The sequence below is a fragment of the Lycorma delicatula genome, chromosome 3 (assembly GCF_047948215.1).
Source record: "Lycorma delicatula isolate Av1 chromosome 3, ASM4794821v1, whole genome shotgun sequence".
NCBI classification, from domain to species: domain Eukaryota; kingdom Metazoa; phylum Arthropoda; class Insecta; order Hemiptera; family Fulgoridae; genus Lycorma; species Lycorma delicatula.
In genome coordinates this window covers 120,210,487-120,498,844 of record NC_134457.1, presented here as the reverse complement: position 1 = coordinate 120,498,844, position 288,358 = coordinate 120,210,487, and the positions used below count along the sequence as shown (strand labels likewise).

Below are 288,358 nucleotides of genomic sequence, written 5' to 3'. Positions count from 1 at the left end.
TTGGAATAAAATAACTTCGTTAATTTACCAATAAACAACAAAAATTTCTAGCTAACTTTGTAGAGAATTTAATTCTTTGAAAAGTAATGTACGTCTATTAAAATTTAACGCAAATTTTAGAGGTTCAACTTTAATAAGAAACAACACATAAATGGATCGGAAAAGTAATACGATTTTAAACAGAAAAATTTACATACTTATGCTAAAAATTATAAAAATAAATTTGAAAGATTCCTTCTAAAACATATTAAAAATACGTTTATGATGATCGATAGGTTTTACGCCTTTACATTTCTTACGAGCAATTCTGTTCCTATAGGTATCGTTTTTTGTTTATTCTGAATTAAGCTAAAAAATAAAAAATATCAAATAAATAAACTTTCTTTTGTCTTCAAATAAAATCTGCAATCGGTTACAACATTAAAGAAATCACAAGTACGAAAATATGATCAAATAAAATCATTTGAGGCTTCCATCGAAACTCCTCAAAGATTACATGCTAATATTACTATACAGAATATTCAATGTATATACACATATAAAATTAAGTCAGAGAAGATTACCATGGGTAGCTCAACACAAAACAAAAACAATCAAAGGATTAATATACAAGAGAAACGATGAAACACTGAGAAAAAATGAAAATAAAACTTAAATTAATAACAAAAGAATAATAACTAAAATCGAACGAAGTGAAATAATAACTGGTGGGTAACATTCCGTTGATGCAGCTCAAACTCAAATCACATAAAGTTACCAAAGTCTAACTTGTGGAGTCTTCATACTCGTGGGCATTCTCCTCTCCTCACTGCGAATGTCACGACTCGACTTCGCTTGATTAACCCTTAATCTTCAATTAGATAGCCATCCGTTGATTTGGTCAAATTCAGATTGTAGTTTACTTCAAGATAGAGTTGCTTCAACATCGACAGCCAGGATTGCCGTGTCTCGGCAAATAAAGTGACAGTGATATAGTCCGGTGTCGGAAGGTCCGCTATGAGGTGAAACAAAATCCAGGTCCTGAAACTGAGCCTTCAGGAACTGCCGACTTAGTGTCGAAGAACACAGACAACTCCTTATTATACTTCATCGGTGAAAAATGTCCGTCCAGCTAACTTCGCAACAGGCAAATTTGTCTTTTTTAACTTGTGTAACAGGCCAGGCAGCCAGACCTTGTCAAAGGCCTGCTGAACATCCAAGAAGAAAGTCAAACAAGTCTGGAATCTTTGCTGGATCCGACGTCAAATAACTCGGTTGCAAACCAGAGATTACATTGAGGTGTATGTTATCGATGCAACCCCTTAAACTACTGCTTCCATTAATTACTAGTCAAGAGCCGTAGAGAAGATGTTTGGCGTTCCAGAGACATCCTACGATAAAACGGCGTTGAAAAGAACTCAGAGAATGAGATATCCGTTATCATGTGGCGAGGAGGAAAATAGATCGCTGACAGTCTGAGAGGTCTAAGCCAGTCTAGGATCTAAACCGTGAACGCCCATATGTGATCTGATCCGTATTCTGGTGGTTGGTAATGCCTTATCACATTTCTGATGAGCAATGCAGTACCTCCACACGCTCTGTCATCAGGATAATGAATGGTGTAGACTGAATACCCAAGAAAATGAAAATAATTAAGATTAGTGAAATGTGTCTCAGAAAGCAGAACAACATCTAATGACTCGGCCATTATTAAAGCTTCTAGTTCCTGTCCTCGACCAACGAGACCATTGATATTCCAGTTAGAAACCTTATAAATCTAAACATGAATAGATTTTGCTGCTGATCACCTCAGTAAGCAAGAAAATTAGGATATTTACTACATTAGAAATTCTGTGTTATTAGATAGTTTTTATAGCTTATCATAAGATTGAGGATAAGCGCTGGCGTTTGCAGTTGGATCCTTACTCGTTCCATTACCTAAAAATGTAAATTTTCATTGCTGAAGTCAAACGAAGCGCTCCGTTTGTTCCGATTCTAGAATGATGTAGCATTCTTCATAATAGCTGGGCTTCAGGGAGCACAAGTAACTGTGTAGTATTTCTGTTTTTAGGACAATCTGCAATTCTATGGCCTTCTGCACATTTAAAACAACGATATGGCCTCATGCAGTTGATCTTTCTATAGCCATACTGTAGCATCGCATGAATTACACCAATCCAGAAGGTTTTCTGGGTGTCTCAAACGTAAACGCACAGTTTGCGATGTACTTCAAGTTAAACACCTCTTTTTTGTTACCTTTGGACTCAAAATTGATGAAAAAAGTCGACAACGGTTCCTTTGTGACCCGATGACGGGCATTTATTATGCTTCGGACTACGTATCTGTGTTCCTCAATATCTCCCTTGATGATAGCTACTAGAACCGAGAAATGCAAGTTCCTCTGAAAAATCCGAAAAAAGCCCTCTCGTCTTTCCTCGTAAACGTTTGACCAATCAAATTATTTTCACGGATCAGATCAATTTCCTTCTTGTACACGTTAACATTCTTTGAGATCACATACAGTTGCTTAGGACTAATTATCTTTATACTGTAGTCACAATAATAACCTCCGTTTCTAATAACTCGTACAACCGCATAACATCAGTAATGCCGCATAGAAGTATCGGCAGGAACCTATTGGTATCTTTTTGAGTTGCCTCAACATTATCATCCTCCATCGAAAGATCCTGGTAACGATTTGAAATAATTAATTCAGTAATGATATTAACGATAGATTGCAACTCTTTAGGCGTACGCAAGACTGGCACAATCTGCCAGTCTTCTAATCTGCGAAGTCAGTATCCGTCTCGCTTTCAGAGGCGTCATTCAGATTGAAAAACTTGTTCGACGGCTCGAAGGGTCCACGTTTTCTGGAAGACAGCTAACAAGAGCCATTCGTTTCGTTCTCAATATCTGGAACATCCGGTAGCTGATTCATAATAAAACTCGCCATTGCAGGCTGAAGGTTAACCCGAAAGTTTGATTAAAAAGTGGTAAAAATAGAAAGTAAGTAAATGACCAAAAAGCAGTTTTGTAATACAATAGTCTTCTGAATAGTCACATAATAATCCACATTCTCGATATTATATTTAAATATCATTAAAAAAAAAACACAAAATCAAGAGCAAAAGATAAACCACAACCTCTCACTACTAAAAACAGATAAACTTACAAAATAAGACAGATTAGAAATCCGCTCTAAAAGTTAAATTTTTTCCCATTTCTTCTTTAAATGTCTACTTACTGAAGTCAATGCCAAATTAAAGGTTAGTAAGTTGTATTTGTTTTAAATTGCCCACCAAATTCAAAATTCGAAATTTAAAAGAATATTGACAAACTATGTGGTTTTTGAAATCGGTTTTGATTTTGATTTTATTTCAAACTCGTATGTTTTCGAATGTAAAGTCTTTAATATAATAGGAACATTAATTATTTCTTATAAATTAAATTAAATTAAAACACCCCGGTATCCATTTATTCTTATTTTTTTCTCAAAAATAATTTCTAATGATTATTATAAGGTTATATCCAAACATAGAATGTTGTTAATCCAATTATGTCGTTCAACAGTTGGTCTTGTACAGACTCGTGCCCAACGAATCTTTACAAAGATTTATTACATTAGCTCTAACTATAAACGTACGATGAAATCATAAAACTTTAATAAAAATAAATAATAAATAATATTCTTTATTTACCAATGGAGAAAATTTAGAGCCAAGGATTAACAACTAAAATTAACTTTTTAATCTACCGGACCTTGACACTTAATAAAAAAATACTCCAAACATACATTAATACTCGAAACATGATAGAAATATTCACAAATTTTTATTAAAATTTCAGAATGCTAAAAATGTATATAAATGAAAGTTCAAAATCGAATATATTCGGTATAAAAACAGCAGTATTTTTTTGCTTTTAGGAACACGAGACTTTTTTTATAATGCACACATAAAATGTACCTCTTTAATTTTTTTTTCAATCCAGTTTATGGCTTTATTATCAGACTTCAAAATATTTTTCCATACAAAAAGTATCTCTTTTTATTAAAAATACTCTTTAAAATCACACAAGTAAAATAACTTCAATAAATATTTTTTAATAGAGTTACAATAGACATTAAAATAAAAAAATTATTGATTTTGGAATATATATTTAATTTTTATCTTTTAAAATTAAATAAAGATAAGCATTTCAACGGATGAATAAACGTGTCTGTTAAATAATTCGCTGGAAGCAGTTCCTGAGTGCAGAATCATGTTCACTGTTCATTCATGCCAATCGTTCCTAGAATTTCATGCCACAAATTACATTCTCTTAATACAAATACAGAACTTAAACTGATTAGATATACTAGACAGAATATACTAGATCTGATTTAAATTTATTCTGTAACGCTATAATTTCGAATCAACAGAAATATTTCTATAAAAAAATAAATATTAATTCAAAAAATATTAACTTATATTTAAAATATCCTTATCGGTAATAATCTTAAATTTTAAAAACAGACGCAAAAAATCTTCATTAAAAATAATTTCTTCTTAGACTCATAGGATAAAAATGGGATCTGGTGTGTGTGTGTGTGTGTGTGGCCACTTTGAACAACCCGCGTTCGAATTTAACCAACACGGAATTACTGATTGCACGACCACCTTGAAACAGTTAAAACTCATTTCTACAGCTTTACTGGTCTGCCTACTTTATCAAAGAATTCTAGAAATCTATCAGAATATGTGTATAGACTAAGAAGTTGAGATGAAAACATCATTCATCTAATAACTACTAATATTTTAAAACTTAACTATTTAAAACGGTTTACTAAGGGCTTACCACGAAATGAATCTATTTTACGAAAAAAAAACTGCAACTTATAATCAGAAAACACTGCAGTAACATTAAAAATAGTTAAATTATTAATTATGAGAATTTATTTATCAAATATTGACTATTAAATAAAATATTTCATTATTAAACTACACAAGATTTTAGGAATATAGTGATTCATTTTTTATTTACATCGTAATTCGATATCTTCATAGATCTATAAAATAAATTAATAATTTACCAAATAAATATCAACCTATTTTCTGGAATTCAATTTTTATTTCCATGTATAAAAAAGTTTTAAAAGATAATTTGTAAAGTGTAGTAATTCTTTTGCCACCTTCATACTGTTACCTACAATTATGTTATTTATATGATAATCATTTTTAAATCCTTTTTGTTTTGATAACAGTAAAGTAAAAATTTGCTTTTCAGGCTTATTTGATCGATTGCACGTTAAATATTTAACTATTTTTTTAAATAAAATAAAATAATATTAATGTGTAATTACAATGTGATTGTATACTTTTATTATATACGTATATATATATTTGCCGGTCAGAGCTCGCTTCGCTCGCTCGATCGTCTGACCTTCTGGACCTCCCTCGCGGTCGTTACCCTCACAGTTGAGAGAAACTTTTGCATTTATATGCTCGTTCAACCTCCAGACGCTCTCTGATCACTTTTCTCTTTGGTTTTTTGTTCTCGTGAAACCAGGCTACGCTTAACGACACTTTATCATCATCCTAGATACGATATCTTTTTAGAGGGCATAATGATAAATACTTAAAAGCTACACGGAAGAAAGAAGAAGAAAAATGAATACTAAATAAGTAATAAAGAAAAATGAAAGGGAACATCATGTAAAAAAAAAGAAAATAGAAGAGGAAACGACAAACAAGAAAGTATACAAATTTTACAAATATTTGAAAAAAAACTAAATTACAAAGCCAGAATAATAGTAACTATGAGTATTAAATATTTTACAGATACTCATTAAAAAAAAAATGAAGTCATTTTACTTGATCGTATTTGTGTTACCATGGTGGTAGAAATATAATGGAGTAAAAGGATCCATTTTTGTTTTTTTAATAAATATCTTTAATTCACTATTTCACCCCTGAGGGTGCTATAGCCTCGACGTATGGCATAAAACCATCACTGCAATAACACGAACGCATCCTGAAAATTTGAAAGCAATCGGTCAGTTGGTTCTCGCGTGTTGCAATTGCAAACAAATAAACAGACAGATTTATACATAATACAAAATATTTAATGTAAACTAAAACAGTTTTTATCAATAAAAGTACGTAATTATATGAGTAGGCTGAGTGTAAAAAAAAAACATATCTGTAAATCAGGTATACAAAGAAATTAACTAAAAATCAATACAAAATAAAGTTAAAAATATTACGAAAAAGATAGTAAAGGTAATTATTAAACAAAAACCGAGTATATAATTATACGATATATGATTATATAATTTTTTCGAATTGATTTTTTCAATTTATAATTTTTTGTTCGTGGCTGTTTTTATAATTTTTTTTTTTAGTAATTTGTTTTTATGTACTGATAATAAATTATTTAACAATGGAAAAAACGCAGGTCTAGTTACGCATTTTTTTTTTTTTTTTAGGTTTTATTTGTTTTAATTTCATTAACTTTTATTTGTTACTTTAACACAATATTCTTGTACTCCAACCATTTATGAATTCAGAACACTTAATAATCAATTCGTTTGTAGTTAAAAATTACAAGAAAATTTAATTAAAATAATTCTATTATCGCATTCACTTATTTTAATATTAATTTCATTTTATTAATATAAAGTTTTTAATTGATTAACAGATTTTTTGTCTGTGCGAGCAAAACGGAAAAATTTGTGAGGATTTGCTTTAACAGTATAATGATAAACAGAAATAGTACGGAATATTTAATAAATAATAATCAAACGTTAAATTACCGGTTTACATCAGAAATGTGGGAAAACGATGCAAAAGTTAACGAATAAGATTTTAAAATACATAAAGATTCAGTAAAATAATTAAGAATGTAAAATATGGCTACGTACTGTATGTTAGTAGTTACTGAACGGTCAGTCGAAGTTTAAGGAAAGAAAATAAGCAATTTTATGGCAAAAGAAGAAGTAATAAGCAAAAGAAACAGTAAAGATCATCATGAAGCGTTGATCAGAAGAAGGTAAGCCAGAAGAAGACACTAATAAATCTGGAGAAACGAAGTAATATGAAAAAAAAAATACTAAATACGTTCGCAGTAAAACAAAATAAAAATTCAAGGAAAAGTACTTGTAAATATCATATATTTTTCAAAAAAAACTTCGTACGTCAATAAGCCCATACAAGTTTTATTTTAATGATGACGATAATGTATTTTAATGTGAAATACCAGTAAAATGGAAAAGTGAAATCCAAACGGTAAATAAAAATATAATTGTTGTAAAACAATAGGTTCAATTATTGTAAACGATTTTAAATAAGATAAACTGAAAGTAGACGACTGTTAAGAAATTAGTTACCGTAGTATATTTTTGTAATAACTAGTTAATTATTTATATTTTGTATAGCCTACGGAAGGAAATAAACGGGAAATATTATTATTATTTTTAATTTGAGAATGGCTTTAAGTTAAAAGGGAGAAAGGAGGATCATTAATTTAAGCTCAGACTATAAAGCGGCAACGTGTACAAGGCTGTTAATGTAATTAGCGTAACACTAGTAAGGAAGTGCTTAATATAAGACACCCCGAAACCTTCCGCGCTCTAACGATATGAGACCAACAGGATGAAAAGAGAAGAGCAAACGCAGTGTTAGAGAGGAAAGGGATGAATCGTGGTGCTCTGTTTCGGTACAGGGCCGGTATAGGAAATGGTCCGTATCTCTGATGGGAAGGAGGTGTAGTAGAGGACGCTGTTGGCTATCTAGACCAATAAAGCCCCGACTTCAACCTTCTCCTCCTATTCACCCTGCCGAAACCCTACGGATAACCAGTAAAGGAAACGTGCAGATACCCATTGTAACCCTCGTTTAATCACATCTCTACCTAACTTAACTTAGATCACAACCGCGCAACGGACAAGACCTTCCTCAACATAAGATAGAATTAATTACTCATGAATCTAACGCCTGTCGTTCTCCATGGTCGTTCGATTCACAACAAATGAAAATCACACCGCCGTCGAGAAGGCTACTTACATTTAATTGCTTCGTTTAATCTATTGAATCTGCTGATTCTCTCTCCTTTATTAATCAAAAATAAAAGAAGTAGGAAAATTTTATAGATTTAACTTTAAAAGAAACTTTTATCCGTTGAAAGGGCGTCGGATTTTTTTTTTATTTTATGACCGATTTTTTTCCTTTCTCCTTATTAATAAATTATTAACAATAATTTACATTTTTACAAAACAAATTTATCCGTAAACCGATACTTAATTACACATTTCTTTTACATTTTATAATAATTCACTAAACAAGTATTTAAAATTAATTTAAATACCAGTGTTTTTTTTTCAAGGAAATACAAGTCTCTTACAAAACGATCAGTTTCGTTTATAGTATATCTCGCATATACTGTGTATTGAATAACATTAAATATATTTAAAAACTGTAATCGCTCTATAACAGATGTTGTTCACCGTTCTTAGGAATTTCCCTTTAAATTCCTACATTAAAACATATTTATCTTTAATTACAAACAACTAGATTTCATTATTTTATACTAGAATAATAATAAATCAATTCTTTAATAGACCACTAAAACGAAGTAAAAATTAATAATTTTTTTTTTTTCAAAACAAATAGAAATAATCCTACCACTATAGTACTTATAAAAAAAAAACACTGAAAGAACTTTGTATATTTCATAATTTTTTATTAGTACAGCTTATATTACTTACTTCTGTGTTGCGAAAGGCAATTTAAAACAAACTCAACAAAGTTTCTTAAGTTACTATAATCGATACGGTAATAACATATAACTGCTGTTATGTGATTCATCAAAATAAATTTAATCAAATCAAATCAACTCGGAAAACTTTGGAAATAATATAATCAATCACATAAGGAATGAGCATCTAATAGAAATATTGTTACAGGGTGGATAAAAATCCAGAATGAGAAAAATACTGCCCAAATATCAAACTGTGTATCACTTATCACGAACGATTAGTGTAAGTAAGCGATTGTTATGCTTTGTCTAATTGACATAATAATGAATACGGACTCTTCTTTCTGAATTCTGCTTATTTAACTGTCAGACAAATTCGGATGGTGCATTGAGATATACTGGAAAACAAGAAAGCGTTAAAAATCGCGTAAAAGGTTTTTGTTATATAAAATTAGGTGGCCATTTCTAATGTTAAACAATCATCATCAGCAGATTCTGAGGAAATACTGTGAAAATGTAACTAAATTAATAAATTAATTATAAACGTAATTATAAAAGATTATTTATTCAAAAATAAACAATCCATAAAAACGCTATAAAAGGAATAAAAGTGGTTTTTTTATCAAAGTAAAAAAAAGTCGAATCAGATGTTGTAATGTTAGGCAATGCGTATCGAAAGCGTAAAGTTTGATTAAACCAATTAAATTCACAATTTAGAGTGCCCACGAAGATCAAATTCATGCCCCTTATATGAATTATGATAAAATAAAAATTATCTCAAAAAGGAGAGAGATAGCATGAACCTGAAATTAACTAAATTGATTGATTATTATTGATAACACTGATAGACAAAAAAAATATATGTTTCTCTAAGTGTGATACCATTTCTTGAATTGATTTTTTGCGTACATTACAGATCTGTAAATACAATTTTTCTATTACCCTTAGTTTTAAATAAATTACGCTTCAAAAAAAATTAAGGGAAAATATAGTTAAAATCTGTTAAATTTATAATTTTGCATGACCATATCTGTGTTAGAATGATTTCGGTGATGTTTATCTTTTATAAATACCCTCAGGCACATCCCGAATAATGTCCAACAGCAATCGGCCAGCATGTTAGTATTCCATTTCCCTTTATACTTTCCTTTTACTTTCCATCACCGAAATGTCTTGGTGGAAACATTCACCGTATTCGTCACTTACGTCTCCGAGGTTGTCCGTGAAAAAATCCAGATGTGAGTGGAGGAAATGTATTTTCAAAGACATATTGCATCCCAAACCTCTGTATGAAGTAAGAAGTTTATTAACAATATCGTGGTAATTGTCGGATTTTTGTTTGCCGAGAAAACTTTAGCAAACGACTTTAAATGAATCCCAAGCTACACTTTCTACATTAATTAACACTGAGTTAAATACATCACTTTGACCAACTCTCTTATTTGAGGACCAACAAATATTCCTTCTTTCATTTTTCCTTCACTTACATTCGGAAATTTCTATCTGATGTTCAAAAATCCGGAACTATCCTTCTTCATTGCATTTACAAAATTTTTCATTAGTCCTAGCTTGATATGCAGAGGGGATAAAAATATTTTTTTGGATTTTTCCCATTTGGAGTTAAGTTGTCTCGTTTCTTCCACCCTTTGGCAATATAATGTTTATCCCTAGCTCTGTTGTCCCATTCACAAAGAAAACACATGTACTTAGTATAGCCTAACTGCATGCCTAACAAAATAGCTATAACTTTCAAATCACCACATATATTCCAACTATGTTTTTATAATTTATTTTTTTCAAGAACGTCTTTCATCACATCATATGTCTCTTTCAAATTAATACCATAAGTGATTGGTATCGATGGATATTTGTTACCGTTGTGTTGTAGAACCACTTTTAAACTATACATGGACGAATATATGAAAAGACGCCGGTCCTCAGGTCTTTATGAACTTGTCCTAAGTGCAACATAAGCTCATCAATATTTGTGTAATAAACCAATTATTTTTTTCAATAAAGTACTGAGAAAGTTCTTTTTGTCGGCTTCGAAAGCCCGAAATTTTTCTATTTTTTTGAAGTAAATTCCAACCTTGCAGTCTTGATCCTAACAGTTCAGCTTCATTTTTTGATAAATTCAAATCCCTAACCAAGTCATTTAATTCACCTTGTGAGGTAAATGTGGCTTATTTGAAGATAATTCAACATCAAAATCATTGTTGTTTTTTTCAGTACTGCCTGATTCTTTATCGCTGCGTTCGAAACATAAATTCACAGGTGACTCAGGAACTGGAATATTTTCACTGTGAGGTACAAGCCTGATTGCAGATTGCAATGAAGGATATTTTACAGTATGTTTAGATTTTTTAGAAATTCCTGACACACTTGTTAAACAAAAGTAACAATCGGTTACATGATCCTTTGGTTCACGCCAAACCAGAGGTATATATGTGATTTTATATGTGACTATGATATATTTTAATTCATAGTCCACTATTGTTTATTTATAGCTTACAAATTATGTTAACAAAGTTAAACAATAAAAAATGAGCAAAAAAATACAATATAGGAGTTTAAAATGCTAACTATACGTTGAAAAATGAGAAAAATCCTTTAATTAAAATTATAACTTTTCAAAAATAATGGGTGATAGAAATATTCTGAGTTCAGATTCGTTTTCAGCATCAAAATACAGATTAAAATCATGTATCGCATGTTAGGAAACAGAAATTATGTTTATCAGTGTAATTTATGTAAACACTATAGTTGTAAAATAAGTTTTTTTTTCATTCCCTTTACGCCGTTAGGTGTCCGATTTAATTAAAAACCTGTAATATTTAATTAATTAGAATTTTGTGACTTGTTTTATGACAGTATTTGGAAATGCTTCTTTTTTAGTTTTAATTTTCTTTCAGTCTGTTCTGCGTGTCCTAAACTGCAATTGTTTTTGAAAGCGGTTGATAAATAACCACTTTTTCTTACGGATTTTGTTATTTTCTATCTTTAGCGTACTCTAGAACAAAGTCCAATTTCATGTTACTTGCGATTTAAGAAGAATGGAACTCTAACACACACAGTTAGAACGAAGAATGCTCAGCTACTCATTTTATTGGCATGCTTATTTTCTTTTCAAAGGAATAGTCTTTTCCTCCCTTCAACCGATTTACAACACCACCATAATCTTTTACTAGAACAATGTAAAATCAACGTGGTTGAAATGAATCAAAGAAATATTATGAAAAACTTAAAATCCGAAAGCATGTAAATGATCTCAAAAATTCCAGAAAACCTTCAAAGAGAGATCAGAAATCTTCATCATAATTTGCAGGATTGTATACATTTCAACACAGAACACTACAAACAGATTATATCAATTCAAATAAATGTTGTTTTTTAGCTATAAAAACTACGACTCTGCTACTTAAAAGAAAGAAAAAGATTTTTCAATTTCATAACTGTCTGAACTCTAAACTTTTTCCCAGTTATTAATTACAAAACTCTAAATGTTAATCATAAAATTCTAAATAAATAATAAAGGATCAAAGGAAAATACATAGGCTAATACAACTTTTTCTTCTCTAAAAATTAATAAGATACCTGTGATTTACAAATAAAGTAAATTCAGTAGATTTCATAAAATAAATAATCATTTATATATAAAAAATATTAAACCCAGTATTTTCACAAAAAATGAATTATCATCTAAAATAACATTTTATATAAAATGGTATAAAAAATATTGTAAAGTATAACCGATTCAGTTTAGCATCAATTATATTCAAAGGAAAATAGTAGTTACTGTAGAATAGCATCATTACGAAAAAGTTAGACTTTTTCTGAAGAGTAAAATAAACACACAGTACTTTTTTTTAGAAGTATTTTTTAACTAGCACATAGGATACAAAGTATAAAATTATATAGATCTTTTGATAATATATAAAATATGTACCATAAAATAAACGGAATTTTTTTTTTCTTTTGATAATATTAGAGTGATTTTTCTTTTAATATGAATAGAATTTATAGGATTAAAACCTCCATTTTCTTGAAAAAACAAATAGAAACACATTCTCTTTAAAAATTAAAAAAATCTTTTTACAAATCACAGGCTAAATACTTCTAATAAAAAGCATTTATATAATGTCAATTATTTTTATGTGTGTATTACTCCTTTTGAATAAAGGAAAAACAATCATTATACAATATTAAAATCTTTTATTTATCCTTACACAATTTGTAAAATTATTAGTAATTTTTGTGTTAACTTCAAATTGTATATTATAAATGCTTAATCGATATAAAAAAAAATAACTTAATACCTGAATATGTACTTATTTAAGTTACATATTAAGAAATTAATTATTAAAATTCTTGGATAAACGCATTGAAATCTTTCAATAGCAAATTTTAAGAGAATATTTTAGAGTAAAAAATTATTTAAAAATAATCTACTAATTACTGAATGAAAAAGTATACCTCCAATTGCATTTCTTATATTTTACCTAAGGTAAATATACAATGACATATTTTTTCTCCTTTATTGCCATATCTCCGAAAAATATTAAAGCAACTCTGAAATACTCGAAATTATATTAATTGAAATAATACCTAAAAATCCTCAAATTTTGTTAAAACAATAAACCATTGACTTAGATAAACATCAGGATCATTTTATTTGAGATTTTTTTTATAACTTTAATAAAATGTCAACTGCGTAATTTAATTTTTTTTTCTTTATATAAATTTGTGATATATCTTAGTGATTCACATCTGAAAATGAAGTAAAATTGGAATTTCATTATTGTAAATTCTAAACAAGAAAAGGCAAAAAACCGTTTACAAAAAAATATGTATTTACAAATAACTAGTCAGCCATTTCGATTGTTAAATAAAATAAACAATTAAATAAACAGCTAAATAAAGAATTGGTATTAAAAAAAAAAAAAAAAAAAAACAGTTAATAAAAATAAAATTAATTAATTTGGAAGGACAATAATTGAAAATAAAAAACTAAAAGAAAGATTCCAAAATTATAATGAAGCATTATAAATACAGATCAAAAAATTGGCCATATTGGGATGCGGCCAATTTCTACGGTCAGTTTATTCGAAATCAAAGCATGTTAATAATAAATATGAATTAGATAGTTGGGACTTACTTTACTAACAGTGTCCAAAAACTTCATAACTGAGAAGTTGGAATCAGCACCTAACAAGTGTTTGGAATTTTAAATTTAATAAAAATTTTTGTAAAAATTAAGAATATATAACGGTTATCACCTCCTTAAATTATGTTTGAGGCTATTTCTTTGTTTACCGGTTTTTATTTTCATATCTCTGTAAGATAAATTTTAATTTCAAATCCTATAAAACAAGATACGAGTATGTATCTTGCGGTATGCAATACGAGTTACAATTTTCTCTAGTTTACTCTCATCTTACCCCCACAGCCCACCACTGGAGCTTGTTTTTATACCAGAACTATATTCAATGTTCCTCTGTTACTTTTACTGATTTTAATACGATTTTCCTGAGAAGATTTGTTATTCTCTATCAAAACCGTTCAGGTTTAGAAGATTCAGAAAATTTTAGTTATTTACAAAACCAAAATTATGTACTGCTTTTGAATTAGATCTTACAGTTATTAAATTTTGATGAGAGCGCTTCCTTTCGAGCTGGTGGCCAGCGCTGGCCGGTAGGCTACGCATAACCAACTCATACTGTAAGGGTTGGGCGGGAAGTCCCTTTACAATGTAATAAATCCAGTTTAATCGGACTCTACTGCTGGCCAATTCTCACCGCTGATATCATTCACTACTGCTACTGGAAAAGGTTGAGAGGATAAGCCGTGGTGGAGATCATCCGGTGTGTTCATTCGCGGTGGGATGACGTTAGTCGTAGTCGAGTGTAGAACAATGTCAGATACGAATGTGTTCACTGACGAAGAACGTTTGTTAGCTTGTGTGTGAGCCTACGGAAGTCCACATAAAACATTGGAGAACATTATGAATGACTTCTTTGTGCGCGTTTTGGGAAATCGTCTCATCACGGCAAACGTTACAGACATGGGAGAAGAAGGCTTTTGCAACGGGAGGCCTTGGTACGCCGTGCGTGGGAGGCCGAGCACTCGAGCTGAGACGAAGTGCTTCTGTGGAGGCATCTATTCAACGATCACCTATAAAATCAACGCGCAAATGTTCCGCAGAGTTGGGCAATCCAAATCGACGACGCGAGACAATATGCGGAAGGTCTAGAAAGTTAAATGTTTTCGTTCAGCCACAGTTAATGAGACGGGTGACAATCATCTTGATCGATGTTTATGCTTGTCAGTTATTGCTTGAACGCTTTCCCAGAGAAAACAATAAAAAGAACGTTATGTTCCAAGACGAGTGTGCGATTTATCGAAGCTCTCGTAACCGAAATGTTTTTTTTTCTGAGTGAAAGACAATCCTCGCATTTCTGAAGAAATCAAACACTATCCCCTTCATGTTATGATTTGGGCTAGGATGACAGCTGAATATCTGCTTCGTTCTTAGTTTTTCGACGGCACAGTTAATCGACACAGTTATCTGAGAATGATCGACGAGTGATTGCTTCCAGAATTAACGGCAAAAGGGATCGCTGACATTATTACGTTTCAGCAAGACGGTGCTCCAACGCATTTTTGCTTTGAAATGTCCGCCGACGCGTGACTGAAATTCTTTTGAATCGCTGGATCGGATGCGGGTCAAATGAATTACCGGCTTCATTGTCTTGACCAGCAAAAATCCAGGGCTTCTTTCTACCGTATCTGACAATGCACTTTGGGGTTTTGTATAAGAAGAGATCCGAAAACGCAGATACGTCAACAAGGAACAGATCCAAGACGCTGATCGGTCAGCATTTGAAATGATCACTCCTAATATGCTGAAGCGAATGAACAACCGGTCATGGAGGCGTATACAGCTGTGTTTTGAACATGATGGAAGCCACACAGACGTTTTAGATCCATATAAGGTAAGCTGCAGCTATCCTAATAATGCCATAACTAGCATAAAGGGACTTCCCGCCCGCCCCGTATGTAACAATATCTTTAACGTCAGGGGTTTTTAATTTTTCTTACTAAGCCAACTTTCCGTTATCAACTGGGATTGTCTAAAATATTACTTCATATCGTTTTGTCATTGGTTATTTTTATTTTACACACAGGTAGAAAACCTTTTTTTACTATATTTATCGCTTATTTACTTTTAATTTTCCTCAGTATCTACTGATAATAATAAATTAAAGGTCAAGATCGCTAGCTAGTTTTAGATTTTAAAAAAGGTTTTTGAACATTTTCTAAATTCGAATTTATTTCAATAATCATTTACTATTTATTTGTTTATGTAATAATGATGCTACAAAATCGAATGAATAAATAGACAAACATCATACCTTTGCAAAGAATTTCATTGAAGTCGGTTTAACGGTAAAAACAAAATAAGTAAACATAACTTAATTTGAGAATTTTTTTTATTCAAAATTTAAAAAAAATTTAATCTAAATACAATGAATTATTAAGCGAAAAACAAAAATATTACGATTCATAAAATATTGAGTTTAAAAACCATTATTTTGTGCGAGGTGAAAAAAGTATCTGCTGCTGTTTTTTTTTTTTTTTTTTTTTATACACAGGCCAAGATAAAGATAAAATATGCATCTGCGTTACGCCACTTTATATTACTGACAGTGTTTTGTTTTTTCACTTTTGTCTGAGAGTATTTCACGCTATTTTTCATAGAAAAAAAAAACACAAAATTGATTTGATCCTGCATCTGACGTTAAATCAACTCTCTTTATCATCATAAACAATTTTGATAGTTCAGAAAAATAAAGAAAAAGGATGAGAAATACACATATTTTTTTTTATGTAAATCAATATTACTCATATTTGTTATTGACTGAAGAAGACGCAATATTTTGATACTGATCTCTCTATTCTACAAGAAAAAATGAATTACGGTAGGAATATTTTTATCCTCTTTAGTTGTACATTTGCTAGGAAAAATAGATTATTAATTGCGATCCAACGTGATCATAGAAATTTCAACAAAATTACTTAATATTGTTAATATTGTGACAGTGATTTCCAAACTTTTTCGCAATGAAAGCCCTTTTAATGCTCTAAACGTCTTTATTCAGCCCCCTGTGTAAGGGAAATCGGTAGCTAAACATTAATTTATTTTTAAACAAAGAATATGCTAAATTCCATAATCGGCACAGTTTAGGGCAAACTAAACGAACTAGAAGTCAATCCCGAAAACGACATAACCAATCTCATGAATACAAATTCCTAACTTACCAGGGAAAGCGAAGTTGTGAAGTAGTTTCTCGTTGCCTTTTTTACCCAATCAAATATACTGTTGCATATCAATATCTCAACGCCAATGAATATCTCACGCGAAGAGGTGGTTGTCTGCTAATGGATTGTGTCTGGCTAATGACAAAGTAAAGGCAGTAGTTATGACTGGGCATCGAAGATTAAGTTCAATTTAATTCCGGGTGGGTGAAGTAACTACGAACCCTAGCCCAGCGGCAAAATATCTGGGGGTGTAAATGGACGGACACCGGTCCTTCAAAATCCATGTAGAAGAAACTGCCAGGAAGGGCGAGAGAATTGTCCAGGTTTTGGCGAGGTTGATGAGCAATCAGGGCGGCCTCCGAACTGCGAAGAGGAGGCTACTGGCTGAGTATACGCCTCGACGGTGCTTTTTGGGATAAATGTCTGGGTGTGTGCCCTGGACAGAGCCCGCAACAGCAAGAGATTGCTGAGTCAGCAGAGAAGACTCAATTTAAGGATTACCACCGGGTACAGGACGATAAGTACAGAAGCGGCGGCAGTAATAGCCGGGATACCCCCAACAGATCTGCTGGCGAAAATGAGACATTCCATCGCAATGGGATGTGGCAGGAAAGCGGCTGTTGATGCGATGTTCTGAGCCTGGAATAACAGACGGGAGGAAACAGCTACAGGAAGAGGGATACAACGGCTCATCCGCAATGTGAAAAGCTGAGTGAAGAGGAAGCACGGGAACATCAGTCACGAGCTCAACTATTCTTCCGAGACTATTTACGTAGAATAAACAGGAGCAATACAGGGACCTGCCATGACTGTGGTGAGCGGAAAAAAAAAACAAGAAAAAAAAAAAATACCGCTGATCATATAATATCCTCGTGCGTAAGATGGAGGGGTCTTAGGGCCGATATACTGGAGCAAGGCCAAGTAAATGCAGATAACATCATCAGCATAATGTTAAGAGACAAGGTTTCCTGAAGTAGAATAGCGACTGCGGTATCTACCATAGTTAGATCTAAGAGAGGAGAAGAACTAAGAAGGCAAGCCGGAAGAAGGTAGTCAATCCGAGGCAGAATAGCCGTTTCCGGATGGTTGTGGGCGGTCAGCCGCGGGGGCCGGGCGGCGGAGGCTCTCCGGAGTCGTTGTCTGTCAATCGCCCCTTGGGGACGCTGCCTGGGCTATCCCAAGGCGGCAATCAGAGAGCGCGGGAGATCGCACAGGAGCTGTTTGCATTCCATATGGATTAGGTCCGGCCCCTGCGCGACTAGAGGGAGAGGTTTTTTAGCGAGTGAGAGCACCGCACTGACGTCAGAACGGACCTGGCGGTGGCTGGCAAAGCTTTTTCCTCCCCCTACGGAAAACAACAGAAAAAATCCATTGAAATTCAGGTAACCTACATTATTAAAAGTTACACGTTCACGCTTTTTCCAAGGACTAACTGTATAATAAACATCATTACTCTCAGAAAAAGCAATTTTGGCTGATGCCCTAATTTTGAAACAATAGATACATACAGACATAAGAAATTTTGCGTAAGAAATGCATATCGTTTAATACACAGCTACAAATTAATAATAGCTCACAGCTGTGAAATAATGAATTACGTACGCTACTTCAGCTAAGCGATGAATTAATTAAAGAAATAATGTTACAAACTTATCAAATAGGTACGAAATCCTAGCGTTTACCGAATCTATGCCGTTTTTCAATAAAAAGCGTTTTACGTTTTCGAGCTTATTTCAATAACGGTTTGGTAAATCTTTGTATTTTACATATAAATTATACATAAACTGACCTTTTTCTTAAATACTAGTCAGTTACATTTTTTAACAAAAATGATCGACATGCAAATATACCCGTTCTTGCCATTTGAGATTCACTTTTCTCATATATTCTAAGAATTGCATAGGTTGTACAATCTTCTTTTTTTAGGGTTTTAAACTCAGATGTGTAAGATTTGACAGGATTTTAACAGTTGGTACCCTTCTTGACGCTATTACATGGTTACAGTAAATCATTAAAAAGTTCAGAAAAAAATAGGTTATTTATGATAAAGGGAAATAAATTATGGTAAATAAGAAGTGACTACATTCAATTACTTAATTTAGGTATTTATTAGAATTTTTGGCATTAGTGTGGTGGGGAATTCCTTCATTCCTCAAAGCGGGCGAGAAAATACGGTGCGGAAGATGGCAAACAGCGGATAGAAAAAACGCAGATTTAAACGGGAGCCGAAGTGATCTTAAACGAACAATTAAAAGAAATTTTTAATATTTGTATTCCTTGGTACTTGTGATAATTTATTCAGTTTGTACTTTAAAAAAAAGTATTAAACGTATTTAAACGATTGTAAAAGTTCAGTATCTAAACAATAACCCACCGGGTTGGTCTAATGGTGAACTCGTCATTGCAAATCAGTAGATTTCGAAGTCGGGGGCTCTAAGGATCAAATCCTAGTAAAGGCAGTTACTTTTTTACGGATCTGAATACTAGAGCGTGGATACCGGTTTCTTTGGTGGTTGTGTTTCAATTAACCACACATCTCAGGATTGGTCGACCTGAGACTGTTTACAAGACTACACTTCATTTACATTCATACATATCATCCTCTGTAGTAATACCTTACGGTGGTTCCGGAGGCTAAACAGAAAAAAGAGAGAATATCTAAACAGTGTGAACTTTTCACCTTGCTTTATTCATAACAAACGGTATTCATAACCAATTCAATTCAACAAGCTATTATATATCACTACAGCTATTATATATCAGCTATTATATATAGCTATTATATATCACTACATAATGCATAAATAAATAAAATATAGCTATTTTGAAGGTTAACATTACGTATTATTAATGAGTAATTTTAAAAATAAAGTAACAGTAAAATAGAGGAGCTGAAATTAAGTGTTAAATCAAGAGTCTAATGCGAACAGTTCTTGAGATTAAAATGACTCTGAAGGTGGTTTTATTTCTGGCCTATTATAAGACTAAATTTTGGCGGGGAAGAAGGGAAAAATCGAAAATGGTAAAAGGGAAGAAGGGGAAATGGAAAAGAAAAAGAAAAAGGGGAAACGGGGGAAAGGAAATGGAAAGGGAAAAGAAAAAAAATAAAGAGTAAGGGTAAAGGAAATGGGGAAGAGGAAAGCGATTAAGTAAATTTAATTAAAATTAAATAAAATAATATTATTAAATTTAAAATAAATAAATAATTAAATTAAAATGTAATTAAAAAATTAGAATATGTTAAGTAAATAATTAAAGAGGTAAGATGCAAAAAAAATTGGTTGCGATTCAAAGCGTAGGTAAAGTATGGAAATAAAGTAATTCATTACATCTGTCAAGTAATATTAATACATCGTGTGCGCGCGCAGAGCAACAGAATGAGTGTGTGAGTGCTCCAGAAGAATGCCGTTAAATTTTACAGCTGTATTTCTCTCTTTAAAATAATGAAGAAAGTTCATAATAAACATGTGCCCAGAAAAAGCTTTGTTTTTAAATTAGGAATAACAAAGAATTTTACCATGATTTCTGCTTAGCCGCAAAATGAACCTATATCGAAGTTCATCGAAAACCAACTGGAATCAAAAACCGGGAAGGGGAAAATGGAAAAAAGAAAAAATGAGAAAACGGGTAAAAGAAAAGGGGGAAAAGGGGATTCGGGAAATGAGGGAAGAGGAAGGGGAAAGGGAAGTAAAGGAAAGAGAAACGGGAGAAGGAAAGGGAAACGGGAAAAAACGGGAAGAGAGAGCGAAGCGAGCCATGATCCTCTGATCGTGACGGGAAACGCAAGTAACCATAGAGCAAGGGCGATACCGAGATGGGGATGCTAGATTTGGGATTGTAATAAATTTTTTGTTTATCTTTATTGGACTTTTATATTGAATGAAATATTTTAATTCATTCATAAAATGGATTGGTCTAACAAATATTGTTCAATTTTCTTATCTCACTTTTTTGTTTTCCTTTATTTACGTTTCGGGCAACAATTCATTGTTTATCGTATATTCCTTCAGTATTTTTCATAAAAATTTTTATTTACAGTTTTATCAGGATTTAATGAAAACAGAAATATAATATTGTTTATTAAATATTTTTTTATTTATAAAAAAATAAGTTTGCTATTAAAAAAGCATTGCGAGTGAAGCTACATCTATATTGTGGGCAAAGTCGTGACGAGGTACGCTAGTAATACATATACCGTGTGTTTCAATTTCGCTACAATCGCCAAAACAATTTTTTTAACTTTTTAATTAATTTTTTTGCCTGCCACAAAAAGGATTCCTGATATTCAGCCTAATAGTTAAACTGTATGTCCTAATAGTTTCCACTAATGCGTTTTATTTTTTAAATATCATATGAGATTCTTTAACAGTAAAATTCAAGAATATGATTAAAAAAAAAAAATAATGAAAGTTAACTTAAAAGTTAATAATGAATATGACAAAAAAACAAAAATTATATTTACACAAATAATCAACAACAATATTTCATAATTTTTATTGTGTAATGTAACTTTCAGTTATACGAGTCTGATGGTGAGACATTTTTCTCCACCTCGTTAATTAAACTTTCTGTGTGCGTGTCAGGTATTCGTCATTTATATATATATATATATATATATATATATATACACACACACACACACACACACACACATATATATATATATATATATATATATATATACACACACATATATATATATACACACACACACACACACACACACGCATTGAATAATATACAATTGCTCCTAATTGTTTTGAAATTCTATCTACATCAATTTTTCTTTACTTTTTGCACTGAGTGAGAAGGATCTGTTTATTATTTCCTACAGGAAAAACGTATTAATTAGTGAAATACACTGTCTCAATGTTTTTATTTTACACCGCTTCACAGCTTCTTATAGCTGTAAAACACCTTAGATTTGCATCAAATGAAAAATTTAAACCAAGATCAAAATTCATACAGGCTACAACGATTAAAGCTAAATTTTCTAAGAATACTGATGTTCTTCACATAGCCAGTCCCTGTAGTAAACATAGTGAAAGTCTCAACTTGTTTTTTGAAGCGTGTTAATGTGTAGCAATACGTTCAGAATAGTGAAGAAAACAAATTGGGAAACCACTTCACTTCTCACTTTTCCTAGATAGCTTGACGTGAGATTTGTCATTGTTGCAATCGGTTGTGCCGTTTTCGTGAGCGACTAATCTCTCCCGTTAGAAAAACTATAACCATTCGTTAACGGCAACTCAGTATACATAAACATTCCCGGTAAATATCAACGTTCCTCTACATTTTTTAACAAGAATACGAACTAATCATTGTCAGTAATACAATTTTTTTTATATATACCTCACCAGATATTTGTAAATAATTTTTAAAACTTCGTCTGCCCGTTCGAAAATTTATTTCCAGAGATTCTTAGATTACTAATTAGCAAAAACTGAAAGACTGGGCAACAATTAAAATTAAAGCGCTACCATTAAATTTATCTTTAAAAAAAACTAGAATAAAATTGATTGCGGACAATCTGTAAAAATAAGTTTTTTTCTTACGATAAAGCAAATGTGGATTTAAAAGCGTTCTCGAAAGTAGCTCTTTTTCAATTTTTTTTTTAAAAATCAGGGCAACAGTACTAACTGTTGCCCTGATTGAAATCATATATAATACCTTTTGTAACTATCAATCCGACGCGATCTGGTTTTGAGGATGAAATGGACTTATACTTGTCTTACAATTCATATGACAGTGAATAATCTTATATGTAATAGCAGATTCTTTTAAAAATTGTTTTTATCTTACATGTAACTGATGACGAACAAAAATTTTTAGATAGCGCTTCAATCATTGTAGTGAAAACAGCAAGATTACAAATTAAATACAGCAATAATCATCCGCTTTTACAAGTGCCAAAAATAATAATCTAAACCTATAAACTACAAGTAAAAACATTTTCTACAATTCTATTCAAATGTAATGCTTTAATAATCTACCATATATTTCTTGCTTTCCCCCACGACCTACTTATAAGGTTTGCTTAGTTTACATCTAAACATAACTTGGAGACTTGTTTTTTTCAGGAAATGAAATAAGTAATTTTAAACGTTAAGCTATCACCGTTATAAATTTCTGCATTTTTGAGAAAAGCTACGATCTTTTATAAACAACAATTCATTTTAATGAAAGAGCAATGAAACGGGGACGCTGTGTGTTTATATTCGTACTATAATTGTATCGTTAATTCACTCACACAAGCATATTGTTATATACAAACAAAGAATACGCTTCGCATTAAGAATTTTCGCATTCCGGAATGAGGATAATTATGTTTAGCTAAACTATGGTACTGTAATTTTGTATGATTATAGCGGTCTATCTCTACCCAGGCAGACACAGTAGAACTTCTTAATGTTCATACAACAATGTAATTCAAATTCATGTAAGATGCAAATACAAACTTTAATTTCTTAAAGTTTATCACTTTGTTACTTTGATAACGTTTTATCATAACATAACATTATTATTATTGTCTGATATTAATATGCACACATAAACTTAGACTTGATGAATAAACAGTATAAGCTTTTAACACCATCGCTTAAATGATGATTTCATTAGTTCTAATTTACTAAACCCGCAACTATATTTACAAATTTATTATCTAAGTTTAGGCTATATTATTATTAAAAATCAAACTATTACGTAATTGTTAAGAATGAGTCAACCACTTCTGAAAAAAAACCAAATGAAAGAACTCAATCTATAATAAAAAAACGAACGGGGTGTCCTTCAGCTATAAAAACTGTGATAATCAAATATTAATATAAAATAATGGAAGCGGCATTATATAAGCATCACCTCTTACGGTTTTTTAGTACATCCAAATCTATAGGAAAGAATAAAATGATGGAATTTACCCTTACGTACTACATATCGATTTTTTTAAGTTTTCCGCTAATGTTTCTTAGTGTTATACAGTCTCGCTAGGTTTTGAACCAAAACCTTTCACACTGAACCCAAGAACGTTATCGCGTGGACAAACCGACTGAACGAGAAAAGAAGTGAATTTATATATCTTAGCCTATTATTGGACAGTTTTTTAGAATCGTATTTAGCAGTATTTTTAGGCTAAATTTGTGAAGGTTGTAACGCTTAGTATGGAAAAAGTAACGGTACAACGTAATACTTTCATATTAAGGCCTAGATTCCTAGATAAAACATAATACAGAACATATATACTACTCGTACTCAATTCATCCCGACGTTATACTACTCCTCGAAAATATTCTCATCGACCTCTCCAATGAAATAGTATCCCCCAGTTTTTCCATCCAATTTATTAACTACCTGAAAAACAAAAACCTATCGCAAATAATAGCTCCAGTCAATCATGGTATTATCATTTATCTCTAATTTCCGTTCACAAAACGAAACTGAGCTAACTTCATGACTCCATAGATATACAAAATTTAAAAATTTTCATAAACGGAAGACGTGAATTAAACAATCAGTTATCAGCCCGTATTCCCCGAGAAGTTTTAAAAAATTTACATACCAAAACTTAACTTCACTACATGGCATCGCATTGTCTATTTTCGTGTAAAATACCGCGCTGTTGCAGAAACTTCGTCGCGGATATCTCATCGCGACAAATTTCGCACAAACGATCGTAATTTAACGCCACATCTATAAAACAACAACCACAAAGAACAAAACTACTAACTAAATAAACATCGAACTTCCGATTACAAACTGATAATCTACAACATAATATGCTTCAAAACAACCGATAACAAACAAATATACGTAAATACTATAAAAGAATATCAATAAAATATTTAATCTATTAATTAAAAATAGATTACATGAAATTACCGTAGAAGTAAAATAAGGAATAAGACCCAAAATTTTAAAGACTTCTTTGATATTTCCCTTTTCAACATCCTCATATTACAGCTTTTTTATATATGCCTAACATTATTAACAGAACTTTTTTTAATTAAAACAGATAATGCTTGGTGGCGCATGACTAGAAAAACGTCAGACATACCTTCCTTCCCCACTTTAGTTTTATGTTCCTATAGTATAACAAAACACACAAATTAACCATTATTTATGATAAGATTATGATTTTGCCAATTTTCGGTTTTGGGATAATCGACAACAAAGCGATAAAAAATATAACCAATCCCCTCGAAGATTCATAACCTTAATGAGGATAGTTAGTGGAAAATCTTTGATTCAGTAATTCGAAACATTTTTTTTCTTTTTTAAATACGTAATAAATTCTATTGAGGATTGCAATGTAAATATAAGGAAAGATACGAGGTTGAGACAGGACAGTCGATAAAACCTCGGTATAACAGCTCACAACAAGGGAAAGAGACGATTAAAGAAATTACAAATCAAAATTCTCCTTCTCTTTGAACGTTTAAAAAGTTTAAAAGTTTCAGCCAATTTAAGAATTTATAGAAATTAATAAGACGACTAAAAGAAAAACATTAATTTTCAGTAGAATTTTAATATTAAAAATTATTTTTAAAACTACTTGTAAAAAATCTTTCACAAATATGTTTGTCTTAAAAGAAAGGATAATTAAAATAAAGTTATATAAAAACTGGTAACTCTATTTTAAAATTTAGATTTTAGAAACGGTATAAAATGTTACTAATTAAGAAAAAAAATGAAATACAATGATTGGTGTATTATGTAAAGTAAAAATAAAGTCAATTTTATGTAACATAAAGACAGGGAAGGTGCTTTCGAGTTACTTTTTTATACACTTTTGATCACCGTGCAGATCACCATCAAGGCTGCAAGGATGTGATGCTGGATCGTTAAGTAAATCTTTACACGAGCGTTAATTATTACCGTTTAGTTCGAAATATATTTCTTGGTATACGATTACATATTAGAAAAAAGAATTAAAAATCAGTTATATGTTTTTTAACAGTGTTATTTGTTTTTTTTTTAATTTACAGAAATAAAATAATCAAAAAAAAAAAACAAGCCCAATAAAAATTTATTAAAGTATAACTTAATACTGTCGCCTTCATCGTTGATGTGCAACTCCTGTAAGCCATTCAGTGCCTTCATGTAGAGTACAATTCATGTACGGATAAAAGTATATGATAAAAGTAGCCGATAAAGTAACTGATAAAAGTTACCGTGGATTTCCAATATCCACGGTTGTTTTATATGTTTTAATCTTCAGTTCTACATAACTACATAATTATATAACAACACTTGTGCGCCCAGAAAAAAATATTACATTAAGAACCATCTTCATATCATAAAGGAATTATTATAAGAAACGTTTATACTGGAAAGAACACCTATATTATGATATTATTATAAATACTATGTTTAGGAAATTAGACAGATGATAAGTCGTTGTAGTAGTTGAAAGATTACGACTGCAATAGTTATTCGCCTCTGTTATTGGCCTGAGGATATGAATACTGTAAAAATGATTTTTAACGTAAAGAAACAGTGAACCGATAAATTAAATATTACTTTTAATATTAATATTATTTTATAAATAATACTCTTCAAATTAAATAATAAAAATACTACGTATAAATTAAGCATTACTTTATAAATAATCCTTTAATATTATAAAATGAAAGTATTAAACGTAATATCTATATTAAGTGTAACATGTAATATAAATATTACTGAAAGTTTTGATTTAGATTTTTTCGTTTTATGAGTTATAGAGTTATGCGGCGAGCTCTATTACTTAATATTACTTTACATCATTTATTTACAATTTTTTTAATAAATTTATATAAAGCATAATACGTACAGCTAACATATATTCCATTTTTAATACAGATCTACTTTAATTCTTACGGGATATTATTAAAAAAATATACAACTAACCGGAACATTTTTAAAAATTGTATTACATTATTTGGGCTGCAAGGAATGTTTTCGGGAGACTGTGAAAAACAATAATTTAATGCTAATGGAATACAGAAATGGAACTGCATGCAAGGTAAAAGGTAATAATTATACAAAAAGCAAATAGAGAATCTAAAAACGTTCGCGGAGAATAATAAAAAAGTTCTTAGGAAAAAAACCACCGCATAATTTAGCTCACACAAACATACGTAAACAACATTTACACACACCCACACACACACATCACACACCACACACACACACACACATACCTATATATAGGCACACATATTTCGTTGTAGTAAAATAAAAAATAGAATAAGAAATTAAAATTTTACTAACACAATAGATACAAGTCGATTAACTCAAAATAAATTGTTTCACCCGTATTTTTTTTTAATAAAAATCATCTATCATCGGTGTAACAATGAACTTTATTATTTTTAAATTTATTTCCCGAAGTCTGTTCCCCTTGTAGAAGTACAAGGATGATGAGGGAGGTAGTTTACATCTTTTTTTAATCTTTTTTTTTTTTTTTTTTTTTTTTTTTGTCTTCAGTCATTTGACTGGTTTGATGCAGCTCTCCAAGATTCCCTATCTAGTGCTAGTCGTTTCATTTCAGTATATCCTCTACATCCTACATCCCCAACAATTTGTTTTACATACTCCAAATGTGGCCTGCCTACACAATTTTTTCCTTCTACCTGTCCTTCCAATATTAAAGTGACTATTCCAGGATGCCTTAGTATGTGGCCTATAAGTCTGTCTCTTCTTTTAACTATATTTTTCCAAATGCTTCTTTCTTCATCTATTTGCCGCAATACCTCTTCATTTGTCACTTTATCCACCCATCTGATTTTTAACATTCTCCTATAGCACCACATTTCAAAAGCTTCTAATCTTTTCTTCTCAGATACTCCGATTGTCCAAGTTTCACTTCCATATAAAGCGACACTCCAAACATACACTTTCAAAAATCTTTTCCTGACATTTAAATTAATTTTTGATGTAAACAAATTATATTTCTTACTGAAGGCTCGTTTAGCTTGTGCTATTCGGCATTTTATATCGCTCCTGCTTCGTCCATCTTTAGTAATTTTACTTCCCAAATAACAAAATTCTTCTACCTCCATAATCTTTTCTCCTCCTATTTTCACATTCAGCGGTCCATCTTTGTTATTTCTACTACATTTCATTACTTTTGTTTTGTTCTTGTTTATTTTCATGCGATAGTTCTTGCGTAGGACTTCATCTATGCCGTTCATTGTTTCTTCTAAATCCTTTTTACTCTCGGCTAAATTACTATATCATCAGCAAATCGTAGCATCTTTATCTTTTCACCTTGTACTGTTACTCCGAATCTAAATTGTTCTTTAACATCATTAACTGCTAGTTCCATGTAAAGATTAAAAAGTAACGGAGATAGGGAACATCCTTGTCGGACTCCCTTTCTTATTAGGGCTTCTTTCTTATGTTCTTCAATTGTTATTGTTGCTGTTTGGTTCCTGTACATGTTAGCAATTGTTCTTCTATCTCTGTATTTGAACCCTAATTTTTTTAAAATACTGAACATTTTATTCCAGTCTACGTTATCAAAAGCCTTTTCTAGGTCTATAAACGCCAAGTATGTTGGTTTGTTTTTCTTTAATCTTCCTTCTACTATTAATCTGAGGCCTAAAATTGCTTCCCTTGTCCCTATACTTTTCCTGAAACCAAATTGGTCTTCTCCTAACACTTCTTCCACTCTCCTCTCAATTCTTCTGTATAAAATTCTAGTTAAGATTTTTGATGCATGACTAATTAAACTAATTGTTCTGTATTCTTCACATTTATCTGCCCCTACTTTCTTTGGTATCATAACTATAACACTTTTTTTGAAGTCTGATGGAAATTCCCCATTTTCATAAATATTACACACCAGTTTGTATAATCTATCAATCGCTTCCTCACCTGCACTGCGCAGTAATTCTACAGGTATTCCGTCTATTCCAGGAGTCTTTCTGCCATTTAAATCTTTTAATGCTCTCTTAAATTCAGATCTCAGTATTGCTTCTCCCATTTCATCCTCTTCAACTTCCTCTTCTTCCTCTATAACACCATTTTCTAATTCATTTCCTCCATATAACTCTTCAATATATTCCACCCATCTATCGACTTTACCTTTCGTATTATATATTGGTGTACCATCTTTGTTTAACACATTATTAGATTTTAATTTATGTACCCCAAAATTTTCCTTAACTTTCCTGTATGCTCCATCTATTTTACCAATGTTCATTTCTCTTTCCACTTCTGAACACTTTTCTTTAATCCACTCTTCTTTCACCAGTTTGCACTTCCTGTTTATAGCGTTTCTTAATTTCCGATAGTTCCTTTTACTTTCTTCATCACTAGCATTCTTATATTTTCTACGTTCATCCATCAGCTGCAATATATCGTCTGAAACCCAAGGTTTTCTACCGGTTCTCTTTATTCCGCCTAAGTTTGCTTCTGCTGATTTAAGAATTTCCTTTTTAACATTTTCCCATTCTTCTTCTACATTTTCTACCTTATCTTTTTTACTCAGACCTCTTGCGATGTCCTCCTCAAAAATCTTCTTTACCTCCTCTTCCTCAAGCTTCTCTAAATTCCACCGATTCATCTGACACCTTTTCTTCAGGTTTTTAAACCCCAATCTACATTTCATTATCACCAAATTATGGTCGCTATCAATGTCTGCTCCAGGGTAAGTTTTGCAGTCAACGAGTTGATTTCTAAATCTTTGCTTAACCATGATATAATCTATCTGATACCTTCCAGTATCGCCTGGCTTTTTCCAAGTGTATATTCTTCTATTATGATTTTTAAATTGGGTGTTGGCAATTACTAAATTATACTTCGTGCAAAATTCTATAAGTCGGTCCCCTCTTTCATTCCTTTTGCCCAGCCCGTATTCACCCACTATATTTCCTTCCTTGCCTTTTCCAATGCTTGCATTCCAATCTCCAACTATTATTAAATTTTCATCTCCTTTTACGTGTTTAATTGCTTCATCAATCTCTTCGTATACACACTCTACCTCATCATCATCATGGGTGCTTGTAGGCATATAGACGTTAACAATCGTTGTCGGTTTAGGTTTTGATTTTATCCTTATTACAATGATTCTATCGCTATGCGTTTTGAAATACTCCACTCTCCTCCCTATCTTCTTGTTCATCACGAAACCTACTCCTGCCTGCCCATTATTTGACGCTGAGTTAATTACTCTAAAATCACCTGACCAAAAGTCGCCTTCTTCTTCCCACCGAACCTCACTAATTCCTACTATATCCACATTTGTCCTACCCATTTCCCTTTTTAAATTTTCTAGCCTACCAACCTTTTTCAAGCTTCTAACATTCCACGCTCCGACTCGTAGAATGTTATTTTTTAATTTTCTGGTGACCCCTTCCTTAGTAGTCCCCACCCGGAGATCCGAACGGGGACTATTTTACCTCCGGAATATTTTACCAAGGAAGGCGCCTCCATTATTGCTATGTGAAAATGCAGAGAGCCACATTTTCTTGGAAAAAAAGCAGCTGTAGTTTTCCATTGCTTTCAGCTGCGCAGTACTCAGAGGACTGAGTGATGTTGATACGGCCGTTTAAGTCGTCCTGACTCACGCCCCTAACAACTACTGAAAGAGCTGCTGCCCTCTTTCAGGAATCATTCCTTAGTCTGGCTCTCAACAGATACCTCTCCGATATGGTTGCACCTTCGGTCCAGCTACTCTGTATCCCTGAGCACTCAAGCCCCCTCACCAACGGCAAGGTCTCATGATTCATAGAGGAGGTTTTTAATCTTAACGGTACACAACGGGGCGATGTATCTAGACCATACCCGACTACCATCACCTTCTAAGTAAATCTGAAATACGTCAGGATGGCGGGAAAGTGATCCCATGTAATAAAATTTTTAGCCGGATACAAATCAATAATAATTCTTTAGAAAGCTTACCATTTTCCTATCCAGCAATCACCGGCTGTAAGAAGCTCTCTGAGGATTTCTGGGTAGCATTTTGGTGCCTGAAACTGCAAAAAAGAAACTCTTATACAAATAACATGCAACACCTCTTTCAAAATGAAATGCAGTATATTTAGTGGTATACTATTACCAAAACCAGATTTTTTAAGAATATTTTTATTGTTTGATTTTCAATAGAAATTAAATTTTTAAATTCTATTCCGTTTTATTAATTTTAATTAATCAATTTTCTCAGAATTCATTCTTCACAATTTTTTTGAGGTTTTATTTGGTTATAAGCAATTTAACAAGATTAATTACGCCAAATTTAAAAAGCGTGCTTTCCGAAAAGCGTGTTTTTTCTTTTACAACAATCTTCTAGGAATTTTTATAAAAATAAATTTCTGACTCGTTTTTTCCAATGTTTAACGTAAGATTCCATATAAAATAATTAGTTTTTCTCGATAATTTCCATCTTTAGAGTTTTCATACAACATTATTTGACTTAGAACAGAAATCTGGAGAAATCTTCCCCTAGCCGTAACTCGACAATAAAAGCGTTTCCAGACCTATGCTCGACTTCGCTTTCGACTTCGAAAATCAGCTGTCAAACAACTGATTTTCGATGAGTTAACCATTAAACCAGCCCGGTGGGCTAAAACCTTCAAAGTCGAAGGTTCTGAGCTTCAAATTATAGTAAACGTTAGTTGCTTTTATAAGGATTTGAATACTAGGCAGTGGATACCGGTATACTCTGGTGGTTGGGGTTCAATTAACTTTACGTCTCAAAAAAGATCAGCCTGTGTCTGTAAAAGACTACACCTCATTTACATGTCATCTAATTGTTCCGTGGAGGGGTTGCTTATTGTTCACTAGTTGTGCAGATTGCAACGTGCACATTAAAAATTAAACAAATAAAAATTAAAGAAAATAAAAAAATCAAATTTACGCAAATATATCCAGTTACACTACGCTGGATTAGGTAGTTGTAGAAAAAAAATAAGATAACTTTTACGATCTTTCAGGCGTATTTTTAAACACGGAGAAATGGTTGCAACCTGGCGGGATAGAGTATTCGTATTAGCCCTGCACTCTAACAGCAAAGTTCCAGACTCTAAAACATCTTCCGATAAAAAAAATGTTCACTCATTTAATTTCCTACATATTTTTCTAGTCCCGTTTGTTCTACCGAATTGCGTACTTTAACAAAGAACTTTTTTTAATTATTATCTTCATTTTTTCGCTAATTCAGGATAAGGTTTTCATAACAATGTACTTATCTTCCGCTTCATTACTATAGTGTATTTTTTTTAAATCGACCACTTTTTAATTTAAATAAAGTATCAAATTTTAGGCGACACTTGGTGATAAAAATAATAAACAAGAAAACAGTAAAAGCAGTATATGATATTAAATGAGAATTGAATTACAGAAGGCCTGCCGTGATATAATCACCCAAGACTCCTGAAATGCACCCAAGACTGAGGTACATATAAATGAAATTTGACTTATATGCAAATTTACGTTGCTTCCTAATCCGAACTAAAAACTCTTTATTTCTGTGTAGTAAATTCAGCTGGATCATGAGCTCCATTGTAAATGGTAATGATTTTCAAAATTAGAAGAGGCAGAAAACTGTTAACAGAACTGCCCTTTATAGTCTAAAACATTGTAAAACTAAGAAGATAACAGAATAAAAAAATAAAAAAACACGGAAATAGTGTAAAGAGTAGCTAGGGAAAAAAAAGCAAAAACGTAACTTGTAAATATCAATTAAAAGATAATTTTATTGCTTATATCATTACACTTTAATAATACAATATATAGAAAATCCTTTATTTTTATTTTTAAATAAAACGTAAACGTTTTAAAAGGTATGCACATAAAAAGAAATTAATTTAAGATAATCGGCAGTCATTTTATTTTTTCACCTGCTCGCATAACATTATTTTAAGCTTCAATAATGGGAATCGTTGTCGACAAATATTTCCTCTGAAAAGGTTGGAGGTGAATTTTCATACGAGCATAATGATACGCAAGGGAGAAGAATATCCTTCAGCCGTTAGAATTTCCATCCCTAATCGACTAATCTTATTTTATGTACTCATAAATTTAAGAAAATTGGGTATATACAAGTATCTTAATATCGCTTCATAAACTACCAAAAATTCTCAACGAAAAAAAACAGAAATATTTGTATAACAATATAAAAATATATATTCCAAAAAATTACAAAATAAATCCGATAGGTTAATACAAGTTTATGACAGCGTATTGAAGCAATTTTAATTTCCATACTTAAACGTTTCTCATAATGAGGTAGCTCAACATTACCTCTCTCTTTTTTCCTGTTTAGCCTTCGGGAATTACAGTTCAGGTGATTACTTCAGAGGATGAATGAGGATGATATGTATGAGTGTAAATGAGGTGTAGTCTTGTACAGTCTCAGTTCGACCATTCCTGAGTGTGTGGTTAATTGAAACCCAACCACCAAAGAACACCGGTATCCACGATCTAGTATTCAAATCTGTATAAAAGTAACTGCTTTTATTAGGACTTAACGCTGGAACTCTCGACTTCCAAATCAGCTGATTTGGTAAGATGCGTTCACCACTAGACCAGCCCAGATGGTTTTTTTTTAACCTCTGGATTCACGTTAGGCATTCCTTAGAGGATGAAGATGAATGATTTGTAGCGTGTGTGAAAATGCCATGCCTGACCGGGATTCGAATCTGGGACCCGATGGGTTAGCTCAACACTACCTAACTGTAAGATTTAAACACACAAAATCCGACAAATAAAGTTGCCATTTTAAGTTTTTTTTGTTTTTTTTTTTTTTTTTGTAAAAACTTAGGATAGATTGTTTCATCACTACAAACTTTCAAATTTTAGCTTAATAAAATGGGAAGTAACTTTCTGATGAGCATATATTAAATCCACCAAATTTTATTCAACTTTATATTATGAACTTTATAGATTTTCTGATAACTGTTATGCAATCTCACCCAGCAAGATTTCAATCATTACTCCCTACCACCACAAAAACTGATTCGCATAAAAACTAACTCACAAAACCCACCGGATCAAATAGTTACCGTCCGACATCTTTAACTTCTTTCACCAATAACAGCATCATTACAACGTGATTTTTTCGATAGTCATCCTCTTGGTATAAAATTTTAACTGACCTTAACTGTAGTTAAATCAACAACCTTTGATTTGACAGAAAACCAGAACCCTATCACTAACTTATCCTGACCCCTACATTATAAACATACGTTAATAAAAAATATACTAGCTGAAACTGGTTTTTACTTCTTCAAGACAACAGAACACGGCTCTGCATGTTTTTTTTTTCAAAGTAAATTTATTTTTTTGTGGTGAAACGTCTTTAAAATCACACCGAAACATACGGGTACAAGAACAGAAATTTGTAGCGTACCGAAAAGGTCTATATCTCCTACCTTAATAACTTCCTTAACTATTAGTCTCAGAGACGTAACTGCAGTGTCATTTTATAACTTACATGGTCAGCTCACCGATAAGACTTTGCGTTTGCATCACCGGCAAGCGGGTTGGCGGGGAGGGGACACAGCGCAGATCGGCTAAAACTGGCGCTCTCGCTCATTTACATTCAGTGTTGCTCACAACTTAGAGGGATAGCGCGGTGATTTGTATGCTTGTGTTTAGAATTTGTCGAGATAGATCGATTTAAGTAGTAATAAGTGTATTTTGGACAATATTTATGTATAAAACATTAAAGTAAACATGTAAAGAAGTATAAAAATTTAATATGTCAGCCTCAGCCCGTGCAAAAGCCAGCCGGAAATATAAATTACGTATATCGTTGGAAAGAGAAGGTGCATTGGGCCACGCACTGGTACCCCAATGTCCGATAACGAGCGCGCGAGACTGTTTCGGGAGAGTCGCAAAGCTGGCACGGTGCGCTCAGTGAACGACGCCGACGGCGCGAGCACCTCTACCGCTGCTTATTATGCCTTATGTCTCTTACTTCTCATATCATAAACCAATGTTGCACAAAACTGTCGTCGAATATTACGCGAATTAAATATCATGTACCACTTAGTGTCTGTTTTATGTTAAAATTAAATTTAGTACTCAATGTCTCGTTTTTATTTCAATCCAATACACTAAAAGTGACTCGCTGACATACAGACCGATCAATTTATCTTTAGAGTTGGCCAAATGAAGGAACTAAAATTTTCCGTTGAGACTTTCAGTTTTGTTCAAAAAGATATGATGGTGGCTGTCCCACTTAACTCTACAGATAAGTTGATCGTAACGTTTCACGTTAAACCAACGGCCGTGCGCCCCGACACAGCCCCACCCGATTTTTTAATATATCTGTGACTGATAAAAGTATATTTTATATCGAGATCAGATAAGCGTAACAGATAATACATATTAAATGTCCACTAATTTTTAAAACAAGAAAATGTTTTTAAATAAGTTTTTTTTTTTTGTTGACTTATCAAAGTAAAATAAACCAGCCAGTTGTGTAATTTTTATTTTTACTTTAAATTTAGGATCCACATGATGTAAAAATAGATTCACAGACTAAGTTACTTACATAACTTTAGGAAGCCTCGCTTAACTTTTTTATGACATTGAGAAAATCAAATGCTGAAATAAAACAGAAAAAATATGTCTGTACGAACTTTTAGATTAGCTCAGATGCGCTATACATCTAATCAACATTCTTTCTGAACCTCAAATTAAAACTTACCTTAAAACTTTTTTTTTAATTACCCTACAAAACTAGCACAAACTGGATTGTTCAATTCGGTACTGAAGGTCTGTTATCAAAATTAAAAAATGCAAGCATTAACACGAGAATTTTAAATTTTAAAATTAAATATTGTACACGTTTACAAAAGCGCGTTAGTTGTCTCCTGCTTTACAAATATATACACCTATGTGTTGAATCGTACGTTAGTACAGTAATATAAACCTCAAGTGCAATATATATTTGCACAATTACATCCGAATTCAAATTAAATCCGTTTTGTTCTGTAACCTCCGATTACAATAATTTTCCGGGTGATAATCATTTACGCGGTTATTTTTTTTTTTTTTCACCCGTTAAAAACTAAAAAGAATTTAAAGTATTAACAGAAACTCTATTTATAGCTAAATAAACAAATTCTGTCCCCCAAATTTTACATGTAAATTTTATTGCGATTTTTATTGAGTTTTTTTATAATTTTTATGGGAAAAATAATTCCAGTTCGAATACGAAAAACAAATATTTTTTACCATTAGGCACTTTTCAACCAATAATCAGGAGAAGAGTTTTTTAACAATTTATAACGAAATCTTTAATGATGACTAACGATTTGTTAAATATTGATTGATAGCCCTTTTATTTTACCCTTTTATCCTGTACAGTCAAAATAATCCACTAGAACATTTACTATCATTCATTGTTATGAAATTCATCCATGCTGCCCACGCACACACGCGCTTGCGCAAGCGCACATCTACATTATACAGTAGCACATTCTTACAATTCTTACAATTTTCTTACATTTTTAATAGTGTTTTGTAAAGCTGTACAGTTCGTACATTGTTTAAAAACGTTTATATAGTTGTAAAAAATTCAGTTGTATATTGTTTTTAATTTTACGTTACAACGATTAATTTGGACATCACACTCATCACTAATTGTAATGTAACTTAGTTCGTTTTTTGTATTTTTTGAACTAATATAATATTTTTAATACACAAAACCTTTTTTTTTAAATTTTATATTTTTGTCAGTGCTACCAATTCCCTTCTAAACCAAATAAAAAAGGTCTATTGGGAATGATTAATAACATTGACCTTTTAAAACAGCTGTATTTAAAAAATTAACTTGAAAAGATTAAAATAATAATAAATTTCAAAAGACTAAAAAAAAAAAAAAAAACCAAGAAATAATACTTTCTCAGTTCTTATTTATATTTAGGTTTATAAATCACCAGTAGAAGGAGAAAAAATACGTCTCCGGATGTGTAGAGGGTCCCCCAACGATCTGTGCTTAGACCCCTCTTGTGAAACCTGGTTTTTTGACAAGGTCTTGGGGTTGGGGTTCCCGGAGGGGTGACACTCGTTGTGTACGCCGAAGATTTGACGATGCTCGTTGATGGGCCCACAGAAGATTAAGTGGAGGGAAAGGCGAATAGGGCCATAAGACAGATAAGGATGTGGTTGGCGAAAAGAGGGCTACGACTCGCTCCACAAAAAACGCAACTCGTAGTTGTGTCAGGCTGACGTAAGATTAAAAGAATTCGAGTTACGGTCAATGCGATTATATTAGAAACAACGTCCTGTGTGAAATATCTAGGGGTGTGGTTGATCAAAATAGGCTACACAACCGACACCTCAATGAAGTATGCAGTAAAGCGGAGCGGATCGTCAACGCTCTGAGTAGACTGATGGGCGCCAAGTGGGAACCCAGAGCAGCTAAAAGAAAGCTATTAATGACAGTAGTGACTTCTATAGTATTGTATGTAGTGCCTGCTTGGTTTTCGGCACTAAACGCAACAGGAATGTGAACATGATGACATTACTGCAGAGACGAATGAATTTAAGGATCTTGGCGACTACCGAACGGTGTCGGCGGATCCGGCGTGAGTCCTGGCCAGGGTACCGCCGATCCAGTTACAGGCTTGGACAGGGAATATTCTACTAATCTCTTGCTACAAGAATGGCAAGAAAAGTGGAACGCCGCTTCAACTGGGGCATGGACAAATAAACTTATTTCTAGGATAGAACCGTGGCTGGGGAGGAAACACGGCGACGTGGAGTACTATCAGTCACAATTCCTCTCCGGTCACGGGGGATTTGGTGTATATTTACACAGGTTTAAACGAAGGGAGGTCCCAAATTGGGCGTATTGCAGTCAAGAGGTCACTCCCTGCCACACCTTTTATGAATTGCACGTTGGGAGGATCTAAAAGCCAGAAATAACATAAAAGAGATTACCCTGGAAACTACAACAAAGTATACGAGTATGTTGAGCGATAAAGAGGAATGGCTGATAGTAGAGAGATTTGTGGCTGAGATTATGCGGGCAAAGGTTGTGGATTATAAGAAGTGGGAGGAATTACGTTAAAAACAAATAAAAAGACTGAGACCCGGCTGCTAGGGCAAGGCCCGGGAACCGCATAGCCGGGCCCGGTGTCCCTGACCTCAGCGGTTAGAAGCAGAGGCAAGATGAAAATAAGTAAAAGATCCGGAACCGGTGAGCCAACCTGCCATGCCGGACGTAATGCAGGAAGGTGGGGACGCTCATTAGAGTCGCAAGGACACTCCCCTGGGCTGAGTAATACTTGACTGAGCCGGCCCAAGGTAGCAGGAGAACAAATAAACACAAAATAAAATATATATATGTACTGAGAGAACACACGTAAAATCATTTACTTAAGTCTGACTTCTTATACTAATATTATCTAAACTACAAAAGTCAACAGACGCACACAAATCTGATTTTTTACTTATTCCTAATAACTTCTCTCACAGGCCCTAAAAAAGTGAGAGGTTTCCTCCGAATTCATCAAGATTACATTAAAATCAGCAGAAAAACTTTTTTACATTCAAAATATCTTTTATCAGTAACAAAGGTTTCAGAAAAAATACATCAACAACTCTTAAACGTTTTTTAATTCTTTATTACAATATTATCTTAGATCTTAATTCGCTTATATTAAAATACATAACATTTAATAGCAATGTTGGTTCGTCAAGACCCGACTCTCACCACGGTTTGCATATTTTTACAGTACCTCTTACCATATACAGGCATATTTTTATAGTACCAACAGAAAGAAATCACTGTCATTATTTCTCTCATCAGTCATCAGTTACAATTTATCAGACCACGGAAATCTTATACAAAGAGACAATCGTGACCCATCGGCATACGTCTCGCACTTGCAATTTTTAAAATCTCGTTTCTTTGAAGAACAGATTTGTTGTTTTACTTAATACTAACAGATATTGTGTAGTCAGTATAAATGATGTAATTTGTATTTTTAAGAAAAAAATACGTAATTGATGTACTGCTCGTTCGGTAAACGTGCAAGGTAAACGTGCACGTCCTTTTTTCCACCGAGTAGATGAGCCCTATTTGTGTAAAGATATTTCCTTGCCTCCAAATATTCAGGAGAAAAACTGTTAAAAAAATGTCATAGAGACTATTATTTGATCTAAAATACCCATAATATTAAATTATATAGCTTCAAGATCGTTGAACTTTAAAAAAAAGGTTCTATGACTGTTTTAATTGTATTTCATTTTTCATCAACTTATTTTCGCTATCAAGTACAGTAATCTACACAAATTGTTTTAATCGTTAAGTCAGTAATTTTTCACCTAGTAATCAACCTAATAGCAAAGTAAGTTGCCGACAAGTCTTATCTCCTACCTTAGCATCTAAATCATCCTATTTTCAACTCACACCCACTAATCATCTTTTTAACACCGACACAATTCTCCGGAATCTTTTTTCTAGTCGCAGTTTTCTTCTTATTTCTGGGAATAAATAAGTTATCAGACATAAAATCAACAAAATAGGCGAAGCGCTTATTTTGCTACAGATATATAGAGACTCGCAACCACAACCACATACACATAAAACGCGTAGCCACACATTGAAATATTTTGACCAACACTTAAATAATAAGTAACAGCTTCTATTTATTTCAGGGGTTTTTTAAAGTATCAAAGTAAAGTATCAAAGAATAAATAAATTTAATTATAAAAAAAGATCACAACAGTCAACATTCATAAGCACAGAACTGCCGACTTTTTTGACGTTAAAATGTTTATTACTTCAAACATGTATTCAGTATATTTTAGTAATTTGGTTTAATAAATCGTTAAAATATGCTAATTCATCGGTATTTACGGTATGATAAAAGTAAAATATATTCTGTCATTTTTAAAGTAATTTTAAGAACTATAATAAAAAAGATGCAATACAATGCAGAAAGTTATATCAGAATCAGATATTTTAAACGTTTAAGCTCGGATAACTGATGACAGAAAAAAATGTGATTATCCCATATCATGTAAATTGACACTCTAATAAGTATTCAATATCTCCATCTGGATTTTACCGATCTTCCAAACCTCCTTTCGTATCGATTTTGCCAACGCGATATCTCAATTTACATATATACTGGTAATATCCCCTCTGAGATGGAGTAAAAAACCCTAGAGATTTGAAAAACGCAACATTTGACCTAATAAAAAAATGTTTTAAAAAAATATAGAATTTATTGATCAGAAGCAAGTCATTATTTAATGATTAATTTATTTAATAAATATAGATATAATCTTTTAACAGAATATCATATTAAAAAAAAAGGTGATGTGCATACCAAATCATTTCCTTGTATGCCTATTAAACTACATATACACATTTTTTGCTGCCTTCATTTAAATTTATTTTATTTGAAAGTGAGATACGATCCTCAATTCTTTAATAAAGTGGACTGTTACACAATTGCATTGTGGTGGATACCACAATGCACACAGTTTTTTGTGGTGTCCATATGCATTTTATATTAGATTATATATTAATTTTGTTTCGTGTCGCTCAAATAGTTATGTGGTGTACGTTAGAACGTGTCGGATCCGTAACCATGGCCACATCGGCTCGAATCCGACTTCATTACATATATTTTTTAAGTTTTTTTTTAATTGAAATATATTGATTTATTAATAATTATTTACCTTTGTAAAAAATGTTTGAATTAAAATGAAAAATATATAAAAGTTTATTTCACCCATAATTTCTGATATTTTTTCATTTTTTTTTTTTTATCGTTATTATTGAATTATTATTTATCGTAAATTTTTTTTACAATCAGAAGTTAATAATTATTAATAAATCAATATATTTAAATTAGAAAAAAAAGTTAAAAAAAAATGTATGTATATGAAGTCGGATTCGAACCGATGTGGCTTCTCCTTGTAAGACCCAAATATTTCATTAATTAAAATTTCATTTGGCTATCTACAGAACCAATGAAAATAAATACCACTTATGACAGTATATCGTTGAAAAGCTTTCAATGAGGACTTATTACCGAAGTAAGAAAAAGTCCAAAATCCAGATTTTTTTGATTTTGGGCTTTTTTGAACACTTTTCCTCCAGTCAATTGCAATCCAAAGAGAAAGTACACAACTAGATGTTACAAAAGTCCTAAATCCAAAATTTCAAATTTCTACGGCTAATCGTTTTTGAGTTATGCGAGATAGGTACATACATACGTAGACGTCACGCCAAAACTAGTCAAAATGGATTCAGGAATGGTCAAAATTGATATTTCCGTTGAATCCTGAAAACCGAAATTTTTCGCGATCACAATACTTCCTTTACTTCGTACAAGGAAGTTAATTTAAACTACAGTTCTAATGACAGGTTTTATTTTTATATTTTGGGTACTAATTTCATTATTTTTAAGTGGTAAAAATTTCATTTTTCACTTAACTTAGAAGAATCATAGGTTGAAAAATATGTTAATAGAATTACCTCCTCCCCTTTAATATTTTTTTTTTTCACGTTTCGAAAAAGAAAACAAAAAATTTAGATAATGAAAGTGTTGACGTAAATACCAGTATTTTAATATTTGTTTTATTTAACTTAGTGATATTTTTAAAAGTTAATAAGATGTTTAAATAAGCTATAAGCATACGCAGTTAGGTTTTTTAATTCGAGTAAAACGCCAAAAGGCAAAAAAGTATAACTGAAATGTGATTAAAAGCGAAAATAAAATATTCAAAATTAATTGACCTGAATCCTCCAGAGTTTACATAAAAAATAATACTTCTTGTTACATTAATTCCAATTAAAATAGCTAAATCAGAGTTTTCTATTACCAATATAATTATTTTTTTTTTAATCAATCATGGCTGCAAGATAATTTTTAACCCAAAATATAAGTACTTCAGTGAGGATATAACCAACGAATTAATTTAGGTCGTCAATTTAGAAACATCTAGATAGCAACACGATTGTGTGCTCGTTCTTGCACCGAAGTCCAGGATTCAATCCCCGCCTCGCATCAGAAAAATCTAGTCGAATCTTAAGTTACTACCGAACTGATAGTCGCTAAAAATCTTAGTAATTAAGGCGACTTGTAGTAGTTACTTTTAACAGTTTTAGGTTATACGTACAGTTTGCAGGTTAACAGTTAAAAAGTGTCATCTAATTTTTAATAACTCAAATCAGCCAAAGATGTAACATAAGATAAAGGATTAAACATAAATCGAGATAAATACTTATGTGATGGAATGTTAAATTAGGATTAAAGCAAAAATTACGACCTTTATACCTACAATTTATAACTAATAGTCAGTATATTGAGATGTAACAAATTGAGTACGTAGTAATTACATATAATAGCTTTGTATCTCTTAAATTTTAATACTCCTACTCTGTATCGCTATTAGAAACGTATAATTAAAATTAAATGAAAACTGTTGTTCATGTACACATATTATAGAAAAACAATACAAACGGTTAACTAAATAAATTTTACTTTACCTGACTTCCACATGTCTTATGTACTCACAATAAATAATCATAAAGACGACGTAACATAAAATAACAACAAACAGACTTCGATATACCAGTCTAATTTGTTTATTTAATCATAAAATCACAGGTCAACAAATGTTGTTTACAGAGAAAAAGCATGAACCACTATTTAACCTAAACAAAACACGAACATTCATATAACATAACAACCCTTAACGAAAACGATGACAACGAATAAAATCGAGACACACAACGAAAATAGAACAAGTCGACTGTACTGCCTTATCATTTATAGACTGGAACGCACGAATAACCTACAAAGTACAGTCGCGTCTATAAAAATTAGTCATAATCAAACATGCTTTCAATAATCTGTACCTTTTATTTTAACAATTTGTTTAGTATTTCTCAACAGTAATGTAATAGCTACATACAAATTTTTACAGCTTTAAAATTGATTACAAATATACACCCTCACAATTACATTACATCTTAAGGACTAGACAAACAATCATGAAGTTGAACAATTAAATCAGTACATTGTACTGTCGCATCCAGCAAAAATGGACAAATGCAAACATGCGCCAATTAATACACGGTACATCAAACTGGCCATACGTTTTCTATTGCCACTATATTACAATGGCAACAATAACGAGATTATACATATATAATTTAAGATCGTATATCTTACTATCTTAAGTATATACATATATACACACGTAAACTGTAAATATGTAAGTAAATCAATAAATCCAATGTTTGTAATTTTTTTCCGAACTTTCCGTTAAATCGTTTTTAATATACAAACATAATTTGTTAAAAAATTTTTGGAAAGTTGTTTAATATCATCCTGTTATTACATTCGTCGTAAATGCAATATAACATTTTGCTTCTGAATTTTTCTTAAATATCTATGATAATTTTGAACAGACAAATTTTTAAATATTGAAAAATAAGGATTTTTTTTACCGAAAAACATACATTTTTTACAATCAAAAACAAAGTGGCCCATTTCTAGTTAACTTTCAGATTGATGTTATGTAAATTTGATTTCAATACACTTTTTTAACTGCAAAATGTTTCATTGTTTTCATTCAGGTGGCATTTAAGCCCTTGTCATATATGACAGAAGACGTATGTATACATACATACATATAAAACGCACACCAGTATAAGGTCCAGAAATTTGATCAAAACCTTTTTCTGAAACAGTTTTTATCAAAATTAATGTTCTTGAAATGTTATGGTTACATTTCTAAATAGCTAAATAAACTTAAGCGTGTATAATTATTTATACAAAACTCGTTAATTTTTATCTTTATTTACTTCAAGTAATGTAAATAATTTGCAAACAACTGAACAATTTTATAGCGAGGTATTTTTGTATGGTACTATTTCAGTTATGAGTAAAGGGGTGCCACGATCTTACCATTAACCTGCAAGGAAATAAAAACAACGCGAAAGGCGAAAACGAGCCAATAAGGCAAACAACATTCTTATACCCTAGTTATCATATTTCTTACACGAAAACCCGTAGTAATACGCTGTTCGAAAACAAGAAAAACGTGACGATTATGCCACGAAAACATGCCAATAAGCTAAAACCATTCTTACAAGCTAAACTTATTACGTCATGAGTTCTCACCCTTAGAATATAAACCTAACCTAAACATTGTGTCTAATCTAATAATACTAATATAATTTATCTAGCAAGATAGGTTACATCCAATAACAGACAAAGCATCGATAAATTAACACAAAGCATGAAAGATCAAATGATCATAACATTAATCAAATAGAATCACTAACCTAACCTAACACGATACATAGTTGAGAACACATAATACATATTTGATAATACAGTTAAAAACACAGCGTATTACTACGGGTTTTCGTGTAAGAAATATGATAACTAGGGTATAAGAATGTTGTTTGCCTTATTGGCTCGTTTTCGCCTTTCGCGTTGTTTTTATTTCCTTGCAGGTTAATGGTAAGATCGTGGCACGCCTTGCTGGCTGGTTGTCGTGTCATACCTATCGCTTTCATTATGTTTCGCGAAAGGTTATGCGTGTACTATGTTGGTCTAGCTAATTCAGTATTGTTGTTGGTACGAATGAGCTTCGTAAGAGGGCCTACACATCCTTTAGTTATGCCTTTGGATGATCCCAGGGTGCGAAGGGTTACTCCAAAGAGGGATGGTTTTAATCGGTAGTCTGTTTATGGTGGTTGGATTTGTCCACCTGCAGGAGTCCGATACATCGTCCGTAGATGCATTTCCACCTCAGTCCCAAAAAAAGAAAGTCAATACCAAAGGACTTGATTCTTAGTTAATACCAAAGTACAATCTCCCAAAGGATTCAATCACCCATAAATACATCATCCTTTTCATAATTAACAGTCATCCTTTATTTGATTCCTTGTACCACTGTTTCCTCGGACCTCCACTAGGTCCAATCCATATAGAATACATTAAGAACCGTGATCCATTCCTGGTACAATTTGTGTGAAACTCATGTTTCCTACAGATTTAGTGCGTAATATATCAAATACTGAAAGTTAGCTATCATAGCTCTTCCTGAAACACATAATATTTGACATTGTTCAGATTAAACTATGCTAATAAGAAGGAACTAAATTAACTGATTACCCATACTTGTGTTGGTGTTTTCAGCATCACACATGAACAGCTGAACTGATCATAACAAATCATTTAGTTTGAATGAATCTCAACTCTTCTTACAAACTACACTTTCAAATTAAAACTATAAACATTTACTGCAATATTGTAATAACAAAGCATTTATTTTATTTTTTTTATTTTGTTAAATTATAGCTGCAAGACATGACAAGAATCCTAAAAATCACACAATCATTCTAAAGAACGATCAACACACTAATTGAAGGATTTAAATCATACCAAACTTTTTAGAGAAGGAGAAATGAAATGGTATCATGCTGCCTTCTTTACAGAGGTGCATATACTGTTGCATATTGCCAGGATGGTATATGCAACAGTATATTCACAACAAGGATGACAGTATAGTGAACATCAGTTATCTGACAAGATAACTGACAGGCTTTCTATAATTCAGATGCTTGTACAAGCATCAAAGCCATATGAAAGTTTGATTATAATAGTGTACAAGAAATTAACGTACCTGTATTTTGTGAAGTAATACTTACTATCTCAACCTAGAAGGGAAAATAATTATTGATATAATGTATAGTAATAATTTTGATTTTAAGACACTGGTGAATAGAGAGTAATCAGTTAAAATGCCACTTTAAATAAAACAATGTGTTTCATTAAGATATTCAAAAATAATTTAATCACCTATTAGATTGTTTTATTTGTGCCTATCGATCTACGTAGTTGATATATTTTACAAATGTTACATCTATATTCTCTGTTTACATTACTCGCAGTTATATAAATATTTACAATTTTTTTTTTTTTTAGTTACTGTTATCAACCACACTATACATTTAAATTATACATTACATATTTAAATTGCACATGGTAAAAAGAACAAAATCGTGTGTAATTTATTTTGTCAACTTCATTATTTCTGTATCAGGTTCAACACATAAAATAATAAAAATTTGCATCAACCTCTACTACCAGTATACAGTGCTCAAATGTTCAAACTTTCACTGGCAACCATGAATTTAACCAAACATTTTCTGTACATCTGGTAGGTGTGGAAATAATTTAAATTCACAAATATGTTTATATCTCTATAATGTAACCCAGAACCCTATAACTGACACCTTCAGTCTGTTAACTCCAAGGATTTTCAGTATAGTGAAGATCAGTTTTCACGGTAACTCTTTGATTGACGTCCTAAACCCACAGGTGATTAATAAGCAGTTGAGATGCAAGTGCTTGTGAAGATGTGTCTGTATAATATAATAATTTGTACAGAAATATAATACTTCACATAATGTTATGAAGTGAACTTCATATATACAACAAAAAACAAATTATCAGCAAATTATTATAATGAGTGCATTCCTAACAATTATTTTCTGTTTAAATTGTAATTTTGTTAACTTGCTATTATCTACAGTTAGATTAGAAATAAAATCTTGATATACAATCTTTTAATTTAAAAATAAAAATATTTTTAAGAGGTACAGAGAGAGCTAAGTAATAGTCAAACACTTTTAATTTTATAAATATGTACAGATTTTATTTAACTAAAATATTAGACTTAAATTATTACTTATTCATACTTTTTTACACCTTATCAGCAAGCACTTTCATCAGCTTCAGAATGTTTTTTCCAATATTTTAAATCTGTCTATGTTTATTATTAATATACATGTCCATAAAATAATAGTGGGGTTTTAAATGGATATAACTTTGGAACAAAGCATTGTAGAGATGAACTACATATTAAATGAAAGAGAAACACTCCAACTTTACATGTGCCAAGCTAGCGCATGCTTGTTGTGTTTCCAGTACACACAAGCAGCAAGTCATCATGTTTGCAGTGCAGAGGAAGATTTAGTGGGTGTTGTGGCTTGCTATGTTTGGGTTAGTGACATGTGTTAGGCCTGAATACCATTGCCTGTACAATGAAGACCCCCCTGCGTGAAAATAACATATGTGGGAACAAACAACTCAAAGAAACAGGCAGCCTATTGAAGCAAACATCTCCAGGATGGCCACCAGTATCTGATGAAACGATTGAAGCAGTACAAACAAGTTTCATACATTGTCCGAAGAAATCCACGCGGAAGTGTTCTAGACAGTTGAGCATTCTTAAAACAACTGTGCACAAAGTATTAAGAAGATGGTTACATTTCACTGCGTACAAAATTCAGGTGTTACAACAGCTTGTGAAAACGATTTGATTTTGCTGTAGATATTCTGGATAGGTTAGAGAAGGATGATGATTTTTTAAACAAGTTCATTTTCAGTAATGAAGCATTGTTTCATGTTTCTGGATGAGTACATCGGCATAATGTTTGTTTACACATTACTGAACCTCCACATGCTATAATTGAGCATCAGTGTGGTAGTGAAAGAGTGGATGTATACTATTGAACAAGACAGAGTTATTGACCCTTTCTTTTTTGCTGAGAAAACAATAGCAGGGAATATCTTCCTCATTATGTTAGAAGGGTATGCAGTACCCCAAATACCAGAGAATTACATTTTCCAGTTAGATGGAGCTCCTCTACATTTTGCCGCAATTGTGCAAGATTAATGAGACATTTCCTCAGCAATAGGGCTTATGAGAAGAGTGGATTGTGCTTGGTCCCCACGGTCTTCAAACCTTATCCTCATGGATTTCTATTTTTGGGGTCATGTAAAAACAGAAGTGTATTTCGTTTAAGTTCGAAATCTGGACCACTTAAAAGAAAGGATCAGAGAAGCCATTTCTTCTATCACGCCAGATGTTCTCTGCCATGTGTGGCAATAGAGTGAACATAGTTTTGATGTCTGTAGGGCAACTAAGGGAGCACACGTCGAAATTTACTGAACAGGAAAGAACGTATAGTTCATCTCTCTACAGTGTTCCGAAACTAAAACCATTCAAAATCCCACTATTATTTTACAAACAACTGTACTTAATAATATATTCAGATATTTCAAATTATTGATTTTAAACAAAAAAAAATGATGAATGAACATTCAATATTTTAACTTCACTCCTCATTTTTTTTTAATCCCAGAATCACAAGGTGTCGGCTTTCCAAAACAATCAATGCACTTCAAAAGGCAACTGTCAAAAAATTAATATTTGTTTATTTCTATAATTTATCAATTACAGAAGTTCTGAAACACGTCGGTTATGTCATATTATCGTTCTTATATTTAATCTCGACTGAACAAACTTTTATCAGTAATCAGTATTTTTATGTATGATAATTTTTTGAAAGAGTTAATTTATTTGATGGATGAAGCTGTTACTTGATGAAAATCCATCATAACAAAAGAAAATAAATAAAGAAATATATTATCTGATTTTTACAAAATTATTTTAATAATCAAAGCAGCTGTTTCGGTACATTGTAACTTACTCAGGTGATACAAACAGAATACTCCAACAGAATAGGTGATTTCTGTATCACGTGAGGAAGGTATTATGTACCAAAACAGCTGTTGTGAATTTTTTTTATAATTTTGAGAAAATCAAATAACAACATATTTGTTTTAATTTTTTTGTTAATGTATTAACTGTTAATGATAAAAATAAACCTCAATTTAGTCTTTAAAGTTGTCTGTGTTTAAATATCATTTTTCTGTTATTTACAAAATTGTATGATGAATTATGAAAAGAACATGAGATTGAATTCTTATTACATGAACTTAACAACAGTGTAACTAATAATCAAATTTTCTAACCATTAATAAACACATCAGTAATTAAAATAAGGAGAATTCCATGCATTACTATTGAATGTATTTCAGGCTATTTACTGAACAAGTAAAGAATAAAAACTTTTTAAAAAATAAGTAAATGTGACAAATGAAAAAAATAACTTATTCATAGGAATAAAATAATCCAATTAGAAAATGAAAAACTTATTTTTTTATACTAGGGATGTTGGTCCTTAGTACACCACTACAGAACTCCTCCTATAAATTATAATTTATTTTTTATCATATGACATATTCTGCAATTTTAGGAACATAACCACAAAGTAAAATCTGTAAATATATATCAAACTTTACTTATATTTCCTAGTTATAAACTTTTTATTTGATTCTAAAAACAAATCTTTGTTTTTATTTTAATTTCATACTCTCAATTCTCACATATTACTCATACATTTAAATAGCAATTACTAAATAACAATTCAATAAATTATCATTACAATGATATACTAGTAACTAATATTTATAACTAAAATAAGTTAGCCAATTAAAAAAGTTCTTTGTAAAATTCAATAAATAGGTCTGCCAGTACATAAAGTTTGCTTCTGCCACCTTCACGGTTAAATTATAATCTAGAAAATATGTACTTTGTGGATTTACTAAGTGAACTATACATGTATATAAAAGTAAATTTGTGCACAAGCATGTTCACATATGCACACGTGTATGAAGTATTTATGCATTCCACATTTGCTTTTTGATACATGAAAAGTTATACCAAATGAATGTCAAATATAACACTATTTTTCTATCAACCTTTTACAGTACTCTTACTACTGGAGTGTGAGAAATGGCTGATTCTTGTTACTTGTCACATGAAGATGGGACAGCAAAATAACTGCTTGTCATGAAGACAACAAAATATTTTTATTTTACTATCACCTCTATCACCTTTTCACAAATTGACACCCTCTATAAATTCTACCAATTTATCTCTTTCCATAAAGTATAATATAATAAAATTCTAGTAAAAAAATGTATTTCTACTGTGACAAGTATCACACTATTAAAATGCTGACAACGAACTGAAACTAAATCTCAAAAAATATTAATAAAGCATGATTTTATTAATAACATATCTTTTTTTTTTATCACAAAGTAACTTTGATGAAACAGTGCAATTTTAATCTATAAAACCAACATTAACAATTTAATAACTAATAAAAATTTGAAAAGCATAGTTTAAATTTTTCTATATTGTATAATCTTAAACTGGATCAGTTTATTTGCTACATATGAAATGAACAGTAAATTCCTAACCACCAATAAATAACTTTGTACAATTATTTTTTTTAATTTACTACATTGTCTTATGGAAAAAAATTTTTTCCATAAAAAAAAAATCTTACCTTTTGAAAGAGAAGATGACCTAAATAAAAACCAAATTAAACAGTTCAGTGGTGTTTAAACATGATCAAAATGAGTGTAAAGATGAACACCACAGTTGTTACACAAATGAGCTGACAACCAAAAAAAAATCATAACCATCAATGAAACCTGGATTCATCAAAATCCATGTAGACAAAGAAACAATCAAAATAATGGACAGAAAGAAAACAAAACAATGGACACAAAGGTTGTAAAGGGTATAGCCTCTGTTTTTGTGATGCAAAGGTTATAATTTTGATTTACTACCTTGCAAAAAGAAACCCACTCAATGGAAACTGTAAAATCAATTTATTGCAATATATGAGGTGAAATCAAAATAATCAGGCTGCAATTGACACAATAAGTGTTGTTTCATCAAGACAATGTACCAGTTTACATTTCAGCAATTGCAATAGCCAAATTGGCTGATGTTCAAATTACTTTTAATTCCATCCTACTCACAACAACAATTTACTCCTTTCTATTTTCATCTATCACCAAGTGACTCGCAAGAAAGAGATTTTCTACTGTCGGTGAAGTGATCAATGCTATGAATAAAGATTACAAGACTTGGACAATTTGTTCAATAAAAATGGAATAATGGCCCTCTAAAACTGTTTGGCTGTGCATTGAGCTAAAAGACATCATAATTTTAATAACAGAAAATTGTTATTTACATAAGAATAAGAAATCATAGACCAAGTAAAAAATTTTACAGCAGAGTTATATCCTATAAAATACCACATATTTCAACCACTAATCTATTTATAACTGCTTATAATTTTTTGACTCCTTATCATCTTTAAAACTGAAGTAACTTCTTCCAGAAATTTTTATCAAAAATATCAAAAGAAAAAATTACAGTGATAGGCAAAAAAATCTTTTTAATGATTTTCTAAGAGTTATACCATTTCTTGAATTGCTTTTTTGCGTACATTACAGATCTGTAAATATAGTTTTATTATCGCCCTCAGTTTTAAATAAATTATGTTTAAAAAAAATTAAAGGAAAATATAGTTAAAATCGGTAAAATTTATAATTTTGCATGGCCATATCTGTTAGAATGATTTCACTCATGCTTTTCTATTATAAATAGCCTCAGACACAACTAAAATTATTATTAAACAGTAATCAGCTAGCATGTTTTCACTAAAATGTCTTGGTGGAAAAAAGTGTTCACAGTGTTCGCCACTTACGTCTCCGAGGTTGTCTGGAAAAAATCCAGATGTAAGTGGAGGAAATGTATTTTCTGACATATTACATCCCATAGCTCTATATGAAGTAAGAAGTTTATTAACTATGTGGTAATTGTTGGATTTTAAACAATATTGGATTAAACAACTATACCTTCTTTAATTTTTCCTTCACTTACATTTGGAAATTTCTGCCTGATGTACAAAAATCCAGGACTATCCTTCTTCATTGCTTTTATAAAATTTTTCATTAGTCCTAGCTTGATATGGAGAGGATGTAATAATATTTTTTTGGGTTCACTTTTTAGAAACATAATGTTATCCCTAGCTCGGCTGTCCAATTCGCAAAGAAAACATATGTACTTAATATAGCCTAACTGCATGCCAAACAAAATAGCTATAACTTTCAAATCACCACATATGATTCAGCTATGTTTTTTATAATTTATTTTTTCAAGAGCATCTTTCATCACATAGTATATCTATTTCAAATTAACACTGTAAGCGATTGGTATCGGAGGATATTTGTTACCATTGTGTGGTAAAACTACTTTTAAACTACACTTGGATGAATCTAAGAAAAGGTGCCAGTCCTCAAGTTTATGAACTTGTCCTAAGTGCAACAAGATCATCAATATTTGTGCAGTAAACCAAATTATTTTCATCAATAAATTGAGAAAGTACTTTTTGTCAGCTTTGAAAATTTGAAATTTTTCTATTTTTTTAAAGTAAATTCCAACCTTGCAGTCTTGATCCTAACAGTTCAGCTTAATTTTTTGGTAAATTTAAATCCCTAACCATGTCATTTAATTCATCTTGTGATATATGATATGGTTTATTAAAAGATAATTCAAAATCAATATCATTGTTGTCTTCTTCAGTTCTGCCTGATTCTTCAAAACATAGATTCACAGGTGGCTCTGAAAGCCATACATTTCGCAGGTGAAATTAATACACCCGTATTAATTTCACTGCGAGGTACAGACCTGATTGCAGATTGGAATGAAGGATATTTTACAGTATGTTTAGATTTTTTAGAAATTTCAGACACACTTGTTAAACAAAAGTAACAATGGGTTATATGATCCTTTGGTTCACGCCAAACCATTAGGTACATCAGATGGCAAAGCCTTCCATGTACCTTTCGGCAATCCTCTTAAATATACAGAACAATTAGTGCATACTATATGAGGAGCCCATGTCTTATCCAGTCACCAATTTTACACTGAGTACAAATGATATGCTCTTTTAATTAAAGGTGTAATGTTTTTTCTATTTGATTTTAAGGTAAACTCACCACATACATAACAAAAGGCATCCACATCATTTACACTTCATTTACATCTTACATCTTCACATCAATCAATAACTAATAAACTTATAAATTAAAAATTAGTTTACAATTGATCAAAAATATCTTGAATCAAACATTTAAAATTAAAGAACCAATCAACAAACTCCAATCAATTCCTTCCCATTTAATAATCCAATAACTTTATTTTTATAATGTTCTGGCACCTAAACACTCCATTCCTACACTCCCAAGTATGAGGCACTTTCCAAAAAAATACACATCTTTTTTACAGAAATTGCAGATGCACAACTTTAGCCTACCAGGCTGATCTAGTGGTTAACTTGTTATCACAAATCAGCTGATTTCAAAGTCAAAAGTTCTAAGGTTCAAATCCTAGTAAAGGCAGTTACTTTTATACAGATTTGAGAACTAGTTTGTAGATACTAGTGTTCTTTGGTGGTTGGGTTTCAATTAACCACACATCTCAGGAATAGTCGACCTGAGAAAGTACAAGGCTACACTTCATTTACATTCATACGTATCATCATCATTCATCCTCTTAAGTAATACCTTACAATGATGCTGAAGGTTAAACAAAAAAAGTGAGAGATGCAAAACTTTACTACCAGAATTGTAATTTTAATGCCATAATACTCCAATAAATCTAAGTATTATGGATACTTCATTTCTACTAAACTTTCTCCTAAAATAATGGCCACCTCCTAAGTCTCACTTACTGGACTGTATAGGGGTGTGTTATTAATTCTGCACAGCCATTTGAATAAAGTTCTTCTGACAACTAGAAGTAACATGTGGTTTTTCATGTGCAGTGGTGTCAATGCAATGGTTAATCAACATCCACCAGTACTTGACGATTACTTCTCTCAAAAGATTATTGAATGTGTAAGTTTAATACTTTGGCCCATAAATCATTTCACTGTATGTCGTGATAGAAAAATGACTAAAAAAATAATGACTGCAGTATCATTCACCATAATATAATTGTTTCATATGATGTAATAAGTCCTACACTTATGTTGTAATATTCCACTAAAATATTATTTAATATTATATTGATTATACTGATCACATTGTTTATACTTAATATTATTTTATTATACTGAAAACAATCACATTTATATACACTAAAACAAAGAAAACTAATAATTTGTGAAGAACTGATGCACAAATTTTTTTGGCATGAACTCTTTTTTTATGAGAAAACAAACAAAAACAATATCATCCAAGAATCAAAAATGTGTACCACATTATTAGGATAATACCAAAGTATATTTATCTTATATATAAAAAAAATATAACTAAAAAAATAATTGCAACAAATAACAGTAAAAAATCAATCAATGGCACAGCACCAACATTGTAAACTAGTGAAAATGAAAATGTAGAATTCATGAGTGTAGGAATCTTGTAGGAGAAATTTTTATATATATATATATATATATATATATATATATATGTTTTAAGCACTTGTAAATGCTACCTGAAAAATAATTCAACAAATATTGATCAAAATTTAATTAGAAAATATGTAGTGACCCAATCTTTCACTTCTTTTCTTTAAAATTTAAATTCAAAAGTTTCTCAAACAATTACAACTAGAAATCTGTAGCAATGTAAATCACTGCCATAGTATTATAGTTGTGATAGTAAAAAGGCAGGATTTTGTACTCCAGAGGTTTCTTTATTTAATCGGTATAAATTTCACCAAAACAATGGCAGTGTTATGTCAGAATCCTAACAACTGTTTCTCTCAAGTCTCTTCATAGTTTACTGTTTCATTTAATACTAAGTATTAATGTTACATAATTATTTTGTGGTTAAGTTTAACTTTACGTTTTTTTTTCTTTTATTATCTAGATAAAATTGTTAAGTTACACACATCTATCAAATTTAAAAAAAAAATTAAAACAAGATAAAAATTAAAAAGTGAAATGTATATTGCACTACCATTGTTATCAAACGTATTTTTTACAGAAATTTTAAATAAATATTTGTTTCTTTAGATAACGTGATTGATTAAGCATCTATTATGTTCTACTGAACACTAATTCTAAACATATAAACTTTAACAGATAATGTATAATTTCGGAAGATGCAAACATGACAAGCAGTCATATCAGACTACTTGTTAAGAGAGTTCTTTACTAGATTTGAAAAAAGCCAGAATATTTCAATTTAATAATAAAATTTAATTAATAAATTTCTAAAGAGCTATTTACTATACTAATCAATTTTTATAACTAACATTTCTTAAAAAATTAATGTTTTAACCACTTAAGTGTGTGTATATATATATATATATATATATATATATCATACAGATTAAAAGATCAATTTTTTTTTTTTTTTTTAGTATTACAGCCTTAGACATATACTACTTTCTTTTTCTGTTTAGCCTCCACAACCAACATAAGGTATTACTACTTCAAAGGATGATATGTGAATGTAAATAAAGTGTAATCTTGTACAGTTTCACATCGCTATTCCTGAGATGTGTGGTTAATTGAAACCCAACCACCAAATAACACCAGTATCCATGATATAGTATTCAAATCTGTACAAAAGAAACTGCCTTTACTAAGATTTGAACCGTAGAACTCTTTGAAATCAGCTGATTTGCAATGACGAGTTCTCCACTAGACTGGTGGGTAAAATACATGTACTTAACCTCTTAATTGTTTCAAGCATGTCATATAATTTAGTCATTGCTGCGCTCGAAATAGTCCGAGCGCACTGATAAAAAAGGAGTTTAATAATGTTTAAATAGTTTTATATTTTCTCTATTTTGGGCAACCCCATTTCTTATTTTAATTTGCAAATAATATGATTTAGATTATTTTATTATTAGTGATAATGTATATAACTGTGTAAGTTATTCAGAGTAGTTTTTTTTATCATTATGGACAACCCTGACTTTATTACAAAATTTTATATTTACAAAAACAAAATCAAATTTGTTGATGGAACTGGTTGGTCAGAATTTACTAGTACAAAACAGTGAAAAACAAGACCTGTTATAAGGTCTGTGTATTTTACACTGTCATAGACAACCCTTTTGTCTGATTTTTTTTGTGGTGTTTTTTGCTCAGAAAGTCAAAATTTAATGTTTTTGGTCATTAGTTCTCTTTTTCCTGACATAGGTAAGGTCTTTTACTTTTTTAATTCTTTTGTTTATTTTTAATTATAAAACTTGAAATATTTTAAAAATTAATTCAGCACAGACAGTCCTGATGGTTGGTTAATATATTAGCAATGATAAGGTTAACACACACTTACTGGTTTACTTATGAACTTACACATTTCAGTCTGACTGAAATGAATGATATGACAAGTGAAGAAATGCCTTTCCAAAAAATCAGTTTTTATTTATAAAGACTTTTAACTTATATTCATATCATAAACGATTCACTTTTATGCTCCAACACTTACAACTAATCACGTTCATATAAAATTTTTTTTTAAATATTACTTAGAGATAAATCCACTTTTAAATTATAGCAGCATGACATAATTTATAAGTTTTATAAGTGTAATTTTACTAACACATTTTAGGAAAATACAGTAAAGCAAGGCTTACGAGCACAAACTGCCCTTGAATACAAATAAATTCAAAGTAGGTCAGAAAGGTACTCAAATAGGTAGTGGTGGATCTACCTGTAGAATTTATTGCTCAAACTAGTAGTTTTTGTAATTAAACATCAAATTGCATTTAAAGTCTAGTCTCTTCTAGTTTGGTTTACTAAAATGCAAAGTAAATTCACACTTCATTAAAAAAAAAGAGTAAGAACATAAATGAATTAAGATAAATTCATATTTTATTAAAAAATTGGGGAAAAGAAGATAAATTAAAAGTATTAAATTATCACTAAAAAAATAATTTCCTCATGAATTCTTTTGTTTTAAGTTTTCTAAGCGTTTATTATTAACTGTAGTTTTTTTTATTCAAGACAGCATAATTTTCTTATCTACAACACAACCATTTTGTTAAGATTTTTTAAAATTATTTCTTCATTTGTTCGTTATCGCAAACAAGTCTTTTATTTTCACCTTCTAAGAGTAATATTTGTACAATAATTATCACCATGCGTATGCAACCACATGTATGCAAACAGTTTACAGCTGAAATGTCACATAAAGCTCTTCTGTAATTAAAAGTAAATTAAGTTCTTAAATCAAATTAAATTTTTAAGAAAAAAATTTCTACAAAAAAAATAATTTTTGTAGAAATTTTGATTTTGGAAAAATATAATAACTCCAAAAGTTTGCTCTTGCTGTCTAGAATGAATGAACTAGACAGAAGAAATCCAACAGATTGTATTTCTTCTTCTTTCTCAACATAATAGCATCAAAATAACAGGCAAAATAAAATTATTCAAAACTTGTTTTGGAAAAGTATAATTAAAAAAACAATTTAGAATTTCATTAAAAATGTAGTAATGGCGTTTCTATTCACTGCCTAAAATGATTCTTATCGTGTAATCATCATAAAAATTAATTTAAATCAGCAGGATCAGCCAACATTATATCAAAAGCAAATTACTAAGTAAAAAGTACTTCCAAATAAAACTTTTAGACTATTTCTTTGTTAATGAACAAACATTAAGATCAGTATAATTTGATAGGTAATTACTACTGTAAAGAAAAAATGTATTTACTTAAAGCCATAGTCTCTTTTGTGACATGAGATACTAACAGGATTCAACAAAGTAAAAAGCTTTATTGAAAAAATTAGGTTTATAATTAAATTATTAAAAATTCTTCCTACCATCCATTTATTCATGCCAAACTTTAAAATGACACTTCAATAACAAAGATCAATCACCCATTATACAGTAGTATTCAAATATAAGAAAAATTCTACATGAAATAGTGGGCAGGGCATCAGTGTTGCAAGTACATAAGATTTAATCTCACAAAGTTGTATACAATACTCCTTACTTTAAAAATACGTACATCAATCTTACAAGATTACTCTCACAACTAGAAATTTGTTCTACGGTATACATTAAATTGTACATTTTATTTATAATAAATATGACTAATTAATAAAACAGTTCAATTAATAAAAATATTACAATTTTACAATAACTGTCTCCTGTTATTTAAAATGTAAAATAGCAATATAAATAACAACTTCTTTGACTTATTAAATTTAAAACAATCAATATATTGGATCCAATTCACTGTCAGCAACATTATTATAATCTATTAACCCCCTACTGTTACAGTGATTAATAGATTATAATAATCAGAGACACTAAGAGAAATTTGTTAAGGGGGTTAAATAGATTATATTTATAATTCAATGAATTTTTGAATTCTAAAAATTTCATAAAAAGATTTTTAGTTTCTACGTATATATCCTTAGAAACTAAACAAAAATTGTTTTTCCAAAAAATAAAAATCTAACCTTACCTTTATTATATTTTCCCATCATATTATGTTCATTCCATACATGGTTCTCTATTTTCTGCCTCCAATTCAATGCAATTCAGTACTTGAAGTTAGATAATTATTTATCTATAAAAGAATACTTTGTGCACTTTTATGCCATTATTATTCATATTTTTTACTACTACTTTTTTCACAAAATACATTATAAAAAAAAAAGAGATATTCTTACACAAAACACTACTAACATATGGCTACATAATGTTCTGTTATTTACTAAATGTTTTACAAATATTTGCATATATAAATCAATCTCTAAATTAATTATTTTTTTTTAGTGATATATCATGAAACATGGCGCTGCATTAAGTCCTACATCACGAGGATCAATGTATCTATTCTCTTTCCATTCTGTCTGGTGAACAGACGACATCTGGTTGAATATTATTTCTTCCCTGTAACAGGGATATACTCTGGAAAATGCCTTTCTTAGAGACAGAGATGGTTATTTGAACTCAAAGGCCTTCCCATAATTAGTCTTTTTTTTCTTTTTCTTCTTAACGAGTGCCTCTACTAGTGCTTCCCTGAATTCTAAACCTTTTCCACATATCACATGTGCACCGAAAATATATAATTTATTTTTCAATTGCCAAAACACTTTCTTGTATCATAATTTTGTCTCTTCCTTTCAACAGGCTATGCTGACAGCATCTGATCTACCTTGTCAATACCACTCACCTTTGTGTGGTATTCATGTATAACCGTAGGCACTACAACACATTTTTCTCTTCTTTGTACTTCAGTACAATCTATCTTATTAACTGTACTGAGTCACAAGGCCTCACATTTATCAAACCACTTTAACAACACAAATCTGTCATTTTTTTCTATAAGTAAATTCTTTTTTTTTTTTTTCTAGTTTTGCCTTAATTCTTGAGGAACACCTACTCTTTTTTTCTGCATTGTTCCTACAAAGTCAGTATTTTCTCTGGCTCAGCTGCACAGTAATTTCAGGGCTACAGTAATAATTGTCTGTATAAACACAGTAACCCTTATCTAGGAACACATTCTGCAACACTGAAATCACTGCATTAGTTGAGTGTCTACAGACACAATTTCTTGTAAAATCAGTTGTATTACTTTCATACAAAATATGATTTTGAATGTATCCAGATGAAGATTCATTTACTGCAATAAATTTGCTGCCAAATCTTGCTCAATTTTTTCTAATAAACTGGCAAAAGCGTAGCCCCCTTCCACAAGAGTAAACTCTCATCTACAACAAAAGTTACTTTCAGATACGTACAGTTCTTGAAATTTTTTACAGACATCAAAACCAGTTTAATTAATAGTTTTTTTTTTTTATTATTTATGGGGAGCTAAGAATTATCAGAGAAATGCATAAGTCTAGCAAGTAATTTTACCCTGCTGAGGAGCATATGAAATTTGTAGTGTTGAAAAGTTTTTTCTTTATAAAATAATTATCTAATTTGCACTTCTATACAAGACATTTATCATGTAAACTGCCAATAAAACAAACATTTTATCTTTATTTGTCAGTTTTCAAGCCTTGAAATGTGAAATCCATTGCAGAACTCTAAGATAAAGATATTTTAGCATAGAGGTTTGTCTGTTTGACAGTTCTACAAGTTCATCTGTTATAAATAATTAAATAATTCAAAGATTATTGTAATCCACTACAGGAATGTTAATGCTAGGTACTGCAGTAAAACCCACCAGGTTGGTCTGTGGTGAACTTGCCATCACAAATCAGCTGATTTCAAAGTTGAGAGTTCTAAGGTTCAAATCCTAGTAAAGACAGTTCGGATTTGAATATTAGACTCTGGATACCGGTGTACTTTGGTGGTTGGATTTCAATTAAACACACATCTCAGGAATGGTCAACCTACCTGAGACTACAACTCATTGACATACATACCTATCATGCTCATTCATCCTCTGAAGAAAAACCTTATGATGGTTCCAGAGGCTAAACAGAAAAAGAAAGGAACTGCAGTAAACGTTTTAGGTGCACTTTATTGAACAGTAGTTTACATACCTGTAAATAACCTTTGTTTTATATATCTTTCAAACTTTAATCTTCCATGATGGAAATTGAGGAAATCTTCCATGATTGGGATTTCATCATCAAATATTTCATCTTCTACAATTAATTCATCACCTTCGTCAGTTACAACATACCCATCACTATCAGAGTTGCTATCACTAGATAAGAATGTCTCTTTATCTTTCATTCTCACACACCTCTCACTACTGTCTCACACACATGCAAATCTAAGATACAAAACAAAAATAAACTAAAAAAGAAATTACACAAAAAATTATAAAAATAATACTAACCAGCTTACAAGAAAGTAACCTGTACAACTCAACAGTACGTAAACAAAACATCTCATACTACCCGAAAATCAATTAAGAGAATCATCCATTTCAACTGAGGTATTAACTTAATAGTTTACGTAGCCCTTCAGAATTTCATGGTAAAAAGAGGAACTAGGTTGGCAATGAAATATATTTTCATTAAGAAAAAAAAAAAGCAAAAGCTGAAAATGTAATATTATGTTTCAACCCCCTTTTTCGGCAGATGTGACCAACATAACATTATGGCATTAACTATTACGGGGTTATTAGAACTCCCTATTACAGCATATAATCTATAAACAATTTCATTCTTTACAAACAATCTAACTCAAGAAAAAAGGACATAAAATTTGTTTATTTATATTAAATCTATGTTTACTCTTGCTACATGTTGGAGTAAGAGAATATATAAAGGCAAACTAAGATATTTTTAATTTTTTTTATGTATAAATCTCCAATCTAATGAGCACAAGTCAAATTGTTCATGTAGTAATTTGTATTGCAATTTAATTATTGTGTGTTGTATGCAATAATATGATGCTTCATGGACCAGATATTTTTAATCAGGTTGAGGTCTGGAGAGTAAGGTAGTAATCTTAAAATTAAATGTTAATCTTCTGACTTTACTTTGAATGATACTGTTTTGGGTTTTCTTATTTTTCTTATGGCATATAATTCCACTTATCGACATATGTATTAAACATTATTTTGGTTTGTTAGCCAATCCTGCATTTCACTTCTGCATTGCCGTAAATCTGAACTTAAAGCTGGAATTTCAAGTCCTATGTGCTACAGTGTCTAGCACTACTGTAAAAAAACATCTTAGTTAGATTTTTACGTTGAATATTTTCACCCACTACTAGAAATTGTTTAGTTCAATAACACGAAGGTGTTAGAAACAAAAATTTTTGACTCCAGAAAGATCAACAATTCTTTTGCCTTTATACAAACTGTTACTCAACATGCGACAAGAGTAGCAAGAGTAAAAGTAGATTTCAACTAAATAAAAAAATTTTACATCCTTTTTTCCTGTGTTTTGTAAATAATTAATATTCAACATTATAATATCATATATTTCAATTAACTGCCATCTACTGTCAGATGTTTTTCCATCTGAAACTAAGTTTTAAAATTAATCTTCAAAATGAAGAGATTTCCATGCACCCTACATACTACTACATTTTGAATGATACTGTAGCACAGTCTCTATTGTTGCAAATCAGTTACAAAGTTATTGTAATATAATGATAAAAATAAAACAAAGTGTAAAAATAAAAATAAAAATATCATTAATTCTGGCCTTGCTATTTTGGCTATTTCTAATTTTCACTACTGAACTTTTCATTATGAATTAAATTCAGCAAAAAGTGTACTTTTTAATTTTAATTGCTGAAATAGTACATTATGAGAAAAAATAAACTGAAATATGAAAAACATAAATTAAACAATTTTATGTCATAAAATATTTTTTTCATTTTTATTTTCACATTTTATTTTTTTTGTAAATTGCAAATAATTAAATTTTTAATAAACATCATTAGTATGCATTAATAATTAATACAAGTAAAATATATATAATGATATATCTATATTATAAATACACTTAAGACTATTATATTTATTTACAAAACAATAATTTTAAATCATCACTCACAGAACTTGAATCAGTCATATACTTTTACACAAGTGTTCCTTTAATCAGTTATAACATTTATCAAAGTGAAATAAATTATTTAACACTTAGAGAAAATAACTATACAAATAATAAAAATGAACAAGCAAATTCAAGTAAAATTACATATAAATTAATTTGGTTTGTTCTAATTAATTAATGAACAAATTTAAGTAAAAATAATCACACGAAATGCATTTACAATTATTAAATAATTTGATACTTAAAGTAGAATTACTGCAAGTATTGCAAGTAACTATTTTTGCAAACAAAACGTAATTTAGAATACACTATTATCAACTAATACAACCCTGTACAACAGAAAAAAATACATAGAAGAAACATTATTTCAACTATAGGACTTGGATGATTTTTTAATAGCCAGATGCACAACATCTTCTTTAGCTACATTTAAAGTAATCACATTTTTGTATTTTTATTTAATTAAAAATACAATAATTGCTACTAAATATTCATATAAAACTGAATTATTTCTGTAATAGCTTCAGAAAGTAATGTTAAAGGATACCAGTATTTTTAATAATTTGTTTTCCTTTTACTATCAAGTAACTCTCTCCTTAAAACTTTTATTCTATTCTTCATTTTATCATAAAGAGAAATTTTATTATTTTTAATTATATAACCATATTTTAATCTAACTTCATTAGCCTTCCAGACATTACAGACTTCTTCACAAAGTAACCTTGTTATGATTTTTCAACCCAACAACAAAATATAATTTCCTGGCAGAAATTAAAAAATTACTTACTTTAAGTTATAATCAGGTACAAAAGTATGATGACAAAACAAAACTGAATAACATTTGACTTGCAACTATGAATGTATTGCTGATAAAAATACCATGTAAAACATTCAACGGACAATACCTGATTACAGTTTAAATAAAGTAACTTAATACAAAGTACAATGAAAAAGAAATTGAATGACAATAGCAAACTAAAAGATATATAAAAAGAATGATTCTGTTTTTTACTCTAAAAAAATTTTAGCACTTATTTCATCAGATAATAAAAAAAGGTATAAGTAAATGCTCTATAGTAACAAAATTAGCTTAAAAGACTCACTACATAATCAAATTAACTACCAAATTACCAGTGTTATTTTTTATAAAAATTATTAATACTTAAAAATGAAAAGATATTTATTTGATTAAATTTACATATTAGGTAGAGTAATAGCACAAACAATAGAGATTGTTTGGTAGGTTGTTAATCAGTCATTCCACATTCCGAAGTAGTACTCTGATCACCACATGCCATAATCACTTTCATCTTGATAAAGAGTCACAAAGAAGCCAATGTATGTCAAATAAACAACAATATTTCCAGCCAATGTCAAATAACAAGCTCCCCATTGAATTGCCTGCAACAAAAATAAAATGAAAAGTTTTTTTGCAAAAATTAGTGACTTCCACAGCTCGTTTTCACTCACCAACTATAATTGGACTACACCTAATCCACACTAAACAGGTCGTGACCACACTTTAACATCTGTGGCAACTTACTAGGTGTCTCTGGATTCTTGTTTCCAGATGCTCCGATGGGTGAAGCAGAGGTCGACATTAGGGTGGGAGCTATGCCCTTCCCTGGCATATGGACTGAGGATCCCGTAGAAATAGACCAATTGTTTTCTCAAATGGCACTGAAAAAGGCAACGGGGATTGACCAACTTGACCCAGATATATTCTACCGTCTGCTGCCTGTCATAAGAGAGCCACTTGGCAGGCTGTTCATGGGGTGCCTTAGCTTCGGGTGCTTCCTGACTTGTTGGAAAGTGGCTTTGGTGAGGGTGCTCATAAAACCAGGAACGGATCCTAGTGAGGTCAGCAGTTATTGACCCAACAGCCTCTTGCCAGTAATCAGCAAGTTGCTTGAGAGGCTGGTTGTGCAACAGCTCTGGGAAAGCATTGAGATGAACTGTTTTCTAAATCGAGGCCAGTATGGCTTCACGAAAGGGATTGGCACTGAGGATTGCATCTTAAATGCTTTTGCCGAGACAGAAAGCGCCGACTGTAAATATGTTTTGGCAATTTTTATAGACATAGAGGCAGCACTTACTTCTTTGTGTTGGAGTTCTATCTTCTATGAGTTGGAACACCGCAATGTTCCCATAGCCCTGCAGGCCACAGTATGTGACTATTTGTCTAATCGTACGGCTCTGTTTAAGGATGCGCACCTAGCTTTGGAAACATCTGTCACCAGGGGAAGCCCGCAGGGTTTCGTTCCTGGTCCCCTGCTGTGGAACATGGTGTTTGACAGGTTTCTAGGATTGAAATTCCTAGAAGGGGTCTCGGGCCCAGGCTTTTGCAGATGACTATCTCCTTTTAGTTCGTGATAATTCACGACCACAGCTGGAAGATCGAGCGCAAGCAGCCTTGTCGACCGTGAAGGGCTGAATGGACATTCAAAATTTAAAGATTTCTGTGCTTAAGACAAAGTTATGCTTCTCAAGGGTGCAGACAAATTATAGTACAGTCGAAACCCCCACATTAAGTATAAAGGCTGTGTAATCAGCCGAGTGAGAGTTGTATCTAGGTGTTGTTTGATGAAAAATTGCTGTTTAGCAACCACATTAGGCAAGTAGCAGTAGATGCCATTTCAGTGATGCACAAACTTAAGAGGATTATTTGCAGGGACTATGGGTTGTCTGATTGTCAAATGTATATGGTGTACCGAGGTGTCTTAGAAAGCATGATCTCTTACACGGCACCCGTTTGGGTATATAGGTTGGATATGAATAGAGCACTTGTTCAAAATTTAAGGAGTGCCCAGCGCAGAGTCTTAATTGTATGCACTGGAGGTTTAAAACAACCTCCTACGAGGCTACCACCATATTGGGAAAAGCTCTCCCAATTGATTTAGTGGTGAAAGTTCAGGCAGCCATGTGGTGATTGCGAAGAGGCCGGGAGGCCTATTTGATATGTAGTTTCGGACCGGGCCAGTACTGGAACGGAACGGTGATCACAATGCACCGGATCAAAATTTTTTTCAGTTGCCTATCTGCCGCCTGCGGAAGAGGCTGCAGAGCCTTGCAATGGAAGCATGGCAGGTGGAATGGGATAATATGATTAAGGGAAGATCCCTGTACAAGTTTACATGGGATCTGGGGGGATGATATGCCTTGAGTTTGTTTTCAAGGGCAACAGGTGCCCAGGTGCTCACCAACCACGTTAATTTGAACCAATATCTGTTTCGGTTCCGCCTGGCAGCTGATGAGCTGTGCATCTGCGGGGAGATCCAGTCAAATGAACACCTGACATTTGACTACCCTGCTCTTGGGGGGAGCCAGAGACCGAGCCACCCTGGAACTTTAAGAGGAAGAGCAAGAGGAAAATTAGCCACTCATAAGCAACAAGTCAATGTGGCGAGAGCCGCATTGTCGGACCGTGTGGGAGTTCCTTGATGCAGTTGATATGTCCAACCGACATCAGTAGTTTACTTAAGGGAAAGACTCCTAACGCACTGCTGCGGGAAGCTAACCTTGAGATATATGGCTGACTACTAGCCAATTAGAGCTCCAAGCGCTTTAATATGGTGGACAGGTACTTGCTGGCAATCAGCGACCTAGGGATGGCAGTGAATTGCTGTCTTGACAATGTAAATCTTAATTTATGGATGTCATATATATTTTTAGTAGTTGACGGTGCACCTACCCATTTTAGTAAATATATGACAAGTGAGTAGTTGGGATACGTAAGCCTATGGTATGTGGCACTGCGATTAGTCCGCTCATGCTGTTAGGTAAGCTCTAGGAGCTACTTAGGACACTGGTCACTAAACTGTTTCCAGGCTCAATAGCTGTTTGTGGCACAGACATTCGGTCTTATGCTTTAGGGCGACCAAATGGGGTGGTGGCAGGAAAAATGCCAAGCAAACCAATTTACACCTAATCCACAATAAATATTTATTTGTTGGGGGACAACCACCCAACTTGTCAACCAGTCGGTATAGCTTCTCAATTAACTGGTCTAAGGTTTAATTCCAGGCAAGGACATGACCATTTTCATGTATCATTTAAATTATTTCAACTTCCCTATTAAATTAAACAAATTTATCAACAAGTGTTTATTTGACATATTATATTATTTTATAAAAAATTTAATACAAACTTTAAAATAAAAGATCTCACTGATAAACTATAAGTAGTCAAAGAAAGTTTGGACAAGACATTTAACTGCTGCCCATTAGCAGCAGCAGAAATACTATTTGACATAAGCTTGAGTTGAATCAACAAATAGATTCAAATAATCAAATATATGATGTCAGTTTTTAACCCTCTCACCACTAGTTGCAAAGATGCTCTGCCTCTCGTCACACTTAAAAATGGGTAAGCCTTATAATTATTTTTTAAATGTACTGTATTTTGTATATGCTTTATTTAAAAATATAATTTATAAAACTTATAATTTTTTCTTGACACATTATCAAATGAACTAGATTGATATTTACATAAAGTGGAATTTTTCAATCTTGCAAGACATTTATTTAAGTAAATGTTTTATGTTAAAAAAAATTTTCTTATTATTTATTTATTCTCTCTGGGAACTGTAAATCTATATCCTATTACATATACCTTACTCATGATTAATAATAACCTAAACAAAAAAGATACTGAAATAATTTGTTTTTTAAATACCTATACTGAAAACAATCTCTAATCATGCAAAATTAGTTGAATTCTATGAATAAATAATATGTTTTTATCTTTGAAAAATAACAATACTGCTGTACTAAATAGAGATGCAGTTATAAATATGCAATCTAAGTAAATTGATCCACACATTTTTCAGCAAATTCAGTTTCTTTAATTCCACTAGAAATCATAATTTTATTTCAATTACATCAAATTAATCACTTACATGTTCCCTTTACATGTTTACATGAAAACTTAAAAAACTAAACCACAAGAAGATTTTGACACAGTAAGAAATACAGCATGAATATAATCTAGTGTTCCAGGAGGTATTCCCTGAACTTTAGTACTGATTCAGGATACCAAAACGAGCAAAAAAGTTCCTGAACAAATGAACAGTATGTTGAACTAGTGAACAATCAGTTGCCCCCCGCCCCACATTTGAACAAACAAAACAAAAATTTCAAATTTTTTGGATGAAGACACTTTTTTTTAAAAAGGCATTTGTTTAACTAAACTTACTGAACTGTTTCTAAAGACCTGTAAACATGTAGAACACTTTCTGAATCACAATAGGTACAACAAGATTAAGAACAGATGGAAAATGATTATACCACAACAAAACAGATCTCTAAGATTTCATACTATACTGAGATTGATTGATGCTTTATAGAATTTCATTTGCATAAAAGCAAAGCTTGCAAAAATTCACAAGTAGCTGTCTGAAATAAAAACCTTCCACATCTATATACTGAAAATAAATAATAGACTGAAAACTTTTATTTATTTAATAAAATAAATAACAGGCCGAGCACTTGCTTAAAAAATATGAATTACACATAAAACAATGGTTTTTATAAGTTCATGTGATTGTCATTTGCACTGAAATGCTATATTTATGCTAGTTGAAGCTGTTGATTTCAATCGGAACACTGGTTCATTCTTCTTGCCAATTAAAAAACCAAGAGAAGAGTTGATTCATTTAACATAGGGTATAAAAAAAAAATATAAAGGTTTTAAAAATTTTTAATATCTTAAGCTTCATCATAGTGTCCATGCCAGAGGAGTACAGAGTTATGCCAGTGAGGAGGCAAACAATCTTGTTGCCAAATAAAATTCGTTGGTCCACCTTGCAGTTGAGGAAAGAGCCATATTCACAGCAAATCCAAATAAACAACTCCTGTTACTTTTGCTTCAGCGAAAAAAAACAGCTAGTCAACTTCCCATCTGGATAGTGGACAGAAAGCATTTAATTTTTGGAAGTCCCTTTTATATTATAAATGTTGATGGGGATTTTCTGGTTTAGACACGCATTATGTGTGTTAACTTTTTCACTAAGATGAAATGATGACTGACTAATAACTGAAAACAATATAATCATCAAGATATTGTAATATAATCTTCATGTAGCAACATTTCAAATGCAAAGTTGGTGTGCATAGCATAATTGTTAGGCTTAAAAGCCTGAACAGCTGCAAACAGTATTATTGTCATTCGGACAATCACAATTAAATTTTCTACAGAATGCACATTGAACTGTAACTACAAATTCACATTTAACAAACCACAAAACATTACAGACGGCTTTCTGTTCAAAATTCACCATATTTGTTAATGGTAGTGTTACCAAGTTTACTAATGGTTCAATCTACAGCCATACGCTCAACTAATCCTGTTCTTTAAACAATTCTAGCCTTAAATCAAAGCTACACACCCAATCCAAGAGATACTATAACAAATTTTTTTTGTCTTCAGTCATTTCTGTTTTGAGCAGCTCTCCAAGATTCCCTATCTACTGCTAGTTGTTTTATTCCGGTATACCCCCTACATCCTACATCCCTAACAATTTGTTTTACATATTCCAAAAGTTGCCTGCCTGCAAATTTTTTTCCTTGTACCTGTCCCTCTAATATTAAAGCGACTAATCCAGGATGCCTTAATATACATGGCCTATAAAGTCTGTTTCTTCTTTTAACTACTATATTTTTCCAAATGCTTCTTTCTTCATCGATTTGCCACAACACCTCTTCATTTGTCACTTTATCCACCCATCCGATTTTTAACATTCTCCTACAGCTATAAATTAATCTTATCCTATAAATTCAGATGTCAGTATTGTTTCTCCCCTTTCAATCTCTTCAACTTCCTCTTCTTCCTCTGTAACACCATTTTCTAATTCATTTCCTCCGTATAACTCTTCAATATATTCCACCCACCTATCGACTTTGCCTTTCATATTATAAATCGGTGGACCATCTTTGTTTAACACATTATTAGATGTTAATTTATGTACCCCAAAATTTTTCTTAACTTTCCTGTATGCTACGTCTAATTTACCAATGTTCATTTCTCTTTCCACTTCTGAACACTTTTCTTTAATCCACTATCCTTTGGCAAGTTTGCACTTCCTGTTTATAGTATTTCTTAATTGTCGATAGTTCCTTTTACTTTCTTCATTACTAGCATTCTTATATTTTCTATGTTCATCCATCAGCTGCAATATATCGTCTGAAACCCAAGATTTTCTACCAGTTCTCTTTGTTCCGCCTAAGTTCGCTTCTGCTGATTTAAGAATTTCCTTTTTAACATTCTTCCATTCTTCTTCTACATTTTCTACTTTATCTTTTTTACTCAGACCTCTTGCAATGTCCTCCTCAAAAATCTTACTTGCACAAATACAACATTTATTTATTCTTCACTCTATAAGCTAACTGAATACAGTATAATCTTATTTCTTATTTGTCTGCATCATGAAGAGCATCTAAAAAATTATCAAAATCTCCTTTGAGACCATTTTTTGCCTCATTACAGAGGTAGTCATACTGAGTTTTAGTTTTTCAGTTGTATCTTCTGAGATTCTATTTTTTTCATAGAGAACTTCAAGAAGATTGTTTATTTGTTTCTTTCAAAGATCAGGTGGTGAAATAATCACTTCAAGGTATAGAAAAGACAGTCCAGCAACAGCTTTAAACTTCAGTGGGTTTCTCTATTGAAGTTTTTGGATTGTTTTTACTAGAAAATCTTGCACTTTAGCACATATAACCCTAAAAAGGGGCAATTTGCAATTCAGAGACTTATCTGCACAACTTTTTTGTAATGACTTGTATGGTTTACTATGTACAGGTTTTGGTTTATAAATTTCATAACTTTGTTATATCATTCAGTATTTCTAAAGCTCTATCAATACATTTGACATTCTACATTCAAATAAATGTAGAACCTTGTTTAATAACCTTCAAAAATGATCTGTGTTACACAACATTGTTGGCTCAGGTGGACAGATGCTACATTCTGTCTACAGTAAGCTGGTATTTTTTTTATTACTTTTTACCACTTACAACTGTAGCTGTAACAATTTTAAAAATTGAAGTTACAATATTTATGAATAGTTACTTCAAAATAATTAAAACTTTAATCAGTTTTATTTATTTCTTAAAAAAAATTACTTACCACAGTTACAGATCACAGATTTTTAAAAATTCACAGATGACATCGCAACAACATACAAACTTCTGTAAATAATACGCGCGCTCAAAAGAGTTTTTACCAAAATTTTCCCTGATTTTTTACAATTTTTTTTAATTTTCCCTTACTTTTGGTCTACTTTCAAAGACTTCCCTGTCCCAAACCAATTTCCCTGACTTTCCAGGTCTGTGGAACCCTGTTATGTTAGAAATAGCAAAAAATCATACAAATTAATATACAAAACATTCAGATTTTTTAATTTAATAGTTCACATGTATCTCATTACAATAAAGTAACATATTGCAACTGTAACTGCAAATTTGTTTATTTGTATAACAATAGCCTTGACAATCCAGATTAAATTTGTCATGTCAATTAATTAATATGTATTACTACTAGAATATTTTAATTTAACGGAATAAACTTTTACTATACAGTATGAATTTATATTAATATATGATACTGAAACTTACTGTCAAATTTTAATAACATTCAATAACTATGTTTATTTAGATTTATAAAAGAATATTATTTTATATCTGTTATATACTGGAAACCTATTTTAACAAAAATAATATCTTTTTTATAGTTTAAAAAACCTTTGTTAAATATACTATATTACAAACTTGAAAAACTTAATTAGTAACAAAACAAAAAAAATTATAAAATACCAATTAAAATATTTTCTATATTGTGTGTCAAACATTACAAATAAGCAATTATTAAACAGATATAATGCCATTTTAACTAAGAAAAATTATACTGCATAAAAAGAGTGATATGTCCATATCCACACGCAGAAGTTCATTCAACCTTATATGATATATCCATACTGATTAATTACACAGTAAAAAGAAAATGTCCAATATATTGTTAATACATTAAAATAATTTCTAAAACATTCTTAATACATTAAAAATTAGTAACTAGTACTCAGTTTATAAAAAAAAATGAACTTCAACTACTACATGAAAAAGCAATCAGTTTCTAAATTTGTCAAAATTTAAACAATTTTTAACAATAATCTTAAATTTACTTAAAGATTTGCAAGACTGAATGAAGAGGGAAGAGCCGGTTAAAAAATGTTGATCCTAAAATTAGAAACATTTTCTCTACGAACAGCTGGAATTAATCATCACCTCGATTCCCATTTATTATAGAAAAAACATAACAGGCACTTTAAAGACAAATAAGAATTTTAAGGAAAGTAATCTAAGATGCATAAATGGAAAATGGCTCAAATATCGATCTACTTCTATTCTAATTAAACAAATAAATCCCTTTTAAATAATAATCAAAGGCTTGGCATGAAAACTTTCAAGTACTATCCCAACATTCAATCCTGTAGTTTGTGTTTATGTAAAGAAATTTTTCTTATAAGGAAATAACAGTTTTAAAAAATTTAGCATTAACAAGTTGTTTCTGTACATTAGACCTCTTTACCATTCCATTGTTGCAGAGTTTTCCTGAAATTTTTCTCCTATTAACATGCTAGTAACACTGTTTCCACGTTACAGATAAGCACAGCGAGTGCTTAAAATAATGGTTCATCGTTTAGGTCTTTGTAACAATTAATAAAGGGTTTATAAAAGACAGTTACTTTTAGGTCCAAAGTAATGAATATAATTGCTTCACTGAACATTAACATTCATGCAAAAACAAATCTAACTTGTGTGCCTAACTTTCAGATGCATTTTTGACAGATACAAATTACTCTGTTTATTCACCTGCAATGCATTTTTGACACTTCCTGTTTATTCACCTCCATCAGTTTACATGTAACACAGTGAGCACAGAGTTCGATAAAATGTAACATTTAGCGGATGATCCAAAATACAAACTGCAGGTTATATTCAAATCATTTGAAGATCCGTCAATCAGCCAATTAGCACCAACCATTCACTAAATAACTTCAATATTAACTTCTATTTGAAGCAGAAGGCCTACTTGAATGCTGTTCATTGCACAGGGGAATGCGTTATTTTTAAGTGAATCTATTCGATCGCACATCATCTTTTGATTCAAGTAACTATCATCATTAAACTGCAGCTCCAGCTTGCAAATAATCTCTGAAGTTTAAACAACTCTGAACAAAGAAAAGTCCATACATGTTCCTTGATGCAAGGAAATAAAGCACTCTAATGAGTGCTTTATTTAAAATACCTTGTTATTACAATAACTGAGCTAAATAACAAACCATTACTCAATTGCACACACTGCCTCTACAAAAATATATTTTATAACAGATATCAAGCATTTGCTAATCAGGATCAACATCCTAATGAGGAAAACAAGTTACCCATTAATTTTTTACTGTACATACGTATATAAATAAAATTACAAAAGCTTGAAAATTGGAATACATAATAGATCAGCAGAAATAAAACTATGTTTAAATAATGCCTCACAAATAATAGCACTTAAGAATTAAAAAAACAATCACAAAAAGAACATCAATGAATTAATTTTTGAAAAATGAATTTTGGGTATTAGAATTAATAGACAATCTAATGAATGAATTCATTCATTAATGTTCATAAGCCAAACTGTACCTGTAACTGTAACAAGCTATAAGGTATACCAGAAAGTAAAAAGTATTAATAAATATTGTTAATATTAATGAATGGCAGTAGGTTATTTACTCACCGGAGCTTTGGCTGGTGCTCTTGCCAGAGTTATAGGTAGAACAAATGATGAAATAACAAAACCCATTGTAATAAATATCGCTAAATCCATATTAGCACTTGATGCTCCAGTGTGTTCTGTATACCTACGAGCAATAATAGTCGGTAGAGGTGCTAAAATGTAGAACAGCACAACAGTGAATGGCCACCATGCACTAAAATCAAACCAAAGAAAAAATGAATGTTAAAAAATAAATTAACAGATAAACTATTAGGAAAACCAAAACCAAAGACTAAGTTAGCTGCAAGTGCTCTAATTTAGCAATGTAATATATATATATATCAGTATTTTTTTTTTTAATTCAAGTAATTTATCAATATATTGACCGCTGTGCTAATTAAATTCAAAAAATAACAACTTAACCAACAAAACACAGTAACAGAAAAACCTAAAAAAAAACTAATACCAATAGTCAACTTTTGCAGGATCCCGCATCAACAGTCTATATACAGTTCTATAATTACATCAAACAAAACAAAAATAATTAAATAAAAACTTAAGTTTAGAAAACATAGCACACTAATAATCACAAAATTTATAATAACACAATTCCACTGCCATTACTGGAATACATGTGTTTTGTGTACCTACAAGCAATAATGGTTGAGAGACGTGCTAAAATGTAGAACAGCACAACAATGAATGGCCACCATGCACTAAAACCAAACCACAGAAAAATACTATGGGTATTCATTTTTTTAGATTTTTCTGCTACTGTGTTTTGGTGGTTAAGTTGTTATTTTTTTTATATATATAATATTTGACAAGATTACCACATTAATATTAAAAAAGATTTTTTAACTTATTTTTGAAAGAGAGAATCCCCAAGGGGGTTCTAAAGAGACAAAAGAAAATATCTTCACATTAGAAAATATAAAACTCAGCATTTATTGTAAAATTCCAAGCACAAATCAACTTTCTGCATAATCAAATAAAACCTAAAAAGCTTATAAGGCAAGCTATAACCCAATTATTTACCAATGTTTACATGGCTGAAGAATGAAAAATGGGTCTACTAACTGAAAAGATCAAATTAAAATATTAGTTCATTCATTACAAATCATCATTAATAAATAATTACAAACAAAAACCATTAATAAAAATAGAATAAAAAATATATTGTAAATATATACTCATCTCAAGACAATGAATATAAATAATAACCATAGCACATAATCATTAAAATCATAAGGCCTCACACAATGAAATGCAAATCAAGTTGTTAAATATGTCTAACTTATTTAATTTAGGAACTTTTTGTTTAATGAAGTGAGGAACTAATCAAACTCTTGACTACATTAAGAGCTTTTGTGTATAATTAAATAATAATGAATCTCATTATAAGTCTTGAGGATTAACTCTTGCCAATTTAAGAGAGTAGAGGAGGTGTTTCAACTAAAATTTCCTTTAATCAGTACATCTGAATCCTTGGTTGTTGCTTAAAAAACTTGTACGTGATGTATTATATTGGGAAAGATTTGATCTCCAGAATTTTTCCTCTAAAGAATAGAAATATTAAGGAAAACACAAAGTGAATTTCTAGACCTTAAATTCTCAGAATTTGGGGTGTAAGAAACAGAGTTTGGCTTAATATTATCAAAGAGTAAGTAAACAGCTGAGAAATAATAAATCTACTAAATCATGTGTAATAATATAGCTACTTATAAGTTTTTAGTACCCATTTTGCCCTCCTCTATGAATCATGAGACCTTGCCATTGGTGAGGGGGCTTGGGTGCTCAGGGATACAGAGTAGCTGGACCGAAGGTGCAACCATATCGGAGAGGTATCTGTTGAGAGCCAGACTAAGGAATGATTCCTGAAAGAGGGCAGCAGCTCTTTCAGTAGTTGTTAGGGGCATTCTAAGTGTTAAACAAAGATGGTACATCGATTTATAATACAAAAGGTAAAGTCGATAGATGGGTGGAATATATTGAAGAGTTATACAGAGGAAATGAATTAGAAAATGGTGTTATAGAGGAAGAAGAGGAAGTTGAGGAGAATGAAATGGGAGAAACAATACTGACATCTGAATTTAAGAAAGCATTAAAAGATTTAAATGGCAGAAAGGCTCCTGGAATAGACAGAATACCTGTAGAATTACTGTGCAGTGCAGGTGAGGAAGCGATTGATAGATTATACAAACTGGTGTATAATATTTAAGAAAAAGGGGAATTTCCGTCAGACTTCAAAAAAAGTGTTATAGTAATGATACCAAAGAAAGCAGGGGCAGATAAATGTGAAGAATATAGAACAATTAGTTTAACTAGTCACGCATCAAAAATCTTAACTAAAATTCTATACAGAAGAATTGAGAGGAGAGTGGAAGAAGTGTTAGGAGAAGATCAGTTTGGTTTCAGGAAAAGTATAGGGACAAGGGAAGCAATTTTAGGCCTCAGATTAATAGTAGAAGGAAGATTAAAGAAAAACAAACCAACATACTTGGCGTTTATAGACCTAGAAAAGGCATTCGATAACGTAGACTGGAATAAAATGTTCAGCATTTTAAAAAAGTTAGGGCTCAAATACAGAGATAGAAGAACAATTGCTAACATGTACAGGAACCAAACAGCAACAGTAATAATTGAAGAACATAAGAAAGAAGCCGTAATAAGAAAGGGAGTCCGACAAGGATGTTCCCTATCACCGTTACTTTTTAATCTTTACATGGATCTAGCAGTTAATGATGTTAAAGAACAATTTAGATTCGGAGTAACAGTACAAGGTGAAAAGATAAAGATGCTACGATTTGCTGATGATATAGTAATTCTAGCCGAGAATAAAAAGGATTTAGAAGAAACAATGGACGGCATAGATGAAGTCCTACGCAAGAACTATCGCATGAAAATAAACAAGAACAAAACAAAAGTAATGAAATGTAGTAGAAATAACAAAGATGGACCACTGAATGTGAAAATAGGAGGAGAAAAGATTATGGAGGTAGAAGAATTTTGTTATTTGGGAAGTAGAATTACTAAAGATGGACGAAGTAGGAGCGATATAAAATGCCGAATAGCACAAGCGAAACGAGCCTTCAGTAAGAAATATAATTTGTTTGTTTACATCAAAAATTAATTTAAATGTCAGGAAAAGATTTTTGAAAGTATATGTTTGGAGTGTCGCTTTATATAGAAGTGAAACTTGGGCAATCAGAGTATCTGAGAAGAAGATTAGAAGCTTTTGAAATGTGGTGCTATAGGAGAATGTTAAAAATCAGATGGGTGGATTAAGTGACAAATGAAGAGGTATTGCGGCAAATAGACGAAGAAAGAAGCATTTGGAAAAATATAGTTAAAAGAAGAGACAGACTTATAGGCCACATACTAAGGCATCCTGGAATAGTCGCTTTAATATTGGAAAGACAGGTAAAAGGAAAAAATTTTGTAGGCAGGCCACGTTTGGAATATGTAAAACAAATTGTTAGGGATGTAGGATGTAGAGGCTATACTGAAATGAAACGACTAGCACTAGATAGGGAATCTTGGAGAGCTGCATCAAACCAGTCAAATGACTGAAGACAATCAAAAAACCCATTTTGCCATATGATTTCCCGACTCATGACAATGTAATGATAATTTTGAAAATCATTTTTTAAAATCATATTATTTCATAGCATCATTAATAGCTTTTCATCATAACCACAAAAAGTCCTGTCCCATTCTAATTCATTGCAAGCACAGCAAATTTTTAATTAAAATGAAGAATGGTACTAAATACGATAACAAAACTCCACAATAAATATTTGATAAATAAATTACAACATAATAACTAATAAAATATGATTTTAAATGAGTAACTGTAATGAAGTGAAATGTCAGTTTATAAAGGTAGACAGTAACAATGACCAAAACAAATAGTGTTTGTTGTAATGGGTTCAGTTAATGTTCCTGCCCGTAAGTAAATAAAAATACATATTTATATTAGTCAATAAATCACAGTTTAAACATATGTCATAGTTTTTATCAGTGACAACTCAATATACATGAAGATCTTTCTTAATCAACCAAACTGGATTTAAAAATGAATCGATGAAGAATGACAACAGTTGAATGAGCCACTTTTTCATCAGAATTTATATAGTATTGTAAATTTTTACCAAAATATAACATCCAATATAACTGTAGCATCTCATTTTGGCTGTCTTTCTATACTATGTTTTTTCTCTTATTTTAATTCTATTTTATTTTTTTAATATCTTAATCTTCAAAGATCAATGTTATTTTTTATAATAAAATTATATCAATTAAGTCTGTACCTATTAAAATTGCTAAATGTTCAGAATTCTTGACCAATGAACCAATTTTGAGGATTAAAATTTTCATTTCTAATTAACAAGTGTAATTGCACCCATTACACAATTAAATTTCCATATATTTGTCAATGTTTGGGTTTTCAATTTTGTATACTAGAGAAAAGAGATCATTTTTAAGGTCCTGGAATAGTCGTCGTTTTGACATTGGAGTAACAGGTAGATAGGAAAAATTGTTCGGAATATATAAAACAAATTGTTAGGGAAGTAGGTGGTACGGGGTATACCAAAAGGAAACGACTGGCAGTAGACGGGAATCTTGGACAGCTGCATCAAACCAGTCAAATAACTGAAGACAAAAAAATAATAATAATTTCTTTTTTTTGGTCCAGTCAAGCACATTACATAACCCATAATGGAAATTTTTCTAGAAGCTTAATAAATTTATTTTCCTAGTTCTCTGTTTTAATTACTATATGGAACTTTTTATTTCAAATTAAATATTTTTACTTTCATATTTTTCACTAATCCTTCAGTTTGCCCAGTCAGTCAAACCCCAATTCACTCATGGCAACTACGTCAACAAGAAAACTTCTTGTCAAAACTGACAAAAACTCAGTTACACCCCAGCTAAAAGGAAGTTAGACAGTTATGCCCCAACAACACATGGAAGAACATATAGTTAAACTACAGCCATGTGATGAAGTTTGGCATTCTAACAAAAGCCATCAGGATTTCACAAGTCCAATTTAACACATCTGAAGATTTAAATAAGTTTTGGCTAGCTTGTTAAAATGAATATTGAAATTTACTCACAGAAGCATTGAAAATATTAATCCCTTTCACCAAGTCTTTTCTCTGTAAAAAGGATTTTTCATATATGGTTAAGCAGAAAATCAAATATAGGAATCGTATTTTATCATTTGAAAACAATTTGCTTTTGTGTGTGCTTCTAACACAGATGCATGTATGGAGAAACTTTTAAATGAAAAACAAACACAACCATCTCATTAATTTATTTTCTTTACATGTGTACTTACTTACAAAGGTAAGTAAAATGTTTATAAAAATCATTTTTTTTTCATAAAATGATATCATTATTGTTTAGAGGAAAGTTGTACGCTAATTTCACGACCCCCTTGAGGTCATAACATTTCTGGGTCAATCCATTTGAAGTGACCCAAGGATGGTTGCTTGACCAATTCAAAAAAAAATGAAACTTATCCACATGTTTCCTACACATTTCAGGACCTTAAAATTATTATTTTTTTAAATTTTTTATTTAAGTAGTTTACCTGTGGCGGCCATTTTTATGGTGTGCACACCTATTTTTGTGATTGTAAGGATTTACAGAAAAAATCATAACTAAAAAACTATTGATCCTGGAAGGTTGAAACAATAAGCAATTTATTCATATTTTCTCAACGTAAAAGATTGGTCCAGTGGTTTACTTAACTATCTCTCTTCTTTCTATGAGAAAATAACAATGAAATTGAACATGAAAAACTGTGAAAATTTCACTTTTGGTAATTTTTTTCAAGAGGCAGGGATGATGGCATACACAGTTTGAATTTTTTATATGTAGGTGGTATATGTTAGTAGTTTTATCATAAATAATATTAATGGTGATACACTTACCCCATACTTTATAAGTATAAGTATATACTTATACTTTTATACACTAAACAACATTTTTATACTTATTACTAAACTTGAAATAGACTTGTTTCAAACAAGTGTCTCAAGTGTTGAAACAAGTTCATCTTATAACATGCATGCGCTTTAAGTTATTTCCAGTCATCAGGAAAATTCATGTTGCAACATGCTCATTTATGCTTGTTGCATCATTTAGCTTTGCAGTTACAGACTGGTCAATCTGACATTAGTCAGTTATCTTTTCACATCTTTACAGTGTCTCAAATTTCATGCTGTGTTTGGAAGTGTTTATTAGATAAATAAGTTTTACTTAATATTATATTTGCAAATTTTAAAATCAGTTAAATTTTTACATTATTTTCAAGTAATTTCACATAAAACTGGGAAATTGGAAAAGCTGAAAACTCACAATTTCATATCAAAATCTCAAGCTCAATTTTTCAAGAAGAAAAAATCAGAATTAGGTGAAGAAGAATGTCTGGTGTTGGCCAACTTTGCAGAAAACTTTTCATTCCTTGTTAAAGATAAGATACAAAGCTTCCATTGAGTCCACAGCCAAGCCACAGTTCACCCTTTTGTGTTCTATTTTAGGGAAAATGATGAATTACAACACAAAAGTGTCTGTATTTTAAGTGGTTACTTGAAGCACGACACAACAACATTTTATTGCTTTCAAAAACTTTTAACAGACCATATGAAGGAAGTACATCAGGACAATAAAAAACTCATCTATTTTACAGATAGTGCTTCAAGTCAGCATAAAAATAAAAAGAATTTTGCTAATTTGTGCAGTCACAAAAAAGATTTTGACCTTGAAGCCAAATGGCACTTCTTTGGATCATCCCATGGGAAAAACGTCTGTGACAATGTGGGAACAACAAAACAGGTGGCAAAGGCAAGCTATTAGACCAAAGGCAAAGGCCATTAAACAGTCAGATACTAAGCATTGATGAAATGTATTCATTTTGTAATCACAAGCTAAAAACATCAAGTTTTTTTTTATTAAATCAGATGAGAGAGTTAAGATTTCAGAAACTCTAAAAAACCATTTTGACTGCTGTGAAAAAGTTGTTGGTACTAGAAGCTACTACAAGTATGTTCCTATGTCAGAAGGCATTGTAAGATGTTACTTTACTTCAGACTCCAAGGACTATGAAGACCATCCTGTGTCAGGTATTGTACCACTTTCTCTTAAGGAGAAAGACTCTATTGCTTGTGTGTATGAAGATCAGTGATGGATAGAAGTGGTAGATATTAGCCCCAAAAATGACGATGTGCAGGTTCTTTTTTTCCACCAAGCTGGACCACATACATCATTTCAAAAGTCTGAACAAGACAAAGTATGGGTACCGATCTGCCAAGTCCTGAGAAAGTTGACGTCGAACTAACTACAGTGACAGTTATTCTCACACAATTTCAAGAAAATCATCAGAAGAGATATCACAGTTGTTGGTTAACCATAATAAATAATAAACTTTCACTACTACAAAAACAGGCTATTTCACTGAAGAAAAATTAAAATTTGCTACAATTTATTTTTTCTTCTATAGTGTTTACAAAAGTAAACAAAAATAAAAATCAATTCTTGAAAAAAGATGTAGACTACTCATTGAAATCTCAGTTTGACTAAGTTTTACAAGTATTTTTAATCAAAATTGTATTAGGTTACTGGTATTGATTAAGTTATCATTAAATTTAAAAAAAACCTATTAATTAAAAGACCTATCATTAATAATTATAAAAAAAACTATTTTAAAAATATTGAAAACGTCAACTTCAACAAAATAGGAGCTAAATATAAAAAATGTAAGGTGCAAAGAAAACAAGAAACCCCCTTGGAGCACTTATTTAACGAGTCAAAATGGTATCGCTTTTAACATGTTTTTCATCATTTTTGAGAGTTTATAAGCTTTTTTTATTATTATAATATATAAGAAACTTTTTTATTTGTCATAAACATCTACAAAAACACTGCAAGTTGTGCAAATTTGAGATTTTTATCACCAGCCCCATCAGAGTTATTTGAAGCCAAAATTTGAATTTTAAAGCAAAAAATTAGTTTTCAAAGATTCATAAAAATTTAGGGGTAAGATATCACCAAAAATTTAAAGTATATCATCAAAATTTAGGGGTAAGTATTAATATTATTTATGGTAAAACTACTAACATATACCACCTACATATAAAAAATTCAAACTGTGTATGTCATCATCCCAGCCTCTTGAAAAAATTACCAAAAGTGAAATTTTCAGTTTTTCATGTTCAACTTTATTGTAATTTTCTCATAGAAATAGAGATAGGTACATAAACCACTGGACCCATCTTTTACATTGAGAAAATATGAATAAATTGCTTAGTTTCAAACTTCCAGGACCAATAGTTTTTTAGTTATGATTTTTTCTGTAAACCCTTACAATCACAAAAATAGGTGTGCACACCATAACAAAAATGGCTTCCACAGGTAAATTATTTAAATAAAAAATTTAAAAAAAATAGTTTTAAGGTTCTGAAACGTGTAAGAAACAAGTGAGAAAGTTTCAATTTTTTTTTAATTAGTCAAGCAACCACCTTATATTTTTTTGGGACACTTCAAATGGATTGACCCATCTTCTTCAATTGACTGACAGCCACTTTTAAATTGTGAAAATCATTCATAACATTGCATACGACCCAGAGCATCATCTCCATAAGCATGTTTCAAAGTTGAAATAATTCTGCGAATGTTTTCCTGTTTTACACAAAATATTATGTTGATCCTGAAATTCACACATTACGAAAATTGCTAATAGCACTTAAAACATGATGTACTCAAATAAGAATAACATGAAAACAAGACATCAACAACCCAAGAACATGTGGTTACTGAGGAGGTTATGTGGAACACAATGCTGGGTACTTGCGTATTAATGGCACCGCAGCTACAGCTTTATTTAAAAACAAAGTAGTCAATCAGATTTCGGTGGAAAATGAACAGTCTCTTTATTAATTTTAATAAATGATTATTTTTATTTATTTATTTTATAAATATAATTTAACCAAACTTAACCTACGCTTGCTAACTTTGACAATTAAAATTAACACCGTAATTTTTTGAGTATTTATTTAATAAATTCAGTAATTATTGCAATTATTTATTATTTAAATAATCAAAACACTCCTGTTAATTAGTCAAGGTTAGCGAGCAAAGCAAGCGTAGGTTAGGTTTGGTTAAATTATATTTATAAAATAAATATAAATATACATAAAACCAGTACTACTGATGTCTTACCCATAATTTGGGAGTGCACATGCCAATATTACCAATGTCATTCCAATGGACCCGGCAAATGCCAGTGTAACAAGACTGAAATAAAAATTAAAAAAACAAATATTAAATAAAATTAAGAAATATTACAACTTAAATCATTCTACCTTTTTTCATATTGAACAGGCTGATTGCAAAGATAAGAATTACATATCTGCATTAATATACATGCATGCCACCAAGGTCACATCAATAATAATCAAAAAAGATTCAGCAATTCTAATATAACAAGTAATCATAACATAACAGCCATAGGAGATGGCTTCTCATCTTTTTTTTTTTTTTTAAATAATATTTTTTATTTGTTTGTATAACTGAATTTTTCTAAAAATAATACAAACAATTGAGAAAGACTCTTGGAACTGGACAAGAAGAAACACAATCTATTGTATGACAAAGTGGTTACAAAACAACTGACACAAATATTTAATTAATAACTAGGAAGATAAAAGATTGTGTGGTAATACTGAACTACAATTTGACAAGCTGAGAATATGTTTAATAAGCTTCATAAATAATAGTTCAATAATACAGCAGTTTCCTTTTGAATGGGTAGTGTATGTTGTTGACATTTAATAACAGAGAAACACAGCTGTTAATTCCATTTAAAACTAAACAATAAATAAGTAATAAAATATAATTTTGATAAAAAGCAACTAAAATCAAGATTTAAAAAATATATATAAAATTATAACAAAAAACCTGAATGAAATCTAACAAATCATCCAATAATCATAAATTTGTGCGTTTTTGAAATGGAGGTTAAAAAGTTACTCATTTTCAAATAAAAGTAGAACAAAATTAATAGGAACTGAAAAATTTAACAGGAACTGTAGTGCCAGCTCTATATAGTAAACACCACAAGCACAGAAAAAAATCATTCTTTTCTATAACACTAATTATGGCATGTAAGAAAACAATCTACTGTATCAGAAGAAAATATTTCTCAGGAGGAATAACTTAAATATCAGTCTAATAGTTAACAGAGGATTTTAAAAATTATTTACAGATAACCTGAAATAATCATGAAACATTGTGTAAATTTGTTAAAAATGAATTGTGAATATACTTCTGGAAAGTTCAGTAAATTTTGTTAAATTTATATTTATGCAAAACTACTTAATTTATTTATGTCAAATAAATTCTTAAAAATGAATTGCAAATATACTTACTACAAAACAACTCTATTCATTTTTAATTTGAATAATTTTCATCAAAAATCAACACAACAAAATCTACTGTATTCAATGTAACATAAAAATATTTATAGCAATTCAAATGTAACCAATTTAAAAGATATTCTTTCATTTTAATACAGTAGTTATAATTTGTCTACAAATTAAAAAAAAAAAACATAATTAACAACTCATCACAAAAACCTTCCATTAAGAAGTTTACACTTATTTATGTTTGAACAACTGGGCAGGTATGCCACTTTAAAAATGCTACCTAATCATTAAATATGCTACCTAATCATTAAATATGCTACCTATCATTTACTGAAGGCAAACAAGGCTGAATGTATAAAAACTATGAATAAAAAATAAACATGATCACAATAAATTATGAACTAAGTTTCAAATTTTTAAATTTAAAATAAATACCCTGATAAAAATAATTATTACATTATCTCATCTCACAAACTGCTTAAATATTTACATTTTTATAACAGATAAGAAGAAAAAAAATATAAAAAATAATAACAAAATATCAACATTAAAAAAAATTGAATGAAAAAATCAATAAAACTGAAAACGCTACAGTAAGTTTTAAATTCTGACTAGAGTTCAGAATGGTCAATATGTTTTGTTTTTTTTGTAGCCTCTTGTAAAGCACTTCCATATTTTGTACAATGTAAACACATTTATTTATATTTTAGCAATTACTAAAAATAAACTTTTAGAATAAATTATTAAAAATTTTAGAATAGAATTTTATTATTTAGAATTTCAGTGTATTTGTATTCACTTTAAAAAAATAAATAAATTTACTGATCTTTATTTTTTTAGAGAAGGCTGAATTTTGTATTAAAGTTTTATTTTTTTTAGATTTTCACAAAAAAAAATACTATTAGCAAAAAACTACTACAAGTTTTATCATTCAACCTACAACCTCTTACTTATTTCTCAAGATTTCTGAAAACCTCTTTCTTAAATAATAATAATAACTGTAATATTTATTTGTTAAATAAAATTTAGTTTAACTTAATTAAAATAAAACAACTGAATAAAAGAACTAAGGGAAAACATGTAAATTTAACAAGTATAAGAATAAGTATTAACTTACAGTAAAGTTAATCCTTATAGTAATAAATAATTAACTAATAGGCAACTAAATAGGAATTAACTTAAATAATAATAATAGGAATTAAGTTATCACTTTTAAAAAAAAAAAAAAACTATATAATTTTTTTTCAATCATATATTACCACTGACTTATTTATTATCTTACCATGATAGTTTAAGAGGTTGAATTTATTGATAAAATTACATACTAATGAAATTTATTTTTAATTTTTGCTCCTAATTTTGTTTTAATTACGTATAATTTACAACTTGACCGCTGTTTAAATTGTATGTGCATGTTTAAATTGTATATATATATAATCTAATGGCAGAAATAATCTATACATTAAAATGTAATTTTTTTTTTAATTTAAGAAATATGGTACTCACGCTGTAACCGAACAGATGAAAGAACATGAAACAAACAAACAAGCAATATTAATAAACATTAAAAATACAAGTAATCTATAATAATTTATTACAATGTCCTCTTTAACAATAATCACTACCAAAATAACAAATGACCAATCATCGTTCTACATGAAACTTTAATTTTTATAAATACCACTCTAGATAATGTAAATAAAATAATTTTCAAGGCATCAATTAACAATAGAATGACTTTTTAATTCAACACAGTACTCTTTTTTTCTAATACTAGATATGGAATAAGTTGATACAATACTAAAATACAAAAACAATAAAAATATTATACCCTTCTATTTTCAACACCATTGTTTTTATTAATATTATCAGTGAATCCTAAAACAATGCTAAACAATGAATCTACCTCATAAGTAAATAAAACTATCTCAAAAATTTGAAAAACACCAACAAAATTGACAAACGTTCCTCTAAATGATCGAAAGGTCTTATGTGCAGTCATTTAGAATTATTAGGCCTTACTTTCTTTTTTTTTTAAATGTACAACTTGTAACCTTACTTCACAGCAGTATTATTACATGCTTGAAAATGTTTTAAGATCTCAACTTGGTGCACTGAAATTCAACAATCATGATTTCAACAAGATGGGATGACAATTACGCAAAGTATCATCAGTATTTTAAATAAGATACTTCCACAGTAACTTATTTCCAGATTCAGTGACATCGCCTAGTCACTGTGATCACCTGACTTAAATGCAGCAAACAACTTGTTCTGGGATTATTTAAAAGAAAGTTGTTCAAAGTCATTCACATTCTCTCTAAACAATACAGAAACTAAAGTTTAAAATATTAGTTTAAATGCAAACTATTCTGAATGTAAACTGCTACAATGTGTAGAGCAGTAGATGATGTTCACTAAAAGACATAATTATTTTAACTATCTAAACAATGTTAACCACTGTAAAATACACAAAAATAAATTACATAAATGTAGGTACACCATGTAATTTTTAAATTTATTTATTTTTAAATTACATTAAAATGAAAACAATCAGCTTTGGTGATCCTTGTAACAACCTGCATCTTGAATACAATCACTCACTGCAAGTACATTTATGTACTGAAAGGAATGCTTGCATGCATAATCTAAATTTTAAGGTGATTTCTTTTGGGCAATTATATATCACAGCAAACATTATTGTCCAGGAGGAGTCAACAAAATTTGGATTACTAGGCACAAAATGACCAGTTACATATTTAAATTCCAACAATTTTAAGAAACTTCAATTGCAGCCAAGTATAGTCATTATGAAAGTAAGTAAGTCTTGTCATATCTTATGTAAAAGCTAACAGTTCTGATATTGTTTTGGTGTGATTTTTATCGGAAATACTGCCAGAATCAGGAACAATACAAGCAACATCTAAAACAGTTGAACAATTTAACCACACTGTGACTGGAAATGAAACTTTGATATTATGGACTAATGCTGAAACAAAGCAGCAATCTATGCAATGATGGCATTCACCATCACCAAGGTCTAAGAATTTTAAGCAAGAATATTCAAACAAAAGGGTTGTGGTCATTATTATTTTGGATAATAACAGGTTACTGCTTACACAGCTACTTGATGATGAAAGAACTACAAATGTCAACACATATTGATACTCTTCAAAAATTTTGATCTGACAAAAAATATAGGAATTTGTCTGGTAATAATTTTTTATACAATGCTTGATCACAAACTAAAAAGAAAAATTTCAACAATTAAAACATCTTCATTTGGAAGTTATTGAACATCCACCATACAGTTTCAATCTAATATATAGTAACCATTAACTTTTTCTCCACTTAAAACAATGATTTGCATCACATAGAGGTTTGACGATGATAAGCAACTGAAATATTAAGTATGCAGTTGGTTTTCATCAAAGGCAGGAAATTTTTTTCAGAATAATAAAGCTATGACAATTTGAAAAATAATATATACATTTAAGTATATTTTTAAATAATACAGATTTTCAGTATATGCAGTAATACGAAACCACTACTGAATGAATTTAGAAGTGTAAGATAATAATTTCACATAACCTTTGTATGCAACTCGCCATGATAAAACTTACTGCATATAATTTTTATTTTTAACCTTAATTAGATGAGGTTAGCGAGCACAGATTATGTTTAATTACATTATGTTGATTCCATGTACTGACAAATCGCACATCAAAAATTGCATGCATATAAAAATTGCAATGCTTGCTACTCAGAATTCAGTAATTAACAAATTTTCATTTTATATTTTTTTTATACAGCACTACATGTAAAGATAAATTGAATGCACAGCACACTATAAAATGATAAATTAAATCAATTAGTCTCGAAACAAATTTATATTGATATCGTTGTTAGGAAAGTTTTATCATATAGTTGCGTACAAAGGTTATGCATAATTATTTTCTTATACTTCTAAATTCATATGATAAATAAAATTAATAAATAAATGATGCAAATTTACTAGAACAAGTAAAATGCAAAAAAAAACAATTGGATTTCAGTAGGGGTCCTGTATAACCAACAAGTACCAGTTTTTCTATGTCACTCACATTTTTTATATCAAAACAGGCAGCCCTTGCACGAAAAAAAAAACAAATGCCTCACATTAAGTTATTACATAAAACAAATACTGCACTGCAATACAAACAAATACTTGCATAATCATTCTGCACTATGGTACCTGCTCTTTGGATGTAGCAACATAAAATTAGGTAAACCGCAATAAAATGCATTAAAAGCTTCTAAGATTAGTGACTGAATAGAAGATTATAAGTTAAGAATAAATTACATTCAGTTTACAATTTGCAATTGCAAAAATATTAAACAGTAAGACAATCAGAAATATTTTCCTGTTTACTATGTAACAAAGTACACAAAGAGTCTACTGGACATTTCACAATAAATCATACAATCATAATTCAATAAAAATTCAATTTTTCACGGGTGAATTAAACTGGGTGACTAAAAAAAGGGTTATTCCAATATTAGAAGTAGAGCTTTTTATCAAATAGGTGTTTTAACATTCATGAATTAGACAGATGCTAAAGTTATCACTGTGGAAATTAATGAACAAATTGAACAGCCTACCCATTAAATAACGTTAGCTGGAATTAGTACTACTTCATTTAAAAGGCTTATTAGAATTTGTGCGACAGATTGGGTCACAAATAGGTTTAAATCTATAAAAAGATAGAAATTTTAATTAAAATTATGATTACAGACGTTGAGAAAAAATACGTTGTTGGGCATTAAACGTATGAAAACCATAAAATAGTCTTACAATGACCAGTCTTGTAAATAATTGACTTCGATATAATGCTCGTTAATTGCTATACATTTAAGTTGAAATATTAAATATGCTCCAGTACTGGATAACCTATTTCTTTTCCATTTAACGCGAAACAATGAAAACGCTACGAGAACTCAAGACTATCACGTAAGGTTAGTCAACATCAGTCAAACACAGATTATTAAAATTTTCCACAAAAACATAATAAAAGATGAGTTGGGCATTTATACGTTTATCATTAATGTAACCAAACATGACAGCTATCAACAAAAAGACATTCAAACTACTAGATAACAGAAACAAAACTTCTGCAAGTATCTCTTAAAACTACCAGCACTTTAAAAGCCTGGCACATTCATACCACTGCATTTTAGAAGTACTGAAAAAGTAAGGAAATATTTGACAATGCATCGAGAAAATAATACTCTGAAAATGCGTAGCGAAAATATAATTGATATATTCTTACCTTTCATACCCGCCATTTTACTACAGTACCAGACTATACATTAATCATTCGGTTAAACCATTTCCGATAGCAAAGTTCGATAGAATTTTCATCGATATATTTACATCAAGTAGTATATCGATGTTCTACTCTAATCAATGAACATAGATCTGTCCGACGACACGTCGTTCGATCGAGAGACTTACGCTTACTTAACGTAGTTTAAATTGTAACCTCACATGAATTTTCGAGATTACAAAATCTATAAACTTTTATAACACTACCATTATGTTATAATTACAGCATTTTACTTTTCAGCTTCTCCGAGTAATTTTCATTAAATTATAAAAATCAGATGTGTACATCACATAACTTCCTTGTACGCTTATTAAATACACACATTTTTTGCTGAACATCATTTAAACTAACTTCATTTTAAAATGAGAAACGATACTACAATTCTTTAATGAAGTGAACAGTTACACAATTGCATTGTGGTAGACACCGTATCAGCATTTTATATTAGTTTTTTTTGTATTCAGTCATTTGACTGGTTTGATGCTGCTATCCAAGATTCCCTATTTAGTGCTAGTAGTTTCATTTCAGTATACCCCTACATCCTACATCCCTAACAATTTGTTTTACATATTCCACAAATGTTGCCTGTCAGCACAATTTTTCCCTTGTACCTGTCCCTCCAATATTAAAGCGACTATTCCAGGATGCCTTAATATATGGCCTATGTGGTCTTCTTTTAACTATATTTTTCCAAATGTTTCTTTCTTCATCAATTTGCCAAACACCTCTTCATTTGTCACTTTATCCACCCATCTGATTTTTAACATTCTCCTACAGCATCACATTTCAAAAGCTTCTAATCTTTTCTTCTCAGGTACTCAGATCGTCCAAGTTTCACTTCCATATAAAGCTATGATCCAAACATATACTTCCAAAAGTTTTCCTGACATTTAAATTAATTTTTGATGTATACAAATTATTATATTAATTTTGTTTCACGTTGCTCAAGTAGTTGTGGTGTAAATGAGAATGTGTCAGATTCATAATCATGCACACAGGTTAATCTGACTTCATATAATTATATTGATTTATTAATAATTATTAACCTCTTATTAATTTTTTTTTATTATTACTGAATTAATAAATAAATATATTTATATAATAATAATATATTTAAATTTAAAAAAAAGTATATGTATATGAAGTCGAATTCAAACCAATGTGCCTTCCCAGTGTAAGAACCAAATATTTCATTAATTAGAATTTTATTTGGCTGTAACTCTGGAACCAATGAAAATAGGTACCACTTATGATATATCATTGAAAAGCTCTCAATGAGGCCTTATTACTGCAATAAGAACATTTGGTCCAGTTAATTGCAATCAAAAGGGGAGGTGCATAACTAGATGTTACAACAGCCTAAATCCAAAATTTCAACATCCTATAGCTAATTGTTTTTGAGTTATGCGAGATACATAAGTATATACAGACGTCACACCGAAACTAGTAAAAATGGATTCAGGGATGGTCAAAATGTGTATTTCCAATTAAATCTGAAAACCAAAATTTTTCACAATTATAATACTTCCTTAACTTTATAAAAGGATTATTTTTTCATTACCAATGTAAATATATATTGTTGCTCTGCATATTAGTTACAAACTAGTACTTTTTAATTGTGTAGTAGTATTCATATCCATTTCTTAACTAAACAATTTTAAAACCATATTGTTTCAATCCTTGTTTGGCTTGGTTGTTAAGCATTCTCAATGTTTCATTCAAACATTAATTGCTTTTATTAATTTAAACTTCTTGCCCAAAATTACTATATTTTTAAATTGACCAATTTTGATTAAGTTCCATGATTATTAGGTGCTTCTCTTATCTGTACAGAGATCATACTTAAAAAAGCTGTGTTATTTTCTTGGTCAATCTCAAGCAAATTAGTTAACTAAATTAAAATGGAAAATAATTTAACATTGACAATTTTATGTAAAACCACCATAATACTGACATTTTACTCCATAATACTGTGGGGGGAAACAAAAAATGCGATTCCTTATATAACAATGACTAGTCATGCTTGTCTTGACTGAGCATAATACATAGTCATAAAAGCTGACTGACTATGCTTTTATTACTCAATTTTGCTCTTTATTTGAGATGAATCACCTGAAATTCCTGCTGGTCAAGAAATCTAGCAAAAAAATTGAACATTTAATCATAAAAGTTTTTAATGAGCAAAATACTACACCAAGCCTCTTACTGCAAACGCTGATCTTGCATCAATGATACTCTTTGTTCAACTAGCAGCATTCTAAAATTTTATCTTATAATATTGCAATATAAAAGTTTTAGTCATGAAGCATTAGCCAGCTGTTTGTATTAGTTTTTGTTTATTTTCATTCTGCATAATTTGCAAATGAAGTTTCTTGGGTGTTTTTTTTTCATTATATTTGTACTTAGTTTTATTAGTAGTTTTTAGATATTTTTTAAATTTAACTTTTAAAAATGCATTCTTAACATTTTTCTAAAAATTACAATGCTAATGGTTTTATTTTAGGGCTAAACTACAATGAAGATTCTGATTTTAAAATAGAATATTTTTTTAATACATAGTACAACATTTTGAGCATTTATTTTTTGTTAGTTTCATTTTCTTTCTTTTTATTTTGGAGGATAACAATATTGTATTAATTTGAATGTAATGAATTTTTATCTAATTTACTCAAAAACGTTTTTATAGCTCTAATTATCAAATACAAGTATTTTTTAAGATTTAGTTCCAGATTTTTGCATATATTTAAAAAGCTACTTCTATAGATTAATTTTTTTTATTTTGAAGTAAACAATATCAGTAATGATTGTATCCAATCATTAAATTACTCAAATTTTATGCAGCTCTGATTCTGAAGTAAACTTTTTTAAAAGGGTAGTTTTAGATTTTTACACGTTATTCTGGATTTATATTTAAATTCTTTTAAATAAACCCCCTATTATGGAATATTGAGATAAGGCATAACTTATCTTTATTTTTCATATAAGTACTTTCACAGGATCTAGCATCCTGTCATGATTGAAATAATTCCATTATGATAATTTTGTATTAATTTGCAAAAATGCTGCTATCTGTTGCAGTTTTTATAAGAATGTCTCCCTCAAACATTTGCCTGATGGTTTATCAAATTGAAATTTCTTTTGTATTTTAATATATAATATTTTTCTAATATATTTAATTTTATGTCACCTTTATTAATTTCTAAATTTGTGTTAATATCACAAATAGAATGTTTATTATTATTAATTAAATGGTCTCCCATATTAGATAAACCTAATATTTTTCACAATCATTACATTTAATTTTATAGATCCATACAGATTGTTTGTTTTATTTTTTTGTTTTTTAAATAGTTTATTATGTGGTAATAACAAAATAATACCTTACAAACAATAGATAAGACACAGAGTGAAAAATATACATAAAAAATTTATATACTAATAATATCACTTAAAAAATTACTAAACCTTACAATAAAGAAATATTTAAATGACCATAACACATAATATTATAATGTTTAAAAAACAAAAGTAATAATACGCGAAACAATCTGTGTGGAATTTATAAAATTAAATGTAATGACTGCAATGATATTTATCTAGGAAAGTAAAATAGATACTTGAAAAATAAAATAAACAATCTGTGCGAAATTTATAAAATTAAATGTAATGATTGTGATGATATTTATATAGGAAAAACAAGTAGATCCTTCAAAACTAGATTGCTTGAATATTACATAAATAACAAAAATAATAGATTAAGATTATCTAATAAGGCAGACCATCTAATAAACAATAAACATTTTACTTCTTTTAATAACACAAATTTATATATTAATAAAGATGACAAACTTAAACATATTAGCAAAATATTACATATATAAATACAATAACATCTCAATTTAATAAACAATCAAGACAGTGTTTGAGGGTGACATTCAACTGCAACAGATAGCAGCACTTATATATCCAGTTTTCATTATTTAAAAATTTTTATTATGCAATAACAGAATTATTTCAATCATGACTGAGGATCCTGTGAAAATACTTTCATAAAAAATTAGAAAAGGCATTCGATAACGTAGACTGGAATAAAATGTTCAGCATTTAAAAAAAAATAGGGTTCAAATAAAGAGATAGAAGAACAATTCCTAACATGTACAGGAACCAAACAGCAACAGTAACAATTGAAGAACATAAGAAAGAATCCGTAATAAGAAAGGGAGTCCGACAAGGATGTTCCCTATCTCCGTTACTTTTTAATGTTTACATGGAACTAGCAGTTAATGATGTTAAAGAACAATTTAGATTCGGAGTAACAGTACAAGGTGAAATGATAAAGATGCTATGATTTGCTGATGATATAGTAATTCTAGCCGAGAGTAAAAAGGATTTAGAAGAAACAATGAACGGCATAGATGAAGTCCTACGCAAGAACTATCGCATGAAAATAAACAAGAACAAAACAAAAGTAATGAAATGTAGTAAAAATAACAAAGATGAATGTAAAAATAGGAGGAGAAAAGATTATGGAGATAGAAGAATTTTGTTATTTGGGAAGTAGAATTACTAAAGATGGACGAAGCAGAAGCATAAAATGCCGAATAGCACAAGCGAAACGAGCCTTCAGTAAGAAATATAATTTGTTTACATCAAAAATTAATTTAAATGTCAGGAAAAGATTTTTGAAAGTATATGTTTGGAGTGTCGCTTTATATGGAAGTGAAACTTGGACGATCGGAGTATCTGAGAAGAAAAGATTAGAAGCTTTTGAAATGTGGTGCTATAGGAGAATGTTAAAAATCAGATGGGTGGATTAAGTGACAAATGAAGAGGTATTGCGGCAAATAGATGAAGAAAGAAGCATTTGGAAAAATATAGTTAAAAGAAGAGACAGACTTATAGGCCACATACTAAGGCATCCTGGAATAGTCGCTTTAATTTTAGAAGGACAGGTAGAAGGAAAAAATTGTGTAGGCAGGCTACGTTTGGAATATGTAGAACAAATTGTTAGGGATGTAGGATGTGGAGGGTATACTGAAATGAAACGACTAGCACTAGATAGGGAATCTTGGAGAGCTGCATCAAGCCAGTCAAATGACTGAAAACAAAATAAAAAAAATTCAACATGTACACAATGCTTTTTGTATACTACTTCATCACAGTTTTTGGAACAGAGTGAATTTTATACATATTAACACAATGAGCTACCCATGAACATTTACTAAGGCCAAAGGCTTATATTAACTAAGAAACTCAACTTTGAGTGTCATATCAGTAACAACCACTGAAAAACAAATTAGTGAGCAGTTGTCACAATGAATCAATGTTAGGGATATTTAAAGTAATGTATATAGAACGATAATCATTCATTTAACATAATTTTAAAACAAACTTTAGAATACATGAAGTGGAAAAAATTAAAATAGTAATTAATTATGTTCCAAATCTGTTAACAAAGTTCATTGCCGTATATCTCTTTATTTTCTTTATTACTTCAGAACCATCCAATTTTTTGGCTGGTTCATATATACAAAATAACGTGGAATATTTAGAAAATTTCATAGTCTTAATGCTTCCTAATTGGTAAAATTTTAAAACTTCTGGATCAATTAAAGTAAATGAATATAAAGCTCAAGGATAAATCAATAATAATGTGAAAGTTTGGAAAATAGCTCACAAATAACACTGATCATCTTTTATATGGATTTGAATACTAGATCATGGATATCAGTGTTCTATGGTGATTGGGTTTCAATTAACTGCGCATCTCAGAAATTGTTGAGACTGTACAAGACTACACTTCACTTATACTCATACATATCATACTCATTCATCCTCTGAAGCAATACCTGACGGTGATTTCTGGAGGCTAACAGGAAAGAAAAAATAAAAATAACACTGATCACAATAATTTTGTTAAATGAGAGCGAATAACTGATTCTTATAGTATTTTTCATGCTGATTTCAAATATGAAATCAGAATTCTTCTATCAGGCTTAGTTTTTTCTAACTACCATTCTTATTTTCAGGTAGTATCATGCATGAACTCTATAAGCACAGCATTTTGTGAATGTATTTTATTGTATTATGCATCAACTAAATAGCTTTGGTTTATTTATTGCAGTCCCTTAATTGTTGTCACATTGATTTGTCAGACATTAGTCATCATAGTTATTATTTACACACTAATTAAAATTAACAAGAATGTGATTCATTCTTCCTATTTTCATCTTACTATAAACGTATCATCCACTCATTAGTTATTTCTGTCTTTATTATATTTACTTATATAAACTGTCAAACTATTTACTTATATAATCAAGTCTAAAGTCAATTTTGTTAAAAGCAATGGACAGTAATGGTGCAGGGTTTCAGTTTCTAAAATACAAATTCTCTTATGTATAATGCTAAAATAAAGGAAGGAATTTGTTGGACCACAAATAAGAAAACTAATGAGTGATCCGGTGTTTGAATGACTTGGAGGTTGCTGCATGGAAATCATTTCAAAATGTGGTAAACAACTTTCTGGAAATCATAAGGTCAGTTAACTGAAAAGAACTTGTGAGTGAATTCCTTCAAATTTACAAAGAGCTTGGATGTAACATGTCACTCAAAATCCATTTCTTACATTCACATTGGGTTTTTCCCCCAACAATCTCGGCACTATCAGTGAAGAACTCTTTCACCAGGAGATATCTACAATGGAAACACGATGCCAGGGAAAAAGGAACCCAAAAATGATTGCTAAAGAGGAAATCTATTGGAATATAAAAAAAAATCTACCTACCGCAGAAAATCAAAAAAAAAAATAGATTTTAGGTGAGTACTTTGCATGTTATGTATCGTCATATTACGTTCACCATACATTTTTTTGTTTCAAAAGAAATTTCAATTACAAAAAAACTGAGCCTGATAGAAACAATTCATTAACATATATGAACTCAGCATAATAAATATGATAAGAATTGGCCATTCACTCTCACTCTCATTTAACAAACAAAAAATTAAATTTTGTTGACCAGTGTAATTATAAACATTTTTTTACTTTTAATATTTATAGCACCTAAAACCTCTGTAATTTTGCAAAAGAAGGCTGTCCTAATCATCTGGTGTGGGGACTTGAAACTGAGATAATAGAACTCTAAAAATCTACATTCATAACAAAATTCAGATCAAAATTCATAACACAATATGAGGTTACAACAGTTTTCCGGCTGTAAATTGAGGTAGTTTAAAATGTTTATAAAAACACTTTTTAATATTAACTCATTTATTCACAATCTACAAAACACGACAGTACAATTTCAAACAATATTTGTACTTATTTTAATTTTTACTTGAGATTTTATAAATCCCAAAAGTAAATATTATTAATATTGATAATAAAAAACTTCTTTTTTTAAAATACAAAACAAGTCCATCCTTAACTTATAAAGTATTTTAATATGCTTTCTGCCGATTACCTGCCTGAATAATTACATTGCATTTAATAATTAAAAAATAACAAATCAAAATTTCAGCAATAAAATAACATTAAAAAAAAGATTGTTACACATAACAGAGCATACTCAAAAGTATTAACAGTGTTTATTGAACACTGTTTAAATCTACATATTCATACATCTCCTTAAATTCTTCAAAACTCAGAAATCGATAATACTTTTTTTCAATAGCACAAAAGATCAAACAAACCAACAACAGTTAAGGGCAGTGGTCTGGCAGTAGAATATTTATTTACACTAATAAAACAAAAGGCAGTGATATTTCCATCACGCAAATTTTATATATATATATATATATATATATAAAACATATTAGTGGAACTAAACCGCTTAACTAAAAACATTATACAATATTATATTACAAAACAATATTACTTACAATTTTTTTTAAAATTATATTTATTTATATAATAGGGCTATATATATAATAATTTGACATATATGCAAAATTCATAAATAACATATCATTAACAACATTAAGTTGAATTTAATGATTAAGTAATTTACTAAAACTGGGGAGGGACTTCAATCAAATTAATATAATATGTAAATGGATAATTGACAAATTGAAATAAATTATGCTTCAAAAATGATGTTTCTTTTTTTACTTTCAACTTTTTGAATAATATGCAATAATTTATTTTTTCATCAATATATATTCGAAATAGCCATTATTTTTATAATTTTTTTCTTAATAAATTAACTAATTAACAATATAAATAACATAAGTTGTACTAAATGTATAAATTAACTAATTACTACAAAAATGATTTAATATTAAAAACAAAATTATGTAATTTTTTTCAATTTTTATTTGGTTAACATAATTTTTGTCTACACTTTTTACAGTAATTTACATAAAAACATTTCATTAATGTAGGCCAATTTTACGCAATCAGCAGTATTCTTAAACACAAACTTCAGGGGGGGATGAACAAGTAGCAAAACTATTAGAATTAATTATCTTTTTTACATCACCTAAATCTTATAAAAAAAAACTTAAATTTCTTTTAAGTAAAAAAGATAATCTCAAAATAAAATTAAAACAAGTATATAAATAAACATCTTAAACAAAAGAATTCATGATTTCATAAAAAAAAACTCTAATCATTAAGCGCATATGAATGACATTCATCAAAATAAAACATTCTACCTATATCAGCAAAATTATTTTGTAGACGAAAGAAATTATACACACACACATACACACATAAATATATATATATATATATATATATATATATATATATATATATATATATTTAACTGTCATTAATGTATTAATAAGGTAATAAATGAAAAAAATTAAATAAATAAATAAGAAATTCTCTAAAATTTAAATAAATATATCATAACAATGAATCCGTATAATAATAACAATATGCTGAAGGTGTAAAGTGCCTTTTTATTTAAAATTAAGACAAAAGTAATGAAAATCACAAACATACTTAATGATTACTACACATAACAATAATATTATAATATAAATTACAAAATGATAATTGTAACCACAAGACCGTTTTTCTGTAAATTGAACACTATTTTTAATGGCAGTGTTTCATTTGACTTAGCCAAAGGCAGGTTTCATATGTAACATACAAGATATTCACAGAGATCGGTGTTAATATTTACTGAAATATAAAAATTATGTAAAACATGTTTTGTTTTTTTCTTGAAGTAAAAAAAAGATTAAATAGAATAACTTGATTTATTTCTACTTGAATTATGGAATGATTTGATCCAAGAAACAATACTGAAGGAAAGGCAGCCATCTATCTTACCACTGTTCTAAATCAAATTGTAAACACAAAAGATAGACATCTTTCAAACAAAATGGATCAAATTAAATAATGATAGTACTGTTTAATATTTATATTAATTACTGACAATATTACTCTTTTAAACAGTATATTATTATGATATGTCGTTATTTAAAATAAATTATAAAATACTTTATTTTGTAATTAAGAAATAAACAAATTTAAAACAATGAAATTTATTAATTGTTTCTGCTACTTCACTTTCATAAAAATAACTTGATAAGTGGGATTACAATATTATTCTATTAATAAAAAATAATGTAATATTATTAAATTTTGCATTTTAATTATTAAAATATATACTGCATTTTCTATTAAATGTAGCAGTACTTTATGCCAGCCTTCAGTTCGCTTAACAAATTTAGATTTTGTAAGCTTATCCTTATTAAATTCTAAACTGTCAAGTTCAATAACTGTCTTCTTATCAGAAACTAATAATAATGCCATTCAGTAACACATAAAAAATACTTATTATCTATGTCTATCTGTTAAATAATGTGAAATAAGGACATATCATATAATAATCAAACAATAAGTAAATAAATAACCACATGTGCAAAATACAATATTCTTAAAAGTAATTATTTATTTAATGTAAAACAAAATGTAATAAAAATTTGCAAATTATTGTAATCAATAAATATAAATTAATGATGTCATATCTAAACCTGTATGCCTCTAACAAGGGCTGTCAAATTACTCAAATATTAAAAAATAAAATAAAATTATAAATATTTTAAGATTTATCAGTAGATAACACCTAAATTATAAGCATGCAAAATTACACTGAATAATTATTATTTTTAATTATTTATATAATATTTACAGTCACATGCAAACAGAAATAACAAAAAAATTAATTGTAAACCCCTCAAAATCATATATCTGGTAGCAAAATAAAAATGATTTTCTTTAAATAAAATATTATTAAATAATGGTCTGCAACAAGCTTTTGTTTTAATTTATGACAAGTAAATCAAGTAATGGTCCCTTGGTTTGAATTTTTTTATTGCAAGTGAGCCCTGTACTACTTTTAAATACACTGACAAAAATCTTAAGTATTAATATTCAAAATGTAAACATATAAAAATATGAAAAGACTTTCAAAAATAAAAATAATTTAAAACAGATTAAACATTTTACAACTACAAAGAACAACACTTTTTAATCAGTTAATTATTAATTTAATTTTTATGATTTAGCACTTTTTTCCATTAAAAATCTAAATGTTATACATAAAACATAAAAACCATTTACATATAAAGCAGGAAGAAAAATAAAGCAAATACTGCCAAGGGACAATACACCATAAATGTTGTAACAGGTTTTTTTACCTTTTTCTTTTGTTTAATTTAACTTTATGCAAAATACTATCTTCCTTCTGACTTACAAGACTCAAAACATAATCACATAAACCTTTTTAATTACAATTATCCAAATTTCTTAAGCCTGTTTCCCCCACATGGAACACCACATTAAATTATATAAATGTACTTCCATTAAAAATACCTATACTGAAAATGCTTCAATCTTATGTGAAAATGATTATCAGAATGTCAGGTTAAAGAATTATATATATATATTAAAAGTAAAAAATACTCATAATTGAAAACCGTTTTAATTTATAAAAAACCAACATAAAAAGATAACAGAATTAAATAAAATGTACTTTTAAAATCTTAACCCCAATCAAGTACTACAATGTGTATTAAAAAAAAGAAGCAAAACAACAATAAATTGCAAAAAACAGTTTTCATTTTTACAATTTAATTATAAAGGTAACTAATTATGAGAAAAAAATTATTCCAAAATATTTACCTGTATAAAAAAAAATTCAGTCAACATTGTTGCTAATGTCAAATAAAAATACGAAACAATCAAAATGATCAAATCCTGTTCCAATTACACATTTCTAAACATGCATTCAGTTTTATACACAAAATTAAAAAAAGAATATTACAATATTTATTAATAACACTCATAAGCTAACTAATAATTCTTTACAAATTAGCATTACTATTTAAAAAAACCCAGGTACATTGATGATAAAATCATTTGCCAAAATAAAGGCCAAATAATCTTTTCATAAACAGCAGGTTTCTATAGATAACCTAACTTCACCATGGATACACTAACTGGCAGTGGAAAACTTTCTCCTTCAAGGATATTTTCCTATAATATTCTTCACTGCTCAAATGACCATTACATCTTGTTTGATATAATGTAATTAAATTAAAACTGAATTGTCTCTAAATTATAACAACAAATTAAAATGATCGTAGGTAATGTTAGCACCATGGCTCCCCTTTTGGTGTAGCAGAATGATGCCAGTCCCATGCTTTTCCCTTGGGACGAAATTTTCCCTTATGGTGGAAGAATTTTTTCTTAAAATGATGATCAGATGGTGATCTTTGATAGCGTAATGGTACTGAAGGAGCAAGTGCAGGTGGTGGAGGGCTAGGAGGTGGCACAGGTGAATAAGGACCATCTAGAGGAAGTAATGGTGGAGGTGGAGATGAAGGAGAAGGTGTACGAGGTGGCCCCGGTTCCAATATCGGAGGTGAATCACAAGGCCTATACAAACGAGGCATCTTTGGACCAGGACTCGAATGTTTTGTTGGTAATGGAGGTGGATCTCCATGGCCTATTCCACTATCAGGACTGGTATTACAACTTGTATTACCACCTTCTGTGCTCCTTCGTCGTTTGTCCAACTCAGTAGATGCAAACGCTACCAACCTATCAAATCCACTACTAATCTTGTCTTGCCATTTGTCATGTCCTGTGAAAACAAAATAAACATGTATAAATATAATTTTAAAAAAGATCAAATAAAAAAAATAATATCTACTCAAAACATCAATTATACATTTAAACATAAATACAAAAAAAAGAAAGAGCAACAAGTAATACTGAACAAAAGAGTTGGTAGACTGGTAGTGGCTAAACAGCAATTTTTAATCGACTAATAGTAAAAATGTATGAAATGTTTAATCTTTTAGAATAAAACATCAGTCTCCTATTTACAATTAATTACCACCAGCCTTGTAAGAACTTGAGTGTTCTTGAACACTTTTAAGGCTTATGCAAAGAAAAAAAGATGGACTAGATTCTCTACTAAGCTCTTAATAAACCATTAAACATTACAATATGAATTTATATCCTATTAATTATTACTATAATGATGACAATTTTACACTAGATTCCAAGTGAGAATAAGGTGATGGGAGGGGAAGAGAATCTATGAAGAATCTAAAAGAATAGGCTACAAGACAAGTAAATTATTCTCTATAAAGTTCACACAGATAAATCCAGAAGTATGATAGTACATCTATGCAGATGATACTTTAAAAAATGATTAAGTACAAGCTTTGAAGGAAAGGGAAGAAGTTCAAGAAAACAAAGTTCAAGCAACAGCAATTAAAGAAAAGCTAGAAAACTGTTACCACACAGATCTGAATATTGCCTGGCCTGTAAGACTAGTGCTATAGCCACAGGTGAAAATATAAAAAAATACAGTATTTTTACAGGATAAAACAATTTTTTCAACAATGATTGATGCCAATGTGGTAACTAGTGTACAACATTGGGTAGCATTTTGTAACATAAAACTCATTAACAGTTGTATGTGAATGAAATTAATTTGTAAGCCATCAATAAAGTAACATGCTATACTTGCACTACCCATCGCGAGTTAGAGCATAGAATATACTGCTGAAATGGAAGCTGATTATACACAGCTAACTGCTTCTTATTTCCTACTTTTATGTTATATTATGTTACAAGAACTGAAAGTGTAGCATTCATGTGGAGCAGAGAACATGTTGTATAATATACATCATTCAGATTCACATCTGTTATTTTGTCAGAACAATCACAAAACAGTACCACCGTTCTCTCAATGCTATACAATCTTCAAACCTTAGTTTTCAGTTGCTAAAAAGTAAAATTAGCACAATGTGGTAATCATTTGTAAACCACATGTTCATCACAGGAAATGCTGTTAAAACTGCTTTACTCAATGGCCTTAGCATTTTCTTGCAACAGTGTGGGAAGCACTTGCACACACCAAACATATAAATGTAGCTCTGAACAAATCCACTCCAAATAGAAACCAGATATGCTTGAGAGTAAAACCAATCCTTTGGCTAGAAATGCATCTCTATTGTACAATTATCCCACTACTGCCAGACAATCAATTTATTACTACCTAATTTTATTAGTAAAATGACACTGTTCAGCACAAAGCTAACTGCATATTATTATGAAGTGAAACAACCTAAATTGATATGATTTTGAATCCTGAGAGTAATCTATAAACAGTCTGGTTAAGTGGAATTAACTGAGTGTCTGTGGAGAGATTAAAATTTTATAGCATTTACTCTGCTGCTTGGAATTGGGAGAGCTGATAAGCAGACAGATGTGATTATAATAACTGGCAAAGTTACAAAAGCTGCAGAATTAGTCCCAGACAGAGAATAAGGAAGGAAATAATTTTATCTAGAAATTGTAATTATCAACTTACAAAAAATCAAAACAAAGAAAAATTACAAAATAATTTTTATTTTTAAAAAACACTAATAATTAAACTGATATTGATTTTAATATAAAAACATCGAAAAGGAAAATTTTCTGATCAAACAATTCAAGTGATAGTAAATTAACACCAGAAATTAACAATTTCAACTAAATAAACATAAGAATAAGTGTTCAAATTAAATTGAAAGAAAAAATATTACACCAAATCTACTAAACCAATAAGAAAAAACTAATAAAAAAATAACTGATAAAATTATTTTTCATAATAGTTATATGTTAATACCTTATTAGCCATCAGTGCTTAAGACCAAAAATTGAAAAAAAAATTATTTATTAATTTTGTAATTAAGATTTTCAGTAATGAAAAATATATCTATTAAACTTTTACTTTATTTTCTTATTTTAATCGATAATCATCTTTGCTAATAAACTATAATATGTGCTAATATTGGAAGCAATAATAAAACACGCAAGTTAAATAACAAATATTTATTTTGTAATGACTAACATGTGTAATGTATGTTATCATGCAAAAAAAAAATGGTAAGATTGATTATGTGTTAAAAAGTATTTGGAATTTTCAGTATTACACAAAGGATCACACATAAAGCTAAACTATTTTATAAAAAAATAGTACAACAGTATGTGACATTGAAAACATTCACATGATTAATATTTAAACTTGCATACAACCACCAATTTAGCACTTTGAAGCCTAACCCTCAGTATATAAAAATGCAAACAACCAAAGCCAAAGCATAGTTCAGGGCATGCTATTTAATTCCATACTAAAGAGTCACTCTGTATGTTCTTATTATCTGCCTCTTTAGAATAGTATACTACTTCACTTTCTTTCAGTATTTAAGATAAGTTTTACATATTACTGTGCTTAGGTTAGGATTTTGTTGGTTTTCTATAATATTCAATATGCCAAACTTTTAAAACTGATTAGTGCATATGTTTTTTTTTCTAATTTTCTAATATCGTTTAAGTACTTATATATTAAGGCTCAGTTTATAAATTTTTACTTAAATATCTTGAAATCTTGCAAAGTTATTAAGACACAAGGACTGCGTGTGGCCCAAATAACAAGGCTTCAAAGTGTTAAAATTTTACAAAAGTCAACTTGAAGCAAAAATGATTTATAGTAAATCTAAAAGGCAGTATATATAATCATGTTTTTAGCTAACTCTAAATTTTCTTGTGACACTACTTTAAGATCTAGCAGATATTTTCATACTAGTTCTAATACATGAAAAGACCTGGTGATATCTTCCATACCAAGCAAGAGCTTCTTTAAATAAGTTGCATATAATGTGCAAATACTCGCATATGTGCAATAAAAAAAGTAAGCAATTTTATTGAATTAGCAAACAAAATAATATGCTTGACATCAAGAAATGTATCGAGCATAGAAAATTTCCCAGTACAGTGAATGGTGGAGGTGGAGGGCTTGAGGTTAGTGGCTTGCATAGAAAAACATAACTCCTATATTATTAGGTGCACTCTAAGCAGAAAGTGAATAAGCTGACAATTAATTTATAAAAGAGTAATGATTAACCAAAAATAACAAAAGAATAAGCATCTTTAGCAATTAGAAAAGTTGATACAGTAAACATTATCCCAGAATGGTAATTCTCTCTTCAAAAAGCTGTCTGCTTAGTACACACACCTGAAGTTCAATCAAGTTAATAACAAATCTGATTACAATGGTTCAGAGATACTGTGACACTCTGCACATCCTTTCAGACCAACTCTAAGTCTATGTAATACTAACTATTTACACAAATTGCTGTACAGCTTCTTCTTACAACTGAAAAATCGCACTTACAGCAATTAGTACATTGACTTACATCAATAACACAAACCAGTTTTGGTTCTGTAAATGCTTATGAAAGCATGTACATAGTTATTTACATCCCAAAATGAACATAAAAACCAATAAATACACATTTATGTACATAGAGTCTGAAAAGATAAACCACATTGTGGTTTAAGGTTTGTGTATAAGGGCAGTGAACCCCTTATAATGAACACAATGTGGTTTTCTTATGTGTCAAATAATATACTTACAACAAATAAAGATTACTCTTTGATACAGAGCAGTCACAGTTCAATGACTTATATGGGGAAAAGGAATATTATTCTTTCGAGTGAATATATAGTAAAATTAATTATAAGAGAATTTATTAAGTAATCTAGTTTACATATTTCCCACAACAGACATGCTGAGATTTTATACCAAACATGAATTTGTAAGCTTAGTAAATGATGTTATTAGGGTATATAACAGGTTATTTCATAAAAAATAAAAAACTACCAGAAATATCTAAATAATACATTCATTTATTATTCAGCATACTCAGCAAGTTAAGTAAGATTTTTTTTTTTTGTATACAAATAGTATAAGTACTTCAGAACTAATACTTCACAAATGCATAAAAAATTATAACAGTAAATCACATGTCTGAGGAAAGAAGTTTTTATTTTCCTACCTTAACACTTTGGACTGATCATTTCACAAGTGATTGCCCCTGAATGAATTAAACTGTGATATCATAATGGCATGACAGCTAAGGCATCATCCACCCATACAAAACATCTCATCATGAAGCTTCTGGTAAGGAGTTTATTAATATATAACACAGTCCAGATAATAAATGCACATTCTCAAATACGACTATTAAATTTTATAAATCTATAATAAATTTGGGCTACATAACAAATTCAAGTATTATTTTATTTATATCAGAAGTACAACTCTTGATGTTAAATGAAATTTAGAAGAATAAATAAATTAATTAAAATCGTAAACAATTAAAATAATACAAACTTCTAATGCAGAAGCGCAGATTTAAAAATCCACAAAAAATCTGGAGAGCATGTAACCAAAAATGACTTACAGAATGGCAATATGAGTGCTAGTGAATTACTGTAAACTGTTCAAAATCTTTTCAACATGCCTAAAAATTAAACCAGAGCTAAAGAAATATATAAGAATAATGACTAAGGTGTCAAGCAATCAATTGTAAATGTTCAATTGAGACCTAAGGTGTCAAATGTATAAATAAATATTTTAATAACCCAGAGACAGTCTCTCTAAGGGTTAATTGTCCCCTTTCTCTCTCTTTCCTTTTATTGCTATTTCCTCAAGTAAGTATCATGGGAATTCTATCAGCTCTCAGTTCCTTCAGTGGTGCCATGCTGGCACCACTGAAGGCTGACAAGATGCCCATATCTTTACTAAAGCTGATGGATGGTAACTCTGCCTGTGGCCTAAGGAACTGTCCTTAAATAAGGTTTCCTACCTGAGGGAAAAGGGTTGTACAAATACCCAAATTAGCAGCTAAGCTATCAATCCAGTAAAGCCAAGCCTTCTACTCCTCATAAAATCTTAATCTAGTAAAGTCAAGTCAACCCTTCTATTTCTCCTAAATATTAACCTAAGAAAAAATTAATCTCGAACCTGCTAAATCAGTATTTTTATCTAATGGCAAAAGTTGCAACTACACTTGTCAAAAGTTTTAAAAACATCCCTTTTCAGGAAAATTCAGGAAGTACAGTTCCAGACTTCCTATAATAATGGTGTAAATAAAATTTAAAAATTCAATACTTAACTGTCAAAAATCTTTCAGAATGATATTTCAACAGAAGTGGAATGTTATTACACAATATCTTTAATACAATCTATTTTAAAAATAGAAGAAACGAAGAAATATAGAGATAAGACGTGTCTTACTTGATAGCAAGACATGCAAATTACCTGTCATAGTGGAGATAACAATATGAGTTTATTGCTTTAAAGTAATATAACAAAATTGCAAATAACATTACTTTCTTCAGCCGTCAAAACTACATAAAATTTAATTGTACTCAATAGGTGTTACCTTTGTTAAATCATTTCAATCTCTAAAATGACAACAGGTCATTTCATGAATTAAATTTTAATGTTCATCAATTAATACTTGCAATAGTATTGTGCAACAATAAAATGGCCACAGAACATACAAATTATTTGAAAGCTAAGGAATATCTAAAATATGTTCCTTCTAACATAATATTGTTACTGGGCAGAAAAGATTTTTGATAAATAATAAACTTGCATTCTTATATACACAATTGAATATTTCTTTCAAATTTAAAACATAAATATAATTGTAAGTGAGAATTTTTCACTTTACTACAATAAACAGTCCTCTTGAATAAAACTAAAATTTCTTAAATATATAACTTTTCAAGAAAATTATTCAAATTGTTAAACTATTTATCAACATAGCTCTTACTTTTAAAACATCAATTTTTTATTAAATGTAAATGTTCAATGTAAATGAACTTGATTTCATGAGATGTGTGGTACAATAATCCAAACTACTAGGAACCTTACTAACAACTACAACTTACTGAATGAAACTATCATTAAACTCTTGCTACTAGGCTCAGCAGCCTAGTAGCAAGAGTTTTTATATTTTATTATAAAAAATTAATGAAATTAGCAAATAACTATAAAAAAGTATTTTTGTTTATATAATTTCAATTCCATTAAATTTTTCCCACATGCACAACAGGACTTGCAAAATGATTAAGTATAAAAGCAGGTATGTAGATGCACATTCTTAGCATATGCACATGCTTACAAATATTAGGCTTGTCATATACGAGAATGTGTGCAAAATAAAGCACGCACAAACTGTGATGCGCTTAATACAATCTGTGACGATTTTACATTAAAAAACAAATTTAATTGGAAAATTAATCTTTTTCCTAGTTAATATTATTTTTAGTCATTTTTTGACATGCAACTTTCATAACATTATATTTAATTATTACATTCCTTATAATAATAAGTAATTATTATCCGAGTGCCCAAGTTATTTACAGTTAGCACTTCCCTTCCCAGGTGGGAGGTAAATATTTTAACAGTAACAATTCCGTAACACTGCTGATTCCTGACAACCATTTTGTTGTTTGGTTTTAATCAAAAACAAATCACGGCTTGGCAATCCAGATATGTAACAAGCTAAAGGAATGTTCACTACATAAGCAAGGGATACCAGCTGCAATAGATATATGGAATACATGAAGCAATTAATCAATTGGTCTATAGTATTCTGTTCATTAAAATTTCTAAGGAAAAAAAATTATTTTCACCATTCATTCTCACTGATTTTTAATGCCACCTATCACATAGAAAAACTGATATTTGTTATGAACACCTAAATGCTAGTTTTCCTCAGTCTAAAAAATATATAAAAGTGTATGTAAACTTTCATTCACTAATTAAAATTTTACATATAAAAGATTTTTTAAAAAAATGCCATAGATTAACTAAAAAAGATATTAACAACTGAAATTGACAGCAAAGGGCTAAATTAACAAAAATAAATAAACAATTACAATTATAAATCTTATTTTTGGCAGAATTTATCAGTGTACAGATTTATATCACCTACCGATAAAAAATATTACAGTAAAACCTCCTACTGTAGACATTTTTCAAGGAAAATGTTTTAAAAAATTAATTTATACTGCCGTACTTTCTACTTTACTAAGAATAATATTTCTGTTCAAACAATCAGTAAGGTATTTTATGTTTCATTAACAAAGTTAAATTATTGTTTTGTTTACTAATTTCATACCATTATTAACCTACAAATCCCTAACTCCATGAAAATTTTAAAATGTTATTTTACAATTTTATACACAAGTAACCATCAGCAATATTTGAGTCAAAATTTTTTATTTATGTTATGAACAGAGACTCAGTTTAACACTTGGATATATCTGTTTTAAATAATAATCATAATAATTTTTTCCACTGGAGAAGGAATATTACAATGGTATTATCTATCGGCAGAAAAATATACATACAATTAAATATATACAAATAATTTTTAAACCTTAAATTTAATTCATTATTTAGACAACCCTATGTAATCCTTCTAAGAATGGCCTTTTCTATTATGTACTGCTAAAATAATATTTTAGCTTATCTCACAGTAGTTTTTAAAAACTATATGTTAACAAGTTTCAATCTTGAACCATTTTATAATTAATGTATGAGTTTATAAAGAAAAAAATAACTTTATAATTATAATGAAATTTTTTGTGGTTGCCGAAAATTTTCTGTACTTTTTCAATTTTCCTATGTTGAGTTTCAGGGGAAAAAATTCTTCTCTCATTTCATTTATTAAATGTGATTCAGAATAAAATTATCTAGACACAGAATGTTTTAAGTATAAATTTCAGAAAAGTAATAATAAATAAACAAATGCAAACAAGTACTGCCAAGCCGGTTTTTATTTCAATTAGTATATTCATACAGGATCATTAAAAAGTAATGGTGAGATTCCACACATTCAAAACTTCATAAATGGTAATATATCAGAACTGATTCAAGCATGGAAAGTGAAGAAAAATTATTTTCCGATGTACAAGAGGCAAACACAGCACGACTGTTAAGATGTGCCAGTGAATACAGCCATACAGTCCATAGTCCTGGAATACAGTCCATAGATGTCAATATACCAAACACAAATAAAATATGGACTGTGTGATAAAATATACACTACATTCTAGGATATAAATGACTGAAATGAAATATACGAGGTTTGATTAAAAAAATACACAGAATTTTTAAATTGCCCAAGCTGTTGAAGTCAGTCACATTTTTTTTTTGTGATGTTAGTACACTTATCTGTATTATGTTAAATTGGTAGTCATATCAGATGCTTAGTTTATTGTTGGCTGTCAAACAGGTTAAATGTATTTTGGTATGGTTGGCTATTCTTAACTTGTGATAAAAACAGAACAAGAATATGCATTAAATTTTATTTAAAGAATGGAATAAAGTGCAGTACTGTATTCAAAATGTTGAATATTGCTTTTGACAATTCTTCAACAAATAAAACAAGAATTTACAAGTAGTACAAACATCTCCAAGAGGGGCATGAAGACGCTGAAGATGACAAATGCCTTGGATGTTGCAGCACATCAACAACCAATGATAACATCAAAAGTGTGAAGAAAATGATTACAACAATTTCCAAATCACTAGGTTTCTGATGATGTTGATGTATCATTTGGCTCATGGCAAGCAATTTTTTCAGATGTTTTGGCCATGAAACATGTGGCAGCAAAATCTGTTTCAAAATTGTTGACTTTCGACCAAAAGCAGTGCCAAATAAACATTTCTCAGGAGTTGCTGAATGAAGTGAACAATGATCCAGAACTCTTCAAACTGGTCATAACTGCTGATGAAACATGGATGTGTGGGTATGATGTTGAAACTAAGGCCCAATCGTCCCAATGGAAGCTTCCTGAAGAGCCAAGACCAAAAACAGCTCATCAAGTTCAATCGAATGTGAAGGTTCCGATCACTGTGTTAAATTTCAACAGCTTAGTTGAAATCGTTCATGAGTTCTTACCACCAGGTCATACGGTCAATAAGGAGTGGAAGTTCCTTGCAGTTTGTGTGAAGCAATCTGAAGAAAACGCCTGAATTTGTGGCAAAACAATTCATGACAAGTGCACCATGATAATGCGCACCTGCTCATACTTTTTGATGCGAATGCTTTTTGTTAATTTTTGACCAAAAACAACACTGTTATGATACCTTAGCCTCCATATTGGCTGGACATGGCCCCCTGTGACGATCCTATTCCCCAAGCTGAAAAGAACCATGAAAAGATGAAGTTTTGCCAACACTGAAGAGATAAAGACAGAATTAGTTGAACGAACTAAATGCCACACCGAACACTACATTCCAGAGGTGCTTCGAAGATTGAAGAGAGCATTGGCACAAATATATTACATCTGACAGAGTACTTTGAAGGTAATAAAATCAATAGTGATGACAGAATCAAGTTTTAAAAAAAAAACTAGTTCTGCATATTTTTTTATCAAACATGGTATTGGATCAAGGAAATTCTTCTCAATGAACATATCCATAAAGCAACAGCTTAAATGGTTTCATGACATGGGAAGTATAAACAAGCACATATCCTCAATCTGACCAGTTATTTTATATTAACATTCAGGGGATTAGATTTTTAAAAAAAGTGTAAAGTCAAAGATCTGTTGCTTGTGATTTACAAAATTTTAAAATTACAAATAGAATAGAGAATTAAAAATTTCACAGAGTACAAATCAGAATCTCTTACACACTGTATCTGTACGTATGTAAAATTCTTGTTACAATAGATTTCAATGTGATGGATTTCTAATTTCTTAGATTTATAAAAATTATAATATTCAACTTTTTTATGCCTATACATGTATATGAAGTTTTTCACGTTAATTGAGTGTAAACCATAAAAACTGTAAATTCTAAATATTTAAACAACTAAATATGCTTCACAAGAAAATCCTGCATTCTTGCTGAATGTATGAATGCTGATAATACATGAATGTAATAATAAAATAACTAAAAAGATATTTACACAAAACATGTATGCTATTCTCTCAGCGACCAAAAACCTATATCCAATACTACACCTGTGCATTGTTTATGAACACAAAAATATTTTTGAAAATAAGTAAATCTTTCTGTAAAAAAGTCAAAAGTAGCTGAAATGCAAAATACAGCTAATACTGACCACACCTTAACAACAATACAATTCAAAGAAAACAAGCAACTTGTATTTCACAACAGTGTTCAACAAGGAGCAAGACATTTTGATTTTGAAGGAAATCCAATTAACATACAAATGAATTGTAAAGAAAAATACAAATAATTCTAGGCTACAAGAAATATTTCTGTTGAACTTGATGAATATAATTTAGAAAAGTAAATCTCTTTTTCTTGTAGAAAAAGTAAATTTAAAAGCCATGTAATGTGCACTCTGTAAAAAAAAATTGCAAAAAAATAAAATAAAATTGTGTAGTACCAGAATAAATATCATTCTAAATCAATTATTCATGTCACTTATGAATAATTTTTTACTGTCATTTCAGTAAAAAAATTAATATAATGCTGTTCACAAAGAAAATACATTGCAATAACTACATCCAATATGAACTATGATCTAAAAGTAGACCGTGATTTAAAAAAAAAAAGTTTATCTTGTTAAAACTAATTTCAGAATATTTTTGCTTGAAGTGCAGAGGTGATTTTTGTAGAGTATGGCTGGTGCATATATTGTATTAAAACAATGCATTAATACAGATACATTAATTGTAATAATACTTTAATATTGTCAAAAGAGAAATATTTTAGGTTTATAATTACTAAAGTTATAAAAGAAAAAACACTTCACCAATATTTTTAAGTAGTTCTTATTAATATTAATTTACTAAAAATCACTATTGTCTATTAATAGGAGGTTTTCCTGAAAATAAATAAATGCAAAACAAGAATATAATATAATCGTTTGATGCTATTAAATTTAATAAATTAAAAAAAAAACAACTAAAAATTTCATCAATTTGGTTTTCTGAATTTATTCAAATTGTATCAGAAAACAAATAGTTAAATTATCCCAAGATTTAATTCATCACAAAGGATTGGACACACTTTTGTAAAGAAATAATAAATGTTATAAATTTAGTCTGGTGAAGAACATCCAAAAGTTTAGTCTATAATAAACCTATTTTTATCTTAAGGCAAAATATACAGCATTCATCCATTAATCCTAACCAAATACAAATTACAAAGAAAAGCTGTACTGACAGCAACAAGTAATGTAATAGCCTCTAAAATTACATACTGCTGAGATCAACTGGTATTAATTCTTACACAAAATGCTTACCATCTAAGAAAAACTGTTATTGTGGCAAGCCAGCTCTGCCAGCAGATTTGAGTAATTAAAATTATTAAGAAAGCTAGCTGTAGTTAACTGTAATAGTACTCACCTGTTAATGCAGCGAGCTCAGCTGTTATAGTTTCATTACGTTTTCATTTAGTGTTTGACACTAATAGTGAAAAATGAAGAATGCGGGGTTCTGTGCTTTGATGGATTGCCTGGGGACAGACGGGGTTGCAAAGCAAGAGGTCAGACACCACTACCTCTACTACCATGCTAGTTGAGGAGCAACTTTCAAAAAGGTACAATTTTATAGAAGTAATGTATCCTTTATAATTGTGAATTTATATAAAAAAGTGTTTTTTGTTATTGATGTAAGTGGGGGAAAAAATTAAATATTTAATACTTATCAATATCTGAAATTAAAATTTAAGAAAGTATAAAATAAATTCTATAACAAATAATACAAAGGAACACTACTAATCTCCAGGTCAAAAAGAAGACTTTTTAAAAATTATATTAACACTACAAATCCCAGTTCTATTTAAGATTAGTATGTTAGTAAGTAACTGGCTAAAATTGCTTTATAAGTATTTTACAAAACCACCATTATACTTTAAAATTTAAAAAAAAAAGTGTTACTCAAGAAGTTAACTTAGAAATCTATATTTTTAAAAAGTATCATACAGAATTATTAACAGTTTAAATCTCATCAAATATATATATATAAATAACATTTATGAATATTTAAAAATTTCTCTTTAAAATTAAAATGAAAATTTTCCATATTAAATATTTAAAAAAAATACTATTAATCAATAATAATAATAATAATAAAACATTAACAATTACTCATCATAAAATATTATTATTATTATTATTTAGCTTTATAGAAAACATTCAACTAGTACAATCCAGATTGAATCCATTTAAAGGTGTAATAACTTTTCACAAGATTTGAATGTACTTTTAAAAAGAATTAAATTACATTCACTGACTCTGGAACAGTCAGTAAACTGCCAACCTGTAATTAAGTTGACAGTATACATACAGTATGAATTAAACAAACATTTTGTTTCCATTATTGTGAAAGAAAGTTAACTGAAAAATGTTATAATTTAAATAATTATTACTACATGCAATTACACTTTTTCAATAAATAAAAAGGACACATTTTTTTTGAAATGCAGCTCCTCAACATCACAAAAAATAAATAAATAAATAAAAAGGCACAAAGAAAAAATATTAATAAAAGAAACTAAATTAAATTAACATGCATCATGACAATAAATAAATAAAAATAAAATATTTTTAAGAATACATAAAAATAGTAAAATATAAAATAGAATAAAAAATAAAAATAAACAGTTATGTAAGTGACACACATAAAAGAGAAAAAAAAGGACTAACTATTTCAAATAAGGGGGGAAATCACTGGAATTACGTCAATTTTATCTGCTATGATACATAACTATGCAAAAGAACAAGAAACAGAAATGCAAACATTCTGTAAGGGCGAGTTAAAAATCAACATTTAACCAAGTATTTCTGATGAGAGCTAACAAAAAAAGGGCCTAACTGTCCACAAAACAATTTTTTAAATTCTAATGGAGGATATAGAACTGTAATTTAAATCCTAATTGGAAATAAAATTTTCTAACTGAAAACTAAACTATCTTAATATTAAACTGGTTAATAATTAAATTAATTAATACAAACACATTATTAGAACTTTTTACAATTTCCTAACTTCAAAGTAATTTTGCTTAAAACTTATTTTAAATGACTTGAGAAAAAACAGAATTCTTTGATCAGTTGTCTTTTGGATAGTTACTTCATTCAGTTATTACATTTCATATTCTCAGAAAGTGGAAGAGGAAGATTACAGCACAAAAGTGATGATGTTTATAAAAAATTAAAGAAATTATATAATTTCAAAAAACTGAATATAAATAGACAAAATAGCAAATATTTTTTCATTGCAACACTGCACAAATACAATCAACTCATAAGAATCCTTTTACAAATTGAAAAATATACCTTAAAAAAATGTATTTATGAAAAGATTTTATTAAGTATTGGGCGAGTAAGTAAAATACAGAGAATATAAATATCTTGGAAAAGGTCACATTTGTTTTATTAATATTTAGAATTTTTTTTGCTAATTTTAAGTATCTACTTAATTACATTACATATTTTATTTTTTATATAAGTAAATTAGCTATTTGACCAATAAATGCAAATTAACCATTTGCATTCGATTAGTTTTTATTAAATGGTTTTGTCACAACATTCTGTTAAACTGAAATTAAAATAGTTTAAAGTTATAGAAAATAAAATAATTGAGGCAGCTAATGGATTATACTGTCCGTACTTGCCACAGGACACTTTGTCTTCTCTAATTTAAATAACAGATTCCGAAGGCAGAGAAAAAATGGAACAGTATATAAAAGACAAGACATCATAAGGCGTAAGGAAAAGTATCTTGAAAAATGTTTTGAAAATAACAAACATGATTTACAGGCAATCCCAAATTTAATTTTATTTATGAAGACAATAGTGACATATAACAGCAGTAAAATAAAAATTCCAAACCTATTTTACTAAGGGTAACTTAGGGTACTTACTTTTTAATTAAACATTTAAATAATTAAAAAAAAATCTCTTTTGCCTATCAGTATAAATAAAAGAGTAGTAAAATCCTTAAAAAAAATTTTAACCAATAAATTAAATAAAAAAAATTAATTGCTCATTTATTTAATTAAAATAAAAAAATAAATATATATATAAATAAAATAACATATCAATTCAGTTTGGCTTATTACATGTTGATATGTACTAGCATATCATCCCATGTATTTTTTTTTAATTCAACAACATTCAATAACTTAAGAAAAAGTTTATTATCTGAAAAAAAGATTTTAGATAATAATTACTAATTAAAGATATGAAATGTTTAAGATGCTAAAACAATATAAATTTATAATTGCTAAAACCTTTTAAACAATAATAATTGCTAAAATTTAAAATAATGATGAAACCATAATTGCTAAACTTCACCTGTTCATCCAATTTAATAAGGAAACTTGCAATCTATTAAGTTAAAATTAATTTCATAAAATTATTAAAACTTACAAAATTTCTTATTAAAGAAATTTATCCAATATCTGAAATAAATTAACTGATCACTACTTATCAGTAAACAAAATCACCAAAAATTTGTCTTAAAATTATGTAATTAAACAAAAAGTGCTTTAAATAACTTATAAGTTTAGTGTTTTGATTATAGTATACTATTACACAAATACAAATTTTTTAGCTTCAGTTATTACACAAAAAACATCACAAACTGTTAAATTATATAAGGAACACAAAATTAGAGTAAAATGATGTCTCCAAAATTTATAGGTATTTCTTCTATTTATAAAAATCTTTTGAAACCTTGTTTTCTACATTTTAACAGTAAATTGGAAATATAATGCATTTACTGGCAAGAGAATCAACAATTTAGGTTGAAATAATAAACTATAGTAATAAGTAATTTCATACTACCGACTTAAAATTTTATTTTACGCATTAATCACATGATGCGAAAACAATGCTAAACTACAAGTACTTTTTTATTTTAATAAATATTTTCTGTTTTTACAAATCAATACTTTATTTGAAGCACAAGATATTAGTTTCTCTAGATATTCTTTCACACAGTTTAATATTAATTACATAGAAAAAATGTTTTTAAAAATGATTACAAATTTCAATCTCTTTGAGAGATTGTGTACAAAAAATAAAATACTTAAATATTTCATAAAAAAAGAATAGCGTAGAAAAATAACATAGAAAGAAGCATAAATCTATACTTTTAATTTCTAAATTCCTCTCAAATCAAATTTAATAAAAATTTCTATAAAAAAATGTAAACAAACATTTTCTAATTAGGAATTCCTACTGCCAATACAACTGCTACATTTAGTAAGATAAGCTCAAATGTATGTAGTTAATTTCATTTGGTGTTGAACACTTTATTACCAGCATGCTTTGTTTAGGCACTAGTTCAGTAACTAGGAAAAAACTGATAAAATATAACTGTGCTTAACATTTGTTATAAAGCAATATAACACAGGTCTGCTACAGTAAAAATGCAATCTATCTAGTGATTTCAAGATTTTTTTTTGCGCTGAAAATGGGGAAAAATATTTAAAAAATTCTATCACTAAGGTTTTTTCACGATTCGTTGTTTTTTGTTATAATATTTTTTATGTATGAAAGACAAGAAGTTGATTTCTGAATAAAAATATAGTGGATTTAAAATAAAGAAGTTAAAAGCAGAAATAAATATACAACATAACTGTACATACAGCCACTTTCATGTTACTACATGTCTGATCATTTTCCTGTTACTGCGTGTCTGCCATCCTACCATCAATGTCTGCTATTCAAAAAAATTAAGTTCAGTACCTTTATTACAACTCTGAAGTGCATTTGTGCTATTAGTTTGTGACAAATTCATTTATTTAACTGATAATTTTTTTAATTTATATTATAATTTTTTTTATATACCTATATTTTCCAAGAAGCTATACTTTAATTTTACAAGTAATTTTTTGTAACTTATATTTTACAAGTTTTTTTTACAGTGGAAATTAGATTCCACTGGCATCAATATGCTGTGTCAATGCACCTGACTATTTCTATTTAATTTTTAGAAATTTTACTGTCAATAAACAACAAACAGACTATACAGAATTCAAAAAAGTATATTTTGCATATTTTATTGTGAAATTAGGAGACAAAGACAAATCTTGGCTCCTCATAAGATTTGTTCACTGTGTGTTGAAGAGCTTTGCCCATGGTCACAAAGAAAAAAAACTTTCTGCTTTGGAGTGCCTATGGTTTGGAGAGAACATACCAATCATGGTGATGATCATTACTTCTGTTCAATACAGAGATTCAATTTAAAAAAACAAGACTTTTTTTAATCAGCGATATGTCCTGAACCTGTTACTTCACCACCAGATAAAATACATGATATGTGATGAAGAAATGGTTTCACAGACCTGTGTTAATGAACTGGATGATAAAAATGATGATTATGGTCCTGAAAGTGATGTATAACTGTTTGTTTGAGCAATCTGAATTAAATGATTTAGTAAGGAACGTAAACCTTCCTAAATTCTCTACTGAACTTATCATCTCAAGATTAATATTCTGTTTGTTTAGTATCATTTATTTTATTTGTTTAATATTTTTCTCAGGAAGATGTATTAATTTACTGTAATAATGTACCTGGACACATGGATTCCTATGTGGCTAGGAATCCAGCAGAAACTCATTTGTGTGTTGTGATGGTTCAACTCAGTGACTGCAATTTAGATTTCAGTGACAAAATGTCAAGAACACAAACCTTCTAATGCTTGGAGTACACTAAACGAATCGCTACAAATAAAGATCATTAAGGATCATTAGTTTGGGTTATTGATATTCAATGCCTTATCGAGGCATACAGTTCAGCAGTGAAGACACTTGTGATGTTACGAAAACCAAACATGTAGATTCTGTCATTAATGACAAATGCGCATCCAACAGTGTCATTCTGTTTCTGATGCATCTGTGTATACCAGTGCATCTGAGACTGTCTTGAAGAGAAATTTGTAAAGCATTTGCTGAAAGATGATAAGAGTTGTTGATTTTTTATTATATATGGTAAGATCAAAATTAAAATTTATGGGGTCTACAGAGGATATGAATAGGGATAGTTGGGAAGACAGAAAGTGTGTCCAAATTTAAAATGTACAGCAAACACTGAGTATGAACACAAACTGGTGATGTATAATGTGGATGGTCTTCATACTGATATAAATGAGGGTTTGGGAGGACTGCTTTAAAAACTGGGTGATTTGATTATCTTTTAAGACAGGCAGAGTAAGTTGCTAGTAGCTGGTTCTGTCTATCCAAAAGTGATGGCTCACCGCAATCAAGTGTGCTTGTGATCTACAAGCGCCTGTTGTAAGGCAAAGGAAAATTTGATATACACCATCTAGATCTTAAGCAAGGTACAACAAGCCAAAGAGTAGATGCATCCATAATCCAAACGGCTTGAACAAAATAATAATAACACAACATAAATTATTGATCGGCTCCCCAATTGGTATTGCTAAGGACTCACAGCATATCAAGAATTTTGAAACATTTTGTATTCAATTGTAATTGATTGTCCATTGAGACAGACTTGCGGAATAAAAGGGTCTCACAGGCTAGAAAAGACTACACATTTTATTTTCTCAGGTGAGAAAGTGAAGCCAGCAACCTTGGAACAAGCTTCAAGGAGAGCTTTAGTACTCTGTAGTAGTCTTTCAGCTGTAGCTATTGAATGGGTCTTTATATATATATATATATATATATAAATATATAGTAAAATCATCAACAAATAAAGAACATGAGACAAGTAACTGCACACATTAACTAATATTGTTGATGACTACAGACAAAGGTGGCACTTAATAAACTTTCTTGGGGCACTCCATTCTCCAAGGTGACATGACTCCACACAGAATCTCAAACACAAATATGGAAAGATCGGTTATTTAAGAAATCCTTAATAAAAGCAAGCATATTGCCCCATGACTCCCCATTATTTAGGGTGTTAAGGGACTAAATACGTTGCCATGTCCCGCCGTACGTCTTCCTATGTCAAAGAAGATAGCATTGAGGTCCTGGAAGAGCAGAAAAGTGTTTTGGATAGCTGTTTCCAATGACAATAGATGGTCAATGGAAGATCATCCTTGGTGGAAACCACACTGTTCTGGAGATAAAAGGGCATGTTTCTCTAACTGCCATGTAGGCCTGTGGTTCACCATTCTGTATCATCAGTTTGCACAAAATGCTTGTCAAGCAGACAGGATGGTAAGCCTGAAAAACATGCTTTTGTCTTTATCAGGTTTAAGTAGTGGTACGACGGTGGCTACTGACCAGATGGGTGGGAAGACTTGTGCAGAGAACAAACCATTATAAATTCATAATAGATATTGTAGTGCCAAATTGGGAAGGTGTGACAGCATACTAAGACAGGCATTGTCAGGTCCAGGGGAGGTGTCATATGAGTTTTTTAATGTATGTGACAAGTCATTGTATATAAAGGGAGTGTTTAATTCACTGACCAAATCACCAATAGTAAACAGTAGGATTTCCATCTACACCTTATATCTCTGAAATTCTTTAGTTTATGATGATGTGAGGGACGTTGAACAAAAACAATCTGCAAAGTTTTGTAATTGTTTCTGCAATCTGAAAATTGCAGGAAGCTTCTTCCACTCACTAGACTAGTGTGAGATGGTGTCACCTACGGTTTCCAGATGTTTGTAGGATGTACCTATTAGCATTATCAAGTACCAGCGAGGTAAAAGAGGTAAGTGATCCAGGGCACTAGCACCCTAGTATCTAGATCTAAGCAGTTTTTATGTTGTCTAGATGTTTACCCCAAAAATTTATAGCATGCACCCTAATCAATTTAGATGTTTTATTTTTAACCCAAATATTTTCTCAAATAATTTATATAGCTTGTCACCTATGAGATCCAGACTTGTATTTAATTTTTTGGATATTTTGTTTTAATTAGAATCGCAAAACAGGAACTTACACTGGCCATATCACTGTTGCACATGTCGTATCTTAATATTGCGAATCAACATTTGCAATTACTTTTGTACTGTACATTAAATTAATTTAATCTCTAAAATTTCAAAAAGAAACTGTGTTTACTGATGAATTAAAAAATGACTATCTGTTTTGGAAAATATTTGTGATCATACTGACAAAGTGAAACGTGAGCTATGCTTTTAAAATTTTCAGAAGCTCATGGTGGGCGTTTGGACATTAAAAATCACTTGAAATGAGCAAAACATAAAACAAACCTAGTAGTTGCGGGAGAAACTTCCTCAACTATATTATCATATTTTAAAGATACTGATTTACATGACAGAGTTTTTAATAACACCTAATGAAGCAACTTTTTGTGTTTCATGTTGCTATTCACAATCACAGTTTTAAGTCAGCCAATTGTTCAACTAGCTTGAGTTTGAATTTCTTTGGAAAAAAAGGACTAATCATAACAAAATGTGAAGCATAACAAAAACTCATAATTCAGCAAAAAAAAATTACTGGATTTTGCGGAGATAATTACTATAATAATTTTGGGAGTGTTAAGTGTAGAGAAGAAAACAATATTTACAAGATATTGAAGAAGGAACTAGGAACATGGCTTTGGTTGCAGTGTTCACATGGTACACAAGTGCCTTCAAATTGCAGTCGATGTTTTACCTAGTGAAATAGAAGCTTTAGTGGTCAAAATTTATAAATATTTCCACATTTATATGATCGAGTCACTCAAAGACTTCTGAGAATTTGTAGATGTAGAGCACAAAAAGGTTCTTCAACATGGCAACACCAATTTCTATTGCTACTTCCAGCTGTTGACAGAATATGGTGATAAAACAGTTTTTTGACAATGATTGTATGAAATATATTTGTGTTTGTGAAAGGGCACCTCAAATTGTTTAATAAAGTTATCTTGATTTTGGAAAGTACAAATGCAAGTGGAACTGCTATTATCAGTAAATTAGGAAAATTAAAAGCAAACCTTAAGGAAAGGTGAGATAATAAATTTATGTCTCAAGAAGCAAAAATACATTTTAAAATATTAGAAAATAATAAAAATATTAATAGCAATACAACTCTACAAGAGTTTTACAGCATCTTATGACAGATGTCTTTATTACATTTAGCTACAGAAAACAGTTTTGGTGAAGCAGAATCTTTTACTTGGATAAACGGTAATGAATTAAACATGGTCTGAAATTGATGCTTCAAGTGAAAAAATTAATGAAACTGTTGCAAATAATACAATAAACATCAATCAACTGTTTGATAAAATAGTGATTGCAAAAACCTTTTGGTCAACTAACTATGAAATTTGGAAAAACACAATTTGTGAAGAAAAATGTATACAACTTTTCATTCATTTCAAAGAAAAGAACATCGAATTGCCTAATCTTGTTTAAATTATGGAATAATTTTCAATTCAGCATGCCAGGTACATCTACACCAGTCAAAAGAATATTCTCAATAATGAATATCATATGGTTTGAAGAAAGAGGTAGAATGTCTGAAACAATTGTAAAGGTTATAATGCTGCAAAATTAACAGTGAATTAAATTGCAGAGAATTTTTTGATGCCAATAAAAACAACAAAGAATTTTTAAAGAAGGTTCACACTAGTAATACATATTAATAAGTTCTTAATAATAAGATATGTTCAGTCGAGTTATTAAAAAATGCTTTTAAGTCATTGTTGTTTTTTATTATTAGCAACTTTATTTACCCTTTTTAATCATAAGTACTTATTACAGTAGGCTTTATTTTTTGTTGTGTGTATTTTCTCAAAATTGTTCCAGTTTGAGAAAAAACATTATGGTAATCCCAGGACTAGATATATATTTGCTATGAGTGCATCTGATATGAAAGCTATTAAGCATTGTAACCATAAGAATAAAATAATTGTAGGTAAATACAGTTTTTCTTTTTAGAATTTTTCGTTTTAATAAAATCAGATACCATAGGGTCAGGCAGGTCCTCTACCATATCCTAGCATATGAAGTGATGAAGGGAAAGATTTTGAAAAATGGGAAACTGCAGAAAACAACCCAGAGGGGATATTGGTGTGGGTTCCCTTAACAGGGAACTTATTAGATGGCTTACCACCTCCAGTATTTAAACTTGCCCGTAAAGGCAAAACCTTGGGAAAAATAACTTACTTTTAGAGGGGTCCCACTAATTGTGGTTTCACTAGTTACAACTACCAACTTCTTGTTCATCTTGTTAGCTCTGAAATGGTGGCTGTGAGCGAAGCAACTTGATCAGATAACATCTAAGAACAAGCTTTTTCAGCTCACTGCAGATCCACACCATTGGTTACTCACATTTGCAGGGGCTTGCCGTGATGTAGCAGTGGCAAAAGAAGACATCTGATTTAACCAGGTTCTGGGAGTTCAGCACCTTTTTACATTCTCTTTATGCGGCTGGAAAACATAGCTTCTGCTCGATATAAAGTTTGAAAAGCGCCTTTTATTCTTTAAAAGTTGTGCAATCTCGTGAGGGAGCTGATTGTGATCCACTGTAGTTAATACATTTTTCTTCGCCCTGGCAGTTAGTGTCATGATCTTTACCACACTGAGCACATATTGCAGTTTTTGAGCAAGATATTGTTGTGTGGTCATATCCTTGACATTGGAAAATTTGCCATGGATTGGGAATGAATGGTTGTACTCAAACTTGACAGGTGTCAAGTTTTTCTCCCGTGTCACAGGAAAATTGAAAATTAATATAAGGAAAGAATCCACTCTGATGTTTTGTTATTTGCTTCACCTTCACAAGGTCCGATAAAAAACTTAACTTAAGGTCCATTATTAACTTAATCACCCACATTGTTGAGATGTAAGAGATCAACCACGTGAACCCATTATTACTTTATTGATCACGAAGGGCGAGACCTTGCTAATTGTTTTGGGAGACCTTTCCTGATTGTTTTGGAGAACTACAAATCTGATATTTTTATATTGTGGATGGGATGCATCTCCATTTAAAGTATTATCTTCAATAGAGTTCTTATCCTTATCAGACAATGCTGAGAGAGGTATTTTCACAAGACATTGTTTGGTGTTTTTTTCAGATGGACCACCAACCATCATAGGTGTTATTTCAGGACTGGTAATTAATTTTGGTTCCATGAGTACAGAGGAAAATAGGACCACTCGTGCAAAACCTATGCATATAGAGGTTAGAGCTAAATACAACTGGGTTCACCCAGGTGCTAGAGGACACTGTTTGACTCGGTATACAGAGCCAACCATTCACCCATCGGCACAATAGTTAGATTATGGTTCCAGTTTGTAACATGTCGCAATGGCCGTGATATGAGAGCAATAAGAAGGGGATATGAGGGGGCAAGAAAGAAAAGGAAAGAGAGGTAAAGGTAAATGGACAGTTGTCCATTAGTTGCCTTTTATGACCTGCCGTAGACATTACAGGCTAGATTCTTCCCATCACTCATCTGAGTGGACCACCGAACCCACAGGGGGTTATCACCTCATGAGAAGGCATGGCACACCAAGAGTAAATTAAATATAACTTGCCGGAATAAATTTTTATTTTGTTTAGCTTTTAATGCTTATTCCAGTTATTAACCAATATAAAAAATAAATGTCAACTTAATGTAACTACCCTTCCAAAGAAAAACTGACTCCAGATTTAAGTTTGGTAAACTACAGGAGTTTTATTAAATGTTCTAGCCATTAGCATGCTATCCCTACTTCTTGCTCTTTGTAGATTATTAATTCCTAAAATATTTCGTTTTGGAATTATTAAATTTAATAATCTTATCCAGGACCTTAAAATTTACAAATTTAGAAACCCCCACAAACTTACAATACTGCTTTCCAATAAATTATCATCAAATAGAATTCAGAAAATTAAAACAAGACTGATTCAAGAGATTCAAAATTACTTGCTTGGTAAGTAAAAACTAGTAAACTATGCTAAGCTAGCATAAATTATTACTTTCTAACAAAATGAAATCTAAATGCCTTGGTCAGCATCCTTTTTTTGGCAAATAAGTCAATGGGATGACACAAATAACAGAATAACACAAACTTGTACTAGTGAACAAACAAACAACAAAAAGTAGAATTACAAAGAGTAAGTAATAAGGGGAAAAGAGCTGCAGTTTTTTAACCTAACTAGTCAGGTTAAATAAAAGAAACATTTTTAGATTTTTTAATATAAGATCCCTATTTTGTTTTTAAAGCCAATATTAAAAAAATGAATTTCTTGCTTTGAAAATGCACTAAGTCCTACTTAAGTATGTATCAATTAATACACAGATATGATATGTATATATGGATATGAATAAAAGAAAAATAGAAAGCACTCAACCAACACCACATGCACAGTTATAGCCATCTACATAATTAAATAATATTTAGCTATATACATATCACAAAGGGAAAGAGGTATCAAAAATCCTAAGTCAAGATTTAAGAAAGCAAAATAAAAATGACATGAAATTAGCATGTTATTATTTTTATACGTTATTGCAGAAAAAATAAAGATTTAACAATACCTTTTATGTGATTTTGGTATTATTTTTTACAACAAAAATAATACTTTCATGAAAACTATTTGTGTTGAGAATCATACTTTGCTCATTCTAATGTATACAGATGAACTGCACTACGTGTAAAATGAGACTGTTTTTAGCATTCATAAAATTGAGAACATAATTTTTACATCCTATGCCCCTACTGTAATGAATAGCCTCCACTGAACAGCTGCTGAATAACCATTACAAACATTGCATAGTCACACCATAAATTTAATTAATCTAAAAAAATTGCTGTGATGACATCCAATCTCTAACAGAAGGTGAATATTAATTATAAGAAGAAATTGGAATCATTAATCAGGATATAACCTAGCACATTTTTCTGGTGATCATACAAGTATTTCACTAACACCAAATACTTTGCTTCTTCAATACCGTTTATAATTTTAGCAAAATCTAAAAGTTTTAATTATAATCAGGTGTAATATTTCATACAATCAATTTTAAAAAAAAGAAAGTATTAGGCTTCTATAAAATAATGACATTAATAAATTAACATTTAAAAACAGTATTATTGGTACTGTTGGTACTATTGGTTTAGGAAACAGATTAAATAGTGAATAGACTCAAAAAGATTTATTCATTATGGTTGTAGAAGTGAGCCTAGCTAGCTGCTGCTATTGTTACATCCCAGAATTAAGTGATAAATATGCTCATATGTACAATTATTGTAAAAATTTTAACTCTTCTTCTACAGAGGATTTCTCATTAATCATCCAATAAAACTATCATCAAAATGAAATTTGGCTTCATATTAAATCAACTAATAAATGGATTTATGATACTCTAAATATTAAATTATAATTATTTAACTATGAAATACCACTATGATATAATATTCTTAAGAATAATTAGGAAGAGAGATTATTTGTTGCAAAAAATAAGGAATATATTGCTTATAATAATTAAGTTAAACATTATTTACATTCTTCAAAACTGTTTTTTTTTATAATTTTTTAAAACACCCACATCATGTTTATCCAGTTCCTAGACAAAAAATGAAAAATGTATGTAACGCATCTATAGTGAACGTGACTGTAGAAACAAAACTAAATTCATCTAATTTTTAATGAGCTGAGTGTAATATTTTATCTGTACTGAGAATAATATTATTTTCATCAAACCATACTTCAGTTATATTATTTACTGTAAACGGTTTTTATTCCTTTTCAGTAACGATTCATATTATTATTATTATTATTATTATTATTATTATTATTGTTATTATTATTATTATTCAGAAATCAACCTAATAAACTCAAGCTGAAAAATATTAACTAAAAATAAAATGTACTGACACTAACATATATCTTTTTTAAAGACCATAATTCCATAAAAAGAAGTTAATGTTACATGTATTCATCAAGTAATATTTAATACTTTATACACTTTACTCATAAAAAAATAACAATTATACTTGAGCACTTAAAAGAAGATTCAAGCACCCTATTTCTGAAGTACAAATAATAAATTTTAATCTATAATAAACATCATGTAAACATTTCTTTTTATAAATATAATCCAGTATTTGAAACGTTTTAATATTTTTTCCTTAAAAGTTAACCGATTAAAGGAAAGTTTACTCAATAAAATTTGAGGGAAAATACAGAAAGAATAGCTAAGTAAATATATTTTCCTCTTATTTTACTGATCAGGATTAAAAAAAATTATAAAGATAACAAAACAAGTTGCACACCAGAACCTAGGATCACAATAAATTACTGGTAAAACACAATACATGGGTGGACAAACATGTGAAATCATATTTTTGGGTTTCTAATCTTAAAAAAGATTAACACTTTTTCATTGAAAAATTTCTACTCGAGAAAGGTATGATTTTTTCTACCAGTGTATGATTTTGGTGGATCTTTTTTAGATCTACTGTGACAAATAAATACACACACAACATTTATAATGAATTTACAGCTATAATTGTAATCAACAAACTTAACAGAACTACATTATTAATTCACATTTATTTCATAACATTTACATTCTGCAGTAAGCAAACAGTTAAAATATCAGTTATTAGTACGGCAAAATAGAAGCTACATTAAAATAAATCATAAAAAATACTATAAGATAAATTAAAAGCAAAACCAAATGTTATGCATTAAAAGACTAATTTTTCTATATATTTCTATATATTTTAATATATTTCTGAAAGTATATTAATTAGCAATTATCCTTCAAGATTTTTTTAAGTTTTACAACAGGGAGAAATATTCTTAAGCCAAAAAAACTGACAAACACAATTAAAAAAAACCCATTACAAAATTTGAAAAAATTAAATATAAGTAACAAAAAAATCAGGCGGTGCAAAAGCAGAAAATAAAAACATGATTATTAAATCACCTATAAAATCACATCAACTACTTTAACAGGCATATACACCTCATACGGGGGAAAAAACTATAAATATTGGATCTAACATATTCACATATATAATAATAAAAACTATAATAATCAGACGGTTTCTTCATAAATATTGAAAAATTCCAATTGGATCAATTCATAATTTTTTTTACAGCAGAAGTCTAAATATTATTACTTCAGGCTTTAGCAGTTAAATATTGAAGCTATACAACATAAGGATTGCAGCCATAATAGACATAAAAAACTGTTTATTTTAATTCAGATTGGTAAATTATACATTATATAGGTCATGTCAGAAATGGACAGGTGTGCTAAATCACAAAAAAAAAAAGAAAAAAGAAATAGCCCACTTTTAGCATGGAAAAGGATCAAACCATTATCACAACAATAAACAATAAACAATAAAAAAAATAATAATGAAAAGACCAAGCAATTAAGTATATATCAATACATAGAAATGTCCTGATATATTTCAGTAAATATGGAAGGCATTTACTGAAATTTGGTACACATTAAAAGAAGTATATCTTGAAAGTATAAAGGGGTTTTCTTTAATAATATTAACTCATCAACAGAATGTCAAGATTTTATAAAAGGATATCCCTTTAAAAAAAAAATGATTGAAAGATCTATAATGGGTTAAAAATTTATTAAAATGGCAACATACGAGAGTGAATGAAATATAATCAGAATTTTTGTTGTTGTTGTTGATGCACAGCTAATGGAGAGGAGTGCGGCTTCTCAGTGTTGTACTTAGGGATGCATGGATGGGATCCCACTCTTAGAAAGTCAGCCCACTACTTTTTTCTAGTCAGTATCACAATGTCAGAGCAGAAAAGATATAATCGCGCATTGCGCAACATATTAAATTTCTCACAGCAGAGGGTATGAAGCCATACAAAATTTTGAGTAATCTTCAGGCACAGTACAAGGACAACATACTTAAAAAGACTCTAGTGTATGATTAGCATAAGCAGTTTTCAGAAGGATGAGAACTTGTTGAAAATGGTCACAATGTTGCCCAAGGACAAGTGCAGCTGCTGAAAATGTTCTCATGGTTTGTCTCCTTATCGAGGATGACCATTGATTAACAATTGCAGAGATTTGCTTCTAAGATTGGAATAAGCTATGGCACTGCTCAGGCAATCATTACTGACAATCTTGGATTTAAAAAAGTGGCAGCATGATGGGTCCCTTACCTTCTCACCAAAGGTCAGAAGCTCTATCGGCTAGACATGTGCCAGTGGTTGTTGGTAGTGTTGGTGTTCACTACCAAGCTGAAGGAGAAATTTTTTTTTGCATCGAATCATGACTTGCAATGAAACTTGGGTGCATCACTACTCCCCAGAATCAAAATGGCAAGTATGGAGGGGCAAAAAAGGCCAGAAACCGCACCCATTAAAGCCAAAACTCAACTCAGCTGGAAAGGTTCTGGCCACAATATTTTTTTTATTTCAAAGGAGTTTTGCATGTTAATTTTTTTCTATGAACATTGTACGGTGAATTCTGCGTAGTACTGCCAACTTTTAGAAGAAGCAAAACATCATCAAAAAAGATGTCATTCTGCTTCACAACAATGCTCAGCCCCTTACCACGGCTCAAACTCAAGAAAAAATTGCATCCTTATTCTGGACTACACTGGCGCACCCCTCCATACAGTCCAAACTAATTGTCCTGCGATTATCATTTGTTTGGGCCACTAAAAGAAACACTTGGAGGGCAGAAATTTAAAGACAATGCTGCTGTGGAGCATTTATGTGCAATTGGTTGAAGTCACGCCCACCTTCATTTTATGATAGTGAGATCAAAAGCTACCTATTCACTGGGAAAAATGTGCTTCCAAAAGAGGAAATTATATAGAAAAATAATATTGTATGTATTTTTATTATCCTTCAATAAATTATAAAGCAAAAATTCCAATTTATATTCATTCACCCTTGTAAATATAAGGCTCTTTCCTATCAGTTTAAGCCTGTGTAATGTAAAAAATTAAAAATATTGCCTGTTATAAATGATGAAAATCTTATAAAATTGGAAAAACTTAATCCTTATCATGATAATTTAAAATTTATGTTTGAAATAGACAAATGCAGAGACAGAGAACATAGAGACAAAAAAAGAAAAAAAAGAAAATAGAGCACATAGAGATACATTACACACAGGACAACAGGGAAAAATTAGATACAGAAATAAATATTATAAAAAGTATTGCAATAAAAAATGGATATAACACCTCAATTGATAATATTTATAGAAAACAAAAATTAAAATCTAGTAACGTTACAACATTAAAACCTATAAATAATACACACAACATTGACAATATCTATTTAAAATCCTTTAACATTAATAATATTATTGAAAATATAATGATGAAAAATATATTTTCATATAAGCAAAACAATCACATCATTTACAACAAGATTTACAGAACATTTTAGATATTATAAAAACAATGTTGCCGACCATCTAATATTGAATAAACATTCCATTACTAACATAAAAACTAACTTGAAAATAATTGAAATCACAAAAGAAAATAAGATAAAAAATTGGATATTTTAGAAAAATACCAGATATACAAATACAAATGGAAATTCAGCTTGATCAATCAAAGCTGCCATAAATAGAAGTACTTTTGTCAATGTCAGGTACAATTTATATTATATTAATGCAGTGCTGTATTTAGTGGGTAGCCATAAACATGTATAAGTTAATTACAAATAATTTTAAATAAATTTATTTCAATTTTATTATTATAATTTTTTTTAAGAAATATTAACACAGCAATGCATCTCATAAACTAAAATATAGTTTTGTCTTTTGCACACCAATCAACTTCTCAGAATTAAAATGTTCTTTCTTTTTTTAAAAGAATTTTTGTTTTAATAGGTGAACAACCAAAACAGTTATTATCACTAAAATATAAGCAAGTATACTGATGCATTACTCATCTGTTACATCGATAAAAAAAGCGTATTTAAATTATTTATTTTCAGAATCATCAAATCAAAGACTGTTCTAATCAACTTATTTTATAATGTTAGTTTTGCAGTGCATCTTAAGATAGTTACAATAAAAATTTTATAAATTATAAAACAAAATAACAGTAGCATGTTGAAGCATCAATCAAAGTTTTAGATTAATTTTGTACAAAACACTAATTCTTTCTACTGGGACAGGTATACTATTCTTTTTTTTCCTTTTTCTATGGGCCTTTCTTGATGTGGCTGATTTTTCAAGTAATATTTAAAAAGCAGAAGCTTTTAATTAAACTTAATACTTTTAGTTAACACTTTATTTACAAAGTGACAGGATAATACAAATTTTTATATATTTCAGAGGTACTAGTAATATCAACTGCCAAACATATGAGAACAGTGAAGAACTCAACAAAGTACAATATTAAATAGATTTAAAATTATTTTTAATTGAAGCAAAATTTTAACAGAACACTTTTTTATTACACCTGATAATTTCTTATACTTCTTGAGAAAATTTTATTTGAAAAATGCCCTCGCAAAATTAAAAAGAAAATGACTATTTGAAAATTGTAAAGGGGAACAAATGAATGAAATGATCAATAAAACTGAAAAAAAAAAAATTGGTAAAGACATTCTCTTAATTCAGTATTAAAAATATACATATGAAATTAACTACTAAACAAATATTATATATCAAAAAATAAACAAAAGGAAATACATATGTAGTTTTCAACTTCAAAATGGACCGTTTATTTGTCAGGAATGCTTTTTTCTAAAATCCCATTTTTATTCTCAGTAGTTTACTTATTAGTGTTAAGTTATGTTTCATACAAATTAATGGTAAGATTGTAGTTAGTGGGAAATTAGATGTTATTTGTACTCCTGATTTCTGTAAGTCGCTGAAGATTATACTTTCCAGTGTATGTTCACATCCAGTTAATAAAGAACACATTTGTTTGGGAAATTATACATATCTAAATTCTCATCATCATTATGATCTTTGAATGATGCATTTTTTAATAACTTATTATCATTGATACTGACATTTTTTCTGAATAATTTTGAAAAGGAAGAAACAATGAAAAAACTGAAAAGTAGTATAAGTTCAGTTTTGGATAAGAAATGTGTAAGATAAGATAATTTTTTTCAACAAGAAAAATATTTAATTACAAGAACTGATAACGAATTTATTAAAAATAAATTATGTACTAAACATTATTTGGATTTAGATTTTACTATTGAGAGAAGCATCTCAAAATTCTACAGATATAAAAGATTTTTCAACTATGACATTATGTGATAACAGTTAAACTAGATGATTCAATAATTTGGCAACATGGCATTTTTGATATAACATTTTCATAGATGAGGCATTGATTTTCCAGCTTAGTGAATATGTCCATGGTCAGAACTACTGGATCTGGAATACTGAATATCTTTATAATTTTGTCAAATCACTTAAAGTCTCAAAAAATAGGCACATAATAACTAATTTCAGAGATGAATAATCTGATCCAGATTTTTAACACTGGTTTTTTAAGTTGAAGCCTAAACAAAAGAAATTGTCCAAAAGTTCAATGCCGCAAAAGGATGAGCATGCAATCTTGCTCTCTTATATCTCACTATAGATTCAAACAGTATTGTGATGACTTGTCATACTCATGATGTTGGTTGTAATAGAAATACTGCAGCACAGTAAAAAGACTACAGAATCCTGAGATCTCACTAATTGAAACCTCTTTAAGAAGACGCTCTGTGGCAATATAAAATGAACATTATCTACTGATGAGAATTACCACAAACGGTGGCTTGAAATGTATTAAAATGTGTTAATTGACTGCACTGAAATAATTAACATCATTTAAACTACCTAAACAAAGTCTTATACAAAATAAATGGTTCTATTTGTAAAAAAATGTTGTTCAAACTAATTAAGCGTCCACTTTCAACATGAATACCCAATATATAAACATATTATTACTCTGTAGGTTAATACAGTCATACAAAGAGATATTTAACATAAAATGTTTAACTATTTGTTAAAAGGTAAAAAGATTTATTAACTCTTAATGCTACCATGGTTTTTATGAAAGTGTACCCATTTATAATGGACATTCATACATACAATCATCTATAATCATGGCAATACACAGACACATTCATGTCAAATTACAATCATATTAAATATATATCTGTTATTACATTGAAACTAGTACAATCAATAAGGTAATACATTTTAAAAATCTGTTTACTATAAAAATACAGGTAAATTTGAAAAACAGAGTTAATTTCACGTAAGCATAAAAATACTGCTGTATATTTAAAAAAATAGAAGAAATAAACAGAAGATAGAAGAAATGATAACACATAACACCTTCTACAAAATAAAAAAATACAATTAGAAATTACTTGATAATTAAGGATACCTGAACAATTGAAGCCAAAAATTCAATGTTCTGGAAAGAACATTCAACATACATGTGTATACATTTTTTAAAATACATTTTCAGATTATTATTTAAGAAAAATTAAACAAAGTTAACACTGACCATCATCTGTGTGAGTTGGTGCTATATCAGGTGACAGTGTTGAATCAAGATGAGGTTTCTTCTCAGGCGAGTGATGTAACAGAATTGGAGATGATCTTTTTAATGTTCCCGGTTCAGTTTTAATTTCTACAGTTGAGTCTCCTTCTAAATGACTGGTGTACATCATACATGAGCCTTTAGTAATAATTTCATCTTCCTGTTTAATTGTATCACCTGTAACTATTCTATCCTGACTGTGACCATTTAATATTCTAGCATGTAATGTAGCAGCTAACCTACAAAAATAAAATATTTCATTATCAGTTTTCTTTTTGTTTTTTACAGTGCAATATAAATTATGATTTATTATTGTACATTTAATAAAGTTACTGAATCTAATTTTACATTTGACTAATTCTTTTTAGAAGAGTAATCATTAACAACATTGTTACTGACATTAATACTATTTGTTATTCCTCAAAGTAAAAACAACCAAGAGACCTGGTTCAGATCATAGAACTTCTATGATCTACCCTGATATCTCAAACCTTGGGTCAGTGATAAAGGTAAAGAAAATGGATAATAAAGGTAAACACATGTAACTTTCTCATCCACCCATCCCTTCAGCTTATCTTTAATCCGTTCTTCAATACTATTAGTTTTGTAGATGCAGGTCTAACTCTGCTAGGCACTCTGTGGTAAGGATGCAGTACCTGAAGAGCCAATGAAATTCCCTGGTACACAGTATAGGCAAACTGTGGACTGACTTGGCAAATCTTGTTTCCTATCTAGTAACTGAAGAGTGAACCCAGGCTCCTAATCCCAAAAAAGAAAAAAAATTGTCTAATTTTCTTAATAAAATTCTTTGCTTACATTGCTGGCAGCTAGCTACTAGTTGTTTTTAGCTGTTCTACTTTCTCTTCATTTTCAACAAATAGTCAAAACAAAGAATTAGAAAACATAGTTAACATATATAATACACAATTTAATAATTCATGATAGCACTTGAATATGATATTAAATTACAAATTTGGCAGTTGTACAAATGATCGTAGTTTAAACTATTCAAAATGGTTTAAACAAATAAATTAAAGGAAAAAAATAGTTGCCTTAAATTTAAAATTAAAATGGAATAAAGAAATACACAATAATTGAAAGATAAAAATAAATATACAAACCCTTCAACTGGTTCTGGAGTATTATTAGTACTACTGTTGTGGTGAATGCCGTTACTGCTGATATTGTGGTTACTACTACTATTATTACTACTGTTACTAGTATTATTATTATTATTATTATATGATGGAGGTTTCACATCATTAAAATAAGATTCATGGTAAGGCTTAATATCTGCTCTTGGCAAAGCAACTGGAGTGTACCTCTTTTCTCCAGTGGTAGAGCTCACCTACAAAAATCAAACAAAAGTAAAATCTTAAAATACGTTTATAACAAAGATTATTTTTCTATGATAGTTGTAATATAAAAGTACAATTAAAAAAATTATTTAATATTTTTTATATCATTAAATCAAAGTATTACTATTTGCTATAATGCACAGTTAACAATAGCCACTGACACTTCGTTTATATGAAACATGTTATACTCTAACTCATAATTGTACTGATAAATACACAATGTGGAGTAGTGTTATCTCTCAATTTACACATACACACACACACACACACACACACACACACACACACACACACACACACGAGAGAGAGAGAGAGAGAGAGAGAGATATTTATTTATTATACTATCATTATCTACTACTGTCATTGGTCACACAGGATATGTCCTGAAAGTAAGGAAACAAGTCGTGGTGTTGCATGCACATATGCTTAACCAGGAAACTGGTACTGGGGCAACCTTCAGCTTCACAACATGATGAGGTCAGTCGGCTTTAAACAGTCCAAGTGAATCGACAGGCTTGAGAGTATAACCTGGTTTCATCACTACATTACAGCAACAATGTATTTAGAGAGGAAATCCCTACATATTTTACATGATCAAGTCAGCATATGCAGCAATGATGCAATGTGCAGATTGTGAGTAATCAAATGGCACGAAGCCTTTACAGTCAGCTAAGATATCCATGACAAACAACGATCCGGATGCCCGTCGTAGATGGTTACAGATGCTAATGTTGATTGTGTGTATGCTTTATTGAACACGAATTGGTGTTGTAAGTGTCTGTATGATTGCAGAAAAGTTAGGGATTCTGAAAATGCAAGTTCATAAAATTGTCGCTGAACATTCGTAAATGCAACACATGGGTTCTGCATCACGAAAACGCTCCGTTGCACACACTGCTCGCTGTCAGGGAGTTTTTGACCAGACAAGGCATAACCACGCTTCCCCAGCCACCATACAGCCCCAAACTTTCTCCTTGTGACTTCCTCCTTCTGTTTCCAAGAATGAAACGCATGTTAAAAGGGCATCAATATGACACTGTGGAAAACATCCAATGGGGTGTGACAAAGGTGCTAAACGAGATTCCAGAAAAGGACTTCCAAGACGCCTACAAACAGTGGGAAACTTACTGTTTCGATGCCCAAGATTCTCATTTTGAAGAATACTAAATATATTGAAAGATTTTGTCAGACAAAATGTTTTCTACACTCAGTCTCCTTACTTTCAGGACAGATCCTGTATATGCATAGGTAATATGTTTAAAATTAAAATAAAGATCACTATCGTCCACCACCATCTTCAATTCCCTTTTTCTCCTTCAGCTAATTAAAAGTATTTTTCCCCATCAATAATCAGACTGCATAACCAGTTTACTTGATTTCATTATAAATTAAAATGTAATTTTTTTATTTAACTCAAGAATATTAAAAGATTGGTGTAATACAGAATCAGCTGTTTAATGGAGCGAAAATATTTCTAATGTTTTGTTGTCAAACACAAATTTGTCACAAAGTACCATTAATATAATTTAAACCAGAACATCCATTCTTCTTTCCTTCTAGGAGTTTTTCTCACAGGCCGAAAATCCTGACTATGGCATAATCAAGAAAAATTCAAATTCAATAAATAGCAAAAAAACAAATAAATATCTTTTCTGCAAGATTTTTTTTTTGTTCAAGTTTTACATTTATAAATAAACTAGATGCATTTATCACAGACACATTTACACTTTTTACATACAAAAGCTAATTTTTCTTAAAATTCATTATATGATCCATATAATGAATTTTAAAAAAATTTGTTTTAATTATGTATTAAAACAAATTATAATACAAAATTAAACAACCACTGATTACCTACTCACACGAAAAACATACAACTCACCGTTACAGGAGTCAAATTGGCTCGAACAGTACGTGTATTTGCAGATCCTTGAGGACTTACACGTTCTGTTCTCAAAGGTATATTTGTGTTCATAACAGAGCTCGATGTTGTTGCAGTTACAGAGGTGCTCATATCCACAGCTGCATTTATTATACTCTGTAAGAAAACACACAGCAATTAAACATCATGTAAAGACAAAAAGATATTATTTACTAAAAAGATGATACAACAAAACTAATAATGAAAAATACAACTTAGTAAAATGATATTTACATATAGCCAAGCAATAATAGCAAGGCACTTGCTAAGGGGAGTGGATGTACAGCTGTAAGTAGAGGAAAAAGTGCCTTGCTAGAATGGCTACTACTTAACTATACAAATTTAAAAAAACTAACTCTACCATTTTAAAAATGTGAAAAAACATTTGGTTGTTCCAAAAGACGTTCGTAGCTGATCCTATAAAATGCATTTCTTATTTACAGAACAGCTAAAAATTAATTGAAAGAAAGAAACTCTTGGCAAGGAACTAGATCTGAAGTCATTATGTACGTAATCTCCATTGAAACTAGTAAAATTATTTACTGTCTGTGCATATAAGCAGCATATTGTCATTTAAGCATGATCAGAAAATAAAAGAGATCAGATGCTTTGTTTTGTGTTTTTTTTTTAAGTATAGTATACATAACAATTAAAAACCAAAATTGAAGATGAATCAAATAAGATGTCTCAATGAGATATCTGTCAATTGGTTGGTGAGCTCTAATCAACTACTTTATTTAAATAATCATTAATAAATATTGATAAACACATAACATTTAAAACAGACCTGATTAGAGATTTCTAGAGTCCTTTCAATTTCACCATTAACAAGGTCTCCTATAGTACGAGTGGCTACTAAACCTTGCTGGGATGCAGCAGCTAATTTTTCTTGAGATAGATGTCGTCTTAAGGCTAATTTTGCAGGTGATACCTAAAACAACAATGTGAAATTCTTCGGTTATAAAAATTTGTTAAGTTATGCTATTCTTTAAGTAACTGCATATATAAAATTAACACGGAGAAAATAAAATTAATAAAAAAGAAAAAACTCACTTCTTAAGAATACTTGATCAAAAATAGCAATTTAATTATACCAAGCTACAGTAAAATAAACTGCAATAACAAATAAAATATTATGCCAATAATAATTTCCACTGAAGAAATTATTTACTTATTCTTAACTACATTCTGATGTCCAATTACAGCTGCTTCTTTTCTCAAATGAAGATAAGAAATTAATTTAGTAATATCATTTATAAAAAAGATTGGAATGGATTGTCACAGCTAATAAAAATTAGCTAGGACACTGTAAATACATGGACAAGATAACAACCCTGGTAAAGATACACATAAATAAAATCAGGTCTGGAACTTACAACTAGAAGATGATGCAGGTTTCTAAAACCAACAATAGATTTGTACAATAGATGACACAGCAAATAATACCAGTGTGTCCTAAAGCCGCAAATAAAACATATTCACTTACAAAAATTATCTATTATAATGAGTAAAATGTCAAGAATTTCATTATTTCCAACAAACATATCTCAAAGAAATATATCAAATTAATGAATAAATATTTGCTCACATTCATTTTGTTATTCTTCACATATATTTAAAATTGATAGTAAAATAAATTTACTTAATACCTGTGTGTAATCTGGTTGTTGAGCGTGTATAGAATTAATTGCTGCAGGCCTTGGATGCCAATTATGTGCAGAAGATGAGTTGGAAGGATGCACAACACCTTGATGCTGATGCTGATTCTGATTATGATGATGATGCTGTTGTGTTTGTTGTTGAAGTTGATTTTGATGCTGATGTTGTGACTGCTGGTGATGCTGCTGATGGTGACTGTGGTTATGTTGATGCTGCTGAAGATGACCATTATGATGCTGCTGATGTTGCTGTTGCTGATGTTGCTGTTGCTGCTGCTGCTGCTGCTGTTGCTGTTTACGATTTTGCTGATCTTCATTTAAGACTGTAGTAATAATACTTTTTAATCTATCCTCAAAATTAGCAACTCTAGGTGGTTCTTGAGCTCTATGATTATTTGTGTAAGTAATAGATGGTGGACGATGTTGATGAGAAGGTTTGCTACGTGGTACTTCTCGTTGTTGAGGAGGACATCTACCTTCACCTCTAATCTTTCCTGCTTCAATCTGTCTTCCTGTCTCTAAAATTTTTTGAGCTAATATCTCAGGGTTATTTTCCTCAATCTTCCCAACATCTGGGACATCTGGCCAGTCTTGTGACCGTGACCGATGTTCTCTGGATTTTCTTACAGGTTTTGAATTAACACCAGCCACTTTAAGATTATCTACAGGACCATTTGCTTTGACTACACCCTGTAATAACAAAGTAAGCCATATAAAAACATGACATGGGCAAAAGTTTCATTTTAACTACTATACCAAATTGTTAATGCTTATATAAAGTTAAATCATATCCTAAGGCCAAATTGGTGGCGAACAGTAACTCCTAACTAATAAGAATATTAAACTGCATTAATTTTTTTTAGTCATTTATCTATGTAATAAAATAATCAAAAAATATCCCATTAATTCTTGCTCTAGTTCACTTCAACCAAGAACCAAGTTTCAAACAAAAGTTTACATTAGCATTCAGCATTGTAGTTAAGAATAAAAGGAGTAAAATATTTCTTCTCAATGTCATTACAATACATTTTTTTTAAAAAGTAGTAAAAATATACCCCACACTAATATTCTTAAAATAAATCAAAACATAGAATCTATATTTATAGAAAAAAATTGTAATGGGGATAACTTCCTGAGAATAGTTTGAAGCAAAAGTTCATATAACCATTTCACGACTAGCAAATAATGTCTTCCCTAGTTGTGCTTCAAAGGTAAAGTAATGTAATATTTTAACTTTTTGGGATACTAATTATAGGGGCAAAATTAGTGATTCATATGTCTTTTTGAGCTGAAACATTTTTTAAATGGGTCCCAGAATTGTATCTTCAGTAGTTTCTGAGAAACATTTTGCAAGGTAAAAATATTGAGAAAAAGAATGACATTACTTTTTAGGTTTGGTATAAGTCAACTTCTTTAACTGGCAATAATCAAATGCAACTTTAATAGAAAATTTAATTCTGAGAAAATTTATGAATATAGGTCATATATTCTTAAAAAATGTTACTTTTATTTAAAACAAAATAAGACTAAAACCCCAAGAGAAAATTAGCATTTTTAATAGCAAGAAATTCTTCAGTGATAAAGATTTCTGTGTAAGATAGTAAACTGCATCTTTACAACCTAATGCTTCAATGTGTGGAACATCCCTGGGAGTAGTACCCTGGAAAATGGTAAAAAGGTAGAAAAATTATTTTTGCAAGTTATAAGACAAATGTTTACCATGCACTTATGGACCAACAGATAATGACCATGGATACGGATGTAACAGATAATTTAAATATTTTTATACCTTTACAAGAATATAGAAAAACTTTTAATAAAAACTTATTCATAAAACTGTTCATTATTAAAAACCATAGCTCATCCATTAAAAGATTACTTATATAATTTCATTCAACGTACAAAATCTTCAGTCCATAAATGAAGAATTTTTCAAATTAATCTTTATAAGAGTAGAACAAATTAATAAAATTCTATAAGGAATCAACTCATCCACTGATTGACTATTTAATGTATATATTTATCAAAGTGTTTTGAATTAGTTTTTTAGATGAATTAAATATCTTTAACATTAGATATGCTAATATAAATGGTACTATCAATAAAAATTATATTATACTAAACAATAAAAACAAACTATCAATAAAGCTAGTGAAACAAAAATATGGTTACATGATTCTATTTGTATTTATCATAATCTTATAACACTTTTAAAAAATTAAGTAATTAACAAACAAAAGGGATGGTATAAAACAATTTCAAGTCTAAATTAAAGAAAATTAGACCTTGATAAAATTGTCATTTATTTAATTTTTTCATTCCTAAGAAACATATAGTTAATATTTTCAATTAGGGTATTATTGACTAATTATAACTTAATTGAAATATCGAATATTTATATTAAATATATTTTAAAATTCAAAAAACTAGTCTTTTCTTTTTTATCAGTCTATTTCTACTTAAATACCAATCAACAAAAAGATAAATCTAACAATTTTTAAAGAATAAATTTGCAATGTCTTAATAGAAGATTGACATTAAGTCTATATGACAGCCCTACCTTGTATTAAACTACTTTCTAAATTCATCAATTTAAATGAGAAATAAAAGGCAAAAGTGGGATACCTTGTTCCACACACTGAAAGAAATTTTTTAATTAATGTTCTAATCTCACTTTTAGCAGATACATTACATTATAATTCACTTTAAAAATCACAAAGTGTGCCACACTTTGTTGATGAACAATTTGACGGACCAAATAATCTCGATGGATCTTTGAAGACTCTAGTTTAACATCATTTTATTAAATTTCCTATTAATATTAAAAAAAAATTGCATTAATGACTCTAACCTTGCCTAAATCTTAAATATTCAGTAAAGTATTATTAACATTAACTCCAGTTTAGTCTACTTCTCATCATAACACAAAATGATTCTACCGCTATATTACTTACATTTGGCGGCACTGCAGCAGCCTGTTTTTCAAGCTGATTAAGTTCAGATTCAAGACGGTTAACATGTGACTGAAGCTTCTTATGTTGTGTCATTGTGGCAAATATCTCTTTAAGTAACTGTTCTTGAGTAAGAGAATTGTTATTGTTATTATGTGTCTTGCCATTTACTGCTACCACTTGTGCAGTGTCATTACTATTATTGTTATTACTAGTATTATTGCTGTTATTACTGTGGTTATTATTATTTCGTTCAGCAGCTGCTGCTGCCGCCGCCGCTGCTGCTGCAGCTAGAGCCGCGCGTTCTGCCTGCCTGTCTGCTACTAATCGAGTCTGCTGATCTTCTATTGTTGTCACCTGCAATAACAAGACAAAATACTTATAATCCTCAGCAAGGATTATTTATTTATTTAAAGCGGAAAAGGAGATATTCTCCAGGGCACATCAGCCTTAAGGCTTATCGTGCCCTACCAGAAACCGTATCTTAGACTATTCAGTTCAGTATCAGTAAAACCACCAAGAGGAATATCCACACTTACAAACTGGCTCAAGATATTTGGAAGCATTACCTTTGAAGACCTAACACTCAAGAATGACGTGTTTTAGTCACAGAAGACAAGACTTAAATTTTAGGCAGGACCTCACTTTGTAATAAGTAAAGCAATTACAAACAAATGCCTAATAAGGATACAGACTTATAAATAAGCATTGCAAATGTTCATTCTTGAACTACAGTTTAAAATAAACTATTTAATTTAAAGTTACTTTAAAAGTTTACACAAAAACTGAAGACTTTAAAAGTTTAACATTGCAAAAATTTTATTAAATTTATTAACTACAATTTCAGCCCATAAAGCCTATATAACCCTATAAAGAACAGTACTAGATGTAGTTGCAGAATAAGAAATCAATTCCTTTCTCCTCAGAACCAAACACAGCCAGATAACAATGAAATATTAGATAAAAGTCTACAAACAAAAATTCAAGGTCTAAGAAAGCAATTTGAAATAAATTATAAAAGTTAATTGCATCAATAACTGATTGTCACTAGAATTTACAGTGACAGTTATCCACATCCATGAACAAAATACCTTCACTTTTAATTTTATGTGCCCTTTAAAAAATTCCACCTAGATGAGAATTAATCTACTACTTTACACTACCAGTTCCCAATTTTTCTGAATGTTGTACAACCTTAACACAACTTTCATAATTTAAAACACTGTAAACATATTACTGAATATTTATTATTTTCAATGTTATTTTATGTAATAAACCAGCACCACTTATTCATTAGAAAATAGGTTTTAGTAAGCTCTGGACCTTAACTTAACTTAATCAAAAGATTTAATGGACACCACTGTTGAAAATTTAACAGTGAAATTAAATCATAAAGATTTTTACATACCCAAAAATATGATGTCAAGGCATCTATTTAAAAATTTTTTTTTTTTTTTTTTTAATTAAAAATCAAAAATTTTAAAATCACCTAAAAATAATTTTAAGTAAAGTACTTACTTTATTTAAGTAAAGTTTACTTTAAAGTAACTTACTTTACTAAAATAAGTTCAGTTAAATGGATAACTGCATAACTGCTTTACTTAAAATTATTTTTATTTGATTTTGATTTTAATTTTAATTAGATTTTATGTCTTGATGTCACATTTTTACTTATGTAAACATTTTTACAATTTAATTTTTAATGTTAATTTTATTCATTTTCAAATTTTGTTTTAATTTTTAATTTAACTGAATAAAGGTTTAAAATAAAAAGATTAAAGGTTTTAAATTTAAATAAAATAAATATATGCATAATATTTTACGACGTTTGTAATGTAATTTGTGAGATGAATATATAACACAGCTGATGATGCAAGTAAATCATGAAAGTGCTTCTGCATATTATATATAATGGAATAAGCTAAGTTATCCTACTTTATTTAATCTGTATTTTGGTTGATCTAATAAAATAAATATATTTGTATATAGTGTACAAAGGAGTACTATTCTTAAAAGAATTTATTTTAAGGAAAAAATTTTAATGAATTTATTTTATATGAATTTTTTTTATCAGTTCATCAGAAAAATTAATGAACTGATGCTTTTTAGCAGGATGTTACATCGTGTTATATTTTATGAATGACAACCTTCTCAACCAAAAAAATCTAGCTGTACACGCAGTTAAAAAACAGAGCCCAAAAAACTGAGTACAGCTAAATGAATATCTTCTTGATCCTACCATTTCTTTCAGTAATCCAATTTAATCAAGGTTTTGTACAGCATCATACCCATAACTTAAGCTCTCCAACTGGGAAATATGCACTTTTATACTATAATGGTCTGTTCTTTCCTTATTTTTCACATTCCTGTTCCTGTAGCTTTACGATCTTCTTGTTCTTTATCAAAAAGACTACAAGTATCTCAGCTAAAACTTTAATTATCCACGATTCCAAAGGATCAGGCTGGGCCATTCACCATGATCCTTCTTAAGTTGTATAAGATTTTCTTATTTGGTACTGTTAGCTCCAAGGGGATCGATTACTCCTTTGGATTTACTTCCTTATTTTGACTTATCTAATCATGGCATACTCCACCTCCATTCTTCAATCATTGTTTCCACACCAGTTTAAGTTTTCATAGAGCAAATTCATATTAATTTTATGTTGATATAGTAAGCAGTTTTAAGTGAACATAATGGGTTCTTAATAGTTCTATATGGATGCATAGAAAGTCCTTAGTCTTTTTTTTTTTTTAACCTCCAGGACCACGGATGAGATGAACGATTTTTAGCATGTGTGAAAATGCCAAGCCTGACTGGGATTTGAACCTGGGACCTCTGGATGAATTGCCAATATGCCATTAAGTCCTTAGTTTCTAAGTAGATTATTATTGTCCAATATGAATCGGTTAGCTTTAGTAAAAAAAAAATTATATATATACATAAATCTATAAAGAAATGTGTAGTATTATGTTATAGTTTGTTGAGTAGCCTCCTAGGATTAATTAGGTTTAAGTGTTTAACAAATGACAACCGTGAACAAGATGAACAAATATTAAAAAAGTAATATAAAATTTCTCATAAAAATGTAATTAAAAATATACAAACATCTAATAAGAATGACAACTGACTTTTTCCTAATTAGTCATTGAATGATTTACATTAGATAAAAATGTCTAACCAAAATTGCAGAAAAAATTCGCATTGTTATTTTTTTTTAAATAAAAGTTTTTTTATTTCCAATAATGTAAAAGTTATTGAAAATAATGAAATCGCTATTTAATTGAATATAACAAAATCATCTAAATAAAGTAAAATTCAAAATTCATCCAGACTGGTTTCTGCTTTTTTAGATGCAGATGGTATAATTATTACACATACTAATTATAATTATTTTACAATTAATGTAAAATTTATTGAAAAGTTTTAAAAATGTTATAAACACAAATTAAGTTAAAAAAATTACAAATATAAAACAAATATTTTCTTCTATTAAAAGAGAAAGAAAATTTTTCCTGATGTTTTAACATCTTGTTAACACAAATGTATAGTCATGAATAACAAACATATTACATGGTAAGGAAAAACCAAGACTACTTTATTTAATAGAAAATGAACTTAGGTTGATGCACTTACTATCGTAAAGTAAACCAATTTTTGTTTCTGAGAAAACTAAAGAGTTAAAAATAAATAAAAAGATAAAAATATTTAAATCACCTGAGCCTGCAATCTGGTAACTTTAGCCTGCAAATCTTTGTGCCTTAATACTATTTCTTTAGCTTTGGAGAGAAGATCACTAGGAGATGTTGCATTAATACCGAGTTCAGTCATCCTAGTTTTAAGCAATGCAACACTATCATCAATCAATACTTTTATCTGTTTCTCTAACTGTGCTGCTCTACTCATCAATTTCTGATTCCGTTCCTGAAATCAATAAAGGTATTATAAACATACACACAACATATACACAAGGTCAGCAAATAAAGTAATGAGACTGGGTCAGAAAAACTTTTTATTTACAATCAAATTATACATGGACTCTATCACCTTCAAAATAGTTCCCTTGGGAAGCCTTACAACGCTTCAAATGGTTTTCCCATTCTTCATAGCAGTGTTGGAACTGCTATGAAGCAGATGGTCAGATGGTTCAGATGGTCAGTTACATTTTTTTTTTTTTTAATGTTTTCTACTATTCCAAAATGGTGTCCTTTGAGGTGTTTTTTTAGTCGGGAACAGGAAAAAGTCGCAAGAACTCAAGTCGGTGAATAAGGTGGTTGAGGAACTACAGGAATGCTTTTCTTTGCCAAAAACTCATTGACTGAGAGTGCAAGGTGACAAGGTGCATTGCCATGATGCAGCTCCAGTTGTCTTTGATGGCTCGTCTCACACGGGCAACTCTTCTTCACAGTACTGCAAGAATTTCTCTGTATACATATTGATTTACAGTCTGTCCTGTAGGCAAAAACTCCTTACGGACAATTCCATTACTATCGAAGAAATAAATTAGCTTGGTTTTGATTTTTTATTTACTCATTTTTGTTTTTTGGGACATGGTGAGTTTGAAGTGTGCCACTTCTTGTCCTGGCATTTTGTTTCTGGGTCATACTCAAATATCCAAGATTCATCACCAATAATAACATTTTTTTTTTTTAGAAAATCAGGATCAGTTTCAATTCGCCCTACAAGATTGCAGGCACACTTCTACCCTGTTGTTTTTCTGTCCAACAGTGAGGTTTCTTGAGACCAATTTTGCACAAACTTCTTTCACCTCCAATTTGTTTGTCAAAATTTTATGGACTGTGGTATGGTTCAAATTCAATTTTTCTGCAATCATTCTGACAGTTAATTGCCAGTCACACTGTATCAAGTCTCTGCTTCGTTCAACATTGTTGTCACTTCTTGATGTTAATGGTCTTTCAGTACATGGATCGTCCACCACCGATTCCCAGCCATCTGAAAATGCTTTAAATCACCTAAAGACTTTGGGCTCATGACAGAGCGTCACTTCCATTCGTGCTTTTCAATTTTGAAAAAGTTTCAGCAGCATTCTCATGAAGTTTAATACAAAACTTGATTGCACAATGCTCTGCTCATAATTAGTATCACTCATTTTTGTAACGCACAACAAAAACTCATTTCACAAAGTTTATTTACATCTCACGTGGCAACAATAGACTAAAAATATTAATACCTAACATAAATCAGCTCTTCATATAACCATATGTTTACTAGTAACTTTACAGTTTTGCCACTTTTGACTGCTAAAAAAAGCTAGTCTCATTACCTTATTTAAAAGCCTTGGGTGTATATATATATATATATATATATATATATATATATATATATTTATTACTAATAATAAAAATAAGAAAAAGTAAATAATTCAATCAAACTAGGACTTGAACTTGATTGAAAGACCATAACAACTGAAAGATGATCATAACTAAATTATAAGCACAACATATGTTTTAACAGTTATTTTAAATAATTACAAATAAACATTTTATTTTTATAAAAACACTAAAAAAAAAAAAAAATAATTTTTAACAAACAATTCTGATTTAATACAAATATTTGATCTACTTACCTTTTCCTTTGTGATCTGATCGTTAACACTAGTCTTATAATTTTCATTCTTCATTAAATCAACCATAGCCATAAACTGCTGCCTATATAGGTCAAGTAATATTTGCAAAGCATACGGTGTGTCAGCTGGAGCAGGAGGAATCTCTAATTCTGAATGGACTGGGCGAGCAACATCTGCAGTCAATGATGTCAACTGCTGGTCTACACAGCCAGGCGCTGGTGGTAATTTCTTACCAATGGCTATAAAAAAAAAAAAAAAAAAATTAATAAACTAAATGAATAGAAAATTTAATCAAGTTTCATGATAATCTTTATTCACTAATTTTATTTTTTAAGGAAAACATGAAAGTCATATATTTATTCAATCTCAAACAGCAGTGACACACACTGTCATATTTAAAAAAATTAATTTTAATAAATTCCAAATTACACTATACAAGTTTTCTGTTATAAGAGAACCTAACCATACTTTTTTCTTAAAAATTATTTAAATGTATACAAATTTTTATCTAGTGACCATTGATTGTGTTAAACAGATGCTAGTCACTTTTTTTTGTAGTTTTCTGCATTGTCACAAAATGTATTGAACAATGGTATTAATCTATTTTTGCCAATAGTTTAATGATATCCAAAGTTTAAAAATTCAACTAGTTATTAGATTTATTATTATTATTAGTTACCATTAGTTTACCATAAATACATAAAATCTAAATGCACACACCATAGCTGATAACCACTCCAAAAAAGGACTATTATAAATATTTCCAGTAATGGAAGAAGTATTAGGTTAGGTATGTGGAGTCACAAGGGAATTGTGACCCACAGTTAAATGTTTTATTTTATGCACCAGTACAAAAATAATTAGTTGGAATAAATTAGTTTTGAGAATAAGTAATACGCCATGTTTTCTTTATGATCATCTGTTTTGCTAATTTTTAGGAAGAAACAAATCATTATTTAACAAGAAAGGCAATCTTAATTCCTTTCCTTATCATTTACAATACAGAACTCTGATTTTCATTTACTCAGTAAACTATTCACCAATGAATTTTTAATCATAATTTAATTTTTTTATGCTGTAATTTTTTTCTCTTTTTTAAAAAACATTAAAATGTTGTATTTAAAGAGTAATTGTTGCTCTCCTAATAAGGACACATATTTCACTTTCATATTTATTATTATCTTAAATAAAACTAATATTCTCCATTGAAATTCAACATAAATATTCTCATTTAAAACTGATTTTTCTCACTAATTTATCAGATGAGATAATTTATACATGAATTCAAATTCATGTAACAAAATTTGGTTAACTATACATACTTGTTTTGTTCTGCAATGGCCAATACAAATTTTCTACTTCTATATTAATCTTTAATTTTCTAAAAACAGAAATTGTTTTTTAATAGCCTGTAAAGGTAAGAATCCAAAAACAACTCCTAGTAAGAGAATGTTTCTGTTTGTGTGGGTCCAGGGTTTAGGAATTTAAATACATAATGTTATAATTTTAATGTTATAATTTAAATACATGAATGTTATAATTTTAATGTTATAATACATTTATTTTCTAATTATTGATTAACTAATTAATCTAAACTCAATTTAGCTTAAAATTATAAACCGCTTTAACTCTAATTTTTAATTAATGATTGATTAACTACCTGATTCTCAATATCACTAAATTTCCTTATTGAGTTGAATTTAGCAGAACTGATAAGTTGTATTTTACTTCTACCCTCTCATAATCATTTATTTACCAAAACATAACACTGTAGTAACACATATATCAGAGACTGTTGCTCCCCATCTACATTTTTACATTTAAAAAGAAAAGAAAATGTACATTGACATACCTTGAGGAGAAGTGCTCAACAAAGTCTGACTGTGCAACAGATCCAAACCATTGATTTTGATAGCTTTTTTTGGTTTTCCTCGTTTTGGTCTTGACTTTGTACGACGACCTTGGCTTCTTGGTGCTGGTGCAGGAGGAACTGAAGCTGGTGGTGGTTTTCCAGCACGGGGAAGCTTCCTGCGTAACTTTTTCTTTGTTTGCCGTGTCCTTCCTCTACCTAAAAAATGTTAAATGTTTGCTTCATTTTTCTGAATATATTCTTTGAAAACTTAATGAAAAATGTAATATCATGGGTAACGTACCATATAATTCATTATTAAAACAGAATATTACCATTGCAAAGGAGATATTGCAACACTTGAAAGTATTCGCAACCACAATCAACCTTCTGCCACTTGATTATAGGCATGTAAAATTATACAGTAAGACATTACAAGTCAATATTAGTGGTGCACATATCAAAATTATTTTGTGTGATGTCTAATAGTATATTTAGTTAATTTACACTAGACAGAATTTAGAAGATCAAAACTAAAAAGCTAATAAATAAAATATAACACTAGGAAAATCTTCACAACTCTGAATTAGGATCATTCAACATTATGTAAAAGAATCATTTCTGTATAAAAAGTATGAGATCTGTTCAGTAAACAACTGAACATTTTTAATTATGCACCAATGAAGATACTTAGTGATGTGCAGTTGGAAGCATTGTGCCAAATAACCTCCTCTAACTACATATTCTTGGATTGTTAATATCTTGTTTAGTTTTAGCGATATTGTTATTTGAGTACTATGTATTTAAGTGATAGTAGTGATTTCGGGAGCAACAATATAACATAAAATTTTGCATGAAACTGGGGAAAACTTTCACAGAAACATTTCAACTTTGAAACAAGCATACAGAGATGATGTTTCGGGTCATACATAATGTTACAAATGGTTTTCCGAATTTAAATGTGGTCTTTAGTCAACTGAAGCTGACCCTTATCATCGTTCAGAAAATCAATGATTTGGTGCATGCAAATCTCCGATAGCTGTCGGAGAACTTGCAGAAGAGGTTAGCATCCCAATTGGATCATGCCATAACATTTTGACTGAACAATTAAACATGCATACAGTTGCAGCAAAGTTTGTTCCTCGTTTGATGTCTAACAGCAGAAAGAACATAAGAGTGGACATTTGTCGGAAAATTCTTGAACAAATCAATAATGATGAGACGTTCAAGCAAAAGATCATAACAGGAGACAAAAGCTGGGTTTACGGCTATGACATTGAGACAAAAGTTCAATCACAATGGATTGGCAAAGGATTTCCATGCTCCAAGAAAGCAGTCAATCTTGATCTAATATCAAAGTGATGCTCTCTGTTTTTTCAATTTTAATGGAATTGTGCATTCTGAATTCTTGCCTCAAGGTGAAACAATGAACCATGTGTACTATTTAAGGCATTTTACGGTTACATGAAAAAAATCCGCAAAAAGAGGCCACAGTTGTGACTAGCCAACTCATGGTTCCTTTACCACGACAATGCACCCACATACTCAGCTTTGTCAATACGTCAGTTTTGTGCCAAAAATCAGATGACTGTACTCCTTCAGCTCCCTACTCGCCAGACCTGGCTTTAAGCGACTTTTTCTTATTTTCAAAAAAAAAAAAAATTACAATCAGTGATGAAAGAACTCTGTTTCGAGACTATTGATGGCATTAAAGCAAATTTATCACGGACCTTAAAGGCCATTTCAAATGAAGCTATCCAGGATTGCTTCGTAAACTGAAAACACCATTGGGAAAAGTGTATGAAAAGGAAAGAAGAGTACTTTGAAGAGAACAAGAACCAGTAATCTATAAAATTGATAATAAAGTTTAAAAAAGGAGTTTGGTTATTTTCTGAACAGCCTCGTATACAGAGCTAAGCAAGTCAGTGCTTTTGTAAATTATGATAATAAAACATATTTCAAATAAACTATTTACATAAGTTATAAAAGTGAACTCACTATTACTATTCTCTTCTTCACTCTGTGAAGATCGACCTTTATTAGAACAATATTCTGACCAAGCACGACGAGTTGTCACATGTGGAGGAAATTCACTTGAATCAGTAGTTTCAGGTTCTTCCTCAGATGTATCCATGTTAGTAGCACTATTACTATTACTATTGCTAGTACTAGTACTATTGCTATTATTATTACAACTGCTATTGCTATTGCAGTTGTTGTTGTTGTTATTATTGTTGTTGCTATTATTCCTCGCAGCTTCTCGACGAGAAGAACGATCTCTTCTTTCCCGTACTGATGTGGAATCCCGCGATGTGTCTGAACAATCGACATTTACACCATTCGCTGCTGCAGCTGCTACAGCATTCTGAAATCATCAAAAAAAATTGTTAAATTAGAAACAGGGATGTCTTTGTTTTATTATAAAATTCTTTCTACCTCAAAGTTATTTTATTAATATATCTATGTGAAAAATAATAAACATATTTTAATTTACAATAAAAATATATTATATAATTATTATGTTAGTTTTTGTCACAGGTATGCCTGTTTTGAAACAGGTATACATATCAGTATTAATAAATTGTTGAAATGAATCATTATAAAATTAGAATTTGCATAGAATTCAATAAAATTATTTTGGAGATATTAATATCATTATTTTCTCAATAGTTATTTCATAGCGCACACCGTTCATCCAGTGGTAAATATACATAACAATTAATAATATAAAGGTGTAGTGAATGTCTTAAATGTTTTTTAAATCTTTTACATGTTTTAAACAATTTTTAATTAAGCTTATTACCACTGTAAATATTTAACAAGTATTAACCACTGTAAATATGAAAGTTAAAAAAAAATCTTAAAATCACACCTTAAGCTTTTTATTAAGCCCCTTTAAGCTTTAATACTGATTAATTATTTAAATGCATATCAATAGTAGTAGTAATAATAATAACAAAAACGTAAATCAATAAACAGTATAATATCCATGTAAATATAAATTGCAATTAATTTCACAACCAATGTAAATATATAAACATATATGCTATAAAAACTTGCATATGTAAAGTACAACCTTTAAAAAAGAATATATAATATATGCATTTCATAAATACATATGGTAAAAATAAAGGAGGTTAAACTCTTTGCGAAGTGTATAGCTTACTTATAAAAGCTCAAAGTTGTTCACTATAGAATAATACCTATAAATTCATGATGTAACTTGATTGTTAGTTAATCAATGAGGTATATGCATTTTTATTAAATATTTATTTTATTAAATTATTTACGTCCTTATTTAGTTAATAAATTCATTTGACAGATAATTAAATTTTGCAGACTAGTACTAATTCATACATACTTAATGTAGAGTGAAGGCATATAATGCACAAATATTTTATTAGGGCTATATTATTTTCATAACTTCTAAAAGTTAAGATAAGAGAAAAATAATGGAAAGATATGTTTTTATGGCTGTGATGTGGGGAGGGAAAAGAAACGCAGGAATTTCAGATTTCATACGTAGCATCAAAATCAAGTAACCTGAAATTGAATAAGGTAATATTCCATTTCAACATTTTTATTTTGCCTATAAAAATAAGGTAATCCCACACACAGTATAGCCTTACTCAAAAATAAAAACAATCACTGACTAAGCTTCTGGATGCAAAATGGACAAATGATTTCCTATTGCCATCTTCATTAACTCAAATATATTTTTACAGACCAACTTGCTAACACAAAAATTCAGGTGATATTCATTCAGACCTAGGAGTGAAACCTTCACTTTGTTCACCGCAGTGACTGGCTGTCTAATGAATACCATTATTCTCTCAAAAAAAGTAACTGACTGACAACGATGTGTCTCTTGTAACTCATTTAATTATTCACAATGTCACGGCCAAAAGAAAGGCTGGGATCAGAAGTGCAAAAGCAGTAAAGTAATACACAATTTTCTCCTTTGAACAATGCATGATACACTTCCTTAACTGAGAAATTCCTAGATCAATAATTATTTTTTGATAATACTCAATTGGGAAAAAACTAAAATTTGAACTCTGGATCACAATACAATGTTGAATAAAGGTTTGTGTATGTGCTTGTGTATGTGCTCGTGCACACACATGCATATACACACACATACAAAATTTAATATGAATATATATATATATATATATATATATATATATATATATATATGTGTGTGTGTGTGTGTGTGTGTGTGTGTGTGTGTGTGTGTGTGTGTGTGTGTGTGTGTGTGTGTATGTGTGTGTATGTGTGTGTATGTGTGTGTGTGTGTGTGTGTTCACATGCATGCACAAATTAAAATAAAATCTTACCCTTGATCTAGGATTTTTCAACTTCTGGAAGTACCTTTCCAACTGCAAAAAAAAAAGAATCATAGATTATAATTCTGAAAAGCAATATTGTGCAATAAAAAATTAACCTTCAACATCAACAATTTAACATCTGATGCACTACTGTACGCTGCTAACTCAGAAAAATCTAAACTTCAGTCATCTAAAAATCTGCCATTCAGTCAAAATTCAGAAAGATTTTTAATTAAGATAACTTAAAATGAATCAAGCAAATTATTGTATTTTTCGTTGTACTTACATTATTTTGACCCAATTCTTATTATGAGACAATTCTGTATTTCTAATCAATAAAAAAAAAAAAAACAACTTTAACCTGTTTCACTTAATATCTCTAGTCTTTCCTTTTTTCTATTACGATAATAAATATGGTACTAATCCATTAAATATATGTATGTATTTCTCCTATGAAGAAAAAATAACACAGTATCCTTGATTACCTTGTACAGCTAAACCAGTGATTTAATGAGCATCAAGAGCATGTAGATGTACAAGGGTGGTGGTGAAAAGTTCCAGGTCTGGATAAGACAATATTTTTCTGGGTACATTTTGATTTGTTTTACTACACTGTCACCATTAACATCTATAAGCTTACCCCAGCGTTCCAGAAGAGTACTTATGGTAGTTTGGTATGTTGATTTATCAAACTCCTTAAAATTAACTATTTATGATGGCAATAACTTCATTACTGATTGAAAATCTCTCCTCTCCAAGACAACTTTACTTCTTTGTACGAAATAAAGGAAATATTGTGATGGCGAAAAATTTCGGTCTTCAGATTTAATCTCCTTCTTTCTTTTTTTTTACTTCTTTTCTTTTTTACTTCCTTGTATGAAGTAAGGAAAGTATTATGATCGCAAAACATTTCAGTTTTCATATTTCAACAGAAATATCCACTTTGACCATCCCTGAATCCATTTTGACTAGTTTCGGCGTGACATTTGTACGTAAGTATGTGAACCGTGTATAATTCAAAAACGATTAGCCGTAGGATGTTGAAATTTTGAATTTAGCACTGCTGTAACATCTAGTTGTGCACCCCTCCCTTTTTGGTTGCAATCAAAATTAAAAGGGAAGACACATTGGTTCAAATCAGACTTCATCTCCTTTTGTTTTTTTTTTTTAATTTATTATTTTTTTTAACTTTCTTTTTTTAATTTAAATATATCCATTTAATAATTATTAATCCGTGACTGTAAAAAAACTTTTACAATAAGTATTAATTCAATGATAAAAAAAATTTTTTTTAAATTATTAGTGAAACAAAATTTCATATACTTTTAAAAATGTGTAAATGTAATTTATTTAATAGGCATTACATATGTTATGTAATACATAACATATGTAAATTTATTACATATAAATAAATTTAGTGAAACATCTGATTATTTAAATTTAATTGAAAATTATAATTTAGAATATTATTTTTGGATTTCCTTAGCAAATTCTTATAAAAATTGTATATTTATTTTTAAAAAAATCATTTTATTTAATTATTTGATAGAAAAATAACATATATTTTTGAACAGTAATCAATTTAAAGTGATTACTGAAATTTTTTTTCACTGCGTAATATGCACAAGATTTCTAAGTGTGTTATATAAATAAAAGTTAATAAATTAAACTACTCTGTTTAGTGAACTCTGGTATACTGGTTAAAAATATTAATTTTGACCTTAGGGTGTATAATAATCAGTTTTTATTATTGGATTATTCGGTAAACAATTTAAAGAGTAATCAAGGGACTTTACTCTAACCTAATATTTCAGATACGATTGTTTAATTAATAATTGTATAATAAATATTTTATGTTAATAAAAACTAAAATTTTAGCAATTGTGCAACTGTCCACTTTTATTAAAGAATTGGAGGATCCAATTATTATTTTCAAATGAAATAAGGTTAAATGAAGTGCAGCAAAAATGTGTATATGTAATTTAATAGACAGACGTACAAGGAAGTCATGTGGTGTTGACATCAGATTTTTTTAGGTTAGGAAACAAGTGATAGTCACTAGGAGCCAGATCACTCACATCAACCATCACAAATCAACATAAAAATTCCTCTAAAATTAGACTAATTTTTTTTTTAACAGATATTAGATATTGTTATCAGATATAAACAATCTTATGAAATCTGAGAAGTTGGCTGATAGACCATTAGAAAAAGTGTTGCGCTGTAAGAATTTCAAGTTAGACTATATTTTATAATAGAATATTGTTTACCTTAGTTCTATCAATAACATGAAGATAATAAGAAACTGGTTTCCCAGTCCAAGACACAGATCCTCTTAATGGAGACATTTCTGATACATGCATAATAGTCCCAATATCTGAAACAAAAGTTATTTCTTTTTATTAAAAATGAATACGATAAACAAATTCAACAATAATAAAGAAAGGAATAAATGCATGATTCAAATGAAAAAAGTCCTAAGCAATCTATTCCACTAAAAATAATAACATTTTATTAAATTCTTTCCTTCCAACTCCCATGTTAATAAAAATTTAAAATGTACAGATTCTTTATTACAATCAGTTGTAGTGTTTTTTTTTTACTAGTAATAAAGTGAATATGAACAAAAAATAACATTTTGTTATTTTAAATGTAATGCTCCACATCCACTCTGAGTAGTTTAATTGAAATTTTTTTTAGCTTACTTGAGGAAAGTTAATAATAGAAAATAACATTATTTGCACATTTGAATCAGTAGCAGTGAATACTGCCGAACATTAAAACTATTTCTTTATTTCAGTAATGAAATAACTTTTATAATATGAACTAAATATATAAGTAAATTACAAAATTTTAATAACAAATGAAATACAGTGAATATATGATTGCAAAAAAGTTTGATTTGCAGTGCAATACAAAAATAAATAAAAATAGGAAATAAAAAAAATTTACTATTAATTCACAGGTAAAAATCAATATTTAATATCACAATTACTACATTCTAACAGCAGTAAATAAGTAGATTATTATTTTTTTAAATATTTCAGATAGTGTTACAAGAGATGTGAAGAAAAAATTTGAACTTGCATACTAGAAAAAAAAAATAAATAAATAAACAAATTTCATACTGCAAAACAAAAATCATATTTCACTAGCATTTTAATACACAAAAATTGATTCGACTTAACAAATTAAGATTTAAGCCTCATACTGCTATCCCCACTTTGAAAATTAATTCAACAATGGTAAACTTTCATAACCAAAGAGACTAGAATTTATTTTGAAATATATGTAAAAAATATTGTCTTATAATATTAAACATTTTATTATTTTTTTTAATCTCAAACAATCTGGAAAAAACAAAACCAGGTAAAATATTGGATGAGTCATAATTTTTTTTTCTAAACTTTAATATGTACAAGCATATTGAAAAAATTCAATATATTATTTATTCTGTTAAATGAAGTTATTTAAAAAAACATTTTTATTCAATTACAAGTAATGTAACTACTGATAGTGTATTTATTTGTGTCACTAAGTCCAAAAAAGTAGCACTATATATTTTTTTTTTCAATAAATCTATAACCATTTACCTAAATCATGAATTTGGTGTAAATGGCACTGGATAAATGACAAATTAATTAAAAAAGTAAAAAATGAATAGTACTAAATAGTAGATAATATGTTTTCTTACCTACAAAACCAAACTTATTTACAATTCATCAAGTTGGGGTATGAAGGGTATGTTAGCAAATTAAATTTTATATATACATATACATACAAACAAAGCTCTATAATAATAACATAACGCTTAAAAAATATATTTACATATTATTTTGTACAATGAGGCTAATATTATTAATGTAATTGAAACAGATTTATTAATCTCTTATATCAACAAATATGAACATCAATATGGATACTTTAAATTTTAATTAATCAATGGAATTCTTTATGGAAATAATTTAATAGTAACATTTTCTCTTGTTTTTAATGTTATATACTTAACTGTACATAAGTACCTTAAAAGAAAATAATAATGATAGAAAATTAAAGTAAAATAAATTTTAAGTCAAAATGCACAGATGGCAGCATTTCACTAAATAAGAAATTAATATTAAGAAGCATTCAGAAAGAAATTCTAAATGCAGATGTCAATTTTTTGCTATATGCAAAAAAGTCAAAATTTACAAAATAAAAAAAGTTTTAGATTTTTTATAATTAGATAAGTTCGTACAAGAAAAGATTAATAATGACTGCAGGTGTACAAAAGAAATAAAATATATATTAATTCAGTAAAACCTGATGTTTTTTTTTAACCTCTGTTACGACTGTTATGTATTGCTTCAGAGGAAAATGCCATGCCTTGCCTGACTGAGATTTGACTCCGGGATCCTCCGGATGAAAGGCTGAGCACTATCACTTAATGCAATGGAGGCCAGAAAAAACCTGATGCTTAATAAAAGAGACAGGCACTCCATAAAAATAACTCTTTTTTCTGCAATATACTCCCTGCAGATATATATTTCACAAAGGACATCCACAAGAAATTCTACAGCTGAGTACTTTACATCATTCATAATGAATACATAAAAAATATTTAAAAAAGAATAATATTAACATCTTTATGAATGTAGAAATGAAATTAATAAAAATTTTATAGATCAGAGATTCTTCCTCAAATGAGAGCAGCTTAACTGTGCATTTTGATAATGGCATTCTTAAAAAAATTATTAATGCAATTTCCAAACTTTCTCTAAACAACTGAGTGATAAAAAAAGATTAATTTTTTTCAAAGATGTACAGATATTAATTAATCACAAGTTGTTTAGGAAAATCTGGTACTACCCAATTATGCATAACAAAAACCGTTATGCAAAACAAAGTTACGATGCAAGAATAAGTAACAAGTGATGCAACATCATCAATCAAACAGACCTGCAACAGGACATACAAAGGTCATACTAACAACAAATTATGTAACAAAGAATTAAGAATCTTTTTTACTTAAAATTTGAATGCTAACTAGAGCAAAGATTGAAATAATTGAAGGAAATTTACTATATCTAACTCATATAAATCATTTCACCAAAATGGAATTCAGAGAATGATTTTAAAAAAATTCCCTTATCTTGAAGTTTCCTTGCATTACAGTATCTTGTAATGCAAGATACTGTAATGCACAGTTTAATTCTTATCACATGAATAATTTCTTTTAAATGATAAAGAAAAAATGTTAAAGATTTAATGCTCATGGAACAAACTGAAATTACAAACTACTTTTTTTTTTCAATAGTTTCTAAATCATCACAGAGATTATTTTTATCTAAACAATTATATAATTTATAACTAATCAATTTGTAAATATTTAATTATTTTTAACAACAGAATGTATTTGCACTTGAAGAAAAAAGTAACTTGCATAATGAACTATAAAATTTCAAACTCAAACAAGTTTTAAATGTAACAAAATTCTTCAAAAATATGGTAATTAAAAATTTTGAAATATTTTTTTATGCTAATATCCACTTTAATACAAACATAACGTGTAACATAAATTATGAATTATAAATGTCAATTCTAGTGATGGCCTAATCATGCCAAACAAGAATTCAACAATCATAATATAACAAATTAAAGGTTTATATAATGCAATTTTAGTACTTCTTTCTTTAAACATTATTATAAAGACACTAAAAGTCATTTGAAAAAACTCATTACCTAAGTTATCACCTTTACACCAAGTAAATTATTACCTTTAAAAGCAAACAAAAAAAATCTAGCATCAGTCATTCTTAAGACTTGAAAAGAAACAATCTGAATTAAAACTTTACATAAAAACATTAACAATCTGACATTCAATTAATGATGAATAAAACACCAAATATAAATGTGATGTAATTATTATAATTTTTAATTGAGATAATCATCTTTTTGACAAAAAACTACATACATATAAAATGAAGAGAATAGTAAAGAATAACTAGTTATTTTTTTTTAAAAATGCAAAACTAGCTACAAAAATCTTACATGAAAAAACATAATTAAACTAACAGCAGCAATTTTTTATAATTTCCAAAAATTATTACTTCAATTTTATTAATTATATCATGATACAAAAAAGAGCTATACTAAATTATTATTAAAATAAATTTTACACCAGAAAATGCTCAAAAACTGTTTCATGGGTACAAATTATTTTTATCTTATTCAGAAATTTTTTTTTCTATATTAAAATAATTGCACAAGTTAATGACACACTATGACTACTGTACACTTAAGACTGACATTTATTACTGAAATGACCACAATCAAACAATCGTGCTGATTAAGGACATAAGACCATAAGTGAGCAATGAAATGAAACAAAAAATATTTTTAAAAATCACATAAATAAACATTTATAATCAAAATATATTTTTTTAAATAAAATAAATAAATAAAAAATTAGTGTAAATAAAACAGTGCAGAAAATATAAAAGACCAAATAAATTTTTAGATAATTATCAAACTGAATGTTTAAAAAATCTAATTATAGAATATCATATGAATCTTTGCTCTAGCTAAGTAATACATAAGGAAACAGATATTCAAGAAAAAGCACTACTCAGTACCAAAAACAATTACATAAAAATAAAAACAAGAGCCGCTAATTACTTTCAAAATGAGAATCAAAAACAATTAAGATTTTATTAAATAAACCAAACTATATTTTAAAATATACAACAAAATAAATAAAATTAAAAACAATGAGAAGATAATTAATTAAATAGTCAAAAAAGTTTTGAAAAAAATCTAGAACAAACCAACAATAACGCATTTCAACAGTTTATCCAACTAAACTGAATCAAGAGTAATCTGAATTAATGAATCCTTTGGGAATGAAGGAACATCTAGCTAACTTGGTACAGAACAAATATAAATTTCAACAATAATATGATTATACTGTATGTACTGTTCTAAATTAATTACTTAAATGTTTTAAGAATTTAAGGAAACTGAAACAATTCCGCTTTAAAATATTCATTTCTTCAAGAGTAATGAAAATAATATAAACATTACCTACGGACCGTACAACACTTTTTAGCAGTAATGAGTTTGGGTACATGATTGGAAACAATGCTGTGCAGAATTCATGAATTTTATTTTTCATAAAAATTAATGCAACATTAAGTGAATTAAGTAAAAACAAGACAATAAAGAAGATTTTTTATAGAAATAAATAATACAAATTTCATTTGTAAATCTCTACCAAATTGTTTCCACACTAAACATAATGTAAATATTTAATCATCACTAATTCTAATTTTTTCATCAAATAAATTAGCCTTTTTACATCTCCCATTTATCACTAGTACTTATATCTGATTCTTCCAAATGAATGATATTTTCCTTAGTTAGTAATTCATTTTCATCAGTATAGCCTATGAACCTGGAATAATCATTGCTGTGAAGGAACTAGAGGGTGATTAGCGTGTAACTAGTTTTATAATTTAGTTTCTTAAAAATTAATTGAGTCTTACAATCTTAACTGGCAATAACAGAAATGACTTATCTTTTTGTGATTAGATATCACTAAAAAGAAAATTCTACACAAACCCTATAAAAGCTATTAAATAAAAATTTAATTTAAAGAATATATATTTAGCAATTAATACAGCCAAGCAGGAACTATGAAAAATTAATTAAATGAACAGAAAAAAAATGGTATATTAAAATTCAAGCCTCACAGTTTACTGAACATAAGAATAGACAAAGCATTTTTATAATCACTACAATCCAATCATGACTAATACAGTTATTAAAACACATAGTCTTAATTGATTTGTGTTTTGAAAAGAATTAATTTTTAAAAGAATTTTGAAGATAAAATAAACTTTCAAATAAGAATAACACTTCTTGGTTTACTAATACAAATGTTTAGTCTACGTACTGCAAACAGACTTTATCAATACAATGCCTGCACAGATCAGGTGTGTGCCAAGCCAAGCACAGACTTAGTGTCTGCCCAAAAAAGTTTAAGAAAAATTTTGCGATGATTTTCATTACCATTCAATTTACCTTACAGGTGATTATTAAAATTAGCATAAGAGATAAAACTTTACAAGTGAAGTTTAATAACCTGATCATTGAAAAAAAGTGAATGAAACTCTCAAATTATATCAAAACCTATTTGTAACTCACAAGACCTATTTTCATCTAGGTGAATACATAGAGAAACAAAATTACTGTGACTAGGCTTCAGCTAATCATTAGGAAATGCACAAAACACCTTAAATTTTGAAAAAATTATAGTATGTTATGATGTATTCTATATCTTCAAACTTTCAGTAAACATTTTTCAGAAGAAAAATGTCACTGCATAATCAGTGAATGTTAAATGAAATAAAATAATTTTTTGCCAACTCTTCAAAGACAGAAGATGAACACAGAAAAACATCCTGTTTCAACAAGATTGCATGTAAAGCCATATGGCAATGGAAACAACATAGTTGTGAAGATTTAACAAGATGATTAAGATTTGACAATTTATAACAGTGCAAGATCTCCTGATATGCTCCTCTAGACTACTTTCTTTGAAGCTGCCTAAGTGACAAAGTGTAATGAAATGGATCACAAACAATTTAAAAGCCAAAGAACAAAATACAGCTTACAGATTTATATTATTCTCTGTACTGTTAAATTATAGGTACAATAAATTAGTTAGTAAACTATTTAAGGTAACATCTTCACAGTTTCAAGAATTGTAGTGGTAATAAGCAATGTTTGCTTAGTAGCTATTACCAACTGCAATTCAACAAAATTCTAGTCTGCCAAAAAAAATTAAATAGTTTATTACAAATAAAGTAGTAAAAGTTGATTTGTATTTGTGTTTTATGTGCATTTACTTACCTATTTATATATAATGAAAAGGGAAAAATTCATAAAATAACCTTATTGTAAAAAAAATTTAACAGAAAACCCCAGTTCAGAGGATCTGAATATATGATAAATCACAACGTCAACAAGTTAAATTTTAATTCATATATAAAACAGAAACTGATTTATTACATGAATATCACAATAATACTGGCAAAATGTTTCAAAGAATATAGAAAAAAGTAATACAATATACAAAATTAATTACATACATACTGTAACAAACCCATTACAAATTATATTATAAATAATCTATAATACTTAACCAAATTAATAATTTCAAACATCTCTTCACACTATTACTCAAAAAATCCACCATCACCCCTGCAATACTTAACTTGCAGTTGTAAAGTTTAAAATAATTGTAAGCATTTACCAAGGACATGCAACTGTACAGCATAAAACGTTCACCCAATTTTCAACTAAATTTTCAATTTTTATGTTAATTTTTCCAAGTAAACAGTAAAACTACTATTAATAACTTATTTATTTACAAGGGTTGTCTGAAAAGTTTTGAGCCTAACATATAAAAACGTATTTTTTCTGTCAAATATAGTTTTATTTTTCAACAAAGTCTCCTTTCAAGTTGACACATTTCTTCCAGCGATGCTCTAACCTCTTTAAGCCTTCCAAATAGTAGCTGGTGTCTTTCTCCGCAAAATCGGTGTTTACGTATGCAATAAACTCCTCATCCGATGAAAATCTCTTTCTCCAAGCAAAACTTTAAGGTTAGGAAACAAGAAAAAGTCGCTTGGAGCCAGATCTAGTGAATACAGTGAATGGTCAACCAATTCAAAGTGCAATTTGTGAATTTTAGCCATGGCGATCATCAAAATGAGAACAAGTATATTGTCCTAATGGAAAAGCACTTTCTTCTTCTTCAAATGTGGTAGTTTTTTGCAAACTCTGCCTTCAGTTTGTCAAGTAATGATGCGTAATACTGTCCTGTTATTGTTTTACCTTTTTTAAGATAATCAAAAAACAAAATTCCTTTACTATCCCAAAAAGTTGCCATTACCTTCCTCGCCGATGGAACAGTCTTCAGCTTTTTCAGAGCAGATTCACCCTTTGTCCATCCAGTCCATTGTTTTGACTATTGTTTCACCTCAGGAGTGTAATGGTGGATCCACATTTTATCTACAGTTATGAATCGATGCAAAAAATCTGACTCATTTTGCTTAAACTGCTCCAGCAGGGCCTTGGAAATATTCATTCAAATGCATTTTTGGTCCAAAGTGAGCAAACACAGCACCCCATGCAAGGATAGCTTACATATATCCAATTCTTCAGTTGATATATGACAAACAAGTTCTTCTAATATGCCCATACCCTCTGCAATCTCTCTAACCTTAATTCGTCAAGTCGTCCAGGACCATTTGGTAAACTTTTCAATGATATTGGTGGTTGCACTGTTTGGCTGTCCTGAACACTCATCATCAACCAAGCTGGTATATGATCATGTTTAAATTCAGCTGCCCATCTTTTTACGGTGGCAAATGATGGGACAGAGTCCCCGTAAACAGCGTCCAACTCAGTCTTAATTTGCTTAGATGTATTGCCTTTCAAATCCAAGTATTTAATCAAGGCACGATATTCAATTTTTTCCATTTTCACAAAAACACTCACAATGACTTACTCAAACGATTATCAAACAACTGAGCATCCAAAATGGCTGAAATTTTAGTGAGTATCTTTCAACGCATGTGTGAATACATTCCCTAACTTTTGTTGACGGGTGCTGCCATCTTCATGTTGAAGCTCAAAACTTTTCAGACAACACTCATATATACAAGTATATGTTTTGTTGCTCTCCTGAAAAAGCCTACATGCATACTTACTAGCAAACACAAATTTCAATCGGGCAAAAAGTGCCTGATTTATATTGTGCAGTTTAATATTAAATGGAAATGTTTATTTAGCATAATTTCCATACCCCAATAACTTCAATAAGCCAATTCTTTATTTTTTGTTATATTTTAATCTTTAAATCGCACATGAATTTTTTAAACTACACTGCTTAAGCAGAAAAAATTTTTAATCAAGCTATTCACATGTAGTGATATGGAGTCAGTCTTACAACTGGTAACATATTAAAAATGATGCAGGAGAAATGAGAATTTTTTTTAAGTTTACAGAGTTAAACAACAAGATAGACCTCTACCAATGTAAACAGTTAAAAAATCTTAACTAAATTGATTGGCAAAATTCTTTGTAACAAATGAATGCACCAACCAACATTTAATAACACAAGAATCTTCACAACAAAATGAATGAGCAGTAAAAAAAGTTATTTATTTAATTTTCTAACAGGAAAGTTTATGCCCAGAGTTCTAGAGAAAATGTTGAAAATTCAAGTCAAAGTAAAAAAAAAAAAAATTCAAGTCAAACTTGTAGTGTGTATTTACTTTATAAATACACACTTACAAATGCATATGTATATTTTCTCCTTTAAGAGAAAATTAATGTAAATATCTAATATGACATGTAAACGTCTGATTTAAAACATACAGCTTTTAATGAGAATTCCATTGCAATTATACTTTTTCCATAATATTTACTGTCAAATTCTGTTGGTTTAAAACAAGATTATTATTTTAAATTACAAGTAAAAATTGCTATTTTAATTCATAAGTATAATTTCTAAAATTTTCTTGAGAAATTTGACAGTTCATGCTTATATCTTGGTTTTTTGAAAAATGGAATCTCTGCCAACATAAATACATAAAAAATTATCAAATTTTTAACAGCTGATTTAACAGAAAAGATAAATTAATGCATCAATATCAGACTGCACTGAAGATAGTTTTGTTAGCTTGCTATTCACGTAGCTTTTCCAGTCATTCAGCCAATAGTAAAACCTTCAATTGAAGATAAAATAGAATAAAAATAGTATGTCAACTCTTTTTCTTAGCCCGTTTTCATAAGGTTATTTATGGATTGTCAAGCATTGGATGTTTTTAACTCTAATACTTTGATATTGGTCACAACAGTTGCAAAAAAATTACTAATATTAATGACGTAGTACTCTTTTTAATTGCATTCCTTATTTAATAAAACGAAACACAATGCAAAGTTTAAAAATTATACACCACAAGTTTATACTGTCTGCTTTCTTATTAATCCAATTTAAAAACAAAATAAGTTCTCTGTTCCTAAAATATAGTGCATACAATTTTATTAAGGATCCAGAAATTAATATATAACGTAAATCTATTAACAAGTTAAAGCTGAACCCAAGTATATATCTTAATTAGATTGTTCACAAAACCTGAATGTAACTGGGATCATCTTATTCGATTTTTTTCTCGCCGAGTTTATTTTCAATTTTTTTTGTGTGTTTTTTGTGGGGGAGATACACTTTGGTGTTATCATTGCCGGAATAAAAATTTTTTAGAAGAAAATAAACAGGAAAAAAATAGAACTAGCTTAAAAACTAAAAAATCAAAGAAAAACTTACAACTAATAGCCGTAAAACTACAATTAAAAATAAGCATAAAAATAAAAACATAAAATTTAACTAAAAATAAAAAGAATTTAATAAAATCCAAGAGGGGTGTAAGGACTCCCAACTTGGAAGATTAAAAAATTAACTTCCCATAACGGGAAGGCTAAAAAATTAACATAGAAAACTAAGCCTAGGTTAAAAACTGAAATATTAAAAAGCTAAAACTTACAACTAATAATACAAATAAAATATTACTAAAAAATGTATAACAATATCACAGTGGGAACTTAAGTAAAATCTGCTTAAAAAGAAACAAAGTAAAAAAAATTATAAAACTTAAATAAACATCAACAAATTTAACGAAATTCAAGAGAGGTGTAAAAGGTCCCTTTTCAGTATAGAATAAAAAAAAATATAAAAATTATAACAACTGAATAAAAAGAAAAACAAACACGTTAAAATAATTCTTCAGCACTAGAATAAAAAACATATACCCAACTTTAAATTTTGTGCAAAATATTAACACTTCGTAAAATTAGCAATACCCGGTCCAAAAGTTCCTTATTATTGCACAGAGTTTGACAAATGTTTCTATGAAATTTTAATTTACGATGCAACACCGCATAACATATTCAACCCAGAAGTATAGCGCACAGTCATGTGGCAGTTGCATCGTGCGCATAGTGGTGCGTTTCTTGCTAACATCAGGTACTCGAGTGGGACTCTGGTATGTCCTAAACGCAATCAACAGAAAACTACTTCCTCACAACAAATTTTTCTGCATGATGAGTCCCATGGCAACACAGAATCTTTAATGTGTCGGAGTTTGTTATCAATGGTAGCCGTCCAGTCACCTTGCCACTTTGCTCAGACTGTTTCATACAATTAATAAAGTCAGAAGTAGCAACACAAGTGGTGAATAGAGGTTGATTACATGCATCTTACTTGTAACAGCAACTCACTTGTGTGTTGCAGTGGTTCAACTCAGCGATTGCATTGTAGATTTCACTGACCAATGGATGTCTAAAGTAAAAATCTTCTAAAGCTTGGAGCGCACTATACAAGTCACTAAAAATAAAGATATCACAGTATTTTGGGTTAACAATATTCAATGCCTTACTGATAGTGTACAGTTTCGCACTAAATGTACCTGTAATATTAGGCAGACCAAACAAAAGATTCTGTCATTAAGAATAAGTGCACATCCAACGGTATCATTCTCTTTTGATCCATTTGTGTATAATACTACATTTGGGTTTATTTTGGAGAGAATGTAGTGAAAACTTTGCTAAAAGATGATAGGTGGTACGGATTGTTTCTTGTATATGGTATGATCAAAACTAAAATTTATAAGGTTGATTCTTCACAGAGTATATGAACAGGGATAGATTGGAAAAATAAAAGTTATGTCAACATTTAAAGCTGCAGTAATCGCTGGGTACATACACCCATAGGTGCAGAATCACGTGGATGGTCTTCATATTTTTGTAGATTAGGATTCGCAAGAACTGTGGTAAAAGCCGGGTGGTGATTCAGTTGCCCTTTATTTTCAAATTGGCTTTAACAACTCATTCATTCAGTTTTTAATAAACTACTGGATATATTAGCAAATAAAAAAATGTAGCTGGTCTTTTAATGTTAGTTACAAGGTTTTGTAGCATAAGTTTTAGTTCTTGCACATTAGCTTGTTCAGCATATATATTTTATATAAAGTATAATACAACAAGACAATTAAAATGTTTTAAATAATTGACAAAAGTCATACCTTTTATTATTAAATTTTTCTAAAATTTTCAAAAGTTTTAATGTTACTATAAAATAAAAAATAATCTTTACTTACAATTATAGATTTTTTGATTTTAAAGTATTTCACATTAATCTCATGAACTTTATTTATTTAAATAAATATTATCAAAATTAGATTTAAATTATTATTAGATAATATGCCTAATATCTAAAATAATTTTAACATTATTTAAACTGTTCTTATTCAACTCATGATACAATTAGCAACTGAGTAATGTGTTATTGAATGTTTATTTAAGATTTTTGGTGAGTGTGTGTGCACATGTTTGTATACACCAAACAAATCAAAAAAAAATAGCCGCAAACACACCAACAATATTTGATTGAAAAAGTTATCTAATTACAGTTTAATAATAAAAATATAATTATAATCTTACCACTTAGATTTCTATCAGTAATTCGAAAGTTGAGAGGACAGAATGATTTGGAAGACACAATTCTTGCACCGTCCTTAAGATCTGCAAATCTCTCTTTTAGCATATGATCCACAGTAGGACCAAAAGCAAAATTGTTGACGAATACAATAGTTGCACCCACAATTTTTTCTCTATGTTCATCAGTTAAAAAATCTCCTTTAATTAAACGATAATCTCCGTAATGTTTACCATACCACCCCATCCACTTACGGAAATTTAAGTTCATATCCTAAAAAGAAAAAGAGCAAATAAATTTTTTTACACAAAAATACATCACTTATCACAAAATTATTAAATCAGATAAAGTCATAGATTAAAAATTAGTTCCTTAATGAAAAAGAAAATAATTATCTATTTAAGCATGACTTCTAGTGATCCCTTATAAAAATTATAATGAACATACTTCAAAAGTACAATGTAATAGTAAATTCCATTTAAAACGTAGTTTAAAAGGTTAACAACTAAACACAGATAAATATAACAAATCAGAGATTAAATTCTTCACTTTATTGTACAGAATAAAATACACAATATGAGTAAAACAAGGCTCAAAGAGGTACACGAAAAAACCCAGGAACAATACTTATAAAGTAATGGTTTATAAAGGGGATGAATCCATAGAAAAATAATTACAATTCTGTAAGTACAACAGGCAGAGTTTAAAAAATACGAGGGTAAGTCAATTATTATCTGCAATGTGGTTACAAATTTTATTGCAATACAAATAGGAAACTTACATGTACATCATTTTTCAACATAGTTCCCTTGCATTTCAACACACTTGGTCCACGTTGTACAAGCTTCCTGATGCCCTCATAAAAGAAGGTTTTCGGTTGAGCTGCGAGCCAGGAATGCACCACTTCTTTCACCATTTCGTCCAAGATAAATCGACAGCCCCTTAAGGCGTGTTTAAGTGGACCAAACAACTGGTAGTCCTTAGGGGCAAGATCAGGAATATATGGAGGATGAGCCAGTACTTTAAAATTGAGTTTCTAGAGCGTTTCAGCAGTATGTGGACAGGCATTGTCGTGCAACAACACAACACCTTTTGACAGCAGTCCTCGGCGTTTGCTTCGAATTGCAGGCTTCAGCTTGGTAGTAAGCATCTCACTTATTGTTGTGCCCCTTTCCTCATAATGTTCTAGTACTGAGTCTTGTTAGTTCCAAAAAATTATAAGCATCAGTTTTTCCTGCGGAACTTTTTTTTGCAAGGCGAATTCCATACTCTTGCCGTTTACTCTCCGGCTCGTAATGATGGATCTGTTTTGTCACCAGTGATGATTCTGTCTAAAAAAATGTCTTGTTTGTTACCATAGCAATCCAAATGTTTTTGGCAGATGTCCAAGCGCGTTTGTTTATGCAACTGTGTGAGTTGTTTTGGGACCCATCTTGCTCGGACTTTATGAAACCCAAGTCTGTTGTGGATGATTTTGTAGGCAGAACTGTGGCTAATCTGCATATGATGTGCCACTTCATTAATAGTTACTCGTCTGTCTAAGAAACCCATGTCACGTGCATGGTCAATGTTTTCCTCATTTGTGGTGGTAAACGGTCGTTCAGCTCCATTGTGCGTAACACTTGTGCAACTATTTTTTAATTTCTCAATCCATTCATAGACACTCCATTGTGGCAACACATTGTTCCCGTACTGTACCGAATTCATCTTTGATGAATTTCGGCCCTTGATACACCTTCCGACCACAAAAAACAGATCACTGAACATTGCTCTTCTTTGGTGCAAACAGAAAGCGAAGCAGCCATGGTTAACGGTAGGGCAGCAATAATGGAACTAACCTAGCAGCATCAAACCTACACAGATATAACAACAATTACACCGTGCATGCGTCACCTACGCAACCAGACAGTACTACCAACATAAACAAAAATATAACTAAATTGCAGATAATAACTGACTTACCCGTGTACATAATAAGCAATACATTTTTTCCTCTGTACATATACAACCCCCAACATATATCCCTTCCCACATTTTAATAAAAATAATTTAGCAATATGTAGTACGTAGTAGTACGAAAATATTGTAAATATGCATCAGTAAGAGCAGCAAAAAATGAAAACACAAGCTGGTTTCAGTTTTTATATTACACCCCTTCGAGCACTCAAATAACTAATAATATACTGTGTTCAACGTAGGAGCTATCCTAGCTGTTGTTTGTAGTAGTAAGATTTTACTACAGTGTGTGTAATTGTGTTGGTAATGAACCGTGACTCAATTTGTTAGTCCTTACGTTATTGTCTATCGTGTTTTTGTCAACAGTTATATAACTTTATATAGAGCTGCAATGTAATTCATTTGTAAATAACTGATTCAGTAAGCGCCAAATTGAAGATATCAAACATAATCAAAATCATAAATCAAACATGAAACATCAAAACTTACAATTTGCAAGCATAATATAATGCTTTTACAACAGTCTATTACAGGCCACATAGTTTGTTTACAACAGGATAGCTCTTAAAGTGAATTGAGTATACGTATATAATATACTGTGGTAAATAATGTAATTATGTACAATAATTTGAATAAATGTTAATGATAAATAAATAAATAAGAAACAATTACAGTTTTAAAATGAACGAGAAAAATGCTTGTTTTAAAAAATCTGATTATTAGTAGTGGTGTATGTTTTCCTACATTTGTGATATACTTATGTGATTAACCCTTTCGCTGTGCATCAATTCTCTGATTCTCTCCATAATCACTGGATTGACTACCCTTACAACAATTGATAAAAAACTTTTCTTGATTTTATTTATTGAAGCATAATTTTACCTAATAAAGATTTACTTTCCATTGATTTTGAATTAAAACTTTATTACTAATTTTTTTTTGGCAACTGCAAAGAGGCCATAATAATGCAAAGACCCAAAACTATCCCTAAAATAAACTAGTACTGAAACTCATAATCCTTCAAATCAATTCAAATTCAAACTCAAACAGCCAGCAAAAACAGGAAAAATAAAGCTATGTGGTAAAACAGGGCAAAATAGTTACCAACCACATTTTGAATTTTATAAAGAAATATTTTAAATAACAAAATGGCATACACATCATATTTTCATATTTAAAAAAAAAAAAAAAAAAATAAGCAATAATAAATTAACAATTTTAGTGATTGTAATATCTAAGTGGCTTTAATTTAAATGCCATTCTGGCCTACTAGTAACCCATCAGTCCCGCTACAAAGCTTGTGGGCTAATCAAGGCACTGAGGATTGCATAAAAACACCAACAGCTGCCATACTTTATCAAGTAATGCCTCTACTTCGGCAATCTAATCTAATTTAACATATGCAGTCACATTAACAACCAGAATCTATGATCGACTGTATTTTTAAGAAAAAAAATATATCTTCAGATTATGTTTTAATAAAAATCATTATTGCAGTATATTTAAAAGGTTAACCTAACAATGTAATGACAGGTAGGCATTTAGAGTCAAGAATTTGAAGGCAAATCATGAACCAAAGACTAATAATGTACGACTTGATAACACAATAACAAAAGGGTTAAACATTTTGTTTTGTACTCTAAAACTGTTTGTTTAGCAGTGATATAAATCTTGTTATGTTATATGATGTGATTTATGAGTAATCAGATAATATTATAAAAAAATGTCATTTGTTCACAAGAATTTAATGTCTTCTAAGTAATTATTATTTGAAAACAAAAAACACATTTAATTTCAGTTAATAATTAACTAATAATTAATAAAGGACTATAATTCCTGAATCCTGGTCCAATGCTCAAGAATACCAAGAAATGTCTAAAAATCAGTACAGGTTTCCGAAAATATTTTACGAATATATTTCGGGTTGGAAAATAGATTACACATTTTTCCCAATTCTAGTAGAGGTAATGAATATCTTGACTCAGTTCCCAAACGGGTACAGTATTTCTTGTATGCCGAACAGATCATATCCCTGATTAAAACCAGCAGTACCAACAGAATCCTGGTCTTTTTAATTTGTCATTATAATCAACACATAGGCTGCTGACAACTAAAAGAAGCAAAAGAAAATACATTCAAACTTACAAGTTATAAGGTTAAGCGTAATATTAATACATATTAACTGAAACTAATAACATTTTACACATGACTTACTTAAACAAGTAAATCTTAAATTGATTATTCTGATGGTTCAATGATTTCAAACAATGAAAATTTATGTTGGAAAAGAGGGACAATAACAACAGACTAATAATTTTTAACTGAATGTAAATAAAAAAAAGAAGATAGCAATGAAAACAAGATATAGGCCTACATATGTAGATCTTAAACTTTATTTTACTGATTTCACTAGCTTCAAGACATGTTAAAATTTAATCATAATCATGGTTCAGCAGATTTGGTGCTCAGAAGACAATTTTATTTTGAGAAATTACCTTATAAGTTTTAAATTTAATTATAACTCGGTAGCTCGTTTGTCCAACAAATTAACTAAAAAAAATTCAAATGAAAAATAAAAAATATCAAAGTCAATAATTTTAACCAATCCTCATTAACTAAATGAATATATATACAATTGAGAATTACATAAAATAAACATTATACACATTTAATTACACGAGTAAATATACGAGGTGGTCCATTTAAATCGAGACATCCTTTTTTTCCTGTTTAGCCTCTGGGAATCACCGTCAGGTATTCAGAGGATGAATGAGGATGATATGTATGAGTGTAAGTGAAGTATATTTCTGTACAGTTTCAAGTCGACAATTTCTGAAATGTGTGGTTAATTGAAACCCAACCACCAAAGAACACCAATATCCACGATCTAGTATTCAAATCCGTATAAAAGTACGGATTTACTAGGATTTGCCTTTACTAGGATTTGAACATTGGAACTCTCGGCTTCGAAATCAGCTGATTTGTAAAGACACGTTCACCACTAGACCAATCCGGTGGGTAAAATTGAGACACTCTACGTCTAAAAACTGTACATTTTGTAAAAAATGTTTCCTATAAAAGTTTTTTCATTTCAAGGTGGAAATACATTCATTCACAACCTATGTTGTCCTTGATAAGGTCATTATAGGTTAACTTATTCTTTTTTTTATAGGTATCTATATTTTTTATTTAAAATTTCATTTCAGACTTTTTTTATAAAATTGATAGTTATGTTGTTTTCATCTTCAAAAATGCTGTAGGCCTATAAACTTGTGCTTTTAGTTTCATTAAGTCTGATCCAGCTGTCGAGTTACATCCAGCTGATGTTACATTTAAAATAAAAAACAATCAATTAAAAGGATTAACCTAAATAAAATTCATTTACATTTTAATGCTTTTTTATTAATCAAATAGTACATACCGGTATGCTACACGGCCTACATGTGTTGCACACTTTGGTCAGTTAAGTTATGTCAACTGTATGAAAATATTTGGTTTAATGAATTACTGATACTTTAAAATCTTTTTTTAATGTTCTTTATTTAAAATAATTACAAAAACTTACTTCACATATATTACAGCAACAAATGTTCAAAGTGGTGTGTCCTACTTCAACGCATTTTTTGATACGTTTTAAAAACAAATCATGAACATTTAATTGAGTTTTTCACCTGATATCTCTACAGATGTTTGTTTTACGCTCTTTCATGTTTTCAGGGGTAGTTGATACTTCTATGTAAACCGTTTCTTTCTTTAAGGTAACCCCATAAAAAAAGTCTACTGCAGTAATGTTAGGGGAACGAGCAGGCCAATGAACTGGACTAGCTCAACCAATCCAACGATCATTGTATTCACAGTCCAAAATTACTATGGTAATAATTGAATAATTTGCAGGAGAGCCACCATGATGAAACCACATCGTTCTTCTCTTCTCCAAGGGTAGTTCATCAAACAGTAAAGGCAACTGATTTTTTAGAAAATCTGCGTATTTCTCTCCGTTCAAATTTCCATCGAAAAAATGCAGTCTGATTAATATACAGCCTATGATTCTGCACCAAACATTAACAGTCTACAGATTTTGATGTTCTACTTTCCTTAGCCACCATGGATTTTGGACTGCCCAATAATGCATATTGTCTGTTTACTGCTCCATGATAAGTAAAACCTGATTGGTTGGAAAACAGAACATTGAGAAAAAAATTTTGATCTACCTGTACTTTTTCCAGTGCCCATCAACAAAATACTACTCTTAATCAAGTGAAATATGGTATGGATAGAATTTCAGGTGTTTTAATATTCTCAGAATACTAGTTTTTGATATCACAAAGTCACGCGAGATTCTTCTTGAACTAACAAGCGGATCTACAATGACCACTGCAGCCACTGCTATTTCATTGTTTTCTGCTGTCACAGTATTTTGACGCTTCCTGTTTTTGAGCCCCAGATTTTCAGCATCACTTTTGCAATTCTGTACACAGAGAAATGACTTGCGAGTATTTCTACCAGGGAATCGTACAGCATACAAAACTACTGTCTGACGAACATTTCGGTGACATTCCCCGTAAAGCAAAGTTACCTTAGTTTTTTCTCCAATTGTAAATCGTTCCTAACTTCCAATAAATAAGAACTATATAATTTAATATTTATTAATAGTTGGCAAGTAACAAGGTAATAAAAAATTAATTAAAGCCACTGATAGTATGTTCACTTAGACAAATGCCATTTACAACTTGAACTTCACTTTTAAGCTATTTTAAAAAGTTTGCTGGTGTTTATATGTTTAACTTCTTTTACTTCTACTTCATTATTGTTAGTATTGATTGTTTTTTTTTTATTAAAAATTTAATTTTTTTTAAATTTAAAATTTAACATCAAATGAATGTAATTAGACAACTGGGCCAGACCTAATGTAACTAAAAGCACCAGTTTATAGGCTTACAGCATTTTTGAAGATGAATAACTAAAATCTTATCAATTTTAGAAAAAAAAGTCTGAAACAAAATTTTAATCTTTTTTGCAAAGAATTTGATCCCGCAATAAAAAATATAGGTTCCTATTTAAAAAAATTAAATTGACCTTGAAATGAAATTTATTTGACCTTAAAAAGGACAACATAGGTTGTGAATGCATTTCCCCTTGAAATTGAAAAACTTTAATAGTTAACATTATTTCCCAAAATTTGCAGTTTTTGAGATATAGATGTGTCTCAATTTAAATGGACCACCCGCTATAGTAAAGTAGTATGTATGTAGCATAAGCGTCAAGTGCTTGCAGTATATTTAAATTCGGTTTTTAATTCCCAAACTAAACCCAGATATGCTTAACAGTTTTGCTTAGTTTAAAACATTTAAAAAAAGAATTACTCAACTTCAAAGTTCAGTTCAACCAATAATTTTCCTATTTCTGAAGTACCTCATGTTGAAAAAGTTTGGAAAAACACAATCACTAACAGAGCGTGCACACAAACTCATGATTTTACCTTCAATATTCAGTAATAGTTTGTTGATTTATATTACAACTAGTAATGTTGGGGTGCAACTGGAAAATTTATCTAAGCAAAAAATAATTACATAATGTGTTTACAGCAACAAACAAAAGCACATAAATCTGATTTTCATCTGATATCTTTGCAACTGATAGCCCTCATTATTATAGACCTACTAACCTTTCTTTTAAAATCTAATAAGCTTTTTGATTGGATAAATATATTTCTGGTGTATTTTTTAAATGTATTAGACTAACTGAAAATTAAATTTGCATACATTCAAATATGAAAAATTTTCTTTTTGAACTGCACAATAATTATAAGAAATCAATATGATTAGTATCAGTAATAACATTCTGAATGCTTGCCAAGCTGCTTTCTCTAGTGGATTGAATAGTTCCTCAAATTTTCCATCATGCTTTAGTGATCGTATTTGTGGATCCACAAATTTTCCTTCTTTAATTATTGCATCACTAAGTTTTGACAAATTCTGTTTTAAGTACATGAAACCAAGAGTATAGTCCATGGCCTTGACAAAATTCTTCCTTAATCCTATTTTGATATATAAAAGAGGTAGATACACATTTTTAGGATTACACAATGGGTCATGTTTCACATTTTTCTGTTCAGGAAAGAATGATACTTGTTTAGGTCATTCTCTTCTAATGAAATGTTTTTTTCTGTTCCTACTATCCCACTCACACAAAAAACAGTACTTTGTGTAACCAAGCTGCAGACCAAAAACAAGTGTAATTACCTTAAAATCACCACAAATATTCCATTCATACACTGCATATTGAAGTTTTTCCAATATAAATTTAAAGTTTTTATGTTTCTTTCATACTGGCAGAGTGAGCCAAAGGTACTGATGGGAATTTATTGCCATTATGCAGAAGCACAGCTTTTAAACTAATTTAGAGGAATCAATGAATAAGCGCCATTCTGTTGGGTTACATTCATTAAAAAGTGCCTCCATAAGAGAAGAAATATCATTACCAAACATTAAGCTATTTTCTTCAGAAAAATAGTCTTTAAATTCAGAACCTTTGTATTCTTTTGAAGAAGATTCTATACTTTTAGCCAGGAAGCAAGCATTTTCAGACTGATTTTTGGATAAAATTAAATCTCATATGAGATCGTTTTCTTGAGATCTCGTATGAGAAGATTTCCGAGTTAGTAAATGAGACTCAGATGAATTGTTTTGTTCAAAAGTTGTATCACCAGAATCTGTTTCTTTTTCTTCCTTACTTCCATCAGACTCTGAGCTCTCTTCATCTAATATCACATATTCTGGAGGCTCTGGTATGTGCAATTCTTCACAATATGGAACTGGTCTCATTGCAGATTGCAAGATAGAGTACACCACTGTATGTTTTGATTTTGATGTAATCCCTTTAATGTTTGTAAGCAGAAATAACAATCAGAAGAGTGATCTTTGGGTTCCCTCCAAATCATAGGGACAGCAGATGACATGTGGTGTGTGCCATTTTCCCATGCAATGAGAAGCTTCCAAGATGATAAACAACAGATAAGTGAGCCCAGGCCCTTGTTCGGTCCCTGACATCATTCTGAGCATTGTTCTGATGAATGTGGGCTACACTAGATCACATTTGTACATCTCTATGCACATCTGAACCTGCACAACAGTAACAACACTACCCTTTGAGTTAGCTCATTTGGTTCCATCATATTGAAAATGGTCTACAGGTTTTTACTTGACAATGAACATGTTCATTGTCAAGTAAAAACCTGTAGACAAAAAACCTGAATGGACACAAAACATTTTAAAATATTAAAAAAAAATTAAAATAACAAAAAAACTGTGGGTGATGGAAAAATTCTGAATACATATTTGAAAACAGGATAAAAACTGCATTAGATATACCTATTGGTACCCATGAGACAAAAATCATGTTGATTAGTGTTATTAAAAATGTTAACCTTTTTAATTTGTTCAAGGAGATAAAGCCCATATAACAGAAGTGTTGAAATAAAATCCTTTGACAAACACAAACACAACACCAAGCATATATGGATTAAAGGAATTGTAGTTTCTTATACAATACTGTGCAACGCTACCACCACTTATATGCTTTTATAATAGCAATCTTGCGCGTAACACACAAAATTAGTATGTTTACTTCCCATTAATATTTTTACTTTAATACACCCACTATTTAGAAAAATACAATAACATGCATAGCTACAAAAATTAAGTGCATATTTTTTGCAGTCATTAGATTTGGAAAAAAACCTGAAATTAAAGTGAAAAAACAAATATGCACTTTTAAAGTTAGGTAAAAAAAAAAACCAATAAAAGAACTTGTTACATAATAAATTTATGAAATATCTATGGTCAGACAAAAAACTGGTATGTAATTCTCTCAATATTTATATGTCACAACTCCATTAAATATTAAAAATTAAAGAAAATCAGTGTTTGTTCTCACATTTTTCTAATTTGGAATTTTAACATATACTATAAATAATATTGGTTCTTAAATATGTTTGATTTAATAAAAATGCTTACAAGTAAAGACAGATTGCTAAATGAAAAATCATCTCTGAACCCTTCAAAATGAAATCTAACAAAATCTATCAAAGAAAACAAAATAGATAATAAACATGCTTACATAAACCTACATAAAGAAAAACTATTGAAAATTATTACCTACTAAAATCTCTATTTATATAATTTAAAAAAAAACTTTTTATCACAAAGAATATAATAAAATTACAAATAAAATTTAATATGAACATAAACATAAGAATCCAAAAGTAACCACACCTGTACCAAAACCATAGAACATTAGTAAAAATAATTGGCAGTAAAGATAATCACTAAATAAAAGATGATTATAAAATACTTTTAAGAATGAAAAAACAATTCTGAGTAATCATGTTCAAAGAATATAATAAGTAATGATGAAAAATCATAGTTGTTATTCCAGTACAACTTTCAAACAAAAGGTTATGATAAAAATTATATTAAAAAGAAATCAAAGAAACCCCTAACAAAACAGTAATACATCAACAGAAAAAATTAAATAAGATTTAATAAGGTTATAAGGTTATAAATCAGGTTATAAGGTTTTTGTTAAGTCTTAATGAGGAAGAAAAGTGATACATGCAAGAAAGATAAATAAAAAAAATACAAGATTTGGTGAAAAATTAATGCGAGAATTCAGTAATTCATGTAAGAAGAGAAAGAGTGAGTGAGAGAGAATTATGTTATTTTGTAAAAAATAATGACGATGTTTCAAACTGAAACAGTAGATAGATCCAAGGGAAAATGGATGGACCAGGTGAGAGGAGAAATGAAAGAATTGAACCTACAGCAGGATATAATTAGACAGTTGGAAAAAGTTGATCCATACTGATTAACCAAATGTAAATAAAAATAATTGTTAGGCTAAAGTAAAAGAAATTTCCACCAAAAATTATTTTACTTTTTACTGAATAGTTTTTCTATTATATGAAATAACAAAAAATGCATAAAAATAATCAATTAAGATAACTTGATAAATAATAACACAGTAATACAGTTTTCAGTGGTGATATTACACTAAAAAGTCAAATTAAGCACTTATAATTTTTCTAAAAATGTTAAAAAAAATTCTATAATTGACCCTTTCATCAGTAAAGTTAACTTTTTAATAACTAGGAAACATTGTGAGTAATTTTTGTTATTATTATTATTATGCTTTTACGGCCAACATGGGACCACTTAAGTCAATTTTAGTTGGATCTTTTCTGAGAAAAGCGTGTTATTTTACTCTTTCGAGCTGCCCAGTATTTCTTCATCCGTTCGCCCTTGCTTTCTTTTCTTCATCCGTAAACACCCTCTTCGTTGTATTTTGTAGTTTGTCTGCCTTTTGTTTAAATCTAATGCTCTTATCTTTTAGCTTTGTAATTTTTCCAGTTTTATTCTGTAGGTCAGTCAGGGAAATTCATATCTTTGAAGAGCCTGACCAAAAATGTTATAATAGTCTCGGAAATTAGTTTTCTTGGAACTTTCTTCTATTTGCTGAATCAAGTTTTTTGGGCTTGTCGTTTGGTTCCTCTTATAATTTTCTGAGTTATTTTCCTTTGTTTGGTGAATTCATGGTTAGATTCTTCAGTTTTCTGGGTTTGGTGGTTGATCCAAGCCCGATGTCGGTCTTTGACTGCTTTGTCGCATTCTTCATTCCACCATTGGTGTTTTTTTCTTGGGTTTATAGGGGCTAGTTCATCAGCTATTTCTTTCAGTTGGGATGTCAGTTCTTTTAAATTATTAGTTAATTTGATTTTTTTGTTGTTTCTTCAAAGATGGCATTGTTTATTAATTTATGTGGATCATAAGCTCTTTTGTTTTTAGGTTGGGATTTTTTCTTTTTATGCGGGGTGAATTTTATTTTAACTTTAATTAAGTAATGGTCCGATCCAGTATCTGTTCCTCTCAAGACTTTTACATTATAAATCTCCTTGTGATAATTCCGGTCCATGCAAACATGATCCAGTTGCCATTCTCCTTTTTTCCAATCTGGGTGTTTCCAAGTCTTCAATTTGTTTGGTTTTCTAATAAAATAGGTGGATTTTGAGATCATATTATGGTTTCTGCAAAATTCGACAGGTCTTTGGCCGTTCTTGTTAGTTTTCTTTTGGGCAGGCCATTTTCCGATAATATCACGATATCTTCGTTCTTTACCAAGTTGGGCATTAAAGTCCCCTATTAAAATCTTCGTGTGGGTCTTATTTATGTTGTTTGCAGTTTGGTCAAGAAGTTCCCAGAATTTGTCCATCTCTTCTCTATCTTTTTTAAGATTGTTTTTGTCATTGGTGGGAGCATGGACATTTATTATGGTGTAGAATTTATTGGCTGATTTTAGGGTTAAGGTTGAAATCCTGGGGGAGTAAGACTTAAATTCTACGACTGAGTCAATTATTTTAAGATTGATTGCAAATCCTGTTCCGAACTGTGGGCAATTCTTCATCACACGTTTCCCGGGGATTCCTTTGTAAATTCTATAACCCTGAGATTCAAACGGCTCTCGATCGGTGTTTCTCATTTCTTGAAGTCCTGCGATTTGGATATTTTGTTTGTCCATTATGTCTGTTAGAGTTTTTAGTTTGCCGGGTTGAGTTAGAGAATTAATGTTGTGAGTGGCAATGTAGTTTATTTGCTTGTGTCTTATCCTCAATTTTGAAGTTGTGTTGTTTTTGGGTGTTTCCAAACGCTCCGATTCAGTGTTATCTTTTAAGCAGCTGCCCACCGGATCTGAGTGCAGCCTTCTCTGGTATTTACCAGACGGTGGATTTTTTCTTAAAAGACCCTCCATATTTGACTTTCAAAGGCAAGTCAGCCTTGGATGGGAATAAATTCCCGAGTTACAGCTCTGGATGTGATCCAGAGAGGTGATTCCGATTTAGTTCACCAGTAGAAATCTCCACGTTTCTAACTGGTTATCCAGACGAACCAACGTGGAGGCGCAAACCGATTTTCTTAATTGAGATTTTAAGTATGGAGTTTTGTTTATGGAATTTTTGTTATAATAAAGTCATAAAAGTTTTTTTTTATTAACAGTATAATTCATACTTTTTTTTTCATAATTATATATTTTCGTGTGAGTTTTTTGTAACCACAATTATTTGGAGACAATGGTTCTATACTAACTATGTTTACTATGTATACTATGTATTAAATACATAAACAGTAGAATTTTTGGTAAGAATAGTAATTTAACAATTTGCAAATAATTTATTATAAAAAAAAATTTAAGTAGTGTGCTGTTCAATACTATAAGAACTAGTACATCAGTAAATTATGTTTTCTATAACCTATATAATAAAATACAAAAACCTGGCTTAAAAAAATTTAGATAATTATAATGGGTGAATTTATAATAATTTAATAGAAATTGTCGGGTAAGAAATCTTGTTCTTTCCTGAATGAATTTCAGTACAATGGCAGTTTGCAAAATTTATCCAGAAACTTTACTGGTGTTAATAAAGGAACAAGAACCAGATTTTTAGTCGAATTTCTAAATAATTTTTTTTTAAAGCATATACAACTAACACTACAACAGCTCTTTAGAGATTTTGCATATTTTATGAATAAGTATCCGAACTTTCACAGCTTCTAAAACACGGGAGTATGAAATTAAAAACTAATATTATTTCTGTCCCTGAAATACTTAATAAAACAGTTCAAATGCTGGAACCTTATATTAAAACAAAAAAAACCATTGTCCAGAATTTTACTCTCCTTCAATTGGTTTTCCAAAATAGGACGAAAAACACCAAATATGTTTATTTCTTATTATTTCTTTAATTTTTGGCAATGATTTGGAACTAAACGGCTACAACCTAAATAAGTTAATAGACCACACCCTGGTAATAGAAAATAATAATCCTACTCAAATTATTAAATAATAGTTTGTTCATAATTACTTTTTCCTTTTAACTCCATTGAATACTTGCATAATGATCTCTCTGTTTCTAGAATATTTTTTTTTATAAAAAAATTGAAAATCAGAGAGATAATATTTATCTCAGTCACTGAAATTCTAGTTATTGGAATAAAATAAATCTCAATGATTAAGATAGCAAACTAGTTTGCTATAATCTCAATGATTAAGATAGTATATGGTTTTAAAATTTTTATTATTTTTAAATTAAGATTTCATTTAAAAAAATTAAGAAGCAGAGATTATCTCTGTGAAAGTTCTCAATGAAGATTAAAAAAAAGCTAGGAGCTAGTGGTCACATCAGACAGTTCAGTCAAGTTTGAACAACTGTCGAATTATGGTGCTGTGATATTATGGTAACAACACACACTCAATAAAGGATTTTTTTTTACTTCGTTATATGTGAACTAAAAAAAAAAAAAAAAAACTGCGTTGATGGTCTTTGTACAAACAATACCAGGTGTGTTACTAATATGAAACTGGAATTTGCCCATAGATGGCCCTAGCTGTCAATGTAGTTACCATCAAACTGCATCATTGGCGCCATTTTCTTTCTTTGACAGCTGACAAATATTTTCAACTTACAACAATAGAAGTTTCATACAACAACATAGTTCTAATTAGCGTTAAACATATCAAGTTTTGTACCTACAAACTATGATTTGCGAACAGCATTGATTTTCTGTTACCATTTACAGAAAACTGCTGCAGAATTGCATAGAATGCTTGTCAAAGCTTACGGCGAGCATGCTCTGTATGCTCGGTAAATCACAGTGTTTTGAGTGGTTTAAAAAAACTCAAGAGTGGCAATTTTGACGTGAAAAACTAAGAACAAGGAAGACCACTGAAAAAGTTTGAAGACAGCAAATTGCAAGCATTGTTGGATGGGATGAGGATGACGCTTAAACAAAACAAAAACTCGCAGATCAATTAAATGTAACACGAAAAGCCGTCTCCATATGTTTGAAAGCCATGGGACAGATTCAGAAGATAGGAGAATGGGTTCCACATGAACTGAATGAAAGACAGCAAGAAAACCAAAAAAAAAAAACTTGCAAAATGCTGCTCGCCAGGTACAAAAGAAAGTGATTTCTCCATCAAATTGTACAGGTGATGAAAAGTGGATTGAAGAATCCTAAGCGTAAAGATCATATGTAACTCCAGGTGAACCATCGACATCGATTTCAAGGCCAAATCGCTATGGAAAGAAGACAATGCTCTGTTTTTGGTGGGATCAGAAGGGTGTGATCTATTATGAGCTGCTAAAACCTGACGAAACTGTTAATACTAAATGCTACCGACAAAAAATGATCTATTTGAATCAAGCACTGCGTGAAAAACAACCAGAATATCAAAAAAGGGAACAAAAGTGATTTTGCTTCATGATAATGCACCATCACACACAGCAAATCCGGTCAAGGCATTCAGTTGGGAAATACTTTTGCATGCGGCTTACTCACGAGATTTGGCTCTGTCTGACTACTACTTATTTCCATCGATAGGGCACATACTTGCTGAGCAGCACTTCACTTCTTATGAAAATAGCTCAATGACTGGTTTGCCTCAAAAGGGCAACAGTTTTTTTTGGCATGGCATTCATAAATTGTCAAGAGAGATGGGAAAAATGTATAGCTAGCGATGGATAATATTTAGAATAAAATATTTTTTATCATTTTCATACAATAAATGTGCATTTTCTATACAAAAATTCAGTTTCATATTTACACACCTGGTATATGAAAATTTATTTAAGTAAATATTATCTTTAAACAATTAGTTAATAAAATAATAAAATTTTATTGCATTATTTGAAAAGAAATTTCAAATAATGCATTGTTGGATGAGGATGATGCTTAAACAAAACAAAAACTTGCAGATCAATTAAATGTAACATGAGAAGCCGTCTCCATGCGTTTGAAAGTCATGGGACAGATTCAGAAGATAGGAGAATGGGTTCCACATGAACTGAATGAAAGACAGCAAGAAAACCGTCAGTTTACGGTTTGTCTACTACTAAACCAGTAGTACTGAATTTGTACTGCATAACAGCTTTTTGATAAATTTTATTTGGCTTCCCAATTTTCCATTAAATAATTATAATACAGAATCTTTATCATCTTCCTCATTATTCTTTTCCAATCATGATTATGAAAAACCCTTTAAATTAACTTGAATTTATTCATTTCTGAATCAATTAAAATATTTAACTACATTACCAAGGATCTGGAGAATGGAAATAACATTACGATTTTATTTTTTACAATTCCTGAATACCTCATATTCAAAGGCAGAAATTTTGCTGATAAACTCAAAAAATATCCAAGATATTCTCCCAAGAACAATTTTTAAAATAAATTTTAAATGGTCTTGAGGACAACCTATCTGAATAATGGCTTAAAAACCGTATTTTTAGTCTAAATACAGCCATTATATGTTTATTTATGGTCCTGTACAAGAATAAATTCAGAAAAGAAAAAGCTTAAAAATAGGCATATATATGATTTTTATAAACGAGTACTGATGGGCAAAATTGTTCTAATATTTTCAACTCCCATTGAACACAAGTAAATTGCGTATTGTACTTTTAATAAAATTTATATAAGAAGTAACTTTATTATAGAAAAAAAAAAATCATACCTGTAAATATATAGCAACTAATATGTCCGTCTTTATTCTCAATTTAAGTACAAGATTTGGCATTGATTCACCAAAGTGAACTACACATTTTCTTGACAAAAAGCCATACCAATATTATTGCTTTAATGTGGTCAATTTTTGTGGTAAAATTAATTTTAGAGTCATTTTTTGATTGTTGCCCAAAGATGATATCAATTGGGTTTAAGTCTGGGGAGTTAGTTGTCTAGCCACACAACCACTTTAATATTTTGTTCTTGGAAAACCTTTTCCACTTTTTTGACAGTGTGACATGGCACCAAATCTTAATGGAATTTGTTGCCTTGTGGGAATTTTTGTGAAGTTGTGTCACAATCCTTTCCTTCAGAATATTGGTATATCTATCAACTTTCAACATACCTTTTACTGGAGTAATGATCAAAGGCCTTCAAATGTGATACAAGCCAAACTTTTTTTCTGGGGATGTTTAACTGATTGTTAAATACAAGGTGGTGTATTTTCATCTGATGCTTTTCTAACATATTGAATATTTTTCCTCTGAACATAAAAATGTGATTCATCAGAAAACACAACATTTTTCCAGTCTTCTTTGATCCAGTTAGCATGTACTTTGGCCCACAAGAGCCTAATTTTGCACTTTGCTGTTATTAAAAGCTGCTTTTTAGCAGGCTGACAAGCTTTTTGATTAACTGCAAGAAGTCTGCGACTAACACATTTCACATGTAATCTGTTCCATTGGGAGCTAATCCACAATTTAAGTCCACACAGCAGATAATTTTGGAACATGTTTACTTTTTCTCACTAATAACCAAACCTGTGTTGGGAGTAGTTTTTCTTTTACAGCCACATTTGCCTTTACTTTGAAGTGAGAAGAAACCAGTTTCTTTAAATCGTTTAATAAATAGCACTCACTGTCCCTGGTCCAACACCACATTCAGAAGATATTTGTCATTGTATCATATTGGTGTGTTCAGAAAGAGAAGCAATCTTCAAACACTTCTTGCAGTTGTCTTATTATTATTATATATTCAAGACTCACAGAGCAAAAAATAAAAAATATGATTTTGTAATAAAAAATTAAATAAACTTTCACACTATTTATAACGTGAAAATTTTAAAATAACCAAAGAACAACAACCTCAAATTACAGAAAACTTAAAGATTGGGTATGATCAAGCCAGTGTAGTCACAACATAGAAATAAAAAAAAAAAAACTCCTGAGTTCAGATTAATTTGCACACTACTGTATAAATAGATATTTAATTTACATTTTTTAATAAATTTTTAATCATATGTAATAACATATCATCAAAAAATTAAGAACTAAATGTTTTATGCTTAATTTACAATCCTGAACTTAATCAATGTTTAACTTAAATCAAATTTTTAATCATAATATTTAATTTTTATATAATTTAATTACTTATCTACTTTCTATGTCGATTTCTTTCAATCAAATTACAGCAATTATATAGCATATCATAGAGAATAATTAATCCAGTACTACCCTTCTTTACTACAGAGGTGCAATGGGTTAAAAAAGTGTCAACATGACCATTTTTTACTATACAGTGTTGGGAGGTAATTGTCATCTACACATTGTCACTCTAACTTTGCATTTATTCAGTATATTCTAATTAAAGCTTTACTGACAAAGCTTTTATGATCAGACTAATTAAGAAAAATCCTTCCAAATATGGTTTTTAGTTTGGTTTAAAAAATTTAACAAAATATATATATATATATATATATATATATATACTGGGCGATTCAAAAATGACTTCACAACTTTAAAAGCAAATAAAAATTAGTTGAGATAACTTACAGATTTAGGTGAGGTCTCATTTCATAGAAAAACACATCAAGTATACCACAAAACATTCATTCACTTTGGTTTTATATGGCTTTCATATGTAATGTGAATATATTCCACTTTATGTCGATTTCATTCCAGGCTGTAGCCAGCAAGTCGGGCATTAACTCTGCAGCTGCAGCGGTAATTCAAAATTTTAGCTCAACAATAGCAGTAGGTAAAGGTATATAAATCTAACCTTTAATGAAAACCCACAAGAAAAACTCTAGCACGATCAAATCTGGGGAGCAAGGCGGCCATGGATGACCAATCCACCACCGATCTAGGAATTTAGTATCAAGAAAGTCTTGTCCTTCTAGACAATAGTGAGATGACGCCTTGTCTTACTGATAATAAAATGGTGTCCATCTTGGTGATCATCGTCTAACTGAGGAATTAAAAATTTTGAATCATGTGAAAATAATTGAATAAATGATACAATTTATGGTTGCCTCCTGGAAGAAGAATGGGTTGAACAGTCTTGGTTTGCTTAGGGCGTAAAAAACATTGACCTTAGGGCTATCACAAATGTGCTGCAAAGTTTCATTAGAGTTTTCACTATCACTGCAGGCTTTTAAATTTGTGAAGTCATTTTTTAATTACTTAGTACATATGTGCAGCAAAGTAGTATATTATTTACTATCTTGAGAAATGCAGTTAAGATAACTGAAATTTTTCATTCTGGTAAGTCAAATTTCCAAAATATTATTGTTTTTTTAAAGAAGACAGTTTCATTTTGTATGAACTATTATTTTACATTAGTGGAACATAAACAGAAAAAAATTCCACAACATAACAGTTAGGAATAAAAATGTTACTGGTAGGATTATACTGGAAATTTAATAAAATTTAAAAATTCATAACATTTTTCAAGTTAATAATTCTTAAACATGATGCTTTATTTTAAAATAAGCATCCTATTTGACAGTCCTACTATTTCAATGTACTCAGAAACATCATGAGCCATACAAGAGTAGTATATATAGTATATAAATAAAAGCCACTGAATGAAAATACATTAATACTTAGCTATCTGTTATTACTGTACACAATTAATCTGTTAAGAAATGAATTCAGTTTTACATGAGCATCTTTCATTCTTTCTTTTTTAATATCTTTTTGAGTAAATATGCAACCACACTATAGAAGGGTAGTACTTTTCATAATCAAGGAATATCACAAATTGTTATTATTTCTTTTGACAATTCAAATTAATTTTCAAAGAATTGAAAATAATCTAAACAAGCAAGATAAAAAAAATAAATTCTACACTACTTCACACCAAAATAAAGAATATTTACAGAGAAAAAAAACATGAAGAAAATTAAAAAAAAAACACTTTTATTATAGTACATTACTGATAAAAGAGTTAAGAAGTTTTTAATAATTTTTTAAATCCATAATCAGTTAAATTCATACTTCTGTGCGTTTATAAAAATACTTCAATAATCAAAAATTTAGAATACTGACTTCAGCATATCTGGACGGAACTTCAGCCTTCTCTACACCGAAGCAAATCTTGCATGGTGTTGCAGCAGCCATCTGCAGAACCACCTGGCCAACACCAGAACCCAAGTCAACAAAGATATCATCTTTGGTGATGTTAATCTGATCTATCATCTGACATACTAAGTCATAGGATGTCTCCCCATAAACCTGTAAAATTAAATTTTTTTATAGATGTAAATAAATAAAATTTAATAAACCAAATCGACGAAAAACACAACAATTTTGAGAGCAAATGTATGAGCACACAGTTGCTTTACCTAATATCTGATTTTACAGTCAATAATAATTAAATAGATTATTCATCTATGTTTTCTTCTGTCAACTGTGTTGCTTTGTATGGTATTTCAGTCATTTTTTGATAGTAATGTATTTTATAGAAATAAGAATTAGATCCAAATTTTAAACTGGGACATATATATGAAAAACACAAACAAAATAAAGAGATTGTTAATGGAACACCAAAAACTGAAAATATTAACAAGTGATAAAAACAACAAAAATAAAAAAATATTACATCTTCTCTAATATGCAGATGTTTTAAAATTATATAAGGATATCGATATCAATCACAAAACAGAAAAACTACAAAATATTCTTAATGGACTTAATGGTAATTGTTGTCTACTTTATTTTACTGAAATTTAATTTCAATAAAAGCCTTGTTTTTTTACTTAAAAAAAGTCGACAATGGATTGTAATTGTAAGATGAGAAACATCATCCTTACCTAAGTTGATAGGATCACTGAGCTGGTAATAACAATGGACTCTGGGTTTGCTTTTTAAATATTATTTATTAAAAATATCAATCATACTGCTCTAACAACTCAATTTATTATTAGGTATAAAAAAGGGTTTGCAAACATTGAATATAGAAATCTAACCAGAATACTCAGAAGTAATTTCTATATTATTGTATACCAAGGATAATGGTAAATACATGTAAGATAATTAATACATGGGTTTACTGAACATCAAAATACTGATCTTCAAAGAACAAAACATGTATCCAATCAGGGTTGTTAATGAAAATATTTATCATCCTGGCTTTCTTTGTCACAAAAAGTTCTGTTTTTGGCTTTAATAACAGATTAAGAAATTATTCTACTATAGCTATTCCAGAATCAATTACTTACTGAAGTCACAACAAATGTTGTGTGATGGCTTAACTCTGCAGATTAACTAAACAACAGGTTAGATACATTTTCTCTTGGTGTATTATAATGCAAAGTGGTCTTCATAATCCATTGAAACTTTTTTCATTCTTGGGGTGTATTTTTCTTTCTTTTAACTCCGAGAAACCATAATGTATTAGATAGATTGTATTTTAGCCCCTATGTAATGGTGAATTTATTGTTCATTAACCTAAGTAATTTATATATAGTAATACGTTGAAGAGTGCTATAATAAAAGATGCCATTCAAAAATCCCCAAAACTAACCTAAAAAAAATAGATAATTACACATTATCAGCCAATATCACCTTCAAGGCAGAATATGGGTAGGAAGAACAATTATAAAAGTTAGCAGGAATAGTAGTTATTCTTGCTAACTTTTCTAATTGTTTTCCACAACTAGAAACATTTCTAGAAATTACTTCTTGCCAGGCTGTTCATTAACTCCTTCAAATTCTGCCATGATAAGATTGGATTCTTATAATCTAATGACTGCTGCTTTGTTTCAATATCATAACCACAAACCCATGATTCATGACCATTAATGATGCTGGAGAAGTGTGAGTAAATTTCAGAAAGTTATTTCATCTCAATACATATGTTTACATGATCCTGCAGCCCTCAAATTAATTGTATGGAGTGCATTGCATATTAATATTGAGCTCCAATAACAAGATTCATTGAGAAATTCCATAAAACAGGTCTACAACCCCACAAATCCCATGGGTTGTTCCCATTTGGTCTTGCAGGTTGGTTATTTTTTCATAAAACAACCTAAATGCTTGTCAACATTTCCATTTTCAAAACACCTGTTTCAAAGGCTGTACTTCCATTTTCAAAACACCTGTTTCAAAGGCTGTACTGCTAAGCATAATTTGATGCAAATCTGTTGCTCTCTTAATAACATTAATTTCTACTTCACTGTAGAATCACAAAATGGTACCAACAAACAATTACAAGATCACAAAAAACAAAAGCACAGATTCACATAGTGTAATAACACTTGACTAGGCAATTAACAAGTGCAGATTACACTTACCTAGCATCGTGCAACAGTTTTATTATATAGCTAGCTTATACTACATTCAAATTTTAGGAAATTTTGAGCTACATCAAGTATAATGAAATTGGACAAAAATTACTTGTTTTACGCAATTAAATAAATAAATAAATAAATTGCACATAATATTAAATTTGAGTAGTTAATGTTAATAATACATTATAGTTATAATTCATGAATCGAGACACCTTTGAAATGTCATAAAATTAAATTGAATTTAATTAAAAAATCACAATTATTTAATTTTTATTTCATTCCACAACATTCTGACAATTATACCTCTGGTTTCTTCACTTTTTCGAGAAGTATTTCTGCATGAATTAGCATTTTCTTGTCTCTTTCCTGGCAGAGTTTATCTCATTTTACATAGTCACTTTATATAATAGAAAATCATAACAACAGACATGACTATTTACATTAAATACATCAGAGTAAACATAATATAAATATAAGGCACAAGTTGTATTTTTTTTTTTTTTACCCCTACTTCCCTGAGCCGGACATACAGTTAAGTAAAACTCGGCCCAGGGAAGTGTTCTTAAACTCTAAGGGACCTCCCCACCCACCGGCAGTTGCCCCCCCTACCGGTTGAATCTTTTCTCTCTAAAAAAAAAGAAGTCACAAAAGTTCCATGAGAAATAACAGACATTGCCAACTATGGACTTGAGAATAGGTGTTTTCTAGAGTGCTGGAAATATTCATGATTGGTGTTCCTTCCCAAACACGGTGGTGACGAAGTGAATCCAGAGTACCAACCATTATGCCTAATAAACAGTATGTGCAAATGCTTTCCGGGAACGGGACATTTGAACATTACCTCAACAGATTTGGTAGACGTGATTCTCCCTATTGCATGTTTTGCAGTGGGGAGGACACAGTAGAGCACACCATATTTGAGTGTGAAAAATGGCACTTATGGCGAATCCAAGCAGTTATTGAAAGATTAAGACCTGAGAACCTGGTGTCCTTCATATTGGCTTTAGAGGATAACTAGACAGCTTTTGACATGTTTTCAATGAAAGTGTTACACGCTAAGGGGAGACATCATGGCTTTTAGCGTAGGGAAGGGCAGACAGCCCCATCCGTGAGGGCCAGCGTGCCCAGGTGTGCCAGTTCTGGTGAACAGGTGGGGAGTACGAGGGAGATAACTAGGACTGGGAAATAAAAGAACGAGACCAGGCCACCAGATGAAATTCTGGGAACAACACAGTCGGGCCTGGTTACCAACTCCTGGGGATTAGAGGCAAGTAGAAAGAAAAGACACAAGGTTATAAGGCACAAAATTAACTTGGTAATAAAAAAAAATCTATTAGAAAAATTACACTTTTAAACTAATTAAAATAATTTGAAATGCTCAGAAAATGTTCATAAACCAAAGACATGAAAACAGTATTAAATTAAATTAATTATTAGGTTAAAAAAACAATTTTTTATTGTATACTAGATATCAAACAATTAAAGTACTAGTAACAATGAAGTTCACATTACCTCAGGGGAAAAAGGCTCATACTGGTTGAGTTTATCTGGATCACATACAGCTTGATTGTAAACCTGCTGAAGGATATGGCGCAGAAGACCTCTTGATGGATGCTTACTAACACGTTGACCAGGCAGCGATGTGCCTTTTGACTGCAACACAATAATAAAAACTATTACAAAGTGAAAAATTAGGTGAATATTACCTTGCAAAATGTCAAAATAAAATGTACAATAAAATTCAAATCATAGTATAACATAACTTACATACAAGTAACCCAAATATAGTTTTAAGAAAAAAGTTATAGTCATCAAAATATCATTCAAACAGGCATTTCTTAAGCATGTTTTATCTTTGTATTGACTATAATTACGTATTTCATAAATTAACTTACTGAGCTAATTAATTATGTAGTCAGAAATAGAAGTAGGTTGAAATTTGCTATAGAAAGAACCAAGAAAAAACTAGTATCATTCTGATAGTAAGTCCTACCTTTATACACAGAAAGAGAAATGTAAACAAATGTACAAAATCCTAGAGAACTAGAGGCAAGCAGCAAAATCTAAATTTGAAAATGATGTTTAGGCAAAATCAATTAACTTTTAACAATTTTATTTATTCATTAAAGATGATACAACATATTTCATAATTGTCCACTAGTGTTTAATTTGACAAAAGAGAAGCAGAAATTATAGGATTTTTATAGGAATCAAATAAATGCTGTTAAAGGTAGGAAAACATCTATCTATATATTAAGTTTTATAAAGTTAAAAAAGGTTTATGTCAAGGTTGCTGCCATTCTGTTTACGCTTTACTTAGATAAGGTATTGAAAAAATGACGGAAAAAATATAGAAGGATAGGAGTGGAGGTGAGGGTGGATGGTGTGGTGATGGGTGATATATATGTTGTTGTTTACAGATGATCAGGTCATCTGATCAGTTTGATATTAGCTATACGATAAGAAAATTGATGGAAACCTTTAAGTGGGGTTTGATGATAAAATTTTAGTAAGATGAAGTATCTAGTGGCTGGTGCAAAAGGAGATGACTTGACTGTAGATGGGAATATCATCAAAGCATGTGAAGACAGGAAGGAAATAGTGTAAAATATATAAATCATTGTATAGCTTTGGGGTGGACGGCTATCCAGAAGTGCAATTTTTTGTGGTGGTCTGAAGGAATTTGGAAAGCAACTAAGTATACGTTGTACAACAGTGCTACTGACAGCATTTTATTGTTCAGGTCAGAAGCTTGGGGAAATTAGAAAAAGAGATGAGGGAAGGCTGTTAGCTATGGAGATGGATGTGCTGTGCAGGAGTTGTGGAGATTCTGGAATGCAGTGAATGAGAAATGAGATCAAAAGAAGAATTGGGACAACCAGTACAGTGATTGATGTTTTGGATGGAAGAAGACTATAATGGTATAGGCATGTTGGGAGAAAGGAGGAGTATAGATGGCCGAAGAGGATGTTGGAATGGACTCCATGGAAGAGGAGGAAACGTGGACGACCTCCAAAGCAGTGGATGTCTGGAGTGATGGAGGTGACTGAGAGAAGGAATTTGGAGGAGGAAAGTTGGAGGGATGGAAGAGTTTGGCAGTTGGGATGTGAGAGACAGCCTTTAAACGCCTGTAAACATTCACCTAGAAGATGTAGATGCTGTTGCGGGTTAACTTTGAAAATGAGTTTAAAAACCAGAAAAGAATACAAATGAAAAACTAAAAAAAGGAAAAACATACGCTGACTAAATATCAATAGTTAATGTAATTTCAAGATTCTTCACTTAATCAAAATTCAGATAATATTCTTTTGACCCCCATCAGTTTTCCTAATCATGATGAACTGGCATATTTTCAAGAAATCTGTCTAACAAGCAAGAAAAAGAAATCACCTACAAATTAATCAAGCCAAACATAATGATTATTACATAAAACGATTTTAGAATACAGTAACATCTATGTCTTTAAAATCTTTAAATCAAAACTTACAGTTGTACATCACCTCATACAAGGCAGTCCCAAAACTAACATGGCCGTTAACAATAGAAATTCAATACTGATAATGTGAAGTAACAGCTTAGATAGTTTAATGTTTCCTGTTTTATTGAAGTAAACATATTATTGCATGTCAAGCCCAACAAAATGCAAGTGATTTTCAACCCTTTAAAAACATCTTCAATTTGTGCACCTCAGTGATCAGCTGCTTAATGAAATTACTACTCTCAGGAAAAGAAAATCTAAACAATGCATTTTATATAACTGACGACTTATGTCACAGCATGATAGAAAGGGGTGAAGCAATAATAAATTAACCATGTCAAAAAACAGTACCATACTGCTTCTACTGAGCAAGGAAATTTATCTCATGCTACCTTTAGATTACACATATATACTAACAATCCAGATCTAGACTAAAAATGTATTATATGGGTCCCATTATTATTATAAATAAAATGTAACCGTGGATAATAATGATGTTTTGACGATCTGTCATTGTCCACAAACAAGTTAAGAATACAAAAACATATACTGTAAAGCAAAAAAGAATCAAAAACAATATTGGCAACATGCAGCGACTTAGAGCAGAACTAAAATAACTGTTTTAAAACAGTTATTTTAAATATTTTACAAAGAGTATCAAGCAAAAATAATTCAAGAAAACAAGTCCAATAGAACACATATCACCTAATAAAGTATGTTGGAGAGATGATACTTCGACTTAAAAATAATTTATGTATATCTCAAAAGGAAAAAATCAAGTAAACCAATTAAATGTATACTGACATTCATTAACTGTTTTAAAGGGTCTTAAAATACCATAAACCTCAAATTAATCCAAAATATTACAAAGAGAACACTATTTAACATGGAGGAAAGTTTTTTCATGACAACAGCAAAACTAAACTTCAAGTATAAAGTATGCTTAAAGTGTATAAAGTATGCTTTATCAGAAATAAATCCTCATTAAAAAAAAAAAAACAAAAAAAAACTAATAGCCATGCAACTCAATAATCAAAATTAAAAAAAAAACACAATCTACATTACAATAAATATGATTAAAAACCAGCAGACTGAGACAAATAAAAGCTGCAAAAAACGTTTCTTAGTGCTTTTTGTATAAAAAAATTCTAGCATATCATAACTGTAAATAAAAAATTGTTGGAGATAATAATCAGGATATTTTAATAAGCAAAATTAAAACAAACTTGATAAATAAAGTACAAGTAAAAACTAATAAACAAACTAGTTTGAAAGACTGGTATTGATACGAACAAGTTTTGGTCTGTTTAACGGATTTGTTTCTTTGTGCTAAAAAACAAAACAAAAAACTAATAATAATAATAATAATAATAATAATAATAATAATAATAATAATAATAATAAACATACAGGTGTATGAAGCAACGTAAAGAAAAGACAACGCAATCGAAATATACTACTACCACGAATAAAGTTGTACTCGAACTGCAACAGACGCTCACTCCGAGTGCATCGTGTTTTCTCCTCGGCGAGAAATGGCCGCTCCCCTCCGGACCCTAAACAACCCTCACACGTACACATAGCCTAAACCCTGAATCCACCCCTACAAAAACTACTATCCGTTCGACTGACATTTGCTATCGCATCGATACAATTCATCAACGGACTCTTCTTTGAAAAGAGTGAACTTCACCGAGTGTTCTACGGGACGCGTAGACATGTAAAAACTCACGTACGCACCAAAAGTTTGCAGGATTAAGGCATAGAAATTTCGAAGAATCCTTCATAACGTTAAACTATTCTTATAACGAGTTACAATTTGAGAACAGAATAACCTAATTTAACTTTCTCATATTTTAAAATGCGTTTATTTATTTTCATCATTAATCATAATCATATTTTTATCATTTTAATCTCGCTGCTTATCTATTTCTGGAAGTAATGAAATATTCAATCCGTATTTCATCGCTAAACGATGAAATCCAATACTAATATATTATTGAACGATGCAATAAATATTCGATACAATTACTTTTAAGTTACCTTTACTACTTTAAAAAGTATAAAAATCACTCAGAAACTCTATAGACCTTCAGATTTAGAGTTCATAAAAAAAAATGTTTGTACGTTTGAACCCAACGAAAGAAAAAAAAGTTAAAACTTTAATTTTAAATTAGACCAAACATGAAATATATGTGGAGAAAAATACAAAACAAATTCTAAACGAAGCCATACGCGTAAAAGATTAATAGATATTTTGTTATGCAAAAGATAGCACATGAAAAAACTAAACCGCGAAACCTCACTATATTAACTAACACTCATTGGAGTGGGATAGGTCAGCGATAGCTGGTACAACAGAGCTAACGGTACTCTAGAATGAAATACAATTAGAAAGAGCTGTCACGTTCAACGTTATTAATTAAACAAAATGAATCAGATAACTGAACAAAATTAGAAAAAATGCACGGATTTTCAATATAAATGAAAATAGTTTAATTTTTCCTTATTTTTCTCGTTCGTACAAAACTAAACTAAAGAAATAAGTAATTATTTAAAAGTAATAAAAACAAATTATTTAAATACGGAATGTAATTGCAAAGAACAGGTGAAGCAAAATTAGGCCACAACCCAGACAATAATAAAACTAGGTTAGATAAAAAGTAACGTAACTCAACAACTGTGTCAAGAAGACCGAAGCAGAGAATCGGATTAAACATTAAACATTAAACAAATTGCAATAAGTAAGTACAATAATTACAAAATATTTACTAAAATTTTCTAGTAATAAGTTATTCAAATAAATTTTAAAATGAACGTAAAAGATCATAAATACTTTATTATGATAACACCGTCCCGACCAAGCGATAAAAACACAAAAATAGATATATTGTAATTATTTAATAAATTAGTCACAATTAATAACAACAAAAGAATAATTTATAATAAACTCTAATGTCCATGGTAAATGTTCAGTCTTAAACAATAATGAAGAAAAAATGGTCGTAATTCTAAAATTCTTTATTACTTTTGTTAATCGGTCTATAAATAAAGAAAACTTTTCATAAACTAATGAAAAAAGATATTTCTGGTACAACAAACAGAAATAAAAAATCTATTTAGATTTTAAATTAAAACAATAACTAGGAAAATATTTATTTAGAAAAATAAACTATTGGCAAGCTCATAAATGTATTATATTACGTAGTAGATTTTGAAGATGGCTCATAATGTACATTTACATCACCAATGACTTAATACCAACAAAGTAGGGCTGAAAAAACCACCGTTCGTTCGCTTCAGACGAAAGGACATTTTAAGGAAAGGTGGGAATAACCGCAAACATACGGTACTTAAACTATCTCTCTTCCTTCAGAAAATCTGTCGACCGTGAACACTAAAAAGATAATAACAACCGTCGTTAACAAACAATTAAAGCCGAGTTTGTACGTTATTTGTCGAGGATGAAAACATTTAATGTACAATAAAGAATACCAATTTTAATATATTACAAAGAGAAATAAGGAAGAAATAATTTCCTGCGACATACATAAAAAAAGGTCGATATTACTTTTGAACAAGATATCTACGTATAAATTATCAGCTTGAATAGTCGTCTAACCCACACCAATTTTAAACAGCAATTACACAAAACCTAGGTGTCATCGATGAGGTGTACTAAGGGCTATTTCCTGGGGTGGTTTTCGGCTATTTCCTTTCTCAGATTCATAAAAGTACAGGCGAAGTGCGGTCGCCAACTTCTACAGTACCTTAAGAAATCATTCCAAAGGATCATCCTTTTTTTTTCAAAGTCGTATGATAAACACACTAACAAAATATAGTAAATATAAACAAAAGAACTCAATTAGACATAACACAGCTAAATGAGCACTGAATTTTAAATCAAAGGTAAAATAGGCTACATTAATGACAATTTTTAAAGAATTTATTCTACGTCATATTGACAAGCGACAAACATATCATATTTTTCCCCCGGACTAACATTTTAATTCAAATTCTAACAATAAAGCAAGAAAACCGCCAAAAGTTAATAAATAAACACGCGCGCGCGCATAAAATAAATTTTTAAATACTTTTATTGAAAATTGATTAAATTTTTTTAAAAATTTTATAGCCTTCATAAAACCACTAATAAATAAAAAAAAAGCAAGGCAGCCCGCTCATCGTCATAAAAACTGAATACTAGTTGTTTTTTTTTAATTTTCATTGATCGAATTTTAAATGAATTTAATTAAATTTTTTTTTTTGGGATGTTTGTTATAACGTTAGTAACGCAGAATGCCTCACAGCTTTACTTTTAACTTTAGTCATAAAAGAGTAAAATTACCTTGATGGCTGAATAACATTACATTTTTAAAGGTCAAGTGCAGTTTAAAGAAAATCGTTCTTAAAAAACAAATTACTTAGTTATACCAAAACTTCATTTCTCATCTATTATAAAAAAAGAACTCAACCTACAATTAATTCTGCAATCAACTTGTTATTAGGACTAAATAAAAATTTATCAAAAGAGGAAATAAATTTTAATTAAAGGAGTGGTAAAAGAAACTCATGATTACTGAAAGCGGCTACTCCAGACAGAAAATTCTACAATAATTAATAACCGTCTTACATTTTTTTCATGCAGTCAAGCTTAAGTTAAGGAGGATTTTGATATCTTATTTGTGAAAATTCAAAAGTTATAATCTTGAATGATTATTAATTTAAGCTTATAATGTCGATATAATTATTTTTAGTTTCACTTGTTTTCAGTAACAAATTCAAAATATTTTTCTACAAAATATCTAGTAATTCAATTTAAATTTAACCGAAATCGTCTACTTCTATTAATTTTAAAGTATATCAATCTATTAATTAAATGATGCTAACATTTATTTCAATTTTCTTTTTTAATATTTTCAATATAAATACAAATAAATTAATATTTTTATTACATTGTAATTACGAATCCGTTTTAGAGGGCAATGAGAGGGGAAGTGAGAGAGAGTGTGCGCGCGCTTTCAAAGTTGTTTCAGTGATACCCCAACGTGATAAGCTTTAACCCATAACTTAATTTTTTTTATTATTTTTTTTAACCGGATAAAATAATGTCTATCGTTCTTTACATAATTTCAAAGTTGTTAACGCGTTATCGATACAATTTTTTAATGCTATTTATTTCATGAAAATTGATGCAAACATTTTTAGTACAAATATACAAATATAACGTCAAAACGCTTTACTTCCTCTCTTACCACAATCTGGTTACGTACTACAACAATGAAATAAAAGTTCAGCAACAATAAACAGAAATTCTAAAAACGAATGTACCTACTACGCTATTATTAACTTGTGACCTAATTCTAACGCGTTAAATTTAAGCAGAAACTTTTCACTTAGCGGCCGGCATTAACACGGCAACAGTTCACTTATTTTACTGCATGGGAAATATTTTTACATTATTAACAACACAAATAAAAATCGATTATCATCGATTATCATCGATTATCAAGAGAATTTGTTTTTATTTATACGTGCTCAAATTATAACACGATTATTAGCGCAACTTTCCTTTGAAATCTTGCAAATCAAAAACGTGGAAAATTCAAAACTAGCATTTTAGAAATTTTACAATACAAAATTGTTTCCTAGAGTATATGCATAGCATGAGGCAAGAGGTTAGATACAAATAAGAAGAAACTGAAAATATCATGTTACTATTTTTATTATTTCATAAAAGTAACACTTTTAATTATAACCAAGATTCTGTAATTTAATATTAATACGAAGACTTCACACGAAATTGTCTATTATTTGTAAAACAATATCGGCTCCAAAATTAAGGACATATTAATTTGATACAGAGCAAGATTGCATCTTCCACATCAGAATATCGGTAATTAATTGAGTTGTTAAAGGTAGGAAAATATTTTTAATTTTAATCGATTTATGCGAAAATACTATTTTAGCTCATTTTTCCTCTAAGGGAAAATGAGCTATTGGGAAAATGAACGCAGAAAATCCTGGGTGAAATAGACGATTACAGATTCTAATTATAAACATTTATGCATAATAATTAAATTACTACTGCCGTTTAGGTCTTGGGGAAAAAATCAGGCAACGAAAAATGGAAAATACAAATAGTTCAGGGAGAACTTCCCCTGCAAACACTACACAAATATTTTTCATTCATTTCTTGTCATTGTTCACCTTATTTTTTTTTTTTACCAAGAAATTCTCATTCAACCAGAATGTTATATATATATATATATATATATATATATATATATGTGTGTGTGTGTGTGTGTGTGTGTGTGTGTGTATAAAAGCGCGCGCGCGCACACACACACCCACACAAAATAGTGTAGAACTGCATTTAGAAATATTTAGAAAACTAAATTTGTAAACTTCTCCGTATATTTATGTTTATGAATATGCAATCTTTGCTAAAAATAATCTCACCTATGCTTAAAAACTAAAATATCCAACTTTAGCAAGTTACATAAAGGAACTACTTCGGCTTGTGAGAAAGAGCCTTATTAGGGATTCTGTTACCATTTTCAATAATGCCCAAACATGAAAAATTTCCCAACAAATTTATTTAAAATATAATTAACAGTTTTCTTTCACAGAAAAAAATATTACCCTCTTGATGAAATTTTAAGTAGTACTGATGACAAACAAAACAACACGTTCGTTCAACGTGATCATAAATATATGCCCGATAAATATTTTCAATATAGCAACTTCTAAATTGTGAATTATTTTGTAGCAATTTTTAATGTACTCACCTCAATATTTTATTAACATGGACGTATATTTTTTATAATTTATCTTCGTCGTTTTTTTTTAACCAGACAAAGGTTTTGTTACACAATACGTTTCTTGCAAACAACGTTTTTTTCTATAAAGGCGTCATTAATATTTTTAGGCCAACCCATATTCCAACAAAAAAAACTAGAACATATTAATAAAATATAAAAAACCATTTAATATTTATTTAAATTTCGACTTTTTTAAGTAAGCGCCGAATTTGAAAACAAACTTTAAAATTCGGCGTCAACTTCAAAAAGCCTAATTTTAGAGAAACACTAAAGTTTTACTTTATATTTTTGGATATGTAAAAATTTATATATATTTAAAAAAAAAAATGATAAATATAAATTTGGATGTATATGAGAATCTTTTTCTAAGATTTTCCTATACGTAAACAATTTCACCAGATCAATTTTCAATTTAAAACGAAAGAGTAACAATTTTAAAAATTCATAAACAGATAAAAGAACAAAAATTAACTTTTTTATACCGCATAACATAAGTAAATATGAAAGGTTTTTTTTTTAATACAGTAGTGAGAAAGGAGGGATAAACGACCTTGAGGTATAGTGGTAATAATCAAGTCCTCCAAACCGTGAACTTGGAATCGCAACAGGCTGAAGCATAACATAACACTGTACAACAGCTGCTGCTGTCATCATTCACCCACAACACAGGACAGAGCCCGTGTTACAATATCATCATTTAATAATCCATCCGCAATCATACGCGTCAACACCTGACTAATCAATTACGTACCTGTATATATAACGTGTTAATGATTTATTAAAAGTGTCAATAAATAATTATGGTCGAATCTAACAAACAGGGAAAAACAAATAAATAGACCGCATAGAGAAACAAAACCAACGTATAACAAGAATTAATTAAAACGACAATCGTACCGATAGGTTTTTTAAAACTCCCTTTCCCTGTAGTACACGTATACACACGTATTTAAAAAATGAAAATCTGCAACCCTTCATAATGGATTTTATCCAAAATCCAAAACCCGATTACCTCCTGAAATCGAATCAAAATAATTCGTTTAACAATCGTAACAAAGAAATAACTAGAGAGAGTAATTTATTATAAATTTGTATTACATAAATCAATAGAAAAATCATTAAAGATCTTTAGCCTAGAACCCTATAACCTAATACTCACGATACGTGAATAAAAACCGTATTAAAACAAATCCTTAGTTTTAGGGTCATATTCAAATTTATAAATACGGCAAACAACTAAGCGGTTACGAAACACAGAGAAATAAATTTAGGAAAAACAGAATCGTTTTTCAGCGAATTACCACAATTAACTTGGTTTTAAATTAACTACGAGTTTAAAGTAAAAAAATAAAAAATATTATTGTACACTAAAAAAAAATTACTATCCTACAATGGAAGGCAAGTGAAGAACTTTATTTATTGCAGCACTAAAAAAAACCTTACAACTCTTAACATGTTTTTTGAACGACAACGCAAATAATACTCGTTCCGGTTATTCAAGTACCACAAAGGCAATTCATTTATAGTCTGACTAACAAAAGAAGACACCTGAGTCTGAACTGTTGTAACTCTAAGAACTGGACAAAGACATTTACACTAAATTTAAGTCTGTTCAGTTTTACGTTAAGAATTCGTTTTAACAACAATAAAAGTATAAATTTAAAGAAAACACGGTTTCACGCCCTTTTCTAGTGCACTCAGTTTCGGAGCTGTATTAGTTTGATAAAATAATTCTGTGAATTATACTAACTTACGTTAAAACATGGATGTTATCATTCCATTACCCCGACTCAAATTTTTAGATCTTTTCGGCGATTATTTGGATGATATTAGATCTTGCAAACAGGTATCTCCTGAAATTGAATCGAAATAATTTTGAAAAATCATAAAAAATTTTGGCAACTTATCAATGAATTCCTAAATAAATATTTCATTTTCTCATACCATTCTTTACGACTGAAAAATGTGGAAACAACCTGAAATTTTATGAGAGTGAAGGTTCAAGTCTATATAACATGTTTACTACGTAATTTACAAAACTGTTTTGTACGAGAGCTTGAATTTCGTAAACACGAAAACGCAAAAACTCTGTTTTTCTTTAATTGTAAAGACCGATTTCTTGCCGAGTTAATAACAACGTAAAGTAGAATTTTAAAATAAAAATACGCTTAATTTGGTCTATATCAACTTTTTTTTCCAAATATATACAAATCCTTTCATGACGTACTGATAAACGAGTTAAATTCGAATCTGTTTTTTTGTATTAAATCTGGATACTTAAGTAACGTTTCTGGTTATTCATAATATTTGTCCCTATATGAGGAATTGCTTACTCGGATATGAAACTATTTACGATTTGGATGAATACTTCTACATTTTTAAATATTTTGAGAATTGTCTTACATTTTTTTGTAAGGAAGCTCAACAACCTATAGGTGGTTATTTAGTATTTGAGAAAAGTAAACTGCTTCAGTATATGTTTATATTAATAATGTTCCTCCATTCCGGATAAAGATACTTCGACCTACTGAGGAAGAAATGTAGCCGGATGGAGACATCTTAAATGGAAAAAGCTTTGAAAGAAACCTTTGGATGATCGACTCGTTTCATAGTTTTTTTATGATTAGATCGTCTGTGTCTCCCTCTATTTCTCTTATCCACCCTCCCCGGTGATGTTCTGTAGGTTTCCACTGGATCCACACTAAGGGAATGCAAACCTTTTGAATTATTTCATCCATGATATTTTTATGGCTTGGTGGGAGCAGGATCTCCTTGTGGACCGTCCGTGAACTCTTTCCTATCCGGTAGTAATATTTAAAAAACCCACCTCGGGGTTAACATAACCATCGGAGAAATCCGGTCTCTCTCTATACATACGTCAGGCTTAACTTCTTACTTAATGAGAACTTAAATTTCTATTTAATAAGTAAATTACGAGTAAATACAAAAATCCAATTTAAATATTATTAACAACAGTTTCGGTTACCGATACAATTTGGTACACAACAACGATACTCAACCTGCAAGATTAAACGTTAACACATATTCGATTAGGGTAGTTATATAAAAATATTAAGGGAGGGAATCTCCATATAGAAACGGTTCTAATATTTACATAAAACCGAATCAAAATCTGCAGATGGATCAAAAAAATCCACCTAATATTTTTTTCTTGGCTATCCTACCTGGAAAAAAATTACCTTTACCTAAATCTCTTCTCTTAGATTTAACAGATAAATTTTCTACTAAAAAGTACTGTCAGTAAAACAAAATATATCTATTTTTCGAATATTACTCTATAATTTTATATGTCAAGTTCTAGAGATATCAACGGTACGCAGATAGTGTTGGAAAAAAATTAAGACGTTTAATTAAAAAACTAAATTTTATTTCTATAACATTTATGACACACGCACCTAACACTTCGTTGGCTTGGATCAGAATTATGCGAAGTTCAAAATTTTCAATTTTGGATATTCAGTGTAAACAGAATATCTTTGGGTGCATACCTTTTGAGTCCAGAACTATTCTAAGTCCAATATTCAACAAAGAAGCTATTTTTCTAAAAGAACAAAAGAAGCTATTTTTCTAAAAGAACAAAGTATTCTATAAAAAAAAATAATAATAAAAATACTAATTTCCTTCATGCAGAAGTAGCCTAATTGAGCTCTCCTGAAAAAAATGAGTTTTTGGACTTAGCATAGTTCTGATCCAAGCCAACGACTTGTTTTTAGAAAAATCAGTAAATGTTTGAGGATTTCTTAAGTAAATGCAAAGTTAAAATCTACTTCATGAGTTTTACTTCCTTAGGAAAAATACAAAAATAAAAATATACTGAAAAACCATCGTTCGGTAGCCACAATAAAATACCTGATAAAGCTCGTTAAGAAAATTAAAATTAACGACGCCTGCGATAAAGAGGAATCAGCAAAATGTACTAATATTCTATATACAAAATAAATTTAACGCTTTGCAATGTCATTTTCATAATCGAGTTATAAATTAAACAACAAAGCAGGACCAGATAAGGTTAAAAAATAAAGTGCTGCCTTCTGACAAAGGAAGATATTAAATGCATAACGTTGACTACTCACGCCTACAATAATTTATGTAATAATAAAGTGTAAAAAAAAATCATAATAAACAACCAATTCTGGTAACCGGACTGGCAATAGTCCAAGGATAAATAAAAACCACTCTGCTGCTACACGCAAATTAATAGGGCAATGACATTTAAAAAAAAATCAATGACCAAGAGATTCTCAGGCGTTTGACTCCAAAACAACAAATATAAATTATTTCAATATACACCCAGCCAGGACCAATTTATATCTCCAGTAACACAGCTGCTATCAAATTTTTTTTCTGTTTTGGTTTAGTTATAAGTAATACAAAGTAAAATGGAAATCATCTACCTCAAAATTAATAACTTAAAATGTTGAAAGTAAATAAAATATCTATTACAATAAACAAATTTAGGTAATAAATTAAACAAACAGAATACAAACCATAAACCTGTTACGCTGAGCCGTGATCGGTACAGGTACAATTTATTTCTATAAACTTCTATAAAAAAGCGTGATTTTCATAAATTAAACAAAAAATCCACATGATTTTTTAAAATAATTTGTCTATATAAAGTCAATTATTTCGTCCGGATAGTAGTAAAATATTCTGCTGAGATAAAACTGAAACCATAATCTATGTTATTAAAGTTTTTTATTAATAACTCCAGCTTTTTAATTAATGTTTTTTTTTAATAACATTGATTTTTTTTCAATACGTTTGAATTCTCGTCTCCTACATTTATTGGTTTGATTGGTCGAACCAGATTAACTAGTCAAATACATCGAACCTACTCGACCAATCAGATAATTCATTCGGAGTTGAAGAATGAGGCGCAATAAGATTGACTGGTCGAGTCTTCTCGACTCTAATCATCGAATTTCACCCCACCGACTTTCTCGGAATAACTTGTAGGGAAAATCGGGCGATATTTTAGGAATAATCTGATAACAATTAAGTAACTTAAAAACTTAATTTCGTCAATAAATTTAAATTGATACACTAAATTGTGAACACGATATTTAAAATTAAAAATTAAACTACGGCAATAACTGTATTAAAATTTATTGAATATTTAAGATGTTAGGTGCCGCAACAAATCGGCTGCAGGAAACCTAGCACGAAATACCAGTCAGTCGCTTCTAATAATGCTTAATTATTCTCAACAATAACAAGATTGCACGGCACGCTTACAAGGATACAAAGAAAAGTGAGTGAAATGGTTTTCTGTACCGCTGAGCCGATAACCGTTGCACAACAGCATTCCGAACCTACCAAAAGCAGATGATACTCAGCCCTACAACTGATATTATATGGTAACCGATTCACCCCAGGGACAGACTATAAGATGAATACCACTGCAATCAGAGAAAGTAATTCTGACCTGTTCTATAATGTCACGTAAATGCTTCCATAAATCCGTAAGTAGAATCCAATAGACATTAATAATAAACAAATATTTTTTCTTACAAATAATTTTTCTATATGAAGTCAGATTAGTTCGTCCAGCTGGTAGTAAAATATTCTACTGAAATAAAACCGATACCGTTATGTATGTTTTTAAAGTAACATTTATTTAACGTTGAAACTTCCTTTTTAAACTTCACTATCTTAACTTATTTCAGGTAGAACTTTTGTACATTTTCTAGAAGTAGAAATTCGTATTTCCCTCTAGAGTACTTTCGTTGTTTATTAACAGTAGGTTATGTATGCAAGCAAATTTCAAAAAAGGTATTAGAGATCAAATATTAGAAATAGTTCGTGATAAACAGCTACAAAAAGTGATCGTCTGTTTGAAAGCAAGTATTCTTTTACGTTTACATCAGTGAATTTAGTATTAAATTTTGACCGTTGTTCTTTTTAACAAATTTTAGGTTCATATCAACCTAACAAATCGACCTTCAAACTGAGATAACTTCTACACGTTATACAAAGATGCCCTGCGCTCTGGTAACGATAGAACGAACTAATAATATAGGTAAAGTAGATTGCAGTTCTTTTTTGTTTTAATTTTTAACTTCGGTCGTTATTTTTGATAATTAAAAGAATCAATATCTATTACGATCTTTGACTACGACATACTCTTTCAATCTTTTAATAACTCACATGTCAAAATAGGCCGGTATATGCCGCTTCACAGATTCGAATACAAATCTTTTCCCTGATTTATTTCATTACAGTACTGCAAACTAATCAAACAGATTCAAACGAACAAAATCATATCGGTTTTATAACTTTTTAACGGTTGCACAATTATGTCCTTGAAAATAAAAGTTAATACTTTCAAGAAATAAAATAAAGCGTTTGAGTTCGTTATGAATACACCGACGGCACTAGATGACCTAAGATGTAACAAAATACGAACAGAATGAAAATGTTAAAATATATATTTTTAACTCTAGGAAGCAGACAATTTTTATTGGAAACTGGGTTTGTTTATATAAAACTTTAAAGGGGCACTCAAGTCGAATAGCGCGACCGAGAACAAGCGACAGTTCCTCTTTAAAGAGAGTGGGGTGGTAGTAGTAGAAAGTATTGATTTGGGAGCTTGGAGCGACTTCTGGGGTCGGAGTTAGAAGCAGAAGCGGTTCAGAGGCATAGCAGCAAGAACGTTGGTAGTGGGGAGAGGCAAATCATAATAATATAACCAACCCCTACAAACGACAGAGAACGAGTCTTGTCAACAAAACTATCCTAAAGAGAGGCAAAATACAAGGCTGTCTATAGGTCGTCGCCATACATTACCGTCCATTTAATATTAAACATCACCCCCTTCTTCGAACGTCGCTATTATTATAACTTAAACATTACATTCACCTTGTTTCGTCTAACACCATCAGTCATTAAATAATTGTTCCGTGAGATTTTTCAGCAAAGATTCAATTACAATCATTCTCTGTTCCAAATTAAGACAAATAGTACTCGAATAAACGGATGTACTAATGAAGTGAATAATACAGTATTTTACAACCTATTTTAATAAATTTATACATTCCGCCAAGTAAACCTTTATTTGTCAAACAAAAAAAAAATACTAATATTTAATGTAGTAAATCTCTTTCAATAAATAAATAAATATATATATATATATAAATTTGTATGTGCGCGCGCTATTCGAATTGTAGCCCACATTTTTACACATTTCAGGGTTACCGCGTGGATTTTAACATACTTAACAGGATTTTATTATACTTTGCTCTGTCATAAATAAAAGTTTTGGGGAAAATGTTTGTTCTAATGGTAAAGCAATAAAGCTTTCAACACAATAAGACAATTGAATCAAACACTTTAAATATCTTATCTATTCTTCTTTTTCTGTTAGATTTTATTTTTTTAATATACTTATGTTTTAATATTGAAAACAAATGGTGTGTTGATTACGATTTAATTCATTCTTTGTAGAACTAGAATTATTAATTTCGTATTTTTTAAAACTGTTCTTTTTAACAAGACTATATTTTTTCACGTTAAAGAAACCTTTAATATTAAATAAGACAGAAATAGTAAGCCCAAACCAAATTAAAACGCTAACCACGAAGTAAGTGCACACACACATTTCTGTAAATTTGTACCACTCGACGGTAATTTTCTCAGAAGAGAACTACCAGACACCGACAAGTTTAATTTTAAATCTGAAAATAAATGATCCAAAATAAACGTAGTATACTTATCATGAGTTCACTTTGATCTTAAGAAATCGGTACTTATGATTACGAGCATTTTGATCCAGTAAAAAAAACCCGCTCTTACGGTTTATGTGCTAACCTGAGAAAGCATTTTAAAAACAAATACAGCGCGCGCATGAGTATTTTTTAACCCCTTATTGTTAATAGGTTCATTAATAGGAAGATTGGCAAAACACATCCTACATTAACAATGTGCCAATTTAACGGTTTAACTTATCAAAATAGTGGGTTTTAATTTATCACAGATTTATAGACGCATCATGAAAATCAACTTTACATCTATTTCATATACATCTACTAATGTAGTCGGACACTACACAAATTTTGAAGTATACGTAAAATACAAATCAATTACGTCGTCGATGCCTTAAATAATTCACAGAACAGACCGTCTATTATATAAATTTAATAACATTTACCCCCTTTACTGATGCAAGTAGCCTCCAGCAGTTACATTTATTTTTTTGCCTGCTGGACCAATATTTTAATCCCCACAATTTTATTCCCGTACCAATGTACAAAATTAAATTTTGTAATAAAGAGTAACCGGAACTTACAGAAAAATGAAGACACAAATACAATCTTGGGAGATAAAAAGTAAACATTAATTGGAAATACTTCATTTCAAAAAATACGGTATTAATTCAAATCAATATAATTATTATATATTATATGATTAATATATTATTATCATATAATTTATTTATTAATTTAACTTGTGGTCGGTGCAAGAAAAATTCGATTCGCCATCCGCTACCTAATTAATACCACCGGTTAAATTAACGTTTTTATTTAACAATTAATTCATTACACAAGCTTGAAGCGTGTGTAGGAATACGATATAGACATTTTATATCGTATAAGCAACGAACAAATTGACTGGGATTTGAACCCCCCACCGGAAACACTTCGAAGATAGGCCGAAATACTACCACTCGACCACGAAGATTAGTTTTTCAGTTTAAATACAGTATATTGTTAATCAAATTTCTTAAAATTATAAGAATGTACATTGTATTATTTGAAACATGAAATACAGATGAAAATGGAACGAATTAAAAAAACTGTCGGTTATGAACAGGTAAGCAGCTACGCAATAAGTTGGCCGGTTTTACGTTGAAACCTGCAACAATCTTAAGATAATCACTAACAGAATATAAAGAGCAGAGATGAGAAAAAGGGTGGGGAAAGGGGGACCGCTACAAGAAGCTCGATGTTGCCAATTCTACGTCCGACGTCGCGGTGAATGCCCTCCGTATACTTCCACACTTAACTGCACTGAATGCTGTGTCACCCACAACGTCTGACACGAAATAAATGAAAAAAAATAAATAATAATAATATTAAAAATAAAAATGAAGTAAACAAGGGCATTTAAAGTAACATAAAAATTAATATATACCGTACGAAATGTTTACCCGACAAAAAATCATCCTTTTTTTTTAAGATCAAAGCGTCTATGAAATAAATAATACTCAACTGATTCAATTCAGTGTTATTTAAAAAGCTACCTCATTTTAAAGACTCATTTACATTATTCTTTGGGTTCCTTCCGACGATATAAATTGTTAGAAAGATTTTAGTGACTGTCAAAAGTAAAAATAAATTTTATTTTTCTCTACCGCTCGGCGAATAAAATAAAATTAAATCTAATCGACAAAATACATTCCAGCGTTACACTATTATGTCCGGATAAGTGTTTATTCGTGTTCTAAATGGCTTAAATAAGATATAACACAAACAATTTTTTATCGTATTCGTTAACGGCACAGCACTACAAAAATATTATTAACGCTGTAAATTTTCATAACGATTTTCATAATAGTTATCTGTTCATACAAAAAAAATTCGTAAACCATTTAGGTGTTCCTTACAGGTTCGAATATTACCTTCGTTTCGACGATCTTCGCGTATCGAACACCGTTGACAAAAAAAAAAACATTAGTTTACCAAGTTTAATTATTTAACTACTTTATTCGGCTCATCGAAGAAAACAGGGAGAACCACTTCACTTCTTACTTTCCCAAGAATGACTGTCATAGGATTTTATTTCTTGTTAACGGTTACGTGGTTTTTAAACGAAGGACTTATCACCTGTAATCTTTCGATATGAAATTTTATGGATATCAATTAATCGAACAGTTTTTCCAAAATATTCCTTCTACCTCTACACAGTATTATTGTATTTGCAATGTAATTCGCATTTTACCCTTAACTGTTTTTTTTTTTTGAATGGATGTACGACTCGCAAAAAAACTACTGATTAGTGCTATAACGATGCAACTCCGGTTTTTTATGATTACCGCTGCATAACATAGCGCATTTATACGGGAAAGAAAATTTTAATTTAAACTTGACAGAAATAAACCGCCATTTTATAAATGTCGGCCCATTATATTTTATCGTCGTTCTATTCGCTGATGTTTTAGCGACTTCTAAGGTTCACCGATGTCTATGAAACTTTAATCCTTCAAAATTCCCTCAAAATTCATTAAGAGATTCGAAATTTATCATCAAACAAAGGTTTGGATAATCGAATTAAAGATTTTATCGAGTTAGCATTCGTTATTATCGAAAATTTAATCAGTAAAAAAGCGAAAAAGAAGAATAACCAACGTAACTATTCCGATCAATCAGATCAATACAGATCTTTTGAAAACTTTGATATATTATGTGCAAATACGTTTATTCCTAATAATTATCCCACAGACTATAAAAATATGGATAATTATCGTGATGTAGTGCTAACAAAAAATTTATACGAAGACCTTGAAGCGTCTGTTGTCACTGCTTAACGCAAAATACAATTTTAAAGCCACGAGAATATTAACGAAAAAATAACCGATCTATCTGTACACCAAATGTCGACGTCACTAAATTTGACGAACAAATATTTATAGTACTCTGTATAGATAACAAATTCAACAATTTTCCTGGTGTAAGGCTATCGTGAAACAAAGTCTCTTTTTGAACTGTTTACGTATAAAATCAACATTAAATGAAAGGCGGCAAGCGATTCCTCTAGAAAACAAGCGGTAAACATTCCTTTCCACGACCCACACGCATACTCGATTAAGTATTTTTAACATCAAAAGATCTGAACAGCACCTTAGGGATAAGTAATAAAAATAAGTAAAAAGCAAATAAGTCTATTTTATAACAAAAGGTAAAATAAATTTAAATGTAGTTCTTACTTCTGTACAGATTTATTTTTAATAAGGTATATCATACTCGAAAAAAGAAAATCAAAGTAGCACGAGTGGTCAATAATGAATAATAGAATTTGTTCACAGAAAAGATTACGTTAATTTCAAAATTTATTTTGTAAAGACTTTATCGAAACTTTTAAAAGTAAAATAGCTCTTTGTAAAAAATTAAATACGGACTGACCAGTAACGAGGAGTTACTAGTAATTAATTTCAAACTAATAAATATACAGTAATTACTAATAGTTCCATGTTTTTATTCAACAGAGAACGTGCAGATGTTAAAAAAATAATTTCATATACCATCCAACAAATACTAATAATTACTTGTTTTATAAATTTGAAACGGAATTAATAGTATTCGCACTTATAACAATGCATTGCATAACTTTACATCGCCTCCGCTATGTACGTTTCTCGCAAATTAGCTAGTAACAAAAGATAAATTATTACTACAGAATTACAGTAGCATTCAAATCGCATGAAGCACAATTCGGCATATGAAAGAAATGTATATTATCAGGAGAAATGGAAATGTCCCTCATTAAATGAGACACTTATAATATGAATGCTTTCACAATAAGGATGAAGGGATTCATTAATTATTTGCTACACAATGTCTGACCAATTCTTGCTTGTAATTGTGACACACGTAAACGAGAAACATGAGGTATCACTTTGGATTACTTTACCGAAGAGTAATGATATTTACTATACAACCAATTACCCTTGTGAACATTAAAAAATAACACTTTCAATCTGATTATGTCACTTTAGGGGAGAATATCTCCTGAATTTTGGTGACTCCGCATGTTGATGCGGAGAAACATATAAGGGGTTCAGTCCAATAGAAAATCGCTTCACTTCTCATTTTCCCTAGTAAGCCTGTTATCGAATTCTTACAATTTGAGAACGGCTACTCAGTGTTTGGGATTTGTGATCCGCTTCAGGTCGCTTGTAACAGTAACGATTTTGAACCTATATGTGAACTGTAAAAACGGGAGATTTTTAAGGCAGATTACGAAAATAATATAGACCGCAATATGATGAATATAAAACACGTTGCATTTTCAACTACTACCTCGTAGTTCAGGGATTGATGTTAAGCTCTGATTGTGAAGAACTTCATTGCTTTTAAAGATCACTAGTACGACTTAACATCTACATTTTTAGAACTCTTAATCCTTAGAATAAAAAAAAAAAACAACGTATTTTTAGTTCCCTATGAGACGGACTTTAGAAATTCTTCCAAAAGAAAAAAAAATTGTTAATATTTCTGAAAAGAGATTGAAATTACTAACATTTTCTTAACTGATTGTCTTCATTTTTAAAAAATGATATAATAAAATTAGTTATTAAATAAAATTTAATACCGAATATGTGATTCTTATCTCAATCAAGGTATAAGAAACGACATCCCTAAAAAAAAAAAAAATACCAGGGATCCGAAAAAAAGGTTTTATAATAAAATCGAACGTATTTTTTTTATCGATTAAGCTTTTAAAGTACTTCGTATATGATTCAATTTTTATAAATATTTACATTTCTAACATTCAAATAATATTCTAAAAAATTACGATTGGAAAATGATGAAGGTCAAAAATCCAAAATCTTAAAGGAAGCTTAACCAGATTCAAACTTTTAAAGATTTTATCCCAGTATAATACATATCCATATCTGAATAAAACTGTAATAGGCTTAGAAGTAGGAAGGATTTAAAAATATTAACGTTGATTTTCAAAGAGAAAAATTATTATAAATCGAAATATTTTTGAATAAAAAGCAAGGATACAATATTTAAAGAAGTCCGTATTTTCCATCTTTCTCGTTACTTTAAAGGATAATTCTTAAAGTCACTGCTATTATTAGATTTCAACATCAAGACTTTTATTTTTATTTATTAATAATTTTTTACAGTACTTGTTCACAGTGCTCTTTTTTTCCTGTTTAGCCTCCGGTAACTACCGTTTAGATAATTCTTCAGAGGATGAAATGTATGAGTGCAAATGAAGTGTAGTCTTGTACATTCTCAGTTCGACCATACCTGAGATGTGTGGTTAATTGAAATGTTCACAGTACTGTATAAATTAAACAACACTTTTTAAAAGCTAACTAGTTGCGCTTACGCTGTAAAACACAGAATAAAAAATAATAATTTAAATTATTGATTATACAAAAACCTTTATCTCTTCTGAAAGTTAAAGAAACGTAAATAATTACAGTAATTACTATTCAAAACATTAACTTTACTATTAGCAATTAAAAAAACATGTTTAACCAAGATAGACTTCGTGAAGAAAAAAATAAAAAATAAACATAATGATGTATGAATAGTAAAAACTGTTGTAAAATAATTCGCACTGTAAACCTAGAACTTGATCCAGCTAGTTAGCTCTAGCATCAAGAATGGTGGTACCCCGGACCTTCCTTACACAAACCAGGAAGTACCGTTACTGACCGAGGTATGAAGTCAAATTAACTATGGATTCCTACACAGACAGCTCTAACGCAGTAAACATTGATGAAATATATAGAACTTGTCTGAGGAGTTGTATAACACTACTAAGCAAATTGCTTATCCAATATCTGCTTAGAACTTATGTAAACAGGGTAAATAATAAACAAAAATAATATAGAGAATAGTTTATCGATTTCCACATCAAGGTGAAAGTTTTATTTTTAATTTACCGCTGTCACTAATTTTTCCATAATATAATATTACCTTATTACTTTATCGGCTTTGTCTTAAACCGTGTACAATTTTAACCGCGTAAAGGTTATTCATAGTCAGATCGATCGACCTACAACCTTCCGATCTCCAGTTTGAAAGAAACGGAATAATAATGGTTTTACAGAGAAAAGTACATATTTATTATTTTTTCTACGACACAAAAAGCAAAAAAAGAATAGCATGAGAGTTTAACAAATCGTGGATGATAACAAAATGTAATTCTATAATCAAGATAAGAAATTTACAAAACTTTATTATAAGATATCTATCTACTTTAGAACTTTTGGAACTGGAATTATCATTTTTGATGAAAATGAAAAAAAAAACCAATAAAAAGTATTTATCTCACAATGTCAAAGAAACAACAAAAAAAGCGTACGATGATTCTACCTGATCATTTTTACCAAATTTATAATGATCCGCGGGAAACTTGTATGATAATGAACGTTCTCACCAAAAGAAACCTCTGAATTCTTTATTTTCGTCGCAATCAATGTTATACTTCAGTTCATCGACGACTTCCTCTGCAAGGGAACTAGTTGCATGTGTTTAAGTTTTATGTGCTTATCGCGCTCAACCGCTCTCGCAAATTCTGAGAAATTTAACCTACTATGATATCACAAATACATATCCCGATTAAAAATCGTTATTTCATAACCTTCGTTGTTATTCACAGATATTACGTAACGTTTTGAATTAGTTATGTAAATTAATTACCGTAAAAATTTCTTCTAATAACAGAACTAATTTTCTATAGATCATATCGAAAAACCAGTTAATAAAATGAAAACAAGCAAATTCTTTAAACTAAAATATAGACTACAGTAGTGTTCAGCAGTGAAGTTAGAACGCTAACGTTTAGAACCCAAAGCATGAGAACAAAAGGAAACTGAAATAGCCTACGTGCAATACGTCCTGCCGTCGTCCGCTTTCACTATCCACTGTTCACCAATCCACAATCCACTCGATACACGCCCACGTATCACAATCGTTCCGGATGACAGACTGTTTGTTCCTAAAGGTAACGTTATCGCTTACAAATAACCAAAAAGATGCCGGTAATCCGAAGTGCTATATCGACTAAAAAATAAATACTCCCGTTATTTATTTATCACTTTGTTCATGTCATTTTAATCAGTAAACAGGCATTCTAGTCAACACGCCAAATAAGTAGATATACACAAGAAAGGTAAACACACACAACTTTCTATTTTCTACCGATTTACTTTATCATTAATGCTAATTATATAGTAACTAAAACTCAACACATACGACCAAATTAGTATTAAGTAATGAAAACACAGACAATTACATCTAGCGTAAAAATTAATTCTAATAAGTTTCAAATAGCATATTACAGACTAAACGTTTAGCACGAAAATGAAATTAATAAAATTAACGTACATAAAAAGTTACAATTCATTAATCTGGATTCCTGGATCTGGATAATCTGGATTTTTACACGATCCGATTGATAACGACGATTTAAGAAAATAAATTAGATTAAATGTATTTCTGACGAATTGCAGTGTGTATGGAGATTATGCAGTAAGTGTGAACGTACCGTGTTGTAATGAGGATGTGTGATGCGGTCACGCATATCAAAGGACGATAACAGGGAGAAGTAATAAGATTCAGCTCTTTTAAATACAAATTCTTTTCTATTTTTTTGTTGAAAAATTCTTAAAAAACGAAAGAAATATTAATTACAGTAAAATAAAAACTGGTTAATTATCAGTATCGCATTTAGTAAGATTTTGTTAACAGTTTAATTTTTAACTTTTATTTTCACATTTCTCAAAACCTTGAGCCTCACAGATTAGAATAATGGAGCGTCTAATACGTTTAGATAATGTCATGAAAAGAATCTTGTTTTGAACAAAACGGACATACGAGTACATATAAAAGAAATACCGTGTAATCGAAAAATTGTAAATTGAAATCAGGAACATGAGCGCGATAACATTTCCATCATTTTTTAATATGACACACATCAGTCATGAAAACGTACCGGTTCATAAAAATGTTTCTTTGATCACAAATTCTGCACTTACACAACGAAGGAAAATCTTAGTGATTTTTAAGCACATCGTAGAACTGAAGTCCATAAATACTTTTTTATTATTATTTAATTCTTTCTATTCTTTAATACTCCTGACATAATTTTTTTAACTCCAACATATTTACTATATTTTACGACATGATGTCTATATACAGATAATGATGTCTTATATACGATCACCTCACAAAGAAATTTTTTTCTACCACATATTTTTCTGTTCCCTAATTTATACAAAGACTTACCATTTCAAAATTTGTCCACCTATCGGTGAATTTCAACTGCCTTTTGTAACAAAACCTTAAAAACCCTAAAAAAATCTGTTTTCGATTATTCTATTCTCCAAATTTTGCTATCATAAAGTGTTACACGTGCGTGCACGCAGAAAAAAATTATTTTTAATTCCTAGATTTATGTTTGATACGAGCAGGCTGATCGTAAAAAAAAACTTTTTGGTTATTATTTATTTTTTTTATTTCTATCCTCGTACAAACTATTGTGTTATTGATTTACTAGACGTCATTTAATTTAATATAACTTTACTACATAGATTTAAAAAATTCTGAAAATTCTTTATGTACTTTCCTTCCTTAATATTAAATCGTTCATTTTCCTCTTCCTCTAAAATATAACATCACACTTACTTTATCCTGATTTATTTTCTGACTGAATGTCTCTGGAATAAATTCAAGTGAATTAGTAATTCTTCAAATTTATTTTTAGTTTCCGACAAGAACGACGTCATCGGCGAACCTTAATAACATTCAAGCATTTGTATCGGGAAAACCTTGACGTGCAACGGTAATTTTCCGCTTTAAAACAGCACGAGGATAAAAATAAAACTAAGAAAAATAAACAACAATGAAAAATCGATCCTTCAAATTTATACACGATAATACAAAGATTAAACAAAACAAAAACAACAAAAGAAACAAAAATAAATAAAGATGCGTAAAAGTGGTGCGTGGGGTGTGCGTTTCGGCTATATATAGAAGCCTATTGATCTACAAATGCCGCAAGCAACGTAACCAACACTAGGGCGCTGGGTTCACCACACCGCATTTTTACTCTCCGTAGTAAAATAAAGAAAAATCAGGATCCTACTTTATTGTTACAACACAACTTATCTTCAAAGCAAACTTTTGTCTTATTTTAAATATATAATTTATTTACACTGATACATATAATTTATTTAAATAACAACTAAATACTGCCATTCCCTACCACAGTTAAAATACTTCGATTCATAATCTGTCAACAGGAGCACTCTGTATCGATCCTCCATTTTATTTTTATACCTACCACCTCGCACCCTTTCTAAACAGGTATTTCATCGAATAAGAGTTGATGATATGTTGAACGATAGATGAAAATTTGCCGATCACCGTTGTCGAAATCGAACCAGAGGTCGGCTAACATCGAAGTCCAGCGGCAAACCAACTAGCCGACCAACGACGTTCGCTACAATAAATGACGTTAAACATACTTATAAAATTGGATATAAGAGATTCTTCAGAACTACAGTAATTAAATATAAATCGTTGTGTATCATTATAACTCAATAAAAAATACTTTAACGGTATTGGAAAATCCCCAAAAAAACTAAATGTCAAAATAAAAATTGACAACCGTAACAAAACCGTCACCTAATTGCCAACGGGTCCAGAGGATGCTCTGGCCTGGTTCACACGCAAGAGTGACTGGGTCGGGGCACTCCGATGATGCATGAAAGACCCTTAAGATGTGAGAGGTGGGCGCGCGAGGATCGGGGGGGGGGCATGCGTGACGGCATACTCGGACCCCGATTAGAGGTAGGGACGGGTAGGGCAGCCCTTCTGCGGAGGGGCGTTACGGCATCCAGAAGCGGAGGTCGTAATGTCTTGGTGATCCAGAAGGGACCCCGATGGGAGAGTGTCCGATGGACGAACGATGCTGACGGGGGATGGTTAGTCATCGCCGCGTCACATTAGGTCAACCGAGGCAACGTCTATTAGGCGGTTACCGGTTGCCCTAGTGTGGTTAAAAAAGAAAACGGGTCACATTAATAATGCAATTTCAACTTAATGAAACAAAGCTATCGAAAAAAACAGTACGCTATACATAAGTATCTTACCGGATAAGAAAAAAGAAACAAAAAATTTCATATAATAAACTTCTAAGGAAAGAAGTCTTATCACTAGTCCATAAAATCACTACCAAGGCTCTGCACTATGTAGGCTTAACATAACAGTTGAGGCAGCACTGGAGCACTATTACAAACGATCGTAAATACGACGAGGTTATCTCTAAAGTAAAGACCGTTTCATTATAAAGAGATTTATTCTGAAAAATCCAAATCCGTTTCATCGCAGATAACGATTGAATTAAGGAACTCATCACAATATTCTATGTAGCGCATCAAAAATTCCAAAGCAGATACCATTAAGATTTTTTTGTGACGTTCGGTTAAGACGTACACAAACCTTTCTGAAGCCTAAATGGTCATGGATAATGCGACCGTTAACAGCTCTTGAAACATCAGGAAAAAGAAGGGCCAGGTCGAAAATCGTTGAGCGACGATCTTTTCTGATTTCATCATCGACGCGTTTCACAAGTCCCCGAATGTTCTTCATCGTGCACATTAATTCTATCATTACTAAACCTTTCACACCATTTTCGAACGTTTCTTTCATTCATTACATTATCACCGTGCACAGCAACCAATTGCCTATGTATTCAGCCGGCTTAACGTTTTGATGGATTAAAAAACGTATGATTCCACGTACTTCACAGTCGGAGACATCGATTTTCCTATTTATTTTATAATGTAATAACTCTCACACGTAATCAAAGATACTACAACGCGACAGCTTACGGACAGCAATGCAGTGTGCACATTACTAGCGTGGCCATGAGCGACACAGGTTCGCCAACCTTAAGGAGAAAACTTCCCCACTGGTCTTTACTTTAGAGAAATCCCTCGTAGATAAAAATGAAAATCGTAATCTTTATCTAGCCAGTGAAGTAAAAAAAATCAATTTTAGAAAAATACAAATAAAATAACTACACCTTATATAAAATGCGAAAATTTGTGGATCTGTCCGTCTCTTTCCATCCGAGACACAAGAGAACCAATCGACCTATTGCAATAAAACTTTCAGGATACATTTGTGTTAGCTCAGAGAAGGCTTTAAACCATAGATCGAGACCCTAGTTCCTTTCGGGATTTAAATATTAAATATATTCATTTAAGAAAAGAAAATTAATCCTTTTACTTAATTAATGTCACCTTGGCAACAGGAAATATAATGAAGTATGACTAATTCTTTTTTCATTAATTACCGCTGAAATATTTATACATCTGTAAAAATATTTATATTCTCACAACCATAAGGATAACGAACGCGTTGAGGGTCGAGGGGGCTCCGCCCCCTGGCTAGACGGTCGGGTGAGCGAAGCGAGCCCTGACCGGCTAGTTAATAATTCTAATTACAATCGAAAATTTTTTAAAAATATAATTTGAATGAGAATAATAAAAAGTAGTTGGTTTTGTCTTTGTCTACTAAAAAAAAACTGTCAATACCAGTTTTAGTCAGACTTCTTTACGACAACAAAAACCATTGGTTTTGTATGAATGAAATAATAATTTCTACAAAACTAGGTATGTATTATAAGAAATCTCATTATAGCAATGTTAAGAAAAGAAAGTCCAATTTAACAGATGAAATTAAACACCTTAAGTCGCAAATAAATTATAATAATCTTTAACTTTAATTTATTGCCTAAAATTGACGAACGGCATACTTTCAACATATACTTTAAAGCAGTCAATTACTATTACTCACATGAACAACATTACACGTCTTAAAATAAGAAGAAAAAAACGTTAATCAGATTTCCAGAAGATTTTAAAAATTCATTACATCAAATGTGATCGGAGACGAACACAAAATCCCACGAATGTTACAAAAACGAGACACGGATTACAAAGTTTTCTTACTCCAAACCTGATTCACACGACCTAAATTATATTTAAAAAAACAGAACTCTTGTTTGAGTTGTAGTGAATTCACTACAACTCTTACATTATTTATTTAAAATTATGCTTATCAAACAAGTAATTATTCCCAAGCTCGTTATAAAAAAAAAGTGTCACCTCATATTGTATGTATGTATGTATGTATATATATATATATATATACTTGTTTTTTTTGGTTCTTTTTTAATTAAATTTTTAATATTAAGTTAATTTTGCGATATTCATAAACACTGAAAAAGAGATAAAAAAGAAATAATATTTAAAAAATAATATTTCATTCCTACTATATAATGATAAGACAGTAAACCTTGACAAAAGCACTGAATACTATTATTACACGTGTACACAGTATAAAATGCAAGCTGTCACATAAAATAGTGTAAAATGCCAACTACTGCAATTACGTTTTATGTTGTTGTCATACAATTATATTGAAAACTTCTATTAATAAATGTAAACTATAACGAACAAAGGACGTTCATTTTTTTTTATAACCTTACTCATACATAAACTATTAAACTTTTATCTTAAATAATCGAACACATAAAAGACAACTATCAATTTTTTTTTAACTTTCTATATAAAAGTTAATAATAATTGTATTATAAAATCAAATAAAACGTGGTGAACAGTTTGAAAAATATGTTACAAGTAATCCCATCACAAGACCATAAACTTATGATACGGATAAAAATTTGTTAGCAAGAAAAAAAATTATAATAAAAAAATTAAAACAAAATGGGTAAACGACTAATAATGAGGTGATAACTGCAGTTTTCTTTGGATTTTGGGGATTTTTCTAATATCTTCCTAATGCTACAAAGATACGTTTTGTTGAGTACACTCCCTTTCTTACAACAGGTACATAGACGTACAGACCAGTTTATATGAAAAATATTAAGGCTGTAAGTAATTTACAGGATAAATGAAAATGTAAAAAAAAAAATACTGGTACACTTTCAGATTCTCATACAGCCGACTTTAAGACGCAATCCGTAGAGTGAGGGTTCGGATATGGTTGGTTATAGGGAGACTAAAGCGGTCTTCCTAACTCAATATACCAATTAACAAATATAATTTACATCGTATTTACTGCATTACAATCGTACATATTAATTGAACAGAACACTAAAATTTAATTGAAATGGTAAAAATGTCTTTGCAGCTATGCACCTTATAGAAATCACAACACAACCACAACCTACAATGAATTTCCTTCATAAATTTATTTAAAATCGAATAAATCACAGCAGACAACAACGTATCGATGTCAGAATCTAACTGAACATTTTACACAGTAAGTACAATAAGGTGGCGATAATTCCAAACGGAACATGATGATTGGTGTAGAAGAGGATCTTCTCGGTAAAGGTGGAGCCTATTCTGTCGTAGTTCTTTAAATATCCAAAGGAAAATCAATTTCTTGAAGCATATAATTGAGTCTGTTAACTCAACATCGTCCGGATAATACATGTCGCTCGAGGAATTCTGGGCAAAGGTTTCTAGGAGACCTTCCTTTGGGCGAGTTGTTCGTTTCATTTTGCGTTCCCCTCTGTGGGTTTTCGTAAGTTTCTCACTATTAGCATCTTTCCTGTATCCTCGGTCGCTATTACTCAGATATGTTCTGTAGGTTTTGATTAGAAGTCCGAATTAGCTGGAAATTTCAGGAAACGAATCACTCAATACAGAAATTGTGAATCGACGATTTTCTCGAATTGCCTCATCCACTCGCTCAACGAGATCATCGGTTGACACTCGCTTCCATCCCTGACCGCCTGCATCATGAACATCTGTACGTCCTGCTTTAAAGTTCCTGCACCATTTTCGCACTTTGCTGTCACTCATTGAAGTTTCACCGTACACACTACTTATTTTGTCGATGAATTTCAGCTGCATTACACCCCTCAGCCTGAAGAAATCGAATTACCGCACGCACTTCACACTTGGCGGGAGATGCTATTGTTGTAGACATGTTTACGTGCTAGCTGCGTGTTCAGAACTAAACGAAGTGACGCGGCGTGATTGAAGGCCATGCTAGAGACGCTGCGCAACACATATGCGCAAAGGTTTATCCAATTTAAGCGCGGGTTTTTATTTCGTGACCGATCGGACCTTAAAAAAAATAACCCTCGTGTATATATATATATATACTGTATACATATATACATCGTATGTATACAAAACATGTCCTGTATAATTCATAATCAACGTCTAGCAAAAACTACAGAAAATAAATTGATGAAAATGTGTATTCTTCACGTTCTTCTTACGGTGTAGGGGCAAAGGATTTTTTTAAATTTCGAGTTTAAAGGGTTAAAATGGATTAACAACGAAATTTACTATTTTTTAATACCTCTGTAACAAGTGCAGGTATTAACTTGATTTTTGGGGCGTGTAATCTTCAAGTGAAAAACCAATTTCCAGATTTTTCAAATTCGATTCGATTTCACTTGAAAGGGGTGACAAAAGGAAAAAAAATTGAAGGATGATTGCAAATTTTCCCTATTTCCAACTATATTAAATGAAATATTCACTCGATTTTGGTTTTCAAATACTCTTCAGATAAACATCTAAAAATAATTTTCGGGTTTTCTTTCAATATCGATTTTTTAAGGGGTGATACGGTATACGGCGTAGCGGCACACAAACAAAGCCGCCGCCACTGCTACTGTATGTGCGACGCGACTGGAGCATCTGTCTTCGGTTAATTGACTAAAACTCATAAAATTAAAAACATTAATGAGAAACGAAGTACGGTCACCTCCTAGTGGTGTTTGCCGGGTAACGCTAAGATGCGGATAAAGAATACATTTTTACCCGTACGAAAAACGGATGACCAACTATAACTTTATTTATTTAAAATGGAGGCCGACTATTTTGAAATCCGCGTCCTTCAGATCAAAGTTTCGGGTCGTGTACTGATCAAACTGTTCTTCTGAAGAAATTACAATACACTGATTTTTTTTTTAACTGAACAGGCTTTAATTTTTATTTATCATTACTATCTTACATCACGAGTTTAAGGAACACAAGACGGTCCAGAGGCAGAGAGCCCCTGGCTAAACGGAAAGGGCGAACGAAGCAAACATTGAGCTAAATATACCCCGACCGCGACGGGAAGCGCAAGTAACCGTATAAGGTTACTTATATGGTTACGGGTATCCTAATGGCGACAGGTTGCTAATATATAATTTTTTTTTAAATATGAATATTTTTCAATTCAATTAATCGTGGATGTAATTCTTAATCATTCTACAAAAAAAAAACTTAACTAGTACTGTAAAAAAAAATTACTTTTAGTTCGAACTGTTTAAGAACTATTAATACATAAAGTACCTATTTTTCGTAAATACCAAACGTCTGTTTTCGGCTAATAATCACAGTGACTTCTAAGGTCAAGTTATAGTAGCAATAAAAACTACTCCGATGTATATGAATGTGTGTAGAGAGGGATGTATGCATATATAAATAATAAATCTTCTCGTGATATATGCTACATATGAATTCATTTTATAAATTATTAAAATATAACTATTTTTCTGGTTATTGAAGTGAATACAACAGTATTTCGGTGGAAATTGCTTACTACGTAATGACACACTAAGCAACAATTTGAATTCGAAATATCCGTAAAACATTTTTTCCCCTATGACAACAGTCAATTAATCCAGAAATTTATAAAATTCGGGTAATAATGACAAAATTTCAATAAAATGTAAAATCTATCGTTACAAAATGTACACTTAATTATTCCGGTTCACAATTCCAAAGTTATTCATCAACGCGCAAGGAATTACATTCATAAATATTAAATACGTTCAGGATAATTTTTTTTTTAATCTATGGCAAGTGTCTAATAATACGGCAATACTATTTTCCCATGGTTCTTAACTGATCTTAAATTCCAATGAAATACTACAGCTAACTTACAAACCTCTTTTAAAAAATTGTTAAATTTTCATAGCATATATTAATAATGAAGTCGTGTACAGCCGAAAAATATTTACTACAACAAATGATGTTTACAAGCAGTCTCTCTCACACTCTCTCTCTCTCTTTTTTTTTGTTCACGCATGCACACCGCGCACACACAAACAGTGGTAACAATTTAAGAATTATAGTGATAACGACTAACATTAACAGTGATAACAATTCAGACACAACAGTGATGGATATTACCAAAATTGTAAAGGACAAATTAATTTTTCTATAAATAACAAATAAAGATATGGGAATTTAATGACAAGAACAGTTTTTATTATTTTCTACTCCATTATTGCATGAATAACAATAGCACGCAACAACAAAAATAATATGAGATAAACACGGAAAAGACTTCTTTGACTGAAAGAGCTACACGATTTTACATTTTTTTAATCTGAATAACTACTTCCGGACCCAGACAAAAAGCCCTCTGCGTACAGCTGTTTATATAATTGACAACTCTTTATCTTGTACTGAAATAACTGCTGTCGACGATACCAAAAGAAACAAAACTTACAGGCAAATAAGAATGGGACATACACGTCAAACGCCACCAAACATCGATAAGTTGAACAAATTTAACCAGTTATTATAAGGGTAGATTTACACTGAAGCTAAAGGATTTATCCTGGTACTTCAGAAACAGGTTAACCCCACCAAAAATCATCGGACATATATTAAAAACGAATCGGTTCAACTGGAAAAATGAAAGAATCGTCATCTGCATCGATAGAGACCATGAACCACATTACATCTGGTTCCTAGATCCTTTCTGCACATATAAACAAACATAACAAGGTGGCGAAAATCATTCATTCCCATCTATGTACCTGCACAACATGTAGAACCGTACTACAGAGATATGTATCATCAACAGCACTAAAAAAACGTGAATACAAAATTAAAATTTACAATACAGAGTAACAAGACCGTTATTACAAATATGCAAGATATAAAAGATCAAACTAGCTTATCAATAAACGTCCTACATACCCGTAACCTAAAACAGAAATGTCAAAAGAAACAGAATAATTTTATAGTTAAAAGATTAAAAATGTCTGGCGTCAAGAAACGTTACAAATTTGTCCACTTATCTCGAATCTATGATAAAACGTCTAAACGCTTTTTACTATCAACACATTTTATGCACGCCATCCAAAAAACTGTTATACTTAACATTTACAATACAGTACATAGTTTTTCGTGTACCCACAGATTTTACATTAATTACAGAATAAAAAATTGTACATTTACTTGTCGTAAGCCCGTTTAAGTGCTAAAATCATCATATGATGAAAAGAAATAAATAAATGTAAGGGTTCATAACAATTCACGATTCGTTCGTCATTACGAAACAATCGTAATAAACATTTGGTATACATCAAACTAGAAAATGAAAAAAATTTGTTTTATCAAACGGATGGCATTATCAATAAGTAATTAGATAAAAGTTATGTAATCTACAGAAAATATACATAATACTAACCTACATTAACAGTTGAGAATGGGGCTTAAAATCGTTAATATTCAAAGACAATAAACTTGAATGATTAAGGTAATAGTAAATCCGTAATAAATAGGAATATTTCAAAAAAGAAAAAAAATTTAAAAAAAGACGATAAAGAAAACTTAATTCTCATTAAAAAGATATATATAGTTACGCTACAAGTGTTTCTTTTTTCAATTTTTTTTTCTGAGGAATAAAATATTTTCGTAAAAATAAAACGAGATTTATTTTATTTTACGATACCAATTTAATTAAATTATGAACAATTCGTAAATCAAAATTCGTAAAAAAAAATTTAATAATTATTCGGATAAAAGTTTGAACGTTTTACTTTATGTATTTTAGTAAGTATTGTAAAGATAGCAAGTTTAACGGGCTAAGAGTAGACGAATTGACCAGCTGTACAGTACGCTTGGAGGTAAACGCCCTCTACATATCACAGGACGCATGCTCCAGGTGAACCTCCTTCTTACCCCACTCTCCCGATTCCATCCGTACACCTACCTATAGCTAAAACCTAGCGTTATAACCCACTGCCTTACCGACTGATTGCATACACCATCGTGATAATTGCGGTATGATGCCTCCTACCGACAACTGCAATTCTAAAACGACACAGTATTTTATCATTAATAAATTAATCGATTCTTGTAGTTGAGACACGTAGACCTTATATAAATCAGAGCCAATCAAAAAACTTATTTTAATATGAACTCCTTAAAAATGTAATCCGATAAGTTATTATAGCACCAGCGCAAATGACTAATAGTATCCTACAATCGTGGAAACTCGAAACACAACCGAAGACAAAAAATAACAAATGGAATAGAAAAAAATTCTAATTCTTTCTTTTGGTACCACCCACATCCTACATCCCTAACAATTTGTTTACGTATTCCAAACTTTGCCTTACTGCACAATTTTTCCCATCTACCTGTCCCTCCAATATTAAAGCGACTATTCCAGGATGCCTTAATATGTGACCTATAAGTTTATCTCTTCTTTTAACTATATTTTTCCACGTGCCTATTTCTTCATCAATTTGCCACAACACCTTTTCATTTGTCACTTTATCCACCCATCTGATTTTTAACATTCTCCTGTAGCATCGCATTTCAAAAGCTTCTAATCTTTTCTTCTCGGGTAATCCGATCGTCCTAGTTTCACTTTCATATACCTACGCTCCAAACATATACTTTCAAAAATCTTTTCCTAACGTTTATATTACTTTTTGATGAAAGCAAATTATATTTCTGACTGAAAGCTCGTTTCGCCTGTGCTACTCGGCATTTTATATCGCTCCTGCTTTGTCCATCTTTTATAATTCTACTTCCCAAATAACAGAATTCTTCTACCTCCGTAATCTTTTCTCTTCCTATTTTTATGTTCAGTGGTCCATCTACATTATTTCTCCTACATTTCATTATTTCCGTTTTGTTGTTGTTTATTTTCATGCGTAGGACTTCATCAATGCCATTCATTGTTTCTTCTAAATGTTTTTTAATCTCGGCTCGAATTACTAATCGTAGCAAATTACCAAATCGTAGCATCTTTATCTTTTCACCTTGTACTGTTACTCCGGATCTAAATAGTTCTTTACCATCATTAATTGCTTGTTCTATGTAAAGATTAAAAAGTAACGGGGATAGGGAACATCCTTGTCGGACTCCCTTTCTTATTACGGCTTCTTTCTTATGTTCTTCGATTATTACTGTTGCAGTTTGGTTCCTATAAATGTTAGCAATTGTTCTTGTATCTCTATACTTGAACCCTACATTTTTTAAAATGCTGAAAATTTTATTCTAGTCTGTGTTATCAAATGCCTTTTCTAGGTCTATAAATGCCAAGTATGTTGGCTTGTTTTTCTTTAATTTTCCTTCTACTATTAATATGAGCGCTAAAATTGCTTCCCTTGTCCCTAATAACTGTTAAACCAACCGTACTCAATTCAAAAAGGAATAAATATTACAAAAATGAATGCTCTGTAAAATATTATACTTGAAAATAAAACTATAAACATCGAAAACAACATGTCATTTAAAAATAATTATTTAATTACAAACGATAACGATTAAAATATTATTCTAGAAATTAAAAAAATAAGAAAATGTATGTAAATAGTAGCGTTTAAAATAAACTTAAACGGAATCGATTGTAATCCTTAATAAGCAAAATTTGAAAATGGAACCGAAAAATCAACACATGTACCGAAGAAAAGAGGCCATAAGTTACAAATTTATTAGAACAGAGTGAATTCACACAAAATTTAAAGTTTTTGAATTTTCTCAAATAAATTAAGGAATTTTTTATTTACGTCCTGACTGATCGATTGAATCTAGATATCGAGGCCAGCTTTGCTGACATGCGGCCCCAAGCAAAATGGATGCTTGCGTTCCAACAAAATTGAGTAACACAGTGGTGTAATAAAATGGAGATAGAGAGACAGTACTGAAGAGAGCCATTAACGTTAAAAAATAAACTGTCCAGTCGCCTCGAACTGTCTACCTCCGGAAGATAATGTTAATCTTCTACACTACTCCCCACATATATACCCTATGAGAACATGAAGGAGAATATGAGTACGTGTGAAACAAACATACATTCCAGCCTAACATTTTATTAATCTTCAAAAATCCAATGTAAATGAGCTTTAGCGAAAATTTAGGGCGCGATCAACAAAAAGTGAAGATTTTTGTTTCTTCGTTGAAGGAAACGAGAAAAAATTAAAATATAAAAACACGAGATCGTTTTAAATTTCTTCATTAGAAAAACTACTACCGATTGTATATCAGATTATTAAAAAAAAAGAGGGGGGATATCGGACAAAAGTTATAAGAACCTGGAAAACTGTGAATTAAAGGGGTTCAGTATACATTTGAATTAGTATACAAACATGTTTCAAAAGATATGTATATCCATACCTAGTAAACAAAAAGGTTAAGAAAGAAGATCGGTCACATTTCAACGAGATAAAGCTAATTCAAACATGCAACAAAGATTTTTTTTTGTTTTTTACATGGTGTAAAACTTTTAACAAAGTTCTTATTACAAAAATAAAATTAATTCAAATCGGTTTATACCTATATTAAAAAAAAATTTTGATTTTTGTTAATATAAAACTTTTTTCAAACTTTAATTAATTCAATCTCAGTTTATAATAAGTACGACTACAGAAAACAAAGAAAACGTTTTAGCCAAAATTTCAAAACTTGGGTCAATTTTTAGACAGACACTAACGAACTCTTACGTAAATAGACTACAAACGGACAAAAGCTGCTATATATACGGGCAGACTGGGCAGTTGCCCAAGGGACCTGAACCTGAATACGGTATAAGAAGCACACCACGCAGCATGTATATGTGTGTTTTTTTTTAATAAGATGAATTAGATTCATTAAAAAAATACGTTTTTAAAAAAGCAACCACGTTGTCGGCAGAATTAATTTAAAAGACCGATAATCGTAAGTGCCTTCAATAAAGTAATCTAATTCATTAACCTAAGATGCCTTCAATAAAGTAATCTAATTCATTAACCTAAGACTGTGACCGGCTTTTTATAAAGGCGTTAGACATTTTTGCATTAATCTAAACTATTTTTGATTTTTTTTTAAATAAAAATCTGAAGGGTCCTTCCTTAAAAAAGAAAACGGAAATAATTTTAATTTTTAAAAATACAGTATATGATAAAATTATTGTTTCAAAGCAAATATTTGCTCAGTTAAAACATAGCAATGATTAATTTCTACGAAATCAAACAAAAAAGCTGCGGTTTAAGACTCAAATGATTATTAATACTATACGTTATAATAATAACGCCGCAAAGCTTAATTTCGATTCGTCAATAAATACCAATATTACTGTATACGATACGACAATAGCGAGAGACCGTACGTAATTTCGTTCAATTACAGCACAACACAATTTTTATTACGTGATTGCATCAGACCGACAGGAATTCTACACGAACTTCTACAAAATAAAATGAAATTGATTAACAACTAGCAGGTCGTATAAATATTTAAAAAAATTATAACGGTCGTTCAGCTTTTAAGGTAACTGCATTGCAGATGTTAAACAAACAAACAGCGCATGTTGAGAAAGAAAAATAGTATTTACTGTAATTTCAATCAATCGATAACATTACTCTGCAAAATAGTTCAGAGTTGTAACTATAAACAGGGATTTTATTTTAATAAAATAAACGTAATGAAAATTAAACAATATGTCAAGGAAACATAACAATGTAACAATCTGCATACACAAAATTTTTATGTAAACAAACCTCATCGAAATTATAAACTTTTGTAAATTAATTTTTAATAAATTGGTGTAACGACATTATTGAAATTAAAAATATCGATCACGAACACAATATGTGCGAGGGACACTTTTTCAAGGGATTATCGAATTTCAGATTAAACCCAATAAATTCTACAAATCAAAAAAATAATATTGCATATTCCGTTAAGGGTTTTTTGTTTTTCACCTAAACTAAATAAAAATCCTTGATTAGGTAAATAGTTAGCATTGTCGACAATCATACATTACAACACGGTTCTGTGATACTGTATAACACCGGTTCAAATCAGAGTATAGGAACATTTAATTTGAAATTCTAAGTTAATTATGTAGTTTGATCGCTGGTTTTCCAAAAAAATGACCTTAGAGCAGATCAGCTGATTCCGACCGATAAGTCATGTTCATATACTTCCTAGTTACCTCTAACCGTAATAGCCACGCTAAAATTAGGGTAGTGTATAAACAACAATGATTTTTAAACCAGAATCTTAAATATTATTCTAATTTTAGATATATGTCACTATTGAAACCTTAATGTTAAAAGCTCGTGATATTTAAAAATCGCACGACTGGACAAAAGATAAACGAATACTGAGATAAACGAATACTAAGATAATGACAAAAAGCGAATATGTATAGTAAGCAGAAATCGTGTAAAAACAATACAAAGAAAAACAATAGTATGCAGTGATGAGTAATCTATTTGTAATTCTAGCAAAAAATATAACTCTCCGGAAGGTCTCACGCCAGTTAGCGAATCTTTCACGTAAAGTAAGACGACAGACGGGAATTTTCTGGAGAGAATCCAGAACTTACAAATGAAACACCACTACATAAACATTTTTATATAATAACATCAAATGTTAGTGTGTAGCGATGTAATCAATAAAGTATAGAATCACCTCAACAATTTGCGTAAAGGAAAAATCCACTAATAAACTGGGAAGTCCAATGGTAAAGGAATGACTGGAAAAACTACTTCTCTAATTAAATCATAACGCGAATATTATTAATTTTCTTTATTTAAAAACTAATGAATATAGCAATTCAAATAATACATATTTTAACTTAGTCCAGCGGGCTAGTCTAGCGGTAAACTTGTCGCAAATCACTTGTTTCACAGACGTATTTCGAAGACGAAGGTGCTGAGGTTCAAATTCTAGTTAAAGTTGGTTACTTTTATACGGATTTAAATACTAGACATGGTACCGTGTACTTTTTTCGTTGAGGTTCGATTAACCACACAAATCAGGAACGGTTGGCCTGAATCAGTACAAGACTACACCTCCTCCTTTACATACATATTATCCTCATCTCACTGGGTCACAGGGAGTAGTTTATTGTTCATTAGTTGCAACAGTACAACAGAGATTGCAACCTACACATTAGGAATAATAAAAATATTTTAAATTCTGCCTTATAGTACGATAACAGCCTTAAATTGGGTTCTATAAAGCTTTTAAAAAAACATATAGAAGACCTAAAACGAAAATTTCCAATTCATGAAACCGTAAAGTGTTTTGGTTGCATTACGCAGAAGTACATTTCAAATAAATACAGTAACTAAAAGCACACATTTGGGAATATTAAAATAAAATTATTTGTTTTCACACAGAAATTACAACAAAAAAGACCAAGTAATACAAGAGCGCGATAACCACAAATCAATTAAATTTAAAATACAGATAAAACGTAATAAAAATAAAGTGAAAAATTAAAAAAAAAAATTATTAAAGGAAATTAACAATTTTTTAAAACATTTTACTTTTTTCCAAAGGGCATAAGCATACCTACGGCAAATGTACATGCAAAAACAAGCACAAGAAAACGATGATAACACACAGTTTACTGACCATAGCAACCATACTGTCGATGGCCCTGTTAAACCGGTCACAAAGCAACTTCATGCTCGCATAGCTGTAAGAAAAAAAATACATATTAATATCCATTGTACAACAAATAAAAAACAAACCGCTAAAATTAATAAAGAAATTCCTTTAAATATTTCACATACCGTCCGCCCACATAATTATTAACAAGGAAAAATTATCAGATCTGATACAGTTTACTTAAGTGATTTTTAATTTGTTTAAAAATTTAAATACGAATAAATAAGATTTAACTATATACTTAAAAACAATTTTTTGACTGATATAAGAGAAGAAAAAATTAATTAAAGGGAGCAAAGTCTAACAGTAAAAATATAGTTATCCGGTCACATCTTGTTTGAAAATCATTACCATCCCAAGATCTAGCGGGAAATTTTTTAATTTCATCTTTTGCCAACAGATTTTCAATTGTTTAATCTACAGAAACAAAAACCGAATAATTTTTTATTTTTAAGATTCAAAATAAAATATTATATTCTTTAAATAATGTTACATTTTGAAAATAAAGTGAAAAATCAATTCATCAGAAAAAAATTGAACTTATTTTTGTAAAGCCTAATCTATATTCTTTATTAAAAAATTAAACATTTTATTATTTTTCATTAAGGAGGTAGGTGTAAAAAAAAAACCAAATCTGAATCATAATATGAGCAATATTAAAAAGAAATACCAAGAAAATGTTAATCTGTTGCACAATCATTTATGTAGCAAGTAATATTCAAAATAAGCGAGTAATCTTTTTCCAGTTAAATACTTAGATGATTAAATAGCTTATACATAATTAGAATTCATCATCATATTATGCATCGCATTCAAGGCCGTATGTTAACGTTACAGAGTACCAACAAATCTAAAAATAGCCCATTTCCTGAGATCGAAAACGTAAGAACAAAAGACAGTACGAACTTTACACAGAGTGCTAGAGCTTTTAAAAATTACATTCTTACATCCAAACGCGTGTTTTAAAATTATGAATAAAAATACAAAATTGAAACAAAAATAACAAACCGCACTAGTTGAATTACGAGCATTTGAACTACTCGCAAGATAAAAAAAACATTATGCATATTTAATCGTAATACAAACTGAAAAAAAAAATGTTAGGCTAAGTTTAATATGAACTTAACAATCAAAAATAAAAGTATCAAGTGGGCCGTATAGTGTTAAACTTAAAAGGGAACCAATAATTCAGTTTAGTATATAAATAGTAGTTTATTGGCAAACGCATAATAATTTACAGGTGTTGAAAATTATGTCCATCCACTTTTCTGCACTTGTCAACACGTTTGACCATGTTCTTGGCTACTCTTGTTAGCTGTACCTGTCTATTTCCTGGAACGCATTGGTAATGTTTGTCTTCCTGCAGGATGTGTGGATTGCTCCTATAAACAATATCTTTTAAGTAATCCCACAGAAAGAAGTCTGGACTAGTCAGATTAGGTGATCTTGGTGGCCACAATCCTTTAGAAATGATTCCTCCAACGAAAAAATCCTGTAGCATCTCCATAGTAGAGCGAGCAGTATGGCAATTGGCGCTGTCCTGTTGCAACCAGCAGTCACGCTCATCTTACTTGTAGTAAGGCTATCAACAGTTGGATAATTTCTTGGTAGAAGGTAGTACCCACAGTTTTTTTGCAAAAAACAAGGATCCTATTATTCATCGCCTTGAAACCGCACACCATACGCCTATTTTATGCGAGTGTAAGGGAGGGAGATTCAAAGAAAATGTGCGGCTTTTCGGTACCCAGGTCCGGAAGTTCTGACTACTAACACACCCACCAAGGTGAAACTACACTTGATCTAAAATGCCAGTGTTGCCGCCTCTAATGAAGTTGAACCATTGACAGTAGTAAACCTTTTTAGTATAATCAGCATTAATAGTTAGCTCATGGAAAATCTGCATTCTCCTCGACTGCAGCGTGGACTGAACGGTATTCTCCTCGCTGTAATGTGAACTGAACCAAATGAAATGTTCTTTTCCCACTTTAGTCTCTGTAAAGATTAATAAGATCTTGTAACTGCCGCTTTAATGTCCTGTACGACCTGTGTCGGGCACGTTTCTGGTCTGACACCGAATCTGTTTCATGAAATGCTTTTAACTAACTTCTGAATATCACCTCTTCAGTGGTGCTTCCTTTTCAAATTTCTCCCTGAACTTTCGCCGATACACAACATGAAATTTCGTCTAAAAAGGTTTCCATCACGCATACATGCTCTTCAACAGTAAACCGCATTTTAAAAAACAACAAACGATTACGCAAGCTTGTTCAAAATCCAATGCTCAACATCGGCTGGCAATACTCAAATGTGTAGGCAATAAAGAGTCCTCCCCACTCCAGTTCTGATATTTTAGGACTGAAATTGCATAAAACTAACTCTTACACTTACAAAATACTTCAAAGTTATCCTTACTTTTTGGTGTCATAGTCACTGAGAATGTTATTTTCCAATGGCAGTTTTAATTCTGGGAAATCTTCGCAAACCCATCTGAAATGAAAAAAACAATGAAAATAATTAAAACAAAACATAAATAGGCACAACATAAATTCTACATCCAGGACACTACATTATTTATTATCTAAGGGGTAAACAAACCGGAAATCATTATAGTCTTAATAAAATAGAAAGTAGGAAGTTCCGTCTTGACGAAAGAAACAATTCGGCAATTAAAACTTTAACCCCATAAGAAAAGGATGATTGATGATTTGTCAATAAGACTAATAAACCAAATTGACAAACATCACAGAAGAAATTTCTATTGAAACAAATAACAGTATTAAAAACACAAATAAATATAAATTAAAACTAAAAAAATATTATCTATCCCATCAAATTTAATATTCTGAACGTATTTCACGAAACGGTGGGGGGTACATAAATCCGTTGCTTAACTAATACTTACGGTCCGCCCTAATACCTCTAATCGTTGCAACGCAAGTGAAACCCCGAAGTACAAGTGGCATTGACAGATATGCTTTCGCTCAAAGTTATGATGTTCAGATAGCGCGTACATCGACGGGTGTACATCATACATAGCGTGTAAATGAAGGGTTATGAAATGAAAGTATCACTTTTAAGGCTGAGCAGAACCTTCATTTAGGTAGGTTTAGCGTCCAGTTACAAAAGAATACACTCGACGACTCGGTAAAAAAGGTAACAGGAAACCACTTCACGCCTTGCAATTCCTACAAATCCCGGCACGTGGTGGTTACAATTTCAAAGGATGGCAATGCAATTTTTAGAGGTGTTATGCGGTAACGGCACCTAACACGCACTCATACAGTATAACAAACATATTTTTCCGCATGTAGCATTTATTTTGTTTATTTTTCCGAGTGGTAGCATTTCGACCTTCCATCTGGAGGTTCCGTGTTCGAATCCCGGTCAGGCATTTAATTTTTCATACGCTAAAAGATTCCATTTCCATATCCCACGCAAATCTTCAAGCTTATGTGGCGATATCATAAAGCAAAAAATGAGTAACATATAAAAATAAAACGATACAGTAATGTATATTAGCCAAATTATAAGAAAGCAGACTACGGCTTAGGAAAAAAAGGTATCAAACAAGTAGAACACTTTCTGAAAAACAAAAGTCAAATACAGAGTTCAGAACTATCCGAAGATAGCATCATTAACATATTTATTTATAATATTATAAAATAATACAAAGATCTCGCTTAAAAATTAGATTTTAATAGAAAGAAAAATTCGCGTGTGTATATTCTACACATTTAATGAATTTTTTTTTTTTTAAATTAAATAACGAGTTTGTTTTTATTTTTTAATAAATTAACTCTAGCTGCGTACCGATGTTGAAAATTAAAAAAAAACCAACAGAATGCGTTGAATAAAGGTCACTTTGTGGTAAAAATTACACTCATTTTTTTCATAAATACATTTTGCTAAGAAGATAACTTACACCATCACTTATTCATTCAAACACAAATCAAATAGGGTACTACTCTTTACAACCTAACATTTTATTTACCATCAGACTTCTATATGGAAAAGAAGAGATTTTTTTGGCCCATTTATAGCACAGTTTAGCATCCTATTCTGTAATGGTCGAATTTTAATAAAATTAACCTATTTCACACTTTAAAAAGAATTTTCCGCCATATTTTTTTGTGACACGAGTATGACTGTCAAGGAAACAGTGCGTTTATTTATTCTACAAAATTAAAAGATCGTCTTATATATAGGGCGGAGACGATCTTTTAATTTTTTTCTGAATACACTGTTCTTTCCTGTAATCGCCTTTGCACCATCACTACATACTGCAATACATTTTGTCCAATCTATGTTATAGTTTTAGTAGCTTCATAAAAAGAAATCGTTGTCCTGTTGTATTACCAGGTATTGATTTGCAAAACAATATATTCTTTTTTATTGATCTGTCTCTATCGTATTCATACTTCACAAAAATATAAGAACTGAGAAAAATGTTTGCCACATCTGTTGATTCATCAAATTGAATACTAAAAAATTCACTTGAACATGACATAATTTTGTACAAAGACACGTGTATATAGGGCAATTGTTGGTCAAATTTTGGTGTTAATATCTATTGGAGGAGAGGGTCGAGGTGATTTTTGGGGGTCAATTTTCTCAAAGTTCTGCAAACATAACCTCAATTTATATTAAGCTATAACATGCGTGTATGTTTATCTTATTAAAAAAATTCCTCTAAAATCCTCCTTGCCAAAAAATCGAAAAAAGCTATATTTTATGTCTTTGTAGGCATAAAGCGACTAAAAAAAAAAAAAAATATTTTGGGGCCCATAATGGGTGTGGACAGGACAATCAAGGTTTAAAATTAAGGATTTTTCGAATTAATTTTTTTTTGTTTACTTAAACTTTTACATCATTAAGATAAAATTAATAAACTTTTAGTAATAATATTACAATAAAATTTCATCATCATATTCACCCCCTACCACCACCAAAAAAGAAATCTTAGGTAACTTTTTACTGGTTGTACATTTTTTAGTGTTATTTATTTTAGTTTCTCCCATTTAACATAGTAAAAACGTAGAAAAATCAAAAACGTTTCTTGGAAGGTGATTTCAGAGATGGGAAAGTAGAAGAAATACAGATTTTTTGAATTTTTAAAACCTTTTTGATTTATTTCAATACAATGATAATTTTACAATAAAACTTCATTATAAATTACCCCCAAAAAAGAAATCTTAGGTAACTCTTTTCACGTAAAATTATTTGTCCATTGCATGATAATAAATAACAAACGCAAAGACCTACAACTTTACTGTTGTTTTGGTTTTATTAATGTTTATTTATTTACACTTTTAAGTGTAAATATTTCAACCATTAATAATAAAGTAAAGCTTCGTTTTACAGTAGAAGGCCATCGATTCCAATATTATTGTAATTAAATAAATTGTTCGACTAAAAAAATTCAACTACGAGGTCCACCTCGTACATAACGAGTAACAAATAAATCGTGGGCATAATGAATAAGAAAATTAAATACAGATGTTTGAAACTGGATGAATAGGCATATTAATGGAAAAACTGTATGGACTGATTATTAAGGCTTGAATTAACTGCTGAACGGATAACGATAACATTTCAGAGAAGAAACGTCGTCATTGGTTAATCATAGGGCAAGAAAATTTGAAAAACTGGAAATTACTCGATACTGAAAGAAAAAAGCAACATATGGTGTCGAGCTTGTTATGGCAAAACACTATGTTCTTATGTCATCTTAACAATTTCTTTACGGTATATCTTAACTAATTGCTTTTTTTTAGCTTGTATACCCCAAGTCCTAACTTTTTTATTCTATTATAGAACTTAAATAATTTTTTACAATTTTCATTTAAAGCATTATTAATTAAAAGATTTAGACCTATACCCGATGATCGATAGCGAGTAACAATGGCGAAAAGAAGTATGTAAAGCTAAATTAAACATAGATTCAGCGATACCTGCCCAATTAGCAAGAGAATGCAGCTTGTTCCCACGAAGAAATTCGGCTACGCGGTTGATACTATTGACAGGGTAGAGGGGATAACAGTCGACCTTGAAACCAGACGCCTACATCACTTAGGTCGTCGACCGCTTTACGTCACCACCACGGACTTAAAAACAACAGATTAGCACTCTCACAATGCCCGCATCCGTCCACCTAAAATAAATATACGCTTCTATACCTATACGAGTGCTGCTACTACTACGCACACAACAATGGACATACGCCTAATCTTTAAACGTAAAAATTAACAATAGAAATAAGAATTTATAATGCTAGTCTGAAAGTAAATTCATAACTTGAACACAAAGAAATTTTTCGTGGACGCGTAATAAAATGCAAAACTTCAAATGAAAAATTTTTTAAGTAGCTTACAACGAAGAAAAAATATCCCTTACAGAAAAATAAAATCTCCATACAATTATATTGTATTTAGGACTATAAGAAAATCTGTGTTCCAATTCTTCCTAATATTTCAATAAAATAGAAGCTTAAACACAACATTACATACTATCTTATTTTCATGTTAGTATCTTGTAGTTGCTCACAAACCGTCTGAACAGGCTAATTCTATAATATTTATTATTAAACGATTTGCATATTGAGATACAATGTGAATATGTCTTCACTTTATAATTAAATAAAACTGAAATTTAATGAATCTAAGAATAATGCTACTCACTACCAACAAACGAACTTGAAACTTAAAACGTCTATTATCAATGTCAATAAAAGTACTACGTTCATTAACAACTACGACAAATAAAGCTAGGAAATAGAAACAAGCGTCTGACCGCGTGACCCTATTCCCTAGTAAAGATATTAAAAATTACGAAAGCGGTCTATTAAATACAAAGTAACGGAGCTAACAATATTATATTACTTCATAAAAAAAAAAAAAAAAAAAAAAAAAAAACGAGAAGCAATTGTCTATAGTAATAACAGCAATATATTTTTCAACGATCATCATTTAAGTGAATTTGTATTTTTTTATGAATTTTAATAATAAAAACACAAAACGACCGAAACACAAAACACAAAACGAATAAAGCAATAAGTTTACTGTACAATAATCAATCCTAAAAATGAAACTGGAAGAGATATGAGCCTAACTTTAAAACAAAAAACAGTTTTAACATTACCGGGGGAATACTAAGGATTTGTCAAAAATTAACAAAAAAATAATAAAACAAAAAAAATGGTTAAATGCAGCATTATGTTTTTGTGAACTAGTACAAAACCTTAAATATAAAATTAGTAATAAACTCGAATAGAAAACCTGATTAAGAAATTCTATACACGAGTTCCATTCCTGACTTCAATTTAAATTCTTTGTCAGGCTGCATGGAATGAATAATAATTTATTATTATTATTATTATTACGCATAATATTATTATTATTATTATTCATATTTTGTGGACATTAGTCTACAAAATAAAACAAAAGCAGCATAAATAATCTGTATAAAAATTTTAATCTGTAAAAAAACCATAAAAATATCGAACGCTTTCCTTGAAACAACAAAACAAACGATCTTTGTAAGGTGCATAACATCAACGCAATTATAGATATTTAAAAAGGAATCAAACAATATACATATATTCATAAATATATCTAAAACCGGTTTTATAATTTTTACCAAACCGAGAAGGTTTTAGTCCTCGACGATCATAATAGATTGAAATAATTATCCTTAAAAAATAAATTCTTTCAAAAAAATGTGATGTGGACATTACATGATTTCCTTGTACGCCTATTAAATTACATACAAACATTTTTTTCTGAACTTCATTTTAGCTTATCTCATTTGAAAGTGAGATACGATCATCCAATTCTTCAATAAAGTGGACAGTTGCACAGAAAAATGGCCCTAAAAATTTCCCGATTATTTTATATATTAATTTTGTTTCACGTCGCTCAAGCAGATATGTGGTGTAAGTGAGAACGTGTCGGATCCGTAACCAAGCACACGTCGGTTCGAATCCGACATTATATACGTACAAATTTTTTTTAATTTTAAAATTTAAATATATATTGATTTATTAATAATTATTAATCTCAGATTGTAGAAATGTTTGAATTAAAATGAAAAGTACATAAAATTTTATTTCATTAATAACTTACGATTTTTTTTTATTACTGAATTATTATTTATGTAAATTTTTATTACAATCAGGGGTTAATAATTATAAATAAATCAATACATTTAATTTTTTTTTAATTAAAAAATATATGTATATGAAGTCGAGTTCGAACTGATGTGTCTTCCCCTTGTAAGATCAAAAATTTCATTAATTAAAATTTTATTTGACTATAACTCTGGAACCAATGAAAATAAGTACCACTTATGATATATTGTTGAAATGCTCTCAACGAGGGCTTATTACTGCAGTTAAGAAAAAGTAAAAAATCCAAAGTTTCGAAACTGAAACCTCGCTTTATTTAGAGGTCTGACTGTATACATATTTTTGGCCGAATCGATTGCAATCAAACGGGGAGGTGCACAACTAGGTGTTGCAACAGTCCTAAATACAAAATGTCAACATTCTAGGGCTAATTGTTTTTGAGTTATGCGAGGTACATACGTACAGACGTCACCCCGAAACTAGTCAAAATGGGTTCAGGGATGGTCAAAATAGATATTTCCGTTGAAATCTGAAAACCGAAATTTTTCGCGATTACAATACTTACTTTACTTCGTACAAGGAAGTAAAAATAGCACTTCAAAAATGACACACAATTTTTAAAAAGTTCTTGGATTCACGGACGTGAAATCCTAACTAAATCTTTAAGAATTCTTTACTCGACGTTGAAGATGTGTTTTCGACACAACAGCAAAATTAAAAAGCTCATTAACAAACTTATTATAGAGTAGTGGGTGTATTAAATCACTTAATAAGGATAAAACTATTTAACTATAAAATAGAGATCTAGAAATTTCCTGAAAGCTAGTGCCTCTGATCTTATGGACACATATACGGGAGAATTGAGGTACAAAAAGAAAGAGGAGCAGATGTTAGGGCAGATGTATTGACAGAAAAGCAGGTGATAGAAAAGGGAACTAAAGGCACCGGAGTATGTAGATTATATATCCTACAGAAAATGTAAACTTAAATTATGTTGTACATCAAGACTCGTTATTAAAGAAAAGAAAAAAACGCATTGTAAAAGTTGATGCCTTATTTTTTAGGCTAAGTTAAAAAAATAATAATAAAACTGTAAAAAAGAAGATACACCAGAAAAAAAAGGATTTTACAATTAGCGTCGTGAATTAAATTGCAGTTTTCTATAATAATAATCACAAAGAAAATTAAAAAAAGCAACTTCAAGTCCATTATAAAATGAATCTGTAACATTAAACACAATAACATATAAGAATGTGAAATGAAAAAATTATATACAAAAAAAAAATTTAAAACCAACTTATTAAAATTAATTTTGTAAATACGCTAAGGGAATGTTTATAAATATTCAATCTAAAACTGCAACGTACTTTATTTAATACTTATGAATTAAAATAAAATTATTTCTAGATTGGGAAAGATAAATTTAATAATAAAATAACGTTAAGGCTAATCCATAAATCACGAAATAACGAATATTATTAGTTTGTATACAAATATTGTTTAACTGTTAAAATATAATTAATGAAAATAGCAAGCGTGAATGAATTTTGGCAAGATTACCTCACCGCTGACATTGACCCTGATAGAGGCAAACTTTCAATAATCAAGACCGGCAATATCATGAGCCTGAGAGCGACGTCGGCAGTTTATAGGTCAGTAACAACTGCTGAACGATCGCAGCACAGCGGTTTAAAAAAACAATGTAACTAAACAGTTTTTGTGAAAATGCAATCGGTCGCTCCCCTGCAAATTTCACGATTAATATTTCTTAGTGATTAAGCATTCTGCTCGATTTTAAAATTTGTTACTGTAAAATAGTTAAGTACAAAAAAATCGATTGAATAATCGACTATTATTTTCTTCCACCCTTCTCACAAAATTTATACTAATATTTAAATGCAAAAATTTCGTCTACTACCTATATACCGTAGGTATATAAAAGACTTCTGCCAAAATACCGACAGGTGCATTTGAATGTTGAAAATACATAAACCGTGAATGACAATTTAATATTTGATTACATAACGTGAGTGTTCTAAAGTTTCCGATTTACATTACTGTGATTTATTTAATTTGTAGGTTAAAAAAAGTAACAAATAGAGAGATCATAAAACATTAACAAGATATGTTAATAAGATATGTTACTTTCATAATATTAATACTTAATAATTAAAAAGCACTATTATGTATAAGTACGAAAATAACATACATATCCTTCACAAACATAAGATTTCAGTATCGTTTCAATTAGCGACGGGTTTAACACAGTTAATAAATAAGTAGTCATTCATACATAGTTTACACCATAGCTAACAAAGAATTAAATATATCAACACTAAACAAATGGTAGTAACATACATTCTATAATCAAGGTAAGGCAATATGGATGATAAAAAAATCAGTAAAATGAAAAAGAGTAAACAAATATTACGCATAAAAATTGATTGAGAACGATAATAAACGAAGTCTAATGATGAATAAAATATTAAAAAACTTCCTACTATGAATTCGATTTACGAAAATGAAATTACGGTCACGGACTAAGGTTAAAAAAAAAATTAATACGTTTCTAAACTTCCAACAGATATTTTATAATCGTTTATAAAAAGTTTAATAAGTGCTTAACTTAAATTTATATAAACTGTCAATTTTTTTCATTTGTAAATATTTTTTTTCTACAAGAACCTAATTATCTTTGTTCTGACTTTTTTTTGTTACATAGAATTTGCTCGATCCAAATTCTCACCCAGAATCCATTCACTGGTTATCACCAATAATTAAACCAGGGAAAAATATCTATTAGGAAAGTTACAAATAATGATCTGTATTTTCTGAAACGAGTGGATACAACTACATACAAAATGAAAATGATAAAAATGAAACCTACTGACACATTAAGAACCTAAGTTTGTTTGAGAATATTCTACTATTAATGAATGAGTGGAGTTCAGTTTTATAAAACGAACAGTATTCAAAATTAACATACCCAAAATAGAGATACGTTCTTTCTTTAAAATAATTACATTATAACAATATGTACATTAACGATTTAATTTGTTAAATTACAAAAAATTTTGGCGAGTGAACAGCTATATTTTTCCTACGGTAAAAGTGTATTTTTAGTCACAAATTTCTGGAAATTTTTTCCTTCGGAAAATCCGCCGTACATCAGAAGGAAAAGGTATGATAAATAACACTTTAATGACAGGAAAACAATTTTAATTATATAAAGAAACCAGCAATCGAAGCAGAAATTAAAATCAAGGAACGTTAACTGGTTTCACATCATACTGCAATGAGATAGTAAGGCATGGCAACATAACAAACAAAACCAGAACAACTAGTTTGAGCGGAACTACCGCAGCACCAGTCACCATCGACGAAGTATCAACCACACCTCTACTTCCCGCACAGCTGCGACGAGAACTCCCATAACTGAAAAGCAATCCGACTAACTGGCTTCGCTCGCTACAAAATTACGTAACTAATAAATACATCGATCCGGATGAAAGTTCTAAACGGTAAAAATACCGACCAAACTGTAAAGTAGGACTGACAAATAAAAATAATAAGTAGCAATTATAATAACAGTTAAGTTTACTTATTTTTTATTGAATATGTTCGAAATAATACGCGTACATAACAAACCAGTAAAATAAAGTAAGTTCATAAGTTCATAAATTTTATTTAACTTATTAAATAGATTCCGAACTTAATCGGATGCGGTCTACACAAAAGGAAGTTTGGTCCTTTTCATTTGCAATGCTACAGACGCTTACCTGCAGTTTTATTTTCATTTTCAGTTAGATAGGAAAAAAACGCTCATTTGTAAGGAATTACAATCACCAAAAATCCACTCTAATTGGAAGTAACTTATTTTTAAAGCGCACACGCACACAAAGAGTAGAGTCCAAGATCTTGTACTCTTAAAATAACGGAAACAGAAAATTATCTTTGTAGGCAATTAACAAAAATATAACTGTAACATTCTATCTGCTGTTTGAAAGACAAAAATTCCTTAAAAGCCTAATATAATTTGTACCATCAACTATCCTCATATTAAATTTATTTTATTGAGTGCGCGTTGAACAGGTACATTTATATTATATGAGGTAATAGCCTAATCCATTACATGAAACTAGATTTCCGTTGCCCGACTAAAGAGGTTCCTTTCAACCGGTAGAATATATAAATCGAAACAGGCTTAAGTAATATTAATTTAAAAAACAATAGCATTTAACTTTCAAAAAACTTCAGATTTTAAATCAAAATAAACCTAATTACATGATGGATTTTCCTTATCTGGAAACGACTCGATCCAAGAAAGTTTGGACAGCAAATTTTAAGTACTACAAGTAAACAAAGATTATACGAATTTTAGGTGCCGTAATCAAACGGCTACAGGTTATTTAATAGGAGACATGACCGGTCATTTTCAAAAATATAATAGCCATGACATAGAATCCATTGCTATGTTTACTAGGGAACGAGAAGAGAAGCGCTTTCTCGTTGCTTTCTTTATCCAACCAAATATACGGTCGAACATCAGCATACTACTTATAATATATACTATTTAATATAAACGAACTAGCATCCTTGCAGCAAAGAAATCAACTCTGATTATTGCCGCTTACATCTCAGATGCTTTACAAGCGACACAGCCTTAAGTTGTAGTATTAAACAACTGAGGAAAAACCTGAAATTAAACTATCTGAAAGCGATGAATATGATTTGAAGAACTGATACAGTATTTATTGGGATATTTATTTTAATCGTAAACAGATAGAGGAAAGTGTTCTGTCTTGAGCGAAGTAATTAAAAAGACTGTACACAGCCTGGTATTACCCCCACTTAATGTGATTAAAGTAATAACTAATTGTCAAAGAGCATTTTTACTTGAATAATTTATCGCATTACTTTCAAGAGAGTCTAAGTACGTTAATTCCCTAACAGAATCTTACGACAGAACAAAATGTTAAATAAATGCTGCTTTAAAATTTTTAAAACAGTTCGTATACGACCTGTTTCGTGTAATAATCAAAAGACAAAGACAACAACAATTATTGCAATTTGCGCACAAATGAATAAATAAAAGTTTAAAATAACTGAAAGAAAAATTCGAATTGTAGCCGTAACTGGTGATAACTGAAACCAAACAATTTACACAGTTCAAAATACCTGTAATACAAAACTTGTTTCAACAAATCCCTAACTGCGGAAACTAATTCTCTATTACTGTAATTTAACAAAAAGGAATGGCGACATCAAATGCTAACTATAATCCTAAAACTGCTATCGATCAACTTCCTGTCGAATCCCATGTCGTAGGACTTACATTTTCGTTTTCCTGGTGTTAATTTTTAAACGGCTGAGCGGTTCAAATGAAGCTGCAAGGAAGTTAAATTTATCTGGGAGAGAAAGTTAACTGAAGGTTGAGCACAGAATTGGAAATTACGACGCAATCAATAGTTTCTCTAAATTCAGTTACTGAATAAGTTTCATTTATTAAGCCACACAATCAATACAATTCACACAGAAATGATAATTAAATTACAAATAAAGAAAAATCGGTAACATGAACCGTTTAAATGACGGTTTGAACTGTACAAGGAGAGAAATAAAAATATATCTAACGGTTCAGCACCGTTAACGGCTGACCGTTAAAATAAATTAGTTTTCATCACAACGAAAAAAATATCGACGACTATCATTATTTCTTGGCAATCAGAAATAGCAAATAACAATTTGGAAAACAAAGGAGGGCTTACTAAAACCAGCATTCACGGCAACAGAAAAATGGGGGAAATACAAACACGTTAGAGCATAAACAAAACAGCCAACTTAATCGGATTTGGAACGTAATTCCCGTTGCAGTTCAAACGTAAAATAAAAAGGAATGAAACTCGGTTCGCGCAAATACTTTAATATAAACGAGCTGAAAGCCTTAGAGCTTTGGAGTTGAGCACAGCAAGGAAGGTATGTAATGTCGCAACCATAACAACCGACCGTGTCTTACCAAGGCTGTACTGACCTTCACTCCAATGCATCCTTGCTCAATACTAGATACCAGATATAGTTAAGTTACTCGTACTATTCGTGCGGCTTAGCTAGCGAATAAAACTAGCATATATATATATATATATATATATATATATATATATATATATATATATATACCTAGCCTAGATATAAAGTAAGTTTAGCTTATAAATAAACTATTCTACCAGGCTACTTGCATAACAGTTACACTGTCAACGACAGTTATATTACACTGACAGCAGTTACCCCCATCATAACGCTGAAACAAGAGAACGTAACAATAGGAATAATGACAATACATCATTTATCATTCTTTTGAAAAATGGTTTACAGTATAGAGACAGAAAGACGGTGTGCAAAGCTGATTCATAACAAATTTTAAAAAGTGCATAAGATACAATATGAAGAATTTCGTACATAAAGTACATAAAGGCAGCTTTTTTTTAGTTTTTTTTATTTCCTTTCCGTTAAAACACCTTATAAGTTTCTCTAAAACAAGAAATTATCAAGAAAAACAACAAAAAACCTAACAATTCTTAACGTTTACAAACCTAACTTCGTAATTCTCCGATAGTAAACTAGAATTTGTAACAAAATATATCTATAATTTTTTTTTTTTTTAATTACAACCTCTTTCCTATGTACCCCAAGTTTAAATGCATGCGAAGTTTCAATTTTCTGGTTTATACAGTCGTCAAAAAAAATTGTTGCAGGTAAAAGTACGAGTATCATTAATTTTTATAACAAAATGCTTCTGGTGTTTACTCACAGTTGCATATTAGTGAAATAATATGCACATTTGTCTCAAGTACATCACATTGTCCTCAAACTATTTAGTTGAATAATTCTTTAAGATTACTTCTGTATTCACAAAATGCGAATATGCAGCAGATGTAGACCTGATGTACGACTGTGCAAACCGATGCGTCCGCGCATAATTTTATTGTCGTTAAAAATTTTACAAAATCTATTTTAATATTATACTTAATTTACTGAAAAGTATATAATTAAAATCACCACATTTATCGAACATCCACAATAAATATGGCCTTTCACCACAACAGTTACACTTGAAATGACGAATCAAAAATATTCAAATCATAAATTTTAACACGTATAGAATAACTAACTCGGTTCAAAGTAGTTTAAAAAAAATACAACGTACGTCTAATGCAAATAATAAGTTTGTTGGAACACGTAGATCCAGTACTTCATAAATAAAATATTAAATTAAAGAAAGGAAGAAAAGCCGTTAATTAAATTACAAAAGAACAAGGCAGTAGTTCTATGTTACTGTCCTTTCTACCAGTCCAGCTGCTTGATGGAAAGTCACATAACTCGGTCACTAGCGTGGTATAACTTCAGTAAAATAAAATAAAAGAAGCATCGTACAAGAACAGCAGCTGAACATCTGGCAGTCGTCTAAAAGGCACGTGCGAGCTGTAAAGATGTTCACTATCACCACCCATTCGCTCTCACTCTCTCTCTCTCTCTCACTCTCTTCCCCTCCCCTAATAAATAAAGAACTCATGAATGTGCGCGCGCGTCAACACACTGCTAATGTACTCACAAATCCCAAAAATAGATTTAACAATAAACCTAAACTATTTTTAGCATGTTCAGAAGTAATGTATAAATTAAATAACTCGGTAGTCTTAAGTCAGTAATCGGAGTGTCCTACACTATTAAAAACCACATATATTAAAAGAAAAAAAAATTAAATTAACGACCCACAATTAATATTATCTGTAACGAATAACCATATTTCCACCTGAGACAGCAACGGTTTCCTTGTTACTTCCGTCAAACTAACTTGTACGTGTGCTAGTAAATCGATCTGATTCATTTATTTCAATATTATTCATAAAAATTAAATATTTCACTAACAGTAGTAGTAGATTGTTTTGCATAAATCATGTAAAGAATTCAATTAACCCATAATTGGCAATTAACTGAACCAGATTTTTCAATTCAATGACTTTCATCGATTTACCGTAACATTAGCCACTAATAAAACCCAATAACATACCCACCGGGTTGGTCTAGTGGTGAACGCGTCTTCCCAAATCAACTTATTTGGAAGTCGAGAGTTACAGCGTTCAAGTCCTAGTATAAAGTCAGTTATTTTTACACGGATTTGAATACCAGATCGTGGATACCGGTGTTCTTTTGTGTTTCATAACCACAATAATTTATACATTACATCTTTAAAAAGGACTTTCGTGTTTTACTTTACAACTGCTAACTCGTCAAAGAAATTGATTTACTTTCGCGGATGGTTTAATATCTAACTTCAAAAATTACAAAGTTTACGTAAATCTTTTTCTTTTGCGTTGGAGAGTACATGAATTAATTCACCACAGCTTTCAAAAGTTTGTGCGTGGAAAATGGAAATGGAATTTTGTAGCGAATGAAAATGTCATACCTTACCGGGATTCGAACTTCTGGATTAAAGGCCGCCGAGACGCTACCAATCCGCCACGAAGATCTTCACTTAGAAAAATTTTATATCGAAAAAGGTTTCAGCTAAGGACATTTTTCTTCCATTATAAAAAGCTTTTTTGATGCACTTTACGAAATAAATAAAGAAGTACGTTCAGCAGGACTATTCTACTGCAAACAAAATAAATTAATCCCAAACAAATAAAATTTATAAAATTATTATTATTATCTGTTGCAAATTAGTATTAATTAAAATTCTTCGTAAAAAAATAAATAAATAAATGGTAAAACTCACAATTAAATATAAGCAATTAGTATGAAATATTCTGCGTATATACTACAAATGTGGATATTCTGTACTTACGAATACTTTTGTATTACAAGGTTTATTGCTCCTAAAACGAAAACGTTATCGTACCATAATGATAAAAAAAATACTAAAAAAAGTTTTCAGCTTTCGTCATACATTACACCACTCATTTATAAAATAATTTCCTACTGGATAAAAAAAAATCTAAAATTCATTTTACGTACTTACGCCATTGATTAATTAATTTATTTTATACAACAATAAAAAAAATAAATCGTTCTAAGTTCAAAAAGTAAATTTTTATTATATCATCAAAAATGTTATCATTTTCATGTTCGATTACTTAACTATTTTCAGGTAAATAAAATACTTTTATCATTAAATATATATGTAAGTAATTACGATAAAACAATATAAGGAATATATTATCACACTTATCTTTATAACATTATCTTTATTAAATAGAAAAATATTTATCTTAAATTAAAAATGGATTTAAGTAGTAGACAATAATGCAAATTACTTCACTTTAATTTCTTTACACAAGAGATATAAAATAGCATAAAATACGTATTTAACAAAAGTTTAAAATCTCCTAATATTTTATTCAAAGCGATTTTATAATTTAAAAAAATGACTGTTTATCAGAATATTTCATAATCAACTGATAGAAAACATTTTTCCAATGAAATATAAGCCACAAAAACCGCAAACAGTTTCTAAACAATATTATATATATATATATATATATGATACTTCGAAACATAAAATCAATCAATATAAAATTTCTTTATTTCGTTTACCAGTAAAAACTACTCCTAAATGTGCATAAGAAGAAAAAACAGTTATTGCGTCTGTTCAATTTTTAAGGGCAGAAAATTCATCTCATTCCTGTCTAACGTTGATTTAAATATGATCTAACATCGAAAAAAACGGCTGATTAAATATCTATGCTTTATGCCGTTAACCTAACATAGGATAGTGCATGTGCGTGTGATAATTATAATAAATATAATATTTTATGATTACTACAATAAAAAAATTCGGCCTATTGTAAATCCCTAATATTTATTTCAATGATTTTTTACAAATAAGAATACATAAATTATAATAAAGTGACAAATGTTCATAATAAAGGAATAGTTTTTTTTTTTACAATAGTATGATTAAAGAAATAGAAACTAGTTTGTGCATACTACATGGAACTAAATGCAGGATGTCAGCAAACTAAATGGTCAACAGGTGAGAACGCAAGGTAAACTGACAACACTGCATTGTGATGAACATGATGACGTCAGCATTGTTGCCACAGTTATATTCACGGTAGCGTCTTCAACAGACCTTTCAGATCAGTTTCCTTCTTATATAACGGCCACGCAACGGAAATGATAAACGAGCGGGTCTTTGTATCTAGTCGAATTTCAAATCTCACAGACTCTTACTTATGCGTAGCTTTATCGTAAGCGTGCATTAATACATTAAACGCTAAACACGCGATCGTAATATTTCGTGAATGTGCGTGTTTCTCGTACAGGACGGGTATAATTTACGCACGTAAATTATTCAACAGTTACAACCATAATAACGATAATCACGATCCCACGAATTTTTTCTATTCATTGTTACTTAGCTAATTTTTCCCTGGTATTATTATTTAAATTATTGAAAACTGCAACACAGAGAAACAGGAACTCGCCCGTACTGCACATATCTATAGATAAAATCTGTTTATATGTAAATATATTAAAAATATACAAGAAATTTATTTTTTGTTCATGTAAAAAAAGCACAAATAAGTCCTGTTACTGATCCTGTCGTTTAAAAGGGGAGACTACGTAAAGATTTAATACTTGAACTATTTAATACTGCCCAAACGATATAACAAATTTTAAACAATTTTCAATAAAGTATATAATTTTTCTCTCTGTTGAATATATAATGTTACTACGCCTATGCAAACCGATTAAAAAAATACTACAAAGTTAATAAGAAAAAGAGAATGTTGACAAATTATTGCAAACATAAACATTAAGAAAATAATAAAACAATTCCTCGAAAAAAATTTAACAACTATAAAAATAAAAAATACTACGTATGATCGCTCTGAAACACAGCATTCAGAAAAATTCATGAGCTCTTTTCCACTGAAAGGACGATAGAGAGACCTTAATGTTACTGCTCTGTTCTATAATTTTTTTGTCAAGGGTGATTCGCTAGAAACGTAAATTAGGAGACATTCACAGTTATACAATGAATTGCTACAGCGGATAGCAAGTTACTATGTAATTTAATTTATACTACTAATCAGTATTGCCATTTATCAATACAGTACACGTAAAAGTTCTGTATATATAAATATATTGACACAAAGTCAAGTTTTGTAACTAAAACGAATACTTGTAAACACTTATCAATACCTCATGTAAAAAGTTTATAAATTAAAGACGACTGTATAAATTACGCAAATAAATCGTCAATAAAAAAGGATATTTTTCGAAGTGTTAATAACGATATATTTTTTAAGTAATAAAATGAGAGTAATTAAGCAACAACGTTATCAAAGTAATTCTTGCAAAGATGAAAAAATTAGATTAATTTAATTTTTTAACAAAAAAGTACAAGAGAGGATGAGTGTGATTTGCAACGAAGTGGAGGGGTATGAGAGAAGCCTGTAGTAAGTAGGTATGCTAATTATAAAATTACGGCAATGACCTTGAGGGCAACTCGTTCGCCCACCCACAACTCATTCATACTTTTTAAGTAGCGACTGCATTCTTAAACCAAAAAAAGAAAATAGCTATTATAATGTAATATGAATTTAAATCAACATCAATAAATCTAATCCATCAAAATTATCAATTTAAAAAGTAATTTAAATATGTTATCGTTAATTTTGCCGTTTTAAGTACTTTTTTAATTTAATCGGCCGTCAATTTATTATTTTCTTTACACATTTTTAATACTTTTTTCGATAATCTTTGATTTAAAACAGCCAGTATCAAAAGCAAAAACCGTTGAATGTAGTTATACACGCAGAATAAAAGAATTGTAAGCGATAAAAATAATCAAAGGGTGATATTTAAGCGTTATAAATTGAAAACGCACGTCAGTTCATCAATTTAAACAAAAAGTCGACAAATGTTTGTAAACTAAAATAGGAAAATTTTTTTATCTACATAGACGGTACACGATTTACAACGTCAAACATAAATCAAAGTAATATTTTGTTCCCGGATGTTTTCAGAAAAAGGTTTCCCATGCGATTCTCGTATAAATATTGTGAATGATTTATGCTTAATTCCCGTAATAAAAAAATCTCTACTTCCGGAAAACACCTAATTTGGTTTAGAACAGTAATTTATAACTTTAATTAAGTGACGTATCTCACTCATCATCAAACTCTATTTGCGATTGAGAAAACATCGGAAAGAAGTTCAAAACGAGCTCACATCCATCTCCTCATAAAAAGTATATTTTCAATAATATAACAATGTGTAAAATCCTCACGTAAAAAACATGTCTTAACGAAAAAACCGCATCCGTTTTTATACATACTTTAAAATTGCGTGTATTTTTGTTTAATAATTTATTATACTCCAACAATATATTTTTAATTTATTTAAATTTAATTATTTTTATTTTATTTAATAAAAATGATTGATAGCATTAGGAAATATATATATATATATATATATATATATATATATACATAACAATTGAACGTTAAACGTTAATGAGAAAATCTATGTTAAAATTAACAATAAATATATATATATATAAATTTTAAGCGTAACCTTCGTGATAATAATTTTACGAAATGAGATTGTAAAGCAGAAGTGCCAATATAAAATGGAAGTATAAAATAAAAAACAGTATTGCCAACCGTACTTGAAACTCGTACGCAAATAACACGCTACGAACCTACCAGCACGCACGTACACAACTTTTAAACGACACACGCGCCGGGTGTAATTAGAATGACCTATTTACAACTAAAAACCATCTCCTAACGTTCGAACTACCATACTTCGCGAAACGTGTGGGTTACGTCTCACAAAAGCTAACTACAAGTGTATAGAAAAAAAAAATAGTTCATGTAATCAGAAAAATATCATTAAGATAATTTACAGAATAACGAACACTTTTTGTTAAGCTTATTCTATTCTACGCGTCACAAGCATTAAACAATACCATAACTAACAGACTAGGAGTAGCAGAGAATACAGAGCAACCTATCGCGGTTATTTCTTGAAAAATGATTCAGAATAACAATATACAGAATCATTGAAAAGCGGATTAATAATATTCTTTTCCTCTAACTTATAATGCCACGTAATGTCATAAAAAAAATAATATTACTCATTATAAAAGTAACAAAACATAACAGCAAGTGAATACATTTCCCGATATTTCCTATGAAAAATACTTGGATTCAATTATATTACTCACTGTCATGATACAGGAAATACAACTTTAACGACCTTCAAAAAATACGACTACGTCACGTTCTTTTTTTGTTTAAGAACAGATAACGCTAATATAAGTGAATACACCAACTCATTCTTGGAAGCGTGCCACAGTTCGACAGTCAGACCTTCTACGTAAAGATGAATAAATATAAACGATTCACACAGATTTACGAATTCGTGATCCATTTCAGTTTACTCTTAACAGTTTATATAAATCGTAAAAACCTTTATTCTATATTTGTTTCATTAAAATAAAAGATAGGACAAGTACACAAGCCTTTTATCTTTTAATAGAATAAAAATAAAACCGGTTATCTCAGCTGATTCATCTCACACCGAACCACAATATAAAAATCAATGATCTCAATTATTTGTAAACAAGACGCAAACATTTTTATAGATACCTGATTATTTTAAAACTTCTCCGTTATTACTACATTTAGGTAAATAAATTATACATCGATTGACTTCAATAGTTTCAATTTCATTTTTTTTTTTTTTGCGCTGATCTCAATTTAATATAATACAGGCCAACCGTTCGATCGGCAAAGTTAGTCTCTCAGCTGATCCTACAAAGATTATTAATCCAACAGAAAATCTGCATCAATTATTACCAACACAAGTACCTTTTTGATAACAGGAGAATGGTTTTTTCAGTTCCATATTAGATCTTAAATTCATAGACGACTATACAGCATAAAATGTGTTGTAAACAACAATAGAATAATAAAGTTATAGACAACTAATGTTACTTTCATTAACTAACCAATATTTAAATTGTTTGACGTATATATTTCACAGCGCTTTGCCGGAAAACACGTAAGTTCCAACTTCCACTTTAACATACTTGGTATTTTTTCTACTTTTACTTCAGAATACAATTACTGATTCTTTTTTTGGGCACATCAAGAAAGTAAAGCTAAACAAAAATAGTTGGGGACAATTCATTTAACCCTAACTGAAATATAATTCACCTTTTCTGCGTTTAAAAAAAAAAGAAGATTTTTCGTCATTAACTTCCTCACGAATAATTTTTCTTATGATTTATAGACACAGAACGCATTTCAGAAAAAGATTTTGAGATAAAATTTTTTTAACAAGCATGAATACAAGAACAAATCTCCTAACTTTTTTTTTCAATTTTAATAGAGTTCTATCTCCTTCCGTGGGGCGTAAGATAATAAAACTTATAGCTTTCTTCGTGGGCACTTACAAAACATTGCAAAAAAAATTTCTCCTCACTAAAAGGTGCAGTTTAGACAAAGAAAAAACAACTACAACAAATACATTTTTAAAAAAATTTCTTAACTTTCTTTTTCGGCCGAATGTTTCATTCCTAGATACGAAATTATAACTGTTGGGGCACCGTACACGAAATTCGGCCAATGAATACTAAAATAAAATTGAATACATGCACATCAGACAAACAATACAACAGAGATCACTATTGCTAAAGTTCTCATTCAAAAAATTATAAGGTCGTTTGAATTAAGTGTGGAAAAGCTATGGGTAGAAATTACGATATCATCCGATGTGATAAAACATAACAAAAATACTAATTAAAAGCGCTAAAATTTTTCACATACCGATTTATTAAAAAAATGCACACTATAGATCATGTCGTAGTTCACCACAGATTATGTGGCAAACAGAAAGTCGATAATTAAAAAAAATTAATTACGAAAATAACATACCGGAACATTTAGTAAAAAAAACACGCATTACTTCCATTTCAGGAATTTATAAATTGTAAAAATTTATCTTAATTATTTGAACATCTTGAATACACTATAGGGGTTACGTCTGTAAATCGTGAGATAAAATTATTAAATATAACAGATGATAATCGCATCAAAATTTGCACTTCCAAAAAAATAAGTTTAACTTGTCATTAAACATTTGTAACATAACGGTTTATTAAGAAATAGTGGGAAGACAAATTTAAAACCACACGGATACATCTTTGATTTACCTCTGCAAGAATTTTTACGTGGCTTTTTTTTGCCACTACATAAATAAAGCACAGGCAAGCCGTGGAAAGAAATCAGATTTTCCGAAGCGAGTGAATATTGTTTTAATATTTGGAACACAATTTACTTTTTGTGACTCAAATGAAAATAAAAAATTCATCTATCCCGTTGTCGAGACCCCAGAACATGAGTGTAATAGTAACTGAAGATCAATCATCTACATGAAAACTAGAAAAATATGTACTTTTCTATGTATTTTATAATCTTTTTCAACCTTATAGGTGAACTGTGAACGACAATCATGTAAGAGACAGAAGGGTCACACAATCACTGCGGCGACATAAAATATCAGAGTACTGTGGCAGTGGTGTAAGTTGTGGGTCAGGTCAGTCGGACTGTACGGTGTTCAATATAGCAGCGGCACAGCCACTAACACCGATGCCGTGCGCCGCTCGCACCAGCAGCCTAGCACGTAAACATTCAACCGGCTCGTTCTACTCAGCCGCGCGCTTCCGTAAACGCGCCTTCGTGCAGCAGCGGTATTGATCAGCCAGTCTTGTCAACGCTTAAACGTTCCCCAACTCTGTACACGCATTCAATCTTCATTACACGTATACCACCAAAACAACCCTGAATTACTGTCCATAAAACGAAATGTTATCGATCGGGAAATAGCAAATGTAATTTTAATTAGCAACCATTTATAGACGTACAATGGAGTTTCACGTTCTAATGCAAGTTAAAGAAAAAAAAAAGAAGAAAGAGTAATGGAAATTTATATTTGCTGGTTTTCCCCTAATTATAATGCATTCTCAGACATTAAGAAAAATATAAAGTAGATTTATGATGTAAGGATTTTTCAATTAAAACTCGTTATAAGCAATATTCTTTTCTGTAGACTTAAAACAAACAAAAGATTAATTAAAAGTGAGGTGGGTATGTATACACTTACCCACGTTTTTTTTTTATATACGGTATTCCGATTACCTTTTAAACAGAATGAAATTTAGTTTCAGTTAAGGATAATAATAACCAATACGAAGCTCACCTTATGAGATATTCATTAATGCTACAAAATATTCTATTACTTGGGATAAATTAAACCTGAAACAGAAAACAACAATCCGAGGAAATATTAACTAACTAACATAAAGGAAGGCTCAGAGAAAAAATATAATGTACAAATAACTTTTTTCTTATGTATCAATCGTTAATCTACGTTTAATTTTAATTATAAACTAATGAAATGAAACTAGTTAATTTTTTGTAAAACGTATACGAATACAACAGTTTTGTTTACATATGGTTCAACATCTCGTAAACTATAACGGCCAATTTTTTTTTTTTCAAGAATTCACCTGCCGGGCTTCTGATGGTTAACTCCGTCACCAGATCGGTTGTTTAACAGCTGATTTACGAAGTTCTCAAATTCAAATCCTGTAAAAAGTTAATTGCTTTCACACAGATTTCAATATAGACAGTGGACACTGTTGTACTTCCGTGGTTGGGGTTCAATTAACCACACAACTACGGAATGGTTGGCCTGAGTCCGTAAAACACTACACCTCCTCATTTATATGTCATAATATCATCCTCATCTCACTGAGCCATAGGTGAGCTACTTATTGTTCACTGGTTGAACAGATTGCAACGTACACATTACGGAGAAAAAATTTGTTTTGGTCATATGATATTCAATCACGTGTTAGACGATATAATAGTCACCTATACCGGTGCTGCATCGAATGTGAATGTGTAATAAATGTTACGTACGCATTGCACCACACTTACAGATTCGATATTAAATATACTTAATGAGTAACGTAAACTCGCGTATTCCTTAGATAGTATATACAGACCTCTTAAATCTAGCATAAAATTTTTATCACCAACGATTAGCCTTTGAAATTTAAAAACTATCAGTGTTATATACACTGTAACGGATAAGTCTTGAAATGAATAACCGTAGACCTACATAATACATGTAATATGGCAATGACCTACAATGTTTCGGTAGAACCGTAACCCTCCCACCCACCATTCATTCGTATACAACAGGTCGATTATAAAGAAAGGAAGTACGGTAGTAATTCAATCAAAACAAATACATTTTTTCTTTTTATCATTTTTATTTTCTCGTTTATGACATCTTTCATTTATAATTGCACATAACGACTCATCAACTTACTTTACTTTACACTTTCATATATCGTGTATAATTTTTTATTTGTTTTTTTGTTTACGATGTATTTTCAATATTTAAAAAAGTAGTCTGGAGAAATAGCAATAGATCTAAAAAAAATTTGTTAAAGAATGTAACATAATTTACACAAGTAGTAATTTTAAACCCTATCTGTTGGACTCAGAATAATACTTTATTTGTAACCGATAGACACACAGAGAGATTACCTCTTTCCCAAAAACAAGAGACATATTAATGCACACAACAAATAAAATACCCATCTTATAAAAGATGCAATTAATATGTGTACTGAAAAAATAAACGACCTACAATATGGTTATGTGAACAAAAAATGAAAGATATCAAAATGTTTCACATTTATCTTCGTATACCCCCAACAAATTGCGGCTTCTTTCTACACGGGCTTCAAAATTTCATGTTATCAGAAAAATACACTCATGCTATTTTTTAGAAAAATTATATATTACAAGTAAAATTTCTTATTATAAGTACCATTTCTTTACGTGTTTTGCGATAATTTAATTGCAATCCTTTCTTTTAAATTAACAATTGTAAAAGAAAACCAGAATATTTAAAGCTGGATGCAGCAGAAGTCTGGATAATGAATAAAATGACACCAGAAGAAAGGGTTAAAAAACAATGCGTTCCGAGTAACGTAAGTTATGAAAAACGAACTCGATAAAGACCAGAAGAAGAAATAATAGAATAAAATTCGACGGAACGTCCAAAAATGATGGAATTTTTTTTTATGAGACCGGGATAGGAAAGAAAAGGCCGACCAAAGAAAAAAATTAATAATAAACGTTTAAATAATAATTTAAATTCATACAGACAGGTAAATAATAAGGCCACCTTTAGATCAGCGGTTGAGCTGGTGAAGGTCAACAGCTATAATCGAAACAGCCTGGCAAGAATATTGTCATTTACATTAACAGCAGCGCTGGCAGCAGCCGACCACTGCTTCACATTTCAACTGCTGATGTGTAAAGTAGCCTGCATGAAACGGAAAGTTTAAAAGAATACACTGGTCACAGAAGAAGGGGAACATTGTTATCATTATGACGTTTATACACGCTTAAGTCGGAACAAAAATATACGAGGCAAGTCTTTCTTTTATTAAGGATACATTAAGTATTCCTCGGATCATACGGAGCTAGTTAAGATTCGATTAATAATACTAACATAACTGATGCTACATAATTACTTCGATATACAACATAGTAATATAATATACTACTATAATCGATTCATGCTGTTTTGACGGCCGGGAAAATAGTCTGGCTTACCAACCGGTTCTATTAAATTATTACTTATGTAATAATTGATACTGCGTCCGTAATGTTATAGCTTACTAATGGTTTTCTAAACATGACAGTATTACGGTCTGTATTTTTTTTTATTACGTGTGTGGATATTCAAATTCAGCTATATATTGATTTATAGCGAGTAAAATAAAAATAAATCCACATATTTACGTTTTCCAAAAAAATTTAAATTACAGAAAGTAAGTTTCTGAAATCTACATTACATGACGAACAGCAATTTCAAATCGATTAACATTATTTCTAGTATACGTTTGTTCTTCTGTAAATTAATGATTTTTACGCAAAAAAATTGTTAAACTGCATGAAATCGAACCGAAATTTACATTTAATACTATGAAACGTTACTTTGGGAAATTATTACGGATTTTGATTTACGTTACGATCCTGATTTTGAATTGTATTATTTATAAATAATCGGTTTAAATCGAATAAAAACTGCAAGAATCATTGAAAACATTTTAGAAAATGTAGACTTTCCCGAACTTTTAACTCGGATCGTAAAACTAAATCACACGGAGAGAACGCATTCTCTGACAGCGCGAATAAATTGATCCCGTCAGCGGTTTGGCACGTATAATGAAAACGATTACTATTACTAAGAACCACTTTCTTGGGCCCATGGACACCCAAAATCTATTGAAAACTATCAATCTATCAAGAACTAGAAAATACATTTCTCCAGATCACTACACTTTCTCTTAAAACACTTAATAAAAAAAATGATTCTATATATGAAAATATATGTAATCAACGCTATACAAACAATTTATCGTGCATAAAAACTGAATCGGATCCATCGTTAGATATTTTAAATATCTATTCAAATAAATAAAAATAATACTATGTCATCAAATTTTATACTCTGACCAACCTGTCACTTGTTAGGCGTTAAGCCAATAATAAATACGTAGTAGTGGAAGCAGTATGTATAAATAAGTAGGCCGATGTACAATATCCTTGGCCCACCTGCCATAACTCGCGCATGCGCGCAAAATGTTCTTGCATTGTCTTTCTAATACCAGCTCAGGTGCGCGCGCGCGCACACACACAGAAGAGAGAGAGAGAGAGAGAGAGTGTACTTCAGAAAGAATTAAAAATCCACATCGATAAAATATACAATACAATTGTAAATTTCAACTCTCTCATTAGAAGCATGTTAAGATTCTAAAAATTTAATAATAATCACAGAAATGACCGTATTAAACAGGGTTATACAATTTAAAAACTGAATGAATTATTAATTAAAATATATATATTACAATCCAGATAAACTCTTGTCTAGGTTGCCTCCATTCAAGGTTTTTAAATATTAAAAGGCTGTTGTACAGTCTAATAAATAAATAAATAAATAAATGAAACCAATCCAGTACCACCAGGAAATAAACAAGAGGGTGAACCGTCAAGTAATCAATATTATTAATTCTCCCCTAACCTAACTGAATCAACACAATGTACAACCTTAATAAAAAATTTTAAAAACTCATCGACCAATAGAATCATATCAAAGAATAAGGATCTTTACGATTTATAGGGGTTTTAAAGCCTTAACTAACGTAGTTTTTAGAATACGTAAGCTACAAAAAAGCACATCTTTTTTGGCTTTGAACACTGAAATTCCTGTAATATCAGACATTAATTTTATTTTATTACGAAAAACTTTTTTAACAGACTGGCCGTGAAAAAGTTATTTGTACAACACTTCTAACGTAAGCTTATTTAATTTGTAAAAGAATTCCGGTAAAACATATCTGGTAGTTAATAAATCTTCTTGCGTTCAACGATTTTATTTAGGATTTACAATAATGTTTTTAACTAGTGCCGTTATATAACAACTGATTGCAAAAAAAAAATAAAAAAAGTTTTATCACATCTAATTTAAAGCTGTTAAAAGACAGAGAAATAATTTTTGGATTCCTCTTGTTCAATAACCACTAGTCTTTTACTAAACACGACAATATGAAATTTTACAACTTCAATAACTACTTGATAATGAAAAAATAATAACAGAAATAAATTAAATCCTCCTCCATTGAAGATTTTGATTTATTTCTTTAAAAAACAGTCCATTTCATTCATGTTTGACAATAATGTAAGAAACCGTCTCCTTATTTATAAGTGAAATGATCAGCGAGTCAAATCCCAACATTATTTACGTAACATATGATATTAAATTCTATATTTATAAATTGGCTATATTAAATTATTTTACGATAGCTGATGTCTGGTTGATAAAGAGGCAGATGATACATACAAAATTCAACTGCCACCGTAAGTTTAACCTACCCGAAAATTAACCGCAAATGTTTGTATAGATCAGTTTCAAACCTACGTGAAATGAATTATTCGCAGTTTAATTGGATAATTTCACAAGCCACACCGTACCCGGGATAAATGAGGATTTTTTTTAAGGAACCGCGAACCTCGCCTTAGGTGGCTCAATAGTAATGACAAGAAACGCAATTTTTTGTGGTATTAAACCGACCGAAGAAAAATCTAGATATAAACTAGGTATAATACACTTGGAGATCGGTAACGCCGATCTCCAAAGTACATGAGGACGGGATGAATCGCTTGCTACTGCCTGGAGGAGGTCTCCTTTACAAAGGACTGTTTGCAACGACTGAAAGTTTATTTTATCAGCAATACTACAAATACAGTGCAGATTAAGTAACGAATAACTGTATTAGATACAAACAAATTATTTGATAACGGGCGAACCTGGAAGAATAAAAAATGGGATAAACACTTCTAAAGAAATACTAAAGAAAAACAATAGACTTGAAAAAATCAAAGTAAAGGGAAAATTTTAACTTGACCGGATCCTACATCCTAAAGATAAGAATAAAACAACAAAATCTTAACACCAGAAAATTACAGGACCACAGATATCATTAACCGGCGACCCTAAAAGTATGTGTTTTATAGTATATTTTTATTTGCTTGTTTGTATACACTAAACTACAAAATGATTTCCATGCAATAACCTCAAACGATTTCTTTCAAACACCTTAGTAACAGTGATTTTACGAAGATTACATAAAAACGTTATAAATGTCATTCAAGTAAAAACTTGTTAACTGGAGCCATCAATATCGACCGATTCTTAACAGACTATGCATTCAAAAGCTTAAAAAAAACGGTTAGTAAAGTAATAGAAAATTTATTTTCAAGAAAACTTTTAAACGGTAACAAAGATACAAATAAATACATTTGCGAAAATGATGAGTAATATACATTTAAAATTTTTAGATTTTGATGGAATAAAAACCAAACCTCTTATCTTAATCCATGAATGCATCTAAGTCAATGCAGATGTGAAACAAGGTTTGTATCTTTCAATAAGTTATCGTTCACGAAGTCCCAACAACCAATATTTCCGGTCTAGAATCCCACTACCGTTAACAATCATACGGTTTACCTTCTTTCTCTTTTTTCTTAATAGAATTGTTTGTTTATTTAATTAATTTTTTTTAGCGGATGTATTGAAACAATTTGGGTTTGATCATGGTCGCTTTTGTTATACCATCTGACTAATTTTGAATTGTTTAATTTACACAAATTTAAAAAAATGTAAATACAAACACTTTTCTAGTCAAAAGTATTTCTGTATGGGCGGATTCTGCTTTTGAATAAGGATAAAATAATCGCAACACTTTGTACACTCATTAGTATATCCGTAATTTTTAACGATTACGCTATTTCACAGAATGTAAACTTACTATTATAAAAGTGTTACGCATATCATTTCTTAAATCAAACTAAAAGTTACAAGCGGTAGGTGTGAAGAAACAAATCATTCCTTTGTATATAAATGGCTGCTATGAAATGACGTAAATTTACATCACTATATACATTTTCATGGCCTTCGGTTAAGGGAACAGCATTAAATTGTATTAATACAAAATGTATGAGTATTTCTGGAGGTTACGTTGATTTTTGGAATGTGACTTCCGAAAAAGTAAAAAGATTTTCGTAAGCGGTAGGTATAACGAATAATAAAGTCACATTATTATTTAACTAATAAAAATCCAAAGTGCTATAACAGACAAAAACTACAAGATAACAAAAATGTTACGTTTAAAATCCCTACAAAGTGTTTCTGGGCGCGCGCAAAAAAAATCATGCACAGCTAAAATATAATTCCGAATAGATATATATATATTGTTTTTACAATTTTAATGTTATAATAGTGATAATAACAAGTTCACGTGGGAGAAACTTTTACGAAACCGATAACTGACAGAGTTAAGTAATGCGATTAGGAATTCTTCCCCGTATTCCTCAGTGAAAGTTCGTTCTAGTACACTAGAACTGAATATAACATCTAAGAATAGTAGAAAAATAAAAAAGAGAAAGCGACTGAACCTTGACATCATACCAAATAACTATTTACAACTTATTTTACCCAACGTATCCTAAACACACAAAAAAAATAAAATTAAAACCAAAATTCAAGTTTATAACTAAAATTACTAATGCAAAAATAATTTAAGGTTAAAACACAATGAAGCTTTATTATTTCATCAAAATTATTTTGCAAAGTGAAAATTTAACAAATAAATCAAAACTATTTTACAAAAAATACACCTAAAAAAACAGCACATTTAAACATTTTTGACTTTTTGCGTTTTATCTGGAACTAACAAAATAACTGTGGCCTAAACAAGAGAATAAAAACTTAACTAATGAATCGTGTAGTTTCTCCTGCCTTAAATGCACCATTTGACAAACATTCAGGAAATCCAATAAAAACTAAAGATTGATTTTCAGTCCTTTTTTAAAAAATAGCAATACGGAATTCTTTTTAGCATTTTACTAAAGCGTTTTAAATCTTCAGCGGGTGTACCCGATCTGAATAAAACCTATAGAAAAATTTACATGATATACAAATTTTCAGTACATAAGTCAGTCCTACTTATTAGAAATGAAAAAAGTATCTTTCATACAACCTTACTTCTTCTAAATAAAGAACATGAATGATTTGCTCAGAATCTTCCTAGAATATTAATCACTAATTAGGGAATAAGTACGCTTTGTACATCCGATAGAAATTATTTAATTCATAAATATAGTACGAAGTTAGAAAATTATCATTTAATAAAATTGCATTTTTGTAACGTAAATGAATTCCCTCAGGCGTTATCAATGTAATTAGAAAAAAGGTAATGCCAAATGTAATTACATTTTATGATTCATAAAATAAGCCACACATATATATAATCAGTATGCACAATTCTAAAAAGGAGTCACGTTATTACAATCTAACATCTGATTAAATTGAATGATGACGTAATTTTAAAGGAAATACTGTTTAATAATACAATTACTACACACTGTAGTAACTATATTCACAGCCTTAACCTTGACAAAGAAATAAAAAAATTGTTTCCTTGAACATTAACACCAACGTTGGGTAAAAAGAAATAACCTGACAAAAAATTACTGCTCAGATTGAATGCTTTTTTTGTGAAGCAAGAAAAATACTTCAAATTCTCATTAAATAATTTCTAAATTGTAAAGAAAAAACCCTAAAAATTTACGTTTCGTTTTTAAAAGAACTATTGTTATAAAAGGAGAATTCAGGATTGAGGAAAATATATCAATAAACAGTCGACTCGCCATTTTAAAATAATATATAACATCGAATAAATAAGATCTAAAAACAATATTAACAAACACAAACGAGTAAAACTACTAACTTTGTTGGATGAAAAAAAAGAAGATTACACTACATTAAAATATGTATGTACAAAGATCCTTGTAACTTTTAAATCTTGAATGCTCTATTACATAAAACGAACGTTTTCTTTACATTTTTCGACCTATTACAAGAAAATTCGTTAAATTCGTAACGAAAACTTTATACACCGCTAAACATCAGCAAAAAAAAAAAAAAATAATTACAACATGGCAAATTACGAATATAGCAATTTTTTAAACATTATGTACTATTCAAATACATCTTTAGTAACTACAACAAGGAACAGTGATAAAATTGAAATTAATATTTAATAGTAAACGTAGTGGGAGTACAGCAGTTAAAATACTAGAGAAAGGCCACAGTGCAAGGTCAATGACCTGTACCGCTTATATAGATAGACTGCGATGAAACCAGCCACGAACAAGCGGCGCGCGGCACGCTCGATGATAATGATGGAGTGTACCAAATTCACTCAACCCACTGACTGACCGACACTAAACGCACCAGATATCTGCTGAAAATAAAAATAGTTCTAAAACGTTGCCAAATTATTACGTTATCACGTCACTAGCATTTATACTCGCCGATACAAAAACATTCCACAACGTAAACGTAAAACACACCAAATAGTTCATAGCCCAGAAGCTGGCCATGCGTAAATCTGACAGATCTATCTCATTTAATTTAAAAGTTTAGTTTTATACATATAAATAAAAGATACGGAGGCCAAAATCCACAAAGGGATGTAGCGTCAAAAAAAAAACAATAGACACACAAGTTTGCCTGTAACTAAATCTGATTTCAAAATTTAACTGACACGACGAGGTTGAAATATTAATAAATAAAAAGCATCACATATAGCTGTTATTATTCAGAAACAAGACATTAAAATATATATATATATATCCTTTCCTGAAGCACACATGTCGATGAAATAAAAATATCCCAAAATATAAATCATTATTATTCGATTTCAATATCTCTTAACACCAGCACGATCCTCTCTTAAAAATGAGCCTAAAACCACGTTGAACGTAAAGAAAAAGTGGCTAGCTATCTTTTTATTCTAAGTAGTAAACTGAGTTTCAGGAGAGCGCTATATTCCTTTTAATTTCTACGTCGAAGGCCTGGCATCCTACAACAGTTTGTAAACCTATAGGTCTATTCATAAGTATCTCTTTCACCAGAGAAAGACATAGAAAGATTATTCTCAGAACAAATAATTTATGTTAAAACCAACATATTTACACCAAAGAAAATAATCAAACGATAGAACACTTTAACATAATAAAATTAATGAAGCTGAAGCAATTTTTACATAAAATTAACTGCGTTATGAACAGAAAAACAAAAGTGTAAAAATTTAACCATTCACCACTGCTATACAAACAATAAAAGTAAGAAGCAAGGAAATTACTAACTCCGTCAGTAATTCTAATTAGATGAAGAGTAAAGTTATTCTCAATTTCAGAACATCAAAGTAACGTGTGTTCGAAACCATCCCGATGAAAACAAATAAATCTCTAATTATCTACATTGTTCACGGTTAAGATAAATTAAAAAATAGTTTTATTCAAAATGATTTAATCTTATAGGCATATATAAATAATAAATCGGTTTGAATCAACACACATCTAATTATCAGAGGGATAGTGATGAATCATCGTAACTGGTAATCAATCCATAACTGTAGTTTTAATAATTTTGCAGTAATTGTTTGCTAAAGAAAATGTAAATCGGTCTTATTGGATAGCGAGGGAGCAGAGAAGAAACTTTACTACTTTATCTGGTGGATCCTGCCGGTGTTTACTTACGGTGTAAAAGTTTAGGTAACTTAACGATTTTAATTTCAAAATATATTAATATATATTTTTCATATCCCTTCAATTGTGCTCACTTATCAATAAAAAATTCCCATAAATAACAAAAACGGTTTTTCTACAAATCGGCATATTCGAATTAAGCTTGCTTGATAATTCCATAGAAACTTGGTTACGAAAATTCCGAACTGTAATATCTAGTATGTATACAATCATACTAAATTAATTTAATGTTAAGTCATATTAATTGAAATTATGATAGAAAACACGGGTTAAATCTACTTTAAATGAAAACCTTAAAAACTTATGCCTACGATTAATGGCTCATTCACGTCGAGATCAGGGAAAAATTCATGTTTTTCCAAGCGCAGAAGAAACTTCTTACATTTGAACTTGCAAGAAATATTCTGTTATTTTTTGTTAACGATCAGTCTTTTCCTGAACCATGTTATATTGGAATAACCATGAAAAAATAAAATAAATCGAAAAAAATCCTTAAAACGTTAATATATGTATTATGTGTATATATATATATATATATATATATATATATATATATATATATATATATATATATATATATATATAGTGTATAATATATATAAACGTGATTATATCTTATGTTTTCCGACATAAAAAATCGAATAAAGGAGGTCCTAGAACTATTTCTAATAATTTTCATGATATCCAACGTAAAACTGAAAAATTCGGCGACGTAAAACACGTTTTTTTTTTGTTTCATGTACAATGACTTAGTTAAATTACTAATAAAATTTATTATAAAAACGTAAAAGGGTAAATTTTATTATTAAAACGTGTAGAAATTTAAATCTGAGAAAGTTGATATAATATAATTAAGTCTATGAAACACCAAAACAATTAACTTTTAATATTAGAAACAAGACAGAACAAAACTAACCAGAAAAATGTTATGAATTTGTCAACAGCCATTATAAATATAATAAATCTAGACCTTTTAAAAAATAAAATACTTTTAATTTAATTTTTTTAAATATTCACAGTGATTTATCCTCTACTAATTTATAATAAATGTTCGAAAATTCCACCAATGACATAGATACACTTTTCAACTCGTTTCCTTACATTTTCTGTCGCCAACCTAATGATCGCGTTCCTGGATGAGGGCGGTAGAACTGATATAAGTTCATCATATGCGTCTACTTTTTGCAAGGACACTTCGCATTTCATCCATCACCATAACAGTAAAATAAGGGAGTAAGATCCGGTGTCTAGATGGCCAATTTACCGACCCACTATGTCCAATCCATTTACCGGTAAATCATTCATCTAACAATTAACTCACTTCATTCGTGAAATGTGTTGGTGCTCCATCAAGTTGATAGTACGTTTCAATTCGTTTCGCCAGGGACGAAATGATCAAACCTTGTAAAAAATTCACATTTAAAAAATCCAGATAAATTCTCCCGGTGATACGTTGTTCTACTGTAAACAGACCTATTAACTGGTTTTTAAACCTGCCACACTAAACGTTCACCGAAAATCGTTGCTGGAAATTTTATTCGACTACAGCGTGTGGGTTTTCTTCATACCTCCGATGTGAATTTGGCGTTTGTTTATGTAATTACGAATAAAAGTAGCTTCGTCCGAAAATCATACGATCGGAATAAAGTGGTAAATATTGTTAACCCGTTATTAAAACTGCTGCCGTCTTGCATGCTCATCACGAGCAGAGGTGTGAACTTTCTGAACATGATATGGTCGCAGTCCGCGAGCATGTAATGTCTCCCCAAACTACAGTTTGCGGAATGTTGAGTCGTATAGAATGTCTTCGGGTGCTCGTTATAGGACTAAGCTGTGCCACCTGAAGACTGTTTTCCCTTTTATCACTATGTACTGGTTGACGTTTAGATTAAACATGAACGCTGGGAAGTGTACCATTCTCACGAAGATTAAAAATTCTACGAAATCCTTTACGCGGTTTGAAATTACTCGATTCTTATAGTACTGGAGCACTTCCATCGAAAAAGGCATACACAAAAATCATATCAGCATATTCTGCAAGAGTGAAGAAACGCGGCATTTATCAAAACAAAAATTCAAAACGGAATTTCATTTTTAAATTTAGATTTAATTAGGTACAGTACAGAGTACAACACAAAAACACTACATAAATCGATTCTCAAAAATAAATAATAGAATCAAAATTATGTCAAAAACAACTAACCCGCTTTACGTTTATTATTAACATCTAACCACAATTTTATGATAAGAATAAGTAGTATTCAAATTAATTTCGAAGCATACAATTAGTGTTGGCAACCTATTTTTCAAAAGTCTAAATCTATTCTACTATAAAGAGCAGTTATTAATTTTTTTACAAATTCATAACATTTTTTTAAGTCTGTTCTGTTTTGTTTTTAATAACAAAAATTGATTTTATATATATATATATATATATATATATATATATATATACATACATACATTTTTTTTTCTCATAGACTTAATTATATTACATTAATTTCCTCAGAATTAAATTCTGTACAAGTAATAAAATTTACTCTTTTACGTTTTTATAATAAATTTTATTAGTCATTTAACAAAGCTAATATTCTTCAAACCTTACAAAACGTGTTTTTGTAATTTCGTCACCGAATTTCTCTGTTTTACGTTGGATATCATGAAGACTATGAGAGATAACTCTGGGACCTATTTTATTCAATTTTCAGATCAAAAAGACAAGAAACCATCAAGCTTACCCCTAATATAACGCCTTAACGATTTCAGCATGGCCTCATTTCTACATGCAAAATTTTTCGTTGGCCGTGACTCGATAACAAAGAGTTTTCGGACCTATGTTTCTATGAACTTTTTCCTAACATCAAGCTCTAGAATGAATCAGTTCCCAATTTATTTCCCATTCCTCCTGGATTACTTAATTACCCTATATATATTTCTCACGAATGGTTTTTTTCTAATTAACTATAGATTACTGTTTTCGAAGACTGGAAATATGAGTAAAAATTCGCACGAGAAAAATATAATAATAATCAAAATAGTACACAATTTATATCTGACAAAATAATTTATCATCGGTTTAATTTTCAACCCAATAATTATTCCTATCTGAACTATTCTCAGCCAAGAGAATATAAATATAGAAACAGCAGCAATATAATATAAAGGTAGCAATAAAATTTACAGTTAATATATAGAAGAATCGCTGATAAAAGCCAAAGACAGAACAGAAATTAAAAACTATCAGTCGTCCGTAAAATACATTCATAAAAAAAATTCATATAAGGCAAAAAATGATAACATTATCAGTGTTAAACGTTTGTTTTTCAGATAAATAAAATAATAGTTTCACTACCTTCCGTCATGTGTAAACGAAAGATGTTACACGTGTAAACGCTCGATCTCAAAAAATATTACGCTAAACATATCAAACACTGGATGAAATGCGTCAACAAAATAATATTTGTCATATTAACAGGAAAATTACGGAACAGAAACGTTAACCTAGTTCGAACTCCAGTTACCAAAATAAAGAATCAGAAATAGAAATAACTTAAATAAAAATATTGACTACACAAATAGATTTTAAAATTGAACAAAATATACACCGCATCTAAAAAACAGATAAACAACAAAATTCTAAACAGGAAAAGACAGTAAAATTCTGGATAAATTAAACGCCTTGACCTCTACCGTCGTCGGATATCTGGATGTCAGGGCATTCCCCTCCCAAGGTTAAATGAAGGCCTTTGCTATTTAGAATACGTATAAGAAAAAAACTTGAAAAACAAACTCTTGGAAATAATCTCATAGCTTATATAAAATGCAGCATCATATCAAAACGATATTAAAAAAGAAACATTCGAGCAGTTCAACGCGTAGACCGATTCACTTGATATTTCGTACGCTCATTTACTACGCTCTCTTTCGTACGCTCTCATTAGTACTTCGTTTTAATAACAGTTAACGAAACTGGATCCAAAAAACAAAGGTATTCGAAAGAGAACACGATAGATCAATATTTAAATCTTTATACATTAAAAGTACTGTACCGCCACAATTTATTTCCATGGTAAAATTACTACTAAAAGTCATTCAGGCCGAATTTCTGCCGACGCGACGGTAACGGAGTATATGTATACACCGATATTTAAAACATATTTCCATTACAGTAGTAATCCGGCGACAACTTGTTCTACACGCATAAGATTATAAGTTATTAAAATTCACAAAACGTTATGTCAGGGTTCAGGTGGTCAGCATGATGACGTAAGGTTTACGTTCTCGAGTCTACACGATAATGGCAAGGCAGGTAGGTAGGAAAAACTGGTCTCGTCTGATCGAACAGTGGATGTAAAGTTTGGTATTCGGTCGAGTTCGGCGTAGCGAGCTGGCGGGCGAGCAAGCGACCAAGAAGTGCACGGCGGAAGGGAGCGGTGAGGAATCGAGCGGGAGGCACAGGTATTATAGGATAGGATGCAATGACCGCCGGCTGCTGGGATCACGGCTGGTTGTTGGCCGCCCGGCAGCAGCGCAACACGCCCGCAAACACGCAAACCCCCCCTTTGCTCGCTTTAAATACGTCCCATACAACCCACAAGGCCAAACAACCACTCCTCCGATAATCACAACACACAAACTCACCTGATCGTCTCGACTATTTCCAATGCTCCATCGTGCTTCTCCTGAAAAAATAAAACAGAAATATTAAAATGTGAAACTTTATATACGCATTTATATATTAAACGAAATAGCAGGTTTAAATTTTCAGAGTTGAATGACACGAAACGATTATTAGCATATAGAGAAAGATAATTTACTAAACGATCATAAAAAAGGAGGAAAACAATGCCCATTATAGTTATCGGCACTATTATCATAACACCAATACATTCACGTTTATGACGCGGTCGATCGACTTAATGTTAAGCTTATTTAACGTACGAGTTCTATCATCAAAGTGACATCTTTGAAGACATTCCAAAAATTAGAAACACGCTTAGGTAAAAACCTGAGCGCTTCGTAAAAAACAATAGTATTTAAACGTAAAATGAGCACTATAACTCGGGAAAATCCACAGCAACCAGCTGAAGTATCAATGGTCATCCGTTATTTATGTTAAGGGACAGTTGCTGGAGACTCTAACGTTAAGTCGAGCGCATCACCGCTTCCATATCTTTCGGATGATCGCTATTACGGCTATTAGATAATAATATTAAATTATTCGTTAATCAAGTGGATTTACAATGAATCTGAGAAAATTGAAAAACACTCTGTGCATGCTCAACTTATGGTGCAAAAAAATGTAATCAAACGACTTGAAATTAGATTGAACGTTCTTATTTACATACATATATATATATATATATATATATATATATATATATATTTTAACACGTAAAAAAGCACATGTACAGCGCTAACAAATATCCAGAATAACTGAACTAAACAGTCTTAATAAAGTATAAAGATTACGGTAGAAAATACGATCAACTACCAGTTATGAAGTTAATTCTCAGGGCTTACCGTTTTAATAATTACACTTTGATAATTAACAAGAGCTTAATTAAAATGGATCTCAGCATCTAACATATGAAATATCGCGGAATAACGACTTTCTTAAATTAATTCTTGTCCGCTTCAAACTACAGTCAAGAATAAAAATATACCTTGACTACAATTTATATAAAATATCACACTACACGATGAAGTGTTCCAAACGCTTATCGGTCGGAAGAGGTTAACAAAGTTGATATAAGAAATAACTACGTTTTTATATTATTACATAAATCTCCAGTTCCTCTAATTTACGTTACTAATTCTAGTTTAATTATACGCTACATTTATACAAATAAACGTAAATACTAACTATTGTTAATATTTAGTTCGTTTTACTGCATAACCGCTACAGTAACTTCTTTCTATAACGTTTTTATAACTTCTTTCTTAAATTTAAACATTATGATCGTCGAGATAAACAATTTGGGAAAAATTTTACGCTAGCCCAAAAATATATCCCCGTACTTTTTAACAACCCTAGCCTACGTTAACGAAATAAATTTTTTTTTTTAAATAATTTTTCATTTTGTTTATATTTACAGTCACATAAACTTCAATCCATTCGATCAGAAGCAATAATTCCTTGAAATACTTATTATAAATCGCATATTTATTTTGGTCTATAAACTTTGACACTGAAAACAAGGCGAACAAGTTAACCTACACCAAACTCTTACGAGTACACGATGTAACAGAATAAATGAGGTCACCAACACGTACAAAAATAAAAAATAACATAAATATTTGACCCTCGAACAATAACATAGAAAAAATTCATGCGACCTTCCAACAAAAGCCTATTTTAAGATAATAAAATGAACGCTACATTATCACATTAAATTTAACAATCGAGCAACATAGGTTGTTGATGCGTAATAATATGTAAAAGCTTCCTGTTAATACTTAAAATTAGAGTACTTAAAATTAGGGAAAATAAAAAAATACATTCAAAAAAATAATACATAATAAAATTACTTTACAATCTGTTGATTATATGATCAGCTGAAGTTGAAATATAATCTCTTTAGTGGTGTACACAAGGCTGAATTCAATAAAAAACGAAAAAAAAAACGCAGTACTAAACTAAAAAAGAACCACTACAAATATACATAAAAGCGCAACTTTTTAGCAAAACATAAGAACGACTGAAATTCAAAAAGCATTTCTGTAAATTATAAATCTACATTAGGACTCGATCTTTTCATTATTAGTACAAGTACAGTTATAACATTAACAATGGTGGAACTGCAAGGTATAAGCACCGTTATTTAACACACGACAATAACTATTTAAAGTGTCGACTAATTAACATATATTACCTGAACTCAAACAAAACATTTGCGAGTATTAACTCTGAAATGATTTTTCTACATTTCCGAAACTTTAAAACGACTGTCAATTATACTGACGTAATACGAAAATCCAAGAAAGAATTTATCACCTACTAACATTTTATCTCCTCTAATCGATAAAACTTAACAGATAAACTCTGGTATTTCCTCTATCGATGAAAGCCTGGTCGAACGCGTTACAGTTGGTTTATATTTCTGCACGCCATACATACAATTATACGGGGACGGACCAAGTATTCCGCGATTCATCCTGAGCCTGTTTTCCGGTGGCTCTTAAGTACGAGGCAATTTGTAGCACCATATATTTCAGCCTACCGATAAAAAAAATCATCGATCAGAAGAACGCTGCTCTCATCCCGGGTAACCGGATCTACCAAGGAATTGTGGATGAGATCGTCGAACGCTGCCTGGAAAAGACCTTGAAACATTCCTTTGTTTGCGGTTGTCTGCCCCGTTAAGCGGTTTCTAACCGAATCTCTTTCTTACCGACCGTCCTTTTCCTCCTTAGCGGGGAAAACAGATTTAAATTTCTATCTAAACCGTAATACCGTAAACTCTCAAAATCTAACAACACAAAATTAGATTTCACACTAAAACATCTCTTTAATTTGGAATCATAATTTTCCAATCCTAAGTTTAAAGCTAGGATACAAATTAATCAGATACGATTAACATTTTTTTACGGACGATCGATCAGAAATATTAGTTTACAAAAAAAAGAAGAAGAAAGAATTCATCTTTAGTTCACTAAAACGAGTAAATAATTTTGCTTAACACCGAAACAAAACCGAAAGACAAAAAAGAATGTAAGAAAATTTGTTCGAGCAACTAACCGCATTAAAGATAAAGAGAAAAATCACCGAAAGGTCGTAAAAAGATCCCTCCTGAAACTGAGATCACAAATTATAGATATCATAATTACTTAAGCGTGACAGTGAATTTCACAACACAAAAACATAGCAGACATATAAACAAGAAAAATAGGAAGAATTGAAATACAATGGAGGGCAAGGATATTGGCATCTTATTTGCACGCGACTTTTAGTCGTACGATTCTCCCTGGAAAAGTATATTATAAATTTATATCCTTAAACGTGTTTCGAATACAAAAATGCTGGCAGCTACGTTTAACAATCGGGCTGTATGGAAGACTAATAAATTGGATATATTGGCCTCTCTACTAATAATGACAATTAAATAGATTATCAACAAATACGGTTCATCAGAGATAAAATAAATTTCCATAAAAATGGCTTTTTTAAATTTCAATCGACCGGTTCTCGTACTAAGTTGGTAAACCAAATACGTATTCGTTTATTTACAAAAAAAAATGAAGGGTCGGTGTCACAAAACTAGTTCTCATCTCTAAACAATATACTTAGACAAAATTTCTTTTACTATTTTATACAAGAGAGAATTTGATTCTACTACCTTCGTGGAATTATAAAATGTTAACTGTAATAATACAGTAGTAACAATTTAAGTAATGTATTGAATAATAATAAGTACTAATAATTACTTTAAGTAAGCCCGTGTAAAATTTTAAGCGATAAAGTAAAATATCTACATTATTGTAATAATAAAATAAAAGGAAATTTAGTCCAAAGCTGTAAATTTTTTCTAAGTAATAAATTAAATCAACATTATTATCTTACTATGACAATGTCTAACATTATCTTATCGCAAAAATAGTTTACAGGAAGTTACCTTGTCATTTAGAGATATAATTTTAGTATCTTAAATAGTAATAAAAAAAATCCAAAACCTCTAATTAACAGCGAAGCGAAAAAGAAATACAGCAGAATCTGTTCAAATGATAAACTGATAATTCGAGGTGTACGCATAGCAACACAAAAGAAAAGCGTCTTTTAGAAAATTTCATCACTCATATTATCAGTAAAATGTAAAATTGCAATTATTTACATCCCTTTTATTATATTAATTACATTCCTAAACTCCTCTTTTGATCTCTCTTTAATGTTTTATCTATCCGTCTAAAACGTAGCGTAGTTGACTTAATAAACACCTTTATTATAATTTTTAAAGAATCTCATACCCGTACAATGAAAGAGGGCGGTTTGCTTTGGCTGATAAAAACGATCCATATCGTTCCCTATTCATTCTAAAAGTTCAATTCCCAATTCGAGAATAGTTTCACGCAACTTTTCACAATTATTCAAATACGAACCGCATCCTAGAAAACAGCAGCTAATGTGCAGAAAGAATTCTTCAGTTTGAATTTTTTTTCAATTAAGTAAGAAATATACAAAACCCTTTTACTAGAATAGATCGAATGAATGATAGCTTCGTTACGAACATAAGATTATCGAAATAAATGTTTTGAGATAAAACTAAGAACGGTAGGTTAATGTTAGTTCTTTCCTGACTACTCATATACAAATCATTTATTAATACAACGGAAAAGAAATGTATCGAAGCAGTTTACTGTAATTATTAAACAAATGATTAACTACCATTCCACAAAGTAAAATGTAGATCGGATAGAAATTCTAGCTAATTCTCTTAATTTATGCGATTTGACGTAATTGAAATGATAACCTCATAATATTCCACTACGTAATATTCGTACTGGAAATAGTATACACTACTTCGTCTGTAAGAGATTATATCTTCACTAGCAATGTGTAACAGTGTGAACATTCCTATTATCTTGACTAATAACGCTATTTCCCCGAAGGCGGGCGAAAAAAAAAGAGTAAAATATGAGAAATCATCTATATAAAAAGAAAGGCTTACAAGCCGGGCGACGATGAAGTCGTTAATCAACGAAACGTGAATCAATCGACCGAATAACAATTGAAGGCCAACACAAGGAAGCACACGTAGGAAATTCTAACTAATTTGTATACTCTTTCTGTTCGTAATCAACAAATTTAAATTAACCTGCATTAAGTATAACCTACAGAAATAACTACATTATAATTAAAGCTACAAGAAATCAAATAATTTTATGACCAAATAAGCATAAAGTATATTACAGCCTATACATATAAAATAAATAAATTAATCTGTATTTTTTTACTGTGCTAATAGACTTAATGATTTACCATAAAATTAAGCGATAATTATTATCAGCACCACGTACCTTACTCACAAGTCTATTTATCTACATGTTGGATAAATAAACAACCACAAATTCACGATATTTATAATTAAATAACTGCAGCTTAGGTATTTAACCTATAATCATAATTAACATTTTTATTTATTATTCCTAGTGTGTACTTTACAATCTGTACAAATTAGAGAACAATAAGCAAACCCCCTCCCATGGCCCGATGAGATGAGGATGATTTGCATGACATTGAAATGAGGTGTAGTCTCATACAGAACCAGGCCGACCGTTCCTGAGATGTGTGATTAGTTAAACTCCACCACCAAAGTACACTGATACCCGCTGTCTAGTATTCAAATTCGTATAAAAGTAATTAACCTTTACTACGATTTGAACCTCAGAAACTTCGACTTCGAAAATCAGCTGTTAAACAACAAAGAATCGACTAACGAATTTATGAATCGCAAAACACTAGTAAGACGATTTCGTTGTTCTAGGAACTAAAAAAAGTTAATTTACCCAAATTATATAAATCGATTCTCACTTAATAAATTAATAATTGTTAGTTAAAGAACAATAGACTAACAGGATAAAACATCATAATAGATCACTAAAGATGTAGGAAACTACTAAAAGTGTTTTAAACACGTTTTCATTTACAATACAAAAATCTCAAAAATCAAAAATCTATCTAACAAAAAAAAAGAATTACTTCCTAGTAAATATTTAGTAAGATTTCTACTAAATCTTACTAAATATTTAGTAGGACGTAAAATTACGTCCCACTCTATAAATTAAAAAGTTTCTCTTCACACAAAATGACACGTTCACGGTAAATCATAAAAAAATGTTATTTAAACTACTAAAATTACTTTGTCAATGCTAAGGTATTACAACTTCTTAGATAAAATGTTTAAAAAATCAAACCAATTTGATCATTTAGAATGCTTAGTTCCACGTTTAATTCCTAAGCGGTTCATAAAAAAATTAAATTATACCCGTAGTTGAAGAAAAATATACTAAAGCGATCTGTAACAATTCAGTAGGTGAATACGTATAAACTGTAATAGAGTTCGGTAAAAACAAGTCGGTATGAAATATTTTCAGCACAAATAAAAATCGAATAATCTTTTCCCTTATAAACCAAATTAATAAATTATATATTTATATATACACGATTGATCTTGACTGAAACAAATCTCAAAGGAATTAAAATATGAAATATTTAAAAAAGTATTAAAAATAAAACTTAAAACGACAGACACCACAATCATGGCATACATTAAAATTTAATACCTCGTAGATTTAGACTAAATGACGGTTTAACGTAATGCAACACAGTATATGGTCAGATAAAATAAAAACATGCATAATGAATGCTCTTAAACAATACAATTTGTCCAAACATTATTTTAAAACTTCAATTAATCATTCCTAAACTATTATAATAAAACCTAAATTATGTATCAACGGATTTACACTGTGTAATTTTTACCCAAAATTCCATATAAGGATTGCACACCTGTAAGTATTTGAAATATCTTTGTTAAAAACAATTTCCCAAATTAAATTCTTTGATTCCTTACAGTGTCATAGTGATTCTACAAAGTAACATACAACAAATTTTGAAAAAGGAGAAATACGAAAAAACCTAATTATTCTGCTAAAATCACTAACATAAAAAACCACTTTCGGCAAATTATTATTATTGATAAAATAACATTCAACAAGGATTCTCATTACACTTGTTTTATATATGTTCTTTTCATTCCCATGTTTTCATGTTAAAGCTGCCGACTTGTTAATGAAGTTCCAATGACGTAACAAAGTTTCAATTATCCAAAGTGCAATTAATATTACTCGCGGCAAGATAAGAATCTCTTAGATCCGAAAAAGCAATGGTTGGATCCAATCGACAATTACGATTAATTATAGAAATGAGATAAAGAATACTCGAAAATCGACCTCTAAATTCCGCCCTGCAATAATCAAGAATAAACCAGAATAAACAATCTACCTCACACGGATATGTAAAACGATGCAAAAGTGGTTGGTTATAAGATTGTAAAGCAATCTTCTAACAGAACAAAGAAGTTAAAAAAAACCTTCTTTAGCAAATATTAACTGAATTTAAATATTAATATTTCTTTTTTAATTTTTTTTCCTATCGACTGAAACAAAAAACTACTTATGAATAAAAACAATTATACCAAAAATCTTAACTACAAAATCAAATTAGTTCATTACAGGAAGTTATAAACTAAAAGATCTATAAATTACTAATTAAAAGAAGCCTGATGATTTAACGAGATAACTAATTTGAAAATTAATTAACTAAAAGATGTTATTAAATTAATTTACGACAAAAATTTACATAAATAATATAAGTAAATCGAACAAAATAGTATTACATTAATCAAATAAAAAAATATATATATATAAAACCTAATTAGATAGACATAAATTATTTTTTTATAACCAAATATATTTACATTTTTTCCGGTTTCATTAAAAATATAAATTACAGTTTTATTTATAATTTTGTATCATATCATTAATGAAGTAATTTATCAAAGCGTGCAATAACGTAATAAAGAGCGTTGAGGTTAAAGTCCTGTCACAATTTATTGATTTTCAATTAACACAGCAGCAAAAGCACTGTGTTCCTTTGTGCTCTATTTTATATTAAAACACGCTAATACGCCTGTCGCTTTTTAAAAATGTATTCATTAATTTATTTATTAACTAAACCACACCGATAAAAATTAGTTAATTACAAAACTTTGTCTGTAATGAGTTATCACTCATCTATTCGATCTTTGTTACAATACTTTTACCACAAATTAATATAATACATATTTGTGAATTCTTTTAAAAGTAAAACATAACAACAGTAAAATCACGAGAGAACAAAACTTAGCAGTAATTTAGACGAGAGAGGGGAATTCAATGTGGAATGATATTGATCGTCAACTTCATAATACTAATACCGGAAGAAATTTTTAAACTTGTATTTCTCGAAGTGGTAAATTGGGTCAACTTATTTCGCATAAAAAATTGCATCTTAACAATATGTCAACTCTAAATTAAACATTAAAATAATATAATTGGAGATCAAATTATATTACCATAATTAATTACTTAAAAATGGAACATTATGTAGTACGTTTACTGTTTAAACAGGATAAACTGTTTTAGAATTTATATAAAAAAATAAGCAAACCAAAAACTTTACAAACAAATAAATTTGTATGCAAATATTTTTAGATCCTGCAAAAACAACTTTAATTTCAAATGTAACAGATATCATATTTTTGTACCATCTTATGTAAAATAATTAAACTGATGACCGCTTACACTGGGAGACAAAAAATAAATTTTTTTCAGAAAGAAAAATATGCGATTCTAATAGTATTTTTTCTCCTGAATTCAAATATGATATCGATTTTACCCCATCACGCAATGTTTCCGAGAAAGACAGGCGTTTATAATTTCAAACATTTTAATACTTTCTGCATTCTTAACAATAATCGGCCAGCATATTAGGATTCAATTTGCCCTGATATCTCTTTTCCAAAACTGAAATCTCCTGATGAAAGTGTTCCCCGGGCTCATCGCTCACTACACCAAGATTTTCCAGGAAGAAATCTAGGTGCGAATGCAGTGTACTATTAAGGACATAATACAACCCAAACTTTTATAAGATCGTTGACGATATCACGGTAATTTTCCGCATTTCGACTTCTCAAAAAACTCTGAGTAACATTTTTGAATGCTTTCAAAGTTGCTTTCTCCAGTGGATTCAATAGTTCCTCAAACTTTTCATCATGCATTGGTGATCGTATTTGTGGACCCACAAATATTCCTTCTTTAATTTTTGCATCACTAATTTTTGGACAATTCTGTTTTAAGTACACGAAACCAGGGATTCTGTCCATGGCCTTGATGAGATTCCTCATTAATCCTAGTTTGATATGTAACGGCGGTTGATACATATTTTTAGGATTACACAACAGGTCATGTTCACATTTTTCTGTTCAGGAATGACTGATTCACGTTTAGGCCATTGTTTTTTAATGAAAGTTTTTTCTGATTCTACTATCCCATTCACAGAAAAACAGTACTTCGTATAACCAAGCTGCAGACCAAGAATAATGCCCTAAATAAATTACCTTCAAATCACCACAAATATTCCATTCATACACTGCATATTGAGACTTTTCCAATATAAATTAGTTTTCTTAGGTTTCTTTCATACTAGCAGAGAGAGCCACAAATACTGATGTAAATTTATTGACATAATGCAGAAACACAGCTTTAAACTAAGTTTAGAGGAATCAATGAACAAGCGCCATTCTGTTGGGTTACATTCATTACAAAGTGTCTCCATAAGAGAAGAAATGTCATTTTAAACTATTTTTTTTTTTTTGATAACTTTAAATCTCATATGAGATTAAGATTTTTTTGAGTCAGTAAATGAGACTAAGATGAACTGCTTTGTTCAAAAGTTGTATCACCAGAATCTGTTTCTTTTTCTTCCTTACTTCCATCAGATTCTGAGCTCTCTTCATCTAATGTCACATGTTCTGGAGGCTCTAGTACGAGCAATTCTTCACAATGTGGAACTGGTCTCACTGCAGATTGCAAGATAGAGTACACCACTGTATGTTTTGATTTTGATGTAATCCCTTTAATGTTTGTAAGCAGAAATAACAATCAGAAGAGTGATCTTTGGGTTCCCTCCAAATCATGGGGACAGCATTCCATTTTTCCATGCAGTGAGAAGCCTAGAACATTATGAACACCAGATATCTGGGGACAAGGCCCTTGTTTGGTCCCCGATTTTACACCCAAAATAAATTTCACAACACTTTTTTACTAATGGAGTAAGGTTTCACCAATGGGATTTGAGCGTCACTTCACAAAATACATAGGATGATTATAAGGATATTACAGGATATTATATGATTTAAACAAACTCTAGACATTTTGTAACTAACGACTAATTAAAAAAAAAAAAGTTGTAAATATGTAATACACAATAATTCAAACACACAAAGCACTCACAACGACGTGTTTACTGGTTCACTACTATCTCACAACTGGCATCGTTCTGAAGAATGGTGCTACACTAGATCACGTTTGTACATGTCTAAACCTGCACAACAGTAGCAACGGTAACCTTTAGATTACATTATTTGGTTCCACCATATTTACAATCTCTAATCTCTAAGAGCTTTTACTTTACAATGGACAAATGGACGAAAAACGTTTTAAATATTTAAAATAACAAAAAAAACTGGGTTATGAAGAAATTCCGAATACATATTTAAAAACAGGTTAAAAAAACTGCATTAAGTACTCTTATTGGTAGTTGTGAGACAAAAATCATGTTGACCAGTGTTATTGGAAGTATGTGATGAGTAAAATTCTCAAATCAACTAATTGGAAAAAAAGCAATGGAATTGAATCCATAATAGGATGTATAATATTAAAATAAATAAATAAAATAATGAAAACCTACAATAGGAAAATCTCATAAAAAAATCTGTATAATTATTCTTTAAATAGAATGTAGATATAGATGGCAGTGATCATCTGGAAACCTATATTAGGAAAATTTCATAAAAGAAACCGAATAATCTGTATAATTACTCTTTAAATAGAACGATAATATAGAAGGCAGTGATCATCCATAAAATTTGCCCTTCATTTGGAAAGTTATGGGTTCAAATCTTAATCATATTTTTTTATCTCTTTATATGGAAAAAATTTTAACTCTACATTCCTAGATATAAGGTATCTTTGGCTTATATTATGGACCAACCATAAAAAAAAACCAGAAGCCTGTTGTTTGAGATAATTTGGGGATTCAATAACTATTAAAAATTCACTACATAATTTTTTTCTTTTCATTAATCTCCTTAATATTAACATAATTTTATAAATATGCAATCTTACACACTGAAAGTTTTCTTTAACATGGCGAGTGTTATCATAAAGGTGCTTATTCAGTAGTATCAGAAGTATTACAAAGAGAATACAATGCGTTGGAATTTTTCATTAAGAATATGCATCAGACATATTTACTGATCTGCTTCATTTCTGTAACACAATTATTCTTTCAAGCTTTGTGTTTCTATTAATGCAGAATAATTTTTTTGAAGTAACAATGAAGTATATTATACTGGGTCAACTTCTTTACGTATTATCCATCTAAATTATAATTGTAGTTTATGAAGAGTTTATAAAGTTGTAATATCTTTCTCTACTTATATTATTTTGTGTTGCAGATGATACTCTATTCATTAATGGAACAAGCTAGGGGTTCATGATTAGAATGAAAATAATATATATATATATCTCTGCACTGAATAATTTTGTGGCATGAAGTTTGGAAATTTTAACTTTGTGAAATTTAGTGTTACATGTGGTGCACAAATTATTGGAAAATTCATTACCATAATTTAAATGGTTCAAAAACAGTTTATATTAGGTCCTGGGTCTGAAATGAAAGCATAATGATGTGGTTACAGACCCGTTAAAAGCTAAAAGCGTTACATACAAGTGAATGATTGAAGGTTGGTTTCCTGTATGTTTAAAATATTTATTTTATAGGTACTTTAATTATAATTCAATAAACAATTTGATTGACCAAAAAATTAAATAATTATTTAAAATTCAGTATTAATAAATAATCAGAAATGTAATTCCAACATTTTTTTTTTACAACTAGCAAATATAAAAATACATTTTTTAATGAAAAACTTACAAATTTAAATTCTAAAATTCTGACATTTACATAAAGTGAAAAATTCACAAAAAATATCGCAGTAATTGTTAGGTATAATTGAAAAGAATGTTTACAATCCAAATAATCAAATTAAAAAGTAATTTTCTCTTTAAAGAAAAAAGTTTTATTTAGTCAACTAAAAAATAGGAACACTCGTTAATGCATAATTCTAGGACCATATCTATCCAGTAATACATAAGCTTTGTATAAAAGAGATGCAAAGTCCAATCAAACCAACCTTTGGAGCAGAGTAATAAAAAAACAAACCTCAGCTACCATACTGTAACAGTATTTTATAGTTACACCATTAAAATAAAACAAATTTTTTAACAAATAATATATTACACAAAAATGAATAATTTCTATAAAATTTTGATATAGAAAAAAGAAACACAAACTGTTTTATATAATAATTATGCAACAATATTAAATTACATAACAAAACCCATCTATTCTATAATCATAGTGTGTTTGACACATCAATTCATTTTCTGCCATATTACACAGTCTTTATACTTTTGATAGATATTAAAAGTACAGGACAAGTAAAATCACTGTATACTACTACTAAACAGCTTTCTGAAACGCTACTCAACATGATCTAAAAGAATATTTACATCAATTACAAATGGTCTAATATCTATTTGAACTGTAAATTTAGCACAGAAGTTTCCAGACATGATTCTGCCATTACTTATCTACAATTATTTTAAGCACAGAAAAAAAAATCACAATAAATTTATTCTAGTCCGTCTGTGTCATCCTTGCATCACTATGTTTAAGTACATTATCATAAGTTCAATGAGTTCACTGATAAACCACTGTGTAAATGATATTACATATCAGAATTATATACCACTATTAATAACATTAATGAAAAAATGTTAATGTACTGTAAACTTTAATTGCTTTTAAGTTTTTTTTTTTATAAAATATTTTGCATACTATCTTTACATCCATACTGTAACAGTCTTATAGTTTAAATATCTACACTAAGTGTAATCTCTTTTAGGTCAATGTAGTCTTTATCTCAAGTATAACGTAAATTTTAAAATAGCCTTATTCAAAAAAGATTGATAAACACTGATCTAGCAACTAATACATTCAAATAAACACAAAAATTGATGCCATTAACAACTTGTAGCAACTTTTTTAATTTAAAGTATAAAGATTGTGCTAACACTGTTAACAATACATATTTTACAAATTTAATTTTTAACAACCTATTTGGCCACTAAACTCCAAAGGTGTAGCTATCCGAACAAAAAAAATAAAACTTAAGAATATTTAAAGTAAACCCTATCCCTTATGGATAGATCTTGTTACAATACACTTTTCTGTGTTCCAGAGAATACATTTTTAACAAAAAAATAAATTTTTTAAAGGAAGTTAAACTATAAACTGACTTTCTTTAAAGAAACTGGTTGCATACTGGTTGCTAGCAAGCAGTATATGTATGAAATTTTTCTGTACAACATATAAAATAATTTTAAAATCAATTCCTTTCAGTATCTTTGGATCAGCACAGACAATTATTTTAGAATTAAAAAAAATTCAGCAAAATATTCTGAAATTTTTAATAATGATTCTTCAATGAACATAATCATCCATTAAATAATATATTTTTATTAACATAATTAAAATATAAAATATGCTACATATCCCACGGGAAAGAGATTAATTCACCAAAAATTAGTTGGGGTAAAAAATAAATCAGCACCATAAAATCACAGAGCATTATAACCTATTTTATTTTCTATTACAATACATTGAAGGATTAAATTTGAAGATTCATATTTCTTTTAAAATATTAAGAAATTTAGCTGTTTACACATATAACATACATGAAAACAAATATAAACTGAGAAAAAAGCAAAACAAAGTGCTACTCAAATGGACAGCAGCCCACAGACAATGGTACAATTTCCAAAATATATCTTAGGACTAATTTAATTAGCAATTTATCTTAGGAGTATATTTATGTACCGCATCATAAAAATTGTTAGGCACTGGTGTTTTATTTTTGTTTATACAAATTCTAAGTGTTCATATCATACGTTCATTTTTTTATACATTGCAAGATACTCACTGAAAATGTAGTTATACTACAAATGTAGTCTACATTACTATGGCTGACATGGGTCAATTTTTTTCTTCAATATCTGTTAATAAATACGATGATAATAAATAAATAAACACCATTTTTTAGATAAGTGGTTGGCAAGCAATAGTAGCAGCCAATAAAGAAATAGCTTAAAAATATATTTCAGGTACAAAATATTAGAATTTATTCACAAAAAGTTTGCATGAATTAATGCCATTAGTAAGATAGGTAACATTTAAATTAATAATTTATTAAATGATAAGGCCCACATAAAATAACAAGAATAACTGTATTTAAACCAATTTTTTTTATAATAGCACTTACAAACATCAAAATTGAACTGAAATAATTTAATTCCAAAATATCCAATTAAGCTGCTTATTATATATTTACTCATTTAGATTATAACGTATTTAATTTTCACATCACATAGTTGTACTATGAACTTTTTCTCTTAAGACAAATAATAAACACATTTACAAAGTAACTCATAATGTATTTATTCTAGTATCATCATATTACTCTATGTGTGTATATGTATGTTTGTATATATATAATACATATGTATATAATATATATATATATAGCTATATATATTTATATATGTGTGTGTGTGCGCGCGCATATCTATATATTTATTAATTTCACATCAACATCACTGTACAATGAACTTTCTCTCACAAAATCCACAGCATTATCTATTATATAACATCTGTTTCTCATCAGTTTAACAACTTTTCTGTACATCACTGCTATTAAAATAATTATTATATCAATATTAAAATGAGATATGATTAGTAAAACAAATCATATTCAATTAACAGCAAAATATGCATAAATTGAAATTAGTAAGAAACACTGATCTTATTTTGTTTTTTTTAAAACAAAAAGTCTGTTAAACATAAATAATAATACTCTGCCAATCTGATTTAAACAAAACATACTTTTAAATCAAATTTAATTTCTTTATTTAAAAATATTTACCAGCAAATGAGTAAATAAAATTTATAATTATCAGTAAGTAATACTATACAGCATCAGTAACTTAAATTATCTTGGTAATGTTGTACTCATTAGTCTATAAGCTGCCTGTAAATAGGGAAAACTACTGCCAACCAACATATAAAGTGATCAAAAAGGGTGTCTCCCTACACCTTCCTAGTATTAGTTGCATAGCTTTACGTAGCAGCAGTGTTCAGACAGAAAGAAATACAAATAAAATATGATTTATTTATAAGAAATTAGTATTCTATTATACAAGGCAGCTTTAGTTTTCTAGTTTATCAATAGATAGAAAAAATATTTTGCTAAATATAAATATATCAAAATATATATATATATATATCAATATTAAGTCAAGATGATATTTAAAAGAAATCCTTCATGTGGTAAAGCTATTCAGCACGACTCAACACTAGCTTCACTTACTGAAATAAAGCTCCCACAATACAATGTCCAATTAAAAATTATCCAATTCAAAGATATTCATCACAAATGTTACTTTTTCAATAGAAAAAAACAGATGATCATATGAAAAAAAAAACAATAATGATGTAATATTACCAATTATTAGATTTGGAAATATTAACAAAAGAAACAAAAATATTAAGCTTCATATTAGCTGTTAAAACAGTAGTACTGTGATTTTGCAGATTTTTAGGATTCAAGTATAGAAGCTACTTTATTTAAATGTAAAATGCAAGTCCTAATGATGTACTTAGCAATTAATGGGCCAGACAAGACCAACTGAACCGTACTTAGCATACAGCTTAAGAGACGGAAGAAATTTTAAATATAAATATTAAATAAATGTATTTTAAAAACTGAATCTAGTGGAAGCTGTTGCTCCGTTCCCATAGCCTTATGACCCTCTCTAATTAGCATATTTGGTAGTTGATTGAAGAGGGGTGGAACAGCTAGTTCAGTGGGACCTTTTGAATAACACATCAAAAAGCTGCTGCACAGCATGTTCCCTCATTCATCCCTACCTGGCATGACCTCACTTTCACTAGTTATATTTCAAGCAGGTGTTTAATCAAAATGTGTTTGTACCTCCCTACAATATAAGCTGCAAGCAACTTATGAGAATATAATGAAGAACAAAAAATATTTACACACCAACTGCGACATAAAGCATAAAAAACCTGATAACCAAAGATGAATAATTAACACTTAACAGAATCTCATAATAAAATAGAAATATCAGAACACATATAAACCATTATAATTCAATACTGTTCAAAGTTAAAGACTGCAAACATTTCCAATTCAATACACATTTTTTTTTTCTTGGATGTGCAAGAGCATTTACAAGAGAAGGATTTATGTAAACTATAAAAAAAAATAAATAAATTGAGGAAAATCATCTATAGTAATAACCTCACTTAAGCAGGACTGATTATGTTAACTTACACCTACCCACAAAAAATATATAATACAAAGCATACATTCAATGTAGCAATACTTGTATTGACTAACATGAAAAACATCTTTTAAAATTACAGGATATAGAGAAATAATTGAAAAAATTAAAATGAAACCCTTAGCTTTTTATACATACTAGCTTAAAAAAATAGTAATTTTAATAATTAGCTTTATTTAAAAAAAACTCATAAAATTAGCAACAATCTTTAAAAAAATTTTCAAACTGCACAAATCAACATCGTAAATAAGTAGGATATCCAACCCCTTTATGAGTAAATTAAATTAGAAGGTTAGTAGGTTACTTTAAAATATTCACCTTAATCTTGTAAATATCAGTATAAGTTTGGGGGACATAAAAAATTGGGCACACACAAATTGAGTATATTAATTTCCATTAAACAGCAAAAATTGTAATTTTATTAAACATCAAAGCAAAAAAATAATAATTTAAACATTGGAAAACAGTCTGTAAAAAACCACGTTGTTACTAAATGTAAATGAAATGGCAAAGTTAACGAAACATTGCAAGCGGTATAAAAATTAAATCTCTACGTTTACAGAAAATTTGCAAACTAAACCAAAATTTGAATCTTACGTTTTTTCTAACATCAAAACATGTTAAAAATACTAGCGTGGCCAATTAAGAACTACAAAAGTATCTGTAAACAATAATCAAAATGTAAACGTTCAAAATTTGAAGTATACACCTTCAATTAAGACGGCCTCGTCCATTAAATTCAAATTTATTTTGAACTAGCATATCAAAAATTATTTCTCGCAGTGTTCACTATCGACATGGTGTGCAAGATCACCGTCGAGGCCTACATTTATATACAACCACATTAAAATTAATTTTATCTAAGATCAACAATGAACTCACGTAATTAAATACGAAACGCTCATTAACTAATATAGTATATTGTCGAACGTAATCGTGAACAAATACATAAGCAGATAACAGTGAAAAACGACCCAATGAGAATCATAAATGCTAACGCACCAATCCACTTGACCTATTTTTTTACTATTATTATAAACAATAAATAACACTTAATGCCACGCTTTTATGGGCATTACAACGACTAATAAAACTTTTGAATTACTTCAGGGAGAAAAATTACACAATAACCTTAACTAATTAATTCTTAATTTCATATTTCTAAATAAAAAATCACTCAATTTAAAGTTTTTATAACGTGGATAGTTAAAATACAACAATTTAGCAAATTCTAAACAAACTCCTCCTACTCAGTTCCAACGGTCATTTCCCCATATCAATTAAATATAAATAAAGGCAAGAAAAAAAATTTTAAAAAGTTAACATGTAGTTTGGCATCACTGCCTGCACTTACCGCTCCTCTGCCTGAAGTTAAAGGCCATTGATAAACAACGGGTTCGGCTCCTACTGGGCTGTGCAGCCTTAATTCCTGCGCCATGCCTCAAATTATAATAATATTAAATAGCACTTTACATCACAAAATCATAATACACTTCACTAAAGTACAATACACTTTGTCAGTGACCGTTTTCAACAACACGACCAAATCCATCTCGCACACCAACACACGCCATGATGGAACTGACAATGCAAAATGGCCGTTCGTTCAGCACCTGCCTGCGCGCGCATCCACTGACACTACTCCCCCCACCACAAGGCGAACGATTCACTGGTTGGAATTTTCAATTGTGACTACTCCAGCGCATTTCATGACACTAACGAAGTTTTTCGATTTTTCTGCTAAACATTTACAGAAACTTGTTTCGTATTCTATATTATACGTACCAATACAGCAATGAGGGAATATTTCATTAGTATTTTATAAATCTTAAAACATTCTTCATAGAGGGATGTACAACTAACAAGGATCATTATTTATAGGAATGCGGACCTTTTATTTTTAATTTTCAAACGTACAAATTCCATTATATAAATCGTACCAAGCACCAAGCTAAATTTAGGCCTGTAGGATAGCGAATAGCTAAATAAATAACTTTAGCTACGATAAAAAACTATTTCATCGAAATAAAAGATTTCATTACATGCACCACGAAAAAAATATATTCAATGTCTATGCAATACTGTTTTTATCCATGCAGTAGAAACCGTAAATCTATTTATTCTATCTA

At 30.0% G+C, this 288,358-nt stretch overlaps 2 protein-coding genes across 6 annotated transcripts; both read right to left on the bottom strand.

The window, feature by feature from the left end:
- Positions 1-63,331: 63,331 nt before the first annotated feature.
- LOC142321949 (leptin receptor gene-related protein) lies at positions 63,332-84,841 on the bottom strand. Of its 2 annotated transcripts, none has more exons than XM_075360496.1 (4): positions 84,649-84,841; positions 82,162-82,236; positions 72,952-73,144; positions 63,332-63,570 (listed from the first exon to the last, which is right to left on the bottom strand). In XM_075360496.1, the coding sequence occupies exons 2-4, from the start codon at positions 82,200-82,202 to the stop codon at positions 63,454-63,456; spliced, it is 351 nt and encodes a 116-aa protein (XP_075216611.1). In that variant the 5' UTR covers positions 82,203-82,236; positions 84,649-84,841; the 3' UTR covers positions 63,332-63,453. The 2 variants fall into 2 exon arrangements, with proteins under 2 accessions (XP_075216611.1, XP_075216610.1); XM_075360495.1 differs by lacking the exon at positions 84,649-84,841 and adding an exon at positions 83,370-83,498.
- Positions 84,842-97,619: 12,778 nt separating this feature from the next.
- LOC142321948 (histone-lysine N-methyltransferase, H3 lysine-79 specific-like) lies at positions 97,620-287,842 on the bottom strand. Of its 4 annotated transcripts, none has more exons than XM_075360492.1 (21): positions 287,584-287,841; positions 269,568-269,608; positions 232,935-233,009; positions 230,487-230,550; positions 190,289-190,429; positions 186,531-186,716; positions 166,693-166,960; positions 154,416-154,522; positions 152,155-152,196; positions 149,813-150,179; positions 147,818-148,033; positions 145,966-146,204; positions 144,096-144,302; positions 140,384-140,737; positions 137,421-138,119; positions 136,559-136,702; positions 135,733-135,888; positions 133,614-133,840; positions 132,457-132,731; positions 112,443-112,551; positions 100,701-100,836 (listed from the first exon to the last, which is right to left on the bottom strand). In XM_075360492.1, the coding sequence occupies exons 1-20, from the start codon at positions 287,665-287,667 to the stop codon at positions 112,490-112,492; spliced, it is 3,954 nt and encodes a 1,317-aa protein (XP_075216607.1). In that variant the 5' UTR covers positions 287,668-287,841; the 3' UTR covers positions 100,701-100,836; positions 112,443-112,489. The 4 variants fall into 4 exon arrangements, with proteins under 4 accessions (XP_075216605.1, XP_075216607.1, XP_075216606.1 ...); XM_075360494.1 differs by lacking the exon at positions 100,701-100,836 and adding an exon at positions 108,962-109,088; XM_075360490.1 differs by lacking the exon at positions 112,443-112,551 and having other exon boundaries at positions 97,620-100,836; positions 287,584-287,840.
- Between the last annotated feature and the right edge of the window lie 516 nt (positions 287,843-288,358).

Coding starts and splice junctions, on each gene's coding strand:
- LOC142321949 (XM_075360495.1), bottom strand. CDS start 83,389: ATGAATAGAGTTGTTTTGTA. Junction 73,145..82,161: donor TGTGCACTCCCAAATTATGG/GTAAGACATCAG, acceptor GTTTGATTTTAG/TGCATGGTGGCCATTCACTG. Junction 63,571..72,951: donor GAGCACCAGCCAAAGCTCCG/GTGAGTAAATAA, acceptor TTTTTGTTGCAG/GCAATTCAATGGGGAGCTTG.
- LOC142321948 (XM_075360490.1), bottom strand. CDS start 287,667: ATGGCGCAGGAATTAAGGCTGCACAGCCCAGTAGGAGCCGAACCCGTT. Junction 230,551..232,934: donor AGTGACTATGACACCAAAAA/GTAAGGATAACT, acceptor TTTTTCTTACAG/CTATGCGAGCATGAAGTTGC. Junction 186,717..190,288: donor ATGAGCCTTTTTCCCCTGAG/GTAATGTGAACT, acceptor TTAATTTTACAG/GTTTATGGGGAGACATCCTA.